The following is a 288,358-nucleotide window of genomic DNA, read 5'->3' as shown; positions in this document are numbered from 1 at the left end:
CCGTTCAAGACGGTCACCAAGTCTCATAGCCATCGAGAGGACAATCAACGTGTACCAATGAAGTTGTCTCTCGCGGGAAGGTTCTCTATGCAGAAAACAACCTATATAAGGACGATATCAGATGAAAAGAAATCCCTACAGGCTAGGGATGAAAGATGTATAGATGGACATCAAAATCCTACAAGTTAGAAGGTGTACGGAAACAAGCATGGAGTGACCGTTCAGGACAGTCACTAGATCTCATAGCCATCGAGAGGCCAATCGAACGCAAGCTAATGAAGTTGTCCTTCGGGGAAGGACGCGTCGTTGTGAAAACACACGGATGCAAAAGAAAATCCCTATAGGCTAGGGAGTACGAAGGAGTAAGCATGGGGTGACCGTTCAAGACAGTCACTGAATCGCATGGCCATCGAGAGGCCAATTGACGTATGCTAACAAAGATGTCCTTCGCACGAAGGATGCGATTTTAGAAATATAATCCCTACAGGCTAGGGAACGCGTAGATGTAAGCACATGGTGACCGTTCAAGACAGTCACTGGATCGCATGGCCATCAAGAGGCCAATCGACGTGCGTAAACGAAGATGTCCTTCGTGGGAAGGACTTGATTTTAGAAATAGAATCCCTACAGGCTAGGGAACGCGTAGAGGTGAGCACTGGGTGACCGTTCAAGACAGTCACTGGATCGCATGTCCATCGAGAGGCCAATCGATGTGCATTAATGGAGGTGTCCTTCGTGGGAAGGGCATGTAGTTGGAATTAGAATCCCTATAGGCTAGGGAATACGTTGATGTAGGCACGAGGTGACCGTTCAAGACAGTTACTAGATCGCATGGGCATCGAGAGGCCAATCGACGTGCGTAACCGAAGACGTCCCTCGTGGGAAGGACACGTAGTTGTAAAAATACAAATATTTAAGAAGAAACTCCCTGCAGGTTAGGGAGTGCATAGATGCGGGCGCGGAGTGACCGTTCATGACAGTCACTAGGTCTCATGGCCATCGGGAGACCAATCAACGCGCATATATGAAAGTGTCCTTCGTAGGAAGGACATGGTCTTAGAAATAGAGTCCATGTAGGCCAGGGAATGCGTAGGAATACCTACAAAAATTTGAATTTGCAGTATATATATATTGCACATATATAATAAGCACGCAAGCACATAAGCCCTAGGTTCATAGGTTCGACGTAACGGCTTAGGGTGCCTACCCTTCCCATTGGTATGTTCTAGAAGGTCTCATGGGGTCGTTCGTAGCCGCCGAGACTTTTTGTCTCTTTGGATTTTAGAACAACTCATTTTATCCATGAGGTTCGAATTTTAGGGGTAGGTTTCCAGAGAGATCAGCCAAATACCAAGTCCAGCCCTCAACAAGGTCGAGCCTCGTATCAGACCTTTCCGGATATTCAACCCACTCTGAGTGGAATTATAACAAGACTCGTAGGCGATGTAATTCTCCTCTGGTCATTATTATAATTCCCACGCTTAGGTTTAACAACAATTTATATATCCCCAAAATTTACAGTAAAACAAATAATCATTTAAATAAACATTTATTTAAATTACTATAAATAATTACTGTAAATAAAAACCGTAAATAAATAAATAAAATTAAATTTAAATATTTATAAGAACCTGATCCCCAAATCCTGCCATTTGTAGCTCCAAAATTGCAATACAGCAACAAATATTAAAGTAAACGAATATTTATTTAAATTGTTATAATTACTGTAAATGGAAATTGTAAATAAATAAATAAATATTTAAATAGAAATGAAAAAAACCTAAAACCTAATCCACAACCCTAATTTTTGCAAATTAGCCAAACCCTAATAGCTAGCCATAAACCTAAATAATTTACCAAACCTAAACCCTGCCAAAACCTAGGAGCATAATAATTCACCATTGTTAGTTGTCCCCAGCAGAGTCGCCAGCTGTAGCAACCTGCCTTAAATTTGAAGGTTTAGAGTCGCCACCTATTCTGAAGGGCGAATAAGAAACCCTACGCAGATATGAGATTCAGGGTAAGTTATTATAATCAGCTTGAGGGAAGGTATTAGGCACCCTCAACCCTTTCCTAAAGGCTAACATTTCAAAGATAAGGTTTATGGCAACAGTTATGGGGCTTATAGCTAATGCATTGAAAAGGGTAAAAAAAAACGATTTAAGAAAGAATTGAAATTTTATGGGGGGAGACTCGCCTTGTTACCAAGTGCCTACGTACCTCCTTATGGAGGATCAGAGTCAACGTAGTTCGGGCACATGGTTGTACGCCTTAGAATTAGAATTTGTGGTTTGAAAATGTTTAACGGCTTTTTGAGTGGCCTGTCGTAGTTTTGAAATTGATTTGAACGTGGAAAAGTGTTTTGAGGTTTGGCATACAACCCTGATTTGTTTTGGCACCGTTAGATGCGGTGACCAATAGATTTGGTCAGTATAGCTAACGGATTACGGGGCATTGCTGATTACTCAGATCGATAGATTGATCGTCGCGGGCAGCAAATTAAAATGTATTTTAATTTATGTATTTTTATCTCTCGTCTAAAACGACTGATAGCTTCAGTCGGGTCGAGGAGAGAATTTGAATAAAGGATTAATTAAATTATTTTGTTGCTTTATTCAGATATTTGATCAGCACGACATAGAGAGTCGACTAACTCGAAGGCGGGATGAAATAGATATTCATCCGCCATTTATCCGTTAAAGGGGAAGTTAGAGTTTATTGTTTTTATCTTTACCTCTCGTCTACTGCGACTAATAGCATTAGTCGGGTCGAGGAGAGAATTAGTAAAAATCAATTAAATTATTATTTTTGCCAAATGGCAGACTTTTATAGGGTTTTTGTGATTTAATATTAATAAAAATTAATTAAGTCGAATGATCGAAACAATCGACGAAACAAATTCTAAAAAATCCTAATCCTAGTCCTAATCCTAATTTTATTTTACTATTAATTAAAATAAATTAATTGAATTGAAAAACAATAATTAACCATTAAATTAATTAACTAATAAAAAAAAATACATATAAAGAACCTGGTTTAAATCCTGTGTTGCTGCCCCTTGAAGGTGCATGATAAACCTTCAGCTCGGTGGACGTTAGATTAGGATTGTAGGAGATCTGATGGTGGAAATTGAGGGGATGTACGAAGGTCTTGCATTGGCTGGGCGCGCAGGATCTCCCATAGCTACAAGCAGTCAACTGAAAAAAGAAAAAAACCTTTTGGCCCCTACAGGGCTCGAACTCAAGACTTGGTGTATAATGATATGCAAGCTTTGCCATCCACGCTGTGTGTTATTCACGACATATAAATTGCCAAGAAAGAATAAATATAAACACATAAACTTTGATAGAACCAGTCAAACGCCACCTGCGTGGGCCCCCCTTGGTTTACTGATTCACCAATCACAAAGGGAGTGAGAGAAGGAGAACTTTGGCCATCTAATGTCAGCCTGCCACGCGTGAGGAGAGTGGGCAGAAAGTTTGACCCACGAATCAAGCTGCTTGGAAGTGCCACGCATTGAGTCAAGAGTATGACGTTACTGTTCATTCTCTTCTCCAATATCACCTGCAGAAACCGTTGCAAATTTACTTGCGATATTACCTGCGGATTTTTCCGCAGGTTCTTCACCTCCATGGCTGCAACCTGGAAACCAATGAAACGAAACGAAAACAAGAACATGTAACAACCCAGATCGGCTTAGAATTTCTTCCTAGCCCTGAATATGAGGCCCATTTATCCTGGAACCTTTGGCAACTATGTACACGAAGCTTATGAGCTTCTTTGCCCTAACAATGGCAAATACTTGTCCAGCCATCAAACCTTGCGAATGAACAGCCAAAGTAGCTCTAAAACATCATATGAACACGTTAGTGATGTTGGTTTTGATTAAAACAAATCGTAAAATAGAAAACGATGATGAACCTATCTTAACAAATACATGAACGCACATACAGTTGCATGACCAACATGGGGCCGTTCAAAGGACTCCTCTCACCTCCTCCTTACCTCTGGAATAACATAGAATGCTTTTAAAACTCTAAGGAGGCCTCCCCATTAGGATTCGAGTTTGACATATTCATGTGTGATTTTCAACTTGAGAACCTGTCATACCCCAAAATTTGCCCACACTTTTCAGAAATTTAAAATTATTTCAAAAATTGGATTTTTATAAAATATCGGGTTCATTTACATTGACATTCTGAATTTTATAAATATTCGATTTAAAGTCTATTTTAAAATATAATAGTTTACTCTTAAATTATTATATTTTAATAAATAGCAAAATGCTTACCGATGCTTAATATATTTTCAATTGGCTTTTTATTTCGAATAAGTAATATAGCACAATTGTTAAGGAAGTAAGGTTTGCAGGTACAAGGTCCCGGGTTCGAATCTCACTTTTGACATTTTTCCCTTTTATTTGTTACTAATTTTATTTCTGTTTTAAATTATTTTCAAAAATCACAAAATTGTATTTTTTTTATTATTTTAAATTAATTTTCGTATTTTATTAATTAGGTATTTTAAAAAATATTATTTTTCACTTTTTCCATTTTTATTCATAGAAAATATCAAAAAAATCATAAAAAGAAAAAAAAGAGAAAAAATAGTAGTTTTTGATACAAATCAATTAACACTAAAGTGTTTGATTTGATTTTCTCTACATATATAGAAAAAATCAAAACAAATATTTTAAATGTTAAAATTCATCATAAATTCTAATTTTTGTTTTAATCATTTGCCTTTTATAATTTAACCTAATCTTCTTCATTATAAATAAGACAGCTTTCCAACCCTTATGGGCGGAGATTCTGAGCCGTACTGTAGACACCTTTTCACCTCACAGCCACGTACAAAATCCCACACTACCACTCATCACATTCTCGAAGTGATTCCAATATCACTAGGCCAATCTTCACATCCCTTCCCTGTAATGACACCAGCTCAAGATGAAAAGAGGGGTGAGGAGGAAGCAAAGCCTTATGTCAGGCCCAAAAGGAACAGAACCAAGCCCAAATGGCTGGAAGATTGTGTCACAAATTAATTAGAGTATCTTAAGAAGCTTCTAGTGCAGTCACCTATGTTATCGTTAGGATACAGCTGGCAATAGGTAGCGAGAATTGTGGATCTATTGTAACCATTTGTGGCTATATATGTACTGCCTGATAATTAAATGAGAAGCAGAGAAAATAATTTGAGCAAAGTTAGTTGTAGAAGCTAGTTTTTATTCTGAGTATTCCCTGAGATAATTGTGTTCATTACATTTTGGTGCTTTCATTCGTTTGTCAACATGAGCTCACCACCTCATACCGATTCCGATGACCTCGCCACCACCCTCCACCAAATACTCCAAAATCAAACCCAGTTTATTCAAAACCAGCAAAATTTCCAAGCCAACCTTTCCACCATTAACTCGGAACTTCACCAGCTCCGGAATCGCTTGGGACCTCCCGGCTTCCAACCAAACCCAAATGACATTTTTCATGCTCCCACCACCACCATTAAGCTTGACATACCCAGATTTGACGGTACCGACCCCATGGGTTGGATCTTCAAGATCAACCAATTCTTTGATTTTCACCTTACGCCGGAGGATCAACGTTTACGTATAGCCGCTTTTTATATGGAAGGAGAAGCACTGACCTGGTTTCAGTGGATGTTTTCCAACGGCCTAATCCTAACCTGGTCCGGTTTCTTACATGCTCTCGAGTCTCGTTTTGCTCCATCCATGTACGAAGACCCAAAAGGTGCGTTGTTTAAGCTTTGCCAAACCACCACTGTCAAGGAATACCAAACCCAGTTTGAGTCCCTTGCCAACAGAATTTCTGGGTTACCACCACCTTTCTATTTGAGTTGCTTTATTTCGGGTTTGAAACCAGACATACGTCGGGAAGTTCAAGCCCTACAACCTCTTACCCTCACTCAAGCAATTAGTCTTGCTAAACTGCAAGAGGACAAGCTCCTTGACCGCCGTAACCCTAACCCACAAATTCCCAAACCTACTTTTCATTCCAACCCACCTGCACCCTCATCCTTCAAACCAGCCCTCACCACATCACCACCAAAACCACAACCCACCATCAAGCGTTTGTCTCCGGCGGAACTCCAAGCACGCCGTGCAAAAGGCCTTTGCTACAATTGTGACGAACGTTACCAAACCGGTCACCGTTGTAAGCGTTTGTTTCATCTCCTTATTGTTGAACCCGAGTTCTCTCCGTCCACTGAAGACTCAACCCATTTTCATTTAGCCATACCTGACACCACCGCCCTAGTCCCACAACCACCACCCGACCCCACTCACACCGAACCTACACCCCACATCAGTTTACATGCCCTCATGGGCCACACCATTCCACAAACCTTACGTGTATTGGGCCAGCTTCAACAAAAGCCCATTTCTATTCTTATTGACAGTGGCTCAACACATAACTTCATTCAGGACCGGGTGGCTAAAACATTGGGCCTCCATCTCGAGCCAGCCCACTCTTTTCAAGTACTAGTTGGAAATGGGGAGGAACTTTGTTGTTCGTTAATGTGCCCTCAAACCCCTATTGTATTAGGCTCCCATGAATTCAAAGTGGATTTGTTTGTTTTACCTCTGAGTGGAGCAGAAATGGTGCTTGGTGTTCAGTGGTTAAAGACCTTAGGTCCAATTCTCACTGATTATGAATCCTTGACCATGACATTTTGGGTTGCAGGTCAACCAATCCAACTTACGGGACAGGCCAAATCAGTCCCAGAAGAAGCTTCTCTACATCAGTTTCAGCGTCTCTTAGCAACTCACGCCATTGATACGATGCTGGAACTCCATATTGCTCCCACTTCATCACATGATACCCCTATTACAAGTCATCCTGAGCCAAAAGTTCAGACGCTTCTGGAACGTTACTCTTCTTTGTTTATGATTCCTAAAGTACTCCCTCCACCGCGTCATGTGGATCATCGCATTCCTCTTACGATGGGAGCTGACCCAGTCAATGTAAGGCCATACCGTTATCCACACTTCCAGAAGCAAGAAATTGAAAACCAAATTCATGAGATGCTTAACAATGGTACTATTCAGCATAGCTCTAGTGCTTTCTCTTCACCGGTGTTGTTGGTGCGTAAGAAAGACGGTACATGGCGCTTCTGCGTTGATTATAGGGCTCTCAACGCTATCACTATGAAGGATAGATTTCCCATACCTGCAATTGATGAATTGTTGGATGAGTTATATGGTACTAAGTGGTTTTCAAAGTTGGATCTTCGCTCAGGTTACCATCAGATCCGAATGCACACTGCAGACATTCACAAAACAGCTTTTCGGACACACCAGGGTCACTACGAATTTTTAGTGATGCCGTTTGGTCTCTGCAATGCTCCCTCAACCTTCCAAGCAACTATGAACTTAATTTTTGAGCCATATCTTCGTCAATTCGTGATTGTTTTCTTTGACGATATCCTCGTTTATAGCCCTTCTCTTGAGACTCATCTTCAACACCTTGAGTTGGTGTTTCAATGCTTGGTTGATAACGAGTTTTCTCTCAAACAGTCTAAGTGTGCTGTAGCACAATCTTCCATTGATTACTTGGGTCACATTGTCTCCGCATCTGGAGTTGCACCTGATCCAGAGAAGATCGCTGCTATTACTACTTGGCCAACTCCTCATTCAGTCAAACAGTTGCGCAGTTTCTTGGGTTTGACTGGTTTTTACAGGAAATTCATCCAAAATTATTCCAGGATCACTGCTCCCCTCACTGAGTTGTTAAAAAAAGATAGGTTTGAGTGGTCAGACAAAGCGCAAGCAGCATTTGATCAATTGAAGCTAGTAATGACACAAGCACCGGTCTTGGCTTTGCCAAATTTTCAAGATGATTTTGTCCTGGAAACTGATGCATCTGGTTCAGGCATGGGAGCTGTTCTAATTCAACAGGGGCATCCTATCTGTTATTTCAGTAAGCAATTTTGTCCGAAACTCCTCAATGCTTCCACCTATGTACGGGAATTATGTGCCATAACGTCAGCAGTGAAAAAATGGCGGACCTACTTATTAGGCAGGAAGTTTGTTATCCACACGGATCAGAGAAGCTTACGTGAGTTGATGACACAAATTATACAAACACCTGAGCAACAATTCTACTTAGCTAAGCTTCTTGGGTACTCTTACGAGATCATTTACAAGCCCGGCGCACAGAATAAAGTTGCAGATGCACTTTCCCGAGCCCATTGCTTACTGATTACTGCCCCACAGTGGGATTTTCTCCAAAAATTAAAAGATGAAATGCTGCACAATGAGGAGTTACAACAGCTGATGGCTCAAATTAAGCTAGACCCAACAAATCACCCTCACTTTCATATCATTGAAGAGTTGCTCTATTTCAAAGAGAGGCTTTACATTCCTCCTAATTCTCAATTCAAGGAGTTGTTACTAGAGGAGTATCATTCATCCACATTAGGAGGGCATAGTGGAATTTCTAAGACTTATGGGCGTCTCAAAGAAAGCGTATTTTGGCCAAATATGAAACAAGATGTTACTAATTTTGTGAACTCTTGTTCGGTGTGTCAACAAACCAAACACACAACCACTGCTCCATATGGTCTACTTCATCCCTTACCAATACCGGATCGTGTATGGGAAGATGTATCATTAGATTTTGTGGTAGGACTCCCTTCGTTCCAAAGCTTTACAGCGATCTTGGTGGTAGTAGATCGATTGTCTAAAGCCGCTCATTTTGGCATGTTAAAAACTGGTTTTACTGCAGCTAGAGTAGCCGATCTGTTTGCCAAAATGATTTGCAAGCTCCACGGCATGCCTCGTACTATGGTGTCTGACCGTGACCCTATTTTTCTCAGTCACTTTTGGCAAGAGTTGTTTCGTCTTAATGGTACAAAGTTACGCATGACAACAGCCTACCATCCTCAAAGTGACGGCCAGACTGAAATTGTAAACAAAGCTGTGCAGCAGTACCTTCGTTGCTTTGTTCATGAGGAGCCTAAAAGGTGGGGTCAGTTTCTACACTGGGCAGAATGGCATTACAATACCTCCATACATACAGCAACAGGTTTTTCCCCATTTGAGATTGTATATGGCCGCCCCCCTGCTTCCTTGGTTACCTACATTGCAGGTGCAAGTCACATTCAAGCAGTGGATGATGAGCTTTACAACCGCAACGAAATTCTGGACATAGTCAAGAAGAAGCTGCTGAAGGCGCAAGCAACCATGAAAGTTTATGCTGACAAGAAACGCCTCCCTCACAAATTCAAGGTTGGAGATTTTGTTTATGTGAAGTTGCGTCCTTATCGGCAGACCTCTGTTGCAGGGAAAGGGGGTCACAAACTGACCAAACGTTATTTTGGTCCCTTTAAGCTAATCCAACAAATTGATGATGTTGCTTTTAAGTTGGATCTACCAGAAACTAGCCGCATTCACCCAGTGTTTCACGTTTCAAAACTCAAACCTTGTCAAGGTTCAACTGATTCTCAGTTTCCTTTACCACAAAACAGTGTTGACAACATGCCTTTGGTGAAGCCACTTGCTGTTTTGGACTGGAAAGAAGAAAAAGGTGCTCGTAAAGTTCTCATACAGTGGGAGAACTTATTTCCAGAGGACGCCACATGGGAGTCATTGGAAGAAATGCTGAAAGTTTATCCTGACCTCCACCTTGAGGACAAGGTGTGTTTCGAAGAACCGGGGGATGTAATGACACCAGCTCAAGATGAAAAGAGGGGTGAGGAGGAAGCAAAGCCTTATGTCAGGCCCAAAAGGAACAGAACCAAGCCCAAATGGCTGGAAGATTGTGTCACAAATTAATTAGAGTATCTTAAGAAGCTTCTAGTGCAGTCACCTATGTTATCGTTAGGATACAGCTGGCAATAGGTAGCGAGAATTGTGGATCTATTGTAACCATTTGTGGCTATATATGTACTGCCTGATAATTAAATGAGAAGCAGAGAAAATAATTTGAGCAAAGTTAGTTGTAGAAGCTAGTTTTTATTCTGAGTATTCCCTGAGATAATTGTGTTCATTACATTCCCACACAAGGTTCTTACAGTAAAACAACCAAAACCATAACCTTCTCACAGTTTCGCCCAATAATCCTTCAACCAAAACTATGATCCGTCACCATAACCATAAAAATCCTTATTCACAAAACTCTCATTCATGTTTCTCTTCGATCACTGTATACACCATTCAAAACCTTTAACTTCCTCTCACCTTCACATTATCATAATCTCATAATCTCATACAACATAACACAAACCTTTTCAAAATGTATTTCAATTCAATTTCAACACAACACCCATATCCAAACTATCAACAACAAAATATTGAATAAAAAACAGAAAAAAGAATTAAAGGGCAAATCACGTGCTTTCCATTACTGTTATTGTTTTCTCATGCTTTTACAGGTTATCAAGAAAAAATGCAGCAAAGGTGGAAGAAGATCAGTCAAAGAACAGAGGAAGATCGGGAATCGACGACGACAACAACAGAGTCCAGCCACGACGTCGACACGTCGGCACTACCCTAACGTCGGATCTCCCTCGGATCTTCAATCACCTCCGTTTCGGCATCTTCACCGTAACAACCCGATGGATTCATACATGGCAGCACCACCATACGATTCCGGCATCACTGCGAACGGCTCCGACGACACCCTTCAGATCCTCCGACGGAAACAACTCACCGCCGCCATTGGGAGCATTAAGGTACCGGAAACAACTCACCGCCGCCATTGGGAGCATTAAGGTACAGATCTATATTCATTTCTTCATGTTTCGTTTGTTTGATATAATTGATGTAGAATTGTTGTTCTTGATTGTCATATATATGTATATGTGGGTTACAGATAAAGAGGGAATATACTGTGTTTTGTTTGGAAGATAATTTATGGGAGAGAGATAATTTATGGTTTAATTCAATGGGTTTTGTTGGTTTTGGTCCAGAGAGAAAGAATATGTGGTGTTGTGTTCTCACATGGTATTTCATTATTTCATTATTTATTTATTTATTTTTTGATGGCTTGAAAACACCCCTTATTATTTTTAATTATCATTTGTTTGTTCTAAATAGTAAAAGGGGTTTTGCTGCATTTTTTTTGTCTCTATATATTTTAGTTGTTACGTTTATAAGTATATTATATGTTGGGCTGCTGGTAAATTAATTTTGGGTATTATAATGGTTATTTGTTTTTATGTCACATTAGACAGCAAAAAAATCAAAGAATGCTGCTAATTCATTTCTTTTTTACTAGATGCATCTTAACAAGTTTTTTCTAAAAAACTCTAAATATGATCATTTTTGTTTCAAATAAAAAAGATGATAATTAATTAGTTTTGTTTTGAATATTGAAAAATACAAAAATATGTAGTTTAATTTCTTTTTAGATTTAACATGCTTATTTTTATATTTTCTTTTGTTAATATTTGTTTAGTATTTTTCGCCATTTATTCATGCATCATTCTATACATATCCGTACTAACACTTTCTCGTTTTTGTGAGGTATCACCACTGTGAGGCATTGGGCTATTTGACGGATGATTATGATTTTTTTATTTTTGTATATATTATTGCTTTCCGCACATTTTTACTTTCCGCACCCCCAATTTTGGTTATGTATCCCTAATCCCCGAAGCCATGTAATAGCGTAGGATTTATTTTCTGTCTTTACTTTCCGCACTCCTATATCTGTTTAGATGTATGCTTAGGATTGTATGGCAAGACTAATAATCAAACGCTAGCTAACCTAACTCAAGATAAATAATCAAAAATTACACACTATTATTACTTATTCACACACTCACCTCTAGGGTACGCCCCTCTTGGTTGCCTTCGATTAAAAGGTTGTGTCCCTCGAATGTAGAGGTACCTGTTAGCAAAAGTCCCTCGGCTAAAAATCATCGCAAAGATCATAGGTCCCTCGATGACCCACGATGTTGCCTACGATGATATGATCTAGTCCCTCGAATGGTTGCCTACAAAGCGATGATCGTCCCTTCGAGATTGCTAAAGGCACCTCTACTTGTTGCCTTCAAACGACCTCGATGACCCTTCGATGACCCGCACGTCCAATATAACAAGGACTACCTACTCCTATATAGTATGGATAGTCCTGGGAACTTTAAAATTTACAGAAAAAGACCAGTCAAATAGGGTAGTACTCTTAAACGGCCTAGCTCAATAAAAATATCTTTTCAATATCATTTCAAAAAACTAAGGCTACGCATTTACGCTAAAGTCCTTATGCTCCTTTCAAAACAAACAAACAATATGAGCTAAGCAAGTTAAGAGCCCGTAGATAACTACGGATGAAAAGGGTGCTTACACCTTCCCTTTTCATAACTTACCCCCCGAGCCCGTTTTCTTTTTAAAAGGTCTTTTTCTGTACTTTTTACCTTTCCTAAAATTGGACAAAATAAAAGTCGGTGGCGACTCATGCTCACTTCAACATTGTTGCTTACAAAAAATAAAAGTCAGTTCACCGAGATTACAGAACCCTAGCCCCTTTGCTCTATTTTCGTCCTCCCTTCTTTTCAGCCTCTTTTTAGAATATATATGATCTTATTAGGTCATTCTATGGGCTTGGACTCCTTACTTTTGGCCCCTTGGAATTTTTGCATGAATATGCATGAGTTTTTTTTCCTTTTTCTTTTGGCTAAAACCCTCCCTCTCCCCTATGAACGAAATTTGGACCTACTTACGGTGTTGTTTGGGCCTTCATGTGATTAAAACAAGAGTCAAGCAATTTAATCCATTTATTTTGATATTTTTCTTAATTTATTTGATATTTAAATGAATAAAAATCCAAATAAATAGTAAATAAAATTATAGAAGGGTGAATATGGATTTAGAGGTCTCATACAAGGTCATGATCATGTTTGAAGTGGAAATCTTAGGCCTATTAATCAAGAAATCCAAAATTCTTCATTTAGGGTTTTAGATATTTCTTGAAATTTTGTCAACTTGTGCACATCGTATCTCCTTCAATCTTTGCCGTATAACCATGTTCTAGGACTTTTTGGAAAGCTCAGAGAGTCCTATAAATGACCTTTTTGGTTTCACCTCAATTGAAGTTTCCATGCTCAAGTTATGAGCTTTGACCCAAAAGGTGTTTTTGTTGACTTTTCTGGAGGACCTATAATCTCTTTGATCATATCTCCCAAATGGTGCATTTCTTGATCTTGGGCCCAACATAAAAGTTGTAGAGGATGAAATTTCCTTGAGAATAGGCTTTGGTTGGGAAATTTCTGACAAATTATGCGAGAGTTATGACCAGTCAAAGTTGAGTTGACTTTTTAGTTAGAAAACCCTGATCTGAACCCTTGAATAGGGGAGAGTGACTTGAGTTTAATCATTGAGCCTTAAACCCTTGAAGATGAAATAAGACGGGCAAATTTTGGGGTATGACAGCTGCCCCTGTTCAATCTTCTTAAACCTGAAGAGTCAGATAGGCACGTCTGCCTATCGTGATCTAAAGGTAGAAGATGATTGAACACTGAGAATGCCCTGAAATTTGCACTTGTTGGGAAGAAGTTATGTGGGAGATGGGCTTACAGATGCCACCCGAGGTAAATACCCCTCTCTTTCGAATGCGAAGCAGATGCTTTCGAAAGGAATCACTGTGTTTCGATTGTAGCACGGCCTAGAAAGGCAACTTGAATTTTATGTAATGTTATGATGCATGCGGTGTATGGTGCAGTGAGCTTCTCAAAATAAATGAGAGCGGTGTATGTGTATGCATTATGTATGAATGAGGTATGTTAGTTGAATGATGCATGATTGTCACTTAAAGTATGTTAGTAGCTCTGAAAAGAAAGATAACACCTTTGATTGTTATTGATGATGTTTTGGAGAATATCACTGCCGAGGGACTAACGTGATAAACCCAATTGAGAAACCTTTTGAAAATATTTGTTGTAAAATCCTTTAAAAAAACCCCGTTTTCCTGGAAAAGCTCCTAGAAGGGATGGAATACGTCTTAAAGAAGACTGCCTGGAAAGGTTCCTAAAAAGGACTGCACCATTAGGATTATTTGTCCTTGTTCGGACAAATTTCACCTACACCATTTGGATCATTTGCCCTGGTTCGGACAAATTCACCTACACCATTTAGGATAATTTGCTATGCTTATAGCAACTTTACGTGCACCATTTAGGCTAATTTGCTATGCTTATAGCAAATTCACCTGCACCATTTTGGGTAATTTGCTATGCTTATAGCAACTTAACCTACACCATTTAGGCTAATTTGCTATGCTTATAGCAACTTCACCTGCACCATTTAGGATAATTTGCTATGTTTATAGCAACTTCTCCTGCACCATTTAGGCTAATTTGCTATGCTTATAGCAACTTCACCTGCACCATTTAGGCTAATTTGCTACGCTTATAGCAACTTCACCTGCACCATTTAGGATAATTTGCTATGTTTATAGCAACTTCACCTGCACCATTTAGGATAATTTGCTATGTTTATAGCAACTTCTCCTGCACCATTTAGGCTAATTTGCTATGCTTATAGCAACTTCACCTGCACCATTTAGGATAATTTGCTACGCTTATAGCAACTTCACCTGCACCATTTAGGATAATTTGCTATGTTTATAGCAACTTCACCTGCACCATTTAGGATTACTTGTCATAGTTCGGACGAGTTCACCTGTATGAAAAAGATTCACCTGTTTGGAGACTCACGACTCGAGGGTCGGAAAACACACCTGTCACAACACGAGGGTTGGAAATCTCACGACACGCGGGTCGGAAAATACACCAATCACAACACGAGGGTTGGAAACTAGGCTTTTGTAGTATTTGAATGCACTAGATGATATGCGTATGCTAATGCGTATGTATGTATGCTGATGCAATCCCGAGATTTTATCTCCTTAAACCCATTGAACTTGTTTAATCCATGTTTGCACCTACACCACGACTATGCGTATGCCGGCTTGGTAATGTGGATAATGCTTATGCATATGCGTAGTTTGTTTATGAGTGAAATGAACAACAAGGTTGCTATCATCAGTAAGGTTACTGGCATCGGTAAGGTTACCAGAAAGCATCAATCAGGCGATTGGGAAGAATATCTCAGTAAGGTTACTGTCATCGGTAAGGTTACCGGAAGCAGGTGGACGATATGCATTTAGCACCAGAGTTTTGAACTGGATGTTTTGATGTATGGGATAGTGCTTATGCTCATGCATATGTTGATTGATATAACGAATGGAACGAAATGATGTCTTCTATAAGACTACCTGAAAAGGTTTCTGGAATGGATGTGAATGTTTGTCTTTGAAAATATTTTTAGCAACGGATGAGGGATATCTTAAAGAAGACTACCTGAAAAGGTTCTTGGAAAGGATAACAGATGTCTTAGAAAAGACTATTTAGGAAGGTTCGTAGAATGTCTTGAAGAAGACTACCTGAAGAGATTGAAAAGGATGCCAAATTATTTTGAAAAGACTACCTGAAAAGGTACTTAGAACGAGAATGTTTCGAAGAAGACTACCTCAAAAGGTACTTAGAAAAAGAATGTCCTGAAGAAGACTACCTCAAAAGGTACTTAGAAAAAGAATGTCCTGAAGAAGACTACCTAAAAAGGTTTTTGGCAATGACGATGATTGTCTTAGAGAAGACTACCTAAAAAGGTTTTTAAGAAAAGAATGTCTTGAAAAAGACTACCTGAAGAGATTCCTGAAAAGGATGACAATTTGTCTTGAATAAGACTGCTTGAGGAAACTCCTAGAAAGGATCGTGAGATTTGTCTTAAAGAAGACTACATAAAAAAGTTACGGTGTGATGTATCAATCAATGTATGTAATGCATGATTTGTATGTATTTGTATGATGCTCTAATGGTAGGTTATTAATAACCAAAGCGTATATAGTTCGCTGGAGTTGCAGGTTTGTTTGATAAGATGGGGTGTGATGCTAGCATGATTCCCCGATACCTGTTTTTGAAGATCGTAGTTAGGAGAAAGATCTGTAAAGTGTGGGAACACCTTTTTCTTTTGTTGTGTGCCTTGCCCTAGTTTGCCCCTTTGAATTACTCCACGCCTTTAACCTTTTGAATTGTTTACTTTATGAATTTGATATCCAATGCCCCAATGTTTAGTGGAAAAAGATGCCTATGATCTCCAAGCCATGAAGGAAGTGCCCCGAGCAATAACCTTGTCATGCTTTGACGTTTAGATTAAAGGGTATGCCCCTGATTTCCAGGATATGCAGGGTTATCCATGGTGTTCTATCCTTTTGAATTTGAATTCTTCCCATGTTTGACATGCCCCTGTTTGTCATTGCTTCGAGGTGTGCCCCGAGTCGATTGATCCTTAGGAAGAGTGCCCCTAGTGAATAGGATGTTTGATTGCATGCCCCTGTGATCTTTGAAATTTTTCCCCTATTTAGGAGAACCCTCTAGATGTGGTTCCCCCTACTCCGGGGTCTTTATTAGAAATGATCACCTTTGATTAAACCAATTTCAAGATCTCCTCGATGCTAAGTGTATACTCGCAGATGACGTTGTACCATTTGAGAAGTAACTCCAATGCAATGTGTGTGCAAGTTTTGGAATCAAAGTCCGTTATGAATTAGGACTGGATGGTTTAGAAATGAACGCTTGAAGAAGCGCAGTGGTTAGAAATAGTTTTAACAAACATAGGAGTCAGTATAACAAAATCCTGCTTAATATGCTTTCGTAGTTAACCTTACCTCAATTAGGACTTTTGAATGTTGTAACTTGGCCTGGTTCACGGTTTTAAGAAACAATGGATATAAGGCTCAAAAATTATTTATCCCACCCCTTTCTCCTTGATGTTCTCCAAATCCTAAAAATTCTCCTAATCCAATGGATGTGCTTTGTTTGCAAGAGAATCGTTTCAGTCAGGATGTTGAGCAGAAGCCTTAGTAGAGATCCAAGCAGTTGTAAAGATCCAAGCATTGATGTGAAGCTTCGATGGTTTAGCAGTCACAAGATTATCCTTTTATTTCGCCTTTGTTTTTATCCCTTATTTTTGCATGAACCAAATCTTTTGAGTTTAATCCATCGGGATGCCATAATCTTTGCCTAAGTCGTTTTTGTTTTCTTTCATGAAATTTTTCATTTTGACTTAGCGGGCGTTTTTCTTTTGAAGGCTCCTTTTGAGATTTTATCCTTGGATTTTGAATATCGTGACTGCTATGTTGAACTTGATTTGCAAGCTTTGACTTTGATACGTCCTCGATCTTGAATGATATGTTGAGGGAGGAGATATTGTAAATGTTATCTCCATTGTTTCCTCAATCTTGGATGAATGCGAGGAAGAAGATATGCTTGAACCTTTGCTTGAATCCTTGCTCGGATTGACTGGTTCTCTTGACAACCAAAATACACCATTGAATTAATCGAAATCTACCCATGCCCCTGGTTAAAATCAAGGTTTATTTGAAAAGTAGAAACAAACTCCAACTCCTGGCTCGAGGGGGTGACGAGGGATTAACATCCTTATATCTCCACTGTTTAGGAATGGAAACAATGCCTGTACATCCTTGGCTCGGTCTTAACTTGAAAGCATATGTTTAGCTGGACTTAGTCATTTGTATTCGTCATTCTCCCTTAAGTTTGTTAATAATCCTAAAAATAGAAGTGTGCGATTGGAAAGTCATAATGGTGAGTGAATGAAGTGAATGAATTGATTCCAAAACCTGCATGGTCATCCCATTAGAATTGCTAATCCGAAGGTACAACTTTTATCCTAAGAAACACTTAGCGATCGTAGGGGTTGAAATTCTGAGCATGGTAAACACCTATTGATCCTAGGGACAACCTCCTTTGTAGATCCATCGACCTTGTTTAACTCCTTAGTTGATGAACTTGTAGAAGTGAAGGGTAACCTCGAGTTCTCCTTGGACATGTCAAACCTGTTGGGAATAAATCGTTAGCGGTGGGTTTTTGTCGTATCGGAACTTCATGAGTTTCCCTTGACTGAACCTCTTTTGCTTTTCATAAGGATAGTATCACACCATTCGTAACCTCCAGAGTTTGTAGATTGATAGAGAGAACCTATGACCCTTTTGCCCCTTGGTGTGGAGTTAACACACGTCGCCTTCTCTCCATCGTATTTATGCATCTTTGTTCAGGATTTTGCCCCAGTTGGACTAATGCTTGCCTCCAGGTTATCGTATAGCATCCTTGTAAGTTTGATATGTTCTAAGATGAACCCCTTTATGACTAGATACATCTTAAGTGTATCTATGAGGGAACTTCTTTGTTGAACTAATCCTTGCTCGATGATAACCTTTATTGTATTTACAAACCCGTTACGGAAAGGCATGGACATGCGGCTGGCGTGGTGAAAGACATCCCTTTTTTCAAAGCTCATTCCCAATGATTTATCCTCCTTTCTCCATAGTCTACGATCCTTTTTCTTTGTGAGTCTCAGGAAATCGGCTAGCGCGGTAGGTGTGGATAGAAATGCAAATGTAGATGCAAATGTATGACTGCATGAAAATGCGAATGCGTGGGTCTGCGAGAGACTCTTTGTATTATAACTCCGTGTATGCAATGCAGACGTGTAACATATGATCCTAGGGATAGCCTTAGAGGCGACATTAGACCCTCGTGGAATCTTTGCAGGATAAATGTTATGACACGTTAAGGGAAACCCCTTCGATTAGGGAGTATGTAGAAGGTGGCGGGTGGCGATCGTTCAAGACGGTCACCAAGTCTCATAGCCATCGTGAGGCCAATCAACGTGTACCAATGAAGTTGTCTCTCGCGGGAAGGTTCTCTATGCGGAACACAACCTATATAAGGACGATATCAGATGAAAAGAAATCCCTACAGGCTAGGGATGAAAGATGTATAGATGGACATCCAAATCCTACAAGTTAGAAGGTGTACGGAAACAAGCATGGAGTGACCGTTCAGGAGAGTCACTAGATCTCATAGCCATCGAGAGGCCAATCGAACGCATGCTAATGAAGTTGTCCTTCGGGGAAGGACGCGTCGTTGTGAAAACACACGGATGCAAAAGAAAATCCCTATAGGCTAGGGAGTACGTAGGAGTAAGCATGGGGTGACCGTTCAAGACAGTCACTGAATCGCATGGCCATCGAGAGGCCAATTGACGTATGCTAACAAAGATGTCCTTCGCACGAAGGATGCGATTTTAGAAATATAATCCCTACAGGCTAGGGAACGCGTAGATGTAAGCACATGGTGACCGTTCAAGACAGTCACTGGATCGCATGGCCATCGAGAGGCCAATCGACGTGCGTAAACGAAGATGTCCTTCGTGGGAAGGACTTGATTTTACAAATAGAATCCCTACAGGCTAGGGAACACGTAGAGGTGAGCACTGGGTGACCGTTCAAGACAGTCACTGGATCGCATGGCCATCGAGAGGCCAATCGATGTGCATTAATGGAGGTGTCCTTCGTGGGAATGGCATGTAGTTGGAATTAGAATCCCTATAGGCTAGGGAATACATAGATGTAGGCACGAGGTGACCATTCAAGACAGTCACTAGATCGCATGGCCATCGAGAGGCCAATCGACGTGCGTAACCGAAGACGTCCTTCGTGGGAAGGACACGTAGTTGTAAAAATACAAATATTTAAGAAGAAACTCCCTGCAGGTTAGGGAGTGCGTAGATGCGGGCACGGAGTGAGCGTTTATGACAGTCACTAGGTCTCATGGCCACCGGGAGACCAATCAACGCGCATATATGAAAGTGTCCTTCGTAGGAAGGACATGGTCTTAGAAATAGAGTCCATGTAGGCCAGGGAATGCGTAGGAATACCTGCAAAAATTTGAATGCAAGGCATTTGCAGTATATAAATTGCACATATATAATAAGCACGCAAGCACATAAGCCCTAGGTTCATAAGTTCGACGTAACGGCTTAGGGTGCCTAACCTTCCCATTGGTATGTTCTAGAAGGTCTCATGGGGTCGTTCTTAGCCGCCGAGACTTTTTGTCTCTTTGGATTTTAGAACAACTCATTTTATCCATGAGGTTTGAATTTTAGGGGTAGGTTCCCAGAGAGATCAGCCAAATACCAAGTCCAGCCCTCAACAAGGTCGAGCCTCGTATCAGACCTTTCCGGATATTCAACCCACTCTGAGTGGAATTATAACAAGACTCGTAGGCGATGTAATTCTCTTCTGGTCATTATTATAATTCCCACGCTTAGGTTTAACAACAATTTATATATCCCCAAAATTTACAGTAAAACAAATAATCATTTAAATAAACATTTATTTAAATTACTATAAATAATTACTGTAAATAAAAACCGTAAATAAATAAATAAAATTAAATTTAAATATTTATAAGAACCTGATCCCCAAATCCTGCCATTTGTAGCTCCAAAATTGCAATACAACAACAAATATTAAAGTAAACGAATATTTATTTAAATTGTTATAATTACTGTAAATGGAAATTGTAAATAAATAAATAAATATTTAAATAGAAATGAAAAAAAACCTAAAACCTAATCCACAACCCTAATTTTGGCAAATTAGCCAAACCCTAATAGCTAGCCATAAACCTAAATAATTTACCAAACCTAAACCCTGCCAAAACCTAGGAGCATAATAATTCACCAGTGTTAGTTGTCCCCAGCAGAGTCGCCAGCTGTAGCAACCTGCCTTAAATTTGAAGGTTTAGAGTCGCCACCTATTCTGAAGGGCGAATAGGAAACCCTACGCAGATATGAGATTCAGGGTAAGTTATTATAATCAGGTTGAGGGAAGGTATTAGGCACCCTCAACCCTTTCCTAAAGGCTAACATTTCAAAGATAAGGTTTATGGCAACAGTTATGGGGCTTATAGCTAATGCATTGAAAAGGGTAAAAAAAAACGATTTAAGAAAGAATTGAAATTTTAAGGGGGGAGACTCGCCTTGTTACCAAGTGCCTACGTACCTCCTTATGGAGGATCAGAGTCAACGTAGTTCGGGCACATGGTTGTACGCCTTAGAATTAGAATTTGTGGTTTGAAAATGTTTAACGGCTTTTTGAGTGGCCTGTCGTAGTTTTGAAATTGATTTGAACGTGGAAAAGTGTTTTGAGGTTTGGCATACAACCCTGATTTATTTTGGCACCGTTAGATGCGGTGACCAATAGATTTGGTCAGTATAGCTAACGGATTACGGGGCATTGCTGATTACTCAGATCAATAGATTGATCGTCGCGGGCAGCAAATTAAAATGTATTTTAATTTATGTATTTTTATCTCTCGTCTAAAACGACTGATAGCTTCAGTCGGGTCGAGGAGAGAATTCGAATAAAGGATTAATTAAATTATTTTGTTGCTTTATTCAGATATTTGATTAGCACGACATAGAGAGTCGACTAACTCGAAGGCGGGATGAAATAGATATTCATCCGCCATTTATCCGTTAAAGGGGAAGTTAGAGTTTATTGTTTTTATCTTTATCTCTCGTCTACTGCGACTAATAGCTTTAGTCGGGTCGAGGAGAGAATTAGTAAAAATAAATTAAATTATTATTTTTGCCAAATGGCAGACTTTTATAGGGTTTTTGTGATTTAATATTAATTAAAATTAATTAAGTCGAATGATCGAAACAATCGACGAAACAAATTCTAAAAAATCCTAATCCTAGTCCTAATCCTAATTTTATTTTACTATTAATTAAAATAAATTAATTGAATTGAAAAACAATAATTAACCATTAAATTAATTAAACAATAAAAAAAAAACATATAAAGAACCTGGTTTAAATCCTGTGTTGCTGCCCCTTGAAGGTGCATGATAAACCTTCTGCTCGGTGGACGTTAGATTAGGATTGTAGGAGATCTGATGGTGGCAATTGAGGGGATGTACGAAGGTCTTGCATTGGCTGGGCGCGCAGGATCTCCCATAGCTACAAGCAGTCAACTGAAAAAAGAAAAAAACCTTTTGGCCCCTACAAGGCTCGAACTCAAGACTTGGTGTATAATGATATGCAAGCTTTGCCATCCACGCTGTGTGTTATTCACGTCATATAAATTGCCAAGAAAGAATAAATATAAACACATAAACTTTGATAGAACCAGTCAAACGCCACCTGCGTGGGCCCCCCTTGGTTTACTGATTCACCAATCACAAAGGGAGTGAGAGAAGGAGAACTTTGGCCATCTAATGTCAGCCTGCCACGCGTGAGGAGAGTGGGCAGAAAGTTTGACCCACGAATCAAGCTGCTTGGAAGTACCACGCATTGAGTCAAGAGTATGACGTTACTGTTCATTCTCTTCTCCAACATCACCTGCGGAAACCGTTGCAAATTTACTTGCGATATTACCTGCGGATTTTTCCGCAGGTTCTTCACCTCCATGGCTGCAACCTGGAAACCAATGAAACGAAACGAAAACAAGAACATGTAACAACCCAGATCGGCTTAGAATTTCTTCCTGGCCCTGAATATGAGGCCCATTTATCCTGGAACCTTTGGCAACTATGTACACAAAGCTTATGAGCTTCTTTGCCCTAACAATGGCAAATACTTGTCCAGCCATCAAACCTTGCGAATGAACAGCCAAAGTAGCTCTAAAACATCATATGAACACGTTAGTGATGTTGGTTTTGATTAAAATAAATCGTAAAATAGAAAACGATGATGAACCATCTTAACAAATACATGAACGCACATACAATTGCATGACCAACATGGGGCCGTTCAAAGGACTCCTCTCACCTCCTCCTTACCTCTGGAATAACATAGAATGCTTTTAAAACTCTAAGGAGGCCTCCCCATTAGGATTCGAGTTTGACATATTCATGTGTGATTTTCAACTTGAGAACCCTAGCCCCTTTGCTCTATTTTCGTCCTCCCTTCTTTTCAGCCTCTTTTTAGAATATATATGATCTTATTAGGTCGTTCTATGGGCTTGGACTCCTTACTTTTGGCCCCTTGGAATTTTTGCATGAATATGCATGAGTTTTTTTTCCTTTTTCTTTTGGCTAAAACCCTCCCTCTCCCCTATGAACGAAATTTGGACCTACTTACGGTGTTGTTTGGGCCTTCATGTGATTAAAACAAGAGTCAAGCAATTTAATCCATTTATTTTGATATTTTTCTTAATTTATTTGATATTTAAATGAATAAAAATCCAAATAAATATTAAATAAAATTATAGAAGGGTGAATATGGATTTAGAGGTCTCATACAAGGTCATGATCATGTTTGAAGTGGAAATCTTATGCCTATTAATCAAGAAATCCAAAATTCTTCATTTAGGGTTTTAGATATTTCTTGAAATTTTGTCAACTTGTGCACATCGTATCTCCTTCAATCTTTGCCGTATAACCATGTTCTAGGACTTTTTGGAAAGCTCAGAGAGTCCTCTAAATGACCTTTTTGGTTTCACCTCAATTGAAGTTTCCATGCTCAAGTTATGAGCTTTGACCCAAAAGGTGTTTTTGTTGACTTTTCTGGAGGACCTATTATCTCTTTGATCATATCTCCCAAATGGTGCATTTCTTGATCTTGGGCCCAACATAAAAGTTGTAGAGGATGAAATTTCCTTGAGAATAGGCTTTGGTTGGGAAATTTCTGACAAATTATGCGAGAGTTATGACCAGTCAAAGTTGAGTTGACTTTTTAGTTAGAAAACCCTGATCTGAACCCTTGAATAGGGGAGAGTGACTTGAGTGTAATCATTGAGCCTTAAACCCTTGAAGATGAAATAAGACGGGCAAATTTTGGGGTATGACAATATGGCCCCATCGCACGCCTTTGTTGTAAGCCCTTGTCCATTTCTCCCTAGAAAGGTTATCTATCTAACTACGTGCCTCTGGATTTGTCATTACAATCTCACTCCGATAATGCTGGAATGTGGGTTGGGTCAATGCATAACCAGCATTGACCAGGGCCTTCCTTAGATGTCTGTCCTTGATCTCCCGCATGAAGTTTTGGGCGATGTGGCGAATACAATAGACATGTTTTGATGGCGGGTCATGCCATCCGTTTGCTGGATTATTATAAGCACTCTCTATGGAAGCGTGCCTATCAGAGATTAAACAGATGTCAGGCTGAGGAGCAACATGTTCTCGGAGGTTCCTTATAAAGAAACTCCAAGCCGCCGCAGTTTCACCTTCGACAATTGCGAACGCCACTGGAAATATGTTGTTATTCCCGTCTTGTGCAACCGCCATGAGCATGGTTCCTTTGTATTTGTCGTATAACCATGTTCCATCAATTTGAAGTATGGGTTTACAATGTGCAAACCCTCGTACGCAAGGTTTGAACGCCCAAAAAAGCCGATGGAATATTCCGTTTCCTTGGACAGGGTTTCCATCCAGGGCATGCGCGGGCAGTGTCTCTAGAATAGTAACAGTGCCAGGTGCGTAACTATGTAGCGCATTGAGGTATTGAGGAAGAATTTTGTATGACTCCTCCCAGTTGCCGTAGACTGTCTCAATTGCCTTTGTTTTTACAACCCACGTCTTTCTGTAAGATGGAGTGTAGTTGAAGGTTGTAACTATATGCGAGATAATATTTTTGACATTCAGAGATGGATCAGAGCTTATTAGAGGCAAGATCTCCTGACAGATGAGATCGGCACTGAGTTTCATATGATCCTAGGAAGTGTTAGGGTTGACACACGTGTGTTGTTGCATAATCGACCCTATTTTCCATGCATTACTTCTCTTCCTATAAGAAGCCAACAGTCTGAAGCCACACTCTGGATTTTTACAAGTGATTACATACCGTTCCAGGTTTGAACGATCTACGTCGAAATCAACGTTGTGCGCCATGTGCCATTTTTTTATTGTTCTAAGACAAGCCTCCTTAGAAGGAAACTTGTCTCTTTCCTTTAACTCATCGTCATTTTGGATGTATGGTGTGAAGAAGATGTCAGATGATGGTTCGTCACCTTGCAGGTTCAAGTTACTTAAATGTGTTGAAGGTGCGTACATATGAGCTGGAGGCACCGACATGTGTTGCTCGTCGTCGAATTCCTCGTTGACCATGTCGTCAAATTCAGTTTCCAGATCTTCTTCTTCCTCGTCTATGACATCAACCTCTTCTTGCTCGTTGACTGGTGGGTCTATAACTTGCGACTGGACAACATGAGTTTCTTGTGTCCCAACCTGTAGAGTAACGTACAGCTCAATGGAATCCAAGCCAGAGTATTCGTGGGTAGTAAACATATCTTGCAGGTCTTCATCAGTTGCAATCTCCATCTCATAAAACTTGACAGTGTTGTTGTCATTGAAAGAGGTACATTGGTAAAAAATGTTTTCAATAGGACCCATTGCAATCTTAGCGTGTAGTCGCTGAATGAAGGATGTAAAGGTTGCTCTTTTGCTTAACAAAAATGGCACAACTTGAGTGTTTCTCATCACAAAACCGGCTATTTCATGTGAGTAAGTCTCACCGTTTAGATGTGCATGTACAAGGTATTGGGTAGATGAAGCCATTTTTTTGGGTTAGTGTTTGGGTGTTGTAATTTCAGGTCAGAGTAGGCAATATTGATTGTGTGTGTTGTAATGTTTAGAAAATATTGGTTGTCTTATAAAAGGTAATTCCTACAACTTTGCATTGTCTCAAGACACACAAACGCTGATATATGTCTGTCCCAAGATTCCAAATTGAACATAAAAGACCATCGCACGCTGATCTAGGTCTGTCACAAGATGTCAACATGACGAGACTAGACAGACGCACGCTGATCTATGTCTGTCACAAGATTCCAAATTGACGAGACTAGATAGACGCACGCTGATCTAGGTCTGTCCCAAGATTCCAACACAACGCGACTAGACAGACGCCCGCTGATCTATGTTTGTCACAGGATTCATAATTGACGAGACTAGACAGACGCACGCTGATCTATGTCTCTCACGGGATTCATAACTGACGAGACTAGACAGACACATTTGGGGAAAAAATTATAAAGAATAAAATTATAAAAAATTGAAATGTGTGTTTTAGAAGTGTTACTATCTCCATAATTATTTATGAAATGTGCATTTTTTTAATCATATTTTAGCGATGTAAATATACAGGTTCTCTCTTTCTTCTCATTCCTTCACTCGACAGTTTCAACTTTCAACCATTGCGGGCTCAGAGGCCCATATAAACCGCGTTTTTTATTTTCTCATTGTTCTTATTGGAGAACCCCTTCAATACGACACACAATGGTGAGTTTTTTTTATTCTTGTTCATAAATGATTTTCCTATCAGTGATATTCTGTCTTTTTTCTCTTTCATTCTAAGTGAATTTTTAGATTGTTGAAAACAATTATAGAGATAGTGGGCATAAAAAGTCACGACGAGACTAGACAGACGCACGCTGATCTATGTCTGTCACAAGATTCCAAATTGACGAGACTAGACAGACGCATGCTGATCTAGGTCTGTCCCAAGATTCCAACACGACGCGGCTAGACAGACGCACGCTGATCTATGTCTGTCACATGATTTTCCTATCAACGATGTTCTGTTTTTTTTCTCTTTCTTTATAAGTGAGAAAATATATATATATATATATATAATCTTATATGTTAAAATTATGTTCAGACAACCACAACTAACACAACAACCACATTAATTTTAATTAAATGATCCGGCGTTTGCAACACGAAACAACCGGTAGAACACGATATTACATTGCAAAAAAGAAAATAACATAGAACAACTGGTAGTACACGAAATCACATTGCAACTAATAAAACAACACTTAATCTAAACTACTCAAGTATCACTGCAAGAACAAGTAGATCTTCAAGGCCTCGTGTTACTTCGCCACTGTATGTCCAAAACATTAGATCCACATCCACATCGTCTTTCACACGATCCCAATAATACATGTAGGTGCCTTCTAGGTTATTATCCGTCAACGTAATGTGTGGACAATGATAATTTATCTGTTTAACTTTCCTGGTTGGACCATCCAGTTGATGAAACCTGGTGTTGATGGCTCTAATAATTCTCTTGAAATCCCAAAGAGGGTTCAGGCAAACCCGCATGTGACTACCTTCCTCAAAAAAGACTACAGCCCAAACTGAATTCATTTTTAAGTGTTTGCAGTAAGAAGAAAAAAAGAGTTAATACTTCAACTCCACACACACACCTCTATTTATAGAAGAGCAGGCCACTTGTGGCTACTTTCTCTGTCCTCCATCATCCGAGTGCATTGAATGTCGTCTTCCATAGTCTCCCACCAACGCTGTCTTTCAAGAAAAACACCACCCCTTGTTCTAAGCCTCTTGATCGATCTGATTTCTTCGCCGGGACTGTATTCCCCGTCCAAAAACCTCAGGATGGTTCTCTTAAGTTGGTCCATGGAATGGATATTCCAAAACATAACCTGCATGGGAGGTTTGACGGGGGAGAAAATTACGTGCCCGTTCCGTCGACGATATTCCGGTTGATAGTCGAACCGCCTCACAGGTGGTGGAGGCTCAGAGGTCCGGTGCGTGCTATCTGGCCTTATTCGAGATCTCATTTTTTCCGTGTGTGTAGTCGTATGCACACAAGAAACCCTAATTTATAGAGGGGACGCCTTGTATGGTATGTGGTCCCCACCTAGTCCCCACATAGTCCCCATCGGTTAACGTCTTAATAATTCCAGTCTTTCGCATGCGTCCGAAACGATTCCTGCAACCTAGCATGCGTCTGAAACTATTCTTGAAACGATTCCTGAAAAGATTCCTGAAATGATTCCTCCTAATACTACATGCATGCGACCCTATCTGGCACCTAGTTCTGCTCTGCATGCATGTCACCGAAAGTTAATTGCATGCATGCCAACCACTTCTGCACAAGCAACACCTAGCAACTTTGAATGTGTTGACATGTCCAGCATGCAGCTTGTTACCATTTAAGCCTCATCAATATATATACTACCATGACCTCTGCAGACTTCTCACCACATTCACTCATCTACTCTCACATTAATCGTTTTGCTTTCAAATTCCAGATTTCCAGTGCTCAACCATGTCTCTCTTAACAATGGGTGATACGCACCGAGGAACCCCCGAGAACATCGCAGCCTTTGTAAGTATTTTACTATTACGTTAATAACATGCACCTGTCTCTGATTAAATAACTGAATACTTATGCATACACAATTATTTTCAGGACGCTCAACGTTTCCGGACTCGTAGTCACTCGACCATCGTCCGGACGACCGCATAAGACCCTACTTGGACGTTGCTGGTTTCGGACCGATTAGCACCACCGCTGAGTCTTCTATTGATCACAAATTTGTTCTTGCGTTGCTAGAACGCTGGAGGCCGGAGACACACACTTTCCATCTTCCAATAGGGGAGTGCACCATCACCCTGGAGGATGTTCATATGTTACTAGGCCTTCCAGTTGACGGGAAGGCAATTAATGGCTGTGTAATGCAGGCAAATTCACTGTGCTTTCAGGTAATTGGCATAGACTTGATAGAGGGACGAGTTGGAGCTAGGGGACAAGGTGTTAATCTTATGAGGTTAAGGCTTTATTATGATAATTTTCGGTTGGATGATGCGTCTCCCCAAGAGACCATACTTCAGAAAACCAGGTGCTACCTACTCTTGTGGATTAGAAACGTTTTGTTTCCAGATAGTACTGGTAACACTGTTAATTTTATGTATCTTCGTTTATTAATGGATTTTACTAGAGTTGGTCTATATAGCTGGGGGTCTGCAGTACTGGCTACGGTGTACCAATCCCTGTGCAAGAACTCAAAATATGATTCTTGCACATTCTATGGCTGCGCTCTGTTGGTGTAGGTGTGGGGGTGGTGGAGGATGCCCATAATGGCCCCGGTTAACAATGGCAGTTGGACCTTTCCGTATGCACTGAGGTAAGTTTTTAATATACCATATTTTTCATGCACAATTAGTGGATTATGATCTACTCTACTCTAACTAAATCATTTAATTTATGTTGTAGATTTTGCGTGAAAAAATGGACTTCACACTAAATCCGCGGTCAAATATCACAATGTACCGCCAGCTGATTGATCACCTAGGACCCCAACAAGTATTATCTCTAATCTTTTGCTCTTTTATAAGTATTTTTTATAAATATTTTCCCGAAATAATGTATAACTCTTATGCATCCAGTTTATATGGAGACCGTATCTCAACTGCGACCATGAGCCTAGAGCTGCAGATGTAGAAATTTGGACCACAAAATGTTGCCTGATCCGGTACAACATCATCGAAATGCATCATAATGACCGGGTCATGCTACAGTTTGGAATGCGTCAACGTATACCCGACCCTCCAGTTGACTTGGGAGTGTGGCACCTCAGACGAGTCAACCATCAATGGACTCACCAAAACTGGAAGGATTTTGCACCCGATCACCGCCAGATGTGGAAGGACCGTCGCCAATATGTCCTCAACTTCCCCGTCAGTGATCATGAGATGAAACCGTCCGCCGAGTACATGAGTTGGTATCATATGGTTACAACCCCTAACTTGTTTATTGCAGATCCGTTCTACTTAATAGACCCCCGTGCTCACAACTACATCCTACCCCAACAACAACCTGAACAACAACAACAACAACGGCAACAACAACGCCAACAACAACACCAACAACTACAACAACAACAACAACTGCAACAACAACAACTACAACAACAACAACTGCAGCAGCAACAACAAAATCTGTTCTCCACTCCGTCCCGTTCTGCCCGCAACTACCGGCAACCAAATCTGTTCCAATCATGGTCTCAACCTTTTCAAGAAGATGAAGACCAACACCATTCCGCTTGCCAGTATCGGACCCAATCACAACCATTAGGGTTTGCAGCGTTTGCAGGGTCCGCAAGGTCGTTCGGCAAAAACCTTACGCCTGGTTCGTCAAGCCTACATCTAAGTCCCGACGATGGTCCTCATGAAGAATCCTCTCACCGTGGCAACCCTTCTGGCTATGCAACACCGTCGAACCAATTCGGCTTTAATCAAGGTAGTTCTAGTGCTGTTGGGTGCTACGAACCTGAAGTCTTTCCCCTGCCCACTCCCCCGCCACAATTTAACACTTATGAGGCTTGGGTAACCGACTTTACAACAGTCGGTTTCCGGAAAATTATGGTGGCTTGGACGAATTCATAGACAACGACCCACGAGACAACCCACTTCCAGGCCCAGTGACACAAACCCATCAAGAAGCACGAAGGGGTAGGGGTAGAGGTAGGGAAAGGGGTGGTGCTAATCTTCGCGGCGGCATCAACGATCGCGGTAAACGTGTGATAACAAGACCAGGGTGCGGAACAGATGGCTATCTTGGTGATGGACGCCATTAAGCATTTTGTTGTGTTTTCTTTAGTCAATTGTGTCGATGTATCGTTTCTTTAATCAATTGTAATCGATGTTTCGTTTCTTTAATCAAATGTAACTGATGTTTCGTTTTCGATTATCAAATGCCAATTTACGTTTTGTGCACTATATTATAAAAACTTAAAAAATAATTTGAAAATTAATATATATAATGACCACTTAACTAATAAAAAAATTGAAAAAAAATTGAAAAAAAAATAGCTTAGCCTAATGCGCCAAATGGTTTGGCTATTAGGGCAAAAAAGCTAGCCTAATGCGCCATTCCATTTGGCGCGAACACTCCCTATTTTAGTGTTAGCCAAATGGTTTGGCGTATTCACCAGATTTCAACACTTATGCGCCAAACCAAATGGTGCATTCACTTTCAGTCGGTCCCAAACCTAGACAGTTCGGTAAATACCCCGAAAACTTGGTTTTTTTTTGTATTTTTTTAATTAAACATGGTTATTAAATTTTTTTTTTCACATATTGGCAATTACGTAATTCTTCTAGAATGAAATATAAGTAAAACAATACGTGAAAAATTAATATATCTAATTAAAAATTAAGATTAGATCAACTTTTAAAATAATTTATTTGATTTAGGAGAGAGTAATTTGCAGCCGTGATAATGGAATGGAAATGTATAAATCCTTTTTACAAAATGAAAATAAACAAGACAATCTATAATATTAAGAAAATTAATGGTTGTGAAAAAGTCAAAAATTATTATAAAACTAACTAAAACTATATAGAGATTAAAAGATAGGAAGAGAAGAGAACAAGCAACATTGTATTATATTCTTCTCAAGGGTGAACTTTACATTGTAACATGAGTCTTATTTATAGGACCCAAGGGAGGTAGAAAATTAAGTACATTAAAGTAGAATAGGAAGATGAAGAATAAGAAGAGGGATGGACATCCACTAGTATAAATGTTTATAACACTCCCCCTTGGATGTCCATTGAGGATATGCCTCGTTAAAACCTTACTAGAAAAAACCCAGTGGGAAAAAAATCTAGTGAAGGAAAAAGAGTACAATATCCTTTCATTTCCCCCCCTCAGTTGAACAGTCATTTCTTCGATGAAGACCAATCTTGTGTACTAGTTGATTAAAAATTCTGCCTGGGAGTGACTTTGTGAAAAGGTCTGCAAGGTTATCACATGAACAGATTTGTTGGATGCTTATATCACCATTCTTTTGGAGATCATGAGTAAAGAAGAACTTTGGGGAAATGTGTTTTGTCCGGTCTCCTTTAATGTAACCATCTTTCAATTGAGCGATGCATGCAGTATCATCTTCATATATGATCGTTGTATTTAATTTTTCAAAAGATAAACCACAAGTATTCTGGACGTGCTGAATTAAGGATCTCAACCAAACGCATTCTCGACTTGCCTCATGTAATGCTAAAAGTTCTGCATGATTAGATGATGTTGCTGTTATGGTTTGTTTCACCGATCTCCATGAAATAGCTGTACCTCCACATGTAAACAAATAACCAGTTTGTGATCTACCATTATGAGGATCTGACAAGTAACCTGCATCTGCATAACCTGTTAATTCGAATTGGGATACTTTTGTATAAAACAAACCCATGTCTATTGTACCTATAAGGTAACAAAGTATATGTTTGACTCCGTTCCAATGTCTTCGTGTAGGTGAAGAACTGTATCTTGCTAATAGATTTACAGCAAATGATATATCAGGACATGTATAATTAGCAAGGTACATTAGTGCTCCAATTGCACTGAGATATGGTACTTCAGGACCAAGCAATTCTTCATCCTTTTTCTCGAGGTCTGAAAGGATCTTTCTCCACATCTAATGATCTAACAACCATTGGAGTAGACAACGGATGACTTTTGTCCATATAGAAGCGTTTTAACACTTTTTCTATATAGCCTTCTTGATGTACAAATATTCCTTTGTCCAAATGTTCAATTTGCAAACCTAGACATAATTTTGTCTTTCCTAGGTCCTTCATCTCAAACTCTTTCTTTAAACAACTCATAGCTTTTGGGAGCTCTTCAGGAGTTCCAATAATATTTATGTCATCCACATAGACAGCTATTATTGCGAATTCCTTTCCTGATCTTTTTATAAAAATACAAGGACAAATGGAGTTATTTGTATATCCTTCTCTAAGCAAATATTCACTGAGGCGATTATACCACATTCGTCCAGACTGTTTCAGCCCATAAAGAAACTTTTTCAATCTTATGGAGTAGCGTTCTCGAGATTCGGAGTTGTGTGCATCTGGTACATTGAACCCTTCAGGGAGTTTCATGTAAATTTCACTATCAAGTGAACCATACAGATAAGCTGTTACAACATCCATCATGTGCAAATTAAGCCCTTCATGTGCTACTAGGCTTATTAGATATCGAAAAGTGCTTGCATCCATTACAGGTGAATATGTTTCATCAAAATCAATTCCAGGTCTTTGGGAAAATCCTTGAGCGACAAGTCGAGCTTTGTATCTCACAATTTCACCTTTTTCATTTCGTTTTCGTACGAAAACCCATCTGTATCCAACTGGCTTCACACCTTCAGGTGTTCGGACTACAGGTCCAAAAACTTGTCTTTTGTAGAGTGAGTTTAATTCTGCTTCAATTGCATCCTTCCATTTTGGCCAGTCCTCACTTTGTCTACAAATTTTGATAGACGTTGGTTCCTCATCCTCTTTGTCATTTATCTCATTTAGCGCTATATTGTATGCAAAAACATCATCAATGTCGACTTCGTTTCGGTTCCATTGTATTCCATTTTGGACATAATTTATCGAGATCTCTTTATTTTCATGAGTTTCAGGTACCTGATCAATCTCTTCTAGAGATGAAATGTCTATTATGTCTGACGATTCTTTTAGATTTCCTATATCCTCACTTGGACCATCTTTATTCTTAGCTCCCTTTCTTGTTTGAGGATTTTTATCTTTGGAACTGATTGGTCTACCACGCTTTAGGCGTGGTTGAGACTCATTAGATTGTCCAACAGGGATATCAATTTTTATTGGAGCATTTGCAGCTGGTATATATGATTTAGTCACACCTTTTGGATCAGTGAACGCATTTGGCAATTGATTTGCTAAGTTTTGCAGGTGAATTATCTTTTGAACTTCTAGTTCACATTGTTTTATTCGAGGATCAAGATGAGATAATGATAATTCATTCCAACTGATATCTTTTTCCAGCTTCTTATTCTCTCCCCCTAATGCTAGAAAATTTGATTCATCAAAATGACAATCAGCAAAACGAGCAGTGAATAAATCTTCTGTTGTTGGTTCAAGGTACTTTATAATAGACGGAGATTCATATCCAACATATATTCCCATCCTCCTTTGAGGACCCATCTTATTGCGATGTGGTAAAGAAATTGGAACATACACTGCACATCCAAAAATTCTTAGATGGGAAATATTAGGTTCTTTACCAAAAACTAATTGTAAAGGGGAAGAGGTGTGGTAACTCGTTGGCCTGATGCGAATTAATGTTGCAGCATGCAAAATTGCATGTCCCCAAGCAGAAACTGAGAGCTTGCATCTCATAATCAGTGGTCTTGCAATTAATTTTATTCGTTTAATAAATGATTCTGCAAGTCCATTTTGTGTATGAACATGTGCTACTGGGTGTTCAATGTCAATCCCAATAGGCATACAATACTCATTAAATGCTTGAGATGAAAATTCTGCAGCATTATCAAGACGAATTTTCTTGACAGGATAATCGGGGAAATGAGCTCTTATTCGAATCAGTTGAGCTAGCAATCTCGCAAACGCCTGGTTACGAGTTGACAACAAACAAACATTTGACCATCTAGTTGATGCATCAATTAAAACCATAAAATATCTAAATGGTCCACATGATGGGTGTATTGGCCCACAAATATCACCATGTATACGCTCTAAAAAACTGATAGATTCATTTCCAATTTTTGTTGGTGATGGCCGAATTATCAACTTCCCCTGTGAGCAAGAGCTGCATGAGAACTTATTCGATTGAATAATTTCCCTACTCATTAATTGATGACCGCATGAATTTTCAATTATTTTTCGCATCATTATATAACCGGGATGGCCCAACCGGTCATGCCAAATTAGAAATTTATCATTATTTGTAAACTTCTGGTTTACAGTTGCATGTGCTTCAGTTGTACTAATATAAGTGTAGTACAGGCCAGAGGATAAAGCCGATAGCTTTTCCATTACACATTTTGTGTCTGAATTGTGTTTTGTAATATACAGATGTTCAATCCCTCCATCATCTCTTGTTTCAATATGGTATCCATTTAGGCGGATATCTTTGAAACTTAATAAATTTCTATGGGACTTGGGGGAATATAATGCATTATCAATGTGCAATATTGTTCCACCACGTAACAACATATGGGCTCTTCCAGAGCCTTCAATTATTTTTGAGGTGCCAAAAATAGTACTGACATCAGTTTTTCGATTCACTAAATTAGAGAAATATCTTTTATGCTTGAGAATGGTGTGGGTTGTTGCACTGTCAGCAAGGCACATATCTTCATTACTAGAGCTAGCGTCCATATTCATTCTAAGAACAATAATAATTTTTTTAACAATAAGTTATAAGCGCACATTAAAAACACAAATTATTTAAATAGTAAATTATGTAAACAAACAAGTAGAAAACACACTTTATTATTATTAGAAAATAAAATTAAAAACATCCATAAAACATAAAAAGAAAATTTCCACAAATTTTATTTCTTGACGCTTCCATCTCCAATAAGGTGATCAATTTTTCCATCTGGATCAGCAAAGAAGTCACCAATATCTAAATGGGTAACATCCATATTACCATAATCTGGATCATCATCTTCATTAGCAAAGTGAGTCTCGATCTTTTCCTTTTTATTTTTCTGTGATTTTTGATAAAGATCAACAAGGTGTTTTGGAGTACGACAAGTGCGACTCCAATGACCTTTTCCTCCACAACGATAGCAAATATTTTCATTTGTTTTGCTACTCTGACCCTCTTTTTCATTCTTTTCAACATTTTTCCACTTCGGGTGGAAATGTGTGTTTTTATGATTCTCATTGCGACCACGATCAAAACCAAGACCATGAGCATAATTACGACCACGACCACGACCACGACCACGTGCGTATGCACGACCGCGACCATGATTTTTCCTATAGTGGTCGTGCCTTGCCACATTCACTTCTGGGAATGGAGTTGTACCAGTGGGACGGGCCTCGTGATTTTTCATCAATAGTTCATTATTTTCCTCAGCCACAAGAAGACAAGATATTAGGTCAGAATATTTAATAAACCCCTTTTCTCGATACTGCAGCTGCAGGAGCACATTGGATGCATGAAAAGTGGAAAATGTTTTTTCTAGCATATCCTCATCAGTTACTTTTTCTCCACATAATCATAACTTAGAAGTTATTCTAAACATTGCAGAATTATAATCACTTACACTTTTAAAATCCTGCAAACGTAAATGCATCCATTCATATCGAGCTTTTGGTAGGATAACCGTTTTTTGATGATCATATCTATCTTTCAAATTTTTCCACAAGACATGTGGGTCAGTTACGGTAAGATACTCATTTTTAAGATCCTCGTGAAGGTGACGACGAAGGAATATCATGACTTTTGCCTTTTGTTGATCAGATGATTTATTTCCTTCTTTAATAGTGTCACCGTGACCTTCTGCGCTTAAATGAATTTGGGCGTCTAGGGCCCATGTCAAATAGTTCTTTCCCGAAATATCAAGAGCCCCAAAATCCAATTTTGTAAGATTTGACATACTTAGTAGTTCTATCATAAAAAAAATAAAAGAAATAAAAATATTATAATGAGATAATTATCATAAAGGAAATATTAAATATCAATATTTAAAATAATACTTTTGTAAATTCTAATATTTAGAAATAACACAATAGTAAACTAGATTGTCACATTAGTCTTAAAATTATCTGTTTTTTTTTTTTATAAAAAAAAATCAATTTAGTGACAAAATACATCTTACATATACAATAAAATAAAATAAATAAATAAAGCATTATGAGTTCTTCATGAACTATACAATGTTATTTCACTATCCTTCAGAGATGCCTTGCTTTTGTTACAAACAATGATCTAAAAATTATAACCATCCTTCTAGGATGCGTTAAAATTAAAACCATCCTTCTGAGATGCAAAAAGTTATTTCTTCTTTCTCTAATTCAATTCCACCGAATAAACAAAAATAATTCTTTCATGCTTTAAGCCAAATCCATCTTTTAATCCTTTGACACAGTTAAATTTATTTGTGCACTATCCATCAAAATTGGAATCATTGTAAAGCCACATGTATTATCCACAACCTCAACAACATCAACCCATCTTACTTAAAGTTGAGTTGCTACCTGAGATTTTTTTTTATATAATATTCTTAAACATACATCAATTCTATGACAAATAAAATTACAATAAAATCACATAATCTTAACCATAAAATTACAATAAAATCATTGAACAATAAAATTACAAAATTTTAAATGTCCTAATATGATTATATTTACTGAATATCATAAATAAATAAAAACAATGATCTCCTCCAAATCATACCTGAGAGCGTCGTGCTGATAACGTATTATAAAACTAACTAAAACTATATAGAGATCAAAAGATAGGAAGAGAAGAGAACAAGCAACATTGTATTATATTCTTCTCAAGGGCGAACTTTACATTGTAACATGAGTCTTATTTATAGGACCCAAGGGAGGTAGAAAATTAAGTACATTAAAGTGGAATAGGAAGATGAATAATAAGAAGAGGGATGGACATCCACTAGTATAAATGTTTATAAAATGAAAATAAACAAGACAATCTATAATATTAAGAAAATTAATGGTTGTGAAAAAGTCAAAAATATCTTTATTTGATTTTTTTGCCACCACATTAAAATTTTTGTTTTTTTGGTCTTTGCACCATAAAGTTCTTAATTTTATTATTAAAATAATACAACTCTTATATTTTATCAAACTTATCAAATCTCTCTCCATTCTCTATTTTTTTTTCTCTTTCATCACTTTTTCACTTATTTCTTCCAAAAAAAAAAATTATTGATATATATTTTTTTATATACGAAAAATGGTATTTATGATCAAAATATTTTTTAGTAAAAAATAATACACGGAAAAAATTTATTCAAAAAATCTGTTATTAATCTAAATATTTTTATATACGAAAATTTAATATTGATCCAAATATTTTTGTAAATGATACCTAAATAAAAATAATATTTGTATACGGAAAAATCTAATATTTACGAAAAATGGTATTTAGGATCCAAATATTTTTTATTCAAAAAGGATATACGGTAAAAATCTACTATTGATCTAAATATTTTTATATACGAAATTTACTATTGATCCAAATATTTTTGTAAATGATACTTAAACAAAAATGAAGTTTGTATACGGAAAAAAAATCTATTATTGATCTAAATATTTTTATATACGAAAAATGTTATTTATGATCCAAATATTTTTTATTCAAAAATGAAATAGGACAAAAAATCTATTATTGATCTAAATATTTTTATATACGAAAATTTGATATTGATTCAAATATATTTGTAAATGACACCTAAACAAAAATAATATTTATATATGGAAAAAATCTATTATTTACGAAAAATAGTATTTATGAACCAAATATTTTTATTCAAAAATGGTATACGGGAAAATAATCTACTTTTGATCTAAATATTTTTTTTATACGAAATTTACTATCGATCCAAATAATTTTGTAAGTGATACCTAAACAATGAAGTCTGTATACGGGAAAAAATCTATTATCGATCCAAATTTTTTTATATACGAGAAATGGTATTTATGATCAAATACTTTTTATCCAAAAATGGTATACGGGAAAAAATCTATTATTGATCTAAATATTTTTTTATACGAAAATTTAATATTGATCCAAATATTTTTGTAAATGATACCTAAATAAAAATAATATTTGTATTATTATTTACAAAAAATTTTATTTGTGATCCAATTATTTTTTATTCAAAAATGGTGTACGGGAAAAAAAATCAACTATTGATGTAAACATTTTTATATACGAAATTGACTATTGATCCAAATATTTTTGTAAATGATACCTAAACAAAAATGAAGTCTGTATACGGGAAAAAATCTATTATTGATCTAAATATTTTTATATACGATAAATGGTATTTATGATCAAATATTATTGATCCAAAAATGGTATACGGAGAAAAATCTATTATTGATCTAAATATTTTTCTATAAAAAAATTTAATATTGATCCAAATATTTTTGTAAATGATACCTAAATAAAAATAATATTTGTATTATTATTTACAAAAAATGTTATTTATGATCCATATATTTTTTATTCAAAAATGGTATACGGGAAAAAAAATCTACTATTTATGTAAATAATCTTATATATAAAATTTACTATTGATCCAAAAATGGTATACGGGAAAAAATCTATTATTGATCTAAACATTTTTTATACGAAAATTTAATATTGATCCAAATATTTTTGTAAATGATACCTAAATAAAAATAATATTTGTATTATTATTTACGAAAAATGTTATTTGTTATCCAAATATTTTTTATTCAAAAATGGTATATGGGAAAAAAAATATACTATTGAAGTAAATATTTTTATATACGAAATTGACTATTGATTCAAATATTTTTGTAAATGATACCTAAACAAAAATGAAGTCTGTATATGGGAAAAAATCTATTATTGATCTAAATATTTTTATATACGAAATAATCAATTATTTATCTTTTTTTCTTTTTTAATATTTATTATTTAAAATAAATGATGTATCCAGATTCGCGTAACCTAATAGAACCCGTGCGTATGCACGGGTTTGTTACTGGTGATTGAAAAAAATAATGAATTGATTTTTAGGTTTTTAAATAATAAAGATATTAGTAGTGTATATATTTATGGTTATAGTGATAAGTCTAGTAAATAAGAATATCATAATAATATTGTTTTGATTAGAATTTATAAAAGTTTTATATGTAAATTAATATAAATTTTAATTATTTTTTATATTAATTACAGAGTTGATTGATAGTGGAGAGTTTATTTAAGATTACTGGCAAAATAGCTAATGCCATAGGGAGACCGATAATGACAGATGAATGTACAGCAAGAAATTAAGGCAACATGTATGTATGGAGGACTCTAGTTTTAGAGAATGATTTGTGTATGTAGATGCATTGGTGTTACTGGATAACCTGGATCCATATGGATCGGTTTGTACCTCAAGGTTTTTGTGGAATAAAAGTTTATCTATTCTTTAAAAAAAAAAAAAAATGGTCAAGACTATCTACAAAAACGTGATTCTTAGTGTAATTATTATGAATAAACTGTACACACGATTAAGGGTCTCACGACAATTGAGGATCACACGACAATGTGATGTTGCAGATTATATATGTGTCATATGATTCCTAAACAAATCTACATAAATATTATATACTTCAACGATAACATTTAAGAGGCTAAAGATAGTGCACTGACGGTGTAAAAAAGTCTTACACTGTCATTCAATATAAACAAATCATTTTGTCATGTCATATAAATTTTTTTAAAATTACACTGATTTGTCTTGATTCATGATCGTGATTGATTGACAGTGTAAAACTTTTTTACATTGTTAGTACTGTTGAAAATTATTAATAATAATTAATAATATGAGTGTGTTCCAAAATGACAAGGAAAATATGCTATGAGTTGAATTTTGAATTCGAAGAGTGGCAACTCTTTATGAAATGTTGCAACCGTTGTGGGCCAAAAGTCACAACTCTTGGAAAAGAAATTGTTTCACCAAGGGTTGCTACCTTGTGAAACAATATCAGCATGGCATATAAAAGCATAATTTTGAATTCAGAATTTTCATAACACAAAAATGCAAATCCTCTAGAATAATTCCAGAGCACTCTTCGCTACATTCGAGTTTTCGCCGGTCTTGCGCAAACTCGAGAAGGCTGAATTATCCTAGGTATTCCTGCTTAGAAACTCCAAGACAAATTGGGAGTGCTTGAAATACTATAAGGAAAGTGTTCCGTACACGATTCTAGCCTCGATTCCATTCGGTTTAAATTGTGTTTTCTAACAATTTTATAGTATATCAAATAATGGCAATCGAGACATTTATATCAAGAAACAAGAACAATAACCGACATCATAAATTCGGGTACATTTTATTATTTTTCGTAGAATTTGGATCATTTCGAAAAATATCAATATCAAATATAAAACTTTTAATATCAAAATCGTCTTAACTATTCATATTTGTGGTTTTCGGTAATGATTAATTGAAATTAATATATACATATATGATTATGAAAACTTGATAAGGATCTAGTATGATATAACTTCCATGTATTCATGATACGAAAATAAGTATTCTGTATAGTACCAACTATAAATTTACTTATATTAGGTACTTGATCCTCTTAACTCCATTTAGATTAATTGCTTAATCGATACAGTGATACAATATCCACTTTACTTTCTAGTTTTTTTTTTTTCATTTCGTGTATATTGTTTACATACTGCATAAATAATTTATATTGATTGTATACGGTATGTATTTAAACGTTGATCCTGTAATGTAAATATATAAGATAATTACGCAACGTTTCAAAAGTTTTCATTATAAACTGGTGCCATGTTTTGAAGCTTGTTTTTAAATTTACTATGAACCATTGCCTTGTTATCATGAACAGAAGCCTTGGTTCAATTGCACTATTATGTGTCTGCTGTTTTGCAGTCGTGGCACCTTTGTAACATAAAAATAAGACAATATACATTCACTATATTAGAATATATCCATGCATATAATTATGTGGTTGTTATTTTTATGAGGTTCGGTACTGTGTTAAAAGATATTGAGTAACACATTTGATTTTATATTGTTCCTATTTTAAATTCATACTAATACACAATTATATGTATATTATGTGTATATTTTATATTGTGATTTCAAATTAAAAAAATCGAATTTTAATTTGGATTCTATGTGAACAACTTGTTTGTGTTCAAATGAGACTTATTATAAGGCATATAATGGTAATTCAAAATTAAAAAAATTATTTAGATTTTTAAATTTGGAGTCTAATGATTGAATCCTGAGATGTGGAATTTTTATTTATTTATTTTGAACCTTATCTTGGAGGATAAGGAATTCGAAATTCCCATAAATGAAGAACCTCGTGAGGAAGGTTCTCCGCAGATAGTTGAAACACAAACCGAAAGTTCGTCAATGATTTTTGAAAAACAAATCGAACTTAGGATAAGCACAAAGTCTGAAAGGCTAAGGATCTAGGACCGAACAAAATCACTTTTTGACTTATTTCTCTTGTGTAGAAGGAAATAGTGAGAGTTCGAAATGTTCTTATTCTTCAAGTGGAAGACGATCCTAAGACTTATAAGGAAGCAGTAGCTTTAAAGGACTCTATTTTTGGAATAATGATATCTAAGATGAAATAGATTCAATAATGTCAAACCATACTTAGAACTTGTCGATCTACTTAAAAGATTAAGAACCATTGGATGCAAATGGATGTTTAAAAGAAAGTATCATAGTGATGGTACATTAAACATCTACAAGAATTGACTAGTAACCAAGGAGGGTTTTAGGCAAAAGAAAGGTGTTGATTATTTCAACACATATGCACCACTAAAAAGGATGTCAAAACGACATTCCTAAATAGAGATCTCGATGAGGAGATTTACATAAAAAAAACAGAAGGTTATGTGCTTCTTGGTAATGAACAAACGGTGTGGAAGCTTATCAAATATTTGTATGGAATAAAACAAGCACCAAAAACAATGGCACCAAAGGTTTGATTCTATCATTGCAAGACTCACAAATTAAAAAGGAGACTCATAACTTAGGGGGAGACTTTTGAATCTTATCAAAACACGAATTCAAAGAGTTTGTCATCATCAAAAAGGGGGAGATTGTGAAGAATATATCTTATATTTAGTTTTGATGAGGACAAAGATTATCAAAGAAGAAAAGGATAAAAAATGTCATGCACATCAATGATGAAGTTGATCAAGAAGTATTAGCAAAAAGATTCAAGTGAATATTTGAGACAAGAGAACTTAACTAAGGTACTCATTGCAATTTATACTATACTACTTTAAATTGCTCATAATTTTATCTCTCACTTCATCTAAAAACCTTCTTGCATCATCATGCATGATTATCTAAAAACCTTCTTCATTTAATTCTTGTGATAAGTGTTTGTAGACAAAGTTGTGTAAGAATATTGTGATATTCCTTTGTCTCTATGTTGATTACATGTTGGTCATCATCAAAGAGATGAATGAAATCTTAGAAACAAAGAGATTTCTAGCTTCCACAACCAAGATGAAAATCTTGAAATAGTGGACACTCTTTTCGATCAAAGTAAAGTGAAAGAGTGGGGGTTTAAAACATAGTCAAACACACTATATTGAGAAAACTTCCACATTCAAGATGAAAGATCTTGGACTAGTTGACACTCTTTTGGGGATCAAAGTAATGCGAAAATAGTGGGGGTTATGAACTTAGTCAAATACACTTTGTTGAGAAAGTTCTTGATAAGTTCAAACTGTTACACTTCAAAAAGTGAATATTCAATTTGATCTTAGTGTCAAAATGATGATGGAAGAGTTATGGCTATATTAGAATACACAAGTGAAATTGGTTTTTTAATGCAATGTACTATATGCGATATAGCAATTGCAAATAGTAAATGAGTAGATTTACTAGCAATTCAAATGGTGAGTATTGGAAGGACATCAGAAGGATTTTGATTATTTTTAAAAACCAAATTTTGACCTCCATTATGGTAGGTTTCCTGCCATAGTAGAAGGATATACCAATATGAGTTGGATATCGAGTATTGAAGATCATAAATTTACAACTAAGTGGATATTTACACTACTTGGGGGTGAGATTTCTTGGAAGAGCAAGAAACAAACATTCATCAGTCTCTAGACCATGGAGTCATAGTGTGTGGATTCCGCTTCTACTGGTCAAAGAAGTTTAATGGTTGAAAGACCTTCTGTTGGAAGTTCCATTGGCTAAAGACAATATTTCAAAGGTGTTAACACAATGTGATAGTCAAGCCAATTTAGCATGAGAATTCAGATAAGTGTAAATTAAAAAAAAATCTGGGCACTGAGGCCTTAGACATTCTTTCGTGAGAAAATTGATTAAAGATGTAATCATTTCATATACGATCGATCTATAGTTTGAATGATTCATTTACTAAACTACTGGCCAGGGATTTAGTAAAGACAACCTCAAGAGGTGTGAGGTTGAAACTCCTTGAATAAGTGTTCCAACAATGATAGCAACCCAATATGAAGTTAATACATCTTAACCTAAGATTCAATGGGTAACAACAAGTCGTTGATTTGGAAGTTGGTGCAACATTTTGTGACAATGTTGACTATTACATAATTGAGGGTTGAGTTTTTTAAAACTCTTAATGAAGTTCTATATCGAGGAGGATATGTATCTCAAGAAATAGATACAAACGGAACTACACCTATATGAATTTCAAGATGGTGTCGTCTTAAAGTGAGAGTTGGAGTTTCTCTCATGAAAAATTCATGAAAACAGGAAAAGCACATGGCCATAAATAGTGCTAGGCGAGACATGTAGGCGAAGAACCTTTAAAGAGTGTGTGTATAGTAACGCCGGTCTGATCACATGGGATAATGGTTCAAAGCATAGCTACCTAACATTCCGATTAGGCTTTGCGTTGTCTTTACTAAGGTTAAGTTCAAATCGAAAGATACCTAAATGTATTAACACTCTTTTGCTTTCTATATTCTGGAATTAGACTTGTCATTATTAGAACAAGTGAGGGATTGTTGAAAATTATTAATAATAATTAATAATATGAGTGTGTTCCAAAATGACAAGGAAAATATGCTATGAGTTGAATTTTGAATTCGAAGAGTGGCAACTCTTCATGAAATGTTGCAACCGTTGGTGAACCATGTTGTGGGCCAAAAGTCACAACTCTTGGAAAAGAAATTGTTTCACCAATGGTCGCTACCTTGTGAAACAATATCAGCATGGCCTATAAAAGCATAATTTTGAATTCAGAATTTTCATAACACAAAAATGCAAATCCTCTAGAATAATTCCAGAGCACTCTTCGCTACATTTGAGTTTTCGCCGGTCTTGCGCAAACTCGAGAAGGCTGAATTATCCTGGGTATTCCTGCTTAGAAACTCCAAGACAAATTGGAAGTGCTTGAAATACTATAAGGAAAGTGTTCCGTACACGATTCTAGTCTCGATTCCATTCGGTTTAAATTGTGTTTTCTAAGAAGTACATCATCCATTTTCTCAACATTTAAACATATATGAAGACTATTAAAAAATGTGATTCTTGTGATTATTATGAATAAATTGTATACACGATTGAGGATCTCACGACAATTGAGGATCACAAAAAAAAATTGATGTTGCGGATTATATGTGTCATAACTCGTATGATTCTTCTATTATCTCATTGTGTTTAAGCTAATCTTATAATGACAATCATTATTTTTAATCTTGTTCTTGTATTACATATGTACGAGAGGTGGGGATGGTGTTGGATTGGGAAAAAAGATTAAGGATGATAAATGTTACAAAAAAAATTAGGAAATTTCTTTACCCACCTCCTAACCTTCTTACCCACCTCTGGCGAAATTATCAAAATACCCCTTATTTCGGAAATACATTTCCGAAAACGTACTTTTATTGGAAAAAAAAGGTGTTTTCGGAAATGCATTTCCGAAAACACGAAAAAAAGGTGTTTTCGGAGATGCATTTCCGAAAACACCCCCTTTTTTGAGTTTTCGGAGATGCATTTCTGAAAACACTCCTTTTTTGGGAGAGGGAGGTGTTTTCGGAGATGCATATCCGAAATATTCCAAGACCAAATTGGTCTTAGAATGTTTCGGATATACACTTCCGAAATAATTCAATAATTATTAAAAAAATTAAAATCAAGGTGAATCAATACAATTAATAGGTATAAAATGAAAGTGAATCAATAATTTTCTCAAAATTCTTACTTAAAATAATTTTCTCCTATTTTTAGTAATAAATAATTTCCTCTCTAATAAATCATAATTCCCTATTCTCATACATAAAATAGATTTTTCACATTTTTGTATAACTATCTAATTATACTTCATATAAAAAAATCATAATGCTAAATATTTTTGAATTTTTTTTTAATTTTATTTAAATTTAATCATATTGAATTCACTTAATATAAATAATAAAGTTGTTTCATTTTTAAATATAATATATACAAATTCACAGAGTGTCTATAAAAAATATACAAAAACTAAATAATAATTAGCATAATAATTTTATTGTAAAAAAAAAATATAATTGTATTTTAAATAATTGTGAAATTTGTTTCAAATAATGAATACACGTTTTTTTAATTAAAAAGTCACATTTTTTTCTTAATAAATAATAAAAATAATGTATTATAATTAATAATAATAATAATAATCACGTAATTTATATTAATTTTTCTTAAAAATACGTGATTTTTAATATTTATTTGTAGGAAATGTTATTTTTTATTAAATAATGATTTATCTCAATTTTAAACAAATGACAATTTTGATAATTAAGAAAAATTATATTCTACAAACTTATTTTAATTTTTAATTTTCAAATTATAAATTTTTTAATATTAATAAATAATAAACGTTATATTGAAATAAAAAAAAATCTGACCTTCAATCAAATTTTATTATTCATTATTTATGCACATTTTGAGCATTATTTTTTATTCTATTTAAAATTGAAACAATTTTATTATTTACTTTAATTAGTTGAATATGATTTTTTTAAAGAAAATAAAAACGTGAGTTTTGTTTTAAAATAAGAATATGTTATTTTTTTATAAAGATTAACAATTATTATAAATATATAAATAAAAAATTATAACTTATTTTGTAAGTGAAATTATTTTAATTTTTTAATTAAAATTATTTTAAATTTTAAAATTTGAATTAGGATAGAAATATATAATAACTATTATTCATAACTCATAAATTATATCAAAATATATAATTATTATTATTTATTACTTATAAATTATATCAAATTTATGATATGTGAATTAATTAATATCCTAAAATTAATTTTTGGAATTTTTTAAGATTTTTTTTGTTGTTTCGGAGATGCATCTCCGAATTAGTCAAAATCCCAATTTTTGGGATTTTTTCGGAAATGCACTTCCGAAGTCTGGAAAAATTTTGAAAAAAAAAATATTTCAGAAATGCATTTCCGAAGCGGGTAAAATGGGTTTTTCGCTGGGAATGACCCCATAGGGAGGTGGGTAAAGAAATTTTCAAAAATTATTATGTTGCTGGTAGAAAAAGTACAGGAAAATGGTAAATCAATTATTTCGTTGGTACCTTGAATGAGAAAGATTAATGTGATATATTTTCTAACAAAATGAAAATTGAGGAGCATGTTAACATGTTGATAAGATGTAAACTTGATAATAATGATGTATAATAGTATCCTGCTCACCTACGTTTCTCATTGTAAAATTATGCGTGCTATAAAAATTGTATGCCATAAACTAAATATGGATATCATTTGCATGTTCAAAGAGAAAAAGAAGGTGTAAAGAGGGAAAGATATAGAGGTTAAGATCAACATCGGAAAGGATAGATGTTACACATAGTGATTGAATTTTTTTGGTTGACTTTAGAGTCAGATGAGCTGATGCTAGTTATAGATATTGACTTTTCTTGATTAACTTTAGAGTTTGCTAAACCGACGCTAAAGATAATTATTGGCTTTTCTTGATTGACTTTAGAGTTCTTCTCACCGAGACTATACGTATTTGTTGACTATTTATCTTTTGAAAATTGCAGCGTCGACACTGTTAGTGTCTGCTTAGACTCGGCTTAGCCGAGGCTAGTTAGCCACGGTCTATTTTCAACCGACGCTATCCATTAGCTTTGAGAATTTTATCCAAGGCCCGACCCCAACGCTAGTCTGACGCTAAATTCATATTAGTGTCTGTTTTTTCACCTTTAGCGTCTTCAAACGACCGACGCTAAATGCTATTTTTCTAGTAATGTGCGTAGCCTTTGCCTGCTCAACCATCTATTTTCGGATATAACCGGTTGAAGGATATCGTCCAGCCCGTAACTGGGAAGCATCTGTCTCATCCCTCTGAGCATGAACTTCCGCTATATCAGTCAGTCTGTCCGCAATGGTATTGCCTTTACCCCTGATCCTCATTGAAACAAAGAAAAAAGGCAAAAAAGAAATCAGTTAAAGAACGAACTACCTAAAATTCTGAAATTTCTAGGAGTTTTCAAAAAACAAAATTGTACTATCGAAAATTCTGAAATTTCTACCGTAAATTTCACAAAATCACCATAAATTATTTCTGGGACGCCTCTGAAATTTGAAATTTTCAGTTGTATACTAAAAATTTTATGAAACCTTCACATTTTCTGCATTCACATTTATATCTTTTCACTTTATTTTAAAAACTACATTCATTATCAAAAATAATTAGTAGTATCTTAGAAACTACATTCATTATCACACATGAGACACATTTTTAAATAATCATCTTAGAAACTACATTCATTATTATCACATGAGACACAATATTACTGTTCATCAGCTTTAACAAAGTAAGTAAACGGAGTGTGTATTACTACCATGCTGAGTTTGTCATTAGTTATTATATCATAGTAACAATATATATAAAATAATAGAGGTAAAATTCTTTTTATATTACGTACGAAAAAACTTTAAACAATACGCGATGAAAATGAATCTTATAATGCCAGCCAAATTTATTCTTTCCGTAAAAGTCAAAACACATACAAGGCTTATTCTTTTTATGAAAGTTGAGGAAAAACACATTCTTTTCATTTAAATGAAGCAACACACACTTAACAGATTCCCATATAATTAACCAAATGATAAGGTTATACTTTTTTTTTTTTTTTTGTAAGCAAGATAAATTAGATGGAGAACTAAGGGTTCTCAAAACCTGTTACAAAAGATACGAGATAAACTTGACAAAAAGACATTACCAACCAATTGACCCTACAATAGAAAAAACAACGGTTCCTTACAAAAATCGTAGAAGTTACAATTGGGGTAAGTAATCTCCCCCATGAAAGACCATCTCCATAACAACGTCTTAATTGCCCAAACCGTATTAAGAACGCTCCAAGAGTCTTTCCGGAAAATAATATCGTTTCTAACTAACCATATGCACCAAGTAATAGCCATCCAAATGCAACTTTGTCTACCCTCCTTCAATTTCATGTTTTTTCGTTTGCACGAAGCAGTGCACTATCTTTAATAATACTGTGGAGATAGATATTCCTTGTGTACTCCAAATGACAACCTTTTCTTCTTAATATATATATGCACGCTGGATAAGGAAGAAAAACTCAATTCAACATTTCAATCATCATTCATCTCACAAAACAGAAATAATCACAATTTAACTCAAATGGCTGAAATAGCTGTGTCTTTTGCTCTTGATCAACTGCTTCCGCTGCTAAGGGAAGAAACCAAGTTGTTAAAAGGCATTCATAATGAATTTGCAGACATTAAAGTTGAACTGGAATACATTCAAGCGTTCCTTAAAGATGCTGATAAAAGAGCTGCAGCTGCCGAAGGAGATGATGCTAATGAAGGAGTCAAAACATGGGTGAAGCAAGTTAGGGAAGCAGCTTTTCGCATTGAAGATATCATTGATGATTATATGATCCAGGTGGGACAACAACCTCGTGATCCTGGATGTGTAGCTATACTCCATAATATTGCTCACTTACTCAAAACAATGGTCCCTCGCCATCGACTAGCGTCTGAGATTCAAAACATTAAGTCATATGTGCAAGGGATCAAGGAAAGAAGTGAAAGGTATGGCTTCCAAATTCAACCTTCTATTGAACAAGGATTAAGCAGCTCCAGAGGAAGTCAAATTGCCAAATGGAACGACCCTCGAATCGCTTCTTTGTACATTGATGAAGCAGAAGTTGTAGGCTTTCAAGGACCCAAAAATAAATTGATTGGTTTGTTGGTAAAGGGAAGATTAGAGCGCACTGTCATCTCTGTGGTGGCAATGGGAGGGCAAGGAAAAACAACTCTTGCCAAAAAGGTTTTTGACAGCAAAGAGGTCGTGGAACATTTTGACTGTCGTGTATGGATCACAGTGTCACAATCATACAAGATAGAAGGGTTGTTGAGAGACATGTTGAAGGAGCTTTACAAACAAATAAGATACGGTCCTCGTCAAGATGTCTCTCAAATGGATCAAAGATCACTGATTTCTGAGTTGAGAATACACTTGCAGCAAAAGAGGTATGTTTTTATTTTTGATGATGTATGGAACATATACTTTTGGGACGAGATTGAATATGCTTTGATTGATAATAAAAATGGAAGTAAGATATTAATTACAAGTTTACAACAAGAAATATGGAGGTTTCTATGTATTGTAAAAAATCATCTTTTGTTGAAGTGCATGAACTGCAACCTTTGACTGATGAACAATCTTTGGAGTTGTTCAATAAAAAGGCATTTCAAGTTGATTTTGATGGGTGCTGTCCAAAAGAGCTCATTGATATATCTTCCGAAATTACAAGAAAATGCAAGGGTTTACCTCTTGCAATTGTGGCAATTGGCGGGCTTTTATCAACAAAGAAGAAAAATGCAATTGAATGGAAGAGATTTAGTGAAAATATGACTTGGGAGTTAAATAAGGATTTCCAATTGACTGGGATAAAACAAATTTTAGGTTTTAGTTACAATGACTTGCCGTTTTATCTTAGGTCATGTTTGCTGTATTTTGGAATGTATCCTGAAGATTATAATGTTAACATGAAGAGATTGATTCGGCAATGGATAGCTGAAGGGTTTGTGAAAGAAGAAAGAGGAAATACTTTGGAAGAAGTTGCAGAAAGATATTTATCAGAGTTGGTTCATAGAAGTTTGGTGCAAGCATCTTCCCTTAGAATTGATGGAAAAATTAGAAGTTGTCGTGTTCATGATTTAATACGTATGATGATCCTTGAAAAGTGTGGCGATTTAAGTTTCTCTGTGCAAATTAGTGAAGATAGCCATTCATCGTTAAGTGGAATTATTCGACGCCTATCAATAACAACCAATTATGATAATTTTTTGGCATCTATTGAAAACTCACGTATTCGATCCCTTTTTTTAACGCAAGAAATAAGTGAATTAGGATACAAACGCTTTAATAGCATGTACTTGAAAAAATATACACGGTTGAAGATGCTTGATGTTGAAGGTGTTGTCACGAATAGGGGTACTAAATATTTGGAAAGTATGATTCACTTAAAGTATTTAAGCTTCAAGGATTCTGCTATACTTATAGTATTTGGACTTCCCAAACGGGTTTGCATCCTCCGAAACTTGGAGACTTTGGATCTAAGGATGAATGCAGCCCTCATTAAGACACCAAAGGAGATTGGCAAGCTTAGAAAGCTACGACATCTTATGGGCTACGAACTTTGTTTGTTGGAATTGACGCGTGGAGGTATAGGAGGCATAGAGTCTCTACAAACACTGAGTGAAGTGAAAATAGGAAAAGATGGAAATGAATTAATTAGAGAGCTGGGAAAGCTGAAACAGTTAAGGAAATTGAGTTTGGTTGGTGTTAGGAAAGAACATGGAAGAGCTTTATCCTCCTTATTCAATGAGCTGCAACACTTGGAGACACTACGAGTTGGATCAAAATCAGAATCTAAATTTGATTTGGAAGTTGTTGATTTACATTTGGCTTCATCCCTACCTATGCTTCGAAACCTCAAACTGCGTGGAAAGTTAGAGAAGTTGCCAGAGTGGATTCATCATATTCAAAATCTTACCGAGTTAAAGTTAGCATGTTCCAAGTTAACTAATGATTCAATAAAATGTCTAGAAAATATGCAAAACCTGTTATTCCTCTCAATCATTGAAAATGCTTATGAAAATGATACCTTACATTTTCATGATGGAGGGTTTCAAAATCTAAAAGAACTGCACATTAGAGACATGCCTAACTTGAACTCAATTGTTTTTCACCATGGAGCATTGCCTTCTCTAAAAATGATTGAGTTATCCTGTATCTTTAATCTGAAGACGCTTCCTGGTGCCAAGAACTACTTAACAACTGTTAAAGGTTTGAGTAATACATTTTTTCAATTGCATGGCAGAGAATATTTAGTCAATTTAATATGTATGGAATAGGCACTCTGGAATCACATTTGCTAAATTACGTGATTTAATACCACATGTTTGATCCCATTAGAAAATGCATCACACAATTTCGTCCATGTCTGTTCAGGTAATTTTATTAAAACTCAAATTTTTAGAATTCCAAAACTCAACTTTGATGCAATAAAAAATCTTAATTTTAAGTGTTTCTCAACCGTGTATCTTAAGCTTCTTCTAATTAAAATTCTTGCTGCAACAACCTTAATGCGCATTGCAGTAATCACAACGATTGCAATCACAACATCCACAATTACAAGGCAGCTATTTAAAATCATATTCACCATCATTTTCTAGTGGGAGAAAGGGTACTTTTCTTTCCTAAAACAATTTTTCTATTTTGCCTCACTTTACTTTTTATATTGCCCTATTTTAAACACTTTATCTACTTGAATGATAACAAAGGTCCTTGCAAAGTTTTATCACGTCCGAGCATCATTATTATGACTCAAAGGTTTCAAATCTCTGTTTTTTCCTCCCAATCTGTCTAATCTAACAACTGAATCAAAAGCCTTAACTTTTTTTTACTTAGTGTCAAGGAAGATGAAACTGTTTTTCTTGGTGCAGTTACTAGCAGGAAATACCAAAAAGGTTACTGCTGTTCAGTTCAGACGAAAGAGTGACAATCGTGAAGAGACCAAGAACCTAACTTGCAATGCAATGCCCCTAAACTAATTAAAAGAAAACAGAGCAGTGACTACAGTTTAGATGGTGCAAAATGTTAGAAGATACAAGAGAACACCAATAACCTTTTCTGTCCGAGTTGTTAAGCTTTCTCTTTGTAGTGTTACTTCTCTGTATTTGATGCTTCATAGAGCTATCTTAAGTTTCCCTTCTACGTTTAGTTTTTAAGTGTCTGCATTAATAATATTATTTACCGTACTGATCTTAAGCAATTCTAGTGCTTCAATCAATATTTTTTTGCTTTATCCAAACAGAAACATTAGTCCTTATGAATTCTTCTTTCGCGTTTTCATCTCTTAAACATTTCGTTCCTACCGCCAATTAATATATCTGATAAATGCTAAGATGCCTTACAAAAATTCAGTTAAGCATTCAAGTTGGCACTAAATGATCCCATTGAAATTTGGTTTTAGTTTCGATATAATTTGAGAGCAAGACTTTTTCTACCAATTGTCATGACAACATAAATCTATGTTAGGGGGTAAATTTGATAAAAGGTAACAGACTGAAAAACTATTTTGCAAGTGCATTGATATCAAAACATACCTGTAAGTCGATTAAACATGATCCGGGTTCCAAATTAGCTGCTCAACACTCGTTCTACGTAAAGATCTAGTCATATGCTCGTTCGATGTACGAATACTAATTAGTCTATTCTGCAAATTTCGGAACGAAGGAACATTAACTATGTCAGATACTCTATCACAGTATAACGGGTCCTCGTGAAAATTGGAAAGAGTCTCAACAACATTATCCCTTAGTTCCTCGGTCTCGTTGAGTAGCAAGTCAATGAGAATCGGAATTGCCCCAGCATCAGCAAGGGCTGTTCTACCAGCTTCATCATAGCTTAGTTGAGCAAATGCCCCAGAAACATTCAACTTTATTTCTTCACTCCCATGACCCATAAGTTCAACAAGGATCGAGATCGCACCTGAATCCCGAATCACAGAAATTGCGTGCTTGTATCCCGACAGATCCCATATCACATCAGCAGCTGCTGCTTTCGCTTCATCATCACTTTCTCTAAGAATCCTCACCAAGTGACCAACAATTTCAACGGCATTAGCCTCAGCAACACCCAATATACAAAACACATCCTCCGCTATCTCCTTACCAGAAGCATCACGTCCTTGAAGAAGCTCGGCGTAAAGAGGTATAGCCCCGGCTTCACCAACAGGTCTAATGTAATCAACATGAGCCGACATCACACCAAGACTATTACCAGCTACAAGCTTCACACCATTATCTCCGACACGAAACAACTCCACAAGCACCGGTATAACTCCTAATTCAACAAGAGTATGCCTAGCCTGTCTCGTAACTCCAATCAATCCAATCGACTGACATGCCCTTTCTCTAGAAACCATACTGCCAACACCAGCAGCCTCTACGATAAAACGAAGAGCTCCTAACCTAACAAGTTCCTTCCTAACCTCCCTCCGAAGCGCCAACACACTCAAAATCTCTAACAAATACAATCTAACATCACTGCTACAAGTATTCAACAAACTAATAATAATTTCTAATCCACCATTAGCTGCAACATATGTCCTACTTGTATTACAAAAACTAACAACAACCAACAAACATTTTATCAGAACTTTCCGCATCTTTCCGTCGGCACGAGGCAACAATCTTATCAAAGAATGTGTAACACCAACTCTTCCCATTTCAACTGCCATAGTACCATCACCTCTGCAAGCAATGCACTTCAAGCAATAAGCAGCAGCTTCTTGAAGTAAACTAGGAGGAGAATCATTTTCAGTGTTGCTGCCATGATCAAGAATCTGAATGAGAAATGGTATGGTGGTGGATAAAACATGTTGAGGGACTTGTTTGGAGTGATTAGCAAGCATAACGATAGCTTTGATTTTCATAGAATTGGTTCCTGAAGCTATAACATTCTCATACTTTCTTAGTTCAATTTCCCAATTAGGGTTCTCAGTTTTACTATTTTCACCCCCTTCCATTCTTTTCTTCAAATCTCTTATTGATTAATTCAGAAAATTCAAACCTGATTCAATTCAATGAACAAAAAATTTAAAATCATTAATGAGAATATTCCAAAATAACAAAATCAAACCCAGTCCAAATAAAAGAAGAAACACTGTTATGCGTTAATACCTTTTGGAAAAAGTGAGTGAATTGGAAGAAAAGGGAGAGAATGAGAAAAATCAAAACTTCTTGGCAGAAATGGAAAACAAAGTTAAGCAACGCTCAACTCAAGGATGGTGGCTCTGTTTCAGTTTTTGGGATAAAAAACCTTATTAACATTATAATATTATAATATTATTATAATAAAAGTTGGGAATTACTTAAAATCGAAAATGCATTTAGGATATAAAAGTTGAGAATTTTTTATTCCACCCCTACTTCTTTTTAGTGCACCATGCAAAATTTTAAAAATACTTAAAAAAAATATATATATTTTCAGCACACACACCCCATACATATAATTTATTCGTTTTTTAAATTTATTTTATTTCAAAATAAAATTTATTTCTTGTCATCCCCATTTTTAGAAAGATTTTCATCTAATCCCGTAGGTCTCTTATACACCACACAAAATTTCATTTTTGCCCCCTATTTCTGTAAATGCACATCCGGAAATACCTCATATTTTGAGAAAATTTGATTCCTTCCGTAGATGCATCTACGAAAACGTAACACCCCTTTCTAATACCCCAAATATTTAACATATAATCAGATTAAATAAGTATGCATATAAACAAAGAGCGTCACATCGACGTTTCTAAAAACTAAAAGCTTTCAAAAACCAACAATCATTCATCATCAAATATACAATTACACTTGGTCATCAAGGTAACACCTTTCAATTGTCATAATTCATCAAGAATATGCATTCACAGCGGAAATAATAAATACTCATGTATTTCATAAATGATCGTGTCTCATACCATAATCATATCTCAATAATAATCCACAAGATAATATAATGTCATATCCAAGATATTTGACACTATGGCCTCTCAACAACAAATAACAAAACATATATGTTCACAAGATAATATCATAATACATATCCAAAACAAAACATGAGTTCAATACTACTAATTACAACTCAGTGTTACATGACCAGAGCATTGACTCACTATCTAAACTCTCAATAAAACTCAGACGCTATCCGGCTAACCTCGCACGAGCTACTAAGCGTCCAAACCTGCACGTTGCCAACAAAGGGTAACATTCAAACAGAAGAGTGAGAATTCAAATCATTATGAAGAAAGTATAATAAAGTACAATGATTTAATTAACAATCATAGGAATTCATCACACCTCACATAATCATGTAAATAGTATTATTCAATATATTTCACATGTTCAAGTATGCAACAAAGTTCAATAGTATAATATTCAAAAGGATTCAATACTATTATTCCAAATATGTACACAAACCATCATTATCACATATTCACATTTATCACCAAATTATGTATACAAACATCACCAAATTCAATTATCACATCTCATACACACATAACAATCACATAATTGCATATATTCAAACATCACATAACACCAATGTGACTCAATGCAAGACATGTGACTCTATGCATGTGGTATCAAATGTGAACCCAATGTTTCACCGTTTTCCGATTCAATATCTAGAATCCAAGCCATGCTTCCGATCCGGACAAGACCAAAGCCCACTAAGCATAAACATATAGCTTACCGCTTCTATATCCATCTCAAGGATCAAGTCATCGCTTCTATTTCAAAGCAAACCATCTCTATCTCAAGGAAAACTATGCTATGAATGTATGTACAATTATCACTAACACATATGCAATTAAGATCATCTCTACCATCTTAACATTCCGCATATCACACTAATTCAACTCTATGAATTATCCACCAATTGTACATATACACATTCATAACGAATATACTATTCACATATATAGGCCAATTATCAAATACGAACACAAATTCCAACTAACACTGGTAATCATACTATCTCATGTTAATTCACATTTGCCAATATATATGAATACACACTTTCACAATCAATCAACTAATCGATAGGATTCATTTCATACGGCTACCCACAGAGAACATTCTCAAAACAACATCATTGACATAGCAATATATTATTCTCAACATCAATATTCAAACCAAAAACACAATTACGGTCAAATTCTCAAAATACCGTAATTTACCAACAAATCGAATAATTAATCCAAGTCCAAATATATTCCAATCAAATAGACTCATTGCAATTAATTCAACTATTAATTTAATCAACCAAATAATATCACACTATATTAATTTCAAACAAACAATTAATTATCACATATCAAAGATTATCATCAAAACCTAATAATCACAAATCATAGAAATTTAGGGGTTTCACCCTAAACATGTCAAAACCTAGAATTTGAAGAACAAAATCCCTAAATGTTAATCTACCCATTGACCCAATCATACTAACCCATAATAATAAGAATTCTCCCCCTTACCTTGGTAAATTTGGACTCTTTCACCATAGCTCTAAGCTTTTCTCCAAAAGAAATCATTTCTAACACCGCAACAAATTTTCTATTCTGTCTCACTTTACTTTTCTTCTTATTTTTATATTATTATTTAAATATACAACATTCTAAGAAATCTAATCTCTAAAGTGTTATTTATTATAATAATTTGTTGTCAATCTTTAAGTGGTTGGTTGGTTGGCTTCTAATGTGACGGACGAAATTTAATTTCTTCCAGTGAAACTTTAACATCAATGTCATCTTCATGTTTTTGCTTTGTGACTTTGTCTTTTTTTCTGAAGAAAAACTAATAGTTGTTTTATGTGATATTTGAATTGTTTATGATGTATTATCAATTATGTAATCTAATAGAGGTATGATTGTCATTCAAAGTACAGCATTTAAAAGATAAAATAGTTTTTAAGGGAGTAAATCGATTGACTCTTAGCATCAATCGATTGATGTAGATTGATGTGATTTCTTTTTGAAAAATTTATTTTTGTAAATTATGACGTTTTGTATAACACCCTAAACCCCACACATAAAATATTGCATAATTTAATTATAAATACAACGACCTATAAGGTGTCACACATAAAAAACACACATCTTGCTCCATAACACGAGTTTCAACATAATAATTCAAGGTCACGCATTTATAATTGAGATGTTTACACGACATCCAACTCATCTGCACTTTAGAAACCACGAAGTTGTTTGAGTGAAGTAGGGACTTTCCGTTCTAAGACAACTTGAATTTTTTATTTATCCATCTTTTCCATTATAAGACAACTTGAATTTTTTATTTATTCATCTCAATCCCTTGACTAGATATGGGGTCCGTATGTTTTTACTTTTTTTAAAAATAATTTTTGTAGTGTTACAAATTTTTGTGTAAAATAATTTTACAAAGAAACTTTTAATAAAAGCTTCAAATGAAAATTTGGTTTGAATAGTTATTCTTAAAATGTGATTGTAGGTATTTCATCTATTTATGGGGAAAAAATTTGGATATCAAAATTTCAAAAAATCACTTAATTTTGAAGCTATTTCAAATAGATTTTCATAAAAATCATTTTTGAAATACAACTTTTTGAAAAAATTGCGATTTGACTAGATTTTGATATTCAATAATGTATGTTTATGTTATAGGATGTAAAAATGAGTGTTTTATTTAAAAAAAAAACGAATATAAAAAAACTTGTAATATTTTAAAAAATAATTTTAAAAAATCTATTTTAAAAAATATAACGAAAAAATTAAAACTGAAACAAATATGTGTATAATCTACTGAGGTAAGAGTGAAACAACATTTGGAGAACTTAACAAATAACTCATGTTGTTGCAGCAGTTCTAGCACAACTTCCAAATGTTCAAGGTGGGGTTGTACACAACACAAGTATATCATCAGAGAAAACCAGCATAAACTTGCATAATTGGTTGCGAAAAATATAATTCATCAGACTTTGAAATGAAGCCGGGGTATTGGTTAACTCAAAAGGCATGACAAGTCATTCATATAAAGCAGTCTTACGACGATCCTCTGGATGGACTTGGATTTGGTGATACCCAGAACACAAATCCAACTTAGAAAAATAAGCGACTCCTAACAATTCGTCTACAAATTCATCCACCGTGGGTATCGGAAAACTATCCTTGATTGTAGTCGCGCTTAGTGCAAGATAATCTGTACAAAAGCTCCATGATCCGTCCTTCTTTTTTACTAACATCACCAGTGAGGATAATGGACTCTCGTGCTGGGTTGAATAATGCCCTCCCTCAATGAGAGGGATTGAATGATCTTGATCTTGAAATTGGGATTGTTCTGGTTATATGACTTGATTACCTTTAAGAGTGATGAAGTTGTTGTTGAGGTAAAATTTAATAGACAACGCATCATAATCTACAATGTGAGGACCCAAAGTCTTGAGCCAAGATGCGCCTAAAACTAAATCAGCGCAAGTGGAGGTTGATTTTGGGAACGGGTTGAAGGAATGGGCAAGAGGGCGTTTGTGGGTCGGGTCACTGAGTGTGGGGTGGGATTGGCGAAAGAATTTGTCAGTTGAGGGTGAGCTTAGTAACTGGGGTGTATTTTTCCTCGAAGAGTTTGGCTAGGATATGGCTTTGGATAATGAGACAGGGTTGAGCTATAACAACACGGCGGATGTCAGGTTTAAGCCCACTCACAAAACAATCCAAAATTGCATCTGGTGAGAGACCCTGGGTGTGATTATCAAGTGTGGTGAAGGTGGAATAATAATCAGAGACAGTGGTGATTTGGGTTAATTTGAGAAGGGTGGGTCTGGGAGATTCATACGGCTACAGTCCATGTTCCAATTCCAAAGCACGGGTGAAAGCTACCCAAGATCTAAAAGGTCTGTTACGAGTAATCATTTGATACCAAGGCGCCATTGTCCAAATGCACATCTGCTATGGTGAGCCGGTGGTTATCCAGCGTAGAATAATAATTAAAGAATTGGTGAGCTTTAAAAATCCAGTTTAATACATCAGTGCCCTCAAATCTTGGAAAATCAAGCTGCATGTTGCGCATCTGGAAAGGTTGCTGCCGAGATGAACCATCGGAGTTCAAGCTACCATTCAAAGCGGAAGAGAGCTGAAAACTGCCGAGTTGGGCCTCGACATGCTCGATTCGCGTCATATCAGCATGACGGTGTTGCATATAGTCGTTATGACGTGCGTCAGCGTCCTCCATCATCTTCTACATTGTGGCGTTGATGCCATTGATTGCAGCTTCCAAACCCTTCATACGAGTATTTCCTGCCATGGAAAGTTCAATGAGAGCACCAAATGTAACAGTGACAAAAATGTGCAAGCAGAAGATTTATAGCATTTTGACGGTAAGATATACCAATATTTAGTTCATGGATCTGCACAAACATTTACCTAGGGGAATATCTATTTGTACATATATTTATTTGTTACTATTAATACAATTATGCATTGTAATATAAAACACTGTTTGGAAATAATATCATGAATGATTGAAGAAGTTGGAAAACTTATATAATATCATAATTTTAAAGAGTTGTGATTATTCTGTTTGCAAACTCCTAACGAGAAAGTATAATTGAAAATTCTTTATTGCATACATAGTTTATTGTATGCAATAAAGAGGTATTTTTTTAGGGAGATGTATTTTTTTTAATTTAACCGTTTATTTGTGACCATTTTTTATAATTTTACCGTTTATTTGTCGATTATTTAATATATGTCGCTTATTTGTTTTTTTTTGTAACAGGAGAGAGAGCCATTGAAAATGGTGAACCACGCCAGGAAGATTTTTAGTCTGTTTAAACTAGCAGCTCAGTGGTTTAACGACCATGTGCTAGGTTCAGGGCTTAGCGGGCTCTGCATGACCGGGTACACCACCATCAGCACCGGCATGCAGGGGGCATTTGTGGAGCGCTGGCACAAGGAGACGTCTTCTTTCCACTTGCCGGTGGGGGAGATGATGATCACCTTGCATGACGTGCAGTGTCTTCTCCACCTGCCCATCAGGGGGCCGCTGTTGCACCACTCCTGGATCCAGAGGGTCGAGGCCAGTCAGTGGATGGCGCTCTATTTGGGCATGGAGCCCGAAGTTGCTGACTTCGAGTGCATCACGACTTCTGGGCCTCATATCCGGTTCACCACACTGAGCCGCTATTTCGAGCACCACCTGGACGCGGCGGCCGATGCCGAGCAGGCGGGTGACGACCTATTCACACAGTACCACCGTGGCTGCGCTCTCCGGTGCTGGTACATGCATGTGGTAGGCGCTGCTTGCTTTGTGGACAAGAGTGCAAGGTACGTCGACGTGACCTACCTCCGCTATTTCATGGACCTGGATACCGTTCACCAGTGGAACTGGGGGTCAGCTACTCTGGCATATCTCTACCAGAAGCTGAATGAGGCCTCCAACTGGAGGACGAGGCAATTGGTTGGATCCTGCACACTGCTTACGGTACGTTTTATTTTAATACATTATCGTATTTATTTATTTATTTATGTTTCGTATTTATTTTTAATACATTATCGTGTTTCTGTTTCAGAGCTGGATCATCTCCTACTTCTCCCGCATCCACGGCTTTCACTTCGATCATGCGTACGTGGACGCGATGCCCAGGGCCGCCAGATACGTTCTCCAGAGGGGGAACGATGCGGTGGGACCATACCGTCTGTACTTGGACCGCATGATGCATGACGACGTCACATGGAGGCCGTTCAGCGACTATGCTCAGATTGTCGCCTTTGACGGCATTGCACTATATTCAGGCTGGTTGGCTTAGGGGACCGACATCATGGTTCGATATCTCCCTGAGCGGTGCATGCGTCAGTTCGGATTCGTGCAGCGGATACCCAGGTCACCCTTTGAGGCTGCTCCCGACACTGTGACCCGAGTGCAGCTCACTACCATATGGGAGGACTGGGAGCATCATGTGGTACCAGAGGAGTACCGTCTCACTCGGGTCACCCAGGACTAGCACAGTGAGGAGGGGTACGTCACATGGTTCTACCGGGTGTCACATCCTCTTCTGAGACCCGACGTTCCCGGCGCTCCTAGGCCAGCACACTAGGAGATCCTAGAGAACCAGTAGGCCGAGGATGATCACGTCATTGATCTCATGCCGATCTGCCAGCGGATAGAGATGCTTGGGCGGGACGCGTTGGATCGAGGTATCGTTCAGCAGGGCGGTCTAGAGGCAGTCGCCGTGATGGAGATGATCGTCACTGATGCGGGCCGTGCGGCGACATACAGGCGGCAGAGGAGGTCTCAGGGAGAGAGGGTTAGGCACACCCAGTAGTGGTCGGGTTTATATATTTTTTGTTATCGGATTGTATTTTTAGCACATTATTATTATTATTTGGATTTGCTTGAGCTTGTATATATTTCTTTTTTTATCATATTAGTATCTTCAACTTTACATGTCGTTTATTTTTTTCCCGGTTTCTTTTAATTAAAAATACGAAACTGTTAACAAAAACATAAAAAAAAAGTCTGTTTCTGCATAATTCGGAAGTGCATTTCCGAAACCCCTCAAAATCTGAAAAAAAAAAGTGTTTTCGGAAGTTCATCTCCGAACACACCCCCCATGAGGTGTTTTCGGATATGAACTTTCGAATTATGGAAATTTTTAAAAAAAATCAATGTTTCGGAAGTTCATTTCCGAAGCAGGGGTATTTTGGGTTTTTCGCTGGGGGTGACCCCCATAGAGAGATGGCTAAAGAAATTTTCAAAAATTATCATTATTGGTTGTTATTGATAGACGTCGATCAAAATTAAATCCTTGTATTTTCTTGTAATTTCGAAAGATATTTCAACGAGATCTTTTGGACAAGATCCATCAAAATCAAATCGAAATGCCTTTTTATTGAACAATAATTGTAAGGTTTTTAGTGTGTTGTTATATATGTGAGATGAATGATCATTGCAATGTGAGTTTTTCTTTCACATCCAGAATATATTAAAAAGAAAAGGTTGTGAGTTGGTTAACAATATAGGAATATGTTAAGCGTATCATCGAAGATAAAGTGTTGCTTCCTGCAAATGAAAAAAATGAGTTTTTATATATTATATTCCTCGATTCTTTCACTAGATCATGAATTATAAAAAATAAACAAATGATTAAATGGTTAAATATGTCAGGGGTCCCTATAAATACGCGACCCTGCAATTTCAATCCCTCTAAAATTTTTCTTCAATGAATGGTCCTCACAAAGTTTTCCGTCTCTAACATTGGTCCCTCCCGTTAATTTCCACTAACGGAGGCTGACGTGGCACGCCAAGTGGAAGACAGTTTGGCAAAAATCTGAAAATGTTTGAAATTGCGGGGGTTTTAAACCTCCTCTAAACTAACAAAAAAAACAAAAACTTTGATTCTAAACTTTTGTTAAACACCTTGCAAATGTTAATGTTCTTCAATTCAATGTTGCAACAAACTTTGACAATAATTTCACAAAGAACATGACCCAAGAACATCACCCCCACCCTCTTCTCGGCGCGAATCCACCCCTGGTGAATGAGAGGAAGAAGATGGTGAGTTGTTTAATGAGAGGAAGAAGATGAGTTGTTGAATTACTAAGCTGATTTATCAAAATTAAATCCAGTTGAATTTGGATGAGCATAATGTTGGTGGTATATTACCAATTTTTCACAGTGCCTAAAAGAAAAAACTTAAATTCTTTTCTCCGTTAAGCATGAGATCCTATATAAGTTGTATCAACATTACTCTCTTAACTGGTTCAATATATACACACCCCTTGTAACATTCTTATTATTATAAACGTAATAGACAAAAAGATTCATGTATATTTATGTTATATGGTACTAGCTAAATGCCACAAGAAAATAGCTGTAAACAACAACAAAATGTTGCATTGAAATCTCCATATGTGTTAAAAAAAAATACAAATTACCAACATATAATAAACCAGAAACCACTATAAATAGAGCATTCCTCAAATATCAAATATCATCATTCATTGAAGGGTTAAATAGTGTTTACCCCCCCTGCCAAATAAGCGATATTCGGTTTTCCCCCTTATTAAAAAAAAATTTAGCCTTGGCCCCTTAACAAATAAAGATTCTCCAGAGGGAAACCTTAATGAGGGAGATTCCATCAGAACAGCCTACGTGTAATGGATCTTCTGGCTTATGTGGCATGGGGGTGACACGGTGGCAGTGTCTTCCTCTATAATTTGGGATTTAGGGTTCACGATGTCATCTCATTCTGATTTTCTTCCATTCTTGCTTCTTCAGGGCCAATCGTGGGTGGGTTTATTCCCAAATATTAGGGTTCATCCTCTCTTCTTGGTTCCAGTTGCTTCATCCTCTCTTCGTTCATACTCTCACCTGTGGAAATGGAAACCAGTAAAAGCATCGGTAGCTGCAATTCCTACACCTCCAACGTGAATTTCAAGATCCCCACCTGTGGATGCAGTCGTCCCATGAAGATGTGGGTAGCTAAGACGTCCAAGAATCGCGGACGGAAATTCTGGAAGTGCAAGAATGCAGGAGTAAGGTTTTAGGTATTTCATTTTTTTGTTAAATGGGTTTACTGAACATTGAATAAGATTGTTGTTTTGTAATTGTTGCAGATGGATCATAGTTGTGATTTTTTTATTTGGGATGACGAAATCAGCAGTTCAGAACATTTATGCAAGGACTGTGAATTGGCAAATATGAAGGTTAAGTTGATGGAAGGAATTCTGGAAAAAACCAAATTGAAGCAGGCTGTTTTGAAGAGAAGCATTTCCCATCTGAAATTGGCATTGTTTATGTCCTGGTTTTTGTTTGGTGTAATGTACACATATATGTAATGAAATGAACTCATATTTGAGACAAAAATGTAACTGACAGTTATATGCAATGTAATGTGTTTTTGTTAACAGAAAAAATGTGACTCATATTTGAGACAATATTGTGATTTAGTATGATTCATTAAATTGTTATAATTTGTTGTAAAATTTGGTTGATAATGTAGCATAAAATTACTTAACAGAAAAAATGGATAACAAAAGGATATCATTACTTAACAGACAAAATGGATAACAAAAGGACAACCATTGTACCAATATTGTACCAAAATACATCATCATTGTACATCCAAAAAAAGCACATAAACAAAATATTGAAGTTCACTAGCATTATACATAACTAGGACTTATACATAATCATGACTTAATAGTTCTTCTTCAATTTCTTCTTCCCACGCCTTGACTCATCATTGTTATCTTCATCAGTCACTGATATTGGTTGTTCAGAGGTAGCACCTGGGCCAGTTATTGGTTTTTTAAACCAGAACAACTTCTGTCTTTCACTTGTCCTCCTCTTGATTGGCTTGGTAGGTGACATCTTTTTCTTACCTCTCCTTTGTGAGGCTCCATCCACAGCAGAGCATTGGGTAGAGTTAAACTCTGGCAGGCTTGAGATCACATCATCAGTAATGTCTCCAAAAAAATCAGTCTGATTTGTCTCAGTTTGAACTCCATCTGTTGCAGCACTTTGGACTGCATCAGTTGCAGCAGTTTGGGCCACTGCAGTTGCACCAGACTCAGCTCCATGAGTTGCATCAGTTTGAACTCCATCAGTTGCAGCACTTTGGGGAACATCAGTTGCACCAGTCTCAGCTCCATGAGTTGCAGCAGTTTGAGCATCCAACTTAACCTTTTTCTACATGAATGAAGAACAGCATTTGTTAATTTCATATACAGGTTGAAAAAACATTTTGAGCTGTGATAGGGAGTAGACATACCTTTCTTTTAAGTGCATTGGGATTCTGAGTTGTGCTTTTGCAAGTTTGAGCATTGTGACCAAATTTGTCACAAATGGTGCACCTATAAGACACACCTGGTAATCTCCTTCTTCTAGCACCTTCTTCTCCACACTCCCTAATCCTTAATTTCTTAGGCCTGCCAGGACCTCTCTTGTACATGGGGGGCATTATTGGATCAGCATCTACCTCAGGCCACATTTCTTCACCATTGATTGGACTTATAGGAAAACTATAACATATGGCATACTTGTCCCTATGATAGCAACTGTCTACAAAATCTTCTGGATTCTGTTGTCTGAAAGATAGAGCAGCAATAGCATGTCTACAAGGGATGCCAACTAGCTCCCAGAAATTACAAGTACAACTTCTCTTAGCAATGTCAACTACAAACTTCTGACCATTATATGAATGATTCACCTCAAATGTCTCATCCATTGCCCAAGTGGGCAACCAATGCCCACTTAGCATGACTTCTTTATCAAGTCTCTTCCTAGGTATTGGCATTACTTTATGAGGCCATTTTTTTAGTTTGGCTGATGAGGCAGAACATCTATTCATCAAGTACAGCCTAATCCACTCACACATGGTCAAAATAGGTTTGTCTCTTACACTTAAAATAGTAGCATTAAATGATTCAGATATGTTATTCATTAGTACATCACATTTAGGGTAAAAGGAAAAAGCATGCTTACACCATGACTTTGGAGGAACACCCATTAACCATGTCCAGGCATCAAGATCTATCAACTTCAATTCATTCATCTTTTGTAACCAGCCTTGGTAGTAAGTGGCTTTTGCAGCCTCCATCATTAGATCTCTAATGAGTGCACCCCCTCCAAATTTTTTCTTGAAATTGGCATATAGATGCCTTAAACAAACCCTGTGCTCAATTCTCTCAAACATCTCTTCAAAGACTGCAACAAGACCCTGCAAGTTGAATTACATTAGTAACACACAACAATAACTATAGAGGTTGACAAAAGTCTCATGAAAACATACCTTTTGTTGGTCTGATATGAACACATATCTGTTGCTCTGGCCCACATCATTCATCAACAGCTCCAAGAACCACTTCCAGCTTTCTTTTGTTTCTGTCTCCACAACCCCAAAAGCAAGTGGAAAATACTGATCATTAGGGTCCCTCCCTACAGCAATTAGCAATTGACCACCATACTTTGTTTTAAGATGGCAGCCATCCACTCCCACAAAGGGCCTACATCCATTAATGAAACCCTTTTTACATCCCTCAAAGCAGAAATAGAAGCAACCAAATCTTGGTGGGATTGTTGGGTTAGGCCTTTCAACCGTTATAGCCAAAGTGTTTCCAGGGCTGGCCCTTAATAACTCTGCAGCATACCTCCTCAATATTGCATATTGCCTATCTGCATCTCCCTCCAACATCTTCTTGGCTATGAGTTTTGCTTTCCAAGCCCTACAAACAGTTATACCTACAGAGTAATTTTGCCTCAGATCTTGTATAATATCAGTGATTCTGACATCTTGTGAGGTCTGCATCTTCTTCAAAACAATCTTAGCCACCCACCTTGAATTTGCAGATTTATTGTCTAAAACCCTAGCACAAGTGTGTTTGTCTACAATGGTTTTTATAGCAAATGTCCTCTTGTGGCCCACTTTGGAGCATAGCATTAAAAACCCACAAGTGGCCCTGCACACCACCCTAACCCTATCACTTTCATTTTTGACAAAAGTAATTTGTCTCCCATTTAATACAGACCATTCACGTATGGCATACCTAAATTCATCTAGGGAGTTGAATTCCATACCCCACTGAAATTTAAAATCCTTATTTAAATGCTCCTTTTTGAACTTTTCAAACTTTTGGACTTTAGCTTTCTCACTGTCAGATAAATCAGGGTCAGAACTTTCCAACTCATCACTAACATATTCATCTTCCTCGCAAGGTTTCTCTTTACTAACACTAACATATTCAGCAACTTTTGGGACCTCTTTCTGTGGTAAACTTATATCTATCCCCTCAAAACCATCAACAAGCGCAGTGGCCCTCTCATCTTCACTATCACCTAGCCCCTCAACCTCTTCTTCATCACTTCCTTCCATCTCACCAACCTCATTAACACACCTAGGAAGTCTTACGGTTGCTCCAATATCTACAACATCATGCTCTATAAAAAGTTCCCCGTCAATTCGATTCACACAGTTATATGTAGCAAAGTCATAACAATCATCATCCTTTCTAATCTGAAAATAATCTTCATATATTTCACGAATTAGAGTCCAGATTCTATATGTCCCTTCACGGTAACCCCAACCCATCACCAACCTATGTATACTATCCAAGGTAAACTCTTCTAAACGGAGTCCCGAAACTAACGACGACATACCTCCTCTATAAATCGTACGACCATCGTTCAGAAACACAAACTCCCCACCATATTGGATAACAGCACTGAACTCATCGTTAAACTGAAATAGAATAATCATACATTACAAAAACCCAGCATTGATACTAATCTTAACTGAAAAAACGAAAGACTAGGTACACATACCTCCTCATCACGAACGGAGGTTCCTCCTTCTTCGTTCTTGTTTGCATGCCTGACTTGCTTCTCCGTCTTGGGCTTTACCGCCTCCTGCTCCTTTTTCTTCCTTTGCTTGGACTGTGACGGCGGTTTGGTGGCCTTTGACGGTGGCGGAGCCTTTTTCTTACACGCACGCTTCTTCTTCCCCATTTCAAGTTTCTAACAATGTTAAACCCTAAAATTGCAAGGGGGATTATGTATATAAGGATGAAGAAATATGAGAAGACACTGCCACCGTGTCACCCCCATGCCACATAAGCCAGAAGATCCATTACACGTAGGCTGTTCTGATGGAATCTCCCTCATTAAGGTTTCCCTCTGGAGAATCTTTATTTGTTAAGGGGCCAAGGCTAAATTTTTTTTTAATGAGGGGGAAAACCGAATATCGCTTATTTGGCAGAGGGTGAACACTATTTAACCCTTCATTGAACTAGGTTATCCTTAGTAACCTCTTATTTTAAACATTCCAAATCATAGAAAATCTCTTCCTCAATTTTAAAACTCCTCACATTAATCATATATGCATTTGTCATAATCCAAATAACATGACCTTGTGATCCAGACACCCTCACATACTTCATAGTATTAAAAGCAAGCAAGGCTGAATTTATAGCTCTTGATGGATAAAGTATTTTATGATTCAGCTACTGTTTTCAAAAAGTTTGTGAGATGTGAAATGGTTGATATAACTATTTCTATCTTTGTAATTCAAGTATGATGCACATAACTAGAAAGGTGGAGAATGAAGAGGTTGCCACCGGCGGAATTGTTGTCTCTGGCGAAGGTTTGTAAGGGATAGAGAGAGCCGAAATTTAAGGGTTGTCAAACTTGTTTGCAAGATATTTGAGAAAAGTTCAGAGCCAATATTTGAGAAAACTTTTTTCTTGGGTTAGTTTAGCGGAGGTTTAAAACCCCCGCAATTTCAAAATCTTTTGATTTTTTCCAAGTTGTCTTCCACGTGGCGTGCCACGTCAGCCTCCGTTAGTTGAAACTAACGGGAGGGATCAATGTTGGAGACGGAAAAGTTTGTGAGGACCATTCATTAAAGAAAAATTTTAGAGGGACTAAAATTGCAGGGTTGCATATTTATAGGGACTAAAAACATATTTAGCCCATGATTAAATATATGAAATGTATGAGCATGGTAAGAGTTTGGGCACTTTATTGCCAGAGCTTACGAGATGTAGCATTGAAATTTACTCATTGCTATTATACCACAAGTCCACATTCCAACTCCAAATATTCCAAAAGATCTTGCCCACATACTTTACTACACTGCAACATTTGCTTAGAAACCTTTAAGAACAATTCAAAAATACCACTAGCCATCAATTATTTTGTAAATCAATCCATTTTGAGAGAAATTTACAAAATATTTATCTGATAAGTGGTAATGTTTAAATATACTAGATTGTTGACCCGTGCGATGCACGGGTATTTTAGAATTGAAACATTATGATATTTATTAAAAGTTGATATTCAGTTTTTAATTAACATGATAAATTATATTATTAGTGTTAATTTATAACAATTACATCACATCAAGACGCTTTTTATTAATATTATTCTATTATATAATGTTATCTTTTATTTACCATAAAAGTTGAATCATTCATAATTTTATTAATATAATAACACAAAATTTTAATATTAATTTTAAGAATTTTTTGATAAAAATTTCTAAAAGTTAAACTTATAGTATTTTGAGGTTAAGTATATAACTTGTGTGTTGCATGATTTTTATTATAATATATTTATAAGAATTTTTTATGTTGAAATATGATTATTATTTTTAAAAAATTTATAACTTTGATAAATTATAATTTTACTAATAAATATGTGAATTTTGTGATGTTTTATGTCACTTGCTTCTTTTTTAATTTTTAAGGATCTTCAAAACATGACAACAATATAATTATAATTAGGTATAAAAACTTTAATAGTTCAATATTATCAAATTTCTCAAAGCAACATTGAAAAACACTTAAAAGAAAATATCAAATTTTCTATCAAACAAATATTTCATTTTTCAATAATTTAATTTTTTTTTTAATTTTTTATAATCTCCTACCTTATATATTAAAATTATTATCATTTGTATAAAATTTTGAAATTTAAATAAAAGAAAAACTATTTAAAGTTTTTTTAATGGCCGAAAATCTACCATACCAAACAAAAGAATAGAGGAAAAATGAAAAGAAAAAGAAAATAAAAAGATTGATTTACCATGATTATATTTTAAACCACATATTTATAACTCTTTTAATCTCTAACATTTTTCATAAAGAATATCGCACATGTCTTTAATATTCTTGCGCATAAAAGCATATACTTCTATATTCTTATTAAAATATTCATTTTTTACACCATCACCATCGAATTTGTCCATTAACATTCTTCAAATAATAAAATCCAAAATAAAATAAAAATAGATTATCTTATTTCTCAACTTAAAGATTATAAAATAAATTAATAATAATTGTATTTTTTTTAGTTTTGTTTTTGTTTGTTGTATAAACAAACTAAAGTTTTTGTGTTTAAGAAGTGTTATAGTCGTAAGTGTATATGATGTTTAATTTTTATTAAAATTGAAAGGATAAGAAGAATTTTAAAACTGGTATCAAAATGAGTATACATTACAAAGGTGTTTTTGATAAGACTTCTACATAATGAATTCTAAAAACTATTTTTTAGATCATTGTTGAAATCAAAAGTATAAGAATAATTTTAAAATTAGAATAAATTTGAATCATATAAAATATAAAGGCGTGACATTTAGTTTCGATATGTGATATTTACTTCAGATGTGCGATATTTAATCATTGGTAATAAGTTGGCTCATACACCGAGAGATCGTGCGCTCAACTCCCACAGATAATGTGAGGATCCCTTGATGGATGATCTGTAAGTACATCTTAAGTGCTCTTTGATCCTTGAGGTTTGTCTTACCATGGTGAACCCCCAAAGTAAAACTCATCTAAACTTTTTCACAACAAAAAAAACTACTATCTATAAAAGTTAATCGATATGAATTTTTATACAAATAAATATGTATATAATTTGTTTAAATATTGTTTAAATGATCTAAATATTAGATTTAAAAACATCAAAATACTTACATGAGGTGCCATTAGCAAATGAATAATCTTTTATTCTGCCACGAAAAAAATTAATATTCAATACACGTATATAAAGTAAGAAAAAGAAGATAAAAATTATCATAAAAATTTGAAAAGTAGCACATAAGTGAAGACATGAAACTAAAGTGTCATATTTATACTCATCTAGAGCAAGTATATCAATAAAAATTATAACAGAAAAATTTATTATTAAAATTTGATATTATTACAGTTATTATGGGAGTAGTTGAAAGATTGTTAAAGTTTTTTTTATAAATATAAATGACAATAATAAATTTTTAAATTGTAACGTTGCAATTCACTAATTTGTTGGTTATATAATTTATAACATACCATTCAATTAAAGTATAAATGTGTTGTTGTATATTATTTAAGTTTATTATAATGAAACGTTTTCATTAATATATTTATTTGTCATAAAATGTATAATAGACCTATAAGTTATGAGAATTAAATGATAATGAAATTATTACATAATTGCCTATTTAATGGTGGTTTTGTTGTATAAAAAAATAATTCATAAATTTAGTATTTATTTATTTATTCATAATTTAAGAAACTATTAAATATTCTAATGATATAGGAGATTTCTCGTATAGAATAATTTTTAGGAGATGTATCAATAGATATTAAATTAAGTTAATAAAAAATTTAGAAATTAAATTAAGAAACCAAAAGCATTATACATACATAGTTAAATGAGATTTTAACGGAATAGAATTCAAAAATATACTAAATAAAATTTAATGACTTTATTTAAAATATTAAATTAATTAATTGGTTAGATGTTGAAATAATGTAACGTCAAAATTTTTAAGATTGATGTGTATAACGATGATTTTCCATTTTAAAAAAATAAAAATAAAAATTATCGTAATTTTTTTTTGAAAATATTTTTATTTATATTAATAAAGAATTAAAATAAAATGCTTATGTATATATATGATTTAATTTAATAAATCTATTCATTTAATATACACATATTAATATAATGCTTATGTATGTATGTATATATATATATATATATATATATATATATATATATATATATATATATATATATATATATATATATATATATATATATATATATATATTTAATTTAATAAATTTATTTAATTACAAATTTTTCTTATGTATGTAGTCTTATTAAATTATTTTATTTTTTTATCCCGCACTAAAAAATTTTTATTTAAATATACAAAAATTATAATAATGTTAATAAGAATATTTATATAAATAATAATATGATAATATGTTAAAATCATGTTAAATGATATATAGTTTTGATTTAATTTAATCAATTTATTTAATTACAAATTTTTCTTATGTATGTAATATTATTAAATTATTTTATTTCTTATTTAGCACTAAGAAAATTTATTTTTTATTTAATAGTAATAGTTAAATATTATATTATTATTATTATTAGTTGATCAATTTTAAAAGAAATATAGAAATAGAGTAGGTATTAATTTTAAATTTAAAAAGTTAGAAATAGGGTTGGTGTTATAGTGGATATTAAAATGACATGTGTCTAGATTAGTTTGAGAGAAATTATTAGAATGACATGTGTCTAGGGTTGTCATCATGACAACCTTAGATTTATATTAAGTAGATTTATGTTAGTGCAGTGAGGCTTCTATTATATACAACCATATTCCTTAAATTGATTTAATGTTTCGCTTTAATTATTTAATTAAAAAAACGTTACAAATTATTCCTTTAATTTCACTTTTATTATTCTATTTGGTTCCTTCCGTCAAATTCTAAAAAAAAAAAAATCTTAAGTCATGGTGACGTGGATGTACAACAAGGTTCAATTAAGATCAAAATTTGACTCAACATTTGTACTATAAAGTAGAGTTTTCACTTGAGTTTCTTAGATTAATGTTGTTCACCTTTTGAGAAACTTAAGTGAAAATTCTACTTCGTACAAATGTTGAGTCACAATTGAATCTCGAGCCTTGTTGTACATATACGTCACCGTAGCTTAAAATTTTTTTTGTCATAAATTGACGAGAGAGATCAAATAGTGCAACAGAGTTGAAAGTTAAAGAACTGCCTTATAAAGTTTTTAGGTAAGGAACTAAAGCGGAACATTAAATTAATTTAACAGCTAAAACCAGGGATGTAAATGGATATCCATGGGGACGGATAGTATGATATTCGTGTCCGCCCCGTTAGATTAATATAATATCCATATCCGCCCCATATTCGTCAGATATCCGCTAAACGGGTAATCCGCGGGTTTTAAGATATCCGTGGATATTTACAGATATCCATGGATAATACTATTTTTCTAAAATTATGTTTTAAAAAAAATATTTTCAACTTGTTTTTAAAACACGAGATGTTATTATCACATAACATTCATACAATCTCTCTTATTTTAACAACAAAATTACATCACATTAATTTTCTTCATTTTCACCAAAGCATAATATTCATACATTTTATTTTTAACAAAAAAAACAATGATATTGTGATTGTGAGTTATGGTGGAAGAGCGCGGACGACGAAGAAGTAGAAAGGATGACACTAGTTGGATGGGAAAAGAGCGGTACTGATTGGTTGGATAGTAGAATTGTTGAAGTGAGGTATGGAGTATAGAAAAAGTTTAAATATGAAATGGCCAATAAAATTTGTATAGTATATAAAGGAGACTAGTTTTCTAGTTTTTTAGAAGATGAAAAGATAGAGTATAATAAACTAATAATATTTAAATAATTTTTATAATTTATTAACGGATACGGATATCCGCGGGTATGGATAACATTAAACCCATATTCATATCCATTAATAAACGGGTATTAAAATATCTATTTATTTTATCCGCGAATATCTTTTAAACTATTCGCCCTGTATCCGTGACGGATTTTATCCGCGGATATCCGCGGGTATGGATATTTTTGCCATCCCTAGCTAAAACATGTTTTAAGCCTTATATATATTAGAGCAGACTCTGAAAAACATTTGACACATTGTTAAAATTTGGCAAAATTTTAATGATGTGTGAAGTGTTTTGATATAATAGATTAGGATGTCATTTGATCCCTAAAACTGAAACAAAGCCACCAATCCTTGAGTTGAGGCGTTGCGAAACTTTATTTTCCTTTTCTGCCAAAGTTTTGATTTTTCAAAGGTATCATTTCACATTCTCTCGCTTTTCTTAAAATTCACTTACATTTCCCAGAAGGGCCTCAATTCCCAAAAGGTCTTATTTATGCTTGTATTATTGAATTTAGTCAAAGAGATTTAAAGAAAAGAATGGAAGGAGGTGAAAGTAGTAAAACTGAGAATCCTCATTTGGGTAGTTGAACTAATCAAGTATGAGAATGTCATAGCTTCAGGAACCAAATCTATGAAAATTAAAGCTATTGTTATGCTGCTCAATTACTCCAAACAATCCCTTCAACATGTATTATCCAGCACCATACCATTTCTCCTTGAAATTCTTGATCATGGTAACAACACTGAAAATGATTCTCCTCCTAGTTTACTTCAAGAAGCTGCTGTTTATTGCTTGAAGTGCATTGCTTGCAGAGGTGATGGTAGTTTGGCAGTTGAAATGAGTCGACATGTAGTTAATGTTCCCTCGTTCAAAAATTTCCAGAATAGACTAATTAGTATTCCAGCATGGAACGAGCATATAACTATTGAGCAACTCATTTGGAAACCGGATCCCGTTTAATAGTCTTACATGTATGTTTTAATTATTGAAGAGTAATTCAATATTCAGATGTTGAACATCAGAAGTTATGGGCATCAGAAGTTCTGATGTGGGTTGATCTTCTGATGATTACTCAGAAGATAGTATTGACCAAAAGTTGTTGAAGTTGAGCATCAGAAGTTCTAATGTGGAACGTGAACAGAGCTTTTGGGTCCTGTTAGCTTAGCTATTTAGTTATTAAGGGTACTTTAGTATTTCTTAGTATTGTATTGTTTGTACGTTAGACTTGTTTACTAAGTTTAATCTGTTAGGGCTTATGTGGAAAATTTTCTTTCGTATAAATAGCCTTGTAGTAGCTATCATTAATATACAAAAATTATTCTCTCATTCCTTTTGTGTCGTTATTCCTTTTGTTATTCTCTTTGTTATCATCATTGATTCTTGTGCACCAACAATTGGTATCTAGAGCTCCGGTTCCACACACTGGGAAACACGAGTGAACGTGAGTTTGTGTGACTGTGTGATTGAATTTGTTTCTAGGAAACAAAGTTGTGTTGAATCACATTTTTCTTGATTGTTTGTGGGTTGGGAAACATTGTGTGAGTGTGAGTGAAATCTGTTTTTCTGCACAAGTTTGAAGATGAGTGGAAGCAACTTGAATACCAAACTTCCAGTTCTTGATGGCAAAAACTGGAATAGATGGATGATTCAAATGCATGTATTATTTGGTGCTCAAGATGTTCTAGATCTTGTCACTGAAGGATATGCTCCGGTTGCAGCAGATGCAATAGAAGAACAAAGAGAAGCGCAGAGAGAAACGAGGAAGAGAGATCAGAAGGCGTTGTTCTTCATCCATCAGTGTGCAGATGTGAATGTGTTTGAGAAGATTGTTGATTCTATGACGTCAAAGGAGGCGTGGGATATACTGGCCAGGTGTTACGGTGGTGACGTATCAGTGAAGAAGGTGAAGCTTCAATCCCTGAGAAAGCAATATGAAAATATCAACATGAAGAACAATGAGAAAGTTTCTGAGTATATCTCTAGAGTGATTTTGATCACTAATGAGATGAAGGCTTGTGGAGAAACCCTTTCTGAATAAGTAATCATAGAGAAGGTATTGAGGTCACTTACTTCTCAATTTGATTATATTGTTGTATCTATTCAACATTCTAAAGATCTGGAAACTATGAGAATAGAAGAGTTGCAAAGCAGTCTAGAAGCACAAGAGTTGCGTCTGACTGAAAGAACTTCTGAAAGGGAAGTTGAGCAAGCTCTGAAAGCTTCTTTTGTCAAGAAGGACCAGAAGCATTCTTGGTCAGAGTCCAAGAATAGACGTGGTGATAGATTCCAGAAGGAAGCCTCAACTTCTGATGAGAAGAAATATCATAAGGGAAAGGAGAAGAAGAAAGTTTAATGTTACTGTTGCAAACAATTTGGCCATTTTGCTAGAGACTGTTTGGAAAACAAAGGAAGGAAATCAGAAGAAGCAAATATATCCAGAGGTGATTCAGATGATGAACCTGTGCTATTGATGGCTTCAGAGTCTGACGGAAGATGTTTGTCAGAGTGGTGGTATATGGACACTGGGTGTTCAAATAACTTGATTGGAAACAAACAATGGCTGATAGATTTTGACTCTGAAAGGAGGACAAAGATCAGATGTGCTGATGACAAGTACCTTTATGCAGAATGAATGGGAAATATCAAAGTCAGAGTGAAGAATGGGAAGAATGTTTTGATCAAAGATGTTTGGTATGTTCCTGGAATCAAAAGCAATCTGATGAGTGTGGGTCAGCTCATTGAAAAAGGTTTCTCAGTTGTTATGAAGAACAACCTCTTGAAGTTGTATGATTCCAATCAGAAGTTAATTATGCAATCAGAATAGGGAAGCCACAGAACATTCAAGGTGAATGTAGAAACAGCTGAAACAGAGTGTCTGAATGCAGAAGGCTCAAAAGGTGATAGTAAGTTGTGGCATAAGAGGTTGGGGCATTTGAACTATAGAAGCCTGGGGCATCTAAGTTCTAAAAAGCTTGTACATGGCATTCCAAAGATTGTGAAGCCTGAAAAGTCATGTGAGATATGCATGAAAGGCAAACAACCCAGATTGCCATTTGTATCAGAAGTTGCTCCAAGAGCAAAGCATGCTCTGGGAGTAGTGCTCTCTGATGTGTGTGGACCATTTCTAGAACCTTCACTTGGAGGAAATAGGTATTTTGTGGATGAGTTCACAAGAATGACGTGGGTAACACTTATCAAGTTTAAGACTGAGGTGTTCACAGAATTCCAGAAGTTCAAGGTGAAGGCTGAGAAGCAGAGTGGTCAGAAGATAGAGATTCTTAAAACGGATGGTGGAGGTGAGTATAACTCTACAGAATTCCAGAAGTTCTGTGATGATAATGGAATTGAGCAAGAGGTTACTGCTCCTTATACTCCTCAACACAATGGTCTGACTGAACGTAGAAATCGTAATTTGCTTGATATGACGAGAAGTATGCTAAAAGAGAAGAAGCTTCCTCATAACTTATGGGGAGAAGCTGTTGCTACTGCAGCATATGTGCTCAACAGGTGTCCAACAAAGAGGCTGAAGGAAATTGTTCCTTTAGAGAAGTGGACTAAAGAGAAGCAAAGTGTTAGTCATCTGAAGGTTTTTGGTTCTGTGTGTTACAAACACATTCCAGAAGCTAGAAGGGAGAAGCTAGAGGATAGGAGCAGAGTGGTGTTATTGGTCGGGTACCACAGTACAGGTGCATATAAACTCTATTGTCAAAAAACTAACAGAGTTGAAGTCAGCAGAGACGTCATTGTGAAAGAATCAAAAGTTTGGGATTGGAGAGAGTCTCAACCAACTTCTGATGTAGAGATAACTTTTGAAGAGGAGTTAGAGTCAGAAGATGAAGAATTTTCTGAAAATGAGTCAGATGGTGAATTTGATTCTGATCCAGATTCTGATGATGATCCAGAGTCTGGTGATAGTCATGATTCTGGAAGGGATGAATCTGGAGGTGATAACTTTGGAGGTGGTGACTCTGGAGGTGGTGACTCTGGAGTAGGTAACTCTGAAGTAGCTCAAAGGCCACAAAGATTCAGAACTATACCTAGAAGGTTTGTAGATTTTGACATGTTGCAAGACACAGGAGTTGACTTAGAGGGAGATGTCATTCAATGTTCCATGTTAGTAGACTCTGAACTAGTGGGTATTGAAGAAACGCTCAAGAAGAAAGTCTGGATGAATGCCATGAAAGAAGAACTTGAGGCTATAGAAAGAAACAAGACTTGGAAGCTGACAGAATTTCCAAAGAAGAAGAAAGCCATCAGCGTCATATGGGTTTTTAAGGTAAAGCTGAAGTCAGATGGATCAGTTGGTAAGCACAAAGCAAGGCTAGTGGCCAGAGTTTTTCTTCAGAAACCTGGACTAGATTACTTTGAGGTATTTGCACCTGTAACTAGACATGAAACAATCAGACTGGTGATTGCGTTAGCTGCAAATAGGAATTGGTCCTTAATGCATCTGGATGTAAAGTCTGCATTTCTGAACGGTCCATTACAAGAGGAGGTATACGTGTCACAACCCCCTGGATTTGTAAAAAAGAATCAGGAAGGGATGGTGTAAAAATTACACAAAGCTCTGTATGAATTAAAGTAAGCACCCAGAGCTTGAAATTTGAAAATTGATTCATTTGTCAAGAAGCAATGGTTTTAGAAGTGTGAGATGGAATATGGAGTTTATGTGTAACATTCTGGAAGCAATATGATTCTGTTGTGTCTTTATGTTGATGACATATTGCTTACAGGGAGTTGTCCAGAAGATCTGATGAAGTTCAAGAAGGTCCTGATGAATCAGTTGGAGATTACAGACCTTGGAAAAATGTCATATTTTCTAGGGATGGAGATTCTGTACTCAGGAGATGGTATCATTCTGCATTAGCTGAAGTATGAGTTAGAACTTCTGAAGAAGTTCAAGCTGGAGAATTGAAAAACTGTTGTTACACCTTCAGAAACGAATCAGAAATTGGACTCAAATTCTGAAGGTGAAGATGCTACGATCTTCAAACAACTGGTGGGTTCTCTGAGGTATTTGTGTAATAACAGGCCGGATATATACTATGCAGTTGGATTGATTAGTAGGTTCATGAGTAAACCTAAGTGGTCCCATTATCAAGTTGCTGTCAGAATCTTGAGATATATCAAGGGAACTCTGAAGTTTGGCATATTGTTTCCTTCTGGGAGAAAGGAAGAATTAGAGTTATTGAGTTACTCTGACTCTAATTGGTGTGGAGACAGAGTTGATAGAAGGAGCATCTATGGATATTTGTTTATGTTTCTGGGAATTCCTATTTCTTGGAGCTTCAAGAAGCAAGTTGTTGTTTCTCTATCAACATGTGAAGCTGAGTATATTGCAGGTGCTGTAGCTGTATGTCAAGCTGTGTGGCTTCTAAACTTATTAGAAGACCTGAAGATTAAAGTAAAGAAGCCTCTGAAGCTGAAGATTGATAACAAGTCTGCAATCAATCTTGCCAAAAGTCCTGTGATACACGGAAGAAGCAAGCATATTGAGACTAAGTATCTTTTCTTGAGAAGCCAAGTCCAGACTGGAACATTAGAAGTTGTGCACTGTAGCACCCAGAAGCAGCTGGCAGATGTTCTGACGAAGGCAATTAAGACAGATCAATTTCTTCTCTTAAGGAATGGAATTGGTGTTGTTAGTTTTGAAGAATATGAATTAAGGGATGGTATTGAAGAGTAATTCAATATTCAGATGTTGAACATCAGAAGTTCTGGGCATCAGAAGTTCTGATGTGGGTTAATCTTCTGGTGATTACTCAGAAGATAGTATTGACCAAAAGTTGTTGAAGTTGAGCATCAGAAGTTCTGATGTGGAACGTGAACAGAACTTATGAGTCCTGTTAGCTTAGCTATTTAGTTAGTAAGGGTACTTTAGTATTTCTTAGTATTGTACTGTTTGTACCTTAGACTTGTTCACTAAGTTTAATCTGTTAGGGCTTATGTGACAAATTTTCTTTTGTATAAATAGCCTTGTAGTAGCTATCATTAATATACAATAATTATTCTCTCATTCCTTTTGTGCCGTTATTCCTTTTGTTATTCTCTTTGTTATCATCATTGATTCTTGTGCACCAACATTGATCTCAATGCTCTTGCAAAATAGTTTTTAAGTCTTTTACCTTGCATCAATTTTACTCCCTAGCATATATTTATGTTGTCCCGCGGATTGAATTTAGATATGAAAACCCAAAAGAAGAATTTATAAGGACAGAAACACTTTGAAGAGACCACCTAACGATCTGCCTAGGACAATATACTAAAATTTCCAATGATTCTATAACGACAGAACAGATATATTAATCATGTAGTTATCAAGTATAAAATATAATGAATATTTTCTTGAAGTAACACATAATACATCACAAACAGTTCAAGTAACACATAAAACAATAAAGTATCTTGAAGCACAGACTATTAATTTTTCTTCAGAAAAAAATAAAGTGACAAAGAAAGTAGAAAGTATAAACATGAAAATGCCACTGATGTAAAAGTTCACTTGGAGAAATTAAAGTTTTGTCCATCACATTAGAAGCCAACCAACCAACCACCTACAGATTGACAACAAATTATTACAATTGATCACTTTAGAGATTAGATTTCTTAGAACAAAAGGATTTTAGCGACATTGCTCTCCGACACAGACACCGGGACACGATACGACACGGACACTCCGACACCGATAATGTTGAAAATATAGGACACCGACACCGCTACATATAAGCTAATATTTGAGTTTCATTTATCCGTATATCGATCAAAGTTAATGTCTTTAATTTTTTATTGATAACATTTTCAATACATGTTTAACCCTTTTAGATGTGTGTGAGATTTGTCCAAAAAATATATAAATGTGTGTTGAAGCAAAGAAAAAAAACAAATTTTTGTTTGAAACATTTGTCTGAGTTGTCGGACATATGTGGTATGAGTGTCATACAAGTGTCGGAAACTGATTAAAAGAGCGTTGAAGCAAAGAAAAAAACATTGTTTTAGAGGACATTTGTCTAACTTTTCCGACACATGTCGTACGGATGTCATACAAGTGTCGGACACCAACGCATGTCGGACACCGCGACACACCTACTCCTAGAGGTGTCCGTGCTAACACACTAAAAACCTTACAATTATTGCTGTATATTTATTACATAATTTTATTACATAATAATAATAAAAAAAACAAAGCATGCGATAGAAAGAAAAAAAAGTAAAGCTAGGCAAAATAGAAAAATTGTCTTAGGAAAGAAAAGTACCTTTTCTCCAACTCGAAAATGATGCTGAATATGATTTTAAACAGCTGCCTTGTAATTGTGGATGTTGTGATTACAGTCGTTATGGTTACTGCGATGTGCATTACGGTTGTTGCGCCAGAATTTTAACTAGAAGGAGTTTAAGATACACAGTTGAGAAACACTTAAAGTTAAAAAAATTTATTACATCAAAGTTGAGTTTTGGAATTCTAAATATTTGAGTTTTAATAAAAGTACCTGAACAGACATGGAAGAAATTGTGTGATGCATTTTCTAATGGGATTAAACATGTGATATTAAATCACATAATTTATCTAATGTGATTCCAGAGCGCCTATTCCATTCACATTAAATTGACTGAATATTCTTTGCCATGCAATTGAAAAAATGTATTACTCAAACCTTTAACAGCTGTTAAGTAGTTCTCGGCACCAGGAAGCGTCTTGAGATTACGGAGACGGGTTAACTCAATCATTTTTAGAGAAGGCAATGCTCCGTGGTGAAAAACAATTGAGTTCAAGTTAGACATGTCTCTAATGTGCAGTTCTTTTAGATTTTGAAACCCTCCATCATGAAAATGTAAGACATCATTTTTATAAGCATTTTCATTGATTGAGAGGAATAACAAGTTTTGCATATTTTCTAGACATTTTATTGAATCATTAGTTAACCTGGAGCATGCCAACTTTAACTCGGTAAGATTTTGAATATGATGAATCCACTTTGGCAACTTGTTTAACCTTCCGCGCAGTTTGAGGTTTCGAAGCATAGGTAGGGATGAAACCAAATGCAAATCGACAGCTTCCAAATCAAAACCAGATTTTGATTTTGATCCAATGCGTAGTGTCTCCAAGTGTTGCAACTCATTCAATAGGGAGGATAAAGCTCTTCCGTGTTCTTTCCTAACACCAACCAAACTCAACTTCCTTAACTGCCTCAGCTTTCCCAGCTCTCTAATTAGTTCATTTCCATCTTTTTTTCCTAGTCTCACTTCACTCAGTGTTTGTAGAGACTCAATGCCTCCTATACCTCCACCCGTCAATTCCAACAAACAAAGTTTGTAGCCCATAAGATGTCGTAGCTTTCTAAGCTTACCAATATCCTTTAGTGTCTTAGTGAAGTCTGCATTTGCCCTTAGATCCAAAGTCTCCAAGTTTCTGGGCATGCAAACCCTTTTGGGAAGTCTGTATTCTCTAAGTATAACAGAATCCTTGATGCTTAAATACTTCATGTGTATCATACTTTCCAAATATTTAGTACCCCAATCCATGAAAACACCTTCACTATCAAGCATCTTCAACCGCATATATTTTTTCAAGTGCATGCTATTAAACCATATATTATTCGATTCACTTATTTCTTTCGTTAAAAAAAGGGACCGAATACGTGAGCTTTCAATAGATGCCAAAAAATAATCATAATTGGTTGTTATTGATAGGCGCCGAATAGTTCCACTTAATGATGAATGGCTATCTTCACTAATTTGCACAGAGAAACTTAAATCGCCACACTTTTCAAGGATCATCAAACGTATTAGATCATGAACACAACACGTTTTAATTTTTCCATCAATTCTAAGGGAAGATGCTTGCACCAAACTTCTATGAACCAACTCTGATAAATATCTTTCTGCAACTTCTTCCAAAGTATTTCCTCTTTCTTCTTTCACAAACCCTTCAGCTATCCATTGCCGAATCAATCTCTTTGTGTTAACTTTATAATCTTCAGGATACATTCCAAAATACAGCAAACATGACCTAAGATAAAACGGCAAGTCATTGTAACTAAAACCTAAAATTTGTTTTATCCCGATCAATTGGAAATCCTTATTTAGCTCTAAAGTCATATTTTCACTAAATTTCTTCCATTCAACTGCACTTTTTGTCTTGGTAGATAAAAGTCCACCAATTGCCACAATTGCAAGCGGTAAACCCTTGCATTTTCTTGTAATTTCGAAAGATATATCAACGAGATCTTTTGGACAGCATCCATCAAAATCAAATCGAAATGCCTTTTTATTGAACAACTCCAAAGATTGTTCATTGGTTAAAGGTTGCAGTTCATGCACTTCAACAAAAGATGATTTTTTACAATACATAGCAACCTCCATATTTCTTGTTGTAATTAATATCTTACTTCCATTTTTATTATCAATCAAAGCGTATTCAATCTCGTCCCAAAAGTGTATGTTCCATACATCATCAAAAATAAAAACATACCTCTTTTTCTGCAAGTATTTTCTTAACTCAGAAATCAGCGATCTTTGATCCATTTGAGAGACATCTTGACGAGGATCGTATCTCATTTGTTTGTAAAGCTCCTTCAACATGTCTCTCAACAACCCTTCTGCCTTGTATGATTGTGACACTGTGATCCATACACGACAGTAAAAATGTTCCACGACCTCTTTACTATCAAAAACCTTTTTGGCAAGAGTTGTTTTTCCCTGCCCTCCCATTGCCACCACAGAGATGACAGTGCGCTCTACTCTTCGCTTTTTCAACAAACCAATCAATTTATTTTTGGGTCCTTGAAAGCCTACAACTTCGGCTTCATCAATGTATAAAGAAGCGATTCGGGGGTCGTGCCATTTGGCATTTTGGCTTCCTCTGGAGTTGCTCAAGCCTTGTTCAATTGAATGATGGATTTTGAAACCATACCTTTCACTTCTTTCCTTGATCCCTCGCACATATGACTTAATGTCTTGAATCTCAGATGCTAGTCGATGGCGAGGGACCATTGTTTTGAATAAGCGAGCAATCGTATGGAGTATAGCTACACATCCAGGATCACGAGATTGTTGTCCCACTTGGATCAAGTAATCATCAATGATATCTTCAATGCGAAAAGCTGCTTCCGTAACTTGCATTGTCTCCTTCAGCAGTTGCAGCTCTTTTATCAGCATCTTTAAGGAATGCTTGAATGTATTCCAGTTCAACTTTAATGTCTGCAAATTCATTGTGAATGCCTTTTAACAACTTGGTTTCCTCCCTCAACAGTGGAAGCAGTTGATCAAGAGCAAAAGACACAGCCATTTCCGCCATTTGAGTTAAGTTGTGATTATTTCTGTTTTGTGGTATGAATGATGATTGCAATGTTTAGTTTTTCTTTCACATCCAGAATATATTAAAAAGAAAAGGTTGTGACTTGGTTAGCAGTATGGGAATATGTTAAGCGTATGATCGAAGATAAAGTGTTGCTTCCTGCAAATGAAAAAATGAGTTTTTATATATTCTATTCCTCGCTTTTCAGAAAAAGAATAAGTTTTGTAAAAGCTTTGACTCTGTCACGGAGAGAATAAAGTTGATTGTCATTATAAGATCATGAATTATAAAAAACAAACAAATGATTAAATATATGAAATGTATGAACATGATAAGAGTTTGGGCACTTTATTGCTAGAGCTTACGAAACGGACAGTGTCACGGATTTGAGATCGACGGAATAGAATTTCATTACATCTATTTTTTATACAAACGGATATAAACAAATTTTAAAGAGGTATAATCAGATATATTAAAAAAAGGAGATCAGAAGGATCAAGTTTCAACACAACAATTATCATCATATAATTTATTCATTAATAGTATTTTTTAGACAAAATTAATTGTATTATTATATGATAAAAAATAATTTCTCTTGTTCAAAAATAAATTACACATGTACTATCATAGAATATATTCATTAATAGTATTAATATGATGTAAAATAAAATGGTCAATTGAAGATTACTAGCATTTCCATATGAAGTGAGTTAATGAATATTCGTGATATGCGTTATCCTATGCTTCTAGATACAATGTCATCTAGCTCTCGTTGTCCATGAAGCTTAAGATCATATTCTTCCTATTAGTGACATTAATGACAGTTCCATGCATTGCTTCAAGATACAAAATTATTGTCATTGGTTTTTGTTGACAACAATCATTGGATTCATGTGAAGTTGAAATTCAATTGTCCTTTTTCTCCCGTCACAAATCGATGGACACAAAACTGTAGTGAACATAATTCCTTTGTATTTTATTGGTTATAGCACTTTTTGCATTATATGTATATAGTTTATTGGGTATAGTTTCACCTACAAACATACATTATAATATAGTTTTTAACTTCTAGTCTAGTTTAATTTCTGTTCAGTTTCAGCTCTCAACTTCCAAAACCAGTGTTTGATCTCCTTGTGTATTCAGCAACTAGTTGTGCAAGAGATGAAGATTTGTCCTTAAGCAACTTCTTTGGTGAATCATATTCCTCAATAAGTCCTGTAGGATCAGTATGAAGAAAAATCATGCTCACAATTATGAGTAAAAAAAATTGTAACAAACATGGAAGGAACAACAACATGTTCTTACCTTCACTGAGAAACAAAACCATGTCGCTATCGAGGATTGAAGTTATTCTATGAGCAATGGTAATGACTGTGCAATCAGAGAAATATTGCTTAACTGTCTGCTGAATAATATTATCTGTTGCTGTATCAACTGATGCAGTTGCTTCGTCAAGCACTAATATCTTGCTTTTCTTTAGTAAAACACGGCCGAGGCAAACCAACTGTCTTTGACCCATGCTCCAGTTTTCTCCATTCTCAGTAACTGCAGATCACATCATGGATGGTGCTAAGTAATACATTGCATAAAATTTACTTCTAATAGTTACTATAAACTTCCTTTGTCCCATATTAAGTAACGTTTAAGAAGTCGGACCTGTTGAGTCGAGCTTTCCTTCTTTCTTCCTCACTTCATCTCCTAGTTGGCACATATCTAAAGCCTAAAACATTTCATAAGATATATTAATTTGTATAGCTTGCAGTAAAGGGATCGGTTTTTCTTATAGTAAATTCTAGCAAAACAAATTTACCCCCCAAATTTGTTCATCTGTGTACTCTTCCAGTGGGTCGAGGTTGCTTCTTACAGTCCCTTCAAACATTGTTGGATCCTGAGGAATTATGCTGAGTCTCGACCGTAAATCATGGATTCCAATCAATGAGATGTTGATGTTATCTATCAATATTTGTCCTGCAACAGGCTCAACAAGTCTGAAAAGTGCTTGCACAAGTGTTGATTTTCCACTTCCGGTTCTTCCAACAATGCCAGTTTTCGCTCCAGCGGTGAAAGTGCATTTTAGTCCACGTAAAACAAGAGGCAAGTGAGGAGCATATTGAACCTGTACAATGCCTTATTTAAAGATAGCTTCAAACTAAAGTACCTTGAGACACTTGAGACTTCTTTCCATAAACAACTAAATTAAGTGCTTATACAGTAAGTGTTTATCATATAAGTGCTTCTTTATAAGTGATTTCTATAATTTTACAAATATGGTCTATATGATGGTAACTTTCAATCTATCATTTAAATTGTTATTGAATGGTGTAGTACCTGGAGATCCTGGATATGAACCTCTCCAAATGATGGCCAAGAACGATCTGGTTGATTGTCTTTTATTACAAGAGGTGCTTCACTTGGGATGGAGGTGTACTGAAGTATTCTTTCTACCGATATAATTTTGTTCTCCAAATTGCAAAAAAACCTAATTAAATCAGCTTGTATAGCATTTAGATTAATCCCATATGTCACAGCCAATCCCGCAATACCTGGAAAGGATTGAAGTTTTATGCCTATATCACGATTCACGATAAGCTCACGTCTCTAGTAAATGTATGTAAATAGAAATTGAAATACTCACTAGGATCAGCTATTGAACTTGGAAAAGATACCAAGAAAATCAAGCAGAAGGCAACTAAGGTAAAGGATAAAAGATCTAATCTTAAGTTCAACCATTCCCTTGCACTAGCACTCTATAACGTAGGTTGGGAATATTTGTCGATCAATTGCATATTCATTTCATTAAATCTTGATTCTTGCTCAAAACTTCTTATGGTTGTTGATCCGGATATCGTTTCTGAAAAATGTTGTATAACTGGCGCTTGGCATATACCAGTTAATCGTGCCAGTTCCCGTGCTGATGCTGAGTAGTATCGCTGCATATATAGAAACATTAATTACTTTTTTCCACTAGTATAACATAGTTGTTTACAATAGTATTTAAGTGAAACCAATTTTATCATAAAAGTTAGTGCACTCGAAGATTTGCTTAACATGAGACGGAGCGAGTACCTGTAACGAAATGCAAGCTGCCATGACAGGAATCAATACTATGATCACCTGCCATGCTGCTTGAGACATCACAGCGATAGTTCCCAATAGCTGAACGATATTGTAGGTGAAACCCCACAGTAGATTTGAAATGTTCGTATCTACTGCATTTTGGTCAGACGAAGCCTAAAAAAAGGTCAAGTTAAAATTTAATCTGTTTCCAAAATATAAAATTATTGACATGTTATGGCATACTCTATTAAGAATTCTTCCACTTGGGGTTGAATCAAAAAATGACATCGGTGCACGAATGAAGCTCAAATGCATTTGATTGAAGAGAATGGTGGCGGTCTTGTATCCAGCTATCACAGCAAGAACTGCTCGGCCAAGGGTGGCAAAGGAACTTCCAATAGCCAAAGAAACATAGACAACCATCAAAGTAAGATTTCCAATATCAGGTTCTTCAGTTTCTGAAACAGGAGTTGCCAAAGCCATCCAATAATTGCTTGCGATTTGTAAACCCACATTGAGTATCTGTGAAAGAAATAGGAAAGGTACAAGAGCCCCTCCATAAGCTGTTGTTATGTATTTCCAAAACAATTTAAACCCAACACTACCCTTTTCACTTTCTTCGTCTTGAACAAGTTGGCCTTTCGGCACTATCGTTTCATCTAACTTGTCGTTTGGATCATCTACTTTTTCGATTTCTTGCTCAAGTTCAAAATCATTTAATGAACCCGTGTCTTCTCCGGTTATACTTGATGTTTTAGATGTAGTCCTTCTCTGTAAGGACTTAACTGAAGACAACGCTGCTCTATGTGCGCCTACAAGGTCCATAAAATCGGTTGCTGACGTAAGAATATCATTGTACTTTCCCGATTGAGTTATCCTTCCTTCTTTCATAACCTAAATGAATAGTAAGAAAGAGAAAAATACTCAGAAAACGGTAAGCTATAATGTTTGAAACTTTGAATTAAGGAGCATGATGAAATATATAAATCACTCACCAGTATCAAATCTGCATCAGGTAAGAACTCTACTTGATGTGTTATGTATATCACAGTTTTTGTTTCCAAAAGGCCAAGCAAACACTCCTGAAACATTACATTAGTAGTAAATGTACAGTTACATACAAACCTTTCCATCAAAATGCTTAAAAAACAGTAAAGTTGAGAAAATAGTACCTTAAAGATATGGGATCCTGTATGAGCATCAACAGCACTAAAGGGATCATCGAGAAGATATATATCGGCATCTTGGTATAGTGCCCGCGCTATTTGTACTCTTTGCTTCTGTCCACCACTCAAGTTAATTCCCTTCTCTCCAATAATGGTCTGATCACCGAATGGTAGAACCTCTAAGTCTTTCTTCAATGAACATGCTTCTAGCACCTTCTCATACTTTTCCCTATCCATCTCTCTCCCAAACAGTATGTTTTCTTCTATCTTTCCACTCTGTATCCATGGCGATTGAGCAACATAAGCCTTTGTTCCACACACCTTCAAGTTACCAGATATCTTTGGTATTTCACCTATTATACAAGAAAGTAAACTCGACTTGCCTGATCCAACAGTACCACAAACAGCAACCCTCATGCCATGACAAACTCTAAGGTTTATGTTTTTCAAAGTTGTATTGATAGAAGAAAAATCCCAAGAGAAATTTCCATCTGCTATTTCAATTGCTATATCAGAACTACCTCGCGGAAGCTTCTCCACTACATCAGTCTGCAAATCATCTAGACGAAGAAAAGTGACAATCCTATCGAGGGAAACTTTGGTTTGTGCCATCATTGAAATTGTGTCAGGAATATTATAGATAGGCATTTGAAGAATTTCGAATGTTGCAAGCGCAGATAAGATCTTTCCTGATTCAAGTGGAATTCCTAGAAGAACACAAGTACCGAAAGTGACCACAGCAACAAACGTGGGTGCGTTAAAGAAGAGAAATTTAATAATTGCACTACTAATAAGAAATTTTTTTAGCCATGTCTCCTCTAACTTCCTGAGCTGAATAATCTTCGATAAGAACTTCATCTCCCATGCTTGCAGTTTGAGAATCCTCATGTTCATTAGAATCTCAGACGTCGCCTTCATTCTCTTATCTTTGAATTCCATTAACTTTCCTTGATACTTCTCTTGCAGTGATGCCACAGGAAGGTTTAGCAACATCACAACTACAGTTGCAGCAAAAGCAACTACTGAAGCTACCCCGACACTTCTATGAAGAAGAAACAAAGCCAAAGAAATTTGTAGAACAGCGATCCATGGATCATGCATATACCAACAAAATTCACCTATCCTTTGAGCATCAACAGTCATTAAGTTGATGATTTCGCCACTGCTATGTCCATCTTTTGATTGACACGACAGTGTCAAACCTTTAGCATAGATCATTGACACCATCATTGCTTGCATCCTAACACCAACCTGTTGATGCATAAACATCCAGTGCCTTACCGAAAGACACTCAACAACCTTTGCCGCAACAAACACCGTAGCCAAAACATAGCCTTCATTTGTAACCTTGTTTTCATCATTGAAATATTGAACAAGGTTTTCAATAAGGTAGGGTCCTACATAAGTAGCACACACGTACAAGAATGCAAATAAGCCAGATATAAGAATCCCTTTCCATGTCGATAAGAACAGCACCTTGACGAGCTTAATAGTTGTCACAGTCCTAGCATTACCACACTCCAACTCAAGCTTTTTTCTAAAAGTTGAAAAAGATCCATAGGCAGTGTCATCGGCAGAAAGCAGCGGAAGGTCTCGATGGTTTAAAGTCTTTTTACTCCCTAATGTTATTAGTGGAGTCATCCATGAGAAAGTAAGAATGCTGAAAAATCCAGCCCTTGAATAACTGGTTAGAGTTTCATTTTCTTCTGCCTTTTTAGAATCAGAATTGTTGTTGCTTACACCCTTCAAAAGGGACTCTTGAAGAGCATGATTAGTCATATTGTTAACAGAACTTCCAACACAACAAAGAAAGAAACCTATAACAGGGGAACCTTTATAAGAAACAATATATTACAAGCAAATATTATTATTTGTTAAGAAATGTGGTTGGGCCTAACTCAACCCTACAAAACCGGCTTGTAGGGTGAGGATTGCCCCCCACTTATAAGGACATATTCAGGCCATATATTGTCCGATGTGGGACTCTTAACATTATTAATTAAAATAATACTAATGATCACTAGAAAATCATAATTAAAATAATTCTGGATTTAAACTTTATTCCATAGTCACACAATTCGGTTCATAATTCGTTTCGCTAGATGGTACAAATTTCGGTACCCTCGCAATTCTCAAAGAATTAGATACCATATAAAAATGTGGCTAGCATAAATTAGATAGGCGGAGGCATATAATAGATGCAACTTGCAAGTCCTACATAGAAACTTTTGCTTTGCGGGAACTAGCGAATTATGTGACTATGATTCATTTTTTGAAGTTATAAGTCAAACTTTTTTTCAGTAAAACCAACCATCGATTACAAAGGACAAGAATGAACAAAAGCATAACTCAAGGAAGCATTTTAAAAGGGTGCTATTTTAGAGAAAAAAATTTGTTTCAAAATAATATCATTCTCACTTTTCAATGTAAAATTGATTGTTATTTTTCTAATTGTATTATTTAATTATTAATCTATATATTATTTCCAATACATTTATAAGGTTAATTTAGTAAAAATATAATATTTTATGACGTTATTATTACATTCCATCTCTGTATAAAAACCTTAAACATCACTCGTTTCAAAACCGAGGGAGTGCATAAATTTAAAGCTACATGAGAAACACAGTTGGCAGTTGCTATGCAGTGGCCTCTCAAACATTTGAGTAATTTAGTAGTAAAATATAAAAAACGATTCACCTGTGATCAAGCAATTCTCCTGAGAGATATAAACAACGCTAAGCCATGATTATAGAATCCATTTGTTTCACCGATTCCAACATGTGAAAATGGAGAAAACTATGTTAGAGAGTAATAGTTGACTTGTTGACTTTACTTTAAACCGAGAGTTCTGTGTCACATAGTTAATGATGTTGATTTCTATGATCACAATTAAGAGAGGGACTAATGATAATGAAAAAAAAGAACCAGTGTTAGAAATTGGGAAAGATATTAATGATGTTGATTTCAATGCAATACTTTTCTAAAATACTTCATGTGTGTCACATCTTACACTATAGTTTTCAATTTTTCTCTTAGCGTAGAATTTTTGTATGGTTTTTAAATCTCCCTCAGTCCCTCTATTAGTAGTTCTAGAAATGTATTCCTTTCCTTCTTTATTATAAAAATATATATTTTTAAATTTATTTATTAAAATATGCTTTAAAATTTTTGAGCGATGAAGAAAAAAAAAATCATGATTTAAAATTGTTAGAAATCAGAAAATAAAAAATGAATCCGACTAAGACAGTTTGCAAATATTAAATTTGGTCGGCTCGACTTGCAAATCCGTTCATTAATATTAGAATATTTTACCTTAATTTAAAGATATTTTTAAATTTTTAAATTAATATAAAAAATATTGGAAAATATTTTTATATTTTAAATTAATATATTTTCATTTTTATTTTATTAACTTTTTAATATCTTTAGAAATTTATTTTTTTATTCTCTATTTCATTTTTTTAACGTGACCCTAGTATAGTATGGTATATAGTAGTGAAAATAGGCTAGGCTTTAGAAGGATTATAGGTTGGCCTATATATGCATATATAAGTCAACCTATTTAGCCTTTTCTCTAATATATATGAATACATAGGCTAGCCTATTTAGCCTTTTTTTCTAATATATATGCATACATGGGCCAACAAACAACTTCCGCACTTGAAAAGGTCTACGATAACTGGGAGGAATCCTACAAACAACTTCCGCGCTACTTACACTTCAATTATATTCACCTAGGACGGTTTCTATAATGGAGATCTTGCCGGCACAATCCCCCGACGAAACTCGTCTCAAAGGTAATGGAATATTCCATAGACTTTTCTGGGCGTTTCGATCCTGCATCATCGGATTTGCTTTTTGCAAACCGATTATTCAAATTGATGGAACTTGGTTGTACGGGAAATAAAAAAGAACGTTACTGATGGCTGTCGCACAAGATGGAAACAATAATATTTTCCCCATAGCCTTTGCTCTGGTAGAAGGAGAAACAGCTGCTGCTTGGAGTTTCTTTCTCAAGAATCTCCGAACTAAAGTTGCTCCACAACCTGGTCTCTGTTTGATTTCTGACAGGCACGCTTCTATTGACAATGCATACAACAATCTGGCAAATGGTTGGCCTGTTCCCCCATCTACGCATGTCTACTGCATTAGGCATATTGCACAAGATTTTATGCAGGAGATCAAAGATAAATTTTTGAAGAAAAATTTGGTGAATGCGGGGTATGCCTTAAATTGACAAGGATTCCAATACTACCGCCGCGAAATAACATTGTCAAATCCAGATGCAAGGAGGTAGATTGATAATCTTGACAGAGAGAAGTGGACCAGGTTGTACGACAATGGGGCGAGGTGGGGCCACATGACAGCAAATCTTGTGGATTCGATGAACGACATCTTCAAGGGCATACGAAACCTACCTGTAACCGCTTTGGTGAGTACAACCTATCTTCAAGAGGAGAGCTCAATTCAATTGGAATCTAAAAGATTGCAGTTCATTTTGAAAAGTCAACTGTGCAAGTCAACCTTTGACTTTTGAGGAAATTGGTCAACCATGGACTTTTGAAAATCAAAATCATCAACATATGATTATTGAAGTCATTTGATCAAGAAAAATCAAGAAAATCAATCAAGAATAAAAAAGTCAACAAAAGTCAAAGTTGGAAAATTTCAAGACTTAGAAAAATTCCAAGTATTTTCAAGTGTTTTAGTATAACTTCATGGGCAAGTAACTTCAAATTTTAAGTATGCAACTGAAAAAACTTACAACATGAAAGTTGTAGATTTTGATCCAATGAACAACTTTGTCACAAACAACATTTTCCCAAAAAATGAATCATTTGAGAGTTATGGGATCATGAAGTTTCCAACGAAAGACTTGGAAATTTTCTAAGTGTTTTAACCTAGATTTCTTCCAACTTTGTGGCCAATTTTCACCATGATCCAAGATGAGTTTGAGAAAACTTCCAACAAATGGATTAAAGTATGTAGCAAAGACTTTCCAAAGAGACCATTAGCATGAAATTTCAACACTAGAGCTAGGAGTTATGAATTTGTGAATAAGGCACCATAACACTTGAATTTCAAAGCATAAACATGAAGAACCATGATCCAAGCTTATCAAAATATGCAAGAATCAAGCCAAGACAGGTCCTATAACTTGTTTAACACCCCATAATTAGAAGATTACACTTTCTTTTGAGCTATAATCCAAGTGTTTCAAGAACTATCCAATTGTTCATTTCATTTATGTCCAAAAATGGTGACATCCATTTTCATAAAGAAGCTTTAATCACAAAGTCCACTCTCCTTGAGCTTCCAACTTTTTGCTTTTACATACGCTCCACCAAAAGTTCAGACAAAACATGTTTAAAGTATCCAACCACTCCAAGCATGCTTGTACTATCCATGGGAACCATGAATTTCTCATTTCTTCACAAACAAGCAAAGTGACCTAACTTGAGCATGTAACCTTCAATTGCTCTGATTTTTCCCTCCACAAACCACAATTCTTGCCTATAAATAGAGAGCATTGTGTAACACCCCAAATTCTACCCGAAATTATAATGCATAAATCAGAGTATTTTAAAAAAACTATCAACAAGCATTTGGGATATCACATTTACTTCAAATAAACAACACATAATCGGAAACACAACACTTCAATCTCAGAGGATCACAAACGACTCATATCATCTCTAAGAACAAATCAACTTTTATTTAATATGCAGCGGGATCGTAACATGCGACTTTATAAATAAATCATCTTTATTCAATCAGAAACAACTTTAAAACATCACAGTACTTCTCGTTATTCAACTTAGAACTCAACAACTTATATATTAACTACATGAAACAACAAAATAAACATCCCCCCGAATGGTATGTATCAGAGAGACACACCAACTGGACTCGATGAAGCTACAAACTTTCACAGTTATACTTGAGTACCTGCCCATTTCCCATGGTAGAGGAAATATTAGCAAAGGGGTGAGATATCTTACAATATAAAGGAATGCATGATAAATAATATAGGAAATATTGATCATACATAATTTCACCACTTCTCATCACATAACATCTCACAACAATTTTCATCGCAAAACAACTTATCAATATAATACAACTTTCAAAACGGCAATAATATCATCAATCAATTAGGACAACATGTTCAAATTCACAATTATAGTATCATCACGTCACAACAAACATCTCATCATCACGTCACAACAAACATCTCATCATCATAACAATCCAAACACAATTCAACTACAATTCAAATGCAACTCAAATGTGACTCAAATTTATGCAAATGCATGTGGTACCATTTGGAGTAAAATTCCCGCTGTCTCAAAATTGCCATTGGGCACACTGTCGCTATTTGCCATTAAGGCCAATGTCGCTTTTTCCATTAAGGCCACTGTCACTTTATGCAATGGATGTGACTCAATGAATGTAACATCCACACAAACACAACATTTACAACACATCACAAACATCGATTAAACATCATTACTTTTATAGTAATTCATTACTTCACAATCACGTCGCTATGTTGTAACATCATACAACAATATATCACTTCACAATCACGTCGCTATGTTGTAGCATCATACAACAATATATCACTTCACAATCCATCACAATACAACGTATCAACATTGACCATAGGGTCTACAACAACAACAACAAATTCCACATACTAGCAACAACGACAACAATTTAATCATGTTAATAACAACATCCATTAATTCATCATGTTAACAACAAACATCAATAATCCATCTAATTAACAACAACATCAACACATTCTTCATATTCCGCAATAACAACAACAAATTCATCATATTAACAATAACATCACATTACACGAATCAAGTAACATCATAGCATGGTATATTCAACTTCCTAATGAAAACATATTTATTGTTAATTCATCGCAAGACAACATTATTAATTCATACCTATCAAGACGTACAAATAATTGCATATAGCATAAAACATCATTATCAATTTATACATATCAACACATACAAAAGTATAAGTCATATTAAATAATTCTTCTAATGTCTCTCAATCCATGTCTTTACGGTATACTAACATACACAAAACATTCATCTTCACAAAACATCATTAAATCAGGAAAATACAAACCAAGAAAAGGTTTCAAAAAGATATCCAAAGGTTTTCAAGTCATATTTATCAGAAAGACATCAATTAGAGCTTTACGGAGGTTCAAACGACACTTAAAAAGGAGTTACGGATCAAAAGATACATCATTTCAAAGTTACAAAAAGTTTTACACAACAGGGTCCACTTAGCAACCCTCCAGCAAGCTTATGGAAACTCAAATTCAATAACGTAGCTTGAAGCGGGCTTGTGCAGACTAAAAACAGTAACTTTCAATTTTCGCAGCTCCGCTTAGCGGACCAGCTCCGCTTAGCGAGCTCGCGCATTTTCAAATTTCACTCAGCATCCGCTTAGCGAGCCAGAGGCCGCTTAGCAGACGCACGATTATGCAAAAAAATAACAGAGCGAACAGACATGCATAATCCCACTTCCACCACACCAAACCCTTCTCAAACAGCAATTAAAAGCATATAACAATACCAGCTAACATCATTCATCAACAATAATCATTCAAAACATGTTTTCAACCATAATTTCATGGAAATCTATCACAAACCCTAACAAAACAAAAACTATGAAATTGAAAAGTTAAAGGTTGAACACAAATCACAATATCATCCACTCATCTAAACCTCTAATAATACATCAAATTCGTAGCAAACTATTTATCAATTTCAACATCCATCAACATTACAATTCTTCACACACTCATAGATTTCAATTATGAAACCTAATCTCTACCATACCCATCATCATGCCAACCCTTAGAGAAAAATAACCTCACCCTTACCTTAGCAAAAGCTTCATCTTCTCCAATGGAGTTCTTCCGTTTTATGCCCTAGCTTTCCTTTCTTCTTCTCTTCTTTCTCTTCTTTTTCACCAAAATGAGTTATGAGACTAAATCTCTAAAACCCTAACTCTTACTATCTCACTAATGGGCTTACCATAACTCTACCACTTAGGCCTAATACTACTAACTCCATTATTAATATATTCAATAAATCACAAGACACACTATACATAATTAAATATTCACATATCCAATAATATTCCACAACTACAATCGATCCAAACGCAAATAATACCAACTCGCAATTGTATTTCTCCGACTAATCCGACCATAACTTAATTGCTCCAACCGACACATTAATCCATTTATGCCTTTAGAATAATACCGATAAATCCCTGCTTCAACTAATCCCAACGAATAAATCCTTGATCAAATTAATTAAATAATTAATTAAATTCGGGGCGTTACACATTGCTTCTTTCATAAAAACACCAGAATTCTCCAAATCACCCCTCACTTGAGATTCTCATTTTTAGCCATTTCCATTTTTTGAGCCATTTCAAGTTCTAGGGTTTATGAGTGTCAAACAACCATTCAAATAGCTTCTATGCATCATTTAGAAGTTGTTCATCATAATCACTACCTTGACCATCAAACTTTCATTCTACTCACACATTATCCAAACTATCAACTCAGATAACTTCTATATAACATATAGAAGCTATCCAAGCCCTTAATCCACATCTGTAATACTTGGAATCAAGCTTTCCATTTTAATTTTTTTTATAGGTGCTATCGGGTTCTTAGTTCCAGGCTTGCTCGAGCTTAAGTAAGTATTCCAAAAGCTTCCATAAGCTCCATAGAAGCTATCAGATCACTAACACAGTTCTGTAACACCTCCAAGCAAGGATTCGATCTCCATTTTCAGAGGTAAAAACTCAAACCTCGAACTCATTGATAGAGGTACCATTTTGATTAAAGCTCGATGCCATTGTGTTTAGAATTTTTTAAGGATCAAAAGCCCTCTGATTTCATTCGTTTATTCAAAATGTAGATCATTTTATTTGATTTTGAAGTTTTAGGGTTCATACTTTTTTTTCAGAAATTCATGAGTTCTAGGTCAAATTAATTAACAAATGATACATGGTTAGAATCGTGGTTGAATTCTAAACATGTTTCCCTTTTATTTTTTTTAAATGGTTGAGATTTGGCAAAGGTCGAATTTCCAGAAATTATGTTCTTGAGGTTGAAGATGAAGTTTGAAATCTGATTTTTGAAAAACTTTTTTATTTTATTTTTATTAGTATGCGTTTTTTATACGACTTTATCGTATGGTTCAGTTGGCAAGGGCGTGTGTGTTAAGTTGTTTGTGTGCTAGGGCGTGGGTTCCATCCACCCCTTTTGTACTTTTGTTCATTTTTTTCTTTTACCATTTGCCAATTGATTTCATATATTATTGACTTTGTGGGCCTTATGATCAAAGCATGGCGTCTGACCCAGTGGCTAAGGTTTTAAATTATGAGCGTGAGGGCATGAGTTCCAACCCCTTTGGGGCCAAATCTTATTTTTAATCACTTGTTTATTTTGCTTTTTTTTACCAACTCTCATAATTTATTTAAAATAGCAAACTTAATCATTTTGACTTGAAATTTTATACACTTATCATTTAACTTGTCTATTTTCATAATACAATTTAAAAATTCAAAAATACTTATTATTTAGTCATTTAAAAATTAAATCAAAGATAAGTGATTTATGTGTTTAAAAAACCTAAAAAATAATTTCTTTTTATTATTTTCACCAAGTAATCTCCTATTATTTTTGTGTGAATCTTTTTAGGACTAGGTTGAAGTCTCTTTGATGCTACCATGTACCCTTAGACCCACTCTCTTTTAGGGTATGGTACTTTAATCATTCTAAAATCAATTAGGTTTAGGTATGGTTCTAAAAACCCTAATCTTTGAAAACCCTAATTTGAATCTTTGATCTCTAGCAATACCATGTTAATATAACTTGTTTCTTTGATCTCTTTCTTTGTCTTTGTACATATACTTGTCGATTTTTTATCCTTGTACACTTGTACTTTATTCATAGTATTATCATTGTATATATACTTTATTTACTAACCACATGCATGAGATATTTATCCATCCATCATCCATCATCCATCATATTCATTCATACATGAAATGATTCCAAGGTACAAATATCCTTTTACTTATTATCATTTGAGTTTACATTGATCTCATTGTTATATTCACTTGATTACTTTTGTGACACATGTTATCACACACACATTTGAGGTATCCACGATTGATTGCTTAAGTTGTTGTTGAGATATCCAAAGGAATGAGAATGATATTGACTAAAATTGTTAAGGTACTCAATATTTTTTCCAATCTCTTTTATCTTTGTCCTTAGTATTGTTAAAGTATTGCACCCCACTTGTTTTAGAAAATGGTTTTGTATTGTTAAAGCTCAACCTTTTGAAATCAACCATTGATTTTGTATTGTTAAAACTCAACCAACTTCTTTTAAACCTTTGCCTTGTATTTTTAAAGTTTTACTCCTTTTATTAAAACTTGTTAAGTATTGTTAAAGTTTAACATTTTATAAACCCGTTGAGTATTGTTAAAGCTCAACACCCAAAAAGATTTTGCCGCTTGACCTTTTATTTTTCCTTTTAAGAGGAACTACAAAAGCTCTAACTTCCCAATTGCACTTAAGGGGTATGTAGGCCTAAGATGCGATGTCTTATCGAGCTCACTTTTAAAACCTTCTTTTCTCATCCTCCCACTTTATTTAAACAAAAACCCATAAACACAAAAACAATTTTAATAACAACAATTTTTTCAAAGAGGTTTCTATGGAGTACTATAGATGTGAGGGGTGCTTAAAACCTTCCCCTTGCATAACAAACCCCATTACCCAAATCTTTGATAAGTTTATTAGTTTTGATTTTAAAAACTTCTGTGGGTTTTATTCACTCTTTCTCCCATTTCCTTTGGAAACAATAAAGCGCGGTGGCGACTCTGTTTAAAACATATGAGCTAAGTCAATTCAATGGCTTTAGTCTCACAAATTTCACCGCTACAGATATGACATGAAAGTCATCAAACGAGAATTCGAGGTAGGTAGTTAAGTACTTAAGAGAAATCACAAAGATTCTCGAGAAGACATACTAGCCGCGAACTGGGAAGGCCCTTATCGCGTCCGAGCAAAGACGGGAAGTGGGGCATATTATTAAGAAAATTTACAAGGAGAAGAGCTCGTTCGACCATGAAACGCTGAAAAGCTCAAACAATATTACAGTTAGAGTCGAACACACCCTCACGGGAGTGCTCACAATATGATGAATCAGCTGCTCATGTGGCATTCCTGCAGCTGGCTGGGTCCTATCATTCACATACTCAAATTCATGTCTCTTAAATGTGTAAACAATTCATATTGTGATTCAGCCTTGAGCTCATTTGTGACAATTATACCAAACATACATCATTTAACATTTGGCATGTGTAACATATGCAGGTAGCAATGCCTCAGAGCGAAGTGATTATTCTCATAGTTCCAGTTTCTGACCTTTTAGTGCACAGATCCATTTAACATTTGTTTTAATGGTGTTTGACCAGAATCTGCTTTTTTTTTCTTCTGTTAAGTTGTTTTGTTTTCCATGTGCTACTTGTAGATCTAGAATTTTCTTAGTTCAAAATGAAACTTGAAGAAAAATGGAAAAGGAAGTTGGTGGTAGTGGTGTTTCTTTACTTGGAGTTTCTTTGAAGGGATTATATACATTTTTGTTTGTTGCCTTTTTTTTTGTTAGAATATTGAGTCATTGGGGTTATTAGCTGTTAACAATTACTTTTTTTGATACTATATAAAGATTAAATCAAATTTATTTTTCTTTTAAATTTTTTTTAATAGACAAGAGATCTATTAAAAAGAGTAGAAGGGCTATTTAAACCGTACGAACATGCAGGAATAGAAGGAGATATTAAATTATGTAGACACCAAAAGCAAGGTAAGATTTTCTTTTTTACTTCTTACTTAATTAGTGTAGATTTGATTTATTTTAATGAAGTTCTTAATCTATATTTCACTCATTTGGGAAGTATTAGCATAATTTTGACCCTGTTTCCTAGCTAACATATATAAATATTTATAAGATTAATTTTAGCTTTATCTTGAATTCTAACTCTGTTTGACTATTGTAGTAGTTTTTAAGGAATTGCATGTTGCTTCTTTGATATGGCCTTTGCTTCTTCATTCAAATTTGCATAACTATTCATTCATATGGAGGAATCTCATTCTTATAGAAATAAAACCATTTGGTCATTTCAAGGTGGTTTGAATTAAATTACTTTTGAGTTTTGAGCCATAATTCCATCACACTTGAACTTGCCCTTTTGTGGTCAACACGAGTTTGGGGCTCCCCGGGCTTCAAACACCATTTTGGTTTCAATATGTACTTATTGCAAAATTGATAAGGATCACTTATTTCTAGAGTCCAAAGAAAAGAAAATAGGAATTGATTGTGAAGTAAAATGTGCATTCATATACAACCACAAGTGGTGTGTCATTCTATTTTGATTTGTCTTACTATGTTCTATGCCAAAACATTGGATGCTTCTATTTAGGGTTTATGGCGTAATTTGTTGGATAGAAAGCAAAGATTTGGTCGGGGTGAATGGTGTCTAGGTGGGGATTTCAATGAAGTTTGTAATAGGGAGGAACAAATTGGTGTCAGGGAAAGTAACTGCAGAAGGAACATGGTTGATTTCAGAAAGTTCATAGAAAACATGGATCTAGTGGACATACAGTGTGTCGGAGGCAGGTTCACGTGGTACAAAGGGGATGGTACGTCTATGAGTCGTCTTGACAGGTTTTTAGTTTCTAATAGGATGATTGAAGATTGGAGTATTATGGATCAAAGAGTGGGAGAGAGGGATATTTCAGACCATTGCCATATATGGCTCAATGTGGGAAAGATTGATTGGGGGCCAAAGCCATTTCGATTCAACAATGCTTGGTTCAACCATGATTCTTTTATACCTTTCTTGAAGGAGGAGTGGGGAAAGCTAAGAGTAGAAGGGAGAGGAGATTATGTGCTCTATGAGAAGTTGAAAATTCTGAAACAAAAAATAAGGAAGTGGAATTGTGATGTTTTTGGCTGGATCGACCTTCAAGTGAGCAATAATGTTGACAAATTGAATGTGCTTGATAGGATGATTGTAGATCAACAAGGAGAGGATATCTCGGCATTGGTAGAAGATAGATACAAAGTAACAGAGGAATTTTGGAATTCTTTGAAGTTGAAGGAATGTATGCTTAGACTCAAATCAAGGCAACTGTGGCTTAAATATGGAGACAAGAATTCTAGCTTTTTTCATAATTCAATGAAGAATAGGAGAAGGAGGAATTCGATATCTACGATAAGAGGGTGTAACGTTTTGGTAGAGGGGGTGGATGGAGTGAAGGAAGTGGTAAAACACCACTTTGAGCAATTTTTTAGAGAAGATAATAGGAATAGACCTGAACCAGAGGAGTTAACATTCAAGAGACTACGTGAGGAGGAAAGTAGATGGTTGGATAGACCGTTCTCAGAAGATGAAATCAAGGAAGCAGTGTGGGTGTGCGACGGGAACAAAAGCTCTGGGCCAGACGGTTTCTCATTTTCTTTCTTCAAGAATTGCTGGGAATTGATCAAAGAGGATGTTTACAAGTTTGTGGCTGACTTTTACAAGGATGCTAGAGTAATAAAGGCTGTAACATCTTCTTTCATAACTCTTGTTCCAAAGGTTTCTAATCCTCAATACCTCCATGATTTTATACCAATATGTTTAGTTGGTAGTTTGTATAAGATTTTATCTAAACTGCTGGCTGCCAGAATTAAAGGGGTGATAGGCAAACTTGTCGCGGCCAACCAATCAGCATTTGTACCGCGCAGGAATATGTTGGATAGTGTGCTATTGATTAATGAAGTTCTGGATTTAGCAAAAAGAGAAAACAGAGGGTGTATTACTTTGAAGGTCGACTTCGAAAAAGCCTATGACTGTGTCAATTGGGGCTTCTTGCATTTAATATTGATAAGAATGGGTTTTGGAAACAATTGGCTCAAGTGGATGGAAAGCTGCATTTTTACAAGTTACACTTCTATTATCATAAATGGAAGCACTACTAAGGATTTTAAGTTGGAAAAGGGCCTTCGGCAAGGAGATCCAGTTTCCCCGTTTCTTTTTCGTGTTGGTGATGGAGGCTTTAGCGGGTTTAATGAGAAGGGCAGTGGAGATAGGAGATTACAAAGGCTCCAAGTGCAATGGAGTAGAAGAAGTTAATTTAGTGCAATTTGCGGATGATACAATCTTATTAGCAGATGGAAATAACGATAATTTCTGGACGATGAAGGCGATACTCAGGGGGTTTGAATTAATGAGGGATTGAAGATCAATTTCTTAAAGAGCAAGTTGTATGGTATTAACGTAAGTGATTGGCTTATGGAGGCGGGTTCTAGCTTCTTGAATTGTGACAGAGATCATTTACCGTTTAAATACCTAGGTGTTAAGGTTGGAGATAGTCCTTGAAAAGTCTCAATGTGGAAGGAGTTAATTGATCAAATTAAAGCTAGATTGGCTACTTGGAGAGGCAAGCATTTGAATATGGCGGGACGGGTGACGATGATAAATGTGGTTCTGAATGCAATACCTATCTTCTCTCTATCTTTTTATAGAGCTCCGAACAAAGTGATCAACGACATTCGAAAAATTCAAAGCAATTTCCTTTGGCATAAAAGTGAAGGTAGTTGATCCAAACATTGGGTTAGCTGGAAATCAGTTTGCAATTCCAAGGAAAAAGGAGGTCTTGGTATTAAGGATATTAAGATCCTTAATATAGCGTTACTGCAAAAATGGAAATGGCGTATTATTAAGGAAGAGGATGCGGTTTGCAGTAGATTGCTAAGAGGGAGATATGGGGAAACAACATTAAAAGTCTTAATTTGGAATAAGTCGGTGTTAAGCAATAAAGACTCGATGTGGTGGCGTGACATAGTCCAATCGGGCTCCTCTAATGATAATTGTCTTAATCTTTTTACAGGTGCAGTTTCATCTAGAGTGAATAACGGTCGCGGTACTGCGTTTTGGCATTCAAAGTGGTTGGGAAACCAAGCCATAAACGAAGTTTATCCGGAGGCATTCGCTGCTGTCACGAATCAGAATTGCAGTGTGGCGGACTTGATTTGTTGGAATGGACAAGAATAGAATTGGAACATGGAGGCTTGTATGGAAGAAATAGATCCCTATTTTCATATTTTGACAGAAGTTGTTAAGGAATGGTCAGATGAGAATAATTTGTGTAGGGAGGTTGATGATATTCATGACTGGATGCTGTCGGAGGAAGGTGATTTTAGAGTAAAATCGTGTTATGACATGCTCCTTGAAGGGACAGCTACTGCTACCACATGTCAAGGGGATACGGCAAGGGCTGTAGTGTCGCTTTTGAAGGTTGAAGCTCCGCCCAAACTGAAATTCTTTGGTTGGAAATTTCTGATCAACAGAATAGCAACCAAGGACAATCTTATAGAGTGAAACATCACTTCTGTAAGTAATGATCCGTTCTGTATTTTCTGTCAAGCATTCTTAGAAAATCTAGACCACCTTTTGGATCTTGTTCGTTTGCGGATTATGTTTGGCGTAGAGTAAGAATGTGGTTGGATGTTCTTGAGGATATCACTATAGAGGAGTTTAAGTCTCTCTTTCTCCATATTGCGAAAATCAAAAATGGGGTGATTAGGAAAATAGCAGCAGTAGTTTGGTTAGAGATTATTTGGAGTATATGGTTATCTAGAAATGAGTTCATTTTTAACCAAGTTAAATCTTCTTTTGATGATTGTATGTCTACTATAGTTTTTAGATCGTGGATTTGGTTATCGTCTTGTTGTTCGATAGTACCAGGTTGTAATTTTTACACTTGGAATACTCATCCTTCCCTTTGTTTTGGGAGATGAGGTTTTCCGCCTTGTAGTTTCGGTTGAGAAGTCTTTTTCTCTTTTAATAGATATCTTGTCTATTAAAAAAAACAACGAGTATGGATGCATATCTGAATCTCCATTTCACGCCATTTCTTCAAGTCTTTTAGATTACAAAGACAAGGCTAAGGAAGTACTTATGTGTTTGGAAACACGGTCCACACACCCACCGAGTTTTTACCCACCGTAGTACTACCGTAATTTTTAATAAATTCCAAACACTCACTACATGAGTCTACCACTAATTTTAAAGTGAGACAACGTCCCAAATTTACAAGATTTCAAGTGGATACAAGTGATTAAAATTACAAGTGGAAAATGTCTATCTTCAAGTTTCTATGTGCACATCAAAGTCTTCTTCCATCTTCAATTGCTTCATGCTTTGTTTTGACCACTTCCTTCACCATTGTTGCTTCACGTGGTAACCAAATATCACGTAAGTAACCAATATTCATGAGCTAAGGAACTATTTGAATGTGCAAGTGTATAGAATATGTCAAGTTGGAAATTATGGCAGTTGTGGGATTAAGGCATCAAAACTTACAAGCTGTCATTTCTTTATTCGATTAGTAACAATTTCAATTAGAATAAACGTTTTTCAGCTTTAAATTACAAAGTTACTGCAGTAAATTTACTTGAATTTCACTCAAGCAATATGCGACGGTTACACTTAGAATCCCAGAAAAATAGGAACCTCAAATCCACGATTCTCTAAACCTATCACACGTACCAAGTATAATCCCTCGCTATATAACAGCTCTCAATTCACGACAGAAAGAGAGATGAAGAAGATGATCTGATAATCACGTGTCTTCTCTTTCTTGTTGTATTAATTTTGTTTTTTTTCTTCTTATTTCTTTTGTTAAATAAATCATATTAATAAAAACAAAACCAATTGAACATAGTAATAATTAATTTTTTTTTTTTTTTTGAAAAAGCTAGAGTTTTAGGTTTTTGCGTTTTCTGCTGCGGCGATTTCCGGCGAGTAACTGTTAGGTTTCCGATCTGGTTTCATTCCTCCATTTTCCTGACTGATTCTTCCTTGGTGTTGGTTTAAACTCCTAACTCTAGGGTTAGGGACCACGGCAGGGAGGGAAAAGAAGGGAAAAAGAGGAATAGTGTGAAGACGACGATGGCTCGAGGGAGGGGACGGCCAAAACTTAAGGTAGCTTCTCCAGCGATTCCACAGACTGTGACTAGGGTTCAAGGAGACGCAACACCTAAAACAATAGTACCAACTACTTCACAGGAGGGCCCGACAACGGTTGATGGTGAGAGTGCAACACATGAGGAGAAATCTGAATCAGAGGTTAAGACGAAGGCAAATGACGGGAGTGAGCAAAGGCTTTGGGTGGATGGGATTAGTGGGAACAGACTCCCTGCTAATGGCATTATGATAGGATACTCAGCTCCAAAAATTGTGGAAGGTAACATTGAAGTGGAAATAGAGGTTGCTGACGTTCAATCGGAGGTAAAATTTTGGGAACACACCCTCATTATGTATGTACTAGGTAAGGATTTGAGTATGAATGCTGTTAAGCAGTTTATGATGAGAACCTGGAATTTCATCCAACTGCCTGAGTTGTTTTACCATGATGAAGGGTACTTCCTAATGAAGTTTAAGAATAATAAAGAGAAGGAAATGGTGCTTTTGAGGGGGCCATATTCAATTCATAATATGCCTATGATTCTAAAGAATTGGTGTCCTGAATTCAATTTTCAAAGAGACATGATTCGCACTATTCCGGTGTGGGTAAAACTACCGAATCTACCTTTGCAAATGTGGGGAGCCTCAAGCTTAGGAAAAATTGGGAGTGCTGTGGGCAAACCTTTATTCACAGATGAGTGTACGGCTAATAAACTGCGAATATCCTATGCGAGGATCTTAGTGGAAATAGACATCACCAAGAAACTAAGGGAGAGTGTTACCATCAGAGACTGTGAAGGGCAAAAATTCAATCAGCCTATTGAATTTGAATGGAAGCCCAAGTATTGTGATAGCTGCCAACAGGTAGGGCATCAATGCGAAAAAGAGAAACCCAAAGCTGTTAAGCAATGGCAAGCTGTTAAGGTTAAAGAGGGTACCCTTGCAACTGAGATGAGTACACCTAATAACCCTATTGATAATCTGGCTGAACAGTGGACTGAAGTAGCAAACTCCAGAAAATTGAAGGGGAGAGCAGTCTTCCCTGATGTTGAACAAAAGAAGATGATAGAATGTAGCAATGGTTTTGATGCCCTTGGGACTGGAGAAGGGTCTGCAGGGGTGGCTGAAAATGTTCCATGATTGTATCATGGAATGTTAGAGGTATGAATAAAGCAGGTAAGAATAAAGAGGTAGCCATTAGGTTACGAAAAATTAATCCTGCCATATGCATATTACTAGAAACTAGAGTTAAGAAGGAGAAGGCCAGTGCTGTTAGAAACAAACTGGGACCTATGTGGTCCTGTCATGACAACTATCAGCATCATGGCAATGGTAGAATATGGATCCTGTGGAATCACACTAAAGTCCAGGTCAATAAAATAATATGTTCTGAGCAGTTCATCCATATTGGTGTGTACTCTTTACAAGGTGTTTTCCAAGTGTGGTGCACAGCTATATATGCTAATAATACTTTAGAGAGGCGATTGCAACTATGGAAAGAGATTGAGCAACTAGCCACAACTGTTAATGAATCTTGGGTTCTGTTGGGAGATTTCAACAATGTGCTGAGCTCCAAAGATAGGATTGGAGGTAATCCAGTCATGGAAAAAGAATACAAGGCCCTTGAAGAGATGATGATTCGAGTAGGTCTGTTTGTGAAGGATAGTATAGGTGATCATTATACCTGGTTCAATAACCAGTGTAATAACCCTATCTATTCAAGGATTGATTGGGTGATGGGTAACACTAATTGGCATCAAGCAAATGATAGTAACACTCTGCATATTCTACAAGCAGGTATCTCTGACCATGCCCTGCTATGGCTCCAAACTAGTGACACTAATCAGAGGTATAGGAAAAGCTTTAAATTTCCTAATGTTATTACTAGTGCTGATGGATTCCTTGAGGCAGTGGAGAAAAACTGGAATCTACCTCAAGAAGGCCAGCCAATGTTCAAAGTGTGGAGGAAACTGTATAGACTTCAAAAAGTTATTTTGGAACTGAGTAAACCTATCATGGGTATAAAACATCAGATTGATCAAGCTAGAGAAAATCTTAATAGTGCTCAACAGGATCTGCTATGTGACAAGATGAACACTACTAGAATCCAGAAGGTTAAAGATAATTTGAAAAAGTTGATTCAGCTAACTGATCTGGAGGAGGCTGTGTTAAGACAAAGGGCTAAGGTGAATTGGATTAGGCTGGGAGACAGCAATAATTCCTACTTCCATGCCAATCTGAAAAGTAAATTCAGTAGTGCCTCCATCAATTTATTAAAGGATGATGCTGGCAATACTATAACTGATCAAAAGCAGATTATGAAAGAGGTTACTGATTTTTATAGAAATCTGATTGGGAGACCTGCCTCTAGCCTTAAGAAAATTGACTTGGAGATTATGAGAGGGGGAAAACAGTTCCAAAGGGAACACTGTGATATCCTCATGGCTCCTGTGACTGAAGATGAAATCTACAAAGCCCTCAAGAAAATGAATGACCTCACTTCTCCTGGTGTTGATGGTTATGGAGCTCAGTTTTTCAAGGCTACCTGGACTGTGATTAAGGGGGATGTGATGATGGCTGTTAAAGATTTTTTTGACAATGGCAGAATATATAGAGCAGTGAATAATACCATGGTTACTATCATTCCTAAACATACTGCAGCCTGTATGGTTAAGGATTTTAGACCAATATCTTGTTGCACTACTCTCTACAAACTGATTTCCAAAATTCTAGCCACTAGATTGGGAAGGGTTATTGGTTGGGTAGTGGATGTCAGCCAAGCTGCTTTTATCCCAGGGCAACACATCCAAGATCACATAATCCTTGCTTATGAGTTGATTAGGGGATATAGTGCTAAGAATGGCCCTCCAAGATGCTTGATCCAAATGGATATTAAAAAAGCCTATGATAGTGTGGACTGGATAGCAATGGAGGATATCATGGCTGAATTAAGCTTCCCTAATAGGTTTATTCAATGGACCATGACTGTTATCAAAACTGTTTCTTATAGGTACAAAGTGAATAATGAGATCTCTGAGAATGTTCAAGCCAAAAGAGGTCTTAGACAGGGTGATCCCCTATCCCCTCTCCTCTTTGTTTTAATTATGGAATACCTCCACAGGATCATGGCTAAGATTGGTAAACAGAAGGATTTCCACTACCATACCAAATGTGAGAAAGTTGGGATTGTTAACTTGAGTTTTGCAGATGATCTCTTACTTTTTGCTAGAGGAGAGATTGGTTCTGTCCAGTTGCTAATGGAAGGATTAACTAAGTTCTCTCAATCTACTGGTTTGGAAGTAAACCCTACCAAGTGTAAGGTTTACTTTGGCAATGTGGAAGAGAGTGCCAAACATGAGATCCTGAGAGCTACCAATTTTGGAGAAGGCCCTTTGCCCTTCAAGTACTTGGGAATACCACTTACTAGTAGGAAAATCAAGGTTCAACAGTGTTTGGGTTTAATTGAGAAGATTGTGAGCAGAGTAAAACATTGGAGTTCAAGACTCCTTAGTTTTGCTGGTAGAACACAACTGATCCAGAGCATTCTTTTCTCTATTAGTAACTATTGGATGCAATGTATGCCTATGCCTAAAAAAGTGATTAGTAATATCGAGGCCATTTGTAGATCGTACCTTTGGGCTGGCACTGAGATGATAACAAGGAAGTCTCCTGTCGCTTGGAGGAAGGTTTGCACTCCCAAGAAAAAAGGGGGGCTGAACATTATAGATCTTCATGATTGGAATAAAGTATGTATTGCCAAGAACTTATGGAACCTCAATGAGAAAGCTGATAGCTTGTGGATTAGGTGGATTAATGCATACTACACTAAAGGGCAGAGCATTATGATGACCCCAATCAAGCAATCAGCTTCTTGGATGGTGAAGAGTATTCTGAAAACTCGAGAGAAAGTTGCTCATCTGCAGGCTTGGCAAAACTGTCTTCAGGCACAGTTTTTTAGCTCGAAACGACTATATAATAACATGAAAGATGCAGCCCAGGATACCTCTTGGAAATGGGTTATGTTCAAGAACCTAGCAAGACCTAAGTCCATCCACACTCTTTGGAGAGCTTGTCACAGCAGCCTCCCTACCAAGGACAGGTTAGTTAAGTTTGGTATGATTGGTAATATGGAATGTGCTGTATGTAAAACCTGTGAAAACCTTGATCACATCTTTTTTCTATGCCCTGGCACAAGAATTATCTGGGAGGGTGTGTTAACTTGGCTGCAAATATCTCATCAACCGCAACATTGGAATTCTGAAATTGCTTGGATGATTAGAATGTGTAAGAAGAAGGGATGGAGATATCGCATCCTTCAATGTGCCTTTACCGAGGCTGTCTATGAATGCTGGAGGTTTAGGAATGCAGTTTGCTTTGGTGAACAGGCTCATCCACAACAATACATTGACTCTATCATTGAATCGACGACCCAGAGATGTTGGACTCAAAGTAAAATCCGCCCACATTTAGGGTATTTGATGTTGCCTTGACTTGGCTTACCTGGTCCTCTTGTATTGTTTTGTCAGCTTGCTTTAGTGGGATCTGTTTAGATCACTTGTACTGATGGAGATTTTTGTTATATCAATAAAGTTATTTGATGTTTCAAAAAAAAAAAAAACAAAACCAATTTTAGAAGATTAAAAGGGAGTGGAGCATACAACCCACCTTGAAATAATTTAAATATTACTCGTACGAGACTTATGCACCGTGCATAAGGATATACCTTATGTATATCAACTTGACCCACCCACCTCTTTTTCCATTTCCATTATTTTATTTTATTTTTATTATTCATTTCATTATTTATTTAGAATTTAGTAGGGATGTTCATTGGTTTGGACAAATCCGAATTAAATCGAAATCCAAATCAAACTATAATATTTGGTTTGGGAATTTTTTTAATTCGGAGAAAAACCGAACTAAACCAACGAAATCCGATGTTAATTGGTTTGGGCATCGGATTTTCAAAACTACCCGCGGGCCCGTCTATTCGAACCAACCATAACTAATTTGTATAATTTATATCATAATTATCATGAAACTAATATAAAGTATTCAACTTCAAAAAGAAAAAATGAAATTCCATTTGTGAATTAATCTATATGGAAAAACGAAAAAATTAGGAATTTTATATTATTGAAATTTAGTTGATGTAAATTAGATATTTTTTAAAAATATTTGTGCACATTTGTTTTTAGTGTGTATCCAATCAATTCAACCCAAACCAACCCGTGGTTTCTCGGTTTGGTTTGGTTTGGGCTTTATCCCAAAAATGTGCAAATCCAATTCAAATCAATCCATATATTTTTGATCGGTTCGGACATCTGATTTTCTCAAAACCGAACCAAACAGGCCCGTGAACACCCCTAAAAGTTAGGACTTTTGTGAGATTGGTGAAGGATAGAAAAACACTTAGAAAGGGGGGGTTTGAATAAGTGTAGCTTTAAAAACTTGACCGATAAAAATAAATTGCACAGTTATTTTTATCCTGGTTCGTTGTTAACTAAACTACTCCAGTCCACCCCCGCAGAGATGATTTACCTCAACTGAGGATTTAATCCACTAATCGCACGGATTACAATGGTTCTCCACTTAGTCAGCAACTAAGTCTTCCAGAGTCTTCTGATCACACACTGATCACTCCAGGAACAACTTCTTAGATACCCTCTAAGACTTTCTAGAGTATTCTGATCCACACGATCACTCTAGTTACAACCTGCTTAGATACCCTCTAAGACTTTCTAGAGTATTCTGATCCACACGATCACTCTAGTTACAACCTGCTTAGATAACCTCTAAGACTTCCTAGAGTATTCTGATCCACACGATCACTCTAGTTCCTTACAACTTAATGTAATCAATTCTAAGAGTATTACAATTGCTTCTTAAAAGCTATAATCACAAACTGTGATATTTCTCTTAACGTTTAAGCTTAATCTCACTAATATATTACAACAGCAATGTAGTGAGCTTTGATGAAGATGAAGATTCTGAGCTTTGAATAGAACGGTGTTTCAGCAAGTTAATATGAGTTGTTTTGTTCAGAATCGTTAACCTTGCTTCTCATCAGAACTTCATATATATAGGCGTTGGAGAAGATGACCGTTGAGTGCATTTAATGCTTTGCGTGTTCCGTACAGCATCGCATTTAATGTTATACGCTTTTGTCAACTACCTCGAGCCTTGTTCACGCTGTGTCTACTGACGTTGCCTTTAATAGCTTCTAACGTTCCTTTTGTCAGTCAGCGTAGCCTGCCACTTGTACTTCCTTCTGATCTGATGTTTGTGAATACAACGTTTGAATATCATCAGAGTCAAACAGCTTGGTGCAAAGCATCTTCTGATCTTCTGACCTTGAAGTGCTTCTGTGCGTGATACCATCAGAACTTCAGTGCTTCTGATCTCATGTTCTTCTGATGCTTCCATAGACCCATGTTCTGATTCTGCTTCGACCATCTTCTGATGTCTTGCCAGACCATGTTCTGATGTTGCATGCTGAACCCTTGAGACAAAGCTTCTGAGCGCTGAATTATGCATACTCTTTATATATTTCCTGAAAAGGAAATTGCATTGGATTAGAGTACCATATTATCTTAAGCAAAATTCATATTATTGTTATCATCAAAACTAAGATAATTGATCAGAACAAATCTTGTTCTAACAATCTCCCCCTTTTTGATGATGACAAAAACATATATAAATGATATGAATTTGCGATCAGAAAGAGCAGTCGGCAAAAGACAAATTACACAGCTATAGCATAAGCATGTGAATATGTCTCCCCCTGAGATTAACAATCTCCCCCTGAGATAAATAATCTCCCCCTGAAATAAATACTCGAAGAACTTTAATAAAAGACTTCCCTGATTATTTCGGTAGAGACGATCACATAAGCTTCTGTCTTCAGAGAATTCATAGCTTCTGACTTCTGCTTCCATTGGACAGCTTCAGAACTTGAATTTCTTTAGATCCCTAGAACACTCATAGCTTCTGATTCCTGCTTCCATTTAGGACAGCTTCAGAACTTGAATTTCTTTGATCATCAGAACATTCACAACTTCTGATTCCTGCTTCCATCTAGGACAGCTTCAGAACTTGAATTTCTTTGATCTTCAGAACATTCACAGCTTCTGATTTCTGCTTCCATTTAGGACAGCTTCAGAACTTGAGTTTTCTGGATCTTTAGAACATTCACAGCTTCTGATTTCTGCTTCCCTCGGATAGCTTCAGAGCTTTGAATTTCTACCAACATCACTTCATGCTAGATTTGTATCAGAACATTGTTGAATGTACCAGAGCATCATCAGAGCATCTCTACATCCTGAAATGTTACAAAACAAAAACTAAACGACAAAAGTCAGCATGAACGAGTCAGAACATAAAATGTATATTAGAACACATGATATGTATCAGAGCCATATAGGCTAAAATAATGTATCAGAGCAAATAGAATTTTGTCAGAGCAAATAGACAAATATGGATCAAATTCTATTATCAGTGCTTCTGATTCTGAAGCTTGACAGCACTCAGCTTGCTTCAGTTTCCATGAGCTTATTCTTTTTACAGAATAACGCTTCTTATGGTTTTGCTTCTTGTGTTTGCTTTGAAGATTTTCTTCACTTCTTTATACCTGCAAAACACTTAAACCATATAGAACTTGCAGTTCTTGTTAGTGAATGTGTGGGAGCTTTACCCAGCAACTGATAGATTAATCAAATCATTTATCATTTATCTTCTCCCCCTTTTTGTCATAACATCAAAAAGAATATATCAAAAGATTCAGATGTATAAAACGACAAACAAAATCAATGAAATGCAAAACAAAGAAACTTTTCATTGATAATCAAAAGATATTACATGAGAAGATGTTTAACAAGCAGATGCAACAAGGAAAGAAAACTACTAAGACCAAAGACTAAGACCCTAGCTAAGACAAAATCTGCGCCAGCATGTCTTGAACCCTGTCATAATTTGCAGTTTTCCTTGCCATGAAGGAGTGAAACGCATCATTGACTGCTTCTTGGGCTTCCAGGCGAGGGGTCAGGGAGACTTGATTCTGATGCAGATCTTTCACAATCTCTATCAGAAACAACATTCTCAGCAGGTGAAGATGAAGAGATTTCTTTGGAATGGGTTGAGGGAGAGGAAAGGTTAGATGAAGAGGAAGTTGAGTCTTGAAGGTAAAAAGATGAGGAAGAAGATGGAGATGATGGAGGGCTTTCACCAGGGGGTTGAAACACACGTCTAGAATAGTTTCCAGACAATTTTGCTTCGAATGGATTCACCTTGAGAGGGCCATAGGTGATCTTTATCTTTTTGGGTTTGGAAGAAGATGTTTCAACAGCTTTTCTCTTTTTGTTTTGATCATTTTCATGGTTTCCTGGGCTTGATGAAGAGTTCATGATGGATTTGCAGATAATGAACAGCTAGGGTTTGATATGAATGCAAAGAGATAGAGAAAGAAAAACAGAGACAGAGTGTAATAGAGAAAATATAAGAGGGAAGGAGAAGCGTTTGAAGAGTATTTAAAAGAAAATAAAATGAAACAAATGATGGATAGCATTTAATGTTACGTGACATGAGGAGAGATAATAAAGACAAATGAGGTGACTAGCACAGTTACCTATGGTCGGCGTCCCTTCAACTGCACGCGCGCTTATCCATGAACAGTAAAGACATGTTTACCATCCGAGATAAAACGTTACAGCTGTTTTGCTTTACAAGAGGTTCTGAATCAACTTAGACAATGAAACGTTAGTAATAACCGAATCATAATTTCTAAAAGATTTCAATCAGAACTTCTGATTAAAAAATAATCCACTTTCATTTCAGAAGATACTCATACATAAGAACTTCTCATCTTCTCATTCTGGGCATAAATCCATACTGATGTTCTTCAGAATGAACTTAAACCTATCTTCAGCCAGGGGTTTTGTAAAGATATCAGCCCATTGATGGTCTGTATCCACAAAGTTTAAAGATAGAACACCCTTCTGAACATAGTCCCTTATGAAATGATGTTTAATCTCAATATGTTTAGCTTTTGAATGAAGAATAGGATTCTTAGATAAACATATAGCAGAAGTATTATCACAGAATATAGGAATGTTACTCTCATATATCTGATAATCTTCTAGCTGACTCTTCATCCAGAGCATTTGTGTACTGCAACCAGCAGCAGCGACATATTCTTCTTCTGTTGTTGATAGAGCAATAGTTGCTTGCTTCTTGCTATACCAGGAGATCAAATGACTTCCAAGAAATTGGCAACTTCCTGAAGTACTCTTTCTTTCAATTCTGTCTCCAGCATAGTCAGCATCGCAGAATCCTACTAAGTTGTATTCTTTAGATTTTCTGTAAACTAAGCCAACATTAGTAGTACCTTTTAGATACCTTGGAATTCTCTTAACAGCAGTTAAATGAGATTCTCTAGGATCTGATTGGAATCTAGCACACAAACAAACACTGAACAGAATGTCAGGTCTAGAAGCAGTCAAATATAGAAGAGATCCAATCATACCTCTGTATAACTTCTGATCTACCTTCTTACTTACCTCATCCTTACCTAGGATGCATGTTGGATGCATAGGAGTTTTGGCTTCTTTGCAGTCTAGAAGATTAAACTTCTTCAGAAGTTCCTTCACATACTTGGTTTGGTGAACATACGTTCCTTCTGATGTTTGATTTATTTGTATTCCAAGGAAATACTTGAGTTCTCCCATCATGCTCATTTCAAACTCAGCCTGCATAGACTCAGCAAACTCCTTTCCAAGTGTAGCATTAGATGTTCCAAAAATAATATCATCTACATATATTTGACAAATTAAAATATCCCTTTTAAAGGTTTTACAAAAGAGAGTAGTGTCCACTTTTCCTCTAGTGAAACCATTATCCAGAAGGAAAGAACTTAAGCGTTCATACCAAGCTCTGGGAGCTTGTTTCAATCCATACAGCGATTTCTTTAGTTTAAAAACATGATTAGGAGACATGGAGTCTTCAAAACCAGGAGGTTGATGGACATAAACTTCTTCATCTATATAACCATTTAAGAAGGCACTCTTAACATCCATCTGATAGAGAGTGATGTTATGTTGAGTGGCAAATGAAATTAATAGACGAATAGATTCTAACCTGGCCACTGGTGCAAAGGTTTCTGTATAGTCAATCCCTTCTTGCTGACTATAACCCTGAGCCACCAGTCTGGCTTTGTTCCTTACCACTTCACCTTTCTCACTGAGCTTGTTTCTGAAGACCCATTTTGTACCGATTATATTGAATCCATCTGGTCTAGGAACAAGATCCCAAACATCATTCCTTGTAAACTGATTCAGTTCTTCTTGCATAGCAATTATCCAGTCTGGATCTTCTAGAGCATGATCAACAGAAGTTGGCTCGATCAAAGATACAAGACCTAATTGACAGTCTGCATTGTTCTTAAGGAATGCTCTTGTTCTGATTGGATCATCCTTCTTTCCAAGAATGACATCTTCTGAATGACCAGAAATGAGTCTGGATGATCTTCTGACAGATGGTTCTTCAGAAATGCTTAGATTCTCCAGAGAAGCTGATACTTGATCTTCAGATTCTTTGCTTCTGAGAAGCTCTGCTTCTGATGCGTTGCTTCTTGGCTCAACAACTTCTGATACATCAATATCACAATCTGCAAAATTATCAAACTGCTTTGGTTTTTCAGAACCAAGCTTATCATCAAACCTGATATTGATTGATTCTTCTACAATCAATGTTTCAGTATTGTATACTCTGTAGCCTTTTGAGCGTTCAGAATATCCAAGAAGGAAACATTTTTGTGCTTTGGAATCAAACTTACCAAGATGATCTTTAGTGTTCAGAATAAAGCATACACATCCAAAAGGATGGAAATATGAAATGTTGGGCTTTATATTCTTCCACAATTCATAAGGAGTCTTATTTAGAATAGGTCTGATAGAGATTCTATTCTGAATATAGCATGCAGTGTTTATTGCTTCTGCCCAGAAATGCTTGGCCATATTGGTTTCATTGATCATGGTTCTAGCCATTTCTTGCAGAGTCCTATTCTTTCGTTCTACAACTCCATTTTGCTGTGGAGTTCTAGGACAAGAGAAATCATGGGCAATACCATTTTCTTTGAAGAACTCTTCAAAGAATCTGTTCTCAAATTCACCACCATGATCACTTCTAACCTTTATGATTTTACACTCTTTTTCAGATTGAATCTGAATGCAGAAATCAAAGAACACTGAATGAGACTCATCCTTGTGTTTCAAGAATTTTACCCACGTCCAGCGGCTATAATCATCTACGATGACTAATCCATATTTCTTCCCTCTGACAGATGCTGTTTTGACTGGGCCAAACAGATCAATGTGCAAGAGTTCTAATGGCCTTGAGGTAGAAACAACATTCTTGGACTTGAATGCAGGTTTGGAGAACTTGCCCTTCTGACATGCTTCACAAAGAGCATCTGATTTGAATTTCAGATTAGGGAGTCCTCTGACAAGATCCAGTTTGTTAATCTGAGAAATCTTTTTCAAACTAGCATGACCTAATCTTCTGTGCCAGACCCACTGCTCTTCAGAAACAGACATAAGACAAGTCACCTTCTGACTCATAAGATCTTGCAGATCTGTCTTATAAATGTTGTTCTTCCTCTTGCCTGTAAATAGGATTGAGCCATCCTTCTGATTTACAGCCTTGCAAGACTTTTGATTAAAGATTATATCATAACCATTGTCACTCAATTGACTGATAGATAAGAGGTTATGTGTTAAACCTTCTACAAGAAGTACATTAGAAATGGAAGGAGAGTTACCAGACTTTATAGTTCCAGAGCCAATTATCTTGCCCTTCTGAACTCCTCCAAACTTGACTTCTCCTCCAGACTTAAGCACCAGGTCTTGGAACATAGACCTTCTTCCTGTCATGTGTCGTGAGCATCCAGAGTCCAGGTACCATGACATGTTGTGCTTTGTCCTTTTTGCAGCCAAGGATATCTGCAATAGGAATAATCTTATCCTTAGGTACCCACATTTTCTTGGGTCCTTTCTTGTTAGATTTTCTCAAGTTCTGATTGAACTTGGTTTTAACATTGTAAGCAATAGGAGGAACAGCATGATAATTCTTAATGTGAGTTTCATGATATTTCCTAGGTTGTGTCACATGCTTTTTGGTGTGTGTTATGTGAAAACTTTGAGCATGTGATGTGTGCCTAATATCATGTGAGTGGCCATACTTGAACTGATCATACAATGGCTTGTATGTGATTTTCATTTCATCAACAGGTTCAAGTTTGTATGGGGTTTCACCCTCAAAACCAATGCCGACTCTTTTGTTTCCAGACACAGCATATATCATAGAAGCTAGCTGACTTCTGCCAATACTTCTAGATAAGAACTTCCTGAAACTTAAATCATATTCTTTCAGAATATGGTTTAGACTAGGAGTGGATTTTTCTGAATTGGAAGGAGATCCAACATTATTGGATAATTTTAAAACTTTTTCTTTTAATTCAGAATTTTCCAACTCAAGCTTCTTCGTTTCAAATTCAAATAGCTTTTTCAGCTTTTTGTATTTGAGACTAATCTGAGACTTGAATTCCAGAAGTTCTGTTAGACTGGAAACTAACTCATCTCTAGTAAGTTCAGAAAATACCTCTTCAGAATCTGATTCTGATGTAGATTCTGATCCGTCATCTTCTGTCGCCATCAGCGCACAGTTAGCCTGCTCATCTTCAGAGTCTGAATCATCTTCTGACTCATCCCAGGTTGCCATAAGACCTTTCTTCTTATGAAACTTCTTCTTGGGATTTTCTTTCAGAAGTTTTGGACATTCATTCTTGAAGTGTCCAGGCTCATTGCATTCATAGCACATGACCTTCTTCTTGTCAAATCTTCTGTCATCAGAAGATTCTCCACGTTCAAATTTCTTTGAACTTCTGACGCCTCTGAACTTCCTTTGCTTGTTCTTCCAGAGTTGATTTAGCCTTCTGGAGATCAAGGACAGTTCATCTTCTTCTTCAGATTCTGATTCTTCAGAATCTTCTTCTCTAGCCTGAAAAGCGTTAGTGCATTTCTTGATATTGGATTTTAATGCAATAGACTTACCTTTCTTTTGAGGCTCGTTTGCATCCAGCTCTATTTCATGGCTTCTCAAGGCACTGATCAGCTCTTCCAGAGAAACTTCATTCAGATTCTTCGCAATCTTGAATGCAGTCACCATTGGACCCCATCTTCTGGGTAAGCTTCTGATGATCTTCTTCACATGATCAGCCTTGGTGTATCCCTTGTCAAGAACTCTCAATCCAGCAGTAAGAGTTTGAAATCTTGAAAACATCTTTTCAATGTCTTCATCATCCTCCATCTTGAAGGCTTCATACTTCTGGATTAAAGCGAGAGCTTTAGTCTCCTTGACTTGAGCATTTCCTTCATGAGTCATTTTCAAGGACTCATATATGTCATAGGCCGTTTCCCTGTTAGATATCTTCTCATACTCAGCATGAGAGATAGCATTCAGCAAAACAGTTCTGCATTTATGATGATTCCTGAAAAGCTTCTTCTGATCATCGCTCATTTCTTGCCTTGTCAGCTTTACGCCACTGGCATTTACCGGATGTTTGTAACCATCCATCAGAAGATCCCATAGATCACCATCTAGACCAAGAAAGTAACTTTCCAGTTTATCTTTCCAGTATTCAAAGTTTTCACCATCAAATACCGGCGGTCTAGTATAACCATTGTTACCGTTGTGTTGCTCAGCAGAGCCAGATGTAGATGTAGACTTTGCAGTTTCATCAGCCATCTTTTACTGAAGCGTTTTTCTCTTCCTGAATCTTTTCTAAACACGGTTAAGTGCTTGCACCTTAGAACCGGCGCTCTGATGCCAATTGAAGGATAGAAAAACACTTAGAAAGGGGGGGTTTGAATAAGTGTAGCTTTAAAAACTTGACCGATAAAAATAAATTGCACAGTTATTTTTATCCTGGTTCGTTGTTAACTAAACTACTCCAGTCCACCCCCGCAGAGATGATTTACCTCAACTGAGGATTTAATCCACTAATCGCACGGATTACAATGGTTCTCCACTTAGTCAGCAACTAAGTCTTCCAGAGTCTTCTGATCACACACTGATCACTCCAGGAACAACTGCTTAGATACCCTCTAAGACTTTCTAGAGTATTCTGATCCACACGATCACTCTAGTTACAACCTGCTTAGATACCCTCTAAGACTTTCTAGAGTATTCTGATCCACACGATCACTCTAGTTACAACCTGCTTAGATAACCTCTAAGACTTCCTAGAGTATTCTGATCCACACGATCACTCTAGTTCCTTACAACTTAATGTAATCAATTCTAAGAGTATTACAATTGCTTCTTAAAAGCTATAATCACAAACTGTGATATTTCTCTTAACGTTTAAGCTTAATCTCACTAATATATTACAACAGCAATGTAGTGAGCTTTGATGAAGATGAAGATTCTGAGCTTTGAATAGAACGGTGTTTCAGCAAGTTAATATGAGTTGTTTTGTTCAGAATCGTTAACCTTGCTTCTCATCAGAACTTCATATATATAGGCGTTGGAGAAGATGACCGTTGAGTGCATTTAATGCTTTGCGTGTTCCGTACAGCATCGCATTTAATGTTATACGCTTTTGTCAACTACCTCGAGCCTTGTTCACGCTGTGTCTACTGACGTTGCCTTTAATAGCTTCTAACGTTCCTTTTGTCAGTCAGCGTAGCCTGCCACTTGTACTTCCTTCTGATCTGATGTTTGTGAATACAACGTTTGAATATCATCAGAGTCAAACAGCTTGGTGCAAAGCATCTTCTGATCTTCTGACCTTGAAGTGCTTCTGTGCGTGATACCATCAGAACTTCAGTGCTTCTGATCTCATGTTCTTCTGATGCTTCCATAGACCCATGTTCTGATTCTGCTTCGACCATCTTCTGATGTCTTGCCAGACCATGTTCTGATGTTGCATGCTGAACCCTTGAGACAAAGCTTCTGAGCGCTGAATTATGCATACTCTTTATATATTTCCTGAAAAGGAAATTGCATTGGATTAGAGTACCATATTATCTTAAGCAAAATTCATATTATTGTTATCATCAAAACTAAGATAATTGATCAGAACAAATCTTGTTCTAACAATTGGATCCTTAATTGCATGAGCCTAACTCTAATTCTATTTACCATTTCTATGTTATTTCAACACCCCTCTCTTTAAGAGTAGTTTGATTGGTATCTTAGCTCACTCTTGGACTTTCTTACAATGAAATTTAATCTGTAATTATTTAGTTGAGTGTTTGATTCAATTGTGTGCTTGTTTGTCCAGGCTTATGATTATTGTTTTATCTTCCATCCTCATTCAATAAAAGTGTACCCACACTCCCATAGACTTGTAAATAGTTTTATCGCCTTCCTTTATTTTTACTTATTTGTTAGCATTGCACATAAAATAAAATCGAGCTCAAAGCATACTCGGTCCATATACTAAGTCATACCCCAACTTGTAAGTCGATCACTTTTGCGTCGCCATCAGCCTTATCTCATTCTCTAATTAAAACACTTTCATAATCAATTCTCAAACCTCGATCCACCGTCGAGTGGCCTTTTCAAAACATTTTCACAAAGGTTAGTTGAGCACTGCTTGCTCCTCGAACTCCGAGTGTTTAGATTGTTGGTTGTTAGACCTATTGTCTAAGACTCGTCCTCCATGCAAATAAACTCTAATAAGTGAACCTTGTTTCTCTACACCATTTTTATAAAGCAAACTTTTGGGATGAAAACGATTGGTTGAACACATTTTGTTCCTCCGATTCCTAGTAATTGGACCGTTTGTTGTTCTAGACTTGTGATCCAATACTTGTCACCCACATAAAAAAATAACTTAAACTCATCAAAACTCCTTTTTCACCCTTGTGCGACTCTTCGAAAACATTTTCAAAACGAATGTGTCTTAGCCATTTTGACACGAAGAACGAACATATAGACTTAGCCTCTCATACGAGCAAACAAGTCAAAGTTCAAACGTTCGAAATGTCTAACGCAACATTCTTCAAAAATCAACCAACAAACCCGTGGTAAAAGTTTTTCCCCGAACTACGGAGCTCTGACTTTTCCATTGCACGAGGGAATACGTAGGCACAAGACGCGATGTCTTGGCGAGCCCAATAAACTAAAAAATAAAATATATTTCACGATAATACTCGAGCACAACACTAACTAAATGGGTCCCGTTGAGTACAACGGACGTGAGGAGTGCTAATACCTTTCTCTCGTTTAACCGACTCCCGAATCCGATATGGTTGCGATGATCATTCCCTTTTATTTGCGGGTTTTACTCGTCGTTTTCCCGTTCTTTAAGAGCAAATAAATAACGAGGATGACTCTAACCCATTAAACCGATTAAATCGCTTGTAATAACTTGTGGCCCGTCATAAGCCAACCTGGCAAAACTGATTAAGAAAATGGACAGAAATGAATTTATATTATTCAACCGTGAGTTGGTTGAGTGAGGCTTTTGGGCCCGAAACCGTCCAACCCGTCCTGTTGTCCAGCCTTATGGTAGAATAGGAAATAGTTAAGTATTTTCCATAGAAAAATATAAGTCAGTGCAAGATTGGAAAATTTATTAATAGTGACAAGATTTCTCGTGGTTTTTCAATAATACGGTTAATAAGGTATTTGAAATATGGGTATCGTATATATGTGGCCTAGTGATATTTTGTTATTTCGAATTTGGAATAAGGTATTTGTTTCAAAGGTAACTTTCTTATAAAAAAGATACACAAAATCCGTGGAATTTTATACCAAATAAAAGAACATAAACTTAATTTTCAAAGCCCAACTTAAGGAAAAATAAGTGAATCCTCGCCCATAATACCCATCTTAAATAAGTCGTGTTTTACTTCCAATATTATTACAAAGTTTTCCAGTTTTTTTAGACAACCCATAAGCATTTTTCAAAACGCTTTTCACAATTGATATAATGTTTGGAAGAAGAGAAAAACAAGAGAAATAAGAAAGAGAGTAATGTAAATATTTTTAAAAGACAAACGTAACGTTAAACAAAATAAAATTAAAAATATTCATTTTAACTTAATTAAAATACAATTACAATCAAAATTGAAGTATGCTTATATTAATTTAAATAAAACATTAATCCTTTAGTTAATAAATTTAGATTTTATTTTTGATTATTATTCATGTCAATTTAATATAAGTAATTTATTTTCTAGCAATTTAATGAAATTTATTATTTAAATATTTTTATGAATGTAAATCAAATACTTTTTTGAAACAAAAGTTGTTTATATTATTTTTTATAGAAGTAATTCATATTACTTTTTATTTTAAAATTAATTAGAAACATAATAGTAAATCTATTTATATACTTAACAAAAAGAGAAATATATACCAACGTAAGTTAAACTAGTAACAAACCCGTGCATACGCACGGGTTATGTTCGGTTACGCGCATTTGAATATATAATTTATTTTAAATAAAATGTTAAAAAAGAAAAAAAATATAAATAATTGATTATTTCATATATAAAAATATTTGGATCAATAATAGATTTTTTTCCCGTAAACAATTTTTGGATGAAAAATATTTGATCTTAAATACTATTTTTCATATATAAAAATATTTAGATCAATAATAGATTTTTTTCTCGTATATAGACTTCCTTTTTGTTTAGGTATCATTTACAAAAATATTTGGATTAATAGTAAATTTCGTATATAAAAATATTTAGATCAATAGTAATTTTTTTTCGTATACCATTTTTGAATAAAAAATATTTGGATCATAAATACCATTTTTCGTAAACAATAGATTTTTTGCGTATACAAATATTATTTTTATTTAGGTATCATTTAAAAAAATATTTGGATCGATATTAAATTTTCGTATATAAAAATATTTAGATCAATAATAAATTTTTTCGCGTATACCATTTTTGGATCGAAAATATTTGATCATAAATACCATTTCTCATATATAAAAATATTTAGATCAATAATAATTTTTTTCTCGTATACACATTTCATTTTTTTTTAGGTATCATTGACAAAAATATTTGGATCAATAGTAAATTTCGTATATAAAAATATTTAGATCAATAGTATAGTTTTTCCGTATACCATTTTTGAATAAAAATATTTGGATCATAAATACCATTTTTCGTAAATAATAGATTTTTTCCGTATACAAATATTATTTTTATTTAGGTATCATTTACAAAAATATTTGGATCGATATTAAATTTTTGTATATATAAATATATAGATAAATAATAGATTTTTTCCCGTATACCATTTTTTGATCAAAAAATATTTAATCATAAATACCATTTCTCGTATATAAAAATATTTAGATCAATAATAATTTTTTTCCCGTATACACATTTCATTTTTGTTTAGGTATCATTTACAAAAATATTTAGATCAATAGTAAATTTCGTATATAAAAATATTTAGATCAATAGTAGATTTTTTCCCGTATACCATTTTTGAATTAAAATATTTGGATCATAAATACTATTATTTCGTAAATAATAGATTTTTTCAGTATACAAATATTATTTTTATTTAGGAATCATTTACAAAAATATTTGGATCAATATTAAATTTTCGTATATAAAAATATTTAGATCAGTAATAGATTTTTTACCGTATACCATTTTTGGATCAAAAATATTTGATCAAAAGTATAATTTCTTGTATATAAAAATATTTAGATCAATATAAGATTTTTTTTCCCGTATACAGATTTTATTTTTGTTTAGGTATCATTTACAAAAATATTAGGATCAATAGTAAATTTCATATATAAAAATATTTAGATCAATAGTAAATTTTTTTCTTCTATACCATTTTTGAATAAAAAAATTTGGATCATAAATACAATTTTTCGTAAATAATAGATATTTTTTTCGTACATAAATATTATTTTTGTTTAGGTATCATTCACAAAAATATTTGGATCAATATTAAATTTTCGTATATCAAAATATTTAGATCAATAATAGATTTTTTGAATAAATTTTTCTCGTATACCATTTTTTACTAAAAAATATTTCGATTATAAATACCATTATTCGTATATAAAAATGTATATATCAATAATAGATTTTCTTTGGAAGAAAAAAGTGAGAAAGTGATGAAAGAGAAAAAAAATTAGAGAATAGAGAAAGATTTGATAAGTTTGATAAAATATGAGGGTTGTATTGTTTTAATAATAAAATTAAGAACTTTATTGTGCAAAGACCAAATAACCACAATTTTAATGTGGTGGCAAAAAATCAAATAAGGGTATTTTTGACTTTTCCACAACCATTAATTTTCTTAAATTATAGATTCTTGTAAAGTCAGTATTTAAAATTCATATAATTGAAATAATATACAAAGTGCGCCTCCTTATTCCCTTTTTCTCTGCACAACTCAGAGTCCCTGAAGTTATCACAATATACATATTTTATCACTAAATGTATAATAGCTAGGTTACATGAAAAAATAGTTACTGTATAAGCTTTGCAGATACATACGCTCAAATAGCATAAGACAATTTTTTAAGTCCCTAAAGTGCTAAACATTATAGACTTAGCAAATATATACAAGCTCAAATAGCATCTTTTCAGATATAGTAACAACCTGTTGTATTGTGAATTCTGCAGATTTTTCACAATTATATACACACAAAAAGCATTTTATATCTGGAGCATTTGAACGTTACCATACAATTTTACCTATCTCAACTATTCATCACAAGAAAACATCATCCAAGATTTAAAGTTAGGACTTAACAAATGTGACTTCAGCAGATTATTAACACAAATAAACTTCTAAATGCAAAAAACAACGTACTAAAACCAAAACAGATATACTAAAATGAAACATCAAACAAGAGAAAAACATTGTTGGTATGATCGAAAATAGTACTAAAAAACACAATTACGCAAAAACAGAAATCATTGTGGTAAAACAGCAACTAGTTTCTTTCACCTCAGGGTCCCAACTACAAAACAAATATAACAATTAAAACAAGTTAAAGTAATTCTTCATACGTGTATTAAACCCAAATAAATAAACTAAAAGAACAGGATTTGGCAAAAATAAATATTAACATGATCAAACTACAACTAGAGTTTCTTCTATCTCAAGATTCCAAGCTGTAAAACACACATAAGAAATAAAAACAAGTTATTCTACTTAAGTTTATTAGAACCCAAACAAATATGCTAAAAGTACATGGTTTGGGAAAAATGGATATCAACTGATCAAACAACAGCAGAAGTTTCTTCTGTAGCAACATCACCAGCTACAAAACAAATAAAATAATTTTAAAAAAGCCATTCTTCAAAAGCATAAATATAATCAAAGTTAAAATTAAAGCTTCTAAATAAGAACCAAGAAAAGAAAAATTAAAGTCAAACCCAATAAAGCACAAGCACAGCGGGCTTGAACGAACAAACTTTCATCGAGTTCAGGGATGCGATGGAAATCTATGACATCAAACTAGTCCCTTTGTTGAATCCAATCAGCATTAAGATCAACAAATTTCTTCGCCCAAGTCAGCAAAAACACCATCAAGTTTCTGGTCTACAAGACCAGAAGTAGACTCAATCTTTATATTTTTGACTCTTAGTGTCCTTGCGCTTCTTATGCCAAGAAGAAGCGCCTTAAAATGAGCAATAATATCGTCTAGTGTCAAACCAAGAGACCAAGATGCCAATGTTTTTGTCAAAAAAACACTTTGAACACTATTAATTTTAATCAATTGAAAACATTATAGTACCAATAAATGAATTTTAATTATAGTACCATCAAGATTTGATGGCTTGGTTGTCCTGGTTGAAACAAGGCCACAACAACCCCACCAGCTGAAAACTCAATGCCATCATCCAGTGGTTTTGAAACAATTGCACCAAGTGGTTTTGAAACAATTGCACCAAGTCTCACAACATAACATTCCTGTCAATAAGTAAACATACCAACAGTAAGCATTAATATAACCTATTAGGTATGAGACATCAAAAAGAAAGACAAAAAACGTACATGTTACAAAATTGGTACAGCTTCGGTTACTTGTTCTGTATATAATATAGATAAAAATTTAAGTCAAACAAATATAAATACTAACAACAAACCAATTCAACATAATGAAAAAAAACACCATAGACTTTAAATTACCTTCCAACATCTAAAACTTCAGGGTCCAAATTTTGCTATTAAAATAATACAAATAGCCATTAAGATGTTTACAAAATTACAAATTAATTCAAAATAACGCTAACATCTAATTTACCTTCCTTATAAAATCCACATTGCTAAACCAGTCATAGATAGCGGTGGCAAAACGGACCGTGGCCCGCCGGGCCGGCCCGTGCACCCGCCAAAAAATGACGGGTTGGGTTGGGATTTTAGGCCCGCCGCTCAGCAAACCCGCCCCGCCAAAACCCGCCCCGCCAAAACCCGCCGTCCGCCATAGCCCGCCCCGCCAATGCCCGCCGCAAGCCAAAGCCCGCCCATCCTCCAAAATTCCCTCTTTTTTAGTTAATTATAGTAATTACAATTCTTGATGGTTTATTTTATATATTTATTTGTAAATATATGTAATATTTTTTTAAGTAAAAATTGTTAAAAAGTTGCTTTTATAAAAAATTGTTTTAAAAAATAAGTGAAAAGTTTAATTAAAAGGTAAAAAAAACCTATTAATCCATTAAAAAAATGAAAAATAATATATAAATAAAAATAGGCGGGCAAGCCCACCACCCGCCAAACCGCCATCTTGGCGGGGCGGACATGATTTTTATGCCCATTTCACTTGGCGGGCATGCCCTCCCCGCTCGTTTTTTAGCGGGCTTAAGGCGGGGCGGGCGGCGGGCGGGCCGTTTTGCCACCCCTAGTCATAGAGACCTAAACATCCTCTATAAATCCCTCTGGTCTCAGCCCCCAAATTAGGGAATAGAGAAACATCCTTCTGGGCAATCTAAAAGAAGAAGTTTATAATTATAAAATTAAATAAACAATCTTAAAAACTTGAATGATATTTATATTTCCTGATTTTTACTTCTACCATTGCATCTGAAGTTCCTTCCAAAATTACCCTTTTGTATCTCTTCCCTTTGGCAACAAACTTCAAGGATAAGTAGTCTGCATTCATAACATTTTGAACCCCCTAAACCCACCAATGAAACAATAAACCTGTAAATATAAAAAAATTGAAACAAAGTTACAATCACTATAACCCCAAAAAATATTGTTGAAGTAATTATTATTTAACTAAAATAACAACTAGCCTCAATGTATCTTTGATTGTCAGGAAGCGGGACATATCGCTTTTCAACTTCCTTGAACACAATTTCTCCGTCAGGGCGGGGAGTATAGAGCATAATCATTTTCTTTTCTTCACTAAGCTTCATTTAATTCACTATGATAACAGCCGCACCAGAACGACTGTTTTCTCCTAGAGAAGCACCAAACCTTATGATTGTGGCCTGAAATGAAAGAAAAATAACAGTTTAAAAACCCATATAACAAATATAAATAATACCAAAATAATATTTGTAGTTTAACTTAGTGTGATACATGAATAGTCGTGTTAGAAAATTCCTGGATGAGTGAATTCAGCGCCATCAGTTTAGTTTCCTTTTGTTTACTTTCTTCAACACAAAAAAGTATAATCAAGATAAATAAAAACCACAGAGGAATCAAAATAAATCAAAAATTTCAATAAATAAAATTGATTGGAACGGAAAATATTCAAATTAAATCCATAGATAACAAAACTCAAAACTAGTTCTGATATTGAGATCAGATAGAAAACCTAGAAAAAATATAACAGAAAGTTAAGTAATTCTAACTCTCAATATTACAAAGATCTATATATTATATAGATCTATTGAGAATCTTAATAAGAATAAGAAGAATCAACAAGGTTATTTTACATAATTCATCAATATTACTTCAGAGTGCGTCAATTAAAAACATTTGAATAAGGTGATAAAACTAAAAGAAACGGCTAAAACATCAAATTCTATAAAGACCTAATTATGTATAATATAAAGTTAATCTATAGTATAAAAGATGAAAAATGTAATACATAAAAATAATATTGAAGTATGTATAAAATATAAAATCATCAAACCAAATAAGATCTAGATCTAAAAAGTACAGTAAAAGAGATTTAGATTGTAAAAATGTATTAAAACATAAGATCTTGAACATGACTGAAAAAGATAGATCTAGATAAAAAATGAACTTCAATAATTAGATCTAGAACTAAAATTCACTAAAAACGAGATCGCATATCGCAATAAAAATGACATCTCAGTAGAAACGTCCCAAAATATGAGATCTCAATTACATATCGCAGAAATAATTATATCAATATATCGAATGGATTATAAAGAAGCGATTTCGACAAATAATGTATTAAAAACCTTAGATCTCAATACAAAATTCATAAAATATGAGATCTAGTTCATCAATCCATTAAAACGACTATAGAACGGAAATTCACATAAACATGAGATCTAAATACTCTTTTCCTGACGTAAAAGTTGTAACCGTGCTTAAATCCTAAACACATAACATACATCGGAACCAAATCCAAATGAACGGAGAAGTTGGGATGAAAAAACCATAACGAACGCAAACACGCCAATGCTCTCAACATTTTAATGAACAAACACAAAAACGAAAGGTATATGAAGAATGAGATTGCGAAGAAGAAAGAAACTTTAGGGCGAGAATCAACCCTAAGATGAGATTGCGAAGAAGAAAGAAATTATTTGGGAAATGAGAGAGGCGCTTAGGCAAAATCAGTTACTCGTGTTTATATAGACAACTATTTATATTATTTTACGCATTACACGTTTCACAATAATTAAATATCCGTTTTATTTATGTATTTTCATTAAATTAGGGGTGTGCAAAATAAGCCGTTTCCATAAAATGATTTAGAAAATCAGGTGGACCAATTTTAAAAGCCCAAGCCATTTTGCATAAAAAGAAGAGTAAAAGAGATTTAGATTGTAAAAATGTATTAAAACATAAAATATTGAACTGAAAGAAAAAGATAGATCTATATAAAAAATGAACTTAAAAAATTAGATCTAGAACTAAAATTCACTAAAAACGAGATCACATGTCGCAATAAAAATGATATCTTAGTATAAACGCCTCTAAATATGAGATCTCGATCGCGTATCGCAGATCGCAAATACTAGAATCTGATTTAGATCTATAATCACCAAAAAATTATATCAATATATTAAAGTGATTATAAAGAAGCGTTTTTGATCAATAATTTATTAAAAAACTTTGATCTCGTTACTAAATTCACGAAATATGAGATCCTGTTCTTTAATCCATTAAAACGACTATAGATCGGAAATTCACATAAACATCCAGATACTTATTTCCTGGCGCAAAAGCTGAAATTGTGCTCAAATCCTAAACATATAACAAACATTGAAACCATATCCACATGAACGGCGAAATTGGCATGAAAAACCCATAACATACGCAAACACGCCAATGCTCTCAACATTTTGCTGAACAAATATAAAAACAAAGATGGATGAAGAATACAATGAGATTGCAAAGAAGAAAGAAACTTTAGGGCGAGAATTAACCCTAAAATGAAATTGCGAAGAAGAATTTTTTTTTTTGAATATGAAAGAGGCGCGTAGGCAAAATCTGTTACTTATGTTTATATAGACAACGTTTAATATTATTTTACGCATTACACGTTTCACAATAATTAAATATCCGTTTTATTAATGTATTTTACTCAAATTAGGGGTGTGCAAAATAATCAGTTTCCATAAACTGATTTAGAAAATCTGGTGGACCAATTTTAAAAGCCCAAACCATTTTGCATAAAAAGTACAGTAAAAAAGATTTAGATTGTAAAAATGTATTAATACATAAGATCTTGAGCATGAATGAAAAAGATAGATCAAGATAAAAAATGAACTTCAATAATTAGATCTAGAACTAAAATTCACTAAAACGAAATCGCATATCGCAATAAAAATGACATCTCAGTAGAAACGTCCAAAAATATGAGATCTCAATCACATATCGCAGATTACAAATACAAGAATCTGACTTAGATCTATAATCACTAAAATAATTATATCAATATATCAAATGGATTATAAAGAAGTGATTTCGACCAATAATGTATTAAAAACCTTAGATCTCGTTACAAAATTCATAAAATATGAGATCTAGTTTATTAATCCATTAAAACGACTATAGAACGGAAATTCACATAAACATGAGATCTATATACTCTTTTCCTGACGCAAAAGTTGTAATCGTGCTTAAATCCTAAACACATAGCTTACATCGGAACCAAATCCAAATGAACGGAGAAGTTGGGATGAAAAAACCGTAGCGAACGCAAACACGCCAATGCTCTCAAGATTTTAATGAACAAACACAAAATCGAAAGGTATATGAAGAATACAATGAGATTGCGAAGAAGAAAGAAACTTTAGGGCGAGAATCAACCCTAAAATGAGATTGCGAAGAAGAAAGAATTTTTTTGGGAAATGAGAGAGGCGCGTAGGCAAAATCAGTTACTCCTGTTTATATAGACAATTATTAATATTATTTTACGCATTACACGTTTCACAATAATTAAATATCCGTTTTATTTATGTATTTTCATTAAATTAGGGGTGTGCAAAATAAGCCGTTTCCATAAAATGATTTAGAAAATCAGGTGGACCAATTTTAAAAGCTCAAGCCATTTTGCATAAAAAGAAGAGTAAAAGAGATTTAGATTGTAAAAATGTATTAAAACATAAAATATTGAACATGAAAGAAAAAGATAGATCTATATAAAAAAATGAACTTAAAAAATTAGATCTAGAACTAAAATTCACTAAAAACGAGATCGCATGTCGCAATAAAAATGATATCTTAGTATAAACGCCCCTAAATATGAGATCTCGATCGCGTATCGCAGATAGCAAATACTGGAATCTGATTTAGATCTATAATCACTAAAAAATTATATCAATATATTAAAGTGATTATAAAGAAGAGTTTTCGATCAATAATTTATTTAAAAACTTTGATCTCGTTACTAAATTCACGAAATATGAGATCAAGTTCATTAATCCATTAAAACTACTATAGATCGGAAATTCACATAAACTTCTAGATACTTATTTCCTGATGCAAAAGTTGAAATTGTGCTTAAATCCTAAACACATAACAAACATTGAAACCATATCCACATGAACGGAGAAATTGGCATGAAAAACCCATAATGTACGCAAACACGCCAATGCTCTCAACATTTTGCTGAACAAATATAAAAACAAAGATGGATGAAGAATACAATGAGATTGCAAAGAAGAAAGAAACTTTAGGGCGAGAATTAACCCTAAAATGAAATTGCGAAGAAGAATTTTTTTTTGGGAATATGAGAGAGGCGCGTAGGCAAAATCAGTTACTTATGTTTATTTAGACAATGTTTAATATTATTTTACGCATTACACGTTTCACAATAATTAAATATCCGTTTTATTAATGTATTTTACTTAAATTAGCGGTGTGCAAAATAATCAATTTCCATAAACTGATTTAGAAAATCTGGTGGACCAATTTTAAAAGCCCAAACCATTTTGCATAAAATGTACAGGAAAAGAGATTTAGATTGTAAAAATTTATTAAAACATAAGATCTTGAACATGAATGAAAAAGATAAATCAAGATAAAAAATGAACTTCAATAATTAGATCTAGAACTAAAATTCACTAAAACGAAATCGCATATCGCAATAAAAATGACATCTCAGTAGAAACGTCCCAAAATATGAGGAATCTGATTTAGATCTATAATCACTAAAATAATTATATCAATATATCAAATGGATTATAAAGAAGTGATTTCGACCAGTAATGTATTAAAAACCTTAGATCTCGTTACAAAATTCACAAAATATGATATCTAGTTCATTAATCCATTAAAACGACTATAGAACGGAAATTCACATAAACATGAGATCTAGATACTCTTTTCCTGACGCAAAAGTTTTAATCGTGCTTAAATCCTAAACACATAGCATACATCGGAACCAAATCCAAATGAACGGAGAAATTGGGATGAAAAAACCGTAACGTACGCAAACACGCCAATGCTCTCAACATTTTAATGAACAAACACAAAAACGAAAGGTATATGAAGAATACAATGAGATTGCGAAGAAGAAAGAAACTTTAGGGCGAGAATCAACCCTAAAATGAGATTGCAAAGAAGAAAGAAATTTTTTGGGACATCAGAGAGGCGCGTAGACAAAATCAGTCACTCGTGTCTATATAGACAACTATTAATATTATTTTACGCATTACACGTTTCATAATAATAAAATATCTGTTTTATTTATATATTTTCATTAAATTAGGGGTGTGCAAAATAAGTCGTTTCCCTAAAATGATTTAGAAAATCTGGTGGACCAACTTTAAAAGCCCAAGCCATTTTGCATAAAAAGAAGAGTAAAAGAGATTTAGATTGTAAAAATGTATTAAAACATAAAATATTGAACATGAAAGAAAAAGATAGATCTATATAAAAAAATGAACTTAAAAAATTAGATCTAGAACTAAAATTCACTAAAAACGAGATTGCATTTCGCAATAAAAATGATATCTTAGTATAAACGCCCATAAATATGAGATCTCGATCGCGTATCGCTGATCGCAAATACTAGAATCTGATTTAGATCTATAATCACTAAAAAAATTATATCAATATATTAAAGTGATTATAAAGAAGCGTTTTCGATCAATAATTTATTAAAAAACTTTGATCTCGTTACTAACTTCACAAAATATGAGATCCAGTTCATTAATCCATTTAAACGACTATAGATCAGAAATTCACATAAACATTATGCTCTCAACATTTTGATGAACAAACATAAAAACAAAGATGGATGAAGAATACAATGAGATTGCAAAGAAGAAAGAAACTTTAGGGCGAGAATTAACCCTAAAATGAAATTGCGAAGAAGAATTTTTTTTTTTGAATATGAAAGAGGCGCGTAGGAAAAATCTGTTACTTATGTTTATATAGACAACGTTTAATATTATTTTACGCATTACACGTTTCACAATAATTAAATATCCGTTTTATTAATGTATTTTACTCAAATTAGGGGTGTGCAAAATAATCAGTTTCCATAAACTGATTTAGAAAATCTGGTGGACCAATTTTAAAAGCCCAAACCATTTTGCATAAAAAGTACAGTAAAAAAGATTTAGATTGTAAAAATGTATTAATACATAAGATCTTGAGCATGAATGAAAAAGATAGATCAAGATAAAAAATGAACTTCAATAATTAGATCTAGAACTAAAATTCACTAAAACGAAATCGCATATCGCAATAAAAATGACATCTCAGTAGAAACGTCCAAAAATATGAGATCTCAATCACATATCGCAGATTACAAATACAAGAATCTGATTTAGATCTATAATCACTAAAATAATTATATCAATATATCAAATGGATTATAAAGAAGTGATTTCGACCAATAATGTATTAAAAACCTTAGATCTCGTTACAAAATTCACAAAATATGAGATCTAGTTTATTAATCCATTAAAACGACTATAGAACGGAAATTCACATAAACATGAGATCTATATACTCTTTTCCTGACGCAAAAGTTGTAATCGTGCTTAAATCCTAAACACATAGCTTACATCGGAACCAAATCCAAATGAACGGAGAAGTTGGGATGAAAAAACCGTAGCGAACGCAAACACGCCAATGCTCTCAAGATTTTAATGAACAAACACAAAATCGAAAGGTATATGAAGAATACAATGAGATTGCGAAGAAGAAAGAAACTTTAGGGCGAGAATCAACCCTAAAATGAGATTGCGAAGAAGAAAGAATTTTTTTGGGAAATGAGAGAGGCGCGTAGGCAAAATCAGTTACTCCTGTTTATATAGACAATTATTAATATTATTTTACGCATTACACGTTTCACAATAATTAAATATCCGCTTTATTTATGTATTTTCATTAAATTAGGGGTGTGCAACATAAGCCGTTTCCATAAAATGATTTAGAAAATCAGGTGGACCAATTTTAAAAGCTCAAGCCATTTTGCATAAAAAGAAGAGTAAAAGAGATTTAGATTGTAAAAATGTATTAAAACATAAAATATTGAACATGAAAGAAAAAGATAGATCTATATAAAAAAATGAACTTAAAAAATTAGATCTAGAACTAAAATTCACTAAAAACGAGATCGCATGTCGCAATAAAAATGATATCTTAGTATAAACGCCCCTAAATATGAGATCTCGATCGCGTATCGCAGATAGCAAATACTGGAATCTGATTTAGATCTATAATCACTAAAAAATTATATCAATATATTAAAGTGATTATAAAGAAGAGTTTTCGATCAATAATTTATTTAAAAACTTTGATCTCGTTACTAAATTCACGAAATATGAGATCAAGTTCATTAATCCATTAAAACTACTATAGATCGGAAATTCACATAAACTTCTAGATACTTATTTCCTGATGCAAAAGCTGAAATTGTGCTTAAATCCTAAACACATAACAAACATTGAAACCATATCCACATGAACGGAGAAATTGGCATGAAAAACCCATAATGTACGCAAACACGCCAATGCTCTCAACATTTTGCTGAACAAATATAAAAACAAAGATGGATGAAGAATACAATGAGATTGCAAAGAAGAAAGAAACTTTAGGGCGAGAATTAACCCTAAAATGAAATTGCGAAGAAGAATTTTTTTTTTGGAATATGAGAGAGGCGCGTAGGCAAAATCAGTTACTTATGTTTATTTAGACAATGTTTAATATTATTTTACGCATTACACGTTTCACAATAATTAAATATCCGTTTTATTAATGTATTTTACTTAAATTAGCGGTGTGCAAAATAATCAGTTTCCATAAACTGATTTAGAAAATCTGGTGGACCAATTTTAAAAGCCCAAACCATTTTGCATAAAATGTACAGGAAAAGAGATTTAGATTGTAAAAATTTATTAAAACATAAGATCTTGAACATGAATGAAAAAGATAAATCAAGATAAAAAATGAACTTCAATAATTAGATCTAGAACTAAAATTCACTAAAACGAAATCGCATATCGCAATAAAAATGACATCTCAGTAGAAACGTCCCAAAATATGAGGAATCTGATTTAGATCTATAATCACTAAAATAATTATATCAATATATCAAATGGATTATAAAGAAGTGATTTCGACCAGTAATGTATTAAAAACCTTAGATCTCGTTACAAAATTCACAAAATATGATATCTAGTTCATTAATCCATTAAAACGACTATAGAACGGAAATTCACATAAACATGAGATCTAGATACTCTTTTCCTGACGCAAAAGTTTTAATCGTGCTTAAATCCTAAACACATAGCATACATCGGAACCAAATCCAAATGAACGGAGAAATTGGGATGAAAAAACCGTAACGTACGCAAACACGCCAATGCTCTCAACATTTTAATGAACAAACACAAAAACGAAAGGTATATGAAGAATACAATGAGATTGCGAAGAAGAAAGAAACTTTAGGGCGAGAATCAACCCTAAAATGAGATTGCAAAGAAGAAAGAAATTTTTTGGGACATCAGAGAGGCGCGTAGACAAAATCAGTCACTCGTGTCTATATAGACAACTATTAATATTATTTTACGCATTACACGTTTCATAATAATAAAATATCTGTTTTATTTATATATTTTCATTAAATTAGGGGTGTGCAAAATAAGTCGTTTCCCTAAAATGATTTAGAAAATCTGGTGGACCAACTTTAAAAGCCCAAGCCATTTTGCATAAAAAGAAGAGTAAAAGAGATTTAGATTGTAAAAATGTATTAAAACATAAAATATTGAACATGAAAGAAAAAGATAGATCTATATAAAAAAATGAACTTAAAAAATTAGATCTAGAACTAAAATTCACTAAAAACGAGATTGCATTTCGCAATAAAAATGATATCTTAGTATAAACGCCCCTAAATATGAGATCTCGATCGCGTATCGCTGATCGCAAATACTAGAATCTGATTTAGATCTATAATCACTAAAAAAATTATATCAATATATTAAAGTGATTATAAAGAAGCGTTTTCGATCAATAATTTATTAAAAAACTTTGATCTCGTTACTAACTTCACAAAATATGAGATCCAGTTCATTAATCCATTTAAACGACTATAGATCAGAAATTCACATAAACATTATGCTCTCAACATTTTGATGAACAAACATAAAAACAAAGATGGATGAAGAATACAATGAGATTGCAAAGAAGAAAGAAACTTTAGGGCGAGAATTAACCCTAAAATGAAATTGCGAAGAAGAATTTTTTTTTTTGAATATGAAAGAGGCGCGTAGGAAAAATCTGTTACTTATGTTTATATAGACAACGTTTAATATTATTTTACGCATTACACGTTTCACAATAATTAAATATCCGTTTTATTAATGTATTTTACTCAAATTAGGGGTGTGCAAAATAATCAGTTTCCATAAACTGATTTAGAAAATCTGGTGGACCAATTTTAAAAGCCCAAACCATTTTGCATAAAAAGTACAGTAAAAAAGATTTAGATTGTAAAAATGTATTAATACATAAGATCTTGAGCATGAATGAAAAAGATAGATCAAGATAAAAAATGAACTTCAATAATTAGATCTAGAACTAAAATTCACTAAAACGAAATCGCATATCGCAATAAAAATGACATCTCAGTAGAAACGTCCAAAAATATGAGATCTCAATCACATATCGCAGATTACAAATACAAGAATCTGATTTAGATCTATAATCACTAAAATAATTATATCAATATATCAAATGGATTATAAAGAAGTGATTTCGACCAATAATGTATTAAAAACCTTAGATCTCGTTACAAAATTCACAAAATATGAGATCTAGTTTATTAATCCATTAAAACGACTATAGAACGGAAATTCACATAAACATGAGATCTATATACTCTTTTCCTGACGCAAAAGTTGTAATCGTGCTTAAATCCTAAACACATAGCTTACATCGGAACCAAATCCAAATGAACGGAGAAGTTGGGATGAAAAAACCGTAGCGAACGCAAACACGCCAATGCTCTCAAGATTTTAATGAACAAACACAAAATCGAAAGGTATATGAAGAATACAATGAGATTGCGAAGAAGAAAGAAACTTTAGGGCGAGAATCAACCCTAAAATGAGATTGCGAAGAAGAAAGAATTTTTTTGGGAAATGAGAGAGGCGCGTAGGCAAAATCAGTTACTCCTGTTTATATAGACAATTATTAATATTATTTTACGCATTACACGTTTCACAATAATTAAATATCCGCTTTATTTATGTATTTTCATTAAATTAGGGGTGTGCAACATAAGCCGTTTCCATAAAATGATTTAGAAAATCAGGTGGACCAATTTTAAAAGCTCAAGCCATTTTGCATAAAAAGAAGAGTAAAAGAGATTTAGATTGTAAAAATGTATTAAAACATAAAATATTGAACATGAAAGAAAAAGATAGATCTATATAAAAAAATGAACTTAAAAAATTAGATCTAGAACTAAAATTCACTAAAAACGAGATCGCATGTCGCAATAAAAATGATATCTTAGTATAAACGCCCCTAAATATGAGATCTCGATCGCGTATCGCAGATAGCAAATACTGGAATCTGATTTAGATCTATAATCACTAAAAAATTATATCAATATATTAAAGTGATTATAAAGAAGAGTTTTCGATCAATAATTTATTTAAAAACTTTGATCTCGTTACTAAATTCACGAAATATGAGATCAAGTTCATTAATCCATTAAAACTACTATAGATCGGAAATTCACATAAACTTCTAGATACTTATTTCCTGATGCAAAAGCTGAAATTGTGCTTAAATCCTAAACACATAACAAACATTGAAACCATATCCACATGAACGGAGAAATTGGCATGAAAAACCCATAATGTACGCAAACACGCCAATGCTCTCAACATTTTGCTGAACAAATATAAAAACAAAGATGGATGAAGAATACAATGAGATTGCAAAGAAGAAAGAAACTTTAGGGCGAGAATTAACCCTAAAATGAAATTGCGAAGAAGAATTTTTTTTTTGGAATATCAGAGAGGCGCGTAGGCAAAATCAGTTACTTATGTTTATTTAGACAATGTTTAATATTATTTTACGCATTACACGTTTCACAATAATTAAATATCCGTTTTATTAATGTATTTTACTTAAATTAGCGGTGTGCAAAATAATCAGTTTCCATAAACTGATTTAGAAAATCTGGTGGACCAATTTTAAAAGCCCAAACCATTTTGCATAAAATGTACAGGAAAAGAGATTTAGATTGTAAAAATTTATTAAAACATAAGATCTTGAACATGAATGAAAAAGATAAATCAAGATAAAAAATGAACTTCAATAATTAGATCTAGAACTAAAATTCACTAAAACGAAATCGCATATCGCAATAAAAATGACATCTCAGTAGAAACGTCCCAAAATATGAGGAATCTGATTTAGATCTATAATCACTAAAATAATTATATCAATATATCAAATGGATTATAAAGAAGTGATTTCGACCAGTAATGTATTAAAAACCTTAGATCTCGTTACAAAATTCACAAAATATGATATCTAGTTCATTAATCCATTAAAACGACTATAGAACGGAAATTCACATAAACATGAGATCTAGATACTCTTTTCCTGACGCAAAAGTTTTAATCGTGCTTAAATCCTAAACACATAGCATACATCGGAACCAAATCCAAATGAACGGAGAAATTGGGATGAAAAAACCGTAACGTACGCAAACACGCCAATGCTCTCAACATTTTAATGAACAAACACAAAAACGAAAGGTATATGAAGAATACAATGAGATTGCGAAGAAGAAAGAAACTTTAGGGCGAGAATCAACCCTAAAATGAGATTGCAAAGAAGAAAGAAATTTTTTGGGACATCAGAGAGGCGCGTAGGCAAAATCAGTCACTCGTGTCTATATAGACAACTATTAATATTATTTTACGCATTACACGTTTCATAATAATAAAATATCTGTTTTATTTATATATTTTCATTAAATTAGGGGTGTGCAAAATAAGCCGTTTCCCTAAAATGATTTAGAAAATCTGGTGGACCAATTTTAAAAGCCCAAGCCATTTTGCATAAAAAGAAGAGTAAAAGAGATTTAGATTGTAAAAATGTATTAAAACATAAAATATTGAACATGAAAGAAAAAGATAGATCTATATAAAAAAATGAACTTACAAAATTAGATCTATAACTAAAATTCACTAAAAACGAGATTGCATTTCGCAATAAAAATGATATCTTAGTATAAACGCCCCTAAATATGAGATCTCGATCGCGTATCGCTGATCGCAAATACTAGAATCTGATTTAGATCTATAATCACTAAAAAAATTATATCAATATATTAAAGTGATTATAAAGAAGCGTTTTCGATCAATAATTTATTAAAAAACTTTGATCTCGTTACTAACTTCACAAAATATGAGATCCAGTTCATTAATCCATTTAAACGACTATAGATCAGAAATTCACATAAACATTATGCTCTCAACATTTTGATGAACAAACATAAAAACAAAGATGGATGAAGAATACAATGAGATTGCAAAGAAGAAAGAAACTTTAGGGCGAGAATTAACCCTAAAATGAAATTGCGAAGAAGAATTTTTTTTTTTTGGAATATGAGAGAGGCGCGTAGGCAAAATCAGTTACTTATGTTTATATAGACAACGTTTAATATTATTTTACGCATTACACGTTTCACAATAATTAAATATCCATTTTATTAATGTAGTTTACTTAAATTAGGGGTGTGCAAAATAATCAGTTTCCATAAACTGATTTAGAAAATCTGGTGGACCAATTTTAAAAGCCCAAACCATTTTGCATAAAAAGTACAGTAAAAAAGATTTAGATTGTAAAAATGTATTAATACATAAGATCTTGAGCATGAATGAAAAAGATAGATCAAGATAAAAAATGAACTTCAATAATTAGATCTAGAACTAAAATTCACTAAAACGAAATCGCATATCGCAATAAAAATGACATCTCAGTAGAAACGTCCAAAAATATGAGATCTCAATCACATATCGCAGATTACAAATACAAGAATCTGATTTAGATCTATAATCACTAAAATAATTATATCAATATATCAAATGGATTATAAAGAAGTGATTTCGACCAATAATGTATTAAAAACCTTAGATCTCGTTACAAAATTCACAAAATATGAGATCTAGTTTATTAATCCATTAAAACGACTATAGAACGGAAATTCACATAAACATGAGATCTATATACTCTTTTCCTGACGCAAAAGTTGTAATCGTGCTTAAATCCTAAACACATAGCTTACATCGGAACCAAATCCAAATGAACGGAGAAGTTGGGATGAAAAAACCGTAGCGAACGCAAACACGCCAATGCTCTCAAGATTTTAATGAACAAACACAAAATCGAAAGGTACATGAAGAATACAATGAGATTGCGAAGAAGAAAGAAACTTTAGGGCGAGAATCAACCCTAAAATGAGATTGCGAAGAAGAAAGAATTTTTTTGGGAAATGAGAGAGGCGCGTAGGCAAAATCAGTTACTCCTGTTTATATAGACAATTATTAATATTATTTTACGCATTACACGTTTCACAATAATTAAATATCCGTTTTATTTATGTATTTTCATTAAATTAGGGGTGTGCAAAATAAGCCGTTTCCATAAAATGATTTAGAAAATCAGGTGGACCAATTTTAAAAGCTCAAGCCATTTTGCATAAAAAGAAGAGTAAAAGAGATTTAGATTGTAAAAATGTATTAAAACATAAAATATTGAACATGAAAGAAAAAGATAGATCTATATAAAAAAATGAACTTAAAAAATTAGATCTAGAACTAAAATTCACTAAAAACGAGATCGCATGTCGCAATAAAAATGATATCTTAGTATAAACGCCCCTAAATATGAGATCTCGATCGCGTATCGCAGATAGCAAATACTGGAATCTGATTTAGATCTATAATCACTAAAAAATTATATCAATATATTAAAGTGATTATAAAGAAGAGTTTTCGATCAATAATTTATTTAAAAACTTTGATCTCGTTACTAAATTCACGAAATATGAGATCAAGTTCATTAATCCATTAAAACTACTATAGATCGGAAATTCACATAAACTTCTAGATACTTATTTCCTGATGCAAAAGCTGAAATTGTGCTTAAATCCTAAACACATAACAAACATTGAAACCATATCCACATGAACGGAGAAATTGGCATGAAAAACCCATAATGTACGCAAACACGCCAATGCTCTCAACATTTTGCTGAACAAATATAAAAACAAAGATGGATGAAGAATACAATGAGATTGCAAAGAAGAAAGAAACTTTAGGGCGAGAATTAACCCTAAAATGAAATTGCGAAGAAGAATTTTTTTTTTGGAATATGAGAGAGGCGCGTAGGCAAAATCAGTTACTTATGTTTATTTAGACAATGTTTAATATTATTTTACGCATTACACGTTTCACAATAATTAAATATCCGTTTTATTAATGTATTTTACTTAAATTAGCGGTGTGCAAAATAATCAGTTTCCATAAACTGATTTAGAAAATCTGGTGGACCAATTTTAAAAGCCCAAACCATTTTGCATAAAATGTACAGGAAAAGTGATTTAGATTGTAAAAATTTATTAAAACATAAGATCTTGAACATGAATGAAAAAGATAAATCAAGATAAAAAATGAACTTCAATAATTAGATCTAGAACTAAAATTCACTAAAACGAAATCGCATATCGCAATAAAAATGACATCTCAGTAGAAACGTCCCAAAATATGAGGAATCTGATTTAGATCTATAATCACTAAAATAATTATATCAATATATCAAATGGATTATAAAGAAGTGATTTCGACCAGTAATGTATTAAAAACCTTAGATCTCGTTACAAAATTCACAAAATATGATATCTAGTTCATTAATCCATTAAAACGACTATAGAACGGAAATTCACATAAACATGAGATCTAGATACTCTTTTCCTGACGCAAAAGTTTTAATCGTGCTTAAATCCTAAACACATAGCATACATCGGAACCAAATCCAAATGAACGGAGAAATTGGGATGAAAAAACCGTAACGTACGCAAACACGCCAATGCTCTCAACATTTTAATGAACAAACACAAAAACGAAAGGTATATGAAGAATACAATGAGATTGCGAAGAAGAAAGAAACTTTAGGGCGAGAATCAACCCTAAAATGAGATTGCAAAGAAGAAAGAAATTTTTTGGGACATCAGAGAGGCGCGTAGGCAAAATCAGTCACTCGTGTCTATATAGACAACTATTAATATTATTTTACGCATTACACGTTTCATAATAATAAAATATCTGTTTTATTTATATATTTTCATTAAATTAGGGGTGTGCAAAATAAGCCGTTTCCCTAAAATGATTTAGAAAATCTGGTGGACCAATTTTAAAAGCCCAAGCCATTTTGCATAAAAAGAAGAGTAAAAGAGATTTAGATTGTAAAAATGTATTAAAACATAAAATATTGAACATGAAAGAAAAAGATAGATCTATATAAAAAAATGAACTTACAAAATTAGATCTATAACTAAAATTCACTAAAAACGAGATTGCATTTCGCAATAAAAATGATATCTTAGTATAAACGCCCCTAAATATGAGATCTCGATCGCGTATCGCTGATCGCAAATACTAGAATCTGATTTAGATCTATAATCACTAAAAAAATTATATCAATATATTAAAGTGATTATAAAGAAGCGTTTTCGATCAATAATTTATTAAAAAACTTTGATCTCGTTACTAACTTCACAAAATATGAGATCCAGTTCATTAATCCATTTAAACGACTATAGATCAGAAATTCACATAAACATTATGCTCTCAACATTTTGATGAACAAACATAAAAACAAAGATGGATGAAGAATACAATGAGATTGCAAAGAAGAAAGAAACTTTAGGGCGAGAATTAACCCTAAAATGAAATTGCGAAGAAGAATTTTTTTTTTTTGGAATATGAGAGAGGCGCGTAGGCAAAATCAGTTACTTATGTTTATATAGACAACGTTTAATATTATTTTACGCATTACACGTTTCACAATAATTAAATATCCATTTTATTAATGTAGTTTACTTAAATTAGGGGTGTGCAAAATAATCAGTTTCCATAAACTGATTTAGAAAATCTGGTGGACCAATTTTAAAAGCCAAAACCATTTTGCATAAAAAGTACAGTAAAAGAGATTTAGATTGTAATAATGTATTAAAACATAAGATCTTGAACATGAATGAAAAAGATACATTAAGATAAAAAATGAACTTCAATAATTAGATCTAGAACTAAAATTCACTAAAACGAAATCGCATATCGCAATAAAAATGACATCTCAGTAGAAACGTCCCAAAATATGAGATCTCAATCACATATCGCAGATTCCAAATACAAGAATCTGATTTAGATCTATAATCACTAAACTAATTATATCAATATATCAAATGGATTATAAAGAAGCGATTTTGACCAATAATGTATTAAAAACCTTAGATCTCGTTACAAAATTCACAAAATATGAGATCTAGTTCATTAATCCATTAAAACGACTATAGAACGGAAATTCACATAAACATGAGATCTATATACTCTTTTCCTGACGCAAAAGTTGTGATCGTGCTTAAATCCTAAACACATAGCATACATCGGAACCAAATCCAAATTATGAACGGAGAAGTTGGGATAAAAAACCCGTAACGAACGCAAACACGCCAATGCTCTCAAGATTTTAATGAACAAACACAAAAACTAAAGGTATATGAAGAATACAATGAGATTGCGAAGAAGAAAGAAACTTTAGGGCGAGAATCAACCCTAAAATTAGATTTCGGAGAAGAAAGAATTTTTTTGGGAAATGAGAGAGGCGCGTAGGCAAAATCGGTTACTCGTGTTTATATAGACAATTATTAATATTATTTTACGCATTATACGTTTCACACTAATTAAATATCCGTTTTATTTATGTATTTTCATTAAATTAGGGTGTGCAAAATAAGCCGTTTCCATAAAATGATTTAGAAAATCTGGTGGACCAATTTTAAAAGCCCAAGCCATTTTGCATAAAAAGAAGAGTAAAAGAGATTTAGATTGTAAAAATGTATTAAAACATAAAATATTGAACATGAAAGAAAAAGATAGATCTATATAAAAAAATGAACTTAAAAAATTAGATCTAGAACTAAAATTCACTAAAAACGAGATCGCATGTCGCAATAAAAATGATATCTTAGTATAAACGCCCCTAAATATGAGATCTCGATCGCGTATCGCAGATAGCAAATACTAGAATCTGATTTAGATTTATAATCACTAAAAAATTATATCAATATATTAAAGTGATTATAAAGAAGCGTTTTCGATCAGTAATTTATTTAAAAACTTTGATCTCGTTACTAAATTCACGAAATATGAGATCCAGTTCATTAATCCATTAAAACGACTATAGATCGGAAATTCACATAAACATCTAGATACTTATTTCCTGACGCAAAATCTGAAATTGTGCTTAAATCCTAAACACATAACAAACATTGAAACCATATCCACATGAACGGAGAAATTGGCATGAAAAACCCATAATGTATGCAAACACGCCAATGCTCTCAACATTTTGATGAACAAATATAAAAACAAAGATGGATGAAGAATACAATGAGATTGCAAAGAAGAAAGAAACTTTAGGGCGAGAATTAACCCTAAAATGAAATTGCGAAGAAGAATTTTTTTTTTGGAATATGAGAGAGGCGCGTAGGCAAAATCAGTTACTTATGTTTATTTAGACAACGTTTAATATTATTTTACGCATTACACGTTTCACAATAATTAAATATCCGTTTTATTAATGTATTTTACTTAAATTAGCGGTGTGCAAAATAATCAGTTTCCATAAACTGATTTAGAAAATCTGGTGGACCAATTTTAAAAGCCCAAACCATTTTGCATAAAAAGTACAGGAAAAGAGATTTAGATTTTAAAAATTTATTAAAACATAAGATCTTGAACATGAATGAAAAAGATAAATCAAGATAAAAAATGAACTTCAATAATTAGATCTAGAACTAAAATTCACTAAAACGAAATCGCATATCGCAATAAAAATGACATCTCAGTAGAAACGTCCCAAAATATGAGGAATCTGATTTAGATCTATAATCACTAAAATAATTATATCAATATATCAAATGGATTATAAAGAAGTGATTTCGACCAGTAATGTATTAAAAACCTTAGATCTCGTTACAAAATTTACAAAATATGAGATCTAGTTCATTAATCCATTAAAACGACTATAGAACGGAAATTCACATAAACATGAGATCTAGATACTCTTTTCCTGACGCAAAAGTTGTAATCGTGCTTAAATCCTAAACACATAGCATACATCGGAACCAAATCCAAATGAACGGAGAAGTTGGGATGAAAAACCGTAACGAACGCAAACACGCCACTGCTCTCAACATTTTAATGAACAAACACAAAAACGAAAGGTATATGAAGAATACAATGAGATTGCGAAGAAGAACGAAACTTTAGGGCGAGAATCTGCGAAGAAGAAAGAATTTTTTTGGGAAATGAGAGAGGCGCGTAGGAAAAATCAGTTACTCGTGTTTATATAGACAACTATTAATATTATTTTACGCATTACACGTTTCACAATAATTAAATATCCATTTTATTTATGTATTTTCATTAAATTAGGGGTGTGCAAAGTAAGCCGTTTCCATAAAATGATTTAGAAAATCTGGTGGACCAATTTTAAAAGCCCAAGCCATTTTGCATAAAAAGAATAGTAAAAGAGATTTAGATTGTAAAAATGTATTAAAACTTAAGATATTGAACATGAAAGAAAAAGATAGATCTATATAAAAAATGAACTTAAAAAATTTGATGACCAAAGATAGATCTCAAAATTCCAATTTTGGGCACTATGGCCACTCATCATAACATCTCAAAATACGAAACAAATAAGAGAATAACAATATCTCTTATCAACAAAACATGAGTTTGAAATATCCCCCCAAGTGTTACATGACCAAAGCATCGACTCACTACCTAATCAAAATGGATAACCAAGTTAAGCTTCTCTACTATCCTCTTGCAAAGCACCACTATCTTTCGTACCTGATCGGTGTCACGTAGAACATTATTTCAACATAAGGGTGAGAATTCAAATCATTATAGAAATATACAATACTGAACAATGTATAACAACATCAACCATATGATTCATCACACCTTGCATAATCATGTAAATAGCATATCTTAATCTATTTCACATATTCAAATATACGACATGGCTCAACGATTTAATCTTCAAAAGAAATAAATACAATTATCACAATTTATAACAATTCACATAATTATAGCACATAGCACATATATCCCACATACCACCAATGTAACAATTAACAAATTATCACATAATATGCATAAAAGCAAACATCACATAACACAAATGTCACTCTAATGAAGTCGATACGAATCATGCATGTGGTACCAATGTGAACATTAAGCTCACTCGCTCCCAATTCCATATTCAAGAACCAGAGCCACGCTTCCGATCCGGACAAGACCAAAGCCCACCAATATGAACATATAGTCCACCGCTTCCGATCAACATAGGAACAAATCCACACTTTTATTTCCACACAATGATCAACGCAACCAACTAGAATAGTAAGATTCCCCATGAACACATGTGCAACAAGACCAACAGCATATGCAATTAAGATTATCTCTCAATCTTAATCATACAAGCATATCACAATAATTTGAACACATCGAATCATCCACCAAAGGTTGCACAACATACATACATCACCAACAATGCATTCACATAGCATTCATCAATTCCATACATTACAATTAACACAAGGTAAACAATACCAATACATGTTATTCACATATAACATTAATTAATGACATACACACACATAAATACATGTCATTTCTCACAACCACCCCTCGATTAAATCATATAATTCCAACAAATATATTTTTATCAAAAAGGTTATTGCACTAGATTTCCAACGCTTTGAACGGCGCCCAAAACGGACTTATAGTTCAAAAGATATGAATTTTCAAAGTTTTGAAAAAAATTTGCCAGACTCAGTGGTACCCGATTCCTGCTATAGTGGTAACCGATTTCACCCTGTTAAAATGCCCCAAAACTCCATTTTTCAAGCGGTAACTGGTTACCCATATACTGGTAACCGATTCCCACTGTACAAGAACAAAAAGAAAACAGATTTTTTATGTTTCTAAACTCAATTACAATCCAATTCCAAAGCCTCAAACCTCTTCTATCAATAATCAAATATTTCCTATCATCAACACAACATAAATGCACCAATTACTAACATCAAAACATGTTTCAAACATCAATTTCGTGGATTCTAAATCAAAACCTAAGCATACTAAAAACTTAGAAATTGAAATACCCATTCTTAGTTCATGTATCCTACCCATTGCATATATCATATAAACCCGTAATCACATGAAAACTCACCCTTACCTCTTGAAGATTCTTCTTCTTCTTCTAGGTTTTCATTCTCTTTTCTCTATTCTCCTCTTTTCCTCTTCACTTCCCTTCCTTGTTTCTTAACAAATGAGGGTGTAATCTCTTGTTTTCATAAAACCCTTACTAAATAGTATTTCTCTTATTGGGCTTAGTAACTCACAACCCCATATTACTTTTATTTCTAATTATTAGGCCCAATTAGCTATTTGTTCATTATTCTACTAATAATTCAAATAAACCAATTAACACAATAACACACAATTAAATAATTATCACACCATCAAATAATTAAATAAATAATTAACTAATAAAATAAAATAGCTAATAAAACCGGGATGTCACAACTTTCCCCCACTTAAAAGATTTTCGTCCTCGAAAATTACCTCAAACAAATAACTCAAGATATGAATCCTTCATCTGACTCTCAAGCTCCCAGGTCACATTACCATCAGCCGGTCCTCCCCAAATCACTTTCACCAAAGCGATCTCCTTACCTCGAAGTTTCTTAACTTCTCGATCCTCTATCCACATAGGTGATGTCTCAACCGTCAAATTATCTCTCACTTGAACATCACCTAATTGGACAACATGAGACGGATTCTCAATGTATCTCCTCAATTGAGAACGTGGAACACATCATAAAGATTAGCAAGTGACTGTGGCAACGCAATCCAATATTCCACTTCACCTACTCTCTTGGAAATCTGATACTGACCAATAAAACGCGGCGTTAACTTTTGCGACTTCAAAGCTCTACCAACACTTGTTATCGGAGTAACCCTAAAAAACACATGATCATCCTTCTCAAACTCAAGAGATTTCCTCCTCTTATCATGATAACTCTTATAACGACTCTAAGAAGCCTTCATCTTCTCTTGAATCATCTTGATCTTATCCGTAGTCTGTTGAACTATCTCGGGTACAAACACAACATTTTCTCCAGATTCATACCAACATAAAGGAGTCCTACACCTCTTACCATAAAAAGCCTCAAAATGTGCCATTCCAATACTCAAATGGAAACTATTGTTATACGTGAAACAAAATCCATGCAAACTCACAATCTTCTCAATATACAACTTAGCAAACCTCTTCATCGGACAATCCATCCTAATCAGAATAAAGTGAGCAGATTTCTTCAATCCATCCACAATAATCCAAATAGCTTCACAATTACTCGGAGTCCTCGGAAAACCCGAAATGCTATCCCACTTCCACTCGGGAATGGATAACGGTTGCAACAACCCATACGGTTTCTGATGTTCAATCTTCGACTTCTGACAGATCAAACAAGAATACACAAACTCTGTAATATCCTTCTTCATACCAGACCACCAAAATGATTTCCTCAAATCTTGATACATCTTGGTAGCTCCAGGATGAATACTCAAAACACTACGATATCCTTCATCAAGAATCTTTTTCCTCAAATCCGCAACATTTAAACATTCAAACATTATTCAAAAGCAACATTTAACTATGGAATGCAAGATGGATTCAACTTTATCATCCTAAAATATTTTCCATCCCAAGCATGCCTATCAAAACTATTAAATATACATCATGTTCATAAAAGAGTAATGGTCATGATAACAACACATAATTCCTATACAAAACATACTACATAACCATTACACTTTCAGGTTCTCCGTCTACGAATACAGAACCTACCACCAACACATTTATTTAGACGACTTCTTACATTTCAAAACCGTAACCACAAATTTTTCAGCCGAAGGGACCCTTAAACTGAATCCAATCCTGTCGCCTTTTTAGCTTCCGGTTCCTTACAAATTTGTGCAATTCTTGGCCTATAAACCTCTCTATACAGTATTCCCGTTGTGAAAGGTACAACACACAATTGTAATCCCTTCCAAGGTCTCAGTCAACAAGAATAATGTCCTCATGCCCGACCACTAGACAGTATTGAACCATCTTCTGAGGCAATTGCTGCATATTCACAAAAGTTGTTGATATCAATTAAAGACATTCAATAACCAGGTAAACAACTATGTTGTAGTAGACAAAGAGACTTACAAGGACATTTTTTCTTGCAACCCTGCACGACTTTATCTGCCTTCTCCAGACAAAGACCCTTCCAAGTGGACTGAGTTCTTCTTCCCTCACCTCATAGTCATCCCAGTGGTCCAATAATTGTTTGTCACTACTTACCTGATCAGAACTGTAACATATATATTCACATATTAAAAATTTACTACCATTAAATAAGCTAAGTCATTATGTTTTACCTCATGTGCCAAACCCTTCCATAACAACAACTTTTTTAATACAATTGAATACTAAGGGTATACTACAAATAATGATGCTCATATACTAACTATAGCGAACAATTGACCTTGCCCATAACATTTAACTTCATTTGCAAAACCCTAGAGATACATTTTATATTTATTGACATGCAAACCACAATATAAACATTAACTACACTTCTTGTACAAACTTACTCTTCACTTTCAGATGAAATCACCGTCACATCAGGCCTTGGTGGTGAACCAACCTTTTCTCCTTTCCCCACCAAAGCTTGACCGGATCCTTCGGATTCTTGGAAGCCTTACGTGTCGATCTTCCCATCACGTGAACGATAATATAACACACCTTTTCCTTTAAGGTCTGAAGTCGGGTCACCACGAACTCTTCTACCATCCACGGTGTTTGATAACCCATAATCAGTTTCCTGCAGATATGCATAAACGTTAACTAGAAATGAACCGAAGCATGGAGCCGGAATCATGGAGGAATCATCGGAAGACATCTTGGAATTTGGAATCTTGCTGATTTCTGATACCCTTGGACACTACCGGTTCATCTGTTAACTAAGGAAAACATTCCTTTTGTTTAACAATAGAAGTATTGGGCTTGGGTCACATCAATGGGAAAATCTTCCTATTAAGGCCCATTTTAGTAACCCTATTAAGTTATATTAATTTTTCTAAATACTTAATTATACTAATGATACAATTTTTTTCCTAATATAATCCTAGCAACTTTATTTTACAATATTGCCTTATGTTAATTTTGATGCAAAGTATTTATTTTATTTTTTTTTGGTGATTTCAAATTTGTTCATCAGTTTTTTTACACGATTTTATGTTAATTCTTTATATTAATTTAATATGCCTTATTTCATATTACAAAAATGTATATCTGAAATAAATGTGCGTCCCATACGAGATGTTTGAATGCACGAGTTTTGTTACTAGTTAAATATTATATTATGAGAGACACAAATAAGATAAATTCTTAGTAGCCATGATAAATAATTGGGTAATGATATTGAGTGCAAATTGATTTAAAATTTAATTTAATTTTAAAATAAAATAATTATAAAAAATAATATGTCATTGATTAATAACATTTGGTTAGACGACAGTATCGATACCCAACTAGGTAGTGGAGTGGTTACCTACTATATTAATATACTAATTAAAAGTAGGTGAATTCATATCTACCCAATTCAAAAAGTTGGGTAAGGTTATCTCTTTTATAAAATACTTTAAAAACAACAAACATTTATAGTATTTTAATAAGAGATGGAATCATATGATTGATTGGAGATACACTACCCAACTTTTTGTGATGGGTAGAGAAGTTGTCTCCTTAAAAGTAATGGTGATGTGGTGGTAACCATTTTCACGAAACGAGATGCAATTAGTGATTGGTTCCTCACCAGTCACCACACATGTGATTTCTACCAAAGTCTGAGTAAAGCGCTTTTGAGAATTTTATATATGAATTAATTAGATCGTGCATCGTGATATATTCCGTCAACAAAATATTCGCTGGAGATAACACTACAGTTAAAATATTAATTAAAAAAAAAATGAAAGAAATGGATTTTTGTGTAAGCTCTTACTCTTCTATCATTCATTCATTCACTTTGGAACTTAGTTTCTCCAATTCAACCCATTTTCCCTTGTTGGAATCAGTGGAAGAAATGGATTCCATAATCCTGCTTTCTTGTTCTACAAACTCAAACTAATTTTCATGGTATGATATATGAACATGATGCTTCTTCATAGTTTTGTATTCTCCTACTAAATTTGTTGCTTTCTATGTGTTTGCTGAAATGTTTCAGAGGCCACTGCATAGGAACTGTGTTTCACATGTTGCTTTATATAATATTTGCTAGTAATGTATTGTTTCTGACAAAGGTTTCTCTATTACAGGTTTCTTTCTTTGTTATGTTGGATGATTGGTTAACAGCGTCGTCTTTGAGGTTGTACAAGGCGGGCTACCGCATAGAATCTAAAATTTGACAGTTTAAACTGTGGATAAAAAGGGCCTCAGTGTTGCAAAATAAGGCTCCTATTAATTGTCACACGTAAATTGTGGTAAACCCTGCTCTTGTTAACAATATGACTAAACATGCTCTTGAAGAGTCCCTTTTGAATGGTGAAGCTAGTGTAACCAACAACAGTTCTGATTCCAAAAAAGCAGGTGGTAATGAAATTTTAACAAGTTATTTGAATGCTGGGTTTTTTAGCATTCTTACTTTCTCATGGATGACTCCACTGATAACATTAGGAAGTAAAAAGACTTTAAATCATCAAGACCTTCCACTTCTTTCTACTAACGACACTGCCTATGAAACTTTTTCAAATTTTACAAAAAAGCTTGAGTTGGAGTGTGGTAATGTTAGAACTGTGACCACTATTAAACTCGCCAAGGTGCTGTTTTTATCGACATGGGAAGGGATTCTTATATCTGGCATATTTGCATTCTTTTACGTATGTGCTACTTATGTAGGACCTTACCTTATTGACAACCTTGTTCAATATCTCAATGATGAAAACAAGGTTAAAAATGAAGGCTATATTTTGGCTACAACGTTTGTTGCAGCAAAGCTTGTTGAGTGTATTTCGCAAAAGCACTCAATGTTTAGGTACCAACAGGTCGGTGTTAGGATTCAATCAATGTTGGTGTCAATGATCTATGCTAAAGGATTGACACTTTCGTGTCAATCAAAAGAGTCACATAGCAGTGGCGAAATCATCAACTTAATGACTGTTGATGCTCAAAGGATAGGTGAATTTTGTCGGTATATGCATGATCCATGGATGGCTGTTCTACAAGTTTCTTTGGCTTTGTTTATTCTCCATAGAAATGTTGGGGTTGCTTCAGTAGCTGCTTTTGCTGCAACTGTTACTGTGATGTTGCTAAACCTTCCTATAACTTCACTGCAAGAGAGATTCCAAGCTAAGTTAATGGAGTTCAAGGATAAAAGAATGAAGGCGACGTCTGAGGTTCTAATGAACATGAGGATTCTTAAACTTCAAGCGTGGGAGATGAAGTTCTTATCAAAGATTATTCAGCTTAGGAAGTTAGAGGAGATGTGGCTAAAGAAATTTCTTGTTGTTACCGCAATTGTTAGATTTCTCTTCTTTAGCGCCCCGACATTTGTTGCTGTCGTTACTTTCGGTGCTTGTGCTCTTTTAGGCATTCCACTTGAAACAGGAAAGATCTTATCTGCTCTTGCAACATTCAGAATTCTTCAAATGCCTATCTATAATATTCCTGACACAATTTCAGTGATTGCACAAACCAAGGTTTCCCTCGATAGGGTTGTTGCTTTCCTTCGTCTAGATGATTTGCAGACTGATGTGGTGGAGAAGGTTCCGCGAGGTAGTTCTAATATGGCAATTGAAATAGTTAATGGAAATTTCTCTTGGGATTTATCTTCTGTCAATGCAACATTGAAAAACATAAATCTTAGGGTTTTTCATAGTATGAGGGTTGCTGTTTGTGGTACTGTTGGATCAGGCAAGTCGAGTTTACTTTCTTGTATAATAGGCGAAATACCAAAGATATCTGGTAACTTGAAGGTGTGTGGAACAAAGGCCTATGTCGCTCAATCACCATGGATACAGAGTGGAAAGATAGAAGAGAACATACTATTTGGGAAAGAGATGGATAGGGAAAAGTATGAAAAGGTGCTTGAAGCATGTTCCTTGAAGAAAGACCTAGAGATTTTACCATTTGGTGATCAGACCTTTATTGGAGAGAAAGGAATCAATTTGAGTGGGGGACAGAAGCAAAGAGTACAAATAGCGCGTGCTCTTTACCAAGATGCCGATATATATCTTCTAGACGATCCCTTTAGTGCTGTTGATGCTCATACAGGATCCCATCTCTTTAAGGTAATATTTTCTAAACTCTCTTGCATTCACTACAATCTGTTTTGTTATGCATTTTGAATGAAAGGTTTGTATCTAACTGTACATTTACTACTACTGTATTGTTTCAGGAGTGTTTGCTTGGCCTTTTGAAAACCAAAACTGTGATATACATAACACATCAAGTAGAGTTCTTACCCGACGCTGATCTGATACTTGTGAGTGATTTATATATTTCATCATGCTCCTTAATTTAAAGTTTTAAACATTATAGCTTACTTTTTTGGAGTACTTTTCTCTTCCTAACAATTCATTTAGGTCATGAAAGAAGGAAGGATAACTCAATCAGGAAAATACAATGACATTCTTACTTCAGGAACCGATTTTATGGAACTTGTAGGCGCACATAGAAACGCATTGTCTTCAGTTAAGTCTTTAGAGAGAAGGCCTACATTTAAAACATCGAGTATTGCTGGAGAAGACACAGGTACATTAAGCGATTATGAACTTGAGCAAGAAGTGGAAAATATAGATGATCGAAACGGCAAGCTAGATGAAACAAATATACCGAAAGGCCAACTTGTTCAAGATGAAGAACGTGAAAAGGGTAGTGTTGGGTTGAAAGTGTTCTGGAAATACATAACAACAGCTTATGGAGGAGCTCTTGTACCTTTCCTATTTCTTTCACACATAGTCACTGTGGTTTTACAAATTGCAAGCAATTATTGGATGGCTTTGGCAACTCCTGTTTCAGCAACTGCAGAGCCTGGTATTGGAAGCTTTACTCTGATGGTTGTATATGTTTCTTTGGCAATTGGAATTTCCTTTTCCACCCTTGTCAGAGCATTTCTTGCTGCGATAGTTGGATACAAGACCGCCACCATGCTCTTCAATCAAATGCATTTTAGCTTCATTCGAGCGCCAATGTCATTTTTTGACTCCACCCCAAGTGGAAGAATTCTTAATAGAGTATGTCATAACATGCCAATAATTCTTCACTGGTTTATTTTAAAGAAACTAGTTGTTTACCTCATCATTGCGGAAACAGATTTGCTGCTGTAAATACGTGATGTAGTTACTGATATTGACGGTCTGATTTAAATCAATTGTCAAGATTGTTCAAATTTGATTTAGCGAATGCATAACCGAAGCTGATCAATCTCAAACTTTATTTTATAGTGTGAAACTGCTTGGTATTATTATTGCAGGCGATATGGATCCCATCTTGGCTTCTAGCATTGATTTTTACAGTTTGATTTCTCTATAAAAAAATTTCGAAACGACCATATTGAATGTAATTGCATTGCTTATATAAATTTTAATTTTACCTGTTTGTTTTAGGCTTCAGCAGACCAAAGTACAGTAGATATGAACATTTCAAATCTAGTATGGGGATTAACCTACAATCTGGTTCAGCTCGTGGGAAATATTGCCGTGATGTCCCAAGCTGCATGGCAGGTGTTGGTAGTATTGATTCCTGTCGTGGTAGCTTGCATATGGTACCAGGTACTCGGTCCGTCCCATATTAAGCATCGATCTAGGTTCTACGCATTTTTTAGAAAATCATTGAGTGTACTAACTTTTATAATAAAATTGGTTTCATTTACTGAAGTACCATTGTTAATATAGTAGTTAAATTTCTTCTAACAGAATACTTCTCTATATGCAGCGATACTACTCAGCATCAGCTCGGGAATTGGCACGATTAACTGGTATATGCCAAGCGCCAGTTATACAGCATTTTTCTGAAACGATATCCGGATCAACAACCATAAGAAGTTTTGAGCAAGAATCAAGATTTAATGAAATGAATATGCAACTCATAGACAAATATTCCCAACCTAAATTATACAGTGCTAGTGCAATGGAATGGTTGAGTTTCAGATTGGATCTTTTATCCTCTACCGTATTTGCTTTCTGCTTGGTTTTCTTGGTGTCTTTTCCAAGTTCAATAGCTGATCCTAGTGAGTATTTCAATTTTAATTTGTATGCATTAACTAATCATACTCACTCGTAATGACATTAGGCATAAAACAGCGATTTTGTTTTTGTGAAGGCATTGCGGGATTGGCTGTGACATATGGGATTAATCTAAATGCTGTACAATTCAAATTAATTAGGTTTCTTTGCAATTTGGAGAACAAAATTATATCGGTAGAACGAATACTTCAGTACACCTCTATCCCAAGTGAAGCACCTCTTGTAATAAAAGACAATCAACCAGATCATTCTTGGCCATCATTGGGAGAGGTTCATGTCCAGGATTTACAGGTACCTACACCGTTCAATAATAATTTAGATATCAAAACATACCGATAGGTTGAAAGTTACTCTCATGGAAATCATATATGTAAAATTTTGCGCTAATCTAAAATTAATTAACTTGTCATTGAGATATGTCAAGATGAGAATCATTAGGTTATAAACTTTTACATTCTATGATATTTGACGCAAGTGATTGATCTGATCTATAGTTATTATGCAATGGTTGGGCCAACAACTTTAACACTCTTCTAAAAAATTACTAATGGTGTATCAGTGCTAAACTAATAGACCAGTGTTATATTTGGTTTTGTTTTCTATACTGACTTACAATGACCTCTGTTGACTTATTTGAACTTATATATTAACATAACCACTTGTGAGACTATTCGGAATAGCTTATGGAAATAAATTTTAACATGTCATAAATTATTTTCACCTTATCTCCATTAGCTCTTTAGGATAAATTGTGAAAGCAGTTTGACTTTATTTTATCTTTTGTTCTAGAAACAACTTATATGATAAACTCTTTTAGTAAAAGTGTTTAATTTAGTTGTTTATCCAAACAGGGCTCAAGTGTCTATCTAGGTATTTTAGATTTGTATCTATTCTTAAACAAGGCATTGTATGATATAGGTTCAATATGCCCCTCACTTGCCTCTTGTTTTACACGGACTTACATGCACTTTTACTGCTGGAGCAAAAACTGGCATTGTGGGAAGAACAGGAAGTGGAAAAACAACATTAGTGCAAACCCTTTTTAGACTTGTTGAGCCTGTTGCAGGACAAATATTGATAGATAACATCAACATCTCATTGATTGGAGTCCATGATTTACGGTCCAGACTAAGCATAATTCCTCAGGATCCAACAATGTTTGAAGGGACTGTAAGAAGTAACCTCGACCCGCTGGAAGAGTACACAGATGACCAAATTTGGGAGGTAAATTGTTAAATCGTTTTTTTCGACAATAAAGAATAACTGATCACTTTATGCAAATTATACAAATTAATACACTTAAAGAAATATCTTAGGCTCTAGATATGTGCCAACTTGGAGATGAAGTGAGAAAGAAAGAAAGAAAGCTTGACTCCACAGGTTTGACTTCTCAAAACTTCATATAACCTTTAAACCAAAGAACAAATTTCATATTAAGTCTTTCTATTTTTAATACAACTTAGTATTTTATTTTAATTTCCCCCCTAATAAATATAATGTCTTATTTTTAGGCCTACATACAATGTATATTACCCAATGGTCATTATATTTCATTGTACAGTAATGACAATGATCAATATTCCATAGTTAATAAGGATTACTTAATAATACTGCAAAACTCATTAACTTATTGATTACTTTTCTTAATCATTATGTTAAAAAAACATAATCATTCCTTAATAATGGACAGGAAGATTTTAGTAAGTTTTAGAAGTCAATTTTATGCAATGTATTACTTAGCATCATCCATCATGAGATCCACAGTTACTAAGAATGGAGAAAACTGGAGCATGGGTCAAAGGCAGTTAGTCTGCCTTGGCCGTGTTCTCCTTAAGAAAAGCAAGATCTTGGTGCTCGATGAAGCTACTGCATCAGTTGATATGGCTATGGATAATATAATTCAACAGACAGTTAAGCAACATTTCTCTGATTGCACGGTCATTACCATTGCTCATAGAATAACTTCAATCCTCGATAGCGACATGGTTTTGTTTCTCGGTGAAGGCAAGAACCTGTTTTTTTCTCTATTCATTTTGTCAACATTTTTTTACTCATAAATATGAAGGTGATATCTCTTCATCATACTGATCATACAGGGCTTATTGAGGAATATGATTCACCAAAGAAGTTGCTTAAGGACAAATCTTCATCTCTTGCTCAACTAGTTGCAGAATACACAAGGAGGTCAACCACTGGTTTTGGAAGATGAGAGCTAAATTAAACTAGACTAAAAGTTGTAAGTTTTAAGAACGGTATAATATTCAGAATAATATATGTTTGTGGAGTATTAGCATTTACACCCCACGCCACTCACAAAGATGAAAGAGGTTGCACAACATTTTTATATGGGGTTACTCTTTCCACCTTCGGGGGAGTTTCCACCTAGGAGTGTGCATGGATCAATAACCAAACCAATTAAACCATATATATGGTTTGGTTTGGATCTTAAAACCATTTCTTTAAAACCGATTTATTTTTTAAAACCGGTTTACATGTGGATCGGTTCAGTTCTAAACCGGTTTCTCATAAAACCCAGTTTAAAACTGATTTCTCTCAAAACCAATTTTTATTTTCTTTAAAAAAACCAGTTTTAAAAAAAGTTTAATAAAAAAATTCAATTTTAAAACCAGTTTAATTATTTTATTATTTTAAAAAAAAATGTTAAATGAAATTTTATTTTCAACATCACAACAAAAACATCTCTCTGTAGAATAATTGAATAAGTATGTTTAAATTTTACTCCTTATATCTCTAATTATAAATACTATCTAATTATAAGAATTAATAAAAAAATTCATAAAAACTACTAACATGTACACGTAAATTTTAATATAAATTTTTTTCTTAAAGAATGTATTAATACAAATGACAAAATTTATTTATTTATAAAAAGTGAGTAAATATTTAATTATAAAGAAGTAGTGCCTGAAATGTAATCAGAAGCTATGAAAAATGAAAAGATTTCATGATTAACTGGCCAATGAAATGAAAAATGATTTCCAAACCCTCCGACTCTGTTTCTATATAATAATTATAATAATTATGTATTTTCTAATTTCCTCTCAATTTCAATAAGTTATTGTTGATAAATCAAGTTACGCTTAACAGTAACACCACGATTTTGTTTATGTTATAAAATTTAGTTTTTTTGAAATTAATGTTCTTCATTTTGATTTAGAAAAGTTAATTATTAAACATGTGTAAATCTAAGTATAGAAATTGAAAATTTCTTTACCCATCTCCCTATGGGGGGTCACCCCCAGCGAAAACCCAAAACTGCCCCTGCTTCGGAAATGAACTTCCGAAGTTATTTTTTTTTTGATTTTTTTTTTTTACTTCGGAAATGCATCTCCGAAAACACCACTTTTTTGGTATTTTCGGAGATGCATCTCCGAAGTCATAAAAAATTCAAAACAATGAATATTTTTGGAAGTTCATTTCCGAAAATATTTCTGCATATACAAATTTCCCTCCTTCACTATTTCATCATTTTTCTCCAAAACTTCTCAAAACTCTCTAAAACCCAATCAATCTCCATCAATTTTTCGCCCTAAAATCAAGTTTCAAACCGTTGATCACGTTAAAGGGAGCATAGAAAGCTACAATTTCAGGTAAACATCTCTCATTTCATCCCCTATTTCACTACATTGATTCAACAAATTTATGCTGAAAACTGATATGGTTCGGAAGTTCATTTCCGAAATATATCACCTAATAAATTTCGGAAATGAACTTCCGAAATATGCCCTGGCAGTTAAAAAAAAACAGTTTTGGCCAATTTTGCTAATTTTTGCATTTGTTAGGTATGGTGCATCCGGACAACATTGTGCAAGACGATGGAGTATTAAATCCGGAAATTGTCAACGTTAATAACGATCCGGTTATTGACGCTACTCCCATGATCAATGCGGTCGATGTTCGGCAACATTTTACAAATGATCGGAGTTTCGGTAGTCGAGAACAATTGATTGATTGGGTTCGGAAGGAAGCTAACAAACATGGATTTGGAATTGTTATTTTAAGGTCGGACAACGGAAATAGTAGGCGGAAAGCTTTCGTTGTTTTGAATTGCGAACGGGGTGGTAGATATGTACAATCAAACCGGGTGCTAAAACACGAGGACACGGGATCGAGAAAGTGCGGGTGTCCGTTTAAGTTGCGTGCCACTCGGAGGGTTGATGATTTGTGGCGGTTAACCGTAATTTGTGGAATGCATAATCATGCCTTGGATGTCAAGTTACACGGGCATCCAATGGCGTGTCGTTTGTCCCGCGAAGAGAGAAATGTGATATCGGACCTAACGATAGTCAAAGTGGCGCCTCGCAACATATTTGCCGATTTGAAGCGTAAGAAACCGGATAGCGTTTGAAATATCAAGCAAGTTTACAATGAACGGCACAATCTCAAGGTTTTGAATATGGGCCCTCGGTCGGAAATGCAACAACTTTTGAAACTTCTAGGCAATAATAATTATGTTTCAAGCTTCCGAACCTCCGAGGACAAAGTTACCGTGCGTGATATTTTTTGGACTCATCCCGAAAGTATCAAATTGTTCAACACATTTCCAACCGTTCTAGTCATGGATTCGACGTACAAGACAAACAAGTATAGGCTTCCTCTTCTAGAGATCGTCGGTGTGACCTCGACGGACAAGACTTATTCGGTGGGGTTTGCTTTTTTGGAGTGTGAAAAAGAAGAAAACTTTACGTGGGCCTTGGGAATTTGCAAGTCTTTGTTAGTTGATCAAGAGGTTATGCCAAACGTCATTGTCACCGATCGAGACAATGCTTTGATGAATGCGGTCGATACCGTCTTCCCGACATCGACCGCGTTACTTTGCCGGTATCACATAACTTGCAACGTGAGAAGCAAGTTGAAACCCGCGGAAGCAAGTTCAAAGTTGTCAAAGCCGGTGCTATACATGTCTGGAGCCTATTTTCGGAAGTTCATTTCCGAAATGTCCCCTGAGGCAGGATAAGGTTTGTTGGGCCATCAATGCTCCAATAAGTCTATAAATACTACACACTCTTCTTCATCCTCTTCACACCACAAAACACAAATGACACAAACCTACCCCCACCTAGCATTCGTCTACTTTGAAACCGGCTACCCGATGTCGTTCCAATTTCGCTTCTCGCGCGACACGCCGTTTGCGGAATTGATACCGTCGCTCAACACGCTTTTGCGCTATCCCGAGAATCGAAAGGTTGTCAAGCTCGAGTACCGCTCGCCATCGCTTAACGACGAGGGAGGCATTAAGTTCACACCTTTTAAGATCAAGAACGACGAAGATTTAGCGGTTATGTGGACAACGTTCGACCGATTTTCTTCGAAAGGCCCGATCGAGTTGGACGCCAAACTTCAAAGATCGGCGGACGACGTTATCAAAATGTTGACTCATCCCCACCTACCCGTGTTCAACAATATGTAACTTTAATTTTCAGTAATATTATCGTTGTAATCTTCACCCGATTAAATAAAGCGAATCGTTGTTGTTTTTCATTTTTCTTCTGTCCAGACATAAATTCGGAGGTTCATTTCCGAATTCCATCATGGGGGTGCGTTCGGAGATGAACTTCCGAAACACCACATTTTCTGATAATGTAACTTTATTTCGGAGATGCATCTCCGAAACCAATATTTTATATTAAAAAAAACACGTTTTCGGAAGTTCATTTCCGAAAACACCTTTTTTCCAAAAAAAGTACCGTTTCGGAAATGAACTTCCGAAACAAGGGGTAATGTTGTAAATTCACCAGGGGTGAGCAAGAAGGTTAGGAGGTGGGTGAAGAAATTTTCTAGAAATTTTAGACAGTAAGATTAAAACCATATTATAACTTATTAATATGATATTAGAGAAACTTAACTTTAATATATGTATATGGTGAACCATGAAAAAAAACAAACATATAAATTTAATACATAATGAAATGTGGGTATCCAATAACTAAACCACATCATTATTATGGGTACTGGTTTATATTTGGATAACAAAATGGATATCAACTTTTATATTTTAACATTTGGATTGGGTTTTAAAAAGTGGAATAATTTGGATATCAATTTGGTTAAGGATAACCGGTTTTTTTGCACACCCCTATTCTCACCCCAGTGAAAAGAAAAAAATATTCCTAAAATTCAGAGATGCATCTCCAAACGCATCTTTTATACACATATTTTAACACTTCATACGTGAGACACTTCTATTTTACTTAAAAAAATTGTTCGAAAATGCACATCCGTAAAAATCTGCAACTCCCTTAAAAATATGTATCATAGTTTTCCCTAATATTTTTTGCTTACACTTTACGTTTTAAGACTCTCTCACATCTCATTAAATAATTCATAAATCCTCCTAAATGAATTTACTATTTCTGCTTAGATTTTTGTTTTTTGTTTTAATGCAGATCTATGGTTTGAGCAGGTAAAAAGCAGAGTAGCAGCAGTGATGTAAAACACTGGGTCAGTTTAATGTAATCCAAAGTTTTTAGAAAAAGTGATCAAATCAATTGTAACTTGCGACATTCTTATGCAGCACAATACAAATTAACACCACACAAGTTGAAATCTACTAGAAAAGAAGTGAAAAACAGTTACTTAAGTTCAAGTCTACAAGTTTAGGGGTGGCAGCATTTAGAGAATTTAACTCGCCACATCCAAAGGCATTTGAGAGATTCTTTGAGATGACAGAAGATGATCTTTGGAAGATGTAGTGGACGACCATTTTCGAGTCGATGAATGAGGAAACGATCTCTATTTGATAGGATTTGGTGAAAGTTCCCTCTAGGTGTTATGTTGGACAAGACAAACCTAAACAAAACTTGTCTTAAATGAGTCAGAAGTTCCGCATTATTGACGATGCGTATGATATTTCTGCTCATAGTATGGTTAGCATTCCAACGATCAAACGACCCGAAACTGATTGCAGATGGATTAGGAGCATATCCTATAGTTTCAGCAATGGATTCTTCCGTGACAATAAACGGAATACCATAGATTTTGGCACTGATGATGCGATGATCTTCGCTGATGGATGCTTCTATCTAGAAAGTTTTTTACGAGATTTGTGAAAACAGTACCATTTAGAAGGACAACATAATTGAACCAGCCTTGCTTTTCTAGAAGTCCTATAAAGTAATCATTTCTTTCAGCTAGTCCTAGACTTATTCACGAGAAGTTTGTTTAGTTAATAAATATGAAGTTAAAGCTAATTTAAGGTTATAGTGAATGTATGGGGAATAGGACAGACGGTAGAGTAAGTGGCAATGAGTACTAGACATGCAAAAGAGATTTATATACGCTGTTAATAAACTCATGCTAAAGTTAGCATAATTATAAAAGAGAAAGTTTTAGAAGGATCTGACTGTATTGAAGATAACCTTTTCTTCTGTCTTTCTTTGCTTTAGAGACTTAGCTTTACAAGCCGCTACTTCTTAATATGAAAAATATCAACAGTAAGGGTGAGTATCATTCACAAGTTTACAACAAATTGAATATATTCAGGTTTACAACAAATAATACATCAAACACACCAATTAAATTAATCACACCACATTATAACATTGGACATCTTTCATTCATGTTATAACCATACATACATCCTAATGCAATGCAACTACATGCATGTGGTACCAATTCATGGGATTAACTCATCTCATCGATCCACCATCGTCAAGGATACGGCTACCTCCACTCACTAATTCCACACAATGGGAATTAGTTACCGCTGATCCGACACCACCAGGATACAGCCACAATTATGATTATGTATGCATGCACCACCTTAAGCATGCTAATCATCAACACCAAACAATATGAACAATTATTATCATATTTCAACACCGAACAACAATCATGGATAATGTATTCACACATCAACATAATCCAAACAATTACATTATATAATTCGCATCGAGCACAAAATTTAATTATAAACATGTTGTCACAACACATCATCACCACATTACCACATTGTCATACTCAACATCATATGCACACAATGTGTAGCTTCACCGAAAGCAATACCGATTAAGATGAACAATATCATCAAAACATAACTCACCGGAAACACCGTCAAGTATAATGTGTCCATGCTTCAATACAAATCAAACAATTACATTATACATATTCACGCCGAACAATACAACATCACCACATTGTCACATTTCAACAATTATGCACACAATGTATAAAATACACCATAAGAAATTAAATCGAGATTTCCAAAATAAAATTGAGCTACTGCTTATTAAACTGATTTATTATGTAGAAAATCAAATTATCTTTCCAACGCACAAAATGGCGCTCAAAACGGATTTACGGTTTGAAAGATACGAATTTTAGAAAATAATTATTTTTCAAAAACACACAGCGGTAATCAGTTACCTCACTTCAAGTAACCGGTCATTTCCTGATGGAGTAACCCAAAATTCTATTCGTAACAGCGGTAACCGGTTACCTCAATCCCAGTAATCGGTTACTGCTTCCCAGACAACAACAACAACACCAAAACCAACAATGGTAATTCAACTAATTTCATCATATAATCAACAAACATCATAGTACACAAGTCTAGTAAAATCATGACACAATTAAATATATTCCTTAAGAAGAGCACATTTATTGTTAATTCATCACAAGGCATCATTATCAGCTCACACGGATCAAATACGTACAACCAATTGCATCTAGCATACAACATGATTATCAACTCATACCGATCAAATACATACAACAAGCATAAGTTATATTAAATATTTTTCTAAGGGTTCTCAATCCATTTTTATAAGATAGGAGTTTATTTTAGCTTTCCAACGGTCCAAACGGCACGTCAATCGGACTTACAGATCAAAAGATACGAATTTTCGAAATTCTAAAAATTTAGCTTAACATGCAGGGTAACGAGTAACCTCATTTCAGGTAACCGGTTACTTCAGCTCAGAAGTCGTTTTTTCCACTTTTCGCTCCTAGGTAACTGGTTACTTCATCTAGGTAACCGGTTACTTCATCTAGGTAACCGGTTACTTCACTGACAGAACCAAAAATTCTGCATTTTAATGGTGTAACTCCAATCCTTTCACCATCCAAACATTCCTAACATCTAAATATCATCCCAAAACGTCCCAAAACATTTGCAGCATAGAAACAACATCAAACTACATGTTATAACACAACACTAACATGTTTGAGAAACCAATTAACACCATATGCAATCACCATCATTCCAATTCATCAAATCTTCCCAAAACCCCAAAAATCCCCAAAACCTAACATATCACAATCGAATTAAACAATATACAAATCAATCCTACTACTCATGAATACATAAGAGAGATTAATCGGAAGAGTCCACCCTTACCTTAGAGTTTGGTTTGGTTCTTCTCCTTCCTATGCTCTTCAGCTCTGTCACGTTCTTCTCTTCTTCTCTTCTTCTCTTCTTTTCTCTTTTGCTTCTCATTCCAAAATTTCCTCTTTTCCTTATTTTATGTAAAATAAAATTCACTTTAGTAAGGCCTAACATTTAGCACCCCCTTATTACTAAACACGACACCAAGCCCAATAACCACATTTTCAATAATTCTCCAATAAATCCAATAAAATGTCAAATAATTCCAATAAATAATTTAATTTCAATTTAAATTAATTAAAGAAAAATATGGGGTGTTACAATAAAAACTAAGTTTAGTTTAAAGCTTAACCCGTGATAAAAGCTTATTTATGTTCGAGATTAGCCAGTGGTAAAACCTCATAGGTTATTGGTTAGCCCGGTATTAAACTAAGATTAGGTTCGTGAGCATAGCCCAGTATTAAAAGCTCTACAAGGTTCAAGATTAGCACGTGGTAAAATCTTTTATTGAAATCTTGAAGACAAACCGCTCCAAATTTCTCATGGAGAAAAGACTAAGCACTTCGATCCACAGTTTGAAAGGAAGACTCCACTTCACTCCCTGTTTCACTATTTAGTTGGAAGTTAGCCATAAACATTATTTTCCCTGTATAAGGGGATTAATGAGTTATACCTACTGAAAGCTCTCAAATTTATTTGGATACTCTCAAGATTAATTTTTGAGGACATGACTAAGTCATTTTTTTTTTACCAAACTTGTATAATTTCTGGTGTTCTTCTCTTATCCTTTTAACTCTTTATTTTCTATAAATTATCTTCTGCAATTTTATTTTTTTTTCTACTTAAATTAAAAATGTTTTCAAAATCTGATTCCAATCCAAAATATTTTTCAAATCCAAGTTTTTCTAAAACACACAGTTCAACCCCCCCCCCCCCATCTCTGAAGCCACATGTCCAACAATGGGGATGACACATCATTTTGTGTGATGGACATTTCACCACACGAAAGATGAAAAAATGACGTTTCAGTGTGTCATCTCTCAATGAAAGCTGACAGCATGCCATTGTTAATATTAGTATTACCAGTCATGCATAAATCACGCAGTCCGGATAGTTGCATGGCATATTGAAACCACTACTCCTCAAGTTGGTGTAGCGTTGAAATATTCCTACCATGGTGTAGCAACCTGCCTAAAAATTTAATGTTTAGAGAGTCGCCACCTATTCTGAAGGGCGAATAGGAAACCCTACGTAGATACGAGATTCGGGGTAAGATACTATATTCAGGTCGAGGGAAGGTGTTAGGCACCCTCAACCCTTTCCTAAAGGCTAACACTTAAAGATAAAGGTTTACGGCAAAACATAAAGAAAGATGACAGACAGTAAAATAGGGTTAGAGGCTAATTATTTGAACATGATTAGGGTTTGAAGGAAGGGGACTCGCCTTGTTGCCAAGTGCCTACGTATCTCCTTAGGGAGAATCAGAGTCTACGTAGTTCGGGGAAGGGTTGTACGCCCTTAGAATTGAAATTTGATTTGAGATGGTTTGAGGGCTTTTTGAATTGCCTAATTGATGAGGATGAAAATCCATAGTTTAGTATTGTGGTTTTGAAAGGTTTTGAGGAGTGTTTTAGGATGTGGGCGTACAACCCTGATTTTAATATGTTACCGTTAGTTGCGATAATCAATAGGTTTGATTACCAAGGCTAACGGATTGAAGGGAGGATTGCTAACCACTATAATCGATAGGTTCGATTATCACGAATAGCCAATGTGCGTATTTTAATTATCGTTACTCCTCATAATCGACAGATTCGATTACAAATAATAACGAATTTTGATAAAGGGAAAATTGCTAATCATCGTAACCAATAGCTTTGGTTAAAACCATTTAGCAAAATAAATATTATATTTGTTTATATTTAATTAAGTAATTATTTGATTATTACCCACCGCGATCAATTGATTTAATCGAAGCGAATAATAAATTAAATGGTTTGGCTAAATACCTAAGTCGGTCGTAAAATCCTAAATCCTAATACTTTGGCCACTGGCCAATGGGATTGGGCGAACCCTAATATCTTAATATATTTTATAGGATTTTTATGGTTTTTATAACTAAAATAATTAAATAAATTAATCGAGAAAATAGTCGGGATATAATCGGGAAAGTAATCCTAAAGAATTATAATCCTAATCTTAATTTATATTCTAATCATAACTTAAATAAATTAATTAAATCAAATATAATTAATCATTAATTAATCTAAATACTTAAATAACAAAATAAATAAATATATAGGAAAACCTGGTTTTGATTATGTGAGGTGAGCATTTGAAGTTCCATGGTGTGCCTTCAGCCCCTGTACGTTAGATCTGGATTGTAGAGAGATCCTGTGGCATAGAACTGAGAGAGTAACATGTGCACCCTTATGTGAGGCGCACTGGATCTGAATCTGCAAAGGGAATCAAGAAGAAGAAAAAGCAAAGAAAATATATGGCACCAGTGGGAGTCGAACCGGTGCCCCTTAGTATTAAACCTGACCGCCGGTCCCTTTGCCACTAGGCCAAATTCGCTTGGTGATTCTGAATTGCGACGGAGTCTCCTTCAACCCTCAAACGACGCGAGCAGCTTTTAAAAAAAACCAGCACCCTTCCTCCATGCGTGACTTTTCCTCTTTTTCCTTTTGAATTCCTCATGGTCCTTTTTGTCTGCCGCCCCCTTTTTTGTTTACCAAACATTGTTATTTATATTAATTCATTTAGGTTTCTTTTCTTACACCTAATGGGCCTACTAAAACTAAACCTAATAATCCTAAAAATAATCCTAATAATAATAGTTAGTAATAATAATATTTAATAACAATAATCCTAATAATAACTAATAATAATAATAATAATAGTAAAATAAAATACTAATAATTAAATAGTAATGATAGAAACTAATAATAATAAATGATAATTCTATCAAAATTAATAATAATATTAACCAATAAATATTAACCTAAATAATAATACTAATTCTAATCCTAAAAATATCAACAATAATTAGTTAGTAAAATTAAAAAAATATTAATACTGACTAATAATAAAATTAATAATAATAATAATAAAAAACAAAGTGTTAGTGAAACACAAATAATATCCCAAAAATGATAGAACTTTTTTTGTAATAATTGGGCCCATTGTTTGGATCCCAAAAATACCTGTTAATTTCACCCCGTTTTAACTCAAGGTGTTTTATAAGAGGGTGGGTTTGACAATAGGAATGTCAAACCCCATGACTCTTAATTTGGACCCTTGATGAATTAAAAGACATGAATTGATCAGGCAAATTTTGGGGTATGACACATGGTTGGTGCATTGTAAAGCATCATGGTACTGCAAAAAAATACATCATTGTCAAAAAGTACAAATATTATAACACATGTGTCTAGCAACATGGTCCACATACAAAGGCAACAATGATGTGTCATACGGGCTTCCTCCAAATTCCTCAGGAATGGCAACAACGATAGCAGGTGCATCAACATGGACTATTGGGCCTTCTAGGGCAGCAACAAGTGACACCTTCCTTCATGAAGACGGAGCCGAAGAATCTTGAACCCCAAAAGTTAACACTTCCGAATAAAATAAACTGACACCGTTCGGTGGTTGCGATGATCAGGCTCTATCCTTGTAAACTGATGCATGTTGGAACACTCTATCGAGCATTAATCGATCTTGGTTGTCATCCATGTTTCCTATAACTAAACTAGACAAGCCAAATAAAGCTGAAAAATCAAAACCAGATGAAAGACATTCAAAATCAAAGCAAACCATACAAATAAATAAAATAAGAAAGTGCACTTCAGTATTCTTGGAAAATCAAATTATGAAACAACACGAAAGTACGCTTCTTTAGTCTCCTACAACTCAGAAAAGCAAAAATGGAAGAAGCACAAGTTACAAAAATGCAAAAAAAACGCAATGCTCAATATAACAACCTAACCATGAGTTGTGGATTACAGAACCTAATATTCCTATTTCTTAATGCATGTAGAGAAAATAAAAATAAAATTTAATTTAAAAACATACCAAATGTGTAAAGGAAGTTGCATCCCTTGGATTGAATGGATGTTGAAACCACTTAAATTGAATGGAGTAGAAAAAAACTGAATTGAATGGAGTAGAAAATGCACTTGAATGAAAAAGCTTGAGAGTGATTTAGAGTGGTTTTGCTAGAAATGAGGAAGGGAAAGGTCTGATTCGTATTTGATTAAAACCCCGTCCAAAGGGAAAGTTGTTACAGAGATGCATTTATGTATTAATTGTTTGTCAAACATTAGGTTGTGACTCACTTATGACAGAATTGAGTATGGACTAGAGTATGTCTAGAAGTGCACTTCTTTTAAGAATATTTTTGGTTTGACAATATCTCATTATACCCCTTAAATCTCTTAGGCACATGGAGAAATTTCAATAATGCCCCCAACTTTCGTAGATACATATCCTGAAGCACCTTTTTTTTATAAAAATGTTCCTTTTCCGTAGGTACATCTACGGAACGTGCTAAAAAAGAGTGTTCCGTAAATGTACCTACGGAATATTCTGCTATATTTTCAAATCAAACACATTTCACTCTAAAACTCAATTCTCATAACAAAAATGGAACATCAAATTATAATAAATTAAAGTAATGCAATTTAAAGACTATAAAATATAGTACACCAGAAAAATACATCGTATAAATCATCGACCATAATGTCAAATACATAATCAAAGAAACGTACATAAATCAAATCAAAATACATATATAAAGAAAATCACAGGCATCACTACTATTGTGTGTGTCGGACAACATCCTCCGTCTCTACCCTGCCTCTGACCCTGCCTCTGCATCCACGTCCTCTGCTGGCTACACTGTCTCTGTTGTCAAGTTCCCCACTTGTCTTGGCACAGTTTCGACGGTACAAAAATGCCTCCTCTGCCACCCTAATGATACCTTCAAATACACGCCTGCCATCAGACCCCTCAGGGAAGAAACCAACGGCAATGCCTTCTCGGGCCATGTCAGCTATCTCACGACACCAAGGAAGAATATTGTCAATATGGTCAATCTGAGACTGATGAGTCTGCAAAATCTCCTCGTGGGCTGGTCTGGGTGGTGATCCCGGTGCGGTAGATATCATGTATGGGTGTGTGACAACCTGTAGTACCAGGTGATGTACTCATCGACGCAGCTGCATTATTTCTTTGATGTGGTCGCCCGAGCCTCGGCAGGAACCATGTGATACTCCCAGTTTGCAAAGACCCCATCTAGCTGCCGACGGGTCATGATGATAAGAGTGGAGGCAGAAGGGTGTCGATATATCGTCTGCTGGTAGTCGAACTGCCGCATGACGCGCTCTGGAAGATAACGAACAATGATGGTCGAATTGGAAACATACCATCCAGAATGTAGGGCAATGTCATCCCAAACAACCTTCTCACGATGAGCAACATAGCAGTCATATCAGAAGTCCTCTGCAGTCGTTCGGTCAAGATAACACCTGTAAGGATATGAAACTTGGTTCCCTCTGAGGAGGACGAAGGCTCTAGCATGCGGCATGGCCTTAGTGTATTCCGACACCTCTCCCCAGCCAATAATGTCAGAGAAGTGTTATAATATCCAACCTTAAAAAAAGAACGGGGATCAAACATATTATCACAAATATATAATAAACTTTGAGAAAAAGTAGAATGATATAAGATTGTTATCACTATGAGGATACAACTGCCAGCCGCAGTCCTTGCCTTCCACAGGAATCCCTCTCCGAGTCTATGGTAGATGTACGCCAGTGTATCCGCTCCCCAATTGTACTCATGGACACGTGCGAGATCCAATAAGTGTAACACCCCGTATTTTCCATTTATTAATTTAATTAGAATTTAAATTAATTATTGGATTATTTGGCATTTTATTAGATTAATTGGTGAAATTATGAAATAATGGTATTGGGCCAGTGTTGTGTTTAGTAAATAGGAGGTATTAGTTGGAGGCCTTTTACTAAAGTTAGGGTCTATTTTTCATAAAACAAGGAAATAAGAAAATTGGGAAATAGAAAGCCAAAGAGGGAAAGAGAAGCAAAAAAGGAGAAGAGCTAAGAACGTGAAAGAGCATAGAAAGAGGAGGAGGAAGAATCAAGTTTTTGGCTAAGGTAAGGGGGACTCATTCCGATTATCATCTTTTATTGGTTTATGAATGATAGAATTGATTAGGCGGTTTAGTTCTTCCCAATTGTGTGTGTTCTAGGTTTTGGAGTTTTGAAACTTTAGGTTCAATTTCATGATTTTGATGCAATTGAATGTTTGTGAATGATTGGTGATGTTAGATAGACTTTTTGTATGATAGTATTGTGTTGAATTGCTGAATGTGTCTCTGTATTGGTGTTGTGTTCGTATTGGTACGAGATGGAGGCTTTTTGAATGGATTGAGTTGCTGTCAAATGTTGTTTTGCTGCTGCAGAGGGTGTGTAATCGGTTACGGTAACCCATTATGAAGGATAGAAAAACACTTAGAAAGGGGGGGTTTGAATAAGTGTAGCTTTAAAACTTGTAAGATAAAAACTATTTGCACAATGATTTTTATCCTGGTTCGTTGTTAACTAAACTACTCCAGTCCACCCCCTTGGAGTGATTTACCTCACCTGAGGATTTAATCCACTAATCACACTTGATTACAATGGTTTTCCAATTAGAAACACTCTAAGTCTTCTAGAGTATCCTGATCACAACTTGATCACTCTAGGAACAAACTGCTTAGACAACTTCTAAGACTTACTAGAGTATACTGATCAACAACCTGATCACTCTAGAACTTACAAATTAATGTAAACAAATTCTTTTAAGAGTTACAATGCTTCTTACAAAGCTATTATCACAACTGTGATTTTCTCTTAAGTTTAAGCTTAAGTCTCACTAAGATATTACAACAACAATGTAGTGAGCTTGATGATGAAGTTTGAGAGCTTTTGAATTTGACAGCGTTTCTGTATAATGCGCAAGTGTTGTATTAAGTTTCTCATCAGAACTTCATATTTATAGGCACTTGAGAAGATGACCGTTGGGAGCATTTAATGCTTTGCGTAATCCGTACAACATTGCATTTAATGTTTCACTCTTTTGTCAACTACCTCGAGCCTTGTTTCTGCTGTGTCTACTGACGTTGCCTTTAATATCTTCTAACGTTCCTTTTGTCAGTCAGCGTAGCCTGCCAGTCTAGTACTTGCTTCTGATATGATGTTTGTGTAAACAACGTTTGGATATCATCAGAGTCAAACAGCTTGGTGCAGAGCATCTTCTTGTCTTCTGACCTTGAAGTGCTTCTGAGCGTGATACCATGAGAACTTCAGTGCTTCTGCTTCTGATCTCAAGTTCTTCTGATGCTTCCATAGACCCATGTTCTGATTCTACTTGACCATCTTCTGATGTCTTGCCAGACCATGTTCTGATGTTGCATGCTGAACCTTCTGAGTCAGTGCTTCTTGCGCTGATTTTGTGCATACTCTTTGTATAATTCCTGAAACGGAAATTGCATAGTATTAGAGTACCACATTATCTCATACAAAATTCATATCCTTGTTATCATCAAAACTAAGAATATTGATCAGAACAAATCTTGTTCTAACACATTACACTGTGCATCGCTTTCTGGAATTTGAGTTTTCGGGCTTGTAACCGGTTACGGTAACCGATTACCAGTGTTTTTCAATAATAGCGAATAGAGTTACGTCAAACGTAACTGGTTATGCTATTTCGGGTAACCGGTTACACTGAATACTTTTTGGAAAATATTAACATTTTTCGTGGGTGTAATCGGTTACACCATTTTGGTAACCGGTTACACTGTAGCTTTTTGAAAAAATAAATATTTTCTAAAACTCGTAACTTTCAAACCGTGTACCCGATTTAAGTGCCGTTTTGAGCGTTGTTAAGCTAATGAAATGTTTTATATGATCAAATGAGGAGACGTGTTGTAACTCGATTTTATTTTAAATCTCGATTTAAGTATTTTGGTGAGTTTATACATTGTGTGCTTATATTGATAAATGTCACAATGTGGTAATGTGGTGATGATATGATTGTGATATTAATGTCGTGATTGATGTGATGATGTATGATTGATTATTAAATGATGCTGAGACATGAACATACTGAGTTCAGTGTTGATAACAGTGAGTTATGTTGAGATGAATTGTTTATCATATCGGTGATGATGGTGAGTATGTTATATATTTTGCATGGATTCATAATCATTTTTGGTGGCTGAATCCTGGTGATGTTTGGATCAGTGGAGGCATAATTCCCATTGTGTGGAATTAGTGCTGGCAGGGCCGTATCTCGGTGATGTTTAGATCGGTCAGATGGCTTAATCCCATGATGAATTGGTACCACATGCATGTAGTCTCATTGCATTATTATGTATGCATTATTATAACATGAATGGAGGATGTCCAATGTTATAATGTGGTGTTGTGAATTATGTTGTTGTATTTTATGATTTGTTGTGTAAAGAATTTTAAAATTTGAAATATGTATGATAGAGTGAATGATGTATGTAATACGGTGAACTGACTTTTATTTTAATAAGCAACAATGTTGCAGTGAGCAAGAGTCGCCACCAACTTTTATTTTATCCAATTAGGAAAGGTATAAAAGAACAGGAAAGATCCTTTTTTAAAAGACTTGAGTTCGGGGGGTAGGTTATGAAAAGGGAAGGTGTAAGCACCCTTTTCATCCGTAGTTATCTACGGGCTCTTAGTTGCATAGCTCACTTTTGTTTGAAATGTTTGATTTGTTTGAAAAAGTAGTGTGTGTTTAGAAAAACACTTTTGTTTTGAAAAATGTCTAAAAATACAATGTTAAGAAACATGGTGTGAAAAGTATCTGTTTTTGTTTGAATTGATTGTGAGCAAGCACTTAAGAGTTCCTACCCTAAGTTTGTAAGGTCTTTCCTATTCATTAAGGCTTTCCTTGGGCGATAGTACTATCCATACCAGTTGAGGGTAGGTAATTCTATACATTGGATGTGCGGGTCATCGAAGGGTCATCGAATCGTCATAGAGACTACCCATACCATAAAGAGGGTAGGAAGTCCTATGAGATGGGAATAGTCATAAAGGCAACATGTAGGGGTAACTTAGCCATCGAAGGGACTATCACCATTTAATCGAGGGACAAGATCATTTATACCGAAAGGCGACATCGAAGGGACTATGATCTTTAAATCGGCGGGACATGGTGATTTTGAATTGAAGGCAGCATGGGCTAAGGCATCCCTACGCTCGAAGGGACTTGACTATTTTTATCGAAAGGAAACCGAGAGGGGAAACTCTAGAGGTGTGTGGGTGCATCAATCACGTGAATTGAATTCAGTTATGTCATCTTAAATTAGGTTAGCTAGCGATTGATTTTAATCTTGCCATGCAATCCTAAACCACACATCTAACAAGTATATCGCAATTATATGGCAGAAAGTAAAGAGCAGAAAGATAAATCCTACGCCATTACAAAAAAATGTCCTTGCAACCTATACATCAAATTCTAGAAATTTAAATAGAAGGAAATTAAATAAATAAATAATCAATCACGCGACATTCAAAGGAGTTTAGAGATGAGAAGAGAATCGCACTGAAATTGACCTTGAGAAAACCTAAATCTAAAATAATTATTAAATTTAATTCTATCCTAATTCTAATCAAAACCTAATTAAATTAATTAAGTCTATACTAATTAAAAGAAAATAAAATTTAATGATTTATTATTTACCTAAGTTGGTTAAAACTATTATCAAATTAAAGGACTAATTAAAATTAAATTAAAACCAAACCTAAATTATTAGTTCTAAAATAATTAATTATCCTAATTCTTTTTTTTTATTGGTTGATTTTAGTTTTAAAAGAAACAAAAATAATAAAAAAAATAGTTAATAAAAAGAAATAAAAAAAAGAAAGAAAGAGAATAAATGGGCCTGGGGGTGCAGATCTGAAACAGAAGGTGTGAAGAGCAAGAACTTAGGCCCAAAGCTGAAAAAGGCTTCAAGGTGTATGATCCAGTGCAGTGAAGATTCAGCGTTCCCTGGTAGGCTCGTGTGTGATTCTTTAGATCTGTCTTTGGTGGTGATCTAACGGCCAGGATCGAGGGTGTATCATGGTCATGCGTGAGGTGGACGTACGCAACCTGCAACTTAAACATGGCAAAATAATTGAGAAAAATATTACGCAGGAGGCAGAATTCGAACCCGTGCCCCTGCATATAAGAGCCTTCATACGCGCATCGCTACCACTGGGCCATTACACACGCACTGTTATTAATCTTCGCGAAAAAACTTATGAAAAGAACGTCCTCACCATAGAGCCTCCGTCTGCGCGTGGTCAATCCATCTTCTCCGGCGGGAACTGATTCGAGACCTGCAAAAAAGGCCAAAAACGAAAACATGATGGACCCTTCCCCACTAATTAGGACCTCACGAATCCAATGGTGAGGTCCATTGATCCTGAAACATCCTGCAACTATCAATATGAGCAGATTCCGAATTTATGCCCTAGTTATGGTAGACATGATTCTTCACGTCGAATTCCCGTTATAAAGGCTCAAACCTCCCCTAAATTGTACCAGGATCTCAAAAACATCATTAGTTCATATTAAATTGCAAGTATATGTAAGTAACAAAAAATCAAAATATGCAAGGATATGTTGATCATGTTATGCCATTCTTATGCGTTAAACCTCCAGATTTTTGCTTCATACTTACCTTTTGATATCTCCTAAGAACAAAGGAATGGTTAGTGTGAGCTTTTGGTGTCTGCCACAGGGAAAACGAGAATTGGATTTTTCTTTGAGGTTTTGAGACTTTGGGAGAGGCGTGAGGGACTAGGGCTGCCTCTTGAGACTGAATTGTTCTCAGGATATATAGAAGGGATAATTAGGTTTAATATTTTGAATCAAATCTCATCCATTCATGAAGAAAATATTTGGTTTAAAGCTTAAATTATTTCTTTCTAAAATTGACTTTTGAAGCAAAACTTGCATAGAACCTCCAATGCCACGTTTTTCCTTGGTCCTTTGCTGATGTGGAGATTGAATTTGGTCAAAAATAGCTTGCCATATATTCTTATCATTTATTCATATTTTATTTCATTTATTTTGCATTTTAAATGAATGAAAAATAGAATAAATAAAATAAAAAAGTATAGGAAGCAAGGGCATGGTCTTAGAAGTCATTGGTTACATAAGAAACATGTTTAAACCATGAATCATAGGTCACATGCCCTAAAAATGTAAGTTCCTTCCTTATGACCTTTTGCATCTTTCACAAATTCGCCAAACTTTAGCGACCCATAACTTTCTCAAATTTAATCTCATGAGGATGTTCTTGACCATTTTAGAAAGCTCAAGATGTCCCCTAACCCTTCCTTTTGGTTTCATCTTTATTGAAGTTTCCATGTTTGTGTACACTTCCTTGCAAAACGATGACTTTTTTGTTGACTTTTAGAAGGACCTATAATGTCTTGGTCCATATCTCTCAAATGATGCATTTCTTGGTCTTGAGCCCAACATCAAAGTTGTAGATAATGAAATTTCATTGAGAATAGGATTTGGTTGGAGAATTTCTGATGAACCATGTGAGAGTTATGATCAGTCAAAGTTTAGTTGACTTTCTCTCACAAAACCCTAATTTAGCAACTATGAACTTTGTTGATTTCTGAGCTTTTCTTGATAAATCATGATCAACCCTTGATCAAATGATGAATGTGATTTCAAAATGTTGATGTTGACCAAAAATTAGGAGTTTTGACTGTAGGTTGACCATAGTTTGATTTTTAGGTCACCCAGTCGATTATTGAATATTTGAGCAATTGACTGAGCAATCCTTGGAATCAGGGCTTGAAAATTGGCATAGAGGTTCTTTGAATCATATGAGAGGCCATGAGGTCCATTTGAGGTGTCAGAATTTCAAATCCCTTGATTAAATCAGAAACCCTAATTTTGGATCTTGTGTTTAGGAGAAGAGTGAGCTTGCACTGTCTTGAGTAATTGCAAGTCAGGTGAGTAAAAACATCTTGGAATGTGACAGGCAAATTTTGGGGTATGACAATGTAATTATGATGTTTTATTGTTTATGAACTCATAACATTTGTTAATTGTGAATATGTCTCACCCTTACTGTTGATCATTTTCAGATTGAGGAATAGCGGCTTTTGTGCTTTGGTGAGGATAGCTCGTAGAGTTAACTTGTTTATTGCCAATTGTGTCGGGTGTCATGCTTTGGTCTTGTAACACTGGGGGAACGCTCGTTTGTTTTAGAGTTGTTTGATAAACTCTTAATTTTATTTGTTGAATAATTTTGTGGACTTATGAGGTGATGACCTCTTGGAGTTGATAACTGATGTTTTGATATTATTCAACTTATGAACTTATTTCCGTTGTGTTAACATGTTTCGGTGAATGTTATTTATTGAGTTTCCTCGCGATAAGCTCGACATGTGGTTTTAAAATATTATTTGGAGAGTTGTAGCATCCTTGTTACATGTTTTACTCTGAATTTATATTATTATTCTGCAAGGTTAGAAGGGTGTTACAATAAGTACCTCAGGTAAACAACGTCTGGGTACGACGAGTTCGTGTCCACAAATAGATGGGTGCCTAAAAAAAATAGGAAGTAACATCTCAGCATCCATGGCCTGTGTATATCCACCTCTACTAGGTTACCAGCAACCTGTTGTGTCGCAAGGAGCTCGGCCACATATTGTCGCGCCAAGCAGTGAAACTTTACATGCGCCCCGCGGGTCCTCTCCACCTCCTCAAGCGTGTCCTCAGGATCAGTCCCGAGCTCCTCAATCAGCATATCCCTTGCTTCTTCCTTCGTCAGCCTACCATGACCAAGAAGGATACCCCTGATAGGTATATGGAGGAGGCATGCGACGTCATCAAGAGTGATGGTAAACTCACCATGAGGAAGATGGAATGACAAAGTCTCTGGAAGCCACTTCTCTAAAAGGCCATCAACATCCCATTATGTATCGTGTGGAACTCGACCTGATAGAGGTCCTTCAGCCCAGAAGCTGAGAGGAAATCCTGGAACCACGCCTCTTCAGGCTGCACTATAGCGGCAATCTTCTGGCCATGGTTGTAGAACTTCTGGGTATCCCTATTCTAAAATTTTCCAAAAAAAACACTATAAATAATAAGCAAAGTTAGAAATAATTAATCAGAAATAATTAATAAGCTAAGTCGACGAATTTTTCCCTCTTCGTCCCAAATATGTCTGGCTGAATGATTGTTGAAAGTATTTTAGGGTAAATATTTTCGGTATATATCGTATCCACAGAGATTGGTTTAATATTACTGCCGTTCTATAGTTGTTTATTTTGAGTGAGAAAAATAGTTGAGTTTGTTTGTTTGTTCTCAAATTGCATCTAACAGAATAATAATTGACTGATAAAAGAGCTTAAAGAGGATTAACAATGGTAAACGAATATGTTGAGTTCTAGGGTTCATCAACCTATTCCTATACAATTTATTAATTAATCCTTATTCGAACAATCATTTGAATTATTATCTTCACTTATCCTCAAATATGATTCCATGTATGCAAATCAAATTAGATAAACTTTTACCGGTATGAGATTCGATCTCTCCAAATATCAATATCGATAATAGTAATAAAGAATGATAATTATGAAAACCCAATCACAATTCCGTCTCTGCAAATTGGGATTGAATCAATATAGTAACCTAGGGCAAAATTTAGAATCCTTTCTTTCGATCAAAGACTCCACAATGATTTAAGATAAAAACAAGGTTTCTTATTGATAATAAATTCAAACAATTGTTCATAAGAATTAATCAACGGTATTGTATATTCATAAGTTAACTACTACCTTAAACTCAACAAGAAGAATTTAGCTTTCCATAGACATGAAGAACAAACAAGGTTTCATGGATGGATTCATCTTCATCAAGGGAATGTCTTCAATTGATGTTGAATTCTCCGTCGGATGTTGTTTGCTGTTCTGTATTAGGATTGCTCTCTGAATTTCGCTCACAAAAAGTCTCTCTTCCAAAGTTTTGGTTTATGAGGATTAGGGCTTGTATTTATAGCCTTTTCCTTTATAACGCAATCACCGCGGCGCGACACGGGCTGGCGCGGCGCGAACCCAAGTCAGAGGGTTTTCGCGCGTCTCGCCTCTGCTTGGCGCGGCTCGCCACTTGCTTTAGCTCAAATCTTTGTGATTCCTCTTCTTCAGAACTTCTACGCTTGCGTGTTCCTTCGTCTTTGCTTCTTAACTTCAATATCTGCACAAATAACACCCAAAGTGACGCAAGTCGTTCTACAATTAACATCGAACCTCGAAAGTTCAATTCTAACTATAAAATCCGTAAAAATCACAAGATATATTCACTTTTAGCTTAAAAGGTAGTTAATTTAACACATGAAAATACCATTAATTCACTCCTAACAATGATCTACATACCCTGTCAACAAGGATACATCTATCGGATCCCCGGGTAGAAGACAGGCCCCTCACCCGCATCAGCCTCCTCGTGTAGCTCAGGAGGTGGCACCAGAGAACCAACATTGGCAGTCGCTGGCACAGGAGTAGAATAACTGGCTTGACGACGTATTTGAACGAGGGCGTCTGTGAGGAATCCTCACCACCATCCCGAGGCCTCCGGGATGAGGTAGTAGATGTGGAAGGCCCCTCAGCTGGAACAGATGGAGAAAGCCATGCTGGAACGGATGGAGATGGTCCTGTTGGAACGCATGTAGCAGGTACATCTGCTGGAACAACAGCTTCATCAGTCATCTGTGACATTACCTGCATTTGTTCACTTTGCACGGATGTATGTTGTGCAACCCTCCCACGTATAAGTCTGTGTGGATGGTCGTTCATAATGTCTGCATTGTAAATAAAATCGAGTTAGATACAATTTACCTATAACAACAGGGAAAAAACAAATGTACTTCTGTATGTTCACTTGGGAACTCTTCCGTAGATGCATCTACGGAAGTACCTTACATTTCAAAACTGAGTTTCTTCCGTAGGTACATCTGTAACACCCATTTTGTAACCCCAAATAATAAGGTACGTTCACAAAGTAATATAACATGCATATAATAAAAGGGCGTCACATGTTGTTTCCATAACAATGAAAACCAAATCAAAACATACAAACATGCACCTGATAATATTTATAACACAATTAAAAAATTTCATGTTTCATCAATATGTGTCATACCCCAAAATTTGCCCGCTACAGTTTTATACTCAAGCTCATTTGAATATCAAAGTCTCAACACTTGATTGAATATGCACTCTCCCAGACAACAACCCTTCAACTAGGGTTTCGCCTTTTTCAAGGAAAAATAAGGTTCTGATACCTCCAATGGAATCCATGGCCTCTCATATGATTCAAATAAACCTCATGCCAAGTTTCAAGCCCTGACTCAAAAGATTGCTCACTCAATGGCCCGAACGATCAATAATCGACTAGTTGACCTAAAAGTCAAACTATGGTCAAACCACAGTCAAAACTTCTGATTTTTGGTCAACATCCTCATTATGAAGTGTCATTCATCATTTGATCAAGTATTAATCATGATTCATCAATGAAAGTTAGGAAATCAACAAAACCTAAAGTTCCTAAATTAGGGTTTTCTAGAAGAAAGTCAATTGAACTTTGGCCGGCCATAACTTTCACATGGAACATCAGAAATTTCCCATCCAAAGCTCATTTTGAAGGAAATTGAATTCTATACAACTTTGTCTCTCACATGCCAAGTCCAAAAATGCTTTATTTGGAAGATATAAGCCAAAACATTACAGGTCCTTCTAGAAGATCGCAAACAAGTCATCTTTTTGCAAAGAAGTGTACATGAACATGAAAGCTTCAGTGAAGATGAAACCAAAAGTAGTTTTTAAAGGACTCTTTGAGCTTTCTAAAAAGTATGAGAACACTTTCATATGATTAAAAATGAGGGAGATACGCGTTGCACAAGGTGGCTAAAAATCAAGAAGCGCATGAAACCCTAATTGATCAAAACTCAGATTTTGGATTAATGGGCCTAAGTATTGGACTACAAACACATCCAGGGCATAAATAAGGGCCTATAAATCCATCCCCACCCTTTTATGATTTTATTTTTTTATTTATTTACATTTATATGAATTTTATTCATTTAAATACTAAATAAATTTAATAAAATATAAAACAAATGGATCAAATGGCATGGGTTGGTTTATAATCATGTAAAGGCCTAATAAGCATCTTGATGACCAAATAATTTCGTTCTTGCATGATTTTAGATTTTTATTTTATTTATTCTGATTATTATTCATTTAAAATCAAAATAAATTGAATAAATATCAAATATCAAATATGAGGCGCATGGCTTGTGATTAAAATCAGAAAAAATCATTTAACATTAGTCTTGAGGGCCAAGAAAATGATTAGGATTGATTGGTACATGATTGAGCTCAAAATAGAAGTTTCATACATTTTCAAAAATCAAATTTCAATCAAACAATTTATGGAGATTTGATGCATCTTAACTGACATAATCCCTTCTAATATATATACTCATCAAGCTCAGAAAAGAGGGGAGAAAAAAAGAACAAAAGGCGTTAGGGTTTACACTCCAAAAGTCACATACAAGCTTGAAATTTCGAGTTGGTATTTACAGCCTTCTTCAAGATATTCCATGGACTCCATTGTGTTCCAGAGGTGTCAGGGAGTAAGCCTGGATCCCAAGCCATGGCCCATGCACGTTGAAACACCCATACGGGAAACACACTTTCTTTTTTTTCTTGTGTTAATTGTATTTTATGTTATAGCTTGTTTTAATTCTAACTAACGATACTAATGTGTTCATAATGGTTTTTAGGACAGGATAGGATCATCATTCGAAGGTTTTGACGCCGGGACAAAGAGTTGCCATGTTAGGGTTATTGAAACTCAAGGTTTCGGATTCCACGATGGAGACAGCCTGGGGGCGCGAAACCTAGCCCATTGCCTCGTAATGAAGTAAATAATCGATCTGGATAATTGTTTTACGTTTTTGCCTTTGTTTTCGCAGGTTTCAGGAATGGTTTTGTTGAAGAAGATGACCGGAAACACTGTTCCGGCGGCGGCTAGGGTTATCTCGGGAGGAGGCGACACGCTGGCACGAGGGAGAGACGGTATTGGACAGTCAAAAAGTCCACAATCTCTTTTTTATCTTCATTGGTTACACGTGAAGCACGGGGCCCACTAGTTTGACTGGGTTTGAATCCAATCTAGTCTTTTATTTTGTATTATAATATATCTGTTCCATAAATTAATGACTCATAAATTTGGCATGGATGGTAAAAGAGAAGTACTGTTCACCCTTTGTACCTGGGTTCGAACCCAGGATTGGTGTTGTATTTTTGTTCTATTTTCCCATCTACAGATCCAGCGTGCAAAGCTGATGAAGGACCACGATGCTCTATCAGGTGTTGATCATTGGATTTCAATCTAAATCAATCTGACGCCTCAGAACTGCAGGAACATCATGGACCCTCAAGACCCGCCCCCACAGGATCACTAGCGCCAGGTTTATTCATTCTTTTATCTTTTTGTTTTATTCCCAGTTTTGTTTTTCTTTTTTATTTCTTTTCTTTAAAAATTTTGTTTTTGTTATCAAACTTTTTTATTATTATTAATTAGATAGTTAGTAATTAATTATAGGTTAGTAAACAATAGGAATTTGAATTAATTAATTAATTTAATTAGTAATTGATTTAAAATTAATTAATTAGTAATTGATTTAATTAATTTAGAATTTATTTTAGGCTAATTAATTTTAAGATTAAATAACTTAGTAATTTAGATTTAATTTTAGGTTAAATGATTAGATAATTAGGTCTAACCTTTAAACTTCACAAACCATAGACAACCCTAAAAATCACATATTGGTAAGTATTGTCCATTAACTGTAGGGTTGGTGTTCTCTCCATTAGGCTAACATTTTATTTTTAGGCTTAGCCTTTTGACTGTAGGCTAATATCAACAATGCAAGAGTTGTCTATTAACTATAAGTTTTTACTCTTAGGTTTTAATCTTTGGGTTTGTCTAGGTTTTTTAGCCGTAAGGTTTTACCATGTTTTTTTTACTATATTCTATTTGCTTTTTCATTCTCCTTGCTTTTATTTTCGCGCCCAATTCTTTCCCTTTCTCTTCTTCATTTTTCAGGTTACCCCAGTATTCTTCAGCCACGCGTTCTACCAATCAAAAGCTAAGTTTTCTAACTTTTTTTTTTCATATATTTATTTTTATTTTTAATTACCTAATTCCTCTTTTATTTATTATCAATGCCTTGTACTTGCCACAAAAAGTTTCTACCTTTCTCTTCTTCATTTTTCAGGGTTAGCCAAGATCTTCCGACTATGCACCATCAGACCTAAGTTTCCAATCCTTATTTTATTTTATTTAAATATTATTTTACTTTTGGCCTTTTGCCCGAAAAAGGTTTTGCCTCGAATAGTCAATACACTAATCCCCTATTATTTTCATTTTAATTTTCAGAGTCAATCAATCTTCGAGGAAGATCAAGGGCGGAGATCAAGATGATTAAATTATTAATTATATTTCTTATTTTTTAATTTCCTCCGTCCCCGCAGGTGTTTATTGTAATAGCGTAGGACATTTATCTTTCCGCCTTTAAATTCTGCAATGTTAAACTGCGTGGTTAGTAATCTTAGGGAGTGCAAGCCTTTAACAGAATTAGAATAACTATAACTATAAGATAAATATTATCTGAATACAATCACGTGATTGGTGCACACACACACCTTTAAGGTACCTCCTCTCATTGCTGCCTTTCGATAAACAATAGTCAAGTCCCTTCGAGCGTAGGGACTCCTTAGCCTGTTGCCTTCGATAAAATCATCATAGTCCCTCGATATAAAGATCATAGTCCCTTCGAGTTGCCTATGATAAATATGATCTCGTCCCTCGACGTTGCCTCGATAAATGATGATCGTCCCTTCGAATGTTAAGGAGTCTTTACATGTTGCCTAAATGACTATTATATCCTTCCCTTAGACTACCTACCCTCTTTATGGTAGGGACAGTCTTATGGCGAACGATATTAACCTCGACGACCCTTTCACATCCAATTGAAAGACTTCCTGCCCTCTTATGGTATGGATAGACCCTTTCGCCCGAAAGACTCAAAGAACACGAAAGACAAACTTAGGGTAGGTAGTTCTTAATTGCTTGCTCATTATCAAATCAAAATTCAAATGCTTTTCACACCTCCTTTTCAAATACTTTCAAAACAAGGCTACGCTTACTTACAAGCTAAAGTCCTTAACGAAATCTTTTTACTATTCACACACGACACTTTTCAAACAATTCAAGTGAGCTAAGCAATTAAGAGCCCATGGATAACCATGGATGCAAAGGGTTCCTTACACCTTCCCTTTGTATAACCTACCCCCCGAACTCAATCTCTTTTCAAAGAAGGTCTTTCCTGTTCTTTTATACCTTTCCTAATTGGATAAAATAAAAGTCGGTGGCGACTCTTGCTTAACCGCGACATTTTCGAAAAAGTCAGTTCACCGTATTACAGAACTGGCGACTCTACTGGGGATTCTAAAAGAGGGGTTACCTTAAAGTTTAGGATCACTTTAATAATTCTTTGTTTGCTTGCGTTATTCTTCAAGGTTGTTTTGGGTATTGAATGGAAAATGAATCCTATACCCGGATTCGAGTGCACCTTGAGATAGGAGTGGCATAGTCATGGCGACCTCCCTTGTGCATGCTTGGGATTGGTCAATATGAGAGTTCACGCTTAAGTTAGGCCTCTATGGGTGTTCGCATGCCTCTTTTGCATGAGAGAGGTTCGTGTGGATATCTGTAGGTGAGTCGGAGCTTAAGGACCTTTAGTCACCTTTAACCCATCCTGGCCTTTAGGAACGTAGTGGGGGGACTACTCTTGATGCATGTTAAGGGCATAGTCGCTACCCGATACTACAACTCAGATAGGTTCTCTCTCAAAGTATCATTGCGTGGTATGCATGTACCATGTTCGAGGGTGCTTTGGAGGGGCTGACAATTCTGAGTAACTTGGTAGAACCCGTTGCTGATATCATCCTTATCCTTAGAAGTACCTTTGGGGAAGGGTAGTCACCTGGTCATACTTCATGCAAGCCTTTAAACATAAGGACTCTCGTGTGACTTGTTTGTTATCTAACATTTCTATTTCCTTGCAGGATTTGCGTGTAGGACATTTCGGCCTCATTACCTTATGCTTTAACCTTCTATTTCCTTGCAGGATTTTCTTATAGGACAATTCGTCCTTATTACCTTATGCTTTACTTAATGCATTGCATCTGCATGACATCATAACATCATAACATCACATGAAAACTAACCCTTTCAAGGATCTTAGGGATTTAGGGCGCACAATTTCATGTGCTCTTATCAAGGACGGAATTCCTATCTAGGGGCTGGAGGATTTATTTTCCTTTGGCCGTATGCCTTCCAATTAAAAAACACAGTACCTATCAAGGGGCAAGAGGATTTATTTTCCTCTAGCCATATACTTTCAAACTCAGAAACAAGTATCCCGAATCAGAGGCTATGACCCACTGGATATGGTGAGCTTGATTCTCAAAGAAGGACATTCAAGGACGAAAGCCAAGAATCTTCAGACGAAACGGTCGACCAACCGGTCAGACAGATACCATCAACAAATCAATCTCTCTCAGATGAACATTCTGGAAGCTTGACCTCCAGACTTCTGAAACATTCCAATCAGATATACATTCCGGAAGCTCGAACCCCGGACATTCTGAAAGTTCCAATCAGATGAACATTCTGGAAGCTTAACCTCCAGACTTCTAAAACATTCCAATCAGATATACATTCCGGAAGCTCGAACCCCTGATATTTTGAAAGTTCCAATCAGATGAACATTCTGGAAGCTTGACCCCCAGACTTCTGAAACATTCTAATCAGATATACATTCTGGAAGCTCAAACCCCGGACATTCTGAAAGTTCCAATCAGATGAACATTCTGGAAGCTTGACCCCCAGACTTCTGAAACATTCTAATCAGATATACATTCCGGAAGCTCGAACCCTGGACATTCTGAAACATTCTTATCAGATGCACATTCCGGAAGCTCGAACCCTGGACATTCTGAAACATTCTTATCAGATGCACATTCCGGAAGCTCGAACCCCGGATACTCTGAATCTCTACACCAGTTCCACAACAACGACGCAAGCCAGGTGCACCTAAGTGTCAATTCACCAAAATCAATATGTCGTCGGCTCAAGCATTACAACATCCATTGAAGATCAGATTGATTACTCTGAGGGATGCTCCTAAGAATTCTAACACCTCCACTCCTGGCTATAAACTCAATGCGAGGTGCGCGTACTATTCCAACATTCCTGGACATTACACAAACAATTGCTGGACATTGAGGAATAAGATTCAAGATCTAATCGATAACGGGAAAATCAAATTCAACCCTTCCAAAACTCCTGTGGTGATCAACGCTCCTAGGCCTAGTCATGACAAGACTGATTGACGTCTAGACGGATGAGCTTTTGGATCATTAGATCTACTTTCATTTGCAAGCTTCTTTTCTGTTTGTTTAAACATTTGACTCATGATAGACATTATATGTTTTAATAATCATCATCAATGCATTGCATATGTTTGTCTTGAATAAATTATTTCGCTATCACTCATTTTAAATTATGTCTTTACCTTGCATATGTTCTGTGATATTCAACTCCTGCTAAAGCTGTATACCTTTTGAGGGAGGATGACGAAATGATACCGCAACCTCATACAGTATGCTTTTGAACGGACTATGTTGATGATGTACAGGCATTGTTTCAATCCCCAAATAGTGGAGATATAAGGATGTTAATCCCTCGTCAACCCCGTTTGAGCCGGAGAAGTAGAAGTTCCTTCTTGTACTAATTAAAACCATTGATCATAACCTGGGGCAGGGTAGTTCTCGGTTAATTTGGCTGTGCATTCTATTTTAAGAGAATCATTCAGTACACCTTTCAACAAAGGTTTCAATCACAAGCGTTCATCCGCACACATCAAAGAAGTGTTGGAGATGTCAAAAACCAATGAGGGTTCATCAATCATTAAGCAAGGCAGACAATATCTTTCAAAAAAATGAAAAAACATATATAAAAAGAAAAGCCTGCTAAGTCAAAAATCAAAAAGAAGACTTAGGCAAAAATCAAGGCATCCCGCTGACTGTAAGCTCAAAATAGACAGTTCAGGCAAAAGTTAGGGATATCAAAAAGATAAAAAAAAAATCAAAAAAAAAAAGAGAAGTCAATAAATTCCTGAACAACACAATGTTGTGACTACCAAAAGGAAGAAGTGACTGCCATCTCAAAAGTTCTCTTTGCTTATGAATCATCGTCATTATCAAAGGTGCAAATCCAAAAGTCTCTTGGAACCTGAATGCATAAGTTGAATTAACTGAGCTTAGGACTGAAGATCATCACAAAGAGGGATGGGTACAAATAAATTTGAGCCTTTATCCTTTGTTTCTTAAACCGTGAACCAAGCCACGTTACAACCCTTGAAAGTCCTAATTGAAGCATGGTTAGTTCGAAAGCATACTGTCACCAAAAAGGTATCCTGACTCCTTAAGGTTTACCACAAATGCTGAGTTGATATTCCGTTTTTACAAATATCACGTTTTTATAAACATCATGCTTTTACATCTCCAGTTTTAATGTTTTTCAACAAACTCAAGACCGACATATGCATCTCGCGAATTCATTATTAAACATATTCTGCTACATAATTTCAAATGTTAGCATCAGAAAGAACTTGCACAGGGTACAACTAATGACTGAAAGCTATCCCGACAAACAAGATTACTCCAAGAAGCAATGTCTCCTACGTATACAAGGGGCATGGCACGCTTTGCCCAATCAGTCTGGGGCAATCAAGTCAAGATTCCAAGAATCTCTCAAATGCCGTACAACCAAAGGCATACATCCCAAGTGGATTTCAAGCTATTTCCCGATCAATCTGGGGCAATCAAGTCAAGATTCCGAGAATCTCTCAAAACGCCAAAAACAATCAGGGGCATGCATCCAAGTAGATTTGAAGCTACTTCCCAATCAACATGGGATATTGTCTTTGGCCTATGATTACTAGGGGCATGTCACCCATAGCGCACGTCTCATGAAGTCGTCGCGAGGCGAATCTTTTCAAAGTCTCTACTAGCAGGGGCAAAGCTATGCAAGATATGTTCAACACTTTGATCAATACTCATTGGCGCGTTCCAATCAATACGAGTCCAGGAATGGCAAGTACTATAATCACTAGGGGTAATGTTCAAGACATCCATGCCTTCCCACAGCTCCAATTTCACAAGATCATATCCCCACAGAGCAATTCTCAAGAAGATATCTTCAAACATACTCGTCCCGACAAAGACATGGCTCCCCAACAGAGTTTACATCTTCAACACTACCGGCTCTCCAACACTTTGCTCTTCTCTAGCATGGTTTATTAATATCTCTAATCCCCAATCAGGGAACATCAAGTTACTGATCATCCCCAAGCAGAAATCATAAATCCCCAGCTGAGCATCTTCAAGATAAGATCAAACATCAAAATTACAATGACATGGAGATCCACCTTCTCAATCAAGATGTATCAAATAGCATAAATCATAGTCATATGTCATAAATCATAAACATATTCATACAATTGCATACATGTTCATACATAATACATAATGCATCGCGACAAATGCGTACATAACATGCAAGGTTCTCATTTATTTTGAGAATCCCGTCACATAAACACGTTACATGCATCATGACATGGCATAAAAAAAAACTAACTTTACCCTTTTCAGGTTACTGCTGCAGTCAAATAAACAACTTCAAAACCCTTCGGATCTAAGTCGATACCTTGGACGGTTCCTTAATGATATACCTTTGGATCTAAGTCGATACCTTGGACGGTTCCTTAATGATCTACCTTCGGATCTAAGTCGATACCTTGGACGGTTCCTTAATGATCTACATTCGGATCTAAGTCGATACCTTGGACGGTTCCTTAATGATCTACCTTTGGATCTAAGTCAATACCTTGGACGGTTCCTTAATGATCTACCTTCGGATCTAAGTCGATACCTCAGACGGTTCCTTAAATGATCTACCTTCAGATTTAAAGTCGATACCTCAGACGGTTCCTTAAACAATCTACCCTCAGATTTAAGTCGATACCTCGGACGGTTCCTTAAACAATCCACCTTCAGATTTAAGTCGATACCTCAGACGGTTCCTTAAACAATCAACTTTCAAAATCTAAAAGCGGTAACCTCGGACGGTTCCATAACGGTCAACGCTCAAAGATCTAATTCATTTACCACGAACGGTACTGACACGATCTTCTGCCAAGATCTAATTCAGTTACTACGAACGGTGCTGACACGACAAGAGATCTAATTCTATCATCACGAAAGGTGTAGACACGATCATCCTTCCCAAGTCTAATTCAGTTACTACGAACGGTGCTGACACGATCAATCTCCAACAAACACTTCTCAACATACTAAGCTCAGATTCAACCTAACGCACGGTTTCCCAGACATCTACGGATGAAAATTGGATCTGATATGATGTACGACACATCCTTCAGCCTAACGCACGGTTTTCTAGACATCTGCTGATGCAAACTAAACTCGGTCTAACGTACGACTCAACCTAAGTCTATCTCTCAGAAACGGTCTAACGTATGACGTATTCTGACTCTCAAAACTATCAAATTGGATGGCATCTTTAAGCCCATCTCCAATAAACTTTCTCTCAAGGCCTGGATGGCATCTTTAAGCCCATCTCCGACAAGAGTCCCTACTTCAGCTAGGGCAAATTTTTGGGTATTCTAGTGTTCAATCATCTTCCACCTTCAGATACCGACTGGCATACAAACCACTCTACATCTTCAGGTTTAAGATAATTGAACAGGGGCAGCTGTCATACCCCAAAATTTGCCCGCTACAGTTTTATACTCAAGCTCATTTGAATATCAGAGTCTCAACACTTGATTGAATATGCACTCTCCCAGACAACAACCCTTCAACTAGGGTTTCGCCTTTTCAAGGAAAAGTCAGGTTCTGATACCTCCAATGGAATCCATGGCCTCTCATATGATTCAAATAAACCTCATGCCAAGTTTCAAGCCCTGACTCAAAAGATTGCTCACTCAATGGCCCGAACGATCAATAATCGACTGGTTGACCTAAAAGTCAAACTATGGTCAAACCACAGTCAAAACTTCTGATTTTTGGTCAACATCCTCATTATGAAGTGTCATTCATCATTTGATCAAGTATTAATCATGATTCATCAATGAAAGTTCAGAAATCAACAAAACCTAAAGTTCCTAAATTAGGGTTTTCTAGAAGAAAGTCAATTGAACTTTGACCGGCCATAACTTTCACATGGAACATCAGAAATTTCCCATACAAAGCTCATTTTGAAGGAAATTGAATTCTCTACAACTTTGTCTCTCACATGCCAAGTCCAAAAATGCTTTATTTGGAAGATATAAGCCAAAACATTACAGGTCCTTCTAGAAGATCGCAAACAAGTCATCTTTTTGCAAAGAAGTGTACATGAACATGAAAGCTTCAGTGAAGATGAAACCAAAAGTAGTTTTTAAAGGACTCTTTGAGCTTTCTAAAAAGTATGAGAACACTTTCATATGATTAAAAATGAGGGAGATACGCGTTGCACAAGGTGGCTAAAAATCAAGAAGCGCATGAAACCCTAATTGATCAAAACTCAGATTTTGGATTAATGGGCCTAAGTATTGGACTACAAACACATCCAGGGCATAAATAAGGGCCTATAAATCCATCCCCACCCTTTTATGATTTTATTTTTTATTTATTTACATTTATATGAATTTTATTCATTTAAATACTAAATAAATTTAATAAAATATAAAACAAATGGATCAAATGACATGGGTTGGTTTATAATCATGTAAAGGCCTAATAAGCATCTTGATGACCAAATAATTTCGTTCTTGCATGATTTTAGATTTTTATTTTATTTATTTTGATTATTATTCATTTAAAATCAAAATAAATTGAATAAATATCAAATATCAAATATGAGGCGCATGGCTTGTGATTAAAATCAGAAAAAATCATTTAACATTAGTCTTGAGGGCCAAGAAAATGATTAGGATTGATTGGAACATGATTGAGCTCAAAATAGAAGTTTCATATATTTTCAAAAATCAAATTTCAATCAAACAGTTTATGGAGATTTGATGCATCTTAACTGACCTAATCCCTTCTAATATATATACTCATCAAGCTCAGAAAAGAGGGGAGAAAAAAAAGAACAAAAGGCGTTAGGGTTTACACTCCAAAAGTCACATACAAGCTTGAAATTTCGAGTTGGTATTTACAGCCTTCTTCAAGATATTCCATGGACTCCATCGTGTTCCAGAGGTGTCAGGGAGTAAGCCTGGATCCCAAGCCATGGCCCATGCACGTTGAAACACCCATACGGGAAACACACTTTCTTGTTTTTCTTGTGTTAATTGTATTTTATGTTATAGCTTGTTTTAATTCTAACTAACGATACTAATGTGTTCATAATGGTTTTTAGGACAGGATAGGATCATCATTCGAAGGTTTTGACGCCGGGACAAAGAGTTGCCATGTTAGGGTTATTGAAACTCAAGGTTTCGGATTCCACGATGGAGACAGCCTGGGGGCGCGAAACCTAGCCCATTGCACTCGTAATGAAGTAAATAATCGATCTGGATAATTGTTTTACGTTTTTGCCTTTGTTTTCGCAGGTTTCAGGAATGGTTTTGTTGAAGAAGATGACCGGAAACACTGTTCCGGCGGCGGCTAGGGTTATCTCGGGAGGAGGCGACACGCTGGCACGAGGGAGAGACGGTATTGGACAGTCAAAAAGTCCACAATCTCTTTTTTCTCTTCATTGGTTACACGTGAAGCACGGGGCCCACTAGTTTGACTGGGTTTGAATCCAATCTAGTCTTTTATTTTGTATTATAATATATCTGTTCCATAAATTAATGACTCATAAATTTGGCATGGATGGTAAAAGAGAAGTACTGTTCACCCTTTGTACCTGGGTTCGAACCCAGGATCGGTGTTGTATTTTTGTTCTATTTTCCCATCTACAGATCCAGCGTGCAAAGCTGATGAAGGACCACGATGCTCTATCAGGTGTTGATCATTGGATTTCAATCTAAATCAATCTGACGCCTCAGAACTGCAGGAACATCATGGACCCTCAAGACCCGCCCCCACAGGATCACTAGCGCCAGGTTTATTCATTCTTTTATCTTTTTGTTTTATTCCCAGTTTTGTTTTTCTTTTTTATTTCTTTTCTTTAAAAATTTTGTTTTTGTTATCAAACTTTTTTATTATTATTAATTAGATAGTTAGTAATTAATTATAGGTTAGTAAACAATAGGAATTTGAATTAATTAATTAATTTAATTAGTAATTGATTTAAAATTAATTAATTAGTAATTGATTTAATTAATTTAGAATTTATTTTAGGCTAATTAATTTTAAGATTAAATAACTTAGTAATTTAGATTTAATTTTAGGTTAAATGATTAGATAATTAGGTCTAACCTTTAAACTTCACAAACCATAGACAACCCTAAAAATCACATATTGGTAAGTATTGTCCATTAACTGTAGGGTTGGTGTTCTCTCCATTAGGCTAACATTTTATTTTTAGGCTTAGCCTTTTGACTGTAGGCTAATATCAACAATGCAAGAGTTGTCTATTAACTATAAGTTTTTACTCTTAGGTTTTAATCTTTGGGTTTGTCTAGGTTTTTTAGCCGTAAGGTTTTACCATGTTTTTTTTACTATATTCTATTTGCTTTTTCATTCTCCTTGCTTTTATTTTCGCGCCCAATTCTTTCCCTTTCTCTTCTTCATTTTTCAGGTTACCCCAGTATTCTTCAGCCACGCGTTCTACCAATCAAAAGCTAAGTTTTCTAACTTTTTTTTTTCATATATTTATTTTTATTTTTAATTACCTAATTCCTCTTTTATTTATTATCAATGCCTTGTACTTGCCACAAAAAGTTTCTACCTTTCTCTTCTTCATTTTTCAGGGTTAGCCAAGATCTTCCGACTATGCACCATCAGACCTAAGTTTCCAATCCTTATTTTATTTTATTTAAATATTATTTTACTTTTGGCCTTTTGCCCGAAAAAGGTTTTGCCTCGAATAGTCAATACACTAATCCCCTATTATTTTCATTTTAATTTTCAGAGTCAATCAATCTTCGAGGAAGATCAAGGGCGGAGATCAAGATGATTAAATTATTAATTATATTTCTTATTTTTTAATTTCCTCCGTCCCCGCAGGTGTTTATTGTAATAGCGTAGGACATTTATCTTTCCGCCTTTAAATTCTGCAATGTTAAACTGCGTGGTTAGTAATCTTAGGGAGTGCAAGCCTTTAACAGAATTAGAATAACTATAACTATAAGATAAATATTATCTGAATACAATCACGTGATTGGTGCACACACACACCTTTAAGGTACCTCCTCTCATTGCTGCCTTTCGATAAACAATAGTCAAGTCCCTTCGAGCGTAGGGACTCCTTAGCCTGTTGCCTTCGATAAAATCATCATAGTCCCTCGATATAAAGATCATAGTCCCTTCGAGTTGCCTATGATAAATATGATCTCGTCCCTCGACGTTGCCTCGATAAATGATGATCGTCCCTTCGAATGTTAAGGAGTCTTTACATGTTGCCTAAATGACTATTATATCCTTCCCTTAGACTACCTACCCTCTTTATGGTAGGGACAGTCTTATGGCGAACGATATTAACCTCGACGACCCTTTCACATCCAATTGAAAGACTTCCTGCCCTCTTATGGTATGGATAGACCCTTTCGCCCGAAAGACTCAAAGAACACGAAAGACAAACTTAGGGTAGGTAGTTCTTAATTGCTTGCTCATTATCAAATCAAAATTCAAATGCTTTTCACACCTCCTTTTCAAATACTTTCAAAACAAGGCTACGCTTACTTACAAGCTAAAGTCCTTAACGAAATCTTTTTACTATTCACACACGACACTTTTCAAACAATTCAAGTGAGCTAAGCAATTAAGAGCCCATGGATAACCATGGATGCAAAGGGTTCCTTACACCTTCCCTTTGTATAACCTACCCCCCGAACTCAATCTCTTTTCAAAGAAGGTCTTTCCTGTTCTTTTATACCTTTCCTAATTGGATAAAATAAAAGTCGGTGGCGACTCTTGCTTAACCGCGACATTTTCGAAAAAGTCAGTTCACCGTATTACAGAACTGGCGACTCTACTGGGGATTCTAAAAGAGGGGTTACCTTAAAGTTTAGGATCACTTTAATAATTCTTTGTTTGCTTGCGTTATTCTTCAAGGTTGTTTTGGGTATTGAATGGAAAATGAATCCTATACCCGGATTCGAGTGCACCTTGAGATAGGAGTGGCATAGTCATGGCGACCTCCCTTGTGCATGCTTGGGATTGGTCAATATGAGAGTTCACGCTTAAGTTAGGCCTCTATGGGTGTTCGCATGCCTCTTTTGCATGAGAGAGGTTCGTGTGGATATCTGTAGGTGAGTCGGAGCTTAAGGACCTTTAGTCACCTTTAACCCATCCTGGCCTTTAGGAACGTAGTGGGGGGACTACTCTTGATGCATGTTAAGGGCATAGTCGCTACCCGATACTACAACTCAGATAGGTTCTCTCTCAAAGTATCATTGCGTGGTATGCATGTACCATGTTCGAGGGTGCTTTGGAGGGGCTGACAATTCTGAGTAACTTGGTAGAACCCGTTGCTGATATCATCCTTATCCTTAGAAGTACCTTTGGGGAAGGGTAGTCACCTGGTCATACTTCATGCAAGCCTTTAAACATAAGGACTCTCGTGTGACTTGTTTGTTATCTAACATTTCTATTTCCTTGCAGGATTTGCGTGTAGGACATTTCGGCCTCATTACCTTATGCTTTAACCTTCTATTTCCTTGCAGGATTTTCTTATAGGACAATTCGTCCTTATTACCTTATGCTTTACTTAATGCATTGCATCTGCATGACATCATAACATCATAACATCACATGAAAACTAACCCTTTCAAGGATCTTAGGGATTTAGGGCGCACAATTTCATGTGCTCTTATCAAGGACGGAATTCCTATCTAGGGGCTGGAGGATTTATTTTCCTTTGGCCGTATGCCTTCCAATTAAAAAACACAGTACCTATCAAGGGGCAAGAGGATTTATTTTCCTCTAGCCATATACTTTCAAACTCAGAAACAAGTATCCCGAATCAGAGGCTATGACCCACTGGATATGGTGAGCTTGATTCTCAAAGAAGGACATTCAAGGACGAAAGCCAAGAATCTTCAGACGAAACGGTCGACCAACCGGTCAGACAGATACCATCAACAAATCAATCTCTCTCAGATGAACATTCTGGAAGCTTGACCTCCAGACTTCTGAAACATTCCAATCAGATATACATTCCGGAAGCTCGAACCCCGGACATTCTGAAAGTTCCAATCAGATGAACATTCTGGAAGCTTAACCTCCAGACTTCTAAAACATTCCAATCAGATATACATTCCGGAAGCTCGAACCCCTGATATTTTGAAAGTTCCAATCAGATGAACATTCTGGAAGCTTGACCCCCAGACTTCTGAAACATTCTAATCAGATATACATTCTGGAAGCTCAAACCCCGGACATTCTGAAAGTTCCAATCAGATGAACATTCTGGAAGCTTGACCCCCAGACTTCTGAAACATTCTAATCAGATATACATTCCGGAAGCTCGAACCCTGGACATTCTGAAACATTCTTATCAGATGCACATTCCGGAAGCTCGAACCCTGGACATTCTGAAACATTCTTATCAGATGCACATTCCGGAAGCTCGAACCCCGGATACTCTGAATCTCTACACCAGTTCCACAACAACGACGCAAGCCAGGTGCACCTAAGTGTCAATTCACCAAAATCAATATGTCGTCGGCTCAAGCATTACAACATCCATTGAAGATCAGATTGATTACTCTGAGGGATGCTCCTAAGAATTCTAACACCTCCACTCCTGGCTATAAACTCAATGCGAGGTGCGCGTACTATTCCAACATTCCTGGACATTACACAAACAATTGCTGGACATTGAGGAATAAGATTCAAGATCTAATCGATAACGGGAAAATCAAATTCAACCCTTCCAAAACTCCTGTGGTGATCAACGCTCCTAGGCCTAGTCATGACAAGACTGATTGACGTCTAGACGGATGAGCTTTTGGATCATTAGATCTACTTTCATTTGCAAGCTTCTTTTCTGTTTGTTTAAACATTTGACTCATGATAGACATTATATGTTTTAATAATCATCATCAATGCATTGCATATGTTTGTCTTGAATAAATTATTTCGCTATCACTCATTTTAAATTATGTCTTTACCTTGCATATGTTCTGTGATATTCAACTCCTGCTAAAGCTGTATACCTTTTGAGGGAGGATGACGAAATGATACCGCAACCTCATACAGTATGCTTTTGAACGGACTATGTTGATGATGTACAGGCATTGTTTCAATCCCCAAATAGTGGAGATATAAGGATGTTAATCCCTCGTCAACCCCGTTTGAGCCGGAGAAGTAGAAGTTCCTTCTTGTACTAATTAAAACCATTGATCATAACCTGGGGCAGGGTAGTTCTCGGTTAATTTGGCTGTGCATTCTATTTTAAGAGAATCATTCAGTACACCTTTCAACAAAGGTTTCAATCACAAGCGTTCATCCGCACACATCAAAGAAGTGTTGGAGATGTCAAAAACCAATGAGGGTTCATCAATCATTAAGCAAGGCAGACAATATCTTTCAAAAAAATGAAAAAACATATATAAAAAGAAAAGCCTGCTAAGTCAAAAATCAAAAAGAAGACTTAGGCAAAAATCAAGGCATCCCGCTGACTGTAAGCTCAAAATAGACAGTTCAGGCAAAAGTTAGGGATATCAAAAAGATAAAAAAAAAATCAAAAAAAAAAAGAGAAGTCAATAAATTCCTGAACAACACAATGTTGTGACTACCAAAAGGAAGAAGTGACTGCCATCTCAAAAGTTCTCTTTGCTTATGAATCATCGTCATTATCAAAGGTGCAAATCCAAAAGTCTCTTGGAACCTGAATGCATAAGTTGAATTAACTGAGCTTAGGACTGAAGATCATCACGAAGAGGGATGGGTACAAATAAATTTGAGCCTTTATCCTTTGTTTCTTAAACCGTGAACCAAGCCACGTTACAACCCTTGAAAGTCCTAATTGAAGCATGGTTAGTTCGAAAGCATACTGTCACCAAAAAGGTATCCTGACTCCTTAAGGTTTACCACAAATGCTGAGTTGATATTCCGTTTTTACAAATATCACGTTTTTATAAACATCATGCTTTTACATCTCCAGTTTTAATGTTTTTCAACAAACTCAAGACCGACATATGCATCTCGCGAATTCATTATTAAACATATTCTGCTACATAATTTCAAATGTTAGCATCAGAAAGAACTTGCACAGGGTACAACTAATGACTGAAAGCTATCCCGACAAACAAGATTACTCCAAGAAGCAATGTCTCCTACGTATACAAGGGGCATGGCACGCTTTGCCCAATCAGTCTGGGGCAATCAAGTCAAGATTCCAAGAATCTCTCAAATGCCGTACAACCAAAGGCATACATCCCAAGTGGATTTCAAGCTATTTCCCGATCAATCTGGGGCAATCAAGTCAAGATTCCGAGAATCTCTCAAAACGCCAAAAACAATCAGGGGCATGCATCCAAGTAGATTTGAAGCTACTTCCCAATCAACATGGGATATTGTCTTTGGCCTATGATTACTAGGGGCATGTCACCCATAGCGCACGTCTCATGAAGTCGTCGCGAGGCGAATCTTTTCAAAGTCTCTACTAGCAGGGGCAAAGCTATGCAAGATATGTTCAACACTTCGATCAATACTCATTGGCGCGTTCCAATCAATACGAGTCCAGGAATGGCAAGTACTATAATCACTAGGGGTAATGTTCAAGACATCCATGCCTTCCCACAGCTCCAATTTCACAAGATCATATCCCCACAGAGCAATTCTCAAGAAGATATCTTCAAACATACTCGTCCCGACAAAGACATGGCTCCCCAACAGAGTTTACATCTTCAACACTACCGGCTCTCCAACACTTTGCTCTTCTCTAGCATGGTTTATTAATATCTCTAATCCCCAATCAGGGAACATCAAGTTACTGATCATCCCCAAGCAGAAATCATAAATCCCCAGCTGAGCATCTTCAAGATAAGATCAAACATCAAAATTACAATGACATGGAGATCCACCTTCTCAATCAAGATGTATCAAATAGCATAAATCATAGTCATATGTCATAAATCATAAACATATTCATACAATTGCATACATGTTCATACATAATACATAATGCATCGCGACAAATGCGTACATAACATGCAAGGTTCTCATTTATTTTGAGAATCCCGTCACATAAACACGTTACATGCATCATGACATGGCATAAAAAAAAACTAACTTTACCCTTTTCAGGTTACTGCTGCAGTCAAATAAACAACTTCAAAACCCTTCGGATCTAAGTCGATACCTTGGACGGTTCCTTAATGATATACCTTTGGATCTAAGTCGATACCTTGGACGGTTCCTTAATGATCTACCTTCGGATCTAAGTCGATACCTTGGACGGTTCCTTAATGATCTACATTCGGATCTAAGTCGATACCTTGGACGGTTCCTTAATGATCTACCTTTGGATCTAAGTCAATACCTTGGACGGTTCCTTAATGATCTACCTTCGGATCTAAGTCGATACCTCAGACGGTTCCTTAAATGATCTACCTTCAGATTTAAAGTCGATACCTCAGACGGTTCCTTAAACAATCTACCCTCAGATTTAAGTCGATACCTCGGACGGTTCCTTAAACAATCCACCTTCAGATTTAAGTCGATACCTCAGACGGTTCCTTAAACAATCAACTTTCAAAATCTAAAAGCGGTAACCTCGGACGGTTCCATAACGGTCAACGCTCAAAGATCTAATTCATTTACCACGAACGGTACTGACACGATCTTCTGCCAAGATCTAATTCAGTTACTACGAACGGTGCTGACACGACAAGAGATCTAATTCTATCATCACGAAAGGTGTAGACACGATCATCCTTCCCAAGTCTAATTCAGTTACTACGAACGGTGCTGACACGATCAATCTCCAACAAACACTTCTCAACATACTAAGCTCAGATTCAACCTAACGCACGGTTTCCCAGACATCTACGGATGAAAATTGGATCTGATATGATGTACGACACATCCTTCAGCCTAACGCACGGTTTTCTAGACATCTGCTGATGCAAACTAGACTCGGTCTAACGTACGACTCAACCTAAGTCTATCTCTCAGAAACGGTCTAACGTATGACGTATTCTGACTCTCAAAACTATCAAATTGGATGGCATCTTTAAGCCCATCTCCAATAAACTTTCTCTCAAGGCCTGGATGGCATCTTTAAGCCCATCTCCGACAAGAGTCCCTACTTCAGCTAGGGCAAATTTTTGGGTATTCTAGTGTTCAATCATCTTCCACCTTCAGATACCGACTGGCATACAAACCACTCTACATCTTCAGGTTTAAGATAATTGAACAGGGGCAGCTGTCATACCCCAAAATTTGCCCGCTACAGTTTTATACTCAAGCTCATTTGAATATCAGAGTCTCAACACTTGATTGAATATGCACTCTCCCAGACAACAACCCTTCAACTAGGGTTTCGCCTTTTCAAGGAAAAGTCAGGTTCTGATACCTCCAATGGAATCCATGGCCTCTCATATGATTCAAATAAACCTCATGCCAAGTTTCAAGCCCTGACTCAAAAGATTGCTCACTCAATGGCCCGAACGATCAATAATCGACTGGTTGACCTAAAAGTCAAACTATGGTCAAACCACAGTCAAAACTTCTGATTTTTGGTCAACATCCTCATTATGAAGTGTCATTCATCATTTGATCAAGTATTAATCATGATTCATCAATGAAAGTTCAGAAATCAACAAAACCTAAAGTTCCTAAATTAGGGTTTTCTAGAAGAAAGTCAATTGAACTTTGACCGGCCATAACTTTCACATGGAACATCAGAAATTTCCCATACAAAGCTCATTTTGAAGGAAATTGAATTCTCTACAACTTTGTCTCTCACATGCCAAGTCCAAAAATGCTTTATTTGGAAGATATAAGCCAAAACATTACAGGTCCTTCTAGAAGATCGCAAACAAGTCATCTTTTTGCAAAGAAGTGTACATGAACATGAAAGCTTCAGTGAAGATGAAACCAAAAGTAGTTTTTAAAGGACTCTTTGAGCTTTCTAAAAAGTATGAGAACACTTTCATATGATTAAAAATGAGGGAGATACGCGTTGCACAAGGTGGCTAAAAATCAAGAAGCGCATGAAACCCTAATTGATCAAAACTCAGATTTTGGATTAATGGGCCTAAGTATTGGACTACAAACACATCCAAGGCATAAATAAGGGCCTATAAATCCATCCCCACCCTTTTATGATTTTATTTTTTATTTATTTACATTTATATGAATTTTATTCATTTAAATACTAAATAAATTTAATAAAATATAAAACAAATGGATCAAATGACATGGGTTGGTTTATAATCATGTAAAGGCCTAATAAGCATCTTGATGACCAAATAATTTCGTTCTTGCATGATTTTAGATTTTTATTTTATTTATTTTGATTATTATTCATTTAAAATCAAAATAAATTGAATAAATATCAAATATCAAATATGAGGCGCATGGCTTGTGATTAAAATCAGAAAAAATCATTTAACATTAGTCTTGAGGGCCAAGAAAATGATTAGGATTGATTGGAACATGATTGAGCTCAAAATAGAAGTTTCATATATTTTCAAAAATCAAATTTCAATCAAACAGTTTATGGAGATTTGATGCATCTTAACTGACCTAATCCCTTCTAATATATATACTCATCAAGCTCAGAAAAGAGGGGAGAAAAAAAAGAACAAAAGGCGTTAGGGTTTACACTCCAAAAGTCACATACAAGCTTGAAATTTCGAGTTGGTATTTACAGCCTTCTTCAAGATATTCCATGGACTCCATCGTGTTCCAGAGGTGTCAGGGAGTAAGCCTGGATCCCAAGCCATGGCCCATGCACGTTGAAACACCCATACGGGAAACACACTTTCTTGTTTTTCTTGTGTTAATTGTATTTTATGTTATAGCTTGTTTTAATTCTAACTAACGATACTAATGTGTTCATAATGGTTTTTAGGACAGGATAGGATCATCATTCGAAGGTTTTGACGCCGGGACAAAGAGTTGCCATGTTAGGGTTATTGAAACTCAAGGTTTCGGATTCCACGATGGAGACAGCCTGGGGGCGCGAAACCTAGCCCATTGCACTCGTAATGAAGTAAATAATCGATCTGGATAATTGTTTTACGTTTTTGCCTTTGTTTTCGCAGGTTTCAGGAATGGTTTTGTTGAAGAAGATGACCGGAAACACTGTTCCGGCGGCGGCTAGGGTTATCTCGGGAGGAGGCGACACGCTGGCACGAGGGAGAGACGGTATTGGACAGTCAAAAAGTCCACAATCTCTTTTTTCTCTTCATTGGTTACACGTGAAGCACGGGGCCCACTAGTTTGACTGGGTTTGAATCCAATCTAGTCTTTTATTTTTTATTATAATATATCTGTTCCATAAATTAATGACTCATAAATTTGGCATGGATGGTAAAAGAGAAGTACTGTTCACCCTTTGTACCTGGGTTCGAACCCAGGATCGGTGTTGTATTTTTGTTCTATTTTCCCATCTACAGATCCAGCGCGCAAAGCTGATGAAGGACCACGATGCTCTATCAGGTGTTGATCATTGGATTTCAATCTAAATCAATCTGACGCCTCAGAACTGCAGGAACATCATGGACCCTCAAGACCCGCCCCCACAGGATCACTAGCGCCAGGTTTATTCATTCTTTTACCTTTTTGTTTTATTCCCAGTTTTGTTTTTCTTTTTTATTTCTTTTCTTTAAAAATTTTGTTTTTGTTATCAAACTTTTTTATTATTATTAATTAGATAGTTAGTAATTAATTATAGGTTAGTAAACAATAGGAATTTGAATTAATTAATTAATTTAATTAGTAATTGATTTAAAATTAATTAATTAGTAATTGATTTAATTAATTTAGAATTTATTTTAGGCTAATTAATTTTAAGATTAAATAACTTAGTAATTTAGATTTAATTTTAGGTTAAATGATTAGATAATTAGGTCTAACCTTTAAACTTCACAAACCATAGACAACCCTAAAAATCACATATTGGTAAGTATTGTCCATTAACTGTAGGGTTGGTGTTCTCTCCATTAGGCTAACATTTTATTTTTAGTCTTAGCCTTTTGACTGTAGGCTAATATCAACAATGCAAGAGTTGTCTATTAACTATAAGTTTTTACTCTTAGGTTTTAATCTTTGGGTTTGTCTAGGTTTTTTAGCCGTAAGGTTTTACCATGTTTTTTTTACTATATTCTATTTGCTTTTTCATTCTCCTTGCTTTTATTTTCGCGCCCAATTCTTTCCCTTTCTCTTCTTCATTTTTCAGGTTACCCCAGTATTCTTCAGCCACGCGTTCTACCAATCAAAAGCTAAGTTTTCTAACTTTTTTTTTCATATATTTATTTTTATTTTTAATTACCTAATTCCTCTTTTATTTATTATCAATGCCTTGTACTTGCCACAAAAAGTTTCTACCTTTCTCTTCTTTATTTTTCAGGGTTAGCCAAGATCTTCCGACTATGCACCATCAGACCTAAGTTTCCAATCCTTATTTTATTTTATTTAAATATTATTTTACTTTTGGCCTTTTGCCCGAAAAAGGTTTTGCCTCGAATAGTCAATACACTAATCCCCTATTATTTTCATTTTAATTTTCAGAGTCAATCAATCTTCGAGGAAGATCAAGGGCGGAGATCAAGATGATTAAATTATTAATTATATTTCTTATTTTTTAATTTCCTCTGTCCCCGCAGGTGTTTATTGTAATAGCGTAGGACATTTATCTTTCCGCCTTTAAATTCTGCAATGTTAAACTGCGTGGTTAGTAATCTTAGGGAGTGCAAGCCTTTAACAGAATTAGAATAACTATAACTATAAGATAAATATTATCTGAATACAATCACGTGATTGGTGCACACACACACCTTTAAGGTACCTCCTCTCATTGCTGCCTTTCGATAAACAATAGTCAAGTCCCTTCGAGCGTAGGGACTCCTTAGCCTGTTGCCTTCGATAAAATCATCATAGTCCCTCGATATAAAGATCATAGTCCCTTCGAGTTGCCTACGATAAATATGATCTCGTCCCTCGACGTTGCCTCGATAAATGATGATCGTCCCTTCAAATGTTAAGGAGTCTTTACATGTTGCCTAAATGACTATTATATCCTTCCCTTAGACTACCTACCCTCTTTATGGTAGGGACAGTCTTATGGCGAACGATATTAACCTCGACGACCCTTTCACATCCAATTGAAAGACTTCCTGCCCTCTTATGGTATGGATAGACCCTTTCGCCCGAAAGACTCAAAGAACACGAAAGACAAACTTAGGGTAGGTAGTTCTTAATTGCTTGCTCATAATCAAATCAAAATTCAAATGCTTTTCACACCTCCTTTTCAAATACTTTCAAAACAAGGCTACGCTTACTTACAAGCTAAAGTCCTTAACGAAATCTTTTTACTATTCACACACGACACTTTTCAAACAATTCAAGAGAGCTAAGCAATTAAGAGCCCATGGATAACCATGGATGCAAAGGGTGCCTTACACCTTCCCTTTGTATAACCTACCCCCCGAACTCAATCTCTTTTCAAAGAAGGTCTTTCCTGTTCTTTTATACCTTTCCTAATTGGATAAAATAAAAGTCGGTGGCGACTCTTGCTTAACCGCGACATTTTCGAAAAAGTCAGTTCACCGTATTACAATATGCATATCGCAATAGAATAATAAATTCTCAAGCATTTCAATGATTATATCCCATACTATAATCATCTACCAAAAATCATAATAACATTATCATCACGTTAAATGTCATATGAAACCAACAATAGGCAACATAGCCGTCAACATGATATATCCAAAATACCATGACGAATACAATAAAGATAACAATAATCCAAACATCCAAAACATGAGTTAAAATACACCCCAATGTTACACGACCAGAGCATTGACTCACTATCTAAATCAAAATGAGATAACCGATAAGCTCCTCGGCTAAATCCTCGTGCAAGCACGCTACTCGTCAGAACCTACCCGATATCGCATTGAACATCATTCAAATAGAAGGGTGAGAATTCAAATCATTATGAATATATAGAATACGATAATGAATATAGCATACGATGTTGTAATCATCAATCATCTTCATAATTTAAATGAGTTCCATAAATATTACACTTAACACGAATTTCCAATTATCGAATAAGCACACATCAATTCAAACAATCACATAGCAAAAAAATGTGACTCGAAACGCAATTAATGCAACTCATGCATGTGGTACCATGTGAGTATCAAGCTCACTGCTCCCGATTCCATACTTAAGAACCAGAGCCACGCTTCCGATCCGGACAAGACCAAAGCCCTTAAAATATGAACATATAGTTCACCGCTTCCGAATCCACAAAGGAACAGAGCCGCCTCTATTTCCACACAAGGATCAAAGCCAACTCGGAGAACAATCTCCCTATGATTGCATGTGCAACATTTCACAATATTTGGAATTAATATTTTCACACAACCTTAATTATCCAAGCATATCACAATAATTCGTACAATTCAAATTATCCACAAAAACGTTGCACAACACCCATTTATCATTAAACAAGCACACACTTAGCATTTAATGATCTCATATATATTATAGCACACACGCCAATTCATGTTATTCACAAAATTCACAAATTCACATTATACATATACCAAAACACAAGTATCCTGTATCGATTCATTTTCGATCCAAAATGTATCTAAACATCATTGATTAAATTATTAAAATTCATGGAAATCCATCTTAAATAAATAGCGTACGGGATCCCAAGTCAAAGATTCAAAATTACAAAATTTCTTAACAGGCCTCGCGGTGCGCCCTGTTCCCCTGCGACGCGATCCAACTCAGGAGGTTTCGCGCGATGCGCCCTAGACCCCACGCGGCGCACGCTCTGCAATTTTTGGGAAAAACCCATTTTTGACAGCATTTCATTAAATCATTTTAATCCAAACAAAACCCACCAAACAGCCAACAAACTCTTATATAAGGTTTCCTAAACATGTTTCTACTATGGGTAATCAATCATAACAACAAAAACATGGTTTAATCATACAATTTCATGTAATCAACGCAAACCCTAACAATTGAAATTATAAGTAATTGAGTAATGAAAACCTAAGCTTACTACTACCCATAGCATATTATAACATACCCACAATAATAAGGATTCACCTCCTTACCTTAGGTTAAATCTCCTTCCTCTTCTAGTTCCATCTTTCTCCTCTTTCTCTTCTCTTCTCTTGAGCTCTCTCTTTTTCTTCTTTTCCCAATGATAATTATGTCTCCAAAATCCTATTTCCTTACTATCTTTCTATTAAGTTAATGGGCTTAGCTATTCATTTAATCTTATTATTTCTATTCTCAATTATTAGGCCCAATAGCTATTATCTCATTATTCTACTAATAGTTCAATTAACCCCATTAGCATAATAACACACAATTAAATAATTATCACCCCAAATAATAATTAAATAATTATACTAATAATAAAATAGCTATCAAATAAATAAAATAGAAAAATTGAAATGTTACAACTCTCCCCCACTTAAAATATTTTCGTCCTAGAAAATTACCTCAAGTGAACAACTCTGGATACGATTCCTTCATCTTACTCTCGAGTTCCCACGTCACATTGCCCTCGGCCGGTCCTCCCCAAATCACTTTTACCAAAGCGACATCCTTACCAAGAAGCCTCTTAACTTCTCGATCCTCAATCGCATAGGTGATGTATCTACCGTCAAGTTATCCCTTACTTGAACATCATCTAATTGAACAACATGCGATGGATCTGCAATATACCTCATCAATTGAGACACATGGAACACATCATGAAGATTAGCAAGTGATGGTGGTAATGCAATCCGATGTGCCACCTCACCTACTCTCTCAAAAATCTGATACAGACGAATAAAACGCGGTGTTAACTTACGCGATTTCAAAGCCCTACCAACACCCGTTACCAGCGTAACTCGAAGAAACACATGTTCTTTCTTTTCGAACCCAAGTGCTTTCCTCCTCTTATCATGGTAACTCTTCTGATGTCTTTGAGAATCCTTCATCTTCCCTTGAATCATCTTGATCTTATCCGTAGTCTGTTGAATTATCTCGGGTCCAACCACAACATTCTCTCCAGATTCATACCAACATAAAGGAGTCCTACACCTTCTACCATACAAAGCCTGAAAAGGTGCAATCCCAATATTCGGATGGAAACTATTGTCATATGTGAACTCAATCAATGGCAAGAAACTATCCTAAGCACCTCCTTGTTCTAAAACACAAGACCTCAAAAGATCCTCAAGCGACTGAATCGTCCTTTCCGTTTGACCATCAGTTTGCGGATGATACGCCGAACTCAAACGCAACTTAGTACCCAAAGCACTTTGCATACCTTCCCAAAATCTTGAAGTAAACCTCGGATCTCTATCTGAAATAATACTCGACGGAATACCATGCAAACAAACAATCCTCTCAATGTATAAATTTACAAGTCTCTCCATCAAATAATCCATCCTCATCGGAATAAAGTGAGCAGATTTCATCAACCTATCCACAATAACCCAAATTGCTTCACAATTACTCGAAGTTCTCGGCAAACCCGAAACAAAATCCATCGAGATACTATCCCACTTCCACTCAGGAATAGATAATGGTTGCATCAAACCAAATGGTTTCTGATGTTCAATAGTTGACTTCTGACAAGTCAAACATGAATACACAAATTCCGCAATATCCTTCTTCATACCTTGCCACCAAAATAACTTTCTCAAATCTTGATACATCTAAGTAGCTCCAGGATGAATGCTCAAACCACTTCAATGCCTTTTTTCTAAAATCCTCTTCTTCAAATCCGCTACATCTGGAATAAAAAACTCGATCATGACACTTCATGACACCATTCTCATTAATCCGAAAATCACCATATTTTCCTTGATTAATCAATGTAATCTTATAACCAATTTCAAATCCAATTTTTGACCTTCTCGAATCTTATAAAGAATGCCACAAGTAAGTTTCAACATACCAAGCTTAACACATGAAGAAGTCGCTTCACAAACCAAACTCAAATCTCGAAATTGTTCCAACAATTCCAACTCTCGCATCATTAACATCGACATAGGCAAAGATTTACTACATAATGCATCATCCACAACATTCAATTTTCCACGACGGTAATTCAAACTAAAATCATAGTCTTTCAAGAATTCCAACCATCTTCTTTGTCTCATATTCAACTCTTTCTGATCAAACAAATATTTCAAACTCTTGTGATCACTGTACACATCAAATCTTGACCCAAATAAATAATAACTCCAAAGTTTCAAAACAAACACAACAGCGGCCAACTCTAAATCATGCGTCGGATAATTCTTCTCATGAACTTTAAGTTGCCTCGAAGCATAAGCTACCACTTATCGATTCTGCATCAACACACCTCCCAAACCCATCAAAGAAGCATCACAATACACAACAAACGGTTCCAACGGATCCGAAAAAATCAAAATAGGAGCAGTCGTCAACCTTCTCTTAAGCTCTTGAAATTAGCTTCACATTGCAAAGTCCAAATAAAAGCTTGACCTTTCCTAATCAATTGCAATAACGGCAAAGATAACTTGGAAAATCCCTCAATGAACTTCCTGTAATAACCAGCCAAACCAAGGAAACTTCTAATCTCAGAAAGAGATTTCGGAGCTTCCCATTGAGATACAGCTTCAATCTTCGACGAATCAACAGAAATACCTCCACTCGAAATCACATGCCCAAGGAAACTCACTTCCTTCAACAAAAACTCGCACTTAGAAAGCTTAGCATACCATTGCTTCTCTTTCAACACCGATAACATAATCCTCAAATGTTCAGCATGATCATCTTCACTCTTAGAATAGATCAAAATATCATCGATAAACACAACCAACTTATCCAGGTACTTATGAAAAATATTGTTCATATATTCCATAAATACGCCATGTGCATTAGTCACACCAAAAGGCATAACCGAATACTCATAACGTCTATACCCTGTCCTAAAATCAGTTTTCTGAATATCTTTCGCCTTCACACGAATCTGATGATACCCAGATCTCAAATCTATCTTACTGAACACACGTGCACCTACTAACTGATCCATCAAATCATCAATCCTCGGAAGTGGATACTTTTTCTTAACTGTCACCTTGTTCAGTTACCTATAATCAACACAAAGTCTCACAGAGCCTTCTTTCTTCTTAACTAACAAAACAGGCGCACCCCACGGTGACACACTCGTACAAATAATCTTATTCTCAAGTAAATCCTCAAGTTAACTCTTCAACTCTTTCAACTCAGAAGCTGACATCCGATATGGAGCCATTGATACAGGACTAGTTTCAAGAACTAAATCAATCGTAAACTCTACTTCACGTTCCGATGGTAAATCACTTACATCAATTCCTCAATTGTTCTCTTCTCATGAACATCCAAGGTTGCCAACAACATAAACAACATAGCACCATCTTGCACAGACTTACCCACTTGCTTAGCAGATAAAAACAAAAATTGTCTTATCAAAACAGTTGATATAAACACGATTAAACTCCAACCAATTCATACCTAAAATCACATCAAGTTGCTCTAATAGAAGACAAACTAAGTCGATTCCGAAATCTCTATCAAAGATACTCAACTGGCAATTTAAACACACAAAAGAAGTAGACACATAACCCATAGCAGGTGTATCAATAACCGTACTTCTACGCATATCAGACAACAAAAGATTCAACCTCATAGCACAATCCAAAGAAATGAAAGAATGTGTTGCACCAGTATCTATAATAGAAATCAAAGGTGTACCATTAATAAAGCATGTACCGCGGATTAGCCTGTCATCAGCAGTGGTCTCCGCACCAGACAATGCAAACACCTTTCCTTTCGTTTGCTCCTTCTTTGGTTTATCACACTTAGTAATAATATGCCCTTGCTCACCAAAATTGTAGCAAGTCACACCCGAACCAACTCTACAATCTAGAGCTTTGTGACCTGGCTTTTCACACTTGAAACACTTTCCAGAATTCTTGTTGCACTCCTTAGCATGATGTCCTTCTACACCACACTTGTAGCACTTAACCAGAGTACTAGCTCCTCCCCCACTTGGCTTCCCGCCATAACCAGATTTATGCTTCTTCTTATAATCATACAGTTTCCCACAGTATTGTCCTTTCCCTTTCCTATCAGTCAAAGACTTGTAGTTAGAAGCACCCTCCCTACTATCCTCATCATAAATCCGACTCTTGTTAACCAACTCCGCAAAACGAGTAATCTGTTGGTAACTAATAGCCTTTTTGATATCATGCCTCAAACCATTCACAAACTTCAAACACTTAGACCTCTCCGCATTCATAGTATTCTAATGAGGACAATATTTGATCAACTCTTGGAATTTTATAGCATACTCCACTACAATTCCATTCCCTAGCTTCAATTCCAGAAATCCCACCTCTTTTTTTCCACTCATATCTTCCGGAAAATAGTTTTCCAAAAATGCATCACGGAAAAGAGCCCAAGTAACTTCCATGCCTTCCTCATCAAATCTTTGCACAGTGTTATTCCACCAATCCTCAGTTTCTTTCTCTACCATGTGCATTCCAAACAACACCTTATGCACATCGGTACAATTCATGACTTGAAAAATCTTCTCGATTGCTTTCAACCATGCTTGTGCCTTGTCAGGTTCATGCTCTCCTTCAAAGATCGGCGACTTGTTTCTTCTGAAATCTCTCAAAGCACGGAACTCATTCTCTTCTCCATTACCAGTATTCGCCTATGGTACTTTCTCAATAGCACCAGCCAACATCCTCAATGCCTCGGCAATGGTGTCATCATTCCTTCACTCCACCACTGTCCTAAGACAACCAAAAATCAAATAGACAAACGATATTAATCGTGTCAGATACACAAATCTAATACAACGGGAATAAAAGACATTAATAACCTTGACTAACTGGTCGACCATGCTCTGATACCACTAATGTAACACCTTTTTTCTAACCCAAAATAATAAGGTACGTTCATAGAGTAATATAATATGCATATAATAAAAGGGCGTCATATGTTGTTTCCTTAAAATGAAAACCAAAGCAAAACATACAAACATGCACTAGATCATATTTATAACACAATTTGAAAACTTCATGTTTCATCAATATGCATATCACAATGAAATAATAAATTCTCAAGCATTTCAATGATTATATCCCATACTATAATCATCTACCAAAAATCATAATAACATTATCATCTCATTAAATGTCATATGAAACCAACAATAGGCAACATAGCCATCAACATGATATATCTAAAATACCATGTCGAATACAATAAAGATAACAATAATCCAAACATCCAAAACATGAATTAAAATACCCCCCAGTGTTACACGACCAGAGCATTAACTCACTACCTAAATCAAAATGAGATAACCGATAAGCTCCTCGGCTAAATCCTCGTGCAAGCACGCTACTCGTCGAAACCTACCCGATATCGCATTGAACATCATTCAAATAGAAGGGTGAGAATTCAAATCATTATGAATATATATAATAAGACAATGAATATAGCATACGATGTTGTAATCATCAATCATCTTCATAATTTAAATGAGTTCCATAAATATTACACCTAACACGAATTTCCAGTTATCGAATAAGCACAAATCAATTCATACAATCACATAGCAAAAAAATGTGACTCGAAACGCAATTAATGCGACTCGTGCATATGGTACCATGTGAGTATCAAGCTCACCGCTCCCGATTCCATACTTAAGAACCAGAGCCACGCTTCCGATCCGAACAAGACCAAAGCCCACAAAATATGAACATATAGTTCACCGCTTCCGAATCCACAAAGGAACAGAGCCGCCTCTATTTCCACACAAGGATCAAAGCCAACTCCAAGTACAATCTTCCTATGAATGCATGTGCAACAATTCACAGTATATGGAATTAATATTTTCACACAACCTTAATTATCCAAGCATATCACAATAATTCGTACAATTCAAATTATCCACAAAAACGTTGCACAACACCCATTTATCATTAAACAAGCACACACTTAGCATTTAATGATCTCATAAATCTTATAGCACACAAGCCAATTCATGTTATTCACAAAATTCACAAATTCACATTATACATATACCAAAACACAAGTATCATGTATCAATTCATTTTCGATCCAAAATGTATCTAAACAACATTGAATAAATTATTAAAATTCATGGAAATCCATCTTAAATCATAAGCGTACGGGATCCCAAGTCAAAGAATCAAAATTGCAAAATTTCATAACAGGCATAGCGGCGCGCCCTATTCTCTCGCGACACGATCCAACTCGGGAGGTTTCGCGCGACGCGCCCTCTACGATTTTTGGGAAAACCCATTTTGACAACACTTCAGAAAATCGTTTTCATCCAAGCAAAACCCACCAAATATCCAACAAACACATATATAAGGTTTCCTAAACATGTTTCTACCATGAGTTATCAATCATAACAACAAAAACATGGTTTAATCATACAATCAACATAAACCCTAACAATTGAAATTACGAGGAATTGAGAGATGAAAACCTAAGCATACTACTACCCATAGCATATTATACCATATCCATAATAATAAGGATTCTCCCCTTATCTTAGGTTAAATCTCCTTCCTCTTCTAGTTCCCTCTTTCTCCTCTTTCTCTTCTCTTCTCTTGAGCTCTCTCTTTTTCTTCTTTTCCCAATGATAATTATGTCTCTAAAACCCTATTTCCTTACTATCTTTTTCTTAAGTTAATTGGCTTAGCTACCCATTTCATCCTATTATTTCTATTCTCGATTATTAGGCCCAATAGCTATTATCTCATTATTATACTTATAGTTCAATTGACCCCATTAGCATAGTAACACACAATTAAATAATTATCACACCAAATAATAATTAAATAATTATACTAATAATAAAATAGCTATTAAATAAATAAAATAGAAAAATCGGGATGTTAGAACATCTACAGAACTACCTAACGTTTCATATGTTCCGTAGATGCATCTACGAAACATTCTGAAAGCTCTAGAATGTAAAAATGGCGTATGATCAGTGTTGCAGAGGGTTAAAAACCCCATTTTGGTGGTTTGATCGTCTGTTTAGCACATCAAACAATACCTACATTGTCTCCAAACTATGTTTCTAAAAGTAACTAAAGATTTCTACACCTAAAAATCGATTCAAACTATATTACGGGAAATACTCTAAAATAACTCGAAAACTCAAAAATTTACCGATTAAATTGAGTTTTGAAGTTGTTGGAATGCGTTGATCGTTGATGTTGACGTTAACGTCCGTACTCGAGAGGAAAAAAACAACTTTGGTGGAAGTTTGATTTTTGAGGTTGAGAGAGTTTAAGAGTTTTGAAATGAGAAATGTGAAGAATGGGGGAGGAGAAGAGTCGGACGCGAAGATAACATCAAATGCTTCCATAGATGCATCTATGAAAGCTTCCGTATGTGCATCTACGGAACAAAACAAAGTTTAAACAAAAAAAAGTATTTCCGGAGATACATCTACAGAAGCAGACGACATTTTAGACAACTCGCATGGTGCATAAGAGCATGAGATGGGGTAAGATATCTACTTTGGTTTTTCATCAGGATGCATGATCACCCCTAAATATGAATAGAGTAATACACATGACAAATGACAGAATCTATAATATAAGAAAAGATGTTGTTTTGGAATTGATAAAAATACATTTTCGATAGCTTAGTCTAAATCTATTATTAATTTAAATATTTTTATATACGGAAGATGATATTTATGATCCAAAAATGTTATACGAAAAAAATTTATTATTTATGTAAATATTTTATATACGAAAAAATTTATTATTAATTTAAATATATTTTTTTAAATTTTTTTTTAAAAATAAATATAATATTAAGAGGAATGCTAGTGTCAAACCTTTTAACACACTCCTTTGACACGCTCCAATAATAGTTGGCCACATCACCCACTCTTTTTAATTTCTTTACCTATAACCGGTTGTACAAGTTACTCAAGTTTAATTAAAAAAAAAAGACTCTTTATTTCCCCATCTTCTTTCTTTCTCTCTGTTTTTTTTTCTTTTTGTAGTCTTTCTCAATTAGTCTGTGCATTTTGTCTTGCTTGATCTGAAAATTCAATTTATCCTTTTAACAATTTTATTCTGTTAAGTATTCTCTTGAACGGGAGATGAATTTTTCATTGGGTAATTTAAACCCCTTCTTCATCTTCCTAATTCTTTGGATGCTTTTCACCTTATTTTGTTATTTATGTTTGCTAACACCATACTGTTATATTATTACATATGTTGTTTATTTTGTATTAGACTAATGCAGCGGAGGGAGATGTAGAGACATCAACTCTTGAAATTCTAATTCCAAGTCTCATTTGTCTTCCAATCTTCTAATGATTTCTTTGGTTGGGTTTATTTTTTTATATTTTAGTTGGAATTTATCACGAAACAAAAAATCATAAGAATGAAGCTAAAAAAAGTTATGCCCATTTTTTAACCTCCATCAATACATAGAAATCAATTGAGAAAGACGCTGAACAAAAAGAAAAAGCTCAGGGAGAAAGAAAGAAGAGGATGAAATAAAGAGTCTTTTTTTTTTAATTAAACTTGAGTAACTTGTACAACCGGTTATAGGTAAAGAAATTAAAAGGAGTGGGTGATGTGGCCAACTATTATTGGAGTGTGTCAAAGGAGTGTGTTAAAAGGTTTGACACTAGCATTTCTCTAATATTAAATACACGCGCCTATTAAATCAGAACCACATGCACGGGTTTGTTGTACTTTGAATAAATGAAGTAATCAACATCATAAACATATTTCCCGTTTTCTAACACTATGATTCTTTTTTTCATTATCTTTAGACTTTTCCTCACTCCCTCTCTTAATTGTGATCAGAGAAATCAACATCGTTAACAATGTGACGCATAGAACAAAACTCTTGGCTTAGAGTAGAGTCAACAAGTCAACCATAACTGCTTCACTTTGGAACTTAGTTTTCTCCTTTAACCATTTTTCACATGTTGCAATCGTCAGTGAAAGAAATGGATTCCATAATCATGGCTTGGTGTTGATTATATCTCTATTTTTGTATTTTACTACCAATTTTGTTGCTTTCTATGTGTTCGCTGAAATGTTTGAGAGGCCACTGAATGCATAGGAACTGTGTTTCACATATTGCTTTACTACCAAAATGACTAAAGATATTCTTGAAGAGTCCCTTTTGAAGGGTGAAGCTAGTGTAAGCAACAACAGTTTTGATTCCAAAAAGGCAGAAGAAAATGAAATTTTAACCAGTTATTCAAGAGCTGGATTTTTCAGCATTCTCACTTTCTCATGGATGACTCCACTTATAACATTAGGGAGTAAAAAGACCTTAAACCATCAAGACCTTCCACTTCTTTCTACCAATGACACTGCCTATGGATCTTTTTCAACTTTCAGAAAAAAGCTTGAGTTGGAGTGTGGTAATGTTAGGACTGTGACAACTATTAAGCTCGCCAAGGTGCTGTTTTTATCGACATGGAAATGGATTCTTATATCTGGCATATTTGCATTCTTGTACGTGTGTGCTTCTTATGTTGGACCTTACCTTATTGACAACCTTGTTCAATATCTCAATGATGAAAACAAGGTTAAAAATGAAGGCTATGTTTTGGCTACAACATTTGTTGTGGCGAAAGTTGTTGAGTATCTTTCGCAAAGGCACATGCTGTTTAAGTTCCGACAGGTTGGTGTTAGGATGCAATCAATGTTGTTGTCAATGATCTATGCTAAAGGTTTGACACTTTCGTGTCAATCAAAAGAGAGACATAGCAGTGGCGAAATCATCAACATAATGACTGTTGATGCTCAAAGGATAGGTGAATTTTGTTGGTATATGCATGATCCATGGATCGCTGTTCTACAAATTTCTTTGGCTTTGTTTATTCTTCATAAAAATGTCGGGGTTGCTTCAGTAGCTGCTTTTGCGGCAACTGTTATTGTGATGTTGCTAAACCTTCCTATGACTTCACTGCAAGAGAGGTTCCAAGCTAAGTTAATGGAGTTCAAGGATAAAAGAATGAAGGCGACGTCTGAGGTTCTAATGAACATGAGGATTCTTAAACTGCAAGCATGGGAGATGAAGTTCTTATCAAAGATTATTCAGCTCAGGAAGTTAGAGGAGATGTGGCTAAAGAAATTTCTGGTTGTTACCGCAATTGTTAAATTTCTTTTCTTTAGCGCCCCGACATTTGTTGCTGTTGTTACTTTCGGTGCTTGTTTTCTTCTAGGCATTCCACTTGAAACAGGAAAGATCTTATCTGCTCTTGCAACATTCAGAATTCTTCAAATTCCTATCTATAATATTCCTGACACAATTTCAGTGATTGCACAAACCAAGGTTTCCCTCGATAGGGTTGTCGTTTTTCTTCGTCTAGATGATTTGCAGAACGATGTGGTGGAGAAGGTTCCGCGAGGTACTTCTGATATAGCAATTGAAATAGTTGATGGAAATTTCTCTTGGGATTTATCTTCTGTCAATGCAACGTTGAAAAACATAAATCTTAGAGTTTTTCATAGTATGAGGGTTGCTGTTTGTGGTACTGTTGGATCAGGCAAGTCGAGTTTACTTTCTTGTATAATAGGTGAAATGCCAAAGATATCTGGTAACTTGAAGGTGTGTGGAACAAAAGCTTATGTTTCTCAATCACCATGGATACAGAGTGGAAAGATAGAAGAGAACATACTGTTTGGGAGAGAGATGGATAGGGAAAAGTATGAGAAAGTGCTAGAAGCATGTTCCTTGAAGAAAGACCTAGAGGTTCTACCATTTGGGGATCAGACCATTATTGGAGAAAAAGGAATCAATTTGAGTGGTGGACAGAAGCAAAGAGTACAGATAGCACGTGCTCTTTATCAAGATGCCGATATATATCTACTCGATGATCCCTTTAGTGCTGTTGATGCTCACACAGGATCCCATCTTTTTAAGGTACTATTTTTTAAACTCTCTTGCTTTCACTACGATCAGTGTTCTTAAATATCCAATAAGGGCCGCTATACCAGTATTGCGTATCGGAATTTTGGCTATCCGATACGAAAGCCGGTATAGCATTTCAATTCCACGATGCTCAATATATCGGCTCTTTTCCGGTATACCGGTATACCCGTTATAAATTGAATATCGGAACAAATATTATTATTATTTGTGAGATATTGGATCAAACTCTAGTATTGTCGAAGGGTAGCTTCTTGGTTCGACAGTTCGACAGAGTTAAGCATGAAGTCGAAGGATTGTTCACATGCTGGTGTCGAAGTGTGCATGCTGTAGTCGAAGATGGGTCTAGCATGCAGATGTCGAAGATGCTAGGGTTGTTAGCATGTTAAATTAGGTTTTAGTGTTTAAACCCTAATTTGTTAAGTTAGCTTGTTTATTAAGTTGGCTTGTGTAATGGGCCTTGCTGAAAAAGCCCATTAGTTAGTATGTTAGGTTTTATTATAAATAGCATACTAGTCTCTCATCATTGCTAAGCTGCAAATCCTAATTTAGGGTGAGAGAGGTTATTTGTTATTCTTGTAAACTTGTAATCTTGTTCTAAGAGAAAGTGAAAGAATAGCAGTTATAACCAATTCTTGTGTTCCTCTTCTTCCTTGTCCTTTATTCTTCTCTTGCATTATACTTTGTTCTTGGCATTGAATTCACAACAAATTGGTGCGGTGAGTGTGGAGAAGATGCCTTCAACAAAGTATGAGATTGAAAAGTTCACCGGAGTGAATGATTTCGGTCTGTGGCGCTTGAAGATGAAAGCTCTACTGGTTCAGCAGGGTTGTTTGAAAGCGTTGAAGGGAGAGGCAGCCATGAATGCAGAATTGACGGCAGCGGAGAAGACGAATATGATCGAGAAAGCACACAGCGCAATTTTGTTGAGCCTTGGTGATAAGGTTCTCCGGCAGGTATCAAAGGAGACGACGGCATCAGGGTTATGGGTGAAACTTGAAAGTTTGTATATGACCAAATCGCTGGTAAATCGACTCTACCTGAAGCAAGCTTTGTATTCATTCAAGATGATTGAAGACAAAGTATTGGCTGAGCAGTTGGATATGTTCAACAAGCTGATTCTTGATCTTGAAAATATTGATGTGAAGATCGATGATGAAGATCAAGCGCTGTTACTATTGTGTTCTTTGCCTCGATCACATGCTCACTTCAAAGAAACTCTCTTGTATGGAAGGGAGTCCCTGACGTTTGAAGAAGTTCAATCAGCCTTGTACTCTAAGGACTTGAATGAACGAAAGGAGCATAAACCTTCGACTGTTGGCGAAGGTTTGGCCGTTAAAGGAAAACTCTTACGAAAGGATGGTAAGTTCGACAAGAAGAAAGGCAAAAGCCAGTCGAAGACTTACAGTGGCGAAGCATCTGACATTCGATGCTACCATTGTAAGAAGGAGGGTCACACAATAAAGGTGTGCCCTGAACGCTTGAAATATCATGGAGGTAAGGATAATGGCAACGCTGCCATTGTTCAAGATGATTTCGAATCATCTGATGTTCTTGTGGTTTCAAGCAGTGACTCTAAGAAGGAGTGGATTATGGATTCAGGTTGCACTTGGCACATGACTCCAAACAAAGACTTGTTCGAGGAATTATGTGATCAAGATGGTGGATCAGTATTGCTGGGAAACAACAAGGCTTGCAAGATTGCAGGTGTTGGATCTGTGAGATTCAAGCTCCATGATGAGTCAATAAGGTTGTTGACTGAAGTCAGGTATGTTCCTGATTTGAAGAGAAATCTGCTTTCTCTTGGTGAATTCGACAAGAAAGGATATGTTTTCCAAGGAGAGAAAAGTATCCTAAGAGTCATGAAGGGTTCGAAGGAAGTCTTGAGAGGCGTGAAGAAACAAGGCTTGTATACCCTTGAGGCTGAAGTTGTAAGTGGTTCGACAAATGTTGCATCCACGAAACCTTTGTCGAAAACAGAAATCTGGCACATGAGATTGGGCCATGTCAGTGAAAGGGGTCTGGTCGAATTAGGGAAACAAAATCTGCTTGGTGGAGACAAAGTCGAAAAGCTGAAGTTTTGTGAACCCTGTGTACTTGGAAAATCTTGCAGAGTGAAGTTCAACAAAGGCAAACAAAGAACACATGGATCCCTTGATTACATCCATGCTGATCTTTGGGGGCCTGCAAGGTGTCCATCACATTCAGGAGCAAGGTATTTTCTATCCATAGTAGATGATTATTCCAGAAAATTATGGGTATTCATCCAGAAGACTAAGGATGAAACTTTTGAGAATTTCAAAAGTTGGAAGACTCTGGTTGACTATCAGACTGGCAGAAAGGTCAAGAGGTTGAGAACCGACAATGGCCTTGAATTTTGCAATGAGGCATTCGACAGTTTTTGTGCTGCCTCTGGTATTGCAAGGCATAGAACTACTGCAGGTACTCCACAGCAAAATGGTTTGGCTGAAAGGTTTAATCGAACTATTTTGGAGAGAGTCAGATGCATGTTGACTAGTGCGGGGTTAACAAAGGTGTTATAGGCTGAGGCTGTTTCGACAGCAACATATCTGATAAACAGATGTCCTTCGACAGCGTTAGATATGAAGACACCTGAAGAAGTTTGGTCGGGACATCCACCAGATCTCGACAAACTGAGAGTATTTGGCTACGTAGCCTATGCTCACATTAGGCAAGACAAGGTCGAACCTAGAGCTCTGAAATGCATGTTCATGGGATACCCTGAAGGAGTCAAAGCTTATAGGCTATGGTGCCTAGAGCCAGGTCACAGGAGGTGTATCACCAGTCGAGATGTAGTTTTCAATGAAGCTGAAATGGCTTTTAAGAAAACTAATGATGTTGGTCGAAGTACAGAAACATCTGACGAAGAGCTGGAACAGGTAGAGATTCCTGTTGAGGTGGAGCATGTTGATGCTGAATTGCATATCCCAGATGAAGTCGAAGAAGAAGCAGAAGATGCTGAAGTTGAGGAAACTGACGATGACTACCTATTGTCGAGAGATAGGTCGAGAAGAGTCATCAAGCCACCTCAGAGACTTGGATATGCAGATCTTATAGCTTATGCCTTAATCTCTGCAAGTGAGGTTCTAGACGAAGAACCTAGAGACTATAAGGAAGTTATGAGGAGTCGAAATAAGACTGAATGGCTGAAGGCCATGGATGATGAGATGAAATCTCTTCATGATAATCATACTTGGGAACTGATCAAGAAACCTGTTGGGGCAAGGTTAGTCAGCTGTAAATGGATTTTCAAAGTTAAGGAAGGAATTGAAGGAGTGACGTCGAAAAGATACAAGGCAAGGTTAGTTGCAAGGGGTTTCACTCAGAAAGAAGGTGTCGACTTCAATGATGTGTTTTCTCCTGTTGTGAAGCATAGGTCCATTCGAATGTTGCTTGCCATGGTGGCACAGTTCGATCTTGAACTGGAACAGATGGATGTGAAGACTGCGTTCTTGTATGGTGATCTAGATGAAACGATCCTGATGAGGCAACCTGAAGGGTATGTCGAAAAGGGGAAGGAAGATTATGTGTGCAAGTTAAAGAGATCTTTGTATGGGCTGAAACAATCTCCTCGACAGTGGAATAGGAGATTCGACAAGTTCATGGCACGCATAAGTTTCATTAGAAGTCAGTTCGACCACTGCGTTTACTTCAGATTTCGACCTGGTAATTCATTTGTTATTTTGTTGCTTTATGTGGATGATATTCTCATAGCAAGCAACAATGTTGAAGATGTGATGAGGGTGAAGGCTGAACTCAATAAGGAGTTCGATATGAAGGATCTGGGAGCTGTTTCCAGGATTCTTGGAATTGACATTCGAAGAGATAGAAAGAAGTCGAAGTTATGTCTATCTCAAGAGGCATATCTACGGAAGATTCTTGAAAAGTTTGGTATGTCGAATTCGAAGCCAGTTGTGACTCCAACAAACCCTCAATTCAAGCTGAGTATTGATCAGTGTCCCAGTACTGATGTCGAAAGAGCCTATATGAATAGCATCCCATATGCTAATATAGTTGGTTCTTTGATGTATGCTATGGTCTGTACTAGACCCGACATAGCATACGCAGTAAGTCTTGTAAGCAGGTACATGGCGAATCCTGGAAAGGCTCACTGGCAAGCATTGAAGTGGATTCTAAGGTACATAAATGGATCTCTAAACAGAGTCTTAATTTATGGTGGAGCCTTGGGTGAAAATAGTAAAGCAGCAATAGAAGGATATGTCGACTCTGATTATGCAGGTTGTATGGATTCTAGAAAGTCTATTTCTGGATATGTTTTCACTATGTTTGGCACAGCAATTAGTTGGAAAGCAACTCTTCAGAAGGTTGTTGCTCTATCAACCACTGAAGCGGAATATATTGCTCTCACTGAAGCTGTGAAAGAAGCATTGTGGCTTGAAGGTTTTGCGAAGGAGCTGAAACTTCAAGGTCGAGGTATCATTGTTAAATGTGATAGTCAAAGTGCAATACACCTGTCAAAGAATTCAGCCTATCATGAGCGAACTAAGCACATTGATGTGAGGCTGCATTTCGTCAGAGGAGTAATCGAGCGTGGAGAAGTCCAAGTGCTGAAGGTTTCGACTGAAGACAATGCTGCTGATATGATCACCAAGACATTGCCGAGTTGCAAGTTTTTCCACTGTATGCAGTTGATAAAGCTGCGTGAAGAAAGCTAGTCTGTTCCTTGACATTGTAGAGTTAGGTCCAAGGTGGAGATTTGTGAGATATTGGATCGAACTCTAGTATTGTCGAAGGGTAGCTTCTTGGTTCGACAGTTCGACAGAGTTAAGCATGAAGTCGAAGGATTGTTCACATGCTGGTGTCGAAGTGTGCATGCTGTAGTCGAAGATGGGTCTAGCATGCAGATGTCGAAGATGCTAGGGTTGTTAGCATGTTAAATTAGGTTTTAGTGTTTAAACCCTAATTTGTTAAGTTAGCTTGTTTATTAAGTTGGCTTGTGTAATGGGCCTTGCTGAAAAAGCCCATTAGTTAGTATGTTAGGTTTTATTATAAATAGCATACTAGTCTCTCATCATTGCTAAGCTGCAAATCCTAATTTAGGGTGAGAGAGGTTATTTGTTATTCTTGTAAACTTGTAATCTTGTTCTAAGAGAAAGTGAAAGAATAGCAGTTATAACCAATTCTTGTGTTCCTCTTCTTCCTTGTCCTTTATTCTTCTCTTGCATTATACTTTGTTCTTGGCATTGAATTCACAACATTATTATTATTATTATTATTATTATTATTATTATTATTATTGTTATTATTATTATTATTATTATTATTATTATTATTTATAATAAATTCTATTAAAAAACATTAAAGAGGAGAATATGAAGAGGTAGAAAAAAGAACATTAAAAAATTAAAATGTTAAGAGGTGGAACATTGAAAAAGTAAAACGTGCATCTGTTCATTCTTCCTGGTCGTTCATTCTTCAGCTGCTCTTTCTGTTTTTAGCTTTCTGTTTTAGTTGTTGGAACTTGAAATTTGCAGTTTAATGTCCGAATTTTTTTAATATTTGTTTACGTAGCTTTTATTTGTGTGTGGCATGTTTTATTTTCTACATAAATATTTATTATAACCGCTGTGTGGCTTCCGCTATTTTCCCGCTACGCAATCCGATATTTGTCATTTCGGTTTTTTGGTGATCCTCTATTTTCCACTAATGACATTTAATAACACTGACTACAATCTGTTTTGTTATGCATTTTGATGGAAAGGTTTGTATCTAACTGTACATTTACTACTACTGTATTGTTTTAGGAGTGTTTGCTTGGCCTTTTGAAAACAAAAACTGTGATATACATAACACATCAAGTAGAGTTCTTACCGGATGCTGATTTGATACTGGTAAGTGATTTATATATTTCATCATGCTCCTTTATTCAAACTTTCAAACATTATAGCTTACCGTTTTCTGAGTATTTTTCTCTTTCTTATTATTCATTTAGGTCATGAAAGAAGGAAGGATAACTCAATCGGGAAAGTACAATGATATTCTTACGTCAGGGACCGATTTTATGGAACTTGTAGGCGCACATAGAGCAGCGTTGTCTTCAGTTAAATCCTTACAGAGAAGGCCTACATTTAAAACATCGCGTATAACCGGAGAAGATACAGGTTCATTAAGTGATTTTGAACTTGAGCAAGAAATCGAAAAAGTAGATGATCCAAACGACAAGTTAGATGAAACAATTGTGCCGAAAGGCCAACTTGTTCAAGAAGAAGAAAGTGAAAAGGGTAGTGTTGGGTTTAAATTGTTTTGGAAATACCTAACAACAGCTTATGGAGGGGCTCTTGTACCTTTCCTATTTCTTTCACAGATACTCACTGTGGTTTTACAAATTGCAAGCAATTATTGGATGGCTTTGGCAACTCCTGTTTCAGCAACTGCAGAACCTGGTGTTGAAAGCTTTACTGTGATGGTTGTCTATGTTTCTTTGGCAATTGGAATTTCCTTTTCCACCCTTGTCAGAGCTTTTCTTGCTGCGATAGCTGGATACAAGACCGCCACCATGCTCTTCAATCAAATGCATTTGAGCTTCTTTCGAGCGCCAATGTCATTTTTCGATTCCACCCCAAGTGGAAGAATTCTTAATAGAGTATGTCATGGCATGCCAATAATTTTTCACTAGTTTATTTTAAAGAAACTAGTTGTTTACCTCTTCGTTGTGGAAACAGATTTGCTGCTGTAAATGCATATTGCAGTTACTGATCTCGACGGTCTGATTTAAATTAATGGTCAAGATTGTTCAAATTTGATTTATTGAATGTATAATATAAACTGTTCTATCTCAAACTAATGGCCAACATAGATTACTGCGTGAAACTGCTTGGTATCATTATTGCAGACGATCCGTATCCCATCATAGCTTCTTGCATTGATTATACTTTTCTACAATTCATTTTCAATATTTTTCAAAACGACCATATTGAATGTAATTGCTTATCGAAATTTTAATTTTACCTGTTTGTTTTAGGCTTCAGCAGACCAAAGTACAGTAGATATGGATATTTCAGATCTAGTGTGGGGATTTACCTACAATCTGATTCAGCTATTGGGAAGTATTGCTGTGATGTCACAAGCTGCTTGGCAGGTGTTCGTAGTATTGATTCCTGTCGTGGCAGCTTGCATATGGTACCAGGTAACCACTCCGTCTCATATTAATGGTCAATCAAGGTTCTACGCACTTTTTAAAAAAATCATCGGGTGTACTAACTTTTATGATAAAATTGGTTTCATTTACTAAAGTACCCTTGTTAATATAGTAGTTAATGGAGTAGTTAGGTGAATGTATATAATGTTATACTAGTGAGAAAAAATGACAGAAAACATTTGCATTATTTATGCCTAGCAACAGAATGCTTCTCTATATGCAGCGATACTACTCAGCCTCAGCACGGGAATTGGCACGATTAACTGGTATATGCCAAGCGCCAGTAATACAACATTTTTCGGAAACGATATCCGGATCAACAACCATAAGATGTTTTGAGCAAGAATCAAGATTTAATGAAATGAATATGCAATTGATAGACAAATATTCCCAACCTAAATTATACAGTTCTAGTGCAATTGAATGGTTGAATTTCAGATTGGGTATTTTATCCTCTACCATATTTGCTTTCTGCTTGGTTTTCTTGGTGTCTTTTCCAAATTCAATAGCTGATCCTAGTGAGTATTTCAATTTTAATTTGTATGCATTAACTAATCATACTCACTTGTAACAACATTAGGCATAAAACAGCAATTTTGTTTTTGTGAAGGCATTGCGGGATTGGCTGTGACATATGGGATTAGTCTTAATGCTGTACAATTCAAATTAATTTGGTTTCTTTGCAATTTGGAGAACAAAATTGTATCTGTAGAAAGAATACTTCAGTACACCTCCATCCCAAGTGAATCACCTCTTGTAATAAAAGACAATCAACCAGATCATTCTTGGCCATCACTCGGAGAAGTCCACGTCCAGGATTTACAGGTACTACACCATTCAATAACACTTTAGCTGATATCAAAACCTACCGATAGGTTGGAAGTTGCCCTCATGTAATCATATATGTAAAATTTTGCACTAATCTAAAATTAATTAACTTGTTATTGAGATAGTTAACTGAGATATGCAACGCTTGGGTCAACAACTTTGAAACTCTTTTAAAAATTTACTAATGGTGTATTAGTGCTAAACTAACAGACCAGTGTTACATTTGGTTTTTGTCTATATAGTATCTTACAATGATCTGTTTTTGTTGGCTTATTTGAACTTATTTACCAGCATAACCACTTGTGAGACTGTTTCTGATTGCCTATGGAAACAACTTTAACATGTCATGAGTTATTTTCCCCTCATCTCCATAAGCTCTTTAGGATAACTTGTGAAAGCAGTTTGACTTTATTTTATCTTTTGTTCTAGAAATAACATATATATATATATATATATATATTTATATATATATATATATATATATATATATATATATATATATATATATATATATATATATATATATATATATATATATATATATATATATATATATATATATATATATATATATATATATATATATATGCACTTAGTTGTTAATCCAAACAGGGCTCAAGTGTCTCTCAAGGTATTTTAGATTTTTATCTATCCTTAAACAAGACATTGTATGATATAGGTTCAATATGCCCCTCACTTGCCTCTTGTTTTATGCGGACTTACATGCACTTTTACTGCTGGAGCAAAAACTGGCATTGTGGGAAGAACAGGAAGTGGAAAAACAACCTTAGTGCAAGCCCTTTTTAGACTTGTTGAGCCTGTTGCAGGACAAATATTGATAGATAACATCAACATCTCATTGATTGGAGTCCATGATTTACGGTCCAGACTAAGCATAATTCCTCAGGATCCAACAATGTTTGAAGGGACTGTAAGAAGTAACCTCGACCCGCTGGAAGAGTACACAGATGAACAAATTTGGGAGGTAAATTGTTAAATCTTTTTTCTCGATAATAAAAAATAACAGATCACTTTATGCAAATTAATACACTTAAGGATATATCTTAGGCTCTTGATATGTGCCAACTTGGAGATGAAGTGAGAAAGAAAGAAAGCAAGCTTGACTTCACAGGTTTGACTTCTCAAAACTTTATATAAATTTTAAACCAAAGAACAAATTTCATATTAAGTCTATCTATTTTTAATCTTAATATTTTATTTCAATTTTTCCCCTAATAAGTACAATGTCTTATTTTTAGGCATACAATGCATTCAATAGTTTTTTTTTTTTGAGTAAGCAAGTTGTATTAAAAGGAGAACTAAGGGTTCTCAACACCTGTTTACATCAAGAAAGGGGAAACAAAGCCCCATCAAAAAAAACCCGAGAGAAATTACAAACCAATTAGCGCTACGAAAGAAATAACAAAGGGTCTTTGTTAAATTCGTAAAAACTACAAATGAGATGTGTAATCTCTCCTATAAACGACCACTTCCAAACCAATACCTTGATGCTCCAAATTGTATTATCCACATTCCACACTTTATTCCTAAAACAAACCCCATTCCTAAAAAGCCAAAGGGTTACTACTTAATAATACTGCAAAACTCATTAACTTATTGATTACTTTTCTTGATCATTATGTTAAAAAAACAATCATTCCTTAAAAATGGACAGGAAGATTTTAGTAAGTTTTAGAAGTCAATTTTATGCAATGTATTACTTAGCGTCATCCATCATGAAATCCACAGTAACTGAGAATGGAGAAAACTGGAGCATGGGTCAAAGGCAATTAGTCTGCCTCGGCCGTGTTCTCCTTAAGAAAAGCAAGATCTTAGTGCTCGATGAAGCTACTGCATCAGTCGATACGGCTATGGATAATATAATTCAACAGACAGTTAAGCAACATTTCTCTGATTGCTCCGTCATTACCATTGCTCATAGAATAACTTCAATCCTCGACAGCGACATGGTTTTGTTTCTCGGTGAAGGCAAGGACCTGTTTTTTTCTCTATTCATTTGTCAACATTTTCTTACTCATAAATGTGAAGGTGATATCTCTTCATCATACTGATCATACAGGGCTTATTGAGGAATATGATTCACCAAAGAAGTTGCTTAAGGACAAATCTTCATCTCTTGCTCAACTAGTTGCAGAATACACAAGGAGGTCAAACACTGGTTTTGGAAGATGAGAGCTAAATTAAACTAGACTAAAAGTTGTAAGTTTTAAGAATGGTATAACATTAATGAATAATATATGTTTGTGGAGTACTAGCATTTACACCCCACACCACTCACAAAGATGAAAGAGCTTGCACTACATTTTTATGAGGTTCCTCAAAAATACCCTATAGGGAGTTCCCCACCCCGGTGAGAAATCAAAAATAGCTCTAGAATTTGGAAATGTATCTCCGAGCGCACATTTTTTACACACATTTTAGCATTCGTAAGGGAAACACTTCTAAAGAAATCTGCAACTCCCTTAAAAATCTGTAGCGTAGTTTTCTCTAATATTTTTCGTTTACACTTTACGTTTTAAGACTCTCCCACATCTCATTGAATAATTCATAAACCCTTCTAAATGAATTTACTCTTTCTGTTTAGATTTTTGTTTTTTTTTAATGCAGATCTATGGTTTGAGCAGATAAAAAACAGAGCAGTAGCAGTAATGTAAAACACTGGGTCAGTTTAATGTAATCCAAGGTTTAATAATCTTTTAGAAATGTGACCAAATCAATTGTAACTTGCCACATTCTTATGCAGCACAATGCAAATTAACACCACACAAGTTGAAATCTACTAGGAAAAAACTGAAAAGAGGAACTTAAGTTCAAGTCTACAAGTTTAGGGGTGGCAACATTTAGGGAAATGCATCTCCGAATTTGAACAATTTTTAGTTAAAATAGAGACATCTCACTTGCAACGTCTTTGTTAGTGTGATTTTAGGTGCATTTGGAGATGTTTTTCTGGACACAGCAAGAGCATTTTTAAATTTTGGGTTAAATACTATTCACCCCCTGCCAAATTAGCGAGATTCGGTTTTCCCCCTTATTAAAAAAAAATTTAGCCTTCGCCCCTTAGAAAACAAGATTCTGTTTTCAGACACCCCCTATCCCTTGTTTGGCTGACTGGGCGAGGGGAATCTTGTTGACTAGGCATGGTATCTTGCTGACTGGGCATGTTTTCGGAAAGCTTGCAAAATTGCAAATAATCAAACTTGCAAAACCTGAGTTTTGAACCCAGGTAACAATGATTAATAGTTGCAGAACCAACCACTGAAGCAGAATGCTCAATTGTGTTATAATTTCCAAAGCAAATAAATATATATATATTACGTTTATATATTACTTTATTTATTTATTTATTAATATACTTTATTACTAATATATTAATATATGTTTATATATTACTTTATTAATGTTTATTAACATTTTAATGTTATATATATTTTAAATTTTTTAAATATAACTGTTAATGTTATATATATTTTTAATGTTATAAAAATTTAACATTTTAATGTTATATATATATTTAACATTATAAAAATTTAACATTTTAATGTTATATATATTTTATAAATTTTTTATAAATATATATATATATTAACGTAAATAAAAATTTTACAAATAAAAATATATTAACGTAAATAAAAACGTAAATTTTACATATTTATATATATTTTAAATTTATTAAAAATTTTAAATATTTTTAATAAAAACGTTAATAAATATATATAGATTTAATAAAAGAAATTATAAATTTTTAACATTTTATAAATATTAACTTTTTAACATTTTACAAATATTAATATTATTTTATAATAACTTAAAAAAGCTGTACATAAAAATATTTAAATAATTATATAAATGTATTATTTAATTATTATAAAATATTTAAATGTATTTTAATTAATATATGCATGTTTTGTTGTTAATTAAAATTATTAACTTTTTATATAAATGTAAATTAAAACGTTTTTTTAAATATAATTATTAAATAATACATTTATATAATTATTTAAATATTTTATATGTACAACTTTTTTAAATATAATTATATAAAAAAACGTTAATTAAAAAGTTAATTAAATAAAAAACGTTTTAATTACAGTTTTTTTAATTTATATATTATTGAAAAATTTAATTAAATAAAAAAAAAATTTAATTAACATTTTAATTTATATATTATCAAAAACGTTAAAATATTTAAAATACATTTATATAATTATATAAAAAAACGTTAAAGTATTTTAAATACATTTAAACATAATTATAAAAAAAGTTAATTAAAAACGTTAATTACCTATTTTATAAAAAAAACGTAAATTAAAATACTTTTAAACATTTTATAATTATATAATTATTAAATAATACAGCTTTTTTAATTTATATATTATTGAAAAAGTTAATTAAAAAACTAATTAATATGTACAGCTTTTTTAATTTACATATTATTGAAAAAGAATGGTGTATTATTATATAGAACTGTTTTGCCATTATAAACAACAAAGTATGCATGGTTTGGTTGTAAGCTTGCAAGTTTGTAACCTTAGAAACTTGGGTTCAAATCCTAGGTTTTGCAACTTATTAATTTGTAATTTTTCAAGCTTTCCAAATGCAGCAGCCACGTCATCCAAACAAGGATATTATGGCGCCCAGTCAGCCAAACATGGAATAGCATGGAACAGGGGTTCCTGAAAACAGAATCTTTTTTGTTAAGGGGTCAAGGCTAAAATTTTTTTTAATAAGGGGGAAAATCGAATCTCGCTAATTTGGCAGGGGGTAAATAGTATTTAACCCTTAAATTTTCAAAGGTGTGAGTTGCACCCTGGAAAGAGTAGCCCTTTTATATTACTATATTACAGTATACTTACACAAGTAATTTGTTAATAAACATTCTACTGTTGATATTGTTTAGAGGATGGTAATCAAAACTAGAACGGATTGTATGGTTCAACCGGTCAGTTTTGGAATCGGAACTCTAGCTAGTCTGTTTGGACTTAAAAACTGGATTGCAGAAGAATTAGAATTTAAGCTGAAAAATTGGTCAAAAACTAGAGGTTTAGACGATTTCTAAGGTCAGACCAGATTTTGCTTTTGATTTGTAAAAACATGATAAAGGGTATCGTTTTGAAACAAAAAGCTGTTTGATTTAATTTCGTACTTCCTTCACTAAAGTAAAAACTATTCTCAATTCATTCTTTATTCATTTGATGAATGGAAGTAAATTTTATTATTATTATTATTATTATTATTAGAGTTAAATATATAAATCTCCTATAATATTAGCGAAATTAGATTTTAGCCCCTGTGTAATACGGTGGGAGAACTGACTTTTTAAAATGTGCGGATAGCTAGAGTCGCCACCGACTTTTATTTTATCAAATTAGGAAAGGCAAAAAGAACAGGAAATACCCTTTTTTTAAAGAGATTGAGTTCGGGGGTAGGTTATACAAAGGGAAGGTGTAAGCACCCTTTATATCCATGGTTATCCATGGGCTCTTAATTGCTTAGTTCACTTTGTTTGTTTGAATTGTTTGAAAAGTGTCGTGTGTGTTTAGAAAAACATTTTGAAAAAGGACTTTAACTTTGTATATAAAGTGTAGCCTTTGAAATTGTTTTGAAAAGGAGGTGATGAAGTAATTTGAAATGATTTTGAATTGAGCAAGCAATTAAGAACTACTTACGCTAAGTTTAAAGTCTTTCTTGTTCTTAAAGTCTTTCGTTAAGAGAAAGAGATTATCCACACCATTAGTTAGTGGGAAGTCTTTTCATTGGATGTAAGGGACATCGAAGGGTCATCGAATATTCATAGGGGTTATCCATACCATAAAGAAGGTAGGAAGTCCTATGCATTGGATGAGAATAGTCATAAAAGGCAACCAATAAGGATACCTTAGCAATCGAAGGGACTATCATCATTTAACCGAAGGCAACGCCGAGGGACGAGATCATTTATCGTAAGCAACTCGAAGGGACTATGATCTTTATTCCGAAGGGACTATGATGATTTAGAATCGTGGGCAGCATATGCTAAGGTATCCTCACGTTCGAGGGACTTTACTATTATTCGAAAGGCAACAGAAGAGAGGATTACCCTAAAGGTGAGTGTGTGCAAAGTGTGTTAGATTCGATTATTTATTTATCTTGAGTTAAGGTTAGCTAGCGATTGATTTTAAATATCTTGCCATACAATCCTAAGCATACATCTAGCAGTTTTAATATTTGCAGAAAATTAAAGTGCGGAAACGTAAATCTACGTTATTACAGGGCCTTGGGATGGGGGGAGTACATAGCCAAAAAATCGAAGGTAATGGAAAGTAAAATACGAAGAAATAAACCTACGCTATTACAAAAAACCTTTTGCAACCAATACATCAATTTCTAGAATTTAAATGAACGATTAAATAAATCATTAAATAATAGCGAAAACGATCATGCGACATTCATTGGAGTTTGAGATGAGAAGAGAATCGCGATAGGAAGTTAATCTAAAAACATAAGTGAGAAGACTTAAATCTAAAATAATTTTTAAATTTAACTTAATTTTATCCTAATTCTAAATCAAAACCTAATTAACTATGACTATATTAACTAAAGAAATTAATGATTTACTAATTATTAAATTAAATAATTACTAGAATTAAATTGCTTAAATTAATTACCCTAAACTAACTAATTAAATTAATTAAGTTAATTAACAAAGTTAATCCAAAAACTAAACTAAATCCTAATTAGGGAAAATTCTTAGGTGGACACGGACCTAAGAATTTGTTTTACACACAACCAATCACATAATTTTAATTAATTAAAAAATAAATTAAGAATTTTCTCTCTCCTTCATAATCTCAACCACCCCATGAATCCAATTAAAAACAAAATAAAAATAAAAATAAATTAAAAATTACTCACTTCTTATTCGTTGTGCCTAAGAATATTGATTTATGACCGTGTCCATGCAAGAATTGCTCCCTAATTAGTGTTTTTTTTAATTTGTTAATTTAAAAAAAAAAATTAAAACAAGTTAATAAAAATAAACACAAAAAATAGAAAACAATGGGCCAAGTGGGGGAGTAACCAGCAAGAGTAAAGTGTGGGTCAGGAATTAAACTAAGCCCAATGATACAGCTGAAGCTCATGCATGTAATCATGTGTGGTTGAACGCTGAGGCTCCATGGTGCACCTCATTCTGATCCTTCGGATTAAACTTCAATGGAGAATCAAGGGCCACGGTGTGAGGGTACACCGTGTCCAGGCGTGGAGGAGAAACGCTGGATCTAGAAACAAATTATAACACACAATTGTTAAAAGTATAGCATGGAGGGTAGGGTTCGAACCCAGTCCCTCACGCTTACCACAAAGAAACCCTTGCCAGTTGTGATGTATTAATCGTTTGATAAAGGAACAGACAAAAAAGAATAAATATTAAAAACGCGCACTAATCGTGACCATTCAAACACAGTTAAACGGGGGCCCAAATGGTCTGACTAGCCAATCGCGTGTGGAGAGATAATCTGCAAAGTTTGACCAACCAACCACGATCCGCCATGCAACCTCTTCCTTGTCGTCTTCAACCTCCAAAAGACCTGCAATTTTTAGCTACGAAAAGCCTAGGGTTTTGCTACCATTCTGCTACGAAAAACTCGTAGCTAACCTGCACATCATCAAAAACTAAGAAACAATGTTTAAACGAAAAATCTAAGTGCCTAGATCACCTTAAAATCTTCCCCTGATCTCAAATATGTCCATGGTTTGGCCTGAAAGAGACCGTAGCTAGGGTTTTGGAGCATCCCGACCTTGAAGCCCTAACAATGGTGCTTCGTGATTCTTTCCTCAAAGCTCAAAAATAAACATTCCAAACAACTCTAAACATCATCATGAACACGAATATAAGCAGAGAAATCATTTAAATTGCATGTATAAAAAGCTTTATAAACCAAAACGTGAACAAACCAATGGCGTAGAAGTAGGTGATCTGAGATGCTTCGCCCTTCAAGGATCGTTAGATTATACTCTTGGAACCTTCAGGGATTGAATAGGATCAATATTTGGCCTTGGACGTGAGCCCTAGTTCTTGAATTTTTTAGAGCTTTAGGGTTGCTTTTTGAGGCTGTAAGTTCGTCCCCTAGTATGCTGCTTTTGTCAAGTATATATGGAGGAGAGAATTAGGTTAGATTTTGGATTTGGGCTTCATGTTTTTTAAGAGAAAGAAAAATTTGATTCATATGTATTAAATCTTTCTATTCTTGGCCAATCTCTCTCCCTATCTTGCACCAACAAAATTTGGACTTCATGGAGTGTTCTTTGACCCTTTAAGTGATTATAAATAAGGCCATGCAAATTAATTCAATTATTTTTATATTTTACTCAATTTATTTAGCTTTTAAATGAATAAAATCCAAATAAATATGAATAAAGGTTACAAAAATAATTGGATGGGATTAGAGGTCCTTATTTAGGTCATTGGTATGTTTGAAATCAAAGTCTTAGGCCCATTAGTCAAGAAACTCAAAATTCATCAATTAGGGTTTTATGACTTTCTTGAATTTTAGCCAACTTCTACCAATCATATCTCTCTCAATTTCCATCATATATAAATGATCTTGTACTTTTTGTAAAGCCCAAGATGACCTTTACAACCCACTTTGGAACATATTTTGCATTTGGAGACTTTATCTTGATGATATTGGTCCTGACAAAGAAACAGCTTTCCGTGAACCTCTAGAAGAACCTGTAATGTCATGGCCCATATCTCTCAAATGATGCATTTCTTGATCTTGGGCCCAACATAAAAGTTGTATAGAATTGAATTTCCTTGAGAATGAGCTTTGGTTGGACAATTTCTAATGAACCACGTGAGAGTTATGGCTAGACAAAGTTCAGTTGACTTTCTCCTTAAAACCCTAATTTAGAAGCTTGGAGTTTTGATGACTTTGGATCTTTTATTGATGAATCATGATCAACCCTTGATCAAATGATGAATATAACCTCAAAATGTTGATGTTGACCAAAAATCAGGAGTTTTGACGGTAAGTTGACCACAATTGACTTTCAGGTCAAACTAGTCGATTGTTGATCATTTGAGCTTTTGACTGAGAAAACTTGTACTGTGAGGCTTGAAACTTGGTATGAGGATACTTTGAATCATAATAGATGCACTGAAGTCCACTTGAGGACTTAGAGCCTGATTTTTCCTTGAGAGAAGCAAAACCCTAGTTATGGGTTTGTTGCTTAGGAGATAGATAAGTGTGCCCAATTCTTGTGTAGTTTTGAGAAGTTAAAGAAGTGTTGAAATATAATGGGAAAATTTTGGGGTATAACACCCTGTAAAAAAAATTGATCCCCCCTTAACTTATGTAGATTCCCTCACCAGACCTCCTATTTAGCACTTGTGCAACCAGATTCCTTCAAGATTCCCAATTATTTTTCAATGTGGATTATTTGTTTTACATTTTGACAGTGTGGCATTTCCAGGATGGGACCTTGTTAATAAATTTGACCATCTTCTTAGTGCCTCCATGGTTTTCACCTGGGAACGTGAAATTAGGGTTTTTACCTATCCTCATCAACTCCTTCCATTTTATCCTGTCTCCATCGCCGCCTATCATCATCTCCGTTCTTCACCCCCTTTTCATCACACAACCGCACATGTTCGTATCTAGGTCATGGGTGGTAGCAAATCATCATTTATTGGAAACTCGGTTGGACGATGCTTGCCAACTTGTGGGTGTAACGAGTCAATGAAGATGCGGGTTTCAAACACTATTGATAACCCTAAACGAAAATTTAGGAAATGCATACATTCATTGGTAAATGTTTGGATTTTTGGATATTGTTTGTAGTTATATGCGATTTTGATTTAGTCGAATTTATGTGATACACATTTCAGCAGAATGGCTGTGGTATGTTCTTGTGGGATGATAAGTTAGGTGAATTTTTGTTCTTGTGGAAAGTGTATCTCTGTTTTGGATCAATGGAAAGTGTGTCATTTAAATTGTTTCCTATTCAACATTATAATTTTGTTACCATTGCATTATGAAGCTATATCAGTTTAATATGTATCAGTTTGAATTATGAAGTTATATCAGTACAAACAAAATAAGATACCAAGCACAAAGATACCTTTGCACAAATTATACCAAACTTAAAGATACCATATTCAAACTTGTAGGTCTGTTACAATCATAAAGATAGCTGTTAAGAAATGTGGTTGAGCGTAACACAACCCTACAAAACCGGCTTGTAGGGTGAGGATTACCCCCACTTATAAGGACATTTTCAGGCCATATATTGTCCGATGTAGGACTCTTAACACACCCCTCACGCCCAGGATTAGACAACTTGAGCGTGGAAATAAATGGTGGGTGGCCCGATAGTGGAAACCATAGAAGGTGGTCCACCGGATCTTTAACGAGGCTCTGATACCATGTTGAGAAATGTGGTTGGGTCTAACTCAACCCTACAAAACCGGCTTGTATGGTGACGATTACCCCTACTTATAAGTACATGTTTATGCCATATATTGTCTGATGTAAGACTCTTAACAATAGCAAACATTACATATGATCCATCATCACAAAATAAGAAGTTTTTAAACCCTTGCACAAAACACTATTATATATGATCGATCATCACAAAATAAGGAGTTTTCAACAGATGCACAAAATAAAACACATTCCAACTAAACTACTTAATCAAGCTTTTTTTCTTCTTGCATTTTTTCAAAGACCTAGTGGACATTCCAAGGTTAGACTCATGAGCACTTGTTATTACTCCAGGCTCTCTTATTGTAATTGGTTGGTCAACTGATCCTGGACCTATAATTGGCTTCTTAAACCAGCTCAATTTGACTCTTTCACTCCTCCTCCTTAATGCAGGGACTGGTTTGCTTGCCTTCTTTATATTGGACTGAGATTGACTCGTGTCTACAACATAAGAATGAGTCTGACTTTGCACAATTTCAGGAATGTTTGTAGATTGCTCCACATTTGTTGGCCCACATACTGCACATTAGTTTGATCCATATTTTTGCACAACTTCAGGAATGTTCTCAAACTGTACATTAGTTTTATTCACAGTTGGCTGAGATTGTGCATTAGTTGGCTCAACAGTTGGCACATATGCAGCCGCTACTTTCTTCTCAACTTTACCCTTTCTCTATACAGTCAGAAAATAGTATAAGTTAGCCATCTAAAAGTGCAGTGGCTCTGTCATCTTCACTATCATCCAATCCAAACCTTCAATTACTTCCTCTCCTAAGTCATTAACATCAGTCACTCCATTCACACAAGCAGGTTCCCTAACATAAAGTTCTATGTTTTCAACATCATGTTCCAGAAATATGTCTCCATCAGTACCTGTTGCAAAACAATTTGAAGCAAAATCGTATGCATCATCATCTTTTCTTATCGGAATAAAACCATCCTCCTCAATTTCCAAAAACTTTGTCCATACCCTATAGCTCCCTTTCTTATACCCCCACATATTCACTAACTTTTCAACACTCTCCATTGTCCAGTTTTCTATGTGTAACCCAGACACAGTTGAATCAACCCCCCTCTATGGATTATCTCGTCACTATTTAACCTAATAAACCCGCCTCCAAGATGAAAAGTCACGTTAAAGTGTTGCATATCCTGCGTATAAAGATTCAAATAAAAAACCCTAAAGCAGAAACGCAAAAAAGATGAAGGAGATGAAGCATAAGTCGTTCCCGGAGAAGATGAAGTTGCTTAACACTTACCTCAAACATCGTAGCCACCGTCCCCTTTGTAGCAACTGTCCTAAGGGAAGGGAATTTAATGGATAACCCTAAGTTTCAAGATTATACGTTCGCGAGTTGGTTAGACGGAGGGAAGGTGTTAGGAACCCTTCATCTCTCTTGTATTCAAGGGGACCCCTTCTAGGTTTAGGTTTTGTAGATTTTAAATTGAAGATACGGTAAACGTAAGTTCACCTATATCCTAAAAAAATAGTTTATTGATATTTTAGTTTTTTAAACGAGAATCATATTAAATTTTAGTTTTTTATTTATTGTTATGCTCGTTAGGGTTTCAAAATCCTATGCCTACGTATCCTCTAGTGCAATGAGGAAGTCAGAGTATCGTAGTTCGTAGTTATTTGGTTCGTTATCTTTTATGAGATTGTGTAAATGCTTTCGAACAATCCTTTGAAATCCGTCCGAGTTTAAAAATTGTGTAGTCGTGGGTGTAATTCAAATTTTAATTTGAAAAAAACTACACAATCCTCTTTTTAAAAGTTGATATTATTTTAATTAAAAAAGGTGTATGATTTATATATTTTTGGAATTAAATGAACGAAATATATATATATATATATATATATATATATATATATATATATATATGTGTGTGTGTGTGTGTGTGTGTGTATTTTTAATATTAGTATTATTTTTCTAAAACTAGAGAGAGATTGCAATTTAGAATATAAATGAAGCCCAAGGTGGAGAATAGCCCAACTTTCTAAAAAACCTTAATTAGTAAACTAAAAGAAAATAAAATGAATTAATGAAAAAAAGGCAAAATATCATTTTTCGTCCCTTAACTTTCAAGATCACTTCTTGGAACATGACTAAGTCATTTTTTACCGAACCTGTATAATTTATGGTGTTCTTCTGTTATCCTTTCAACTCTTTATTTTCCATAATTTATCTTCTGTAATTTTATTTTTCTAGTGCTTAAATTAAAAAAAAATTCAAAATTGGATTTCAATCCAAAATATTTTTTCAAATCCAAGTTTTTCTGAAGTCCATAATTCACCCCCCTCATGTTTATGAAGTCACATGTCCAACAGTAGGGATGGCACATCATCTCGTGTGATGGACATCTCACCATGCGAAAGATGAAAAGATGGTGTTTGAGAGTATCATCTCTCAACGAACACTGACACCATACCATTGTTACTATTAGTATAATCGGTCATGCATAAATCTTGCATGCCCAGATAGTTGCATGTCATCTTGAAACAATGCTCCTCAAGCTGCTATAGCGTTGCAATCTTCATACAATGGTTGGTGCGTTTAAAAGCATCATGATACTGCAATAAATACATCATTGCCAGAAAGTTTGAATATTATAACACATGTGTTTCATAGAATAAATACAGAAAAATTTCACCTCTCTATCCCACACGTGTCTAGCAGCATGGTCCACATATAGAGAGGCAACAGTGATGTGTCATTCGGGCCTCTTCCAAATTTCTCAAAAATGGAAACATTGATAGCAGGTGCATCAACATGGACTATTGGGGTTTCTAGGGTAGCAGCAAGTGACATATTCCTTCAGGAAGACGAAGCCGAAAAAACCTGAACTTGAAGTTAACACTTTTGAATAAAATAAACTAACATTGATCGGTGGTTGCGATAATTGGGCTTTTTCCATGCAAATTGATGCATGTTGGGACACTCTATCGAGCCTCAATCGATCTGGGTTGTCAGTCATGTTACCTATAACTAAACTAGACAATTCAAATAAAGATGAAAAAATCAAACATAGATGAAAGATATTGAAAATCTAACCAAATAATGTAGATAAATAAAATACGAAAGTGCACTTCAGTATTCTTGGAAAATAAAATTATGAAACAATATGAAAGTGCACTTCCTTAGTCTCATGCAACTCAAAAAAGCGAAAATGGCAGAAACACAGGGTACGAAAAATGGGACAAAACACAATGCTCATTATAACAACCTAGCAATGAGTTATAGAATACACAACTTAATATTCTTATTTCTTAATGCATGCAGAGAAAATAAAGTATTTGAATTTAAAGAAAGTTGAATCACTTGGATTGAATGGATGTTGAGAATCACTTAAATTGAATGGAGTAGAAAATGCACTTGAACAGAGAAGCTTGAGAGTGGTTTATAATAGTTTTACTAGAAATGAGAAAGGGAAAGAACTGATGCGTATTTGATTGAAACCCCATTCGAATGTATATTTCTGTATGTTGTTACAATGATGTATTTTTGAATTTTTGTTTTTTTTTTTTGGTCAAAAATTAAGTTGTGACTCACTTGTAAAAGAATTGAGTAATGCACTTTTAAATTTTATGGACATTTTTTATTTTTCACTGATGATCTCTAAATAATAAAAAAGTAATGCACATAACAAAAGACAATTTGAACAACAGAAACACCTATTGTAATAAACTCCAATCTCTTTTAGATATTGGTTTCTGATTTTATTCAAATATTTTTTTAAAAATTAAGTAGTGGATCTTGTGGGACTGGTTAAGAATTAAAAATTAAATGTCACATTTTTAGAACTAGTTATTTTACATGTGTCCATCTCTGAAGTATTGGGTGGGACAGAAGGAAAATTAAAAACTAGAGAAAAAATTCTACATCTAAAGAAAAATCAAAAACTACTAGTATATTGTAAGATGTGACGTGACGCACTTGAACTATGTGACAAAAGTATCACGTTGAAATCAACATCCTTAACTATGTGACGCAAAGAACATAACTCTTGGTTTAGAGTAGAGTCAACAAGTCAACCATTACTGCTTCACTTTGGAACTTAGTTTTCTCCTTTATCCAATTTTGACATGTTGCCATCATCAGTGAAAGAACTGGATTCCACAATGACGGCTTAGTGTTCAGAAGAATTGGTTGAACACAGGTAAATCCTTCCCACTCTATTTTGTTGCTTTGTTTCTGACTTGTAATCCATGAATAGCATCTTTTCTACCCAATAACATATTACTTGCTCTATAACATGTCAGTATAGTGAAAACAGTTTGCTTGGTTCCTCTATTACAGGTTTTTTTTTTCTTTGTTATGTTGGAAGTTCTGTTAACAATATGACTAAACATGCTCTTCAAGAGTCCCTTTTGAACGGCAACAGCGATTCTGATTCCAAAAAGTTAGGAGGAAATGAAATTTTAACCAGTTATTCAAAGGCTGGATTTTTCAGCATTCTTACTTTCTCATGGATGACTCCACTAATAACATTGGGGAGTAAAAAGACCTTAAACCATCAAGACCTTCCACTTCTTTCTGCCAATGACACTGCCTATGGAACTTTTTCAACTTTTAGAAAAAATCTTGAATTGGAGTGTGGTAATGTTAGGACTGTGACAACTATGAAGCTCGCCAAGGTGTTGTTTTTATCGACATGGGAAGGGATTCTTATATCTGGTATATTTGCATTCTTGTACGTGTGTGCTACTTATGTAGGACCTTACCTTATTGACAACCTTGTTCAATATCTCAATGATGAAAACAAGGTTAAAAATGAAGGCTATGTTTTGGCAATGGCGTTTATTGCGGCAAAGTTTGTTGAGTGTCTTTCGCAAAGGCACTGGACGTTTAAGTTTCAACAGGTTGGAGTTAGGATGCAAGCAATGTTGGTGTCAATGATCTATGCTAAAGGTTTGACACTTTCTTGTCAATCAAAAGAGGGACATAGCAGTGGCGGAATAATCAACTTAATGACTGTTGATGCGCAAAGGATAGGCGAGTTTTGTTGGTATATGCATGATATATGGATGGCTGTTCTACAAATTTCTTTGGCTTTGTTTATTCTTCATAGAAGTGTCGGGGTTGCATCGGTAGCTGCTTTTGCTGCAACTGTTATTGTGATGTTGCTAAACCTTCCTGTGACTTCCCTGCAAGAGAGGTTCCAAGCTAAGTTAATGGAGTTCAAGGATAAAAGAATGAAGGCGACGTCTGAGGTTCTAATGAACATGAGGATTCTCAAACTGCAAGCATGGGAGATGAAGTTCTTATCAAAGATTATTCAGCTTAGGAAGTTAGAGGAGACGTGGCTAAAAAAATTTCTTATTGGTAATGCAATTGTTAGATTTCTCTTCTTTAACGCGCCGACATTTGTTGCTGTGGTCACTTTCGGTGCCTGTGTTCTTCTAGGAATTCCACTTGAATCAGGAAAGATCTTATCCGCTCTTGCAACATTCCGAATTCTTCAAATGCCTATCTATAATATTCCTGACACAATTTCAATGATTGCACAAACCAAAGTTTCCCTCGATCGGATTGTCACTTTTCTTCGTCTAGATGATTTGCAGACTGATGTAGTGGAGAAGCTTCCACGAGGTAGTTCTGATATAGCAATTGAAATAGTAGATGGAAATTTCTCTTGGGATTTTTCTTCTGTCAATACAAATTTGAAAAACATAAACCTTAGAGTTTTTCATAGTATGAGGGTTGCTGTTTGTGGTACTGTTGGATCAGGCAAGTCGAGTTTACTTTCTTGTATAATAGGTGAAATACCAAAGGTATCTGGTAACTTGAAGGTGTGTGGAACAAAAGCTTATGTTGCTCAATCACCATGGATACAGAGTGGAAAGATAGAAGAGAATATACTGTTTGGGAGAGAGATGGACAGGGAAAAGTATGAGAAGGTGCTCGAAGCATGTTCGTTGAAGAAAGACCTAGAGGTTCTACCTTTTGGTGATCAGACCATTATTGGAGAGAAGGGAATTAACTTGAGTGGTGGACAGAAGCAAAGAGTACAAATAGCGAGGGCACTTTACCAAGATGCCGATATATATCTTCTCGATGATCCCTTTAGTGCTGTTGATGCTCATACAGGATCCCATATCTTTAAGGTACTATTTTCTTAACTCTACTGTTTTCAGTACATTCTCTTGTTGTCTTTTTGATGATAAAGTAATTTTAGAATGTTAAATTTCTTAGAATTTTATCTTTCTGATTTCTATAAATTCCAATAGCATATTTTGCCCTTAGTTTTTCTCATAAATAGAGAGGTAGCTCGAGCGGTTCATAGGTAATCTTATAAACTAGACTGTAGTATTTAAACTCGAGTTGTAAACCCTAAGCTTGAATAATAGAAACTTGCTGCAGCCACTCTTCTGTCGAAGAAACAGGCACCATTGGCTGAACTCGGTGATCAAATATCATGTGTTCTTTGTTTCTGTTATTTGTATCTGTTTTCTTTTAAACCGAGGTTGCTCTTCTAACATATACAGTTATAACATCAAGGATTCGGATTGTTCTTATTCCTGTGATATATGATATATTTCAATCGTCAAACAAAATTCACCGGTTTGATTATGCTTTTGGCTGGAGGGGTTATGTAACTTTACATTTACTACTATCTTGTTCCAGGAGTGTTTGCTTGGCCTTTTGAAAACAAAAACAGTGATATACATAACACATCAAGTAGAGTTCTTACCTGATGCTGATCTGATACTTGTGAGTGATTTATATATTTCATCATGCTCCTTAATCAAGTTTCAAACATTATAGCTTACTGTTTTCTGCGTATTTTTCTCTTTCTTACAATTCCTGTAGGTCATGAAAGAAGGAAGAATAACTCAATCAGGAAAATACAATGATATTCTTACGTCAGGAACTGATTTTATGGAACTTGTAGGCGCACATAGAGCAGCGTTGTCTTCAGTTAAGTCTTTAGAGAGAAGGCCTACATTTAAAACATCGAGTATAACCGGAGAAGACACAGGTTCATTAAGTGATTTTGAACTTGAGCAAGAAATCGAAATAGTAGATGATCAAAATGGCAAGTTAGATGAAACAATTGTGCCGAAAGGCCAACTTGTTCAAGACGAAGAACGTGAAAAGGGTAGTATTGGGTTTAAAGTGTTTTGGAAATACATAACAATAGCTTATGGAGGAGCTCTTGTACCTTTCCTATTTCTTTCACAGATACTCACTGTGGTTTTACAAATTGCAAGCAACTACTGGATGGCTTTGGCAACTCCTGTTTCTGCAACTGATGAACCTGATATTGGAAACCTTACTCTGATGGTTGTCTATGTTTCTTTGGCTATTGGAAGTTCCTTTGGCACCCTTGGCAGAGCCGTTCTTGCTGCGATAGCTGGATACAAGACCGCCACCATGCTCTTCAATCAAATGCATCTGAGCTTCATTCGAGCGCCAATGTCATTTTTTGATTCAACCCCAAGTGGAAGAATTCTTAATAGAGTATGCCATAACATGTCAATAATTTTTATTGGTTTATTTGAAAAAACTAGTTGTTTATCGCATCATTGTGCAAACAGATTAGCTGCCTTAAATACTATGCAGTTACTGATCTTGACTGTCTGATTTAAATCAATGGCCGAGATTGTTTAAATCTCACTTAGTGAATATATAAAATGAGCCTCCTGTGTGAAACTTCATGGTATTATCATTGGAGGCGATCCGGATCCCATCATTGCTCAGTGCATAATTTTTCTTTTCCCTGTTAATCGAAATGACCATATTGAATGTAATTGCTTGTCTAAATTTTAACTTGACCCTTTTATTTAGGCTTCGTCTGACCAAAGTACAGTAGATACGGACATTTCAAATCTAGCATGGGGTTTCACCTACAATATGGTTCAGCTATTGGGAATTATTGCTGTGATGTCTCAAGCAGCATGGCAAGTGTTCATAATATTGATTCCTGTCATGGCAGCTTGCATTTGGTACCAGGTGATCATCGAGTGTACTAGCTTTTATGATAAAATTGGTTTCATTTACAGAAGTACCATTGTTAATAAATGATGTTATACTAGTGGGAAAAAGTTACAAAATATTAGCGTTATTTATGCCTAGCAACATAATGCTTCTCTACATGCAGCGATACTATTCAGCATCAGCACGAGAATTGGCACGATTAACTGGTGTATGCCAAGCACCTGTTATACAACATTTTTCTGAAACGATATCCGGATCAACAACCATAAGAAGTTTTGAGCAAGAATCAAGATTTACTGAATTGAATATGCAATTGATAGACAAGTATTCCCAACCTAAGTTATACAGTGCTAGTGCAATGGAATGGTTGAGTTTCAGATTGGATCTTTTATCCTCTACCATATTTGCCTTCTGCTTGGTTTTCTTGGTATCTTTTCCAAGTTCAATTGCTGATCCTAGTGAGTATTTCAATTTCTATTTACATACATTTACTAGGCCCACATGCTCATCTTGAATCATGACAGGCATAAAACTTTATTCCTTTCCAGGTATTGCGGGATTGGCTGTTACATACGGGATTAGTCTAAATGCTATACAAACTAATTTAATTTGGTTTCTTTGCAATTTGGAGAATAAAATTATATCTGTAGAAAGAATACTTCAGTACACTTCCATCCCAAGTGAAGCACCTCTTGTAATAAAAGACAATCAACCAGATCTTTCTTGGCCATCATCTGGAGAGGTTCAAATCCAGGATTTACAGGTACTACACCGTTCCATAACAATTTACATGATATCAAAACCTATTGATAGATCTAAAATTACTTAACATGTGATAGGTCCCAATTGGTCTAGGAATAACAATCACAACACAGAATTCAAAAGAAAGAAAAGTATACTGTATTATTTAGGAATAAGATTAGAGATCAAACGGGATCTAACCATGCATACAATATACTGTGAAAACGATAAAGAAATACTGGAAATTAAATTAGGGTAAGCATTTCGAGCTGCTACGCACTCCTATGCAAAGACTGCAATCTGAATAATCCCCCTTCACTGCCATTGATTTGTTCCTTATAAAGTGGTAGTCATATCTGCTGCATTTAATTAGTATCTGCTGCATTTACTTAGTATCTGCTGCATTTAATCCTCCTGATCTCGTGCTTCTCTCCCTTTATTTTTGCGCTTTCTGGTATAAACTATACCGTATTTATCAATTCCCCCTCCTTCAAGACTCTCTTTGACCTCAAAGAGAAAGTCAGGGAACTCTTGTCTCATCTTTTCCACCAATTCCCATGAATTTTCAAATTCTGGTAGTCCTTGCCACTTCACTAAGACTTCTAACTCCCCCTTCTCATTGACTCTAGTGTCCCTTGCTTCCTCAGGGCCTGGTTCCAATTGCCAACTCTCATTCATGCAAGTCGGTAAGGGTTGAGTTTCTACATTTGCTGAGACTGCTTTCTTTAACAGGGATGCATGGAATACTGGATGTACTCTACTGTCTTCAGGTAGTTTGAGTTTGTAAGCCACAACCCCTACTCTTTCCATTATCTCATAGGGTCCATAATATCTAGGACTTAGCTTTTGGTTGAACCTCTTGGCCAACTTTTGCAACTTATAAGGTTGTATTTTTAAATAAACCTTATCTCCTACCTGATAATCCACCTCTCTTCTATGCTTGTTGGCTTGTACCCTCATTTGGTCTTGTGCTTTCAGCAGTTGCTCTCTCATTTCCCTGATCATTTCATTCCTTTCAGCAGTTAGTTTGTTGACTTCTTCTACTGCAGAAAGATGTGCATCTCCTCTAACTAACACTGGTGGGCTTCTCCCATATAAGGCTTCAAAAGGAGTGGATTTAAGAGAGGCATGGTAATTAGTATTATACCAAAATTCTGCCCAAGATAACCATTTAGGCCACATTTTAGGCTGCCTCCCTGTCAAGCACCGTAAGTACGTCTCCAAGCATCTATTCACTACCTCGGTCTGTCCATCAGTCTGGGGATGATATGCACTACTGTACTTCAACTTTGTACCAGCCTGTTTGAACAACTCTGTCCAAAACGAACTCAGAAAAACTTTGTCCCTGTCAGAAACTATTGAACTAGGAAATCCATGCAGTCTGACTATTTCTTTGATAAATAGTTCTGCTATATCTTTGGCTGTGTAAGGATGCTTCACAGGCAAGAAATGAGCATATTTAGTCAACCTATCCACCACTACCATAATAGTATCTATTCCTTGAACTTTGGGTAATCCACCAATAAAATCCATGGATATATCACTCCACAATTGAGTGGGTATAGGTAATGGTTGTAGAAGACCACCAGGACTCAAAGTTTGGTATTTATTCCTTTGGCAAACTTCACAAGATTCAACATAGGACTTGATACATTTCCTCATTCCTTCCCAATACACCAAGCCTGCAATTTTCTTGTAAGTCCTTAGATAGCCCGAATGTCCTCCGGTGGCCGTATCATGAAACTCGTGTAGGATCCAAGCAATCCTGGGTGATTGTTTTGGAATCACTATCCTTCCTTCATGAAACAGTTTACCACCTCTCAGTTGATAACCGGGATGACTCATTGAGTTACTCACTAAATCTTGAATAAGATTTTTCAATTTTTCATCTCCTTGTATCTCTTCTTCTAATCCTTCCCAAGCTTCACATTGTACCATAGCAATAGTGGCATATTGCATCTGTCTTGAGAGGGCATCAGCAGCATTATTTTCCCTCCCTGGTTTGTACTTCACCTCGAAGTCAAAACCAATCAGCTTTGCTATCCATTTCTGTTGATCTTCACCCATCAATTTTTGTTCAGTGATGTGTTTTAGGCTCTTTTGATCAGTGTGAACTTGAAATTTTCTTCCCAACAGATATGGTCTCCATTTTTGTACAGCTATTACTATGGCCATAAGTTCCTTCTCATACACAGACTTGCTTTGGGCCCTAGCAGATAAAGTCTGGCTCATGTATGCTATTGGTTTTCCTTCCTGCATCAATACTGCACCTATTCCATGGCCAGAAGCATCCGTTTCTAACACGAAATCTCTCTTAAAATCTGGCATAGCTAGGACTGGTATAGTGGTCATTGCCCTCTTTAAGATTTCAAAGGCCTGTTGTGGTTCTTCACCCCATTTAAAATTATCTTTCTTCAGTAACTGTGTTAATGGCCAAGCTATTTTGCTATAGTTCTTGACAAACTTCCTGTAGTAACCAGTTAAGCCCAAAAATCCCCTCAACCCTTTTAAATCCTTAGGAATCGGCCACTTTAACATGTCTTCTATTTTCTTAGGATCGGCTGATACTCCCCCACCAGAAATAATGTGGCCCAAGTACTCAATCTCTGCCTGGCCAAATGAACATTTTTTTTTGTTCGCAAACAGTTTGTGGCTTTGAAGAGTTTGCAGAATTTTTGTTAAATGCAATACATGTTCAGCCTTGTTGGTGCTGTAAATGAGAATATCATCAAAAAAGACTAATACAAATTTTCTCAAATAAGGTCTTAACACCTCATTCATCAACGCTTGGAATGTAGAGGGAGCATTGCTCAAGCCAAAAGGCATGACTAAGTATTCATAGTGGCCCTCATGGGTCCTGAAAGCAGTTTTGGCTATATCAGATTCTTTCATTCTAATCTGGTGATAACCAGATTTTAAGTCCAATTTAGAAAATATGGTGGCACCACCTAATTCATCTAATAACTCTTCAATTACAGGTATAGGAAATTTATTAGCCACAGTTACCTTGTTTAAAGCTCTGTAGTCAGTACAGAACCTCCAGCCTCCATCTTTCTTTTTTACTAACAGAATAGGACTTGCGAAAGGGCTTGTACTGTGCCTGATAATTCCAGCCTGCATCATTTCTTTTACCATCTTCTCTATTTCATTTTTCTGGTAAAATGGATATCTGTATGGTCTTAGGTTAGGGATAACTGCATCTGGTTGTAATACAATGGCATGATCATGTTCCCTACGTGGTGGCAACCCAATAGGCATGTTGAACACATCTTCAAATCTTGCAACTACTTCTTCCCAGTCAGAAGTAATTCCATGATTTATCTTGTCTTTCAACTCTCCTTCTACTTCTTGCACATAGAATCCCATCCCTTCTTTAGAAATAGCCTTTAACATGGTTCTCCAATTTACTTGGCTATTACACATGGATGGATCTCCTTGAATAATATGCTTGTTCCCTTGCACTTCCCACTTCAAGCATAAGTTGCCGAAATTTGCTTCTATGTTGCCTAGACTTGCCAACCAGTCCATGCCCAACACCATCTCTGAACCACTAAGTTCCATGATAAAAAAATGCTGTTGGAACTTAACATCTTGGATGTTGAATTCCAACTCTTCACATACCCCTTGATTCTTCACCTTCTCTCCATTTCCCACCTCAATGACATAAGTAGGTGTCTCAGTTACTGTTAAACTGAGCTCAGTCACCAATTTAGAAGCTATGAAATTACTTGTAGCTCCTGAATCTATCAATGTCAACACCCTTCTACCTCCTATGTCAGCCCACACCTTAAAAGACTTATTGGAAGTGAATCCCTCTTTACTCTGCAAGGACAGTTGTAAAGTCTTTAACTCCTCTACTATTTCAACCTCCTCTTTCTGCTTTGTCCCCCAGTCCTCTCCGTCCTCCTCTTCACTACTTGCTTCACATAATTTCAGTTGCATGTGCTTGAACTTGCACACATGTTCCTTGTTCCATTTATCCCCACACTTGAAACACAATCCCTTCTTACTCCTTTCCTCCAGTTCTGCCGGGTTAAGTCTTCTTCCTTTTGATCTATCAATAGTCACTGAACCACTCTTCTCATTCTCCTTCTTAAGCCCACTGTACTCACCAGGGTCCTTGAACCTCGTGTTACCTCCCTTATCCCTCCAACCACTTCCTCTCTTCCAAACCACTTCATTTTTTTCTTCGATGAGTAAAGCCCTGTCCATTAATTCAGCTAAGTCATGGCTCTCATATAATTTTAGCTCTGCTTGAATTTCCTCCTTCAAGCCATTTAAAAAAATTGATTCCAACATCACCCTTTCCTCCCTACGTAGAGGTGCTACAAGTCCTTCAAACTTGTCCCTGTACTCCATCACAGTACCCTTCTGCCTCAAACTCAACAGTGGTCCCAATGGGTTCTGCAATAACCCAGGTTGGAATCTTCTAAGGACTGCTATTTTGAACTCTTCCCACGTTCTTAATGGTGTTTGCTCCTCCCACCATTGAAACCAGTTCAAAGCCTTTTCTTCTAACGCCAAAACCACCGTATCCACCTTGTCCTGCACACGTATTTCATTCAACTTGAAATAACGTTCCACTCGTACTAACCACCCATACGCATCCTCCCCTTTGAAAATTGGAACCTCCAATCGTCTCCTACCTCCTCCAAAAATCAAACGGTGACCACCGTTGTTACGTGTATCACGACGTCGTGATCCTGATGAAACAGCGCTCTGATCGCTCCACTCGTCTTCCTCGTTGTTACGATTACGCCTTTGACGACGACGAGGCTGCGTTTCGACAATAAGTTGACGAACCTGATCCAACGAGATCTGGGGACGTGAGTGTATTTCTACCATCATCTGTCGCATTTGTTCCATCGTTGCTTCCATCACGCTCGTTCTTTGTTCTACGAGTTCGATTCTATTATCCATAATGCTTCGTGTCGTCACGACCATTAACTGATGAAGATCTAACCAAGGCTCTAGATACCAATTGATAGGTCCCAATTGGTCTAGGAATAACAATCACAACACAGAATTCAAAAGAAAGAAAAGTATACTGTATTATTTAGGAATAAGATTAGAGATCAAACGGGATCTAACCATGCATACAATATACTGTGAAAACGATAAAGAAATACTGGAAATTAAATTAGGGTAAGCATTTCGAGCTGCTACGCACTCCTATGCAAAGACTGCAATCTGAATAATCCCCCTTCACTGCCATTGATTTGTTCCTTATAAAGTGGTAGTCATATCTGCTGCATTTAATTAGTATCTGCTGCATTTACTTAGTATCTGCTGCATTTAATCCTCCTGATCTCGTGCTTCTCTCCCTTTATTTTTGCGCTTTCTGGTATAAACTATACCGTATTTATCAACATGTCATTGAGATATGTCAAGATCATATACACTAGTCAATCACATGAAAAAGAGAATCATTAGGTTACATAACTCTTACGTTTTATGAGATTTGACACAAGTAATTGATGTTATACAATTATTATGCAATGGTTGGATGAACAAACTTATCATTCTTCTGAAAAATTATCAATGCTGTATCACTGCTAAACTAGTACACGAAAGTCACATTTGGTTTATATGTTTTCTTACAATGACTTGTTTGGGTTGACTTATTTAAATTTATTTATCGGCATAAGCACTTGTTTGGGTTGACTTGTTTAGAGGGCTTATAGAAACAACTTCTAACATTTCATAAACTGTTTTCAGCTGATTTCCAAAAGCTATAGTTTGACTTTATTTTATCTTTTATTATAAAGATAGCTTATACAGAAATAGTTATATGATAAGCGCTTTACTGTATAAGCTCTTAATTTAGTTGTTTATCCAAACAAGTCTCAAGGTACTCTAGTTTGCAGCTATCTTTTAATAAGGCATTGTACAGGTTCAATATGCTCCTCACTTGTCTCTTGTTTTACGTGGACTAAAATGCACTTTCACCGCTGGAGCGAAAACTGGCATTGTTGGAAGAACTGGAAGTGGAAAATCAACACTTGTGCAAGCACTTTTCAGACTTGTTGAGCCTGTCGCCGGAAAAATATTGATAGATAACATCAACATCTCGTTGATTGGAATCCATGATTTACGGTCCAGACTCAGCATAATTCCTCAGGATCCAACAATGTTTGAAGGGACTGTAAGAAGTAATCTCGACCCGCTGGAAGAGTACACAGATGAACAAATTTGGGAGGTAAATTGGTTTTGCTTGAATTAAAGAAACAACCGGTCCCTTTACTGCAAGTTATACAAACTAATATATCTTATGAAATATTTTAGGCTTTAGATATGTGCCAACTAGGAGATGAAGTGAGAAAGAAAGAAGGAAAGCTCGACTCAACAGGTTCGACTTCTCAAAACTTTAAGCACATATATACTCCCATTATTTCATATTAGAAGTCAATTATATGCAATATATTACTTAGCATCATCCATGATGTGATCTGCAGTTACTGAGAATGGAGAAAACTGGAGCATGGGTCAAAGACAGTTGGTTTGCCTCGGCCGTGTTTTACTTAAGAAAAGCAAGATATTAGTGCTTGACGAAGCAACTGCATCAGTTGATACAGCAACAGATAATATTATTCAGCAGACAGTTAAGCAATATTTCTCTGATTGCACAGTCATTACCATTGCTCATAGAATAACTTCAATCCTCGATAGCGACATGGTTTTATTTCTCAGTGAAGGTAAGAACATGTTGTTCCTTCCATGTTTGTTACAATTTTGTTTTACTCATAATTGTGAGCATGATTTTTCCTCATACTGATCCTACAGGACTTATTGAGGAATATGATTCACCAAAGAAGTTGCTTAAGGACAAATCTTCATCTCTTGCTCAACTGGTTGCAGAATACACAAGGAGATCAAACACTGGTTTTGGAAGTTGAGAGCTGAAACTGAACAGAAATTAAACTAGACTAGAACTTATAAGTTTGAAAGAAGGGTACAAAATTTAAGAACAATATATGTTTTGTAAGTATTACTGAAGCTTAACCGTTATAGGAGAAAGTCAACATTTATTTGAATTACTGTAGGTTAAGTTTATTGTAGACTGCTAGTGAGAACAAATTTGTATTTGTGAGGTAAAAGGAAACTGTTGTTACATGAGACTGAGAAAATAAAGGTTGAGATAGATTGGATGTTAAGGACTGACATATTTTCAGCTCAACCGATTTACAAAATTAACATAGAACATCTTCTGTTATTGACAATGATATGGTTCTACTATTTTATCAAGGTGATAAAGGATGTTGTTCGACAGTGATATGGTTCTACTATTTAATCAAGGTGAAAAAAGGTGTATTGTATTACATTATTTTTTGAATTTGCTATGTACTTTTTTTCAATGGACACTAGTGCAGGACTAAATCTACGTCACTGCATTTAGGTATTGTTTACTTTGAGTGTGAGAAACCTCACGCCTTTTCCTTTTAGAGAAGACATCTCATTGTATTAAAGTAAACTATTTTAACTAGCCCGAAACAGAAAGTAAATTTGGGAAATATTATTTTGACCAGCCCGAACAGAAAGCAAATTTGAGAAATTGTAATGAATATGTCTTCTTTCTAGTTAATGCAATTTTTCATTTTTGATAATCTTTATATATGAACCATAAATAGATAGAGGTAAATAACTATAAAGCTCAGCAGAAAAGTATAAAAGTATATTCTATAAACTTATCTATCGATTGCAATTGCCTCTTAAAAGATGCACAATAGATGGGATCAATTTACTATCTGCAATAGCCCCTTTCTTTTTTAAAGGCGGCATAAATCAAAACATTAGGATCTGAAATCACAAAGGAACTGACATCAGGTGGAAAAACTGAGCACTTGGAGAACTTGGTCTCCTCGTGAATCCACTTGACATTTTACTGGCATTAATAATTTACAATCAAGTTTACCCTAAAACTTGACGACCAAAAAATACGACAATTTTGTTTATCCTTCGTCTTTCTCTCTAACCTTCCTCCAAACTTTGATTTCTCCCGCCATTTTTCTGCTGTTCATACAACAAAAAGTTTATATGCCAAGTATGTTTTCCTATCTATTTACCTTGGCTCAGCTTAGTTCTCTTAACAGGTGTAAAAGAGGAGATATCAAACTCGCCAGAAGATGAACTAGAACTGGATGAGGAGGAACTATCATTCTCTAAGCCATCCAAGTAATTTGAAACATCCGCAATAGACGAAGCAAAATCTCTTTTGATAACTCTAGCAGGTTCGGGCAGTTTTGTTAGGAAGTTTTTCGGAACTATTCGTGAAGAATTTTCAGGTTCAGTCAGTTTTGTTGCGAAGTTTTTCGGAACTGCTCTTGAAGAATTTCCAGGTTCATCCAGTTTTGTTGCGATATTATTCGGAACTACTCTTGAAGAATTTTCAGTTTCAGCCAGTTTTGTGGCGATGTTTTCCGGAACTACTCTTGAAGAATTTGTCAACCAATTACCTGCAATAACACATGAATTAGTCTCTTTTCTATTCAATGTTGTTTGTATTACGCTCATCTTCATCACTCTCTTTTCAACTTATGCTAGCAACACACTCTTCTATCGGTTATCCAAATGGATTTCACACAATCATGCAGCCCCACATAAACTTAGTGGACCAATAAAAAGAGTGTGCTCTTTGCATAAGTTGAAGTGGAGCTTGGAAAATGGAATGATAAGGAGTATAAATAAATAAACCACCAAAAGGAATGATTGGTAGCAGCTGTTTAATGGAACAGGAATATAAAGTTAACATGACTTCAAATGAGAATCGTTGCAGGTACTGATTCTAAAGTACCTAAATTTTACAAAATATGCATAAACATGGCTGCCAATTAATTCATGTATCACATTCTCTACACTTCCAAAAACAAGGTTAAGTTATACAACAATAAAAAATATACCACCAAAATTTTTCCCTCAATTCTTCAACCTACAGGGACTTTCAGTACACTAATTCCGCTAATCATAATTATGACAAACACAGCCTTCAACCTACGACAAAAAAGCACATAATGTAATGCCCCGCATAACAAAAACCCTAAGCAAATTGTATTTATCCCAATACTCCTCGGAGATGATACTCGGTTGTTTTCAAAGTAACAATCAAGAATGCATATATAGTTGATGCATGAAATGTCGTGTTGAACCAGAACTCAGCCCACAGTACCCACAAAATACATGATTTAAGGTTGATCAGGAATAAAACAGCAAAGGTAGGTTTCGAGACAAAGGTTCGCCACCTCGGTTTGCCCATCAGTTTCTGGATGGTACGCTGAACTCATTTTCAGCGGAGTGAGTACATTGCAATCAAAATAACTCATTCCAGAAGTTACAAGCAAACATATGATCACTGTCACTTACAATGGCTGTAGGCAAACAATGCGGCCGTATTACCTCTCTTGCAAACGTTTATGCCACTGTTTAAGGGCGCTTGAACGGAATAAAATGGCAATACTTAGAGAGTCGGACCACCACCACTAATATAGCTTCATATCCTCTTGACTTTGGTAGTCCCGTAATAAAATCCATCGATACTTCTTTCCAAACAGCTGAAGGAATAGGTAACAGTTGCAATAAATCCCCGGCGATGTGGCTAGGTACTTTTTCCTTGGACAAATATCACACGACTTGACATACTTTTGTACTGCTTCATACCAATCCAATAAACGTTGGCTGCCAAACGCCTATAAGTACGGTAAAAACCTGAATGTCTTCCCAAGGGTGTGGTGTGATATTCTTCTAACAACTGGAATTATTTTGGACTGAGCTGATAGCACTAATCGTCCTTCATAGAATAGCACATCTTGCTTGTAAGTGAAGCCCGGTTTTGTTTCTATCTCAATGATCTTTAACAACACTTTGTCGCTATGAACTTCTTCCTGTATCAAACTTCCTTTCTGCCATACCGGATATGACATCAACACATTTAATTATCCATTTTCCGGTAATCTGGACAACGCATTTGTACCTCTATTCTCCACCCCCGGTTAGCATCAGTTAACTTCGTCTTCAAATCATCTTATTCACACAGTCTAACAGAACTGGTTAAGACCAATTCTCTCTCCTACTGGCAGTTCATAACCCTCTCATATGTCCTTAAGTGCCTTCTTTCTCTTCCATGTATAAACCTTAGATCCACTAGGCCCAATTTGTGTTGTTACTTCTATCTCAGAACCATCTAAAAGAAGAGGGTTCCTAACAGGTTTCTATTATGGATAGATGTAACTTGAATTCACTACACGCTAATTTGGGTTTGAATAAGGACAAAAGTGTTGGCAAAATTAGTTTGTTTCTTGGAAAAGAGATATTATAAGGTATGAAATGAATCAAGAACCATAAATTTTTACTAGGAATAAAATCCAAGTTATGTGCATTCCATATAAGTTTCTAAGCATTGTGATCATGGGCGGACCTACATGAAGGCACACTGTGGCTATAGCCACACCAAAAAAAATAATATTTTTTTACTGTGTTAAAGCTTGAGAAAATGGATACTTTGTCATAATTTGTAGGTTTTTGTTGAGAGACATTATTCTTGTGAAGTTGCTTGTTTCATGGTCAAAAAGACTTCGTGTCAGGCAGAACTTGCTTGTTTCACAATACTTGATGAAATATTTTGTGAGATGCAAGTGATACAATAAAGTTTTAATCAATGGTTTATTCAATCTCAATATATATATATATATATATATATATATATATATATATATATATATATATATATATATATATATATATATATATATATATATATATATATATATATATATATATATATAATGTTTTAAAAATTAGACCGATCACTAAATTGATGAAGACGAGTCACTAATTTATTGATCGAATTATTAGATTAATAATTGATCCTCATGATTAAACTCTATTAAATCGAATAATTCAATTGAATAAAATTAAATGATTCAGTCGAATAAACTAGTCTGTATAGGAAAACTATATAGTTAATAAACCGATCAAACTAGCAAACCCAATATCTAAAAAATCACGACACTTAACAAATTTTAAAATTTAAAAATATCATAATTTTATAAATTCATTCTTTACATTTAAATTCTAAACATAATCATTAGACATAACAAAATAATACAAAATACAAATCAAAAGAATTTTGAACAAAGTTTAATTGGAACATAAACTAAATAACAAAATCAGTGCAATGTCTAATAAATTTAACTTCAAGGAGGAAAAGTTGTTCCAAATAAGTTATGAACAAACTTTACTTATATTTTAATTTTATAGGTTATACGTTGATTTTCTAAAATCGTCGGTTCGTTGGTTTTTGTTAATTTTGGTCGGTTTTGGCCGGTTCTTATTAGTTTAATAGCTTATCTAATCCAACAATAAAATCAGACCAATGATTCTTTCCAATTCTTGATTTAACTCGTCGATATTGTTCAATTTTTGAAATACTATAATCTCCTCTCAAACTTCTCTCTCACTTTTATATTTGTTAATCTCTTATATTTGATGGATAATTTTTATTATAAATGTATTAATTCAAACAATATATTTTTTTTAAGTATTTAAGTTATAATTTTTTTTATATTTTTAGCCACATCAATATGTATTCTCTGAATCCGCCCCTGATTGTGATTTTGTTCAATTAACTCCACATAGGGGACAATGGTTCCTAATTGATTAGAAAAGGAATTTTCACCGAGAAAGATGGATTATATCTAAATTCGTGAACTCAAGATAATTGCACTGTTGCATTTAAATTAGAAACTTTGAGAGTTTAGAATGCTGCATCCAGAGATGGATTCAGAAACTTACTAAATGGGGATGAATTGTTTGAATATATACTTGAATATTATGTAAGATGTATTGAGCAATAACTTTTACGGCAGTCACATCAATATTGGGATCAATCATTGATAGAAAAGTTGGTTAATTACTAGCTTCATAAACTTATTTACCTTTTCTTTTATAATATTAATCAATGACTTTTCCATAGTGCTACTATAATAACATTTTGATAGAAGTTGATATTAGAAGACAACATGTAAATCAAAATTAGATATAATCATATAAAGATGGCAAATAACATAGAAAAGATAATCTGAGATATATTTTATAATTTTTTATTTAACATATGAATTACTATCAATGTAGGAGACAATGATGAAGATGAGCATAATTTATCTGCAAAATTACATAGAAAAGAGAATACATTCATGTGTTATTGCATATAATGAGCTCCAAAGTCAATCAAGAGCAGTCCAAATTCAGCAGAGTTTTTCTAGATTACTCCTAATAAACGTTGGCACTCAATATTTTTAATAACACGTGAAGTAATCTCTTTTCTATGCAATCTTGTTTATAATTACCATTATCGTCGTCAATCTCTCTTACATATTAGTCAAAGTTCTTATTGAAAATTATAAAGAAATGAGAATACATTTATGTGTAATTGAGTATATTGAGCTCCAAAGTTAATCAAGGGTGGAGCAAAAGGCATCAAAGTTTTTCTAAACGGCTTCTAATAAACGTTGGGACTCGATATTTTCAATAACACATGAAGTAATTAAGTATCTCTTTATGCAACATTGGAGAATTTAACCTGTCATCTCAAAAATTGAACCCGGCACCCCCAATATTTTTATAATGGCAAAAATACTCATGAACAAATTTGGTAGTGCCAAGAACGAAATTTTCAGTAGATTATCCAAAATTTCCGATAGTTTATTTTTAAATGTTCAGGATGAATTTTACGAGAAAAAAAAAAATTTAACACTACCGGAAATTTCAAAATGTGCTGTAGTTTACCAGAAATTTTAAAATTTCCAAAAGTATAAAAAAAAATACTTTTTTGGTCGAATATGAACTACTTTTCGGAAAATTTGGTAATTTTAACCAAAAATTTCTGGGATTTTTTTGAAATTTCCAGTAAACGAAAAAATAAATTTCCAAAAAATTTGCAAGGACGTAAAAGTAATAGCAACCATTATTTGGTGGGTGTCAGGTTCAATTATTGGGATGGCAAGTTAAATCCTCGCAACATTGTTTGTAATTACCTCAACGTCATTGATTTCTCTTATATCAATCAAAGTTCTCGTTGTAAATAAGTTATTTTACTATTATTAGTAGTCATTTATATTTGGGCTTTTAGTCCATTAGTTAGGTCCATTAGATTAAAATAGCCTTATATAAAGAGATTAGTGCTTATAATTTTAAGATACTTGAAATATATTATTCAGTTACTTGAAATCTATTAGGTTGGATGCACAAAAGATTAGAAAGGGATTTAGAAAGTTACTTTTAGAGAATCATTGTGTAATCATTGAAAGGAGAGCGTTTAGCCCTCCATAGGAGCATTAGCTCTGTGGCAGCGAAATTCTTTAATCCTCTCTAAATTCCTTCAATCAATAATAACAGCCCTTTTACTACATTTTTTCTCTCTTTAGTGTCATCACTTAATTAGAGCCCTAACATTGGTCCGAACTGCCGGGTGCGTGGAGAGGACCGGTGGAGGATTACAAGTGAATGTCGCAAAAGAAGACAACGACCATGGAAGCCAAAATTGTTGATATGGAGCACGAACTTTAGTGATGAAGGTAGTTGAATTACACAAGTCTTTTGTATGGCTTGAAACAATCACCTTAGACATGGTTTTGAAGAGTTAGTAAAGTGTTGCAACAATTTGGAATGAACCGGTGTGAATCAGATCACTCTGTTTTCGCCAAATGCTCCTCAAATAAATATATTTATCTAGTGATTTATGTTGATGACATTGCAATTACAGGTGATGATTTTGAGGGTATCAAGGCCTTAAAACAACGCTTATTTCAGAATTTTCAGACTAAGGATTTGGGTCCTCTTCGGTACTTTTTAGGAATTAAGGTAGCTCAATCAAAGTCAAGTATTGTTGTCTCTCAAAGGAAGCATGCTCTTGATATTTTAGAAGAAACAGGTCTTACAGATTGCAAACCAGTTGACACTCCTATGCATCCTAACGTAAAGCTTCTCCCTAATCAGGGGGAGCCATATACTGATCCAGAAAGATATCAAAGACTTGTAGGAAAGTTGAACTATCTTACCTTGACTAAACCTAATATATCTTTTCCAATCAGTGTAGTTATTCAGTTCCAGAATTTTTCATGTGACATCCATTGGGATGCAGTTATTTGAATCCATAAGTATATCAAAGGATCACCTGGAAAAGGACTTGTTTTTCGTGATAGAGGCAACACTGATATCATTGGATATTCAAATGCTGATTGGGCAGGAGATGCAAGTGATAAACGCTCTACATCGGATTATTGTTTTTTATTTATGGAAATTTGATCTCATGGAAAAGCAAAAAGCAAACGGTCGTTGCTCGATCAAGTACAGAAGTTGAGTATTAAGCCAAGGCCCATGCCACATGTGAGCTCTTGTGATTAAAACATTTAATACAGGAATTTCATTTTTGTGATGTCGGCCCTATGGAACTTGTATGTGACAACCAGTCAGCTTTGCACCTCTCCTCCAATCCAGTTTTTCATGAAAGAACAAAGCATATAGAAGTCGTTTATCACTTTCTTAGAGAGAAGATTACTACCGGGACCATCAGAACCTCCATTGTTAATTCCAAGGATCAACTTGCTGACCTCTTTACAAAATCTCTTCGAAGATCTCAGATTACTAACATATGTGACAAGATGGATACTTATGATGTATACGCACCACCTTGAGGGGGAGTGTTGAGACATTCGTTTATTATTATTTAGTATTTATAGCCTTTATGAGTAGTATCAATTAAAAATACTATTTAGGATATTATTATATCAAATTTTTCCTTAACTAGTAGGATTTATTAGGAGGCTTTTATATATATATATATATATATATATATATATATATATATATATATATATATATATATATATATATATATATATATATATATATATATATATATATATATATATATATATAACAAAGGTGATGCTAGCCAACTTCATTGCAGAGATACAAAGTACAACGAAGAAAACCAGGAAGCGCTGTTACAGATGATGAAGAAGCATATGGGTAAGAAGACGGTAGAAGTTGAAGGGGAAACCTCGTCGGAGAATGAGATGCTGGTGAAGTCGTCAGTGTCAAAAGCAACATGAGATGCTGGTGAAGTCGTCAGTGTCAAAAGCAACGAGGAACTGTAGAAGATTACGTCCTAGAATTTTAGCGTCTTATCGCTCAAATTTGATAGAAAGAGATAATTATGTTAGAATTCTGTTAGACCAATTCAGAAATCTATATTGTATCTCTTAATAAGAAAGAATACAAAAGATCTCTTCATATAGAGATAGAATTAACTTACTAACTTCCAACTCAGCACTAACAAACTTCCAGCTCAGCAGAGTTAGTTACAGTTTTAGCATTTAGAGAAAATACAAAACTAATAGTTTCCAACTATCTCTAACAAAATTTCACGGTTGTCGCACATGCAATTCCTAGGGTACTTTTTGCACAGGTTGAAAGAGGATATGAGAGGCAGAGTAAGGAGTTTCATGGCCATGGGGCCACTCACTAGGGCCATATTGATTCACGTCACTAGGATGGTAGTAAGGGAGATAAATGGTGGGTCAGGTTGACCCTAAAACCCGAAAATAGTGGGTTCAAACCAAGTCAACCCGGGGCTAAATGAAGGAATAGATTGGGTTCTAGTGAAAGGGGGACAAGACAGTAGGCCTAATAGTGGAGATGGGCCTAAGGGGTAACCCAACATGTGATCAAAAACACTATCTGGGAGACAAAAAAAGGGGAGGTGCACGGGGTAAGGTCTTTACACACCTATCATATCAAGAGCTCATGGATAGGAAACAAAAGGGCCTTTGTTATAAATGTGGGGGCCCATTGCATCCCCTCCATCAGTGTCCAAATAAGAAGTTACGTTTGATGATTTTGGTTGATGACGACGGAGGAGGGGAGGAAGCCAAGTTGTTGGCAGTAGAGGTGGAAGAATCTAAGGAAGAGTGGGATGGGGAGATTAGTGTGATGAATCTATATGAGATGGATGACCCAACGGGGTAAATAATAACAAACACTCAAACTACGGGCGACGATTAATGGTGTTTCGATGGTGGTTTTGGTCGACAGTGGGGCTACGCATAACTTCATTGTGAAACCTCTAGTACAAAAGCTGGGGTGGAACGTTGAAACTACTCCAGATTTAAGAATCAAGTTGAGGAAGGCTTCCAAACAATCACGCGAGGGAAGTGTACGCATGTAATGCTCAAAACGGGAGAGGTGGCGAATGAAATAGACGTCTATCTGTTTGATGTTGATGTGTTGAGTAAAGGTTTCGAAGAGATTCATCGTTGTAGATCCATCTTTTAGTGTGGAGATTATTCTGTTTCAGAGTCTAAAACTATGGATATGGATCATAGGCTCATGAAACCATATTAGAAATCTAGTGAGGGTGATGATTTCATCAACTTGAGAATTCTAGAAATGAAAAAGAGAGAATTATGTTTTCTTAGTCTGTTATAAATCAATTGAAAATGATTATATGCTAACAATGAATCGCTTGATGCTATTTATATGTAGTTGTGACTGAACAGAGATAGTTAGAACTTAGTTACAACTCAGCACAGGATTGTAACAGCCTTCTACATAATCCTAACTAACTAATCTCTTTACTAATTGTAAATCTGATTTGCTAATTATATGCGATGCAGTTACAGGTGTATAAATAATGTGCCGTTTACTCTAATAGGAATATCATAGCAGGTTTTTGGTCCATAACAAATGTCCATTTCAAATATGAATGATGTATAAGCATTGATCTCTTTATATCCATACCTGAAGAACCTAGACCGGCCTTTTTGCTTGGTTCACTGGCTAACCTTGTCTCCTCGGCCAAAACATCAATCTTGTTATCTTTGACTTCGGTAGTAGCATATTTTTCTCTCTTGGCCATCTTCTCGTGCAGCAATCTAATTCCCTCCATTTTATCTTCAATTGTTGCCGTCACCGTAGCTTCCCTGACATTCACAGTCTCTTCTACTGAGCAAAATTCATTACCTTGCAATAACACACGATGCAGTAGATTAGCCAACAAAATACTTCAAGTTTAGAAAATGCAAAGCAGTAGTTTATGTTCCTCATAAAACATTGTTACCTTTTCTACAATCTAGAAAATTAAATGATAAAGAACTCAGCATTATAAAATAATTCACAAATTAAAGTACCTAAATAAAATGTTGAACCTCATATTTACTCATCGCATTAAAGGTGTTTGGTTCTGCAGTGACAAAAATTGACTATATAAATAATCACCAACCATTCTAAATTTTTTTTCTTCACTCCGCTAATCACAAAACTTGTGTCCTATATAGCCTCAACAATCTATTTTGACCTCATTAATAATAAAACATATTGTAGTTTTTATTTTTCTTTCTTCAAATAATGTTAAAGAATGCACACATAGATAGTCTCAGTCTCAGGTAAAGAAAACTGTTAGAATCTGCGTACCTGAAGCACCTGGACCGTCTTTTTTGCCTTGTTCACCAACAAGGCAAGCCTTTCCATCATGAACTCCAACCTTCTTGAACTCCTCTCCAGGCTTCTCATCTCTAACAACGTGTACCGTAATGTCAAATTTGAGCTTTCCCAAATTTTTGAATTGATCTTGAATTATTTCCCCCACATTTTCTTTGATTGCGGACTTCAAAGCCGCTTCCTGGCTCACTAGGGTTTCTGCTAGCATAAAATCAATATGTTAGTCCAACACAGTAGAGTAGATTAGCCAACAAAATACTTATACGAGCTTAGAAAATGAAAATGAAGAGCATTAAAGTCTAACTATATTGTTAATCTCATAATAGGAGGAGCAATAAAGACATATATCAGATAATAGGATTCTCGATATTGCAAAGTCTTAGAATTTAGATTGGGCCTAACTCATCACTAAATCGGCCTGTAAAGTGAGGATTGCTCCCACTTATAAACACAACACTGATCATATCTCTAAGCAATGTAGGACTAAATTCACCACTTCAAACCCAAAACAATGAAGGTTTTGGAGACTGCAATAAAGACGGCTGCAATTTTAGGCAACTAGGGCGGACCGCAATAAGGGTGGAAATTCCAACACACCCCGTCACGCTAGGGCCCCAATGAGGCTGAAACGTGGACGATGCAGGAAGTCCAACAAGTGATCAAGAATAGGCTCTGATACCATCTCAGAATTTGAGTTGGGTCTAACTCATCCCTACAAAACCGATGTGTTAAGTGAGAATTGCTCCCACTTATAAACACGACGAAGACCATATCTCTAAGCAATGTGGGACTAAATTCATTCCTTCAAACCCAACAAATGAAGGTGTTGGAGGCTGCAATGAAGGCAAACTAAATGTCACAATTTTAGGCGACTAAAGGAGGACCGCGATAAGAGTTTGTTTGCATTGACTTATTTGAGTTACCTAATAGCATAAGATTTGTGAGACAAATTTATTGGGAGAACTTATGAAAACAACTTATAACATTGTTCATAAGGTGTTTTCAATCTATTTTCGTAACTTATTTCAGATCACTAAGTTTTATTTTTGTATTTTAATTCAAAAATACAAAATATAATAAACTTATATAAAAGCCCAAGTGTTTCCACTTTAAAAAATCCTAGTTAGCCCTAGGCATGTATAAGTTAGGTCGTAGGTCCCTGTTAGTTGGCTTGACCTATTCCCACTCCGACTTGTAGGCGGCGACGTGTTTTTTTGATACTCTATTTAAGGGTTGTTAACAACAACAAAAAACCTAGGATTCCATAATTTTGGAACTTGAAAAGGACAAAAAAGGCATATTGGAGGTAAAGAAGTTGAACATTCATCCATGAAAACAACATACTAAAGATTCAACGGATTCCTCCATGTAGGGTTTCATCATTATCATGTTTATTTTCATGATAATTCCAGAGCATTATAACGTAGAGGAGGGGATTTCAAAATTTAACTTCTTTTCCTAAATTGTTAATATGCGGCCTTAAATTTGTATCTGGGAATTGAAATTGTTACTACCCAAGTATGAATAACTTTCTTGTGTGGATAAATAAATTTAAATACAATCATTATGGAGAAAATTTTCTTATCACTTGATTACTAATTACAATTTTGTACACTTTGTCAAGTGATTCTTATACTTAACCAATCATGGTGTGCCACATATTCACTTCCTAAGTTCCCCTATATCGATATTATTATGTTCATATTTTGATTAAACTCTTGTTATTCCTCCTCCAACACCCCTACTCTCTTCATCTTCAATAGGCCCAATTGTAGTGATTCAAGAATGTTGTTTAATAAAGCTGTAGTGAATCAAGAAAGAATGTTGTCTAATAAAGTTGTAGTGAATCAAGAATAATTTCAAATATGTCTCACTGGCTCAATAGCAGAGAGCCGGCACAAACTGCATATACAACAGCTCCCCAGTCAAATCATTTTCTCCTAAGAGAGGATTGGCTAATTATTGCCATCTTCACAAACAACATTCTTACAAATCAAAACGTAGTTGCTACCATATTTGCTAACAACTTGCATAAGATTTTTCTCTCCAATCTCTTGAACAAAGTAGTCCAACATCTTAAAAGTTGCATCGCAATCTCCATGTAGACAAAACCCTCGATATTTTTTATCAACACAGTCCCCACTTAGAGAATTGACCAAAAAAATTGAACAATCTCTTAAACTTTTGTTCCACCCATGCTCCAGACATAATACAGACATGATAGATCATACATTTTGAACTTGCTTTATCTAGAGCCCCTTTATAATATGCATTATGAACCTTAGTTCCTATTTTAGTAGGGAAACTTATCTCATGGTAACTTGGAGGTTTCAAGTGTCGGTGTTAAAAACTATATGTCTATAAGTAGGGACAATTCTCACCTTACAAACCAGATTTGTGGAGTTGAATTATACCTAACTACAATTTGAAAAGTCCATAATATTGAAAGTGTAGTGTGGACTTCCAATAGCTTCAATCAATTGAAGCACGGTCCAAATTTATCCGATCCAAATATTGGAAGTGATTTTGTTAGTATGATATATTGCATTTTTTTTTAAACTGAGTATTCGGCCGAATGACCGACTAATCCTGAGGACCAATTCTACCGTCCACTAGCGGAGGCCCAATTGAAACCAGAGCAAAACTCTTTATGGAGTAACCCAACACAGAAATTACAGTCCAATATGCAAACAAGTAAATATATAAAAGTAACATTGCAAGATTAAGAAGGTAAACATAATAATGAAAGAAGTAGATAGAATGAGAGTACCTGGAGCACCGTTAACCCTAACATTTGCCGTTTCAGCAACAGTACATGCAATGTCTCCTCCATCTTTAAGTTCCTTCATCCTCTTGAGTTCCATTTCAACAGTCATCTTTTCTATCTGCTGAAAATGGACTTCCTCTTTCAATAACCCTATTTCTCTTTTATTAGCTTCAATCTCCGCCTTCAACTTCGTTTCCCTAGCGATTAGGGTTTCTTCGACTCTATCAAAATCTCTCTGACGGAATGAGTCTCTCAGCTCGGAAATCAGCTCCGAGATACTCATACTGTGGCGGTTGCTCCGGTACCGCTAGTATTCCGGTTCGGAAAATGGGAGTGATTTGGGTCTGTGGAGTTTGAGAGAAAACGGAAAAGGGAACGTGAAGAAATAAATTAACAAATGTGCATACTGTGCCACGACGTCGTTAAAGTGCATGGCTAGTCCTCCAAAAAAGAAATTATTATGAAATTATCTCACAATTGTACAACTCAAGACATATTAAGAGTTTTTTTTCTTAAATTAACCTATTTTATAAATTATTATTCTACTTTTTAAAATATATCTTTATTAATACTTTTTCTTTACCATAAAAAAAATTGTTTACGGATCAGTTCATTTTAATAGAATGAATAGGCCTTTTATAGTTTAAATTATTAATTAATTATTTTTGTTTTGTTATATACCTTTAAAGGGTTAGGGGAGTATGTCGGATTGATGTTTAAAGCAGGACCATCTCAATTATTTGGAGGCTCTATTCTGATCTTAAACATTGGCCTTTAATAAAAAAAAGGTAAATGAATAAAAAAGAGTTTTATTAAAATTGTAAATAGCATTAAAAATTAAAAAATTAAATAAATGATGTATAAATATTTCAAATAAAATTTAATTGATTTAAATTTGATTTTTTTTAGAGTTAAAAGGTAGTGCACTGACAGTGTAAAATAATTTTACACAGTCATCCAATAGAAAATCATAAATGTGTCATGTTATTAAGTTTTTTTAAAATAAAAAAATAGTTTAATTAGATACATGTGTGGTGATTGGTTGCAATACCCATTTTCTTTTTTTTTATGTGAAATTCCTTTGCTATAAGAGAAACTATTATCATTTAGTAAAAAGCCAAAGTAGTTTATTGAACGGCCAATACAAGTTAATAATAAAATATTTTAATTAATAAAATAGCAATAAAAAATAAAATTGCAACTCATTTTTTTTAATTCTCACACTCATTAATTTAAATGTAACTATGTGTCAATTCATATTGATGAGAAATATAAACATTCAAAAATTTATATTGCAAAAATATATTTTTAAAATTATGACATCCTTAAGATTTTAATATATTGCGTTAAGAGTTTCAATATTTTAATTGGAATTGGTATAGTAACATGAAAAAAAATTATAAATAATATGTTATATAATTCAAGATACGTTGTTTAAAAATACAGTAAACCTAATAATTTACTATTTATTTAATTATAATAACTTAAACAAAATTAATACTAAACTTATTAATTTTTTAAAATTTGATTAAAAATAAAATATAACTATGTAATTTCTATGAATAAAAACAATGATCAAACAACATATAGCATTATTATTTTTCCTCATAATTGTTTAGATGATAATTAATAGTTATATGATTAATGAATGCATGGTTTGAACGGCTGACCTCGATATAAAAAATTGAACGCTCTACCGTTGCGTTGCTTAATAAATCTTGTTAAATCTCCCGCACAAGTTATATATATATAATATAATTAAAATGTTTATGATTATAAAAAAAATCGAGGCCCCCATAATTTAGAGGCCCTGTGCAACGGGCCTGGCTGCACGGGCCCAAAACCGGCCCTAGTCTAAAGTATTTGGATTGACATCTAAAGTATTGAGAGTTCATCTAAGAATATTGAGAGCTTGTCTGAAGTATCAAGAGAAGAGTATCGAGAGTTCGCCTGAAATATCAAGAGCTCGCTTCGGTTTGATAATCCGACCATCATAGTGAGGTAGGATAAACCTGTTACATAGATCGGATTGGTCTTTGCACTTGAAACTAATTCAAGAGAAATATTCGAACTTAAATGTACATATATTGCACTTATGACTATATGTGAGAATAACTCAGACCAACTAACAAGGGTTTATTCCCTAACTTACACAGATCTAGGTCAAACCAATTTTTTTTAAATAAAAAAGGCCTACACTTATTTATAAGCTTATTCAGTTAAAAAGGCTAGACTTCGGGCCACTAAAAAAACTTTGTAATCCTATCAGGTCGATCTATTTAAATAAGTATAAATAATTTTATTATTATTGTTATATATTATATAGTATACTTTGAATTAAAATACAAAAAAAAAAACGTAGTTATTTTGACGAACTTATGAAACTGAGATGAAAACACCTTATGAACAATGTCATAAATTTTTAGATAAACTCGGATAAGTCAATGCAAACAAACTTTTATTATCATTGATCTTATAGTTTTTTATTCTATATTAACATTAATTGAATTGCTTATTTACATGTGTTCAAATAAAATAGGCTTTTATTTAGGCTAGCAGGAAAATTAGGCCTTCAAAAAGGCTAGACTCGAGCCTAAAAATAAGTCTATGAGAGGCTACACTATAAGCTTAAATTTTTATATTTTTAGTAGGTCAGGCTTAAGCTTGGCAAAGTCTAACTCAACCCAACTTATTTCCACCCCTACTTATGACTAATTGACAAAAATATCCCACAAAATTTGATAATAAAGGTCAATTTCAATCCCCATTAAGAATGTCGATTGATTGGGACAATCATCCTAATGATCCTTAATGAGTTTTAGATATTGAAAGGCCAAAGGTGTGAAGACAAGTCTCTTATGAGGATGTTTTGATGAAGACAAATGTATGGAAGAAGAGAAAGAATCAACAATGAAATGAAGTTTCAAGTCAAGTTTAAAAGTCTCTTAGCAAATATGATTCAAAGATATGGTTTAAGGAAATAAAATGGTCAAGCTATGGAATTTGGAAGGTAATCAAGTTAAGCCAATGTGCAATATGTTTTTCATATGATATAGACCTTAGATGCTCAAAGAAAAAAAATCCAAACTCAATTTTTACTTTGTTTTCAAAATGGCAAAAATTGACATTTTCAAACTTTTAAAATTTTTCTAAGTCCCTATATAATAATTGATTATCTTGGCCTCTGTTTGAAGCGCAACTTGAGTTTTCACTAAGGTTAATCGATGACCCATCTTGTCCAATCGATTAACGATTTCAAATCTTTCAATTTGTTGAACGTTGTATGAAGGGCAAGGCCGGTTCAACTGGCCCGGAGGCCCCGTTCAAATTTTTAAAATAGGACTAAATTTAAGAAAATACAAATTTGAAAATTATTATTTTACACCTGTTTTTTTTTAAATGATACAAAATGATTGATGCTGGAAAATAAATTAAAATTTTACACCTGTTTTTTTAAAAAAATAGGTGTAAAATCTACTATTTTTGTAATTAAAAAAAATTGCCCCTCAAAATTTGAGGCCCAGTGTTGTAGCACATGCTGCACCTGGGGAAGGTCGGCCCTGATGAAGGGTAATCAATTATCCTACATAGGTAAATCAATTACCCTCTATATCAATTTGAAAAATATTAAACCAATGCATCACCTCTTTATCTCTAATGATCATAGAACCTTTTCATAAGCATTTCATTTTATCATAAAAAAATTTCAAACATTATTTTTGGAAATTCAAGAGGTACATGGTTCATTAGAGGGATTTTTTAAATTCAAACTCACATTTTTCCTGACAGAATTTACTGTGTTCAAAATGTTTCATAAAAACTTTTTCTACTGCATAATTTTTATATCCGATAAAGAGTTTCATCTTCTTCTTTGAGCACTTGAGTTATATATCATTTGATCATATTGTTTTGGTAAAGGGAAGAATAATTTCTTCAAGTGTTTGAAAAGTGTCCAAACACATTAGTAATCAAACTAGTTCATATGTGTATCAGTATTCGGTAACTTGTGTACCAGGTTGTTGGCAACAAGAGTGTTAGAGAAAAATTAAAGTAGGGTTTTTCTATTTGTATTTTCATTAGGTGGGGTGCCTATGTGATTGTGTTAGAAAGTTAAAAGAGTCTTGGGGATCGGTTGCAACATTTCTAACATAGTGAAATCTTTCATGGGGAGTGAGGGGACTAGAGTACCCTTGTTTGGAAAAGGGAACCATGATATATCTCGTGTTCTTTAGATTTCAACATTTGTTTTTCTGCACTTTAATTTTCAAGTTCATCAAAAAGTTCAGGAAAAATAAGAACACAGGAATCTTCGCCTAAAATAGAGAAAATACCGTTAAACCTAATTCACCCCCTTGAAGATTAGCAAGTGACAGTGGCAAAGCAATCCAAGAAATACCATTAATGATTTTTCATAATGATCACTACGACTCAAATGGGACAATAAGGTGTCCATTTGCCTTTTTTATTTATTTTTCTCTAAGTTAGATCATGTCTTAGTTTTAATTGATATTTATGTTTGCATGTGTTATAGTCTAATAACTGATTTGGAGTTCAATATTATTGTTTAAAGCTTATATCTTATTTTATTGCATATATAATCTAAAAATCCTAGTACTATATATACTTACTTATTTGGGATTTTTGTCTTTACACTACAATGTAAGTGAAAGTTTTGAAGTGTGAGAAATTGAGATTCTTAGTGGTGTAATAATATTTGGCGGCGATTTTGATATGAGATTATGTTGACACGAATCTAGCAGTGGTGTTATGGTTATGTGGCAAAAAATTTATTTGAGTGTCCATATAAATGACATTAAAATCGACAGCATCCATTTTATGAAATAAGTATCGAGGCAAGTTAAGATCGGAATGTTCAGGGTTGGAGGCAGTTTGAAAAAAATGAGAAGCAACTTTGAATTTTTTGGCGTTGTCTAAGGTATCTAGATCAAATTTTGAGAATAATCGTTGTTGGCTATTATCGTGATGAAATGTTAGTATATGGATATGTTTAAGGCGACTTCTGTTTGAGGTGATTAACATATTGAATGTTGTGGTTGGAAGAGACAATAAGTGGTGGCATCTGCCGCTACCCGCGAAAATTAACAAAGTCGCCACTAACATATTTATCCTGAAAAGGAAGGGAATGCCAGCAAACCACAAAACAAAACAACAGTCTCACGACCAGAGAAGAAGGGCAAGGGAGTCGGTTACGCGAGGGGAAGGTGTTAGCACCCCACGCGCCCATCGTACTCGATGGTATCCACACTTGTGTCTAAATCTAAGGGTGTGTATGCGTTAATCTGGACTAAAATGCATGCAAAATGTAGGGAAAAGAAAGAGTTATACTCGCACGGGCCCTACGCCGCTGCCTACGTATCCTTTTTGAGGAATCAAAGGTACCGTAGCTCGGCTAACTAGTTTCTGTTTGTTTTGTGTTTTTTAGGTGAACGAGTTACATTCACACTCCGCTGCTCGACCTTTGGAGACTTATGCTGGGAATGGAGCGGAAATAACAAGCTCTTAAGAAAAGAAAATCAAAGAGTGTGGTTTGTGTTTTAAAGAATGCATGGGGAAAACCTAAGCTAAGGGGGAAAGCTTGCTACCTAATGTTATCATACAAAGGGTACAAGTCTAAACTAAACTAACAACCTACGAGGAAAGGGAAAGCAAACAAGAGTATCACACAAACGAGCTCCGCTCGTAAAGCAAACAAACCAACGGCACTGGCCGAATGGTAGAAAAGCGGTCCCGCCATAGCCAAGGGGAGAGAATCACCCGAGTCAACCAAGCATTAGACCTCGCAAAAATGATCGGGCCATAGACAAGAGGAACAAGTCCCTCTCTGCAACCAAGCCGTCACGGATCAGAAAGGAAAACGGTACGTGCGTACACCGAGCATCAACGTCGAGCAACGCGAGCTATAGGAAATGCGGGGGTCCGACTGCATGAACCCTTTTCCTGAAATACTCGATAACAAGATCTTGTGCAGGTTCAGAAGCGAGCCATGCGTAGCGTGCGCATACTGAACAGACTCGATGAGACTAGGCGGGGGTTGATTACTAACCCTTTCTGCATGCCTTCCAAGAGGACTTAACGGAGTGCCATATAGGACTTATTACACCGTGACTCCCTGCCGCAAAGCACAAATGTAAACACACCAACAAAAACAGAGCCTCTTTCGAGGGCTTGGCCAGATGCATGTCTAGGTCCTACTTCTCATGTTAAAGGATGATGCGAGAAAGCGATAAATTGCGGGAAAAATAAAATGAAACGGGATCAATACCAAACGGATGATGATCCGTAAAGTAAAGCGAAGGGAGTGAAGAAACTAGGATCCCGCGAGCGAGCTAGCAAAGCAAAAGCAAATAGTCAGCACACCGATTAGCCACGAAAGCTGTAACACCCTCCTAAAACCCCGCAGAATATCAATTAAAATTCAGAGTAAAACATGAAAAGGGTATTACAACTTCAAAATATTTAAAACATTAAGCCATGCCATGCCTTATGAGGAACTTCAGAAACACATTATTCAGTAATTATGTTAACACAGCGGAATTTATCTCAAACTGAATAAATATAAACATCGGGATTCACATCCAAATTCACCGATCCAAACCAACAAAACATTATTCCACATAAGAAATAATCCATCAATCAAATACTAAAACATATGTTTCCCCCAGTGTTACAAGACCAGAGCATGACACCGACACAACCATACTAATGAAGTAACTCTACGAGTTATCCTCACCCAACACAAGCCGCTAATCTTTAATCTGAAAAATAATCAACAGTAAGGGTGAGTCTCATTCACATTTAACCAATGTTATAAGTTATAAATAATAAAATATTCAATCACATATTATTCACCCAATTACAGTTATGATCAGATTCAGGCTATACACACATACACCAAATACAACAATTGGCCAAACCCACAATATTATAACATTGGACAACTTCCATTCATGTTATAATATATCAAACACCTAATGCAACGCAACTACATGCATGTGGTACCAAACATGGGATAACCCATCTCACCGATCCACCACCATAAAGATTCGGCTACTTCTCTCACTAATTCCACACAACGGGAATTAGTTACCGCTGTCCCACCACCATAAGGGATACAACCCACAACAAAATGCTTTATGAATGGATGCACACATATCACATACTTACAACACCACCGATCCGATGAACAACATTGTCTCACATAACTCAACATAGTTATCACCAACAAGTATGTACATGTATCATGCACTATTCATAAAAATCAATCATCATCACACAATCAAAACAATCACCACATGATCACATTATCAACATTATAATCATGTTAACACAATATCACCACTTCAATCATATGAACAACATTATCATATCTCGATTCACCACACAGTGCATACGACAATAATACACTCCACCATTATGTACCAAGTACATCAAATCCACACAACAACAACATGAGATTTACATCACCATAATACCTCGTATAACACATCCATCACAATTCAACATCTTGAATTATCCACCATTGGTATAACATACATTCATCATGTAACAATCACAACAATACATAGAACTTATCATTTATCAATTCCATGTATCTCAATTAGCACATAATACACAATACCCATACATGTTATTCTTAAATAACATTAATCCACGACATACACAGATACAATTACATGTCATTTTCAAAGCCACATAATAATTAAATTATCTAGTGCTAATTAATTTATTTTAATCATAAAGAGCATTTCATTAGCTTCGTAACGCTTCGAACGGCACCCAAAACGGACTTACGGATCAAAAGTTATGAGTTTTATAAAAACAAGTATTTTTCAAAAACGTACAGCGGTAACCGATTACCCAAACACCAGTAACCGGTTACTGAAACTCAAAAACTCAAATTTGCTGTTTTTACTATGGGTAATCGATTACCCACCCTACGGTAACCGATTACTTCGAGTCTGCAACCCAAAATCACCATTTTTACAGCACCTGCATCATTCCAAACCATACCAGAACGTACCATAACGTATTGCAACATCAAACAACATCAAAAAACACAATTTGGCATGTTTATAACTCATTTCAAACATCCAATTACTACCATACACAACCAATGCAAACAATTCAACAATTCTTCCAAAACCTAACATCCTAAAACCTAAACATAACCCAATTGAATCCAACAACATGCTCAATCTATCCTACTATCTATAATCTCATAATAGAAGTTAAATGGAAGAGTCCCCCCTTACCTGAAGGTTGATTCTTCGTTCTTCCTCGCGTCGCACTTCCTCGCTTCTCTGCTCTTTCACGTTCAGACTTCTCTTCTCTTTTGGTTCTATCCTCACAAATCCTTCTTTTTTTCTATTTTATGAAAATAAGTATATTATTAGCAATGGGCTTCACAAATGACACCCCTTTTCTACTAAAAGCAACACTGGCCCATTAGCCTTATTTTCCATAATTCTCCAATAAATCTAATAAAATGCCAAATAATTCCAATAAATAATTTAATTTCAATTTAAATTAATTAAGGGAAAACATGGGGTGTTACAACTTTCCCCCACTAAAAGAGTTTTCGTCCTCGAAAACATACCTCAAGTGAAGAGTTCCAGATAGGAGTCCTCCACCTGACTCTCCAGTTCCCAAGTCACATTTCCATCTGTCGGTCCTTCCCAAACTACCCTGACCAATGCTATCTATTTACCGCGAAATTACTTCAACTTTCTATTTTTGATCCTCAAAATTCATCTGATATAACCGATAGAAAGCATGTCTCATGCATTCAAATCTCAACTCTTACGTCACATTTGACCATCCAAAGGTGTACCGCTCGTTATACCCCTAAAAGGTTAACAACAATGGGACATTGAGGTACAACCCATACAATACGGTGAATGACTGAATAAGACATGAATGGTCACCCAACGCATAATCACAGTTGTACACTATTCTTCATCGTTCTACCTTAGAATCAAATTCATCCTCAAACTGAAAGAGAACTCAACATCCACGTCAGCAAGATGTATAACATTGCTCTAACCTCTCTATCTTAGAAGGTTATACATACGCACTAGGATCCCATCCTAGAAAGCGAGATCACAACCTTACTTAGGACAAGAACCTTTCTACAATCCTGTCCGCCCTTCTCAATATCCTACTACTTAATATCACTGTCATTAGGACATTAACTTATATGCATATGTGAACAAGGTTGTCATTCAACACTTATATAGATTTCCGCTGCACACGTTGTGCAAAATAATTCCTTACCCATAACATGATCACACCTGATCAACACCGCAGTAATACATTCCATCTAACGAACGTACCAACCTTAAACATACTTTTCCATTTGAGCGATAACATAATACTAACACTTTTCACCAACTACTTCCTTCAAGAAAACTCAATAATCGTATTCCTCATATCATTAAATTTCAACTATCTGACTCCTCTCAAGTCAGACCAACAATTATCCAACACGTTACATTTCATTCCCGCTGCACTGCTCTGATTACTCATTACAATCATCATTACCAATTAGATTTTCGAGTTTTTACCCAATACTGGCCCTCTTTACTCATTCGTTCAAGAATCATTATTTACCATACATGGTACCAATCTACCACTTAGCAATACTTACTCGTACTCAAAAAAAATTCCTGCTTTACTTTATCTATAAAAAAAATTCTAACCATCAGAACAAGTACACACAAGTAGTTATAATCACACCCATCAACCTCAATATACCATTGCTTACGAAATAGCTAAAACTGAGTCCCGCTCTTCTCTAAGAATTAAATTTACTTCGTCCTTCTTAGAGTATAATTCCTCATTATATTTGGAATCTACAATAACATCTTACAACAGCACAAAATTATTATAGCATCATATAGTATTAACTCATCGTCTTAACTTCGCCGAATACATACTCGTTAACTACGTACAGCCACGATAACATATTCATCATCTCGGCAATTATTCAAAAGGGTTCTAATTCTATGGTACAACATCCTTACATCCACTAGATCCCAAATCCAACATATAGATCAATACATATTCTCTACGTAGGCTTCCGACATATTACTTCCTCACTGCCCACGAGTAGTACTCATAACATTACTCCACATCACACTTTTGCTGTGCGACTCCGGTTACCCGTCTTAAGTCACCAACCAATATGTTGCACTCTTTCATATTCATCTCTTCATAAGTTCACACAACATGATGAGTGATTATTCTCACGGCTTAGTATTCATCACATCTTATACCATTAAGGTAACAAAACAAGCTCATCTAATTTATATGATTCCGTCTACTATCAACAAGAGATTAAGGGTGATCAAGTCCTCAATTTGTCAATAGTTAGCCAACAACCATATTTAAGCATAAACTGTCGTTACTACATAATAGTGTCCTTCCTGAGTTTGCACTCAAACTCATTAATATCATCATAATCCAATAGTTCGCTCTTAGTCTTTATAACTCGCACACTTCCCTCTCATTGGATCTTGTCAGTGAGATACCAACATCCAAACATTTTACATAACCTGCTTCATAGTCACTTAGCATCACACACCTGTTAAGTACTTCCAACTTCATAATCACTAATATACTGGTACCTTTCTATTCATTTCGTTCTGAATCAAATTCCTCATCTTAGCAAAAGACCGCGATAACATTCATAACAAGTAGTTTTACTCTAAATTCCATGACATCTTTCACGCCCAAATATCATTCCACTCGACATCTCAACAAAGTCTTCCTCACATCAACAGGTGTTAGAAATTCTCTACAATTCTTCTTTTATACCTATCGTTACTTTATCATCGCAAATACGACTCCAAGAGTTCTAAAGTTTATTCCACCTTTACTACTAATTCACTTCTCACTAAAATCCATCAGTACTCAAATCATCTTTATGACCGAACATTTCATCAACTTATTCATCAACAACATGTTCTACTCAATTTTGTTTCAAACAATCACGATAGTAGGCATTCTTGTTCAACAAGTTTCACGCTTCCATAACCGACTTCAGAACCTCTCCTCATAGGATCACTCTACTGCATTTATAACCCTCCCATAAGGTAGAACATAATTTCTCTTCTTCGTAGGTTCAAACGGCATATAATTCCGACACTCGGAACTCAAGATATGAATTTTCCAATCTTTATCCGAAAATGCAACACCGACGCCATGCAGCGACACTTTAAACGATATTTTCAAAACTCCTCAAACGGTACACTTAATTTCTAAAATTAATTCTCGACAAGCCTTTAATTATTCCTTCAATCCATTCAACTCTGACACTGACATCCCGTGCAGTACCCGCTAACAAGTCTAGTTCTAAGGGCAAGTGTAACCGTAACTTCACCTCTTTCCAACGTCATCCTGTCACAATTAAATATGTTACAGCTTCTGCAACCATTTTTATGACAAATTTTATCTTGTTAGCTTTCCGACGCTTCAAACGGAACTCAAATCTGATGTCCAGAACTCCAGTTATGAATTTTCGAAGTTTCATAACGATTCGGCAATTTTCCCGCGTTTTGCTTGCGAAAATTCCACTTTGAAACTCATCCTCTTCAAATCAATCACGTTTTAAACATCCCCTTATCATATCTCTTCACTTCCAAACATTCTTATAACTTGAGCAACACATCCCATCGCCGAAGTGCGATTTCTGAAACATTACGACCATAATCCTCTTTGCAAACTTGCAACTGAACCTCTTCCGAGATGCAAGGCTACTCAACTGACAACTTTGCAGTCCACCAGCAGAGCTGATACATTGCAACTTCCTAATTTCCTCTCCTACAAATAATCATCAATTACCTCTAATAATCTTCCTTCAAGATGTTCCAACTTAATTACCAGTCAAGTCTTAATTCCAAGTCACCTTCGATTCGGGAAACAACCAACTCCAACAACACTTGCACTGTTGCCAATAACATTCTACTGAACCATCATCTTACAACTGAAACATAACCAAGAAGCGAAGCTTCTCCCCCACTTGTTTCAATCCAACACCTGCAACAAAACAAACAAGTACCGACAGTGATTCACTCACATGTCGTGTACCAAGGGATAAAACGCCGACAGTACACAACTGTCGCGCAACTCAACTGACTCGACAACTGGCCGGACGGACCGACAATTGGCCGAAGGACTTAACGGAGTTCTATATAGGACTTATTACACCGTGACTCCCTGCCACAAAGCACAAATGTAAACACACCAACAAAAACAGAGCCTCTTTCGAGGGCTTGGCCAGATGCATGTCTAGGTCCTACTTCTCATGTTAAAGGATGATGCAAGAAAGCGATAAATTGCGGGAAAAAATAAAATGAAACGGGATCAATACCAAACGGATGATGATCCGTAAACTAAAGCGAAGAGAGTGAAGAAACTAGGATCCCGCGAGCGAGCGAGCTAGCAAAGCAAAAGCAAATAGTCAGCACACCGATTAGCCACGAAAGCTGTAACACCCTCCTAAAACCCCGCAGAATATCAATTAAAATTCAGATTAAAACATGAAAAGGGTATTACAACTTCAAAATATTTAAAACATTAAGCCATGCCATGCCTTATGAGGAACTTCAGAAATACATTATTCAGTAATTATGTTAACACAGCGGAATTGATCTCAAACTGAATAAATATAAAACATCGGGATTCACATCCAAATTCACCGATCCAAACCAACAAAACATTATTCCACATAAGAAATAATACATCAATCAAATGCTAAAACAGACGTTTCCCCCAGTGTTACAAGACCAGAGCATGACACCGACACAACCATACTAACGAAGTAACTCTACGAGTTATCCTCACCCAGCACAAGCCGCTAATCTTTAATCTGAAAAATAATCAACAGTAAGGGTGAGTCTCATTCACATTTAACCAATGTTATAAGATATAAATAATAAAATATTCAATCACATATTATTCACCCAATTACAGTTATGATCAGATTCAGGCTATACACACATACACCAAATACAACAATTGGCCAAACCCACAATATTATAACATTGGACAACTTCCATTCATGTTATAATATATCAAACACCTAATGCAATGCAACTACATGCATGTGGTACCAAACATGGGATAACTCATCTCACCGATCCACCACCATAAAGATTCGGCTACTTCTCTCACTAATTCCACACAATGGGAATTAGCTACCGCTGTCCCACAACCATAAGGGATACAACCCACAACAAAATGCTTTTATGAATGGATGCACACATATCACATACTTACAACACCACCGATCCGATGAACAACATAGTCTCACATAACTCAACATAGTTATCACCAACAAGTATGTACATGTATCATGCACTATTCATAAAAATCAATCATCATCACACAATCAAAACAATCACCACATGATCACATTATCAACATTATAATCATGTTAACACAATATCGCCACTTCAATCATATGAACAACATTATCATATCTCGATTCACCACACAGTGCATACGACAATAATACACTCCACCATTATGTACCAAGTACATCAAATCCACACAACAACAACATGAGATTTACATCACCATAATACCTCGTATAACACATCCATCACAATTCAACATCTTGAATTATCCACCATTGGTATAACATACATTCATCATGTAACAATCACAACAATACATAGAACTTATAATTTATCAATTCCATGTATCTCAATTAGCACATAATACACAATACCCATACATGTTATTCTTAAATAACATTAATCCACGACATACACAGATACAATTACATGTCATTTTCAAAGCCACATAATAATTAAATTATCTAGTGCTAATTAATTTATTTTAATCATAAAGAGCATTTCATTAGCTTCGTAACGCTTCGAACGGCACCCAAAACGGACTTACGGATCAAAAGTTATGAGTTTTATAAAAACAAGTATTTTTCAAAAACGAACAGCGGTAACCGATTACCCAAACACTAGTAACCGGTTACTGAGACTCAAAAACTCAAATTTGCTGTTTTTACTATGGGTAATCGATTACCCACCCTACGGTAACCGATTACTTCGAGCCTGCAACCCAAAATCACCATTTTTACAGCACCTGCATCATTCCAAACCATACCAGAATGTACCATAACGTATTGCAACATCAAACAACATCAACAAACACAATTTGGCATGTTTATAACTCATTTCAAACATCCAATTACTACCATACACAATAAATGCAAACAATTCAACAATTCTTCCAAAACCTAACATCCTAAAACCTAAACATAACCCAATTGAATCCAACAACATACTCAATCTATCCTACTATCTATAATCTCATAATAGAAGTTAAACGGAAGAGTCCCCCCTTACCTGAAGGTTGATTCTTCGTTCTTCCTCGCGTCGCACTTCCTCGCTTCTCTGCTCTTTCACGTTCAGACTTATCTTCTCTTTTGGTTATATCCTCACAAATCCTTCTTTTTTTTCTATTTTATGAAAATAAGTATATTATTAGCAATGGGCTTCACAATTGACACCCCCTTTCTACTAAAAGCAACACTGGCCCATTAGCCTTATTTTCCATAATTCTCCAATAAATACAATAAAATTCCAAATAATTCCAATAAATAATTTAATTTCAATTTAAATTAATTAAGGGAAAACATGGGGTGTTACAAAAGCACACAAAGGTCGACATGAGCGTCGAGCATAATCACAATACACCTGCAAGAGGAACAAGCAAACCAAGCAAGCAGATATAAAGTAATAGGAACGTGTCTCCCAGATGAGAACACGAAGCCAGTGAATGAAATCGCATCCCGCAAGTAAAGCGGGACACTCACATAATAAGCATCGATCGGTGACCGTCAAAAAAGCCTCGCACACTAGCACACAAGTTAGAGATAACAACATATCACAATCGGAATTGTGTTATTATACTACAAGATAAACCGAAAATGGATAACAATATAAGATGCGGAAATATGAGACAAGTAACCAAAACATAATGACAATGACACACGCAAAAAAGTATAAGAAAACATGTCAAACACACATCAAAACGAACGACAATCACACACGAGTAAACGCGCACAACAAACATACCGGAAGCGAGCCAAAATACAATCATGAAGGACATAAAATTCAGCAAGATAAATCAATCCATCAGAAAGTACATTCTACAAGCTTTTCATCGATATAAAGAACGCGCAAAACGGAGTTACGAGTCAAAAGATATGAATTTTTGAAGTTAAAACAAAGAACACAGCCGTAACCAGTTACGGCCTGGAGCGTAACCGGTTACGCTGCAAACAGTAGCACAAAGAGGGCAAAACACGGGTTCGTAACCGGTTACGGCCAGGAGTGTAACCGGTTACGTTGTGCACAGAAGCAAACATGAGAGGCAAAACGGGTTCGTAACCGGTTACGGCCAGGAGGGTAACCGGTTACGCTGTGCACAAAAATAGCATAACAAGGCAAACACGGGTTCGTAACCGGTTACGGTCTGGAGCGTAACCGGTTACGCTGAGCACAGAGTAAAAAAACAGCAAGATCAACATTCCAAGCAATTCAAATATGCATCCATCAAGAATTATGATCAAGCACGAATCAAACTTGATTTGCACAACATTATGAACATCAAACAACCATAATTAGGCATCAATCCATATAGATTTCAAGTCAACATCATGGATTATTAAACAACAAATTCATACAAGCATTGTATCAAACACATAGTGCACCAAACTTGTATCGACATGCAATTGCAAGAAAAGTATCGATGAATCTAACATTTAATCATCATCAACATCAATTAAGCATCATCAACAACTAGATATAGCATTCGAATCATGTTAACATCAACAATTAAGCACTTAATTCAAGATTCGAAGGCTTACCGGATGAAGATCTAAATCGACCCGCGAACACGAACACAATACGAACGCGAACACGAACAATGTCAAAAAACGAATCCGGTGATAGCGAAAGAGAGGCGCGCAAGACTAGAGGAGGGGAGAGCGAATTCGAACTCGAGATCTTGATCTTCAATCCATGTTGCTCTTGATTCTTGAAGAAAGATGATGAATATTGATGAAAGTTTTATAGAATTTGTGGTTTTAATCCTTGGAAATTGAGAGAAAGTGTTTATGAAAATTTTTGGTGAATTGAAATTGTCAAGTCCTCCCCATTTGTGAAGAGCAAAAAGTTTATATATTGTCAACGCGAAATGTCCAAATTGCCCTCGGTGCGTCTTATTTTGGTCGTTTTTAAGGAAACTCGGTTCGGCTCTGGATTCCGGAACGAAACCAATGCCACTATGAAGATGACCAAATTCGTGACTCGTCGCCGCGAGAATCAACTCAGTCCGATAAGCGGTGAATAAATTATGCGCGTTTGAATGACGAGAAACGCCGATTCATCTGGCGCGATTGTGCAGAATTTTGTGAGTACCACTTATAGAACTCGATAATACCCTATCTTCGACTCAGAATCTGAACAGGCGTGTGTGACGAAGAATCGAAGCTAACAAAATTTCCGAGAGAATGCCGCCGGAATGGACTTCATACGATAAAAATCGAAGAAGTTATGAATTTTCAAACTTGGCGCGACATACTCGAAAACACACTTTTTACCGAAAGAACATGACGATCCTTAAAATGCTGGGAATTTTCGGTGCATAATCGGCCGACGGTCCAAACATATGATATCTTGGTAATGATGGCACGGAGCTCCATTTAAATTTTCGAGCGATTCCGACTAGCGGATTAGGAGATATGAATTTTCTGAGATTCCGACCATGCGAAAATTCATCTCATACCACCTTCCAAACAGTATTTATGAATTTTCTCGTACTTCCGCCACTTGAACCATCTTTTACATCGCATCTCTTTAAAACCACAAGAACTCCTTATTGTTATTTTTTCCACTTTTCGAACGAAGAAATAAACGTCGCTAATAACTTATAGCTCAAATTAAGAGGGCAAATTTTGGGGTGCAACAACCTCTATTTTACATGTGATGACAGGAGACAATGATTAAGGAGGAGATCAGAGTCTTTGTGGAAGAATCACCAAGATAATTTTCGACCAGAAGAGCAACACAATTGGCTATCCAAAGCTCAACTACTTGAAACGTAACTTTGAATTGGTCATGAACTTCAATTGAGTTAAGTTTTACTGCTTGCAGCTTTAGAGATAGCATTTGAATCTCCTTGATAAGTGACATAAAGTTGTGAGCCATATTGTGGAACCAAAGCAAAGTCAAAGATTGTAAGCAACTTCAGTGGAAGTGGATTTGAAAGATATCCGCCGAAGTTTCCAAGGGGAAACAATTTTCAGTCAATCGCATTTATTTGTGATTGTTGATTATGGCGATGTGATCAGAATTTCCTCTATTGGACCATGAACTTTATAAATATATATGAGTCGGTGTTCGAGCTTCCTAGTTCTACCATGTAAACATACTTTACAACAAGTCGAAACAGAGTGACCTGAGTTTGAAAAATGACGGGGATGTTATTAGGTTGAGTACATTTGAAGATGGAGGTGGGGATAGAAGATGCATATTTATTTAGAGGGTATTGAGAGGAAATTCAAAATAATGAAGAAAAAAGTATATGTTATGAAGTAAAGGTTTATTTTGTATGTTAAAGCTTGGTGTAGCGGGGAAAATCTGAGATCGAAGCCATTAATTGACTCGACTCAATATTTCAGTGAAAGTCGCCACCGCGCTTTATTGTTTCCAAAGGAAAAGGGAAAAGAACGAAGAAAACCCAAAGTTTGTTTTTAAAATAAAAAGAGATCTTAGGTACGGGTGTTGATTATACAAGGGGAAGGTTTTAAGCACCCCTCATATCTGTGGTACTCCACAAGAACCTTTTTGAAAATCTGTGTCGTGTGTGCTAAAAAAGAGTTTGTTTTATTTTTAAAATAAGCCCGGCAAGACATTAAGCCTTGTGCCTACATACCTCCTCGGTGCATTGGAGAAGTCAGAGCTAATGTAGTTCCGCTTAAAAACGTTTTAAAAACGAATAAACACTTTATCGTCGTCGGAGAGAAATACTCAGCCATTGATCTTGAGCATGAGAACAAATGAGTTCTTTGCATCGCAAATGAAAGAAGGGCTCCAACTCGGATAGAAATCCACGAGTATGCCACTAGCTCTCTCACGCGGAAAAGATCTCATTATATCAATCAATCTCAAAACCGTGGGGTATCGCCACTCGTTTCAACAATTAGTCGTGTCTAAACTTTTTGAAGAAAAAGGGCACTAAGGGCAAAAGATATTTTTAGAGAAAGGTTTTGAAAAGGTTGCAAACATAAGAAGGTTTTGTAAAAAGAGAGAAGATTTTGAAAATTAAAGAAGGGGAAGAGATGAAGAGGCTATCTTATTGCGTAAAATAAAAAGCTAAGGAAAAGAACGGTCTAACCGAAGAAGAATCCAACACTTGACATTATGAGTCAAGGTAGATTTCCCATCCTTTGGAATATCGACACTAAACCAAAACATTATCAATTGGGGATCCAGATGAACTTATTATCTTTAGCACCACTTTGCATTAAGCACATTAAAATTCTGACGAAAATCAGGCAGAGTAACGGCTGTTTTCGGGTAAAATCCTTATATCAATGCCTTGGAATTAACCATCAAGGGCTTTCAAGGAAATACCTGCACACATAAACAGACAACAATCCAATGCAAGACAGACAGAATAACAACAGAGTAATAACGGAATAAGAGTCCAGAGGTACTAAGTCCATAAGTCCGAATCTCCAAAATGCTCGGGATAGTAACCAATAGTCCGAAAAAGAGCCTTAGGTGTTTTTTAGATTTTTGTTGTTTATTAGTGTTTTAGCATAAAAGTAAAGTATGGTCCAAGTGGACAAAAAGAAAATAGCGGAAACATAAACATAGTGTCCAAATGGACAAAGAGAAAATAGAGGAATATAAACGTCCGAATGGACAAAGAGAAAATAGCGGAATGTAAATATGATGAAATGATAAAATAAAGCGATAAAGCGAGAAATATAAAGAGCAATATAATAAAGTGCGGAAATTAAAGTCAATTGTTAGATGTTAAAGATAACCATCTTGAAACTTGTCAAGTATGTTATCAAAGTTAGTAATTAAGATCGATGGTGAGTGAAGGATGTTCTCGGATTTAAATTCAATGGACATTTATCAGAAGCTTGATAAAATCATAGAGACTACACGATAAACCTCCATAAGTCTTAAATCAACCGCATACAATTCTCTTCCATATTTGATCTTTTTATTCAGGACACGAAATATTGCGCTATGTTAAGCAGATCACCAAGTGATTTATGTAGAAATCACCCTACAACGAGGTCGGTCAAAACTTTATGTGCTAATGCATGCGAGAGAAGCGATATATAGATCACTCTCCGAAAGCAATACCGCACGAAAAGAAAATAGGAAGTGATCTAGTCTTTACCAAGAATCCATAAGAATTCTCAAGGTGTTAAGACTTTCATCGATTAAAAGGAAAAAGAGAAGAAGAAGAATGAAAATGCATAAAGTAAAATCAACTCACACTATCATTAATATCATTCATCTAATATTATGGATTTAATCAATTCATGTTAGAGATTCGGTATGATAATCCTGGATATCTTCAAGAATCGTGTTCGTTCACTTTCCAAACAAAGTATTTCGACCCTATTCTTGTCTGGGTTCACGAAATCTTTGCGGGGATAATTCTCGAAGAACAATCTGTTTCTGACAATAGAGAACAGATCAGAATGTAGAGAGGAAGTCTTTAATTTCGTGTATCAAATCGAGACCAAAAGACTCCTTATATAGGAGACCAATAATAGAAACGAACAGACGCACCTTTTCGGAAAACAGTTATGTCTGTTGGAACGGTTGCAACTATTCAAACGAATTGTTATGTCCGTTGGGAAAGGGTGCAACTATTCAAACAAAATTTTTGCCAGGGGCGCTGCCCCGCACCCCGCCAGGGGCTACGCCCCTTGGAACCCCGTTTCTATTGTTTATATTCAATTACACGATTGGCTTGACGAGCGTGCACTCCGCACTACCCTAACTCGTTTTAAACTTAACGCATAATTGCATTGGCCTATAGTAAATCACATTACTACCAAAATGCATTGATGATACTAAAATCACCAACAAACTCCCCCCATTTTAGTATAATCCTTGATTTACTTTACAGGTATAACGATCAAACAAATGCATAGAAGAAAATGTCTTACGATTGAATTTTCATCTTAGTACAAATACACATTCCAAATATTCGAAAATCTGGGTGTCATAATGATTGAACCCGTCAATCCATTTGAATATCTAAAGATATAGTACACATATGTTTCTTACAATACTCTACTATTCATACTTGACACTTTATAAGCCATGTGTCCTTATCCATTAATAAGCATATAGGAAGCCAAGTCCAAGCTTCTTGAAGCGGAAAAACTTCATGCTCACATAGGTGATCCTTTTAATCTTGCACCTGCATTAGCAATTTTTCAAAAGAACCATTAAGAGGATATACTTCAACCTAGCCATCACTTGCAGGTCTGAGCACCTACCTTGGGAAGATAAACACAATTGCTCCAATCTTTAACTATGATCTTTCCACATTGAATTCAGCTTCTAACGTTGTATTAGAAGGGAATTGGGTATACCATAACTAATAGATTTAAATGGACTTTAATCCCATCCCAATTACCGACTTCTTCACTAAGTCTCTAGCTAACCCCTTCGTCAAGTGGTCAGCTAAGTTTTGTTGTGATCGAACAAACTCAACAGATATCACCCCATTCATGATTAATTCCCTAATCATACTATGTCTAATACCCAAATGTCTAGACTTTCCATTGTATATTTGACTATATGCTTTAGCCAGTGTGGCACTGCTATCACAACGGATAGAAATTGGTGATATCGGTTTAGGCCATATCGGAATCTCATATACCAAGTTCCTTAGCCATTCTGCTTCTTTACCAGCAGCAGCTAATGCTACAAACTCAGATTCCATTATGGAACTAGTTATACATGTTTGCTTCTTGGAAGCCCGTGAGATGGCACCTCCCCCAAGCAAGAACACCCATCCACTTGTAGAGGATGAATCTTCAACATTATTTATCCAACTAGCATCCGAATAACCCTCTAACACCGAAGGAAATCCCATATATGACAATCCATAATTCATAGTACCCTTCAAGTACTTGAATACCCTAGTTATCGCATGCCAATGATGTCTACTAGGATTACTAGTAAATCTGCTCAACTTTCCAACCGCATACGCAATATCCGGTCTAGTGCTAATCATAGCATACATCAAAGAGCCTATAGCTCTTGAGTATTCGAGTTGATCCACAGGTTTACCTGTATTTGGCATAAGCTTTTCTCCCGGATCCATGGGAGTACTTACTGGAGAACAATTTTCATAATTGAACTTCTTGAGTATTTTCTCAATGTAATGAGATTGCGTAATTACAATCCCCTTATTTTCTCGTTTAATCTTAATACCAAGAATAACGTCCGCTTCTCCCATATCCTTCATGGAGAACTTTGATGACAAGAAATTCTTTGTTTTATCAACTTGATTTTGGTCGGTGCCAAAGATCAACATGTCATCAACATATAGACAAATGAAAACTCCTTTACTGGATGTATCAAATTTGCTATATACACATTTGTCAGCTTGGTTTAGAATGAAACCAATAGACAAAACAACCTCATCAAACTTTTGATGCCATTGCTTCGGAGCTTGTTTCAGCCCATACAACGACTTAACTAGCTTACACACTTTGTGCTCATTACCAGGCATTACAAATCCTTCAGGTTGCTTCATATACACTTCTTCTTCCAAATCACCATTCAAAAATGCTGTTTTGACATCCATTTGATGAATCACTAGATTATGAATAGCCGCCAAGGCAATCAACAATCTAATAGTAGTGATACGGGCAACTGGAGCATAGGTATCGAAATAATCAATCCCTTCTTTTTGTCTGAAGCCTTGGATAACTAATCTAGCTTTAAACTTGTCAATTGTACCATCGACTTTCATCTTCCTTTTGAAGATCCATTTGCAACCCAATGGTTTGCATCCTGGTGGTAAATCAGATAATACCCAAGTATTATTTTCCATGATAGAACCAATATCTTCATCAATTGCTTCTTTCCAAAAAACAGAATCTCGAGATTTCACAGCTTCATCATACGTTCTTGGATCCTCCTCTATACTATAGCAATAATAGTATTGAGTCTCAATCTGATCCTTTGATCCCTCAACTAAATATAGTTGAAAATCAGATCCATAAGATCTAGATTTTCTAGCTCTTTTGCTTCTACGGGGTTCAAGTGTCTCACTTGGTACATCATTTGAATGATCATCCCTTAGAGATTCATCTAAATTAGGTATAGATATCTTTGGTCTAGGTATAGAAGAGAAACAATTCTCATCAAATATGGCATCTCTTGATTCTATAATCGTGTTAATAGAAATCGAGTCATTAGGTTCTATAACATAAAACCTATAAGCCTTGGAGTGTTCAGCATATCCAACAAAGATGCAACCTACACCCTTTTCACCCAAAGTTTTCCTTTTTGGGTCCGGGAGTCTAACCACGGCGCTACAACCCCAAACACGTAGAAATGTTAAGTTGGGTCTTTTCTTATACCAAAGTTCATATGGGGTAGTCTTGTTCCTTTTATTAGGAACCCTATTTAACAAATAACAAGCCGTTAACATAGCTTCTCCCCAAAACCTTTCACTCAAACTAGAGTAAGATAACATGGCATTTACCATTTATTTAAGAACTCTATTTTTCCTTTCAGCCACACCGTTTTGTTGAGGTGTATAAGGTGTCGTAGTCTCATGAATGATTCCTACAGATTGGAAAAATACAAGATCATAATATTCACCACCTCTATCGGTACGTAATGTTTTAATCAGCACATTCCGTTGCACTTCAACTTCAATTTTATAAATTTTGAATTTATCTAAGGCTTCATCCTTAGCGTGCAACAAATAAACATAGCAGAATCTAGATGCATCATCTATGAAAGTGACAAAATATTTTTTATTTCCTAATGATGGAGTAGCATGCAAATCACATAAATCACTATGTATTAATTCAAGAATGACAGATTTCCTTGTTATACTTTTAAAAGGTTGCCTAGTGATCTTTGTTAACATGCAAGTTTTACACTTTTCGTTATTTTCATCAAAAACAGGAATTAAATCGTTTTTAGACATTTCATGCATTCTTTTATAATGTACATGTCCTAGACGAGCATGCCATAACGAAAAATTGATAACATTCGAAGAAGACATAAATATAGAACCAGAATCTTTAGGAACTCTATTCAAATTCATCATAAACATTCCATTATTATAATAACCAAATCCTACAAACACACCAGACTTCGATAAAATATATTTATCGGATTCACACACTTGCTTGTATCCAAGCTTATTCAATACAGGACCAGAAATTAAATTCTTACGTAACTTAGGAACATACAATACATTAAACAAAGTAATAGTCTTTCCAGAACTGAATTCTAGCACCACGTTTCCTTTGCCTTCAACAGGAGCGAAATGATCATCTCCCATGTATAGAACAGAACCATCTTCCACTGGAACAAGATTCTTGAACCAGAAACGATCCTTGCAAACATGTGTTGTGGCGCCAGAATCAATCCACCACGCGATAGCATCATCCTGCACATAAAATGCCTCAGAAGTTAGTGAAACCGAATGTTTAATCAAACTATTCAAATCACAAATTGATTTTTGACCTTGGTTTTCGGATTTGTCCTTAGACCCCTTTCCTGAACCACTTGCATTCGCGTTGTCGTGCTTTTTTCCGAAACGACAATCCTTCTTGAAGTGGCCTGTTCTGCCACACTTCCAGCATTCTAGTTTCGGTTTCTTGTTAACACCGAAATTGCCCTTTTTGTTATTGAAAGCACGTTTCTTTCCTTTGTTTTTGTTATTATCGTTCTTACCACCCTCTTCGATCATATTAACCGAGGGTCCAGCAATTTCTTTGCCTTTTCCTTTGTTATCCTCATGCGCTCGTTGTCAT

General features: G+C 35.3%; 6 protein-coding genes and 3 pseudogenes across 20 annotated transcripts; 3 read left to right on the top strand and 6 right to left on the bottom strand.

Moving 5' to 3' along the window:
- Positions 1-34,961: 34,961 nt before the first annotated feature.
- On the bottom strand, positions 34,962-36,017 carry LOC131658788 (uncharacterized). Its single transcript, XM_058928044.1, has 2 exons — positions 35,685-36,017; positions 34,962-35,555 (listed from the first exon to the last, which is right to left on the bottom strand). Exons 1-2 carry the CDS (start codon positions 36,015-36,017, stop codon positions 34,962-34,964), a joined length of 927 nt encoding a protein of 308 aa, XP_058784027.1.
- A 10,898-nt stretch (positions 36,018-46,915) lies between these two features.
- LOC131662308 (uncharacterized) lies at positions 46,916-54,495 on the bottom strand. Of its 4 annotated transcripts, none has more exons than XM_058932071.1 (3): positions 54,368-54,495; positions 52,790-54,257; positions 46,916-47,540 (listed from the first exon to the last, which is right to left on the bottom strand). In XM_058932071.1, the coding sequence occupies exon 2, from the start codon at positions 54,211-54,213 to the stop codon at positions 52,801-52,803; it is 1,413 nt and encodes a 470-aa protein (XP_058788054.1). In that variant the 5' UTR covers positions 54,214-54,257; positions 54,368-54,495; the 3' UTR covers positions 46,916-47,540; positions 52,790-52,800. The 4 variants fall into 4 exon arrangements, with proteins under 4 accessions (XP_058788054.1, XP_058788052.1, XP_058788051.1 ...); XM_058932069.1 differs by lacking the exon at positions 46,916-47,540 and adding an exon at positions 48,010-48,710; XM_058932068.1 differs by lacking the exon at positions 46,916-47,540 and adding an exon at positions 48,704-48,836.
- On the top strand, positions 48,792-52,250 carry LOC131662307 (disease resistance protein RPM1-like; annotated as a pseudogene).
- A 9,922-nt stretch (positions 54,496-64,417) lies between the features above and the next one.
- On the bottom strand, positions 64,418-67,723 carry LOC131658787 (uncharacterized). Its single transcript, XM_058928043.1, has 4 exons — positions 67,541-67,723; positions 66,012-67,457; positions 64,992-65,939; positions 64,418-64,909 (listed from the first exon to the last, which is right to left on the bottom strand). Exons 1-4 carry the CDS (start codon positions 67,721-67,723, stop codon positions 64,418-64,420), a joined length of 3,069 nt encoding a protein of 1,022 aa, XP_058784026.1.
- Positions 67,724-78,743: 11,020 nt separating this feature from the next.
- LOC131656526 (disease resistance protein RPM1-like) lies at positions 78,744-83,799 on the bottom strand (annotated as a pseudogene).
- Positions 83,800-84,964: 1,165 nt separating this feature from the next.
- LOC131662306 (ABC transporter C family member 3-like) lies at positions 84,965-90,890 on the bottom strand (annotated as a pseudogene).
- A 60,600-nt stretch (positions 90,891-151,490) lies between these two features.
- Positions 151,491-228,080, top strand: LOC131662304 (ABC transporter C family member 3-like). Of its 12 annotated transcripts, none has more exons than XR_009301506.1 (12): positions 151,491-151,807; positions 151,987-153,957; positions 154,065-154,151; positions 154,252-154,902; positions 155,275-155,439; positions 155,603-155,897; positions 155,990-156,204; positions 156,832-157,137; positions 157,230-157,293; positions 223,832-223,996; positions 224,232-224,451; positions 224,589-224,684. XR_009301506.1 is itself a non-coding variant. In XM_058932063.1 (11 exons), exons 2-11 carry the CDS (start codon positions 152,176-152,178, stop codon positions 224,345-224,347), a joined length of 3,846 nt encoding a protein of 1,281 aa, XP_058788046.1. In that variant the 5' UTR covers positions 151,491-151,807; positions 151,987-152,175; the 3' UTR covers positions 224,348-224,481. The 12 variants fall into 12 exon arrangements, 8 of the variants coding, with proteins under 8 accessions (XP_058788046.1, XP_058788047.1, XP_058788050.1 ...); XR_009301505.1 differs by lacking the exons at positions 223,832-223,996; positions 224,232-224,451; positions 224,589-224,684 and adding exons at positions 226,586-226,825; positions 226,917-227,519; positions 227,601-227,995 and having other exon boundaries at positions 151,493-151,807; XM_058932063.1 differs by lacking the exon at positions 224,589-224,684 and having other exon boundaries at positions 224,232-224,481.
- An 11,227-nt stretch (positions 228,081-239,307) lies between these two features.
- On the top strand, positions 239,308-252,491 carry LOC131662302 (ABC transporter C family member 3-like). Its single transcript, XM_058932057.1, has 11 exons — positions 239,308-239,478; positions 239,619-241,426; positions 241,947-242,033; positions 242,133-242,783; positions 243,111-243,275; positions 243,424-243,718; positions 243,809-244,023; positions 249,895-250,200; positions 250,287-250,350; positions 250,457-250,696; positions 250,785-252,491. The coding sequence occupies exons 2-11, from the start codon at positions 239,660-239,662 to the stop codon at positions 250,895-250,897; spliced, it is 3,903 nt and encodes a 1,300-aa protein (XP_058788040.1). The 5' UTR covers positions 239,308-239,478; positions 239,619-239,659; the 3' UTR covers positions 250,898-252,491.
- Positions 252,057-264,696, bottom strand: LOC131662303 (uncharacterized). Its single transcript, XM_058932058.1, has 4 exons — positions 264,262-264,696; positions 261,465-261,689; positions 260,793-261,014; positions 252,057-252,454 (listed from the first exon to the last, which is right to left on the bottom strand). Exons 1-4 carry the CDS (start codon positions 264,539-264,541, stop codon positions 252,057-252,059), a joined length of 1,125 nt encoding a protein of 374 aa, XP_058788041.1. The 5' UTR covers positions 264,542-264,696.
- Positions 264,697-288,358: the final 23,662 nt, after the last annotated feature.

This window comes from Vicia villosa, linkage group LG3 (genome assembly GCF_029867415.1).
Source record: "Vicia villosa cultivar HV-30 ecotype Madison, WI linkage group LG3, Vvil1.0, whole genome shotgun sequence".
Classification (NCBI taxonomy): Eukaryota; Viridiplantae; Streptophyta; class Magnoliopsida; order Fabales; family Fabaceae; genus Vicia; species Vicia villosa.
The sequence above is the reverse complement of the archived record's forward strand: the minus strand, read 5'-3'. Positions and strand labels throughout refer to the sequence as shown.

Coding starts and splice junctions, on each gene's coding strand:
- LOC131658787 (XM_058928043.1), bottom strand. CDS start 67,723: ATGGGGAAGAAGAAGCGTGCGTGTAAGAAAAAGGCTCCGCCACCGTCA. Junction 67,458..67,540: donor CCTCCGTTCGTGATGAGGAG/GTATGTGTACCT, acceptor ATTCTATTTCAG/TTTAACGATGAGTTCAGTGC. Junction 64,910..64,991: donor CCAATGCACTTAAAAGAAAG/GTATGTCTACTC, acceptor TCATTCATGTAG/AAAAAGGTTAAGTTGGATGC.
- LOC131662302 (XM_058932057.1), top strand. CDS start 239,660: ATGACTAAACATGCTCTTCAAGAGTCCCTTTTGAACGGCAACAGCGAT. Junction 241,427..241,946: donor CAGGATCCCATATCTTTAAG/GTACTATTTTCT, acceptor ATCTTGTTCCAG/GAGTGTTTGCTTGGCCTTTT. Junction 250,201..250,286: donor CAGATGAACAAATTTGGGAG/GTAAATTGGTTT, acceptor GAAATATTTTAG/GCTTTAGATATGTGCCAACT.
- LOC131658788 (XM_058928044.1), bottom strand. CDS start 36,017: ATGTCAAATCTTACAAAATTGGATTTTGGGGCTCTTGATATTTCGGGA. Junction 35,556..35,684: donor GTTTGCAGGATTTTAAAAGT/GTAAGTGATTAT, acceptor GTGCTCCTGCAG/CTGCAGTATCGAGAAAAGGG.
- LOC131662303 (XM_058932058.1), bottom strand. CDS start 264,541: ATGAGTATCTCGGAGCTGATTTCCGAGCTGAGAGACTCATTCCGTCAG. Junction 261,690..264,261: donor TAGGGTTAACGGTGCTCCAG/GTACTCTCATTC, acceptor TTATGCTAGCAG/AAACCCTAGTGAGCCAGGAA. Junction 261,015..261,464: donor AGACGGTCCAGGTGCTTCAG/GTACGCAGATTC, acceptor TGTTATTGCAAG/GTAATGAATTTTGCTCAGTA.
- LOC131662304 (XM_058932061.1), top strand. CDS start 215,041: ATGACTAAAGATATTCTTGAAGAGTCCCTTTTGAAGGGTGAAGCTAGT. Junction 223,454..223,831: donor GTGGAAGAATTCTTAATAGA/GTATGTCATGGC, acceptor TGTTTGTTTTAG/GCTTCAGCAGACCAAAGTAC. Junction 226,826..226,916: donor GGTTTTGTTTCTCGGTGAAG/GCAAGGACCTGT, acceptor CTGATCATACAG/GGCTTATTGAGGAATATGAT.
- LOC131662308 (XM_058932071.1), bottom strand. CDS start 54,213: ATGGAAGGGGGTGAAAATAGTAAAACTGAGAACCCTAATTGGGAAATT.